Source organism: Calonectris borealis, chromosome 2, assembly GCF_964195595.1.
Source record: "Calonectris borealis chromosome 2, bCalBor7.hap1.2, whole genome shotgun sequence".
Taxonomy (NCBI): Eukaryota; Metazoa; Chordata; class Aves; order Procellariiformes; family Procellariidae; genus Calonectris; species Calonectris borealis.
The window spans coordinates 120,062,665-120,293,002 of NC_134313.1; the positions used below are offsets into that span (position 1 = coordinate 120,062,665).

General features: G+C 37.9%; 2 protein-coding genes across 28 annotated transcripts; one reads left to right on the forward strand and one right to left on the reverse strand.

Annotated features, from left to right (window-relative positions):
• Positions 1-11,297: 11,297 nt before the first annotated feature.
• On the reverse strand, positions 11,298-46,114 carry PDCD6IP (programmed cell death 6 interacting protein). 3 transcript variants are annotated; one of them, XM_075143118.1, is made up of 18 exons: positions 45,745-46,113; positions 38,862-38,916; positions 37,030-37,099; positions 33,539-33,666; positions 32,794-32,947; positions 29,497-29,597; positions 27,550-27,666; positions 24,943-25,165; positions 24,059-24,182; positions 23,163-23,340; positions 22,653-22,764; positions 21,676-21,845; positions 20,659-20,907; positions 19,147-19,281; positions 18,130-18,224; positions 15,284-15,416; positions 14,688-14,908; positions 11,298-13,901 (listed from the first exon to the last, which is right to left on the reverse strand). In XM_075143118.1, the coding sequence occupies exons 1-18, from the start codon at positions 45,948-45,950 to the stop codon at positions 13,733-13,735; spliced, it is 2,640 nt and encodes an 879-aa protein (XP_074999219.1). In that variant the 5' UTR covers positions 45,951-46,113; the 3' UTR covers positions 11,298-13,732. The 3 variants fall into 3 exon arrangements, with proteins under 3 accessions (XP_074999219.1, XP_074999218.1, XP_074999220.1); XM_075143117.1 differs by having other exon boundaries at positions 27,550-27,681; XM_075143119.1 differs by lacking the exon at positions 11,298-13,901 and having other exon boundaries at positions 14,820-14,908; positions 15,244-15,416; positions 27,550-27,681; positions 45,745-46,114.
• Positions 46,115-69,415: 23,301 nt separating this feature from the next.
• On the forward strand, positions 69,416-222,419 carry CLASP2 (cytoplasmic linker associated protein 2). Of its 25 annotated transcripts, none has more exons than XR_012672581.1 (41): positions 69,416-70,515; positions 83,120-83,198; positions 94,471-94,574; positions 98,052-98,143; positions 98,474-98,549; positions 100,068-100,165; positions 107,596-107,666; positions 127,487-127,633; positions 145,095-145,174; positions 150,554-150,646; positions 151,558-151,703; positions 153,232-153,367; positions 156,548-156,618; positions 159,955-160,014; positions 161,197-161,274; positions 161,854-162,021; positions 164,790-164,845; positions 166,001-166,171; positions 170,273-170,296; positions 173,180-173,197; positions 175,160-175,261; positions 180,480-180,650; positions 181,608-181,715; positions 185,881-185,943; positions 186,632-186,738; positions 190,053-190,297; positions 190,956-191,019; positions 196,143-196,306; positions 197,493-197,571; positions 197,728-197,778; positions 202,970-203,113; positions 207,119-207,262; positions 207,702-207,808; positions 208,627-208,780; positions 209,515-209,743; positions 214,810-215,003; positions 215,833-215,961; positions 217,680-217,886; positions 219,025-219,141; positions 220,209-221,173; positions 221,673-222,419. XR_012672581.1 is itself a non-coding variant. In XM_075143140.1 (41 exons), exons 4-41 carry the CDS (start codon positions 94,494-94,496, stop codon positions 220,293-220,295), a joined length of 4,332 nt encoding a protein of 1,443 aa, XP_074999241.1. In that variant the 5' UTR covers positions 70,436-70,515; positions 70,939-70,963; positions 83,120-83,198; positions 94,471-94,493; the 3' UTR covers positions 220,296-222,419. The 25 variants fall into 25 exon arrangements, 24 of the variants coding, with proteins under 24 accessions (XP_074999221.1, XP_074999222.1, XP_074999226.1 ...); XM_075143140.1 differs by adding an exon at positions 70,939-70,963 and having other exon boundaries at positions 70,436-70,515; positions 220,209-222,419; XM_075143139.1 differs by lacking the exon at positions 69,416-70,515 and adding exons at positions 71,127-71,548; positions 72,649-72,830 and having other exon boundaries at positions 220,209-222,419.
• Positions 222,420-230,338: the final 7,919 nt, after the last annotated feature.

A 230,338-nucleotide genomic window follows, 5' to 3' on the forward strand; every position in this document is an offset into this window, starting at 1 on the left:
AAACAGCAAAAGAAAGAAGCTCCACATCAAAATATTTGAAAAATCTGATGGGTAGAGGTAGAGAGCACAGGAGCTCGCAGTGCAGCCTTCTTGTCAGGAGTCTTCCAGAGGGAGGTGAATCTGGCAAATTAACGTTACTGGGATGGTAAAATTTATATCACGCTGGGAAGGAAAGGGAAATAGCCCAGTAGCAAAATCAGAGATGGGAAAAGATGTTAAGAGTCCTTCACTGCAGCACTTTTCCTTCTTGTAATGTTTTCCGCACATCCCTATGTACTGGTGTCTTTTGATCTGTGTGTCCTCCCTTATGTCAGGTCACGGTGGGCTGTAAGGAGACGGGCAGCGCAGAGCAAACCCTCTGGCTCACAGACAGGCAGGAAGGAGACGGGGATTCAGACTCCAAGGACACACACAGCAAGAGTAAAAGGTGCCTTGGCCTTTATCTATTGGCATCCTGATGCTGTCCATAGCACAAAAACTTTGAACCAAAAAGCATTTTTACCTGCAGTTCAGGAATGCCTGTGCTATTGTTCTGCCTGACTTAGAAAGTGCCAAGTAGACTGATCAGCCATTCATGCCAGCTACTGAAAGGCACGTTTGCCAAAACAATAAGGCAGAATCCAAGACAGGGGATGTTTCAGAGAAGGGAGAACAGCAACAACCTACTGACACTAAAAGGCCATCTGGAGAGAGGAAGAAGTGCCCTGAACTCACCAACACTCGGCCATCACAGGGTACTTACACAATGTTTACACTCGATGACGGCACCAGGCTCAGAAACGCCTTTTTCCCTTCTTTTTGTATTTTTTCTTTCTTTTTTCCTTTCTTTCTTCTTTCTTTTTTTCTCCTTTCCCCTCCTTTTTTTCTCTTCTCTTTTCCTCTTTTTTTTCCTCTCTATTTTTTTACCCCCCCTTTTTTTTTTCTTTTTTAAATCTGGGACAGTAACAAATATATGAAAGTAATTTCCAAGTATGCTGCACAGCCTAACTTCACCTGCCTAACCTTTGCCAACCTGTCAGCCCCACCAGGCAGTGCTAAGCAAACCATCATTCTCCATTCTTCACCAGCAACCTGTTTCCTGACTTGTGTGCAACAGGAGGGTCTCCTGGGACATGTTGCTTGTGAACTACAACCAACAAAGCACACGACCATCTCCGTCTTGAACCTGAACGCCTACCTGACACCCTGCTGGCTAAATATTTAGTACTAGTTAGCACAGATGGCAACCATTATCACATATTTGGGAAGGATGAGGAAAATCAGAAATTAAGATTCTTGTACAGAAGGGTCATTTCACCTCTGACCCTGGGTGGTAAACAGTCCCAGTTAGCAGAACTTAAAGACCTTAGAAAATATGCAGGTGACTGAAAAAAAATCCCATTATCTCCTTGTGCAAGCGAGCTGCTGTACTGGTGATCCGACCGGCAAGTCAGCAGCACGCCGAGCGCTGCCTGAACCTGCTCTGCCGAGGAGCAAGTTTCAGCTGCTTGTCTGCGTATTAACTTTGCCTTCAGCTTTCCACGAAACAGTGCCCTGAATTCTGGTAAAGCTGCTCTGGTAAAGTGAAGAAGAAACTTCAGATTTTTGCTCAACCCCTAATTCTCTAAACTGGCCACAGAAGAAAGGCTGCGGTTTCGCTCCCAGTGGAGCCAGGCCGGCTGCGGCGCTCCCCAGGCACCCCCTGCCGCCCAAGCCCTGCCGGCACCCCTGCAAGCCTCGTCCCTTTGTTCAGGTCTCTTACAACAGCGCTGTAGAGGAAAGAAAGACCTTGTCCAAAATGAACTTTTTTTTAGGAATAAGCTAACCGCTTCCATCGAGAAATACTGAACGTTTTTGATAGTCAATAACAAAGGCATTTGAAATCTCATTGCAGCTTCAAGTGTTTTAGCATCTTGAAGGTTAGCTCAGTGTATTCCTCCAAAGGTTTGCTGGTGCAGAATTAACCAGAATGTACATCATTTCTTTTCCAGGCAGCATCATTTCTGATATCTTCAGAGATAACCGCATGGATCAGGAGGATTATTGTGGCATTAACTGCTCTGATTACGTTCCCTACAGTTTAATAACAAGCGCACTGAGACTGTAGGTGTATCAACAGAGTTTTGGATTTGTGAGCAAAGAAAGTTGGGGGTTATTAACAGAATGTGAGAAAAGAAAAGGTCACACACTCAAATGTGCCTCTCAGGATATGGCTGACATATTCTGTGGGGCAAGAAAAGTGATTTCTCAATATAGCATCATGAGTTTTCCGATAGGAAGCAGTAGGGACTTTGTTAGGAAAGCTGTAGATCCATCTTGTCACATCCAGAGTGCTTTGGCTGTGAACTTAACCCATAAAAAATAAGGCAAGCGCATTTTGCAATATCTGCCTTTTAAAAATATTAGCTACGGTGTGTGCAAGGTTTATGTTCCTATTTATCTGCCGGTATCTACAATGATAACTGCACTAGCTCCTGGATTTTTTTAATCAATAAGAAGAAATTTACTTTCATTGAAAACAAAAAGCTAGAAAAAGGGGTCTCGGCAAAATGGTGGCTGTTAGCGGCACTGTTCCTTCTGCCTAATGTTTTCCCCAAGGAAGTATCCTGCCCTCTCCATGGAAAGTTTTTGGTTGGTACTTCATGGAGGAAAGCAGAGAGGTAGCTGAAGAACCTTACAGCTAAAATTACAAGCTACCAATGAGAGCAAACATTTTTTTCCCAGGCACATTTACTGAAGATAATACAGAAGAAGTTTACAATTCTATTGTTCCAGCTCCCTGTGCTTGTTAAAGTGCAGAAGACAATCTGTAGTTGCTTATTTTGTATCTAAGCAACTGTCAGACTCTGTATCTACTAATAAGAAAGGGTATAATTATATGCTGCTACTTTAATTAGCAGCAGATGCCTATGTTTATGAAATAAAATGTAAGATTTTCTGAAGTGCAAAGTCTTGCTTATATGCAAATTGCAAGAGCACTTTCGTAGGCTTCCAAGGGCTTTGTTTGGCTGTGGCAGCTTGCTCGGGGCAGGGCACGGGGCGCACACAGCCAGTTGCTGGTGCGCGTTAGACCACGGGCTCAGAGCCCAGCTGTCCTGAACCCCCGTTTGGGAGAGCTGCAGGGCAAGGGTAAGTCAGTGTCTAACGTGCCTTTTTGACACTCCCAGTGCTGGCGTGAAGCAGGTGCTTGCCCCTGATTCAAAGACCAAGAACCGCCAGCACACAGCCTGCTTCAGGCCACCTATTTCAGTGTCCCAGGGGCTGCTTTCTGCGGGACGTGGCCGCAGAGCAACCAGCATGGGGGGAAGAATCCTTAACATTAATTTCTGATCTCATCGAGGTGCTTCAGCAGCACATAGTGACGCAATGCAGCATTTTTCTTCAGAAGGAATAACAACAGGGGCTATTGCTGAGGGTCCTTCTTTGCGTATAAGAGGAAGAGAGTACCCACAAAACAGAATAAAATCCACAGTCTTTCAGAAACCCATGAAGACACACATAGACAGAGCATAAAGATGAGAATAACCTTGTCCAGGATAGAAAATACTTGTTAGATGACTCTCTAATTTCCATTATTCAGTATTTTTAGCCTTGTTTCCATGGAAACAGCACTTGTGCAATGATGCTGTCCTGCAAGGGAGTGAGTGGATGCACACATGTCTATGTACATCTGTGTATTCTTCTCCTGGCCTCCAGCTACTTTGAACAAACTTGCCAACAAAGCTGAGGTTCCAAGGATAACTAGATGCAAACAGTTTTGTGAAAGCATCCAGGTAAGGGAGAAGTGATCTTGTAAGTTCTCCAGCCAAAGAAATCTCATTAGACGGTAGGGAACCTGCATGAGAGGAGAACGAGGCCACCCCTGTACATGCTGCATCTCCAGAAGGTGCTTCAGTAGGAAAGCTCATTATTGCTTGGACATCAAACACTGTGACACACTGCCTGCCACGAGGCACGGATCCATGGGAAATCTGCTCCTGGGTTTGGAAGTTAAGGCTCCCGTTTAGAAACTGTCAAAATGCAAGACATCCTGCCTGAAGGTTTGGGATGCCAACAGAATAACTAGCATCTGTCTTGCCTGTTTGTCCATCCTTCGGGGTGCCTTGCCCTGCCACCTGCACTCTTTGGGAAAAGAAAATGAAGTAGTCAACCAAGTTTGGCCCATCTCTTCATTCCTTCAAAATGAGCTCTCACAGCCATGTATGCAAGAAAAGGACAAGCTAAATTAGGGAGAAATACTGAGCATGCATCACTACAAGTCCTCATTTCAGGAAGATATGAAATCCTTTAGCGTACCTTTATATTCATAGTTTTTATGCCCCTCTGCCACTGTTGCTAATCCAATTACAAGAACTAAGTTACACAAGACTGCACCCTAGTAGGCTGCAAGAGCATGCAAGCGTATAACCTGTACCTTTGTCTTCTTTTACTACACTTTCTAATCTCTAATCCGCTCTCTCCGAGAATTGGCAGCCATTTCTCTGCTCGCTGCGGTAGAGGCTGTCAGCAGAGACACGCACCAGATGCTTTCCCACAGAGCCTGATTTTGCTCTCGCCCTTACCCTGTCTCTCTCAATCAGAATTCAAGGTCATTCCGATTGCAAATTTCTGTTTGTATTTGGTCTTCCCCATGCACAGCGTTAATGCACAGTATGCAAAGCAATGCTTCCACGACAGGTATCGCTCAGAGCACGTATGGAGGCAGAAGGATCTGGTTGAACGAGACACCTGCTAGCTGGAGCATTTGCATTTATTCAAAAGCTTTAGGGGCTAGTTTATTGTGTAGGATATTTGTGACAAAGCCCCGTCAGCCTCATCTTGAATATCCTTTAAGAAATCATCCACGCTTAAGGTTAGCTGCATAAAACCACTGTGACCTGTATTAATCAATGCTTTAGAAGAGGAAAACCCTATTTACACTTATGGTCATTTTCAAAGTGACCTGTATGACTGTTGAGCAGTATTTCAGGATTATCCTCTTTGCAACAGGGGCTCTGTACCTCCTGCTACACACACAGACAGTTTTAATAACCTGTATGTAGGTAACGTTTAGTAACAGGTAAAAATCTACTGAGTGTGCTCCAAATGCCAGCATGTTTTCTGTGCCGTGTGATACGAATATTATTGCAGCTGTGCAAGGAATAGATCTCCTCACATCATCCCGAAAGACAGTGAGCGCAGCTCAAGGGAATAGTACACCAAGGGACAAGAAGTTTCCGTTTATATTACCCTGAGTTTCCAGTTCACCTCCTCACACTCCTTTCTATGGTGGATGAGAGGCCACAGGAAACGCAGCCACCATGAAGCCATAACAGGCAAAAAAATTAGCCCAGGTAAATTCAGTCTGGGCACACGGTCTTCCTCTGCCATAACCGGCCTGTTACAGCATGTGTAATATTCAAAGTCCTACTGTCAGCTCTACATCGTGGCAGCAATCAGTAAGTCTCCAATAGCACGGTCACCTTTGGGACACTTTGCTTTTGCTACCCACCAGCATAAGCAGTTATCCAAAGTGGCGGCCCTTGTCCAGAGGGGAGGAAGGGGAAGGCTCCCGTGTCTGCTATTACCTCCCTTCAGAGATTAGGAGAAATATTTTACACTAGCAAGATTATTAACTGTAGGTCATTGTCATTGGTATTTCACACAACCTATTGCCCTTCTGCCCCTTAATTAAAAATAATGGGCATGAGGTGTTATTTCATGGAAAATTGGGGTGGGGAGGGAGGGTTTCCATTGTTATGCCCCACTGACAACCCTGTGGTGAAATACCACATGCTTAACACAGCCAAAGGTGGGAAAAAGGTCTCTAACTCCAGAAAACTGCCTTCTAGAGACTTACAGGTAGCATTTCGATTTCTCTAGTGTCTTCACAACGATCTTTTTTTTGTAGCACAGCAAAACCTTTTCTTCCATCAGCTTGTATCATTTCATCTTGACCCTTAACAATGCTGTTCAAAATTTTCCACACAAAGCTGATGATGCCGTTGAGATGCAGGGATTTAACAGCAGTGCAGTACGTGTCGGATGAGTTGGGTTTATGTTATGTCTTTCCATATAATGCCACCTAGCGTGCATTATATGGAAACTGCCAGATAGCCTTGGATAGTTATTTCTTCCTTACATTTGAGGATTGGAAGTGCACTGCAAAGTTTTGTTTACTTCAAAGCACCAAGAAAAAGTGTTTCAACGCAGCCATATGACTGGAAAACAGCAACACACCAGGCAGGTTTTTTTCGCTGGATCTGCATCTGTTTCTGTGCTAGATCACATACTCCTTTCCTGCTTATGGAAATTAATACTTGCTGGAAAACACTGACTAATGAAAAATTTACTAATAGAGTATGAAATGCTCCTTCACTAATGAAATATAACTAGTGGCAGCAAGAGGCTGAATAGAGAAGAAAGTCAGCTTTCTTACTTAAATAAGAAACTCCATTTGCTTTGAGATACTCCTATCTACCACCAGTTCTTGGACTCTTGCACCTTGACCTGCTGTCTCTCCTTTCCTTTATAGGCTGCGGGGTTCTCATCGCCCCTCTTTGTCTCCAGCACTGGAGGCTGGCATGGAAGCACGTGCCTTGACTCCTCTACTCAGATTGGTCACTCCTTGGATGATCCTACTGATTTCTAAGACCTAACTCCCTGCTAGAGCCAGCCTGTGCCAACGTTGTCAAATCGACCTGATCTGCTGCGTCTTCCCCCTTCCCTTCTAAAGATCCTCTCTGCCCATCAGCAATCCCTAGCTTTCACCCAGCTGTCCAGATCTTCAATCTTCAGACCCGCTGGGAATCACTTTGATTCACTCCTTTCCTTCCCATTACTTCTCCCCTAACCCAAGGAGGAGGGAAAAAATTAGTTTCCTTCACCTTTAAATTCCTTTTCTGAAATCTCTCTCCCTGCCTGTCCGGCTAAAGCTCCTTTTTCCCTTCCCTTTACTACTATTGCTCTTTCTTCTGCTTCAGTTAATCCTTAAGCCCTTTCAACTTGAATTCTGTTTTCCTTGCACCACCCAGAACGTTACGATTTATGACTTCATGCCGTCAAAGTCCTAGGGCCTTTCTTCCATGCTTCCTCCTCTTCCTAAACTCATTTGATAAGCCCCCTGTTTCCTCAACCATCAGCTTTCCCTCAGCTTTCTTTCCACTTTCTCCTGGCTCTTTCTCCTCTCTGACCACTTTGACACCTTCCCTCTCTGTTTTTCACCCCCCCTGGTGCAACACCGGCTCTTATTGTTGTAGCTGCCCCACAGTGACGGAGCTGTTACTGCCGACGCGCTTTTCTCCTGCTGGCGACACGTGCTCCTTGTTTCTACTCCTGCTCTCAGAACGGGTCACGATAACACCCGCCATCCACTTTGCTCCCATGTCACTGCATCGCAGCAGGGGTTTAAGCCTAATTGGGTAACTATGCACTGCGCCGGGTAAGGAGCACACGCGCCACCTATTTACTTATCCCGTCAGGTGAGAGGGAGAATTTGTAAACCACACTGGGTAGATTCAGAAAGAGATTGTCTAGGTATGCAGACGGAAGGTAGAAAATACCCAAAAGCTACGTAACTCTTGCAGAGCAATAAAGCAGTTTAGGGTGACCGTGAAGTCTTACCTATCCCTTCACCTTCGCAGCACAGCGCTCAGAGTCCATTTTGCAGCTGGTCAGGATGGTGGACGTGGGCAGCTGATGCAGTTGTCCCTGCTCTTGGCTGGTTCTACAGTTCAGGCTCCAGGTCATCAACCAAGGAGTTTTCATGGTATCTACATGCACTTAAAACTGGCAACGCTTAATTAAAAGCGATTTGCCTGTCCTTCCACCAACAAGAACTCAAAATCTCTTTTTGCATATGTTACGCGACTGCAGCCCGCCCTCTGCTGCAGGCTCGGCACACAGCACCGCGTCGCTGCACGTCCCCTTCCCGCTGCTGTTCCGGGAACACCAACAGCATGGGCTGGCCCAACATACAATACAGAGAAGTTTCGTTTAAACCAGCAGAAATTAAGAGGTCCAACAAGGTGTGACAACGAGGAGGCTTAAAAATCCTTAGTAGGAAATACTGCTCCAGTTGTAAGGCGGCTGACATCCATGCAGCCGCCCCCCCGCCGTGCCGCGCACGCGCTGGCTGCCACGCGCTGCGAAGCGGGCAGGCTGGTGGCAGACCCCAGCCACATGCAACGGCCGGTGAGCGCCGTGCCAGCCACCATGCCAGGCAGCCTTCTGCTTCAGGCAACCGCTCCGTTCCAGCGGAAGGCAGCGCTAGTAAAACCTGGACAACCTAACTCGCGCCAGGCACGTGGCAGCCTTGGCCCCGCTGGGGGTTTATCTCCACAGCGGAACCCGCTGGCAGGGTTGCAGCCGGCAGGCGCTCCGGCTGCTGGCCGTGTGCCTGAGGCGGAGCGGGAGCAGCTCGGGCTCGGCCGCGGCACAGGGAGCCACTTGCCCCGTGTTCCTCGCGCAACCGCCCCGCGCTCTTTCCGCCCGGATCACGCCACGCTGCTCCCCCCCAACGAATTCGAAGGCAGGTTTCCACAGCGAGCCCAGTCCGGGCTGTGTCATGGGACAAAGGTTAAGTGAGATCAAAGGTCACGTGAGGATAGAGGTCAAAGGTTATTTGAGGTCCAATATTACTTGAGGTCACAAGACAGTGGTTACTTGAGGTCAAAGGATACTTCAAGTATCCTTCACTTGAGGTCAATGGACAGCAGTTACTTGAGGTCAGAGGTTACTTGAGGTTACTCAAGGTTAAAGGTTCCTTAAGGTCACAGGACCAAGGTTAATCTATGTCAAAGGTTACTCAAGGTCAGCAGACACAGGTTACTTGAGGTCAAAGGTTAATTGAGATCAAATGTTAATTGAGGTCACAGAACAGCAGTTCCTCAAGGTCAAAGGTTTCTCGAGGTCAGAGGACAGAAGTTACTCTAGGATAAAGGTTACTTCAGGTCACAGGACAGAGGCTACTGTAGGTGAAAGGTTACTCTAAGTCAAAGGTTACTTGAGGTCAAATCTGGTTTTGGTGTAAATCTCACCACCGCCCACCCTGGAAGCCAGAACCAAGTCTCTGATGAGTTTTTGACACCCAGACGCTATCAGCTGTCGACATGCACGACACATGCCCTCAAGCGCAGGCCAAGGCCAGCTGGCTTGGAGGGCCCCTACCCACGCGCTCCTTCACCACCTCAGCCTCCAAGCAGGGGGGCTGCACGCAAGCAGCCAGCTGGCAACAGCCCTTCGACCGCCCAGCCAGACACCGCGCTTGGCTGGCAAAGGCACTGCTTGGAAGGTAGCCACCTTCACACCAGGCTCCAGCTGCTTGCCGGGACAGAGAATGGCACCCCAGTGCCCAGGAGTGCTTTAACTTAAAAGCGTAAATGCAGCCAGACAGAATCTGAGTGGATTTAAGGCAAAAGAGCTGAAGGAACCGATAGCAGCAATTTGTGATGAAGACTTGGTGCTGATTTTTGTGAAGTCATCTCTTCTTTTTCATGCTTGATACTAGAAAGTTTTTCCTGACAACCTAGTTAATAAGATTGGTGGCCAGTTTCTCCCAAGGATTTAGAAACATCACTCCATTTTATTTAAAAAAAAAAAAAAAAAGAGAAATATAACAACTGAGATACAGTTGTTACCATCAGGGACTATTACATTCAATTAGGGGAATTAGATGCAAGACTAAAGTCATTATTCGGGATTAACAGTAACTGTATGCTTGCCAGTAAAAGTTACTATAGTTCCAAATTTAAGTCCAAACCAGAAAAATCTCAACCCGAGTATAAAGTTTTTGGCTATTTGTCAGAACATAAAAGCATCAGGGAAAGTACTTAGAACAGTTAAAAAACAAAATAGTCAAATTTTTTTTTTTTAATCTAGCAGTATTTAACTATCAAGACAAACAGGATGTCAACTTTTTTAAAGTAATAAACACTGACCATTTTAAATATAACTTTCAAAAGTCATAATAAATCTAAAAAGCTAGCAGGTGGCTAATGCTAGTCAAAAGTGACAACAAAAAAAAAAGCCCCAAATCCTCCCCATAAACAATACCAAAAAAAGCATTTTTGAGTGCTGCTCTGCTGTAATAGCTCATCTTTTCAAGAGCTAGAACTGTCAAAATAGTTTCTTTTAAACTAAACATAGTGAAGTCTTGAAAATTCAGGTAGCTTCATCCAATAGTATACAACCAAAACCTAAGACCACAATCACTCAGCTTAGTCTATTTTAATGTTGTCAGGATAAATAAGTGCCAGAAAACAGGTTCTGAGATGCAAGTCACTTCAGAACCGAACACATTTTAGTAACAAACAAGCACATCTCTCAGCTAACGCAAAGAAAAAGTTTGCTTTCCAAAGAATTTTCTTGCCGTTTTCAGCTACCTGGCAACAGGTGATGTTGTTTCACAACATCAAGGTCCAAATACTGCCTCAAGGTACTGTGAAATAGCAAAGGACTACATTCAGTGTAATTCAGACTAGACCCCACAGATCAGCCGTAAAAGCACTCAAAATAATCCTATATCCTATTCGGCACAATAGTAAAAGAACCATCATTAGCTGGCAATGTCAAATTAGCAGTCAGGAAAGATGACACTTCTTCATATGGACTGAAGCCACATAAAAAAGGAAAAAAAAAAAATTGATGAAAGACCTACCAGCCCTGCAATAGTTTGGTATTTCACTGATGATCGTAATTAGTTTGCTTCATAAGACTTACTTTTCTCATTAACTGCATTGAAAGCTTTTATGCACGGCAAAATAAATGCTTGACTTCGAGGTCTCCAAAAGGACATGATTGTAAACTTTTGTCTCCACATAGCAATTGCAATAAGCATGGTATTATATGGTCTTTTTCTTAAAAAAAAAAAATTAAAACAAACAAAAAAATCTACTTCTTGGAGTGCCCATGGGGGCCATTTATCTGCTGGGAAAAGTTAACTGCCCTTACAAGCCTTTAATCGCTTTGCCCGGCATACCCATGCTGCTGCGAGTCATATGAAACCCAGCCTAACGTGAGTTCATGAAAACAAACTTTGAATAGAAGTTTTGGAAGGCAGAAGGACCTTACCATTTCCTCCTCGTATAATCAAAAGGAAATACACTCCATCAGCTTTGGAAATAAACACAACTACCAGGATTTAAACAGGGCTATTATTACAGAGCAGCAGCTGTACCATAAAGCACCTGCATATACACAGGCTAACACTTCACATGGTAGCCGATATGCTGAGTGCCTTCACCACAGCACAAGCTTACGTGGGGGTCCATAACTTATTTCCATCCTTTGCAAGGTAACACTTGTCTGAAGCCAAAGGACTCAAGAGAAAAGCCATGAAATCAGGTTTTCTAACTGATTTTTTTTAATAAACTATAGAAGGAACAAGATAACATTTCAACCAAAGTCATGACACCTGCATGCTTAAAAGCAGATACATACACATCTCTGGATTTTTCTGTTCTCTTTAGGAAGGGGGGGGGGGAAAGGGGGAGAAAAAACAGTCATGTGAAAGCTGAACGTAATGCATAGATTTCTATACGTATTTAAATAATAGCAGACTAAAGCAAGCAGTAACACAACTGGAAAAAATGTTTAACAGTGATTCCAGATCTAAGAAATTTTAAAAAGGAAATTTCAGTTCTAGGAATCTTTATGCTGAACGAGTTACATTTTTATACAGCATTAAAATAAGGTTTATAGATTGAGGCACTAGAAACAGACTTACTTACACAATAGCTCAAATGCATCTAATGTGCAAACTGAAAAATCTACAGGCCATAGTGTACTAGAAATTTAGAACTTAAAAGGTTGCATTAGACTTGCACTTGCTCACATTGACACAGTGAAATTAGTGGAAAACTACTGTTTTTCCAGTTAGAGTAAAATCAGGTTCTGATTGTTGGTTCCAAACAGTTATCTTCCTCTCATTGTCTTCGCTTGCCTTTTACCTGTTATTATCAGGGGAAAAAATTGGAGAGGTTTCCCATTCAGCAATGTCTATAAAGAAATGCAAAGCACCTGTCCTTGTGCACGGTTGTATCTACAGTGCTGTATTCCCTTACTTCAACCTGTTCTCCCACATCACTGAGCTTCTACAGGGTTAATAAATTTGTTTAGACTTCAATACTCATGTTCTAGGATGGATGCTTATTTTTACTTTTTGATCCTCATTTTCTATGGGGGTCAGGGAGTATTAGGGACAAGTAGTCTTCACAATGTAATTGGCATGATCACGTAGCAAGAAGAACTTGAGACAGAAAGAAAGGAGCTCATATGGATATGTATGCTGCTTTCTTTATGAGGAAGAGTATTCAAGATCCAGTGAAGTTTCCACCCAGATGCTACAATAACTGGCACCCTCGAAACCCCTACATTAAAATATACCTCGATATTTTAATCAGGCACTTAAATAGAAAAACAAAGCAGTAACATTTAACATAGGTATTGTGATAGCTATTCTGTAAGGCCAGAACATCTTGTATGAAGCACTCAGGAAATTAACTGTCCCACAGAACCAACTAACTCATGTCAAGGGCTGGACTTGAGGAATGGAGAGCCCCACACTAGACAAGCATGTTTAAAAAAAAAAGGAAAAAAGACTGAAAGATGGTTAGCAAATATTTGGTAGAAGCCATTAACCACAAACTTATATTCTTCACTATCTAATGCAAAATGTAGTGCAAGGTTATTAATCCCTTGAGAAGATGGATTCAGAAGTAAACATTCAATGTGCTTTAATTTACAAGGTAGTATTTTTTTTTCCCCCACAAAAAAAAGTTTCTTGACTGATAACAAGCTCCCTGAGGGAATACATTAATTTTTTCAAGGGAAAAAAAGCAATCATTTAAAAACATAATCTGAAAAGCTCCAACAATCAATAGTTGCCCTATTTTGAGCCATAACACTTCTGATCAACACTTCTTTGGAAAACGTGGGTTAGACCAACCAGTCGCTGGTCCTGTAAGAGGGACCCTGATCTCCCTTCTTTTAAGTAGTATTCTGGAGATGAGAGTAACCATTCTTTTAAAATGACAGTGAACATATTTTAGTCCAATACACTTCAAAGTTATAGGAAAATTCTACCTGCAAGACTTAATCTACCAAGATTTAAACGGTTAATTACAGATTCTGTCACAAAAATACAGAATCAAGGAAAAGAGGTGGAAGTTCAGTTGTAAGGCTAAACACTTGAGAAGTTATCTTTATGTTATGCAAGTCAAGGGACAAATGAAAGAATCTACAGACACACAAAACACATTTTTACAGCAATGAGAATGCCAGGTGTTTAAACCATTCTTAAGTAATTTATTTTTTTTACTGATGATTTACAATACCTTGATTATTAGACAAAATAGCGTATTTTAACTAAACTCAATAAAATACAAACCAATAGAGTATAGAAGGAAATAGTTCCGTAGAATATATCACACCCAGTGCACGCACTGCTTCGTTTTTCTCATCTGAACCCATTTGTTACTTATAGGATTTTTGCAAAGAAATATTTTGGTCTAGCCAACAAGTAGTATACAGTTTCAGACCACTGAATTAGGTTCTAATTCTGGCATTAGTCTACAGTCTAAACCACTGCAGCAGACCTTTCAAAGTGTTTAGTGTAATCAAAAACTGATCTAGACATTTTTGAGCAGTTAACAATAAACAGGAGTTATAGACTGCATACAGTTCAGTATGGTACATTAACTGAAGCTAAAAGTTTTAGTATGCTTATTGCCAATTTCTCCCAAATTTTCACAAGCAGAACTTCTCTGCAGATGCATTATTGCTGAGGGTAATAAGGCTGTTGAGGAAAGGGGTATCCAGGTTGTTGAGGTGCTGGATATGGTGCTTGTCCAGGGTTTTGATACACAGGTGAGGGTGCATATGGCAGATTATACTGACCATACATGTATGGATTATAGCCCATTGGCATTGGCATCTGGCAATACCTGTGTGGAGGGGGGGGAAAAAAAGCATACTTTAGTTGTAAAACACTGATGATGTTAATTTGCAAATAACAACTCATTAATAGATACAAAAAGACATGCAATCACCACAAATGCTTTCCTTTCATTTTCCTTTTTGTGCTGCAGGAAGTGTGGTAACTTTCACGGATCAAACGTGAAAAAAATTACAATGCATAGAACAGAAATGCAGACAGAAGGTGGAGTAAAGGCAACTTGCTGGAACTAGAACTGATCTAAATTGATTCTCTTATGTTTAAAATCATTGTACATAGTTTAACATTTGCTGACCCTGCTACTGAAGGAGAGAGCAGCTGCCTTCAATTCCTCGTGATCACTCCAGAAAGATGGAAAAAAGCATCACGCTAGAAAAAAGAAATCACGCTGCACAACCGGAATTTTTTCTGTATTTTTCATCATCTTTAGCAAGATACCAAGATTTGAAAAATGAGATATGCCAAAACTTTTGAGAAACCAACGGGTTATGCAAGGGCTGGCAATAGTCCACAAACCACAGTTAAGGAACTGCAGTCCTATCTCCCTTCTCCTTTAAAAAAGCCTAACTACAAAAGCCTAAAATGAATCCCCCACAAATGGTACCAGCAAATGATTCCAACAAGAATTACATGATTAAAAAAAAAAAATCATCTTGCCTCAAACACTAAACACATCTTCAATTATAACAACCGATATAAAAATGTCACATGCAACAAACAAGTGCTTTTAGGTAATGGGATAACAAAGAACTGCTTAAGTATTCCCATAGCTTACCCTGGGTAACCTGGGTAAGTTGGGTAAGGAGGTCCCTGTGCCTGTGAAGGTGTAGTGCTTGCTGCAGGTGCACTGGCTGCTGGAGTTGGAGTAGGAGTAGGAGCAGGAGCAGGAGCAGCAGGAGCTGCAGCTGTTCCAGAGGGTGCTGACGCAGAAGAGGAACTGCTTGCTGCAGAAATCACTGGTGGTGGTGGCCGTGCTGGTGGCTGTGGTTTAGTCCCCTAACAAGAGAAAGTGAATTAAGCTGGAGTTTCTTTCTGGAAGTCTTGGAATCAAAAGCTGTGGTTAGATGATTGGTTGATTTTTATTTTTATCTTCATTTTAGACGGACATTCTATATTTACTCTATACAGATAATAATGTGAAGCATTTAAAAAGCAGTAAGATTTCCATTTCAAATCTATAAATTATGAACACCAATAGTACATAATATACCCCTCTGCAAAGTCTTTAGACTTTGCCCTCTCTTTCACTTCAACACATTTCCAAATACACCAATACATTAAGGAGTGATATACACAAATTACAGATCAGCTTGGAGTTCCAAAGTATGGACCTTCTATTTTCAACCCACTGATTCCATAGCATATATTTACCACCATGGTTCTGGGTGCTGGAGTAGGAGTTGACGATGCAGCAGGCTTAGTTCCTCCAGCTGATGTGGTCTGATATGTAGGCAGAGGAATAGAGGGAGCACTGGGTTCCCTAGCAATGCTTTGCTGCAAATCTCTATTAAAAACAAACAAGCAAACATACAGCTTAGTTTAAGAATCATTTGTTATACACTTCAGCAAGCTAAGCTCAAAAGATGCCACGGAGTAAATCTAGTATTTAAAGCATAACCATTGAGGTAGCTCAAACTAAATTTGGAGTCCAAATCACTTCCACAGAAACAATCCTCTAGCCAATCCTCCAATTAACTGTTACATTTATTTTCTAATAATTTCTTTATGTTCCAACTCAATAGTGGGTATAGATCACTGAATTAGCCAAAAGCTTTGGGATCAGAAATTATAGAATAGTCAGAACATTCAGCAACTTGGAAGCTTTCCTGAGAACCTAAGGAAACATCAAGGCTATGGAAAAGGACAAAAGAAAATTTCAGTAATTTTGACTGTAAAGAGATACTCAAATACAGAAGAAAAGCAATGTCATATTGCTTGTAGATTGCCCTAAATTAAATAATATTGCATGCAAATACCACACATCTAACAGAACTGTTAAAAAAAAAAAGAAGAGTCCGCTAGATAGGCTGCAATATCATTTATATCAGGGTAAGCGTAACTATCAAAAAAACCCTAGCAAAAATCTGAATGGCTCAGCACATGAACTTTAAAGTTCTCTATTCTGTTACCTCTACTGTTGGAATGACTCTTGGTAAGATATTTTGGTAAGATACAAGGAGGCTTTGGTGCCATGTTATACTACAAGCTGCCATTAAACAGCATAATTTTACAGTCAGCTTGTCATGAAAACTCCAAGAATGCAGTTCTAAGTTATATTCAGAGGAATGTAGTGCATTTCTCAATGCAAAGACTCAATATTTGAGATTGGGCAGATTCTTCAGAGAGACTTTAGGAAGCATTTAAAATTTCAGACAAGTTTGCGTAAAAACAATAGGTGAGCAACATGTAACAGCTAGAACTTGATAGCTGGCATTCTGAAACAGAAGACAGGGGAGACTGATAAAAGTATACAGTCTAGTTAGCAACAAACTACAGGCTCTTATTACATAGCATGCAAAGATGAGCTCCAAAGAAGGAGAACAAAACTGGCAACTTTTGTCGAAACGTGGTAGAAAAAACAAGACTGGGAACAAAAACTCCAAGAAAACTATAAAAAGGAATGATGGATAAAAAGCTGGAAATACTGTTTTGATGCCCTGTTACATATGCATATGTATATCTCAAACTGTTTGTTGCAGATAGTGGAGTAAGTATTCAACATTGTATTATACTGAAACTAACAAAACCAAAACTTAACATCTTAGAAGATGACATAAGGGATGGAAGTTACAATTTTCTTCTTAAAATTACGCTGCAAAGACCAATGGCTTACAGAACATTGGTACCATTCAGAGTGAAGTATATTTTGACCACAAAGTGACCAAACACATTAAATGTGAAGCTTAAAAACACTATTAAAACTGATCCTCCAATGGGCAATCATCACGTGGGGGGGGGGGGGAGGGGCGAAGTAGCTCTAGTTCTAAATGAGAAACCATCTAAATAAATTTATTTTCACTAAGTGAAAGATGCAGTCCCCAGTCTATTTTTATTGCAGGTAGGGGCGGGAGCAGGGGGGAGGGGCAAAACACACATTTTGTTCACCCAAATCTGATCATTGCCCGTAACATTGCCAGTGAACAGTTAACACATGAGGCAGTAGAAAGTTATCATGGCAAGATTCAGCTGAATGTTGTATCAACGCTAAACCTACAGCTTTAACACTGAACATTAACATATTAGAGATGTGAGGTGTTCAGACCTAAGCCTTGGTTAGTCAGCCTATAGCTTCCAAATTGCATGAACATAGCAAGTGGAAGAGAGGTAGAAGGGGTTGCATAGAGTTACTAAGAATTCATTTACAAGCACAATGCCCAACTGAAAAAGAACAGTTCTACAAAGGATGAAGTTAGGGAAGGTAAAATTTGAGGGCTGAGCATCCCATTCACAACATGGTACGTGCACAGAACAACTGCAGTTTCACCAGCTGAAACTTTAGTAACAACCAGCCCTTTTTATAAAAGGCTACGTGCTTTGCTAAAGAATATGTATTAGAAGGCAAGTCTTTTCAGTTATGCTTTCCTCTTAAAAATCACAGCTGAAGCATACTATACTAGCCTGATCACACGTGGGGGACAACGGCAACATCAGACACTTTCCTTTACATAAAGGACAAAATCTACTTCTCTCCCCAGCAGCGTAGGCAACCCACATATCTAAACAATGACAAAATATCAGACTAGATCAGACTATGGAGCAGAGGTGGAATACCAACATTTTTCCCCCCACCACATTGGGCACAAGGAAGGCCATCATATGCTAAAGCATTTATCTAATTTCTCAAACCGAAATGACAGCAGAACCAAGATGCAGAAATCAGAAGTTCAAAGAAAAGAATAAGATAAAATGATTAACAGACACATGCCAAAAAGAACTGAGAGTGAAATCATGATAAGATGAAACAGATTCATGCTGAACTATACAGAAGAGCAGCAGAGCAGACTTCAAAGTAGATTTTTGTATTTATTTCTCCTATGACTTTCCTGTTTTTTTCAGGGGAGGGTAGAGTGGAGTTTGCACTAATACAAAGAAGAGGTGATAGTCTTAACATACCTATTCTCCCTTTCTCAGTTCATCAAGTACCATAATAAACACGTCCCCAAAGATTAATTTCTGATAAATTTCTACAACGCTTAAACAAAATATTGAAATCTTACTTGAGCAGTTCATCTCTTTCAGTCTTGCGAGCAAAGACAATGTCACTGCATTTGTTTTGGAATTTCAGCAGGATTTCTGTCAGCTCATTGTAAAACTAGCAAAGAAAAAAAAATATGCTCAATCAATACTTTCAGACTCCACGCTAGCACATTTCTACATATTGATCCAGTTATAGGCATTATATTATTACAGTACCCAGAACCTGCCACTCCCTAAAGTTTGCTAGTGCATTTTATTCTGCTTTTCAAAAACAAGTATTAGCCAGCTGTTGTCCATCCCTGTAATATCATACAATTTTTTTTTTTTCATACATATACGTGTGTGTGTAAATATAAGAATAGTTTAAGACAACTAGGAAATGTATTAAAACCAGAAAAACACTAGATCACTTCTGGTGATTAACTATTTAAAGTTGTTTGGGGTTTTTAGGGGTTTGCTTTTTTTTTTTTTTTGCCTTCAGACAGTTCCATGCATTTCATTTATATAGACATTTCAGAGTTTTATTTTCTTTCTTCCTCTAGTGAGCTATCAATAAACCAGCAAAAAGTACTTAATACAGAAGCAGTAAGACTCCTTCCAGAAGCCCAGATCAAAAAACGCAAGCTAAATAAAGCCCTCCTCATCTCTCCTCATGTATGCAGTAGCAGTATATAAAACACAAATTTGATTAGGTGGTTAAACACCATGAAGAACAGATGAAAGAATTCTTCAGATAAAATGGCTCATCTGGGTACTTCAGCATCATTACTCAGCTGTAATTAACACCTTTCCCTATTTTAATATAAAGCAATGCTCAGAAAAGCTTACTTCTCAGATAGGAACAAAGCAGCATTTCACAGCGGTCTAAACAATCAAAATTCAAGCAATTTTCTGTCCTCACTTCAGTAGTAAAATCCTCAAAAATGTACCTCTCATCTAGCATGTCTGCAAAGTTTATTAGGATTTTTGATTCATGTCTCATTGTGCAAATAATAAAAGAAAAAAATGTTCTTCCAGTCCCTTAAGCGTTACCATACCTTTGTGCCTTCTTTTAAATTGGCTACAAGTTCCACGAAGTTGTCATTTGCTACAGCTAAGTTCTTCAAAACTTCTTCTCTTAAATTAGATTCATTGTTTGATTGTTTCATCTTTGAAAAATCCTGATGTGCATTCTTAAAAGAAGGGAAAGAAATAAGCAGTGAGAATAATGAAACCTAGTTCCATGTAACATACCGTATCTTTTGCGTTTTTTCCTCTTACTCATTGCTTCTACGGCCTTTTCCCAATACCTGCCTTTCCTCACCTTCCAGCCACACACTGTACTGCCCAATACTTGCTATCTGCCAAGTGCAGTGGCTGTTTCAGAACTATACATATATTAACTCACTGGCAGTAGGTATCAGCTAATTATCTGTTCTGTTGTGGGCTGCCTTCAGCTAATTCTCAAGTTCATACTGCAGACTCTCTTTCAGAGGCTATACTAATTAGGCTCTCTCCTGTACTGCCCTCCATTGGTATTCATAAAATCATACTGAAAGTTAGTATTTTTAAGAAGTGCTACCTCAAATTTGATTGACATTGGCAAGCTATTAAAAGGACAGGGAAGTGGAAAACTGACAGAAGGATCACCTAGATCTCATTTCTTTTGTGAAAATAAACAAACAAGACTACTTCAGCTGCCAGAAGCAGCCAAACTTGCACTCCAGGACATTCAAACATCAAAGTAATATCCACCAAGATTTTGAAAGTATCTGAAAATAAAATTAAAGTTAAAAAATATCTGAACATAAAATCCTTGATAAACATGGGCCATACGGTCATTTAGACACAACTTTTTCCCTTTTGGAGAAGTCTCCTATTCTCGCAGATGCAAGTTGCAGTCAGAAGTTGCAAGTAATCTTATGCACAAATAGGCCTCATCATTACTCAAGCCACTATTGTCACTTGTCCAAGCACTAAGGCTTCCTCTTTTGCCAGATGTTTCAGGTACCCGTCTCTAGTGTTACTAACAAGTTAAGGCTGAATTGATAAATCAAATTTGGGAAAGTCTCATTAATTTTTACTTTGATACATGCTGGAGGTGAAGCACATTGTAAATAGCAATTAGGAACAAACCAAAATGTACTTCAGAGACCCAAAATGTCTTCTAGTAGACAGTAAGGACACGTCTCCTGTTATCCCAGAAAGAAGTATTAAGATGGGATGAGGGGAAAAACCAAAACAAAACCAAAAACTTCTTAACACACCAGTTAAGCCTCTTTCAAGGGCAAAGCCATCTGCAGAATTGGGCCAAGAAAAGGTCCAAGAGAATTTATACTGGAGCTCTGGGAGAGTCTGCTAAAAGTTCACATTTCTTTCCAGTGAACACAAAAAACCCCCCACTCCTGTATTCTTCAGTGATCAAAGGACTAAAGGAGTATCAAGTGGCCTATGACTGAGTAACAAGCAAAACAGAGTAGAAAGCAAAGTGAGATTTCTAAAGCACTGGAGAGAGAGAGGAATCATTGCTCCTTAGTTTAAGAGGAAGGAAGACATATAAGGTGTTGTACCTGAATGTTTTTGAGAAGTTCTTCCTGCTTTTTTAGGGAGTCTTGCACTTTCTGTGTGTAACTTCCGTAAATTCTGTCCAACTCAGCCACAGAGATAGCCTCCTCATTTATAGCACCATCCTGCGCAAGTGCAGTCAGGAATTTGCTTGTCATGTCAAAATTTACAGATTTCAGGTCATTTTCCAGTTGTTCTCTCTCCTTCTTAACTTCATCCAGATTGGCCAGCAAAGTTCTTAAGACATTAACAACCTAGGCAATAAAAATTGTCAGAAGTTAGCATGTTTAGAGGAATTATTGCAGAAGTATACTCTATTACTTGTTTCCATCTTGCACTCCTCACTGACGTTGGCAGAACTACTGCATGAATATTTGTTTATTAATGTGTTTAAGACGACAAACCAGGACAGAATGCAATGAAACAAAGATCTTCAAGCATTTCTCAAGCTATACTCGCCTCTAAATATTTGCTTCCACTAATAACACTGAAATACTACAAAGATTTTTAAATCTTTTTTTTTTTTAACTGATCAGATACCTTCTAATAGGTTATTCTAAAAATGGCAGTCAAAAATACTGACTTCAAATCACTCCTACGAGAAAAATAATCATACTGCTGTAGATAAGCCATGACTTTCTTGGAAAGCAAGTTGGTGTAACTGCCTAATACTTTAAAATACTGGGCCACATCTTTTACATTGCCTAATTGCTCTAAGAACCTGAGCACCACAGCCCACCACCCTACATAACAAAAATATTGATCAAGGATTGCTCCTTTTATAATAGTCAACCAGTCTCACTGTCCATGGCAATTGAACTTGCTTACACCAAGTGTAACAAAATATACTCGAGCAGATTTTAAACAAAAAGACAACTTCTTTTCCAAACTTAGTTACCTCCTGTATCAATTGTGACAAACAAGAGCAGCTAAGGATCAGCTTCCACACCAATTCATGTAAGTTTACTTTGTTAGACGAATAGCACTTTTATTCAAAATAGAGACAAATTTCAACGCTTTACCTCACTTCCTTGTAATGTTTTTGCTGGGTTGGCAGAAGGAATGGCTGCGTTAAGTTCTGACTCTGGCTTACACAGGAGTGCAATCGTATCCCGGTGAGACTGATAGCGCTCTTTAACTTGGCCATCTGCTTGCACAGCTTTATTCAAAATATTATGGTAATTGGCTCCCTCTGGTGGTGGGAGGAAAAAAAAGGGTGTTTATATCATTTCAAAACTTGTTTTATCCAAGTCTTGCATCAGAGCAGTTTACATGCTTTTCAGCAAGTCTTCATACATTTTTATCAGCCTGCACATTATGAAGTTATTAAGACTTATAAATAAAACTTAGGCTCCTAAGTTATGTTTTAAATAATGCATAAACTAGGCATTTATATTAATTCTCCAGAGAAACATAAAAAGCATATGAATGAACACTGGTTTGAGCTACTCCCCAGATTTAAACCCCTGTAACTTTGTCAAACTAAGGCAATGGTATCAGTCCCTTGTTAGTTTCAAAACAATACATATTAAGCACACAGAAAACAGGCTATAGTGATGGCCCTAAGTAGTTTGACTAACTGCTGGGGAAAAAACAACAAAACAAAACACCAAATCAAAGAGGAAAGAACACCTTGATGGGAAATACAAAAAAAGATGCTAATATACAAACAAAAATACACTAAAGTACTTAAGAGGTAATTGCAACCAGATTTTTAGGAGGGCAGCCATTCTTCATTACATATGCTTTCCGAAACTTTAGCATGCATGTGCCCTCCAGGGGTGCAAAAGCAGCAGCAAATTCTCTGCTATCACATCATCTCTCAACTCCAAATAATGGTGCAGATTGCAATAAGGATATTTTGGCATAATCTCTCCTAAACTGAAATTTGTATCTTTAAAGATAATATCAGAGCATTAAAACCTACTTTAATTTACCCAATAAGAACGGACATTTTTAGAGCATTCCCAGAATCCAAAACACGAAACATGAACTTTACCTGCCCTTAAAGGCTTATAGAGTTCGTTGGATGGTGTTCTCTGCCAGCGTTCTTTGAATTTTGTTCGCAGGTCATTATCTGTAGTTTCTTCTTCCTCTAATAATCTTAGTGACTACAGAGTAAAATGTTACATGCATTATAAGCCATTCTAAACATGAAGTAGCTACAAAATACAGAGCTAGTGTAGAAAATACAAAGAATGCTTGCACATCTTTTATAAATATAATTTGGCAAATAAAAAACAGGCATGAAAGGCACAAATCACCCAAATTTCTTTAGAATGCTTTTTCCCCCCTCTAACAATCTTAAGATCAAAATACTTGTAAGGGAACATCCACACACGACAGAACAGTTTTTGTATGGACTAAACACTTAAATGGCATATTTTTAAAGTGCTATTAAAGTTACAAGCATTTTGGATAATCGTGCACTTTTCTATTGCCATTTAAAGAGAAAAAGTTCAGTGGTGGTGTTTAAGAATGTTTTAGGGTTAGTGGTTGCTGAGCTTACTTCATCTAAAATTTCTTTGTTCCTTTGTAGCAGTTCAGGCAGATCTTTGATCAGCTGATCAACAGTCTGAATTCCTCCCTGTTCAATCACAGACTTAGACTTGTTCAAAATAGACTGAGGAACAGTATCACCAGACACATCTTCGATAGCAGCAGGAAGATTGAGGGAAGCCAACACACTGAAAAAGTCAACATGTTAAATACCAACTTGTTTGTAGTATTAGATGGTTTTATCCTGTAAATAACACCGCTATCCAAAAAAACCAATCACACAGTCAGTTATAATGGAAACAGAGTATAACGCGCTCCTGAACAGAAATTTCAAACTGAAAACTCTAAACTTATTCCTAGTGTATATCTCACCAAAAATACGTTTCAAAGCTCTTAAAAAGCTAAACAAATCCTAGTCTTTTAGCACTTACAAAATATGGCAAACATTTTCAGTAGCAACTATCTGGTAGATAAAGAATCAATTGCCTTGAGTTACATTCCTATCTTTCAGCTTGATATATTCTTTTATCACTTATTTTAAAGAACAAAATTTTGGGGGAAAAAATATCATGTATTGAGTCACTGGTACAAGCAAGGTGACCGTTGGAATGTGAAAATCCTTCTAGATTAATGGTATTGGAACTTTTTCTGAGCAAGTGTCAGACTCCTAAAAAATGAGGAAAGATTGAAGAAAATTAAAGACTATTTGTTCTTAATATGCTTTCAGTCTTAACATCCGCAGAAAAGTAGTTCTCAATACCCCTGCTATGGCTTAAGTTTGCCAGCCTACCATACGGTAATAAAAAACCCTGCTGTAATCTGGATGTCTGCAGGCTGCAAGGCAACCAGTGTTTATAGGCTTTTCCGTAACTCCTCTTGAGAAATTTAACAAGAAGCCGTACTTACCCATTTGCCAGATTTGTGGCTTCTCTCATCTGGGCTATTAGCCTGTTTACTAGATCTGCCTTTCTCTGGTTATAAACACTCACAGACTGCTGAACTTGCAATGGAACCATCTTCTCAAACAGGTCTGCAATTAAAGTGGTATAAATTACTCAAATTGCACTGTGAAGGTAAAAGGACACAAACATCTTCACAACTCTTTCGTACAGGTTGTACTACAGAGACTGATCTAAACAGTTTAAGATACTCTCGCAAACTCCCCAAGTTGTCTTAAAAAAAAAAAATTCTATTTCTACAGGTCTTTAGATTAGATTTCAGTTTTTAAGACTGAAATTGAGTTAGAAATAATTTAAAGGCACTATATTTAAAACAATTGTAGGATTACAAATTAGATTTTCCTTAAGGCTTCATTTCTAATTTTGCTTCTTTAAAGGAAGAAAATGAGAAAGGGAAGAGAGGATCATTTTTCAGAACTCCCCTATACAGCCAACAATCCGAAACTTTTCAGCTTTATACAAAGTCAGCAACTATGTTAGTTAAGATTGTACAATTTGGTACCTTTCCCTTGTATTAGTGTTCCTTCTGAAATTAAAAAGGTTGGTTTAATATAGAATATACAGTTGCTGAGAAAAATCTGAGGAAATCTTGAAGAGAAGGGTACATTGCAGATAATAATTTTCAACCTGTGGTTTATTCTTCCAGTACTTTTTAACATCAAGTAGTAGAACAACAAACTGGAAAAGACAAATGGCACTTTCAAAAACACTGCTGTACACTTAATACAATTCAAAAGTAAACGCTTACTTTTTCACAGTACAAATGAACTTTGGTGTCCATGTGTTTCACAAGGTAACAATTACCATGTGCGCTCCACACACTTCACTTACCAGTGAATTTCTGACTGAGGGGAACAACAACTGGAGTAGACTTCACAAGACTGGCTTTTCCAATAGACTCCAAATCTTTCAGGTCAGGAACCCGGTCATGGTAAATGAAGTCATTGTCTTTTTTGGCAGCTGTAAGTGCACGGTTGATTTTGTCAACCAAATCTTTAACATTTATATATTCATCATAACGAGATGCCACTGTTTTCACCAAGTCTGCTGCATGCTAAAAAAAAAAAAAGAAAAGTTAAATTTAAAATAATAACTTCTCTTTCTGCCTTTCATATATATTTAGGAAAACAGATGAGTTTCCCAGTAACTACTGCCAACACATATGATCAATATTATTATTTCCTTAAGAAAATATTCTCCACTCTTATGTATCAAAAAGGAAAAAGGAGATTTTACACATTAAAATAGTTTGTTGGAAAAAAAAAAACAACCAAAAAACAACCAGTAACCAAGTTAATATCTCACAACAGTCTCACTATGATTCCCCAAAATCCAAAAGAAGTGATCATGAGTTAGAGGCAATAACACTTCAAACACTCATTCACTAAAAAAAAAAAAAAAGCCACCATGACATTTTCATGTTGTTTCAGGAAACCCATGGCTTGCTTTTGCAGGTACTGCAAATTGTTTCTAAAACCTTGCTCACATACATGAAGGAAGAGGTCAGAGTCCTGCTTTTCACATTTGCCACTTACACGCATCTAACCTTGAGCTCAGAAGCTACAGAAATTATGCTGGAATCCTACTACAAATTAAAATAAAATACAAGATCTGCTGTCTCTTCACTTCCATCTGCTCAGCCTGGATGCAACCCTGAGGTATCTGGCTTTCCTACATTCAATTTACTGCAGGAGAGATGGAAGACAAAACATTGTTCTTCGATTGTATCTGTTCAATCTTATCACATTCGTGTAGTGAATGTGTAAAACAAAATACTAAGAAGCAATGTCAGTTGAGGTTTACGTAAACTCACAACAGTTCAAAAAACTCAAACTTCTTGGGATTGTGAAGTGGAACCTGAGCTACACTAGAAGTGAAGCGTATTTGAAATTTGCTGAGATTTTTTGCCACTTTCCATTGTGCCATAAATCATACAACAGTACTTTGGTTTGATACAATACTACAGTCTAACTAGCATTTATGAGAAACAGAAAACAACAGGAGAAGAAACAGGGGTGTGCATATATACTTTAATTTGGAATAAATTTACATTAATCTCTTCCCCCCCCCAATTTAATCCATCTCTGTTCTAGCTTTTAAAAAGGGAGATAAAAAGAGAGTATTACTTTATAGCAACTGCATTTTTTAAAAACTCATCAAAAAGTATACTATATGTCTAATTTAGATTAATTATGGACGGAGTATTTTAGTAATTATGGAGAACAGGATTTAAGTTTCATCTTACTAAATGTATTAAATAAGAAGACACAGGATTTTAACTTCTGACTACATGCTGTTCATGAAGCAGTGCTAAAACAAGTAATAATGGAATATTTCCCCTCAGGCTTCACTTAAAAGAAGAAAAAAAAAAAATCTTTAACCACTCAGCATGAAGGGATGCTTCCTGTAACACAACATGAAGAAAAATCATGGACACAAGCTAATTTACTGTACAATTTAACAATGATAGTAAATTTGATACAGTCAGACCTGTCAAGGGGAGCACTAAAAAGAAGACATTAATACTCTATTACAGTGGAGTCCTAGAAAAAGGAGGTCTGCTAGGCAGATTTGAAACTCAAGAATAAACAACAGATACACCTTCATCCATCACCTAGTAATGTAGTCATAATATAACAACTTGGTATTAGAAGTTCATATAGGCACTTCACTGTCATGCAAGTATACAAAAAAAAAGTTTAAGCTTGATCCCACACCAAGTCAATAAATGCATTATGGTAACTTTCAAAATGTCAACATGATAATCTTATGTAAGTCTCTCAACAATCCTACTTATCAATAAATAGATATTGTACATGGATCCTACAAAGCCAGTTGAAGCGGCACTTCACCCCCCACCCCCCAAGGACCAGGGGATTTGAAGAAAATAGTTATTTTTAGCCATTTTCTCCCTACTGTACTCAAAACATGAGAAGACCTTACCCATTACAACATCTACATCTAAGTCCCTTTAGAAACCAGATATAGAGGCAAAAAACTACAAAGACTAAAAATACAACTGTTTGTACATTTTTCAAAAATGATTCAGATTTAAATCAGGATTGCAGGAAAGAAGTTAAGTATAGACCAGGCAAAATTTTAATGTTTTGGGGATTTTTTAATACCATTACTTAGGAAAATTTATTAACAAATCTGTTATATATACTGAGATAAGAAGCCTATGCAAATGTGAAGATACAGGCTTAACATGTCAAGCAGTACCAAACTGCCCAAAACTCATTAAAATACATCTTTATAAAAGCTACAGAGATACCTCTCATCTTTGCAGCTGCTAATAATTTGATTCATGTGATAAACATGCTCTGCAAGTTTTTAATACATTTCATTCTTAGTTATTTGAATTTTAGAACTCTGAGCTAGCTTTTCAGGATTTAAAGTTTTCCCGTATTTTTCAGAGAAGAAAAAAAAGTTACCCACCTGTAACCTCCCAATTTCTTCACCAAATTTCTTCTGCTGTTTTGCCAGGATAGATTGATGATATTCTGCATTGGCCTGCATAATGCAGTGCTTTGCAGCCAGAACAGGAAACACCTCCTGGAAATAAAAATACTGACCAGGGGAAAGTCCAACCACATTAACCACCACAGACAACATGGGATGCAGGAAGAAAAAGGAAGAAGAAAAGGAAATTAGAATCACCCAATTAATGGTTTAGATAGGTTAAAACATTAGAGGTAAATGTCAGAGACCATGTGACTTTGCATGGATTGAATCCAGTCTTTTTTTTTTTTAATCTGTTGTTGCAAAATTCTTAGTGTCCATTATTTTAGATGAACTACAATTTAAATTCAAGCCATGAAGTCACAACATTTACTTCAAAGATTAGAAATGCATGCATATATTAGAAAGGATAGTTGCAGGAACACACCCAAATGCCCCCAAGATAAAGCCAAGACAAAGTGTTCTTAAAAGAAAGGTGCAGGGGGGAGACAGGCCTTTTTTTTCTTTCTTTTTTTTTTTTTTAATTCAACAAAGCAATTACACTTAAAACAGCAGCAGGTCTATCAAGAAAGTAAGTCTAAAATTACGAAAGCAAAGAACAAATAGAGAGGACCAATAATTATTGACATGGAGAGCAATTTAAAAGTCATCTTTAGACTTTCATATAAATGCACTTATCTTTGCAGGAGTACCAACCAAGACATGAAGAAAACATTATGCTGCAGCCCACAGTACAGGCATGGTCTTTGATCAAGGATTTGGCCTTACAGTTTTATTTCTTAAATCAAGGAGCACTGGAAAACCAGAGTGATGTTTTAAAGACCTCAGTATATAAAGACCTGTTTCTTCACATTTGTGCAAACTTGCTGCCCCCCCAAGAGATAAAAAAAAAAAAAAAAAGGTAAATTTGGAAGAAAAAGCTGTCTGGGAGGCCTTGCAACTGGAGTCTGACACATCAAGTCAACCTCTATTTCACACTCCTAAACATGTAACTATTCTCAGAGCTAGGTTAACTCAAGTTATTTTAGTTTTGAAACTATTAATGAATGAAAAATAACTGCAAATTAGCAACAAGGGATGCTTCCCAGGGACATTCACAAAAAAAAAGCACTATGGAAGACAATCTCCTACTTCGCTAGACATAAATTTTAGAAGTCCAACAATATCAAAAGTAAGTAAATCTTATCCAACTTTTACATTTACAACATTGCACAAAAGGTTTTCTACTATTTTATGATTTGAACTTAATTGATATATTTAATACGTTGAAAAACTGCTCATTTTTAAAGTATTCGTTATACAGTATATATTAAAAGAGCATGAAAAAAAGATCCTTCTGCATCTTCCAAAACCAACAGCACTCAAATGAACAGTCAAGACTAAATTGAGATAATTTACAAGTATCAATATTGTTTTGGGGTGGAGGAAGAGAAGGCAGGCAGAAGGACAGAGGACACACACTGACTTCCAGTATGTTTTTCATTAACAGGTAAGTGAACAGTACCACTGTATTCATGCTGTCAATATGAGAGCAAATTTCACATGAAAACATTGAGACTAGAAGCCAATTAAGCCCCATTAGAAAGTGTTAAGTTAGAAAAGCAGATTTAGTAAGGCATTAAGGACTAAGAAGGCATCCCTAGATGCGATCATAAATATTTCAAGTTCACTTTAAATGAAATGTGTTGCAAGTAAACACACTTCATGTAATAAGATTTTACTTATTTAAAAAACCCACACGATATTTTGCCTCCTAGATTCTTCACTGTTTTTCAAATTACAGGTTCATTTCCCTTAAATGTAGCAATATGTCAGCTTTTCTTGAGGATACATTTTAAGTGTATTTCATCAAGTACATTGTAAACAATAGCAGTTATTCACAATAACAGCAGATCCCAGATTATTTCCATGAGAGTTACTAACCTTGGGCAAAGTATCTTTGTATTGACATTGTTTGTAAGCATCACCATAGTAATCTGCAGCTTGATTAGCTAGTTTAGCTATGATACCATCTTTCATTTTATCTGGGGGGAGGGGGAGAAAAAACAAAGAACAGTTATGATGACCATCAGTTTTTACAAGTGAATAGGTAAATTACTTCATCTTCAACCAGCAACAACTGCATTCTAAGGGTATAGCTTTACATTATAGCTCAAAGGTGGGATCCCATTCTTCTCTCAACGTCCAGCAGCAGTTTCCAGATTTTCTACTTCAATCATGACACTGAAGGTTCAGTCAGTTGTACAAGAGATCTTTTGGCAGCTGCTGGCATTTATGCAGGATTAAGGGTGATGCTTTACCTTGGACCAATGGCAAGCTGCCAATAAAAGCCGCAGTCCCACTCTAACTCTGGCAGCTTGCTCCCAGCCCTTCCCTTGTGCCAGCCCAAGCATTTGTGCAGCCATAGTCAAAGAATTTAGCTGAAATCTACTTAGCAAAAAATAGTTAATTTTCAGCAGGATCTGTTTGTTCTCTAATCCAACTCCATGTCAGGATTCTCAAGATTTTGCGGAAGTGCAACAGAAGAGAAGGGACTGGTCCTTTCCATGGCTGTCCACACCACTGTTAGCTTACAGCAAGTATAGAAACACCATTCCTAGACATAAATAACCACCGTTCCTCCAAGTGGTATTCACTACTTCATATCAGAGCCGCATGTGCCTAGCAGCAGCAGTATTCCCTGCCTCACGTCCTCACCCTGTTCCTGAAGCCAAAACTGTTAAAATAGGAACATGCTGCATCTATCTTTATCTCCTTTTATAATCACCTCTGACCTGGACTAGTAATTCAGCCTTCCAAGAGAAGGCAGGCAATCAATGCAAACATTGGCCATCCACTCTAAATAGCTGCCCTTACAAACAAGTATCCTCTGATTCAGGTTATTTTTATGTACTGCCAGATTGATAAGCATGAGTGGGGGGTGTGGGGAGATTAGGAAGTCTGCAGAGTATGCTTAATTGCCAAAATTAAAACAAAAGAATTCCCAAGTGGGCTGCTTATCCCAGCATATTCACACATCTATCTACAACACTTCAGGCATGAGCTATAATGTAAAATATTTACCTTCTATGAGGTAAATGCATTTAAGGTATGCCAGAAAGATCTTTTCACTGTAGAACAGCATTTAGATGACAAATGGAGAGAAAGGAGCTTATGAGATCTAGCAACTTATTTCTTTGCTAAAATGTTTCTGTCCAGTGCACTAAATATTTAATAAAACCAAAGAAAATAAAATCTGAATAGTCTGATCTTCTAGCCCCATCTAGTGTGTGGTAGTTGCATCTTCCTTCATAGAGTTTGAGCTCTAAGAAAAGAAAATTTAAAAAATATTGCCATATTAACTACATTTCCATTTACAAAGGAAATGTTAGAGGAGACTCATTTGTCCATGCAGACAGCTCGGAATAGATCTTTCACCATCAGAAGCTTCAGTTTTTGCTCACGTATCTTTAAAATATCGCAGTTACAATGCAAGCCTTGAGATGAAATCGCAAACACATGCAGACTTAAAGACACTTAAAGAAAATATTAAGAAAGACTCAGAGATTAAAGAACTGATCTGTAGTTATGTAGTAGAGTTAGATTTGACTGGCCAATTTGGTTTTTGCCAAACACTTCCACTTTCTTTCAACTTGTAATAAACTCTGTTCTATCAGAAATAACATTATCAGCTGGTAAACTGCTAAATAGCCTGTCTCACATGAGAGGAAAACTAGAAAATTGCAAGTAAGGTAAATAGTCAATGCAGCAAGCAGCTAAATTTGAGTTTTGAGATCAAACTTGGAAGCATTTTCACTTGAAAAATAGGTTTCTGAAGTTAATCATGTTGTCAAACGTGATTCTTCACAAAATGTCTTTCCTGCCATGGAAAGGAACCTCTCTACATCTGGCAAAATCTACAGCCTCCATAATCAGATGAATATTAACCTTACTGTCCTTCTAATTGGCAGACTTGTGGTCTTGGAAGTAGCCACAAAAATCTTCAGTTCACTGGGCACATGTGGGTTTTGGATTAGCTTTGCTTTATCTTTTCACATTTTGAATAAGAAGAAATCAAGAAGGTGACAGAAACATCTATTTCCCCAATAAAAATGAGGTAACTGCTCCCGCTCTGAAGAAAAGTTTCAGGCATTTGTTATACAAACTTATTTCAAAGCAATGTCCAAATAGCCAGAGACTAAAATACTACTCCCAGTATGATAAAGAACATAAACATAATTTATCAGTTGGCTGAAGGACAATAGTTTTTCACTGAGATTCTCCTAAAGGCACTAAAGCTACAAGAATTTTCAGGGATCTTCCCGGTGAAGAGAAGAAACATCCCAGTTAAAATAAACTCTGTCTTCCTCCATTGTACTCCAACCAACATGGGGAGAGAGGACTTTGTGGGCAATCACATGTGACCTCTATGACCGTAGTTCTACTTTTAGATATCTGTAATTTCTAGATGCACAACTTCTTCTAAATACAGAGAAAGAGCAGAATAGCAAAGAGTAAGAGATCTTGTATCAAAGATAGTACTGCTCCACAGGAAAATTCTTTGAAGTACATGTTCTTTAATAGTTGTATTAAAATATGCAGCCTCTGAATCAGTATGTCACAATCAGCCTTTAACAGTTAGGGACACAATTCTTTGTTCTACCTGCAGAATTTCACTTTCCGAGATAAACAGGGCATTCTCAAAGTTAGACTGGGTCAAAGGTTTACTCTCTTAAAAATAGGAGCGATCAAACAAAATTTGTTTCCCCTAAATTCTTAGGAAATTTCCTTTGTTTCCTAGCACAGTCATCTCTTTCTTTCTAAATTCTCATGCAATCATTCCCCAGTCAGAGGAGGAGGGGAGTAGTGATAAAACCCCTATGCACCATTTCTAGTACTCTCTTTTAGAGAACGTCTTTTGTTCTCAAGGGGAAAAGAAAAAAATATAAACCAGCAAAATCTGTTGTAAAGATGAAGACTAACGGTTTTGGTCATAAAGAGAAAGGAAAGGCAAATGGGACAACTGCATTGTCAGGTGAATCTTAGACAAATTCTTAAGTGGCATCTGTAGTTTGTGTTTAATGACCTTCCACGGTGGGGGGGCAGGAGAGGAAATCAGTAAAGGCAAAAATAAAAAATTCTGAAAGGCCCTTTACAAGCTCTTAATAACTTAAAACACTTTAATTTTTTGTGGAAGTTGTAATGAGCACATAAATATACAAGCCAAAAATTAAGATATACCTCTTGTAGCTTTCAAAAAAAAGACTTCTTGGGCTTGAGCCAACATAATAAGACTGAGAGTTCCAACTGTGTCTGGAGAGATGTCCACTGTAGGTTCTCGATTCAAGGCTGACAAAACCGTGTCTTTAATGTGTTGGAAAGCACCACTCGCAAACTAAGTAAAACAAAATAATGTATTAGCATTCATGTTTCCAAACAGATTTTTTCTCTTACAAATATAATACATACAAAAATTTCAAGAAAAACAGAGCTTTTTTGGTATATGGTCTCCCATTTATTGTTTAGCCACTAAAAACAATTCCTTGTGAGTTCATGTTTTTGAAGCCACATACACTGAGACATTTATCAAGACAGACTATAAGTAAAGGTATATTGGCTACGCCTAATGGCATAAGTACATGGAAATTTTAATGCATTCCACAAAGAAAGAAAGATATCATTACTGTATAACTTGTTAAAACTAAAATTTATACTAGCTAAAATTATTAAATCTTAAGCTGAAGGTTATTAGTTACCAACACTCTTGGGGTATGGGGAACTGTATGGAATTAAATCCTTCAAAGCTGGTAAATAAGTATGAGCCAAGACCAGGTACTTAGCCAATCCACTTTTGCAATTAAGAGGGGGAAAATATGTATATATATTTATGTATGTGTATATATAGCTTTAAAATTAAGAGGTACTTATTTGATGTTCTAAGATTAATAATTCTGAATTCCTAGGCATAAGCAGGGAGCCTCTGTACCTGATAGTGCTTAGCTGCAGCTTTCAGTCCTTCATCGTTATCTAGATTCTGTTCTGCTGCAATCTGGCTTGCCAACGCTCCACAGTTGAACAAAACACAGGTCTTCTCATACCCCAAACTTGCCAGAGCTGCAATCAAGACAGACAGTTACCCATACTGTTAAGAAAATAAACTTCAGTACTCTAGCATCCTACAGATGAGGCCAACACAACTAATATCTGTACTTAAAGATATCAACAGTTTCAAGCAAAAAAAAAAAAAAACACCAACACCCATACTAACTTTTAAAGTCGAAGTCATCTTCATTCTGAAGGCTTTACAAAGTCTAATTTAGTACTTCCACAAAATGTTTCAACGTGAGGAACTACAGAGTGGCATAAAGCATAAAAGCAGTAGTATGAAAATCTACACAATACACAAAATAATTTGAAAGTCTTTCTAACTGGAGTGCAGGTTTTTGGCTCCTGAAGATACAGAGTTACTGAAGGATAATCTGAAATACGAATTTCCATGCATTAATCACTTTGCAATAACTGCCCAATTACATGCTCTACTGTATCTTGAATGCAAGACTAACTTCCCTTTTCTCATTGAGGCCAAAAATTTTTACACGCTCTGTCTTAGTATCTATTGAAATGCAGTGACTTTTTCACCTCTCAAAGCTATTGTTTCAGACTGAAAATGCTGACAAATATCAGTTATACATGTAGTGAAACAGCTAAGGATTTACCTAATTAAAACTTGTGCTCACTAGACAGCAGTGTGGCCTGTCCAGACTCAACTCCTGTAGTACTTCATAGTCCCAGGGGATGGAGCCCACACTTCTAGAAACAGTAATATCTGAACAGGAACCATTTTGAATCTATTAATTGCTTTCAAAAGGTTATTGGCCATATGCAAGCGCTGGAAAATCTGAAGACTGCAGATATTAGTTTCCTACTACTGTTAAAAAGTGTCTAGACACTCCTCTTTGAAAATTCACTGTTTGAATTTTCTGTATTCTCAATTTCACAAACCCAGGTACAACTTCTAAGTTATCCTTAAAACATGAAGGTACTGAAGAGGCACATTAACATTTCATTTCATTAACATCCAGCCTCCTTATACAGCTACATATTTATCTAACATATCTCTGAAGTTTCTATGTTAGCGCTCCCTGACCTGCACTAAATTTTCAGACAAGCAGCCACAAATGTGACATGTTGTTTTTCCCATTTTGTTTCCCTGAGAGAAAAGTGAGTTACACAGTCACTGTATTTCATCAAGATAATAGTTATTTATCTAGATCATCTCTCTTCTATAGTTTATTTTCCAGAATTTTTCTAAAAATAAGATCTTGTACAACTTACACATCATTCAAAAGACTAAAACAAACACAAGAAAGGAAAGAAAATATGGCTTTAAAGTTTCTGAAGGGCAAAGTTACTTTATATGCAGAATTACTTTATACTCTGGATTGCATCTCAAGTGTGATTTACTACAGTGAGAACAGCTGTTTAGCAATATAGATTTTCCTCAGACTCATCCATTTATAGCTCTACCTATTAACTTAAGCCAACATATTTCAGATTACAAGGCATGCCATGAACTGGGTCACTTTTCAAGCAGCCACAGTATCTGTCAGCTACCCCTATGATATAGAGTTGGGATTTAGGGGGAGATGGGAAGAAAGCAGTTTGTCACCACAGCAAGAGCCAGAACTCTCAAGTCACACCCCTGCATCTTGGCCCCATGGAAGTCAAAGGAGTTTTACATTGAATTTCCATTTGGAGACAGGATCACCTCCTCTTAGAAGTCAACAGAAATTTTGCTCCCTCAGTAACTGAAAACTTTGCTTTACACTGAGAAACCCCACTGCTAATTCTGATCTGAAATAAAGATACACACATTAATCTAGAGGGCAGCATCTGGATAATCTACAATACAGCACTGTAAAAACATATACTAAAAGACTCCTTCTGTTAATTTCTTTCCACTAAGATCTGCTTTAAAGTTTCAAAATAAAATTTATTCCATTGCTTGTTAACTGAGCATTTCTCACATCTCAGTTAAGAATTTCTTTGATACTTCACATGGACTGTTGCATAAATCTCTGGCCATCTGCCTCACAGATTATTTAAACTAGTATATAATTAACCTGCAGACAAGCAAGCTTTCTCAAGCTGCTGTAACATCACATTTATTCAAATTCTCAGGGTAATCATTAATGTTATGATTGCTGATTCTTTTTCTCACAATTATTATAAATCTCTGGAGATTCACAGGCTATGTTTAAGTCATAATTAAATATTCTGAACTTTACTATGAAACAGGTTCAATCGTCATGAAATGCTAGCCCTAAAGACGACAGAACCAACCAAATTCTAAGAAAAAACACAGCATCTTCAGAAAGGTCTCCAATTATCCAGAAAGACTTCTTAGAACAGTTAGAAAATAAAGCAAGGAAAGGTGTGCACCACCTGCTTATCCATAGGAATGCGGTGTATTGTTACACATATAATTCACACAAGCACAACTTTAGCACATGTATTCAGAACCTGGAAAACTACAAAGACTTTCAGTAGTTGCTAACAAAGAACTATATAAAGGACACAAAAACTTCAAAAAAACCTAAAAAGAGAATAAGTACTTCAACATTTTTTCAGTCTTTGTCTGGAGCTTCAAAATTGCAATGGTCATCTTGCAATGCTAGTCATGATGAACACTTAGGTATAAATAGAAACACTAAAGAATGATGATACATAACTGAACAGCTCCTCACTTAACTCAAAGGGATTTAGTCTTAGTTTCTCTATTGGCAACTCTTCCAAATCCATTTAATAATCCTGAATTTGCAGTGCAGAATTTTCCCTATATGACTAAAACGAATCATAGACTCAAACTCCTTATGTTTGCAGGAAACAAATACTTTTTTTTTCTTTCCAAGTGTTCAAATCTGTATGAAAATATTTTAAAAAGAAGTGATAGAAGAATCATTTCAGGGCACGGGCAGATCTTTCTATTCTCTTGAACAAAATGTGACATCAGACTAGGGTTACTGAAGCCAGCTACCATCACTCCCCTTCTTCTGGAGGGGACACACTCACTCACAAGCACATCTCATGAGGATCTTATTTATTTAGAACAGTAAGAGCTGGATTACCAAAAACCTACTACTGAAAATTAACGTTAACTTGAATAATTTTGATTAATGTCAGTTGGGGTTGCTCCCAGAAAAAGTCTGTGGAGCAGACAGCACAACTATTATCAGACAGCACATCTATTTGTGCCTCTGGAAAACTAATATTAAATCTCAATTTTATACAAATTCTTTGCATGGTGCCTATTTATTCATTACCAATGTTGAAGTGTTTAATCTGTTACCAATATAGTTGAACTCAATGGAAAGCTATGTTGAGAATACTAGAAAGACTATTAACAATCCAGCTATATAAAAAAAATTTTCAAAATTTAGTATCATCAATACTTGCACTTTCAGTACATTCACATACCCAATTTGGCAGATCCTCCAAAAAGTGATCCTTTATCAAAAGCATCTTTCCATGTAAATGTTACACAGACCTGAAAGTTATGAAAAAGATAGATCTTTATCTCTGAAATGAAATACAAAATCTTCAGAAAATATCCCAAATTCACATATTTATTCTTTTATATTCTAATTGCGTAAAACATTTCATTCACTTGTAACATTACAAACATTCTGGAAGTTTCAGGAAATCATCACAAGCTATTTAAAAAAATTTGTTATACCTTTTTTCCTTCCTCTTAGTTTGCTCAAAACATTCCAAGCAGACCAGACAGAAATTCTCAAAATAATCTTTCAGCTCTGCTCATATTCTGAGTGATAGATAAATTTATTTCCAAACCAAGATATTCCTCTCCCAAGAAGTCTGACAGTCAGGTAGAGTCACAGTTAAAGGAAATCACCCAACCAGGCAGTTTCCACTGTTCCAAATTACTAGCATATTTGGAACTGTGTTGTAATACCAAAATTCACTCATTTTTATGAGTGAATTCAACAGCAGCATTATCAGGAAATGCACTCAGGAAAGAGAATGCAGGTAAAACCAGTGTGTTTTATATTACACTTCCAGCATGTATTTTGTAGACAATGCAAATACTTCACAGAATCTGCTTTGAAGTTCCACAATTTGATTCCTTATTCAGCTGATCAAACTAGTTGTAGACAACTGGTATCAGACCAGAATAGATAGCAAAATTCCTCATTTTAAAGCAGTTGTGGAGAATAACTTAAGAGAGAGAACAATACTGTTTGATAATGTATTTTCCTCTAGCAACAATGCTAGTTCAGGAAGTTCTGGTCCCCAGCTGTTCATTGCTGCTTCCACTGACGACTACTTCCCTTTGATGGAACAGTTTACAGATCTGCAAAACTTGCTCCTAAAGTTTTCCAGTTTTCCATGTCTCAGGGTTTAGAGATCACCCTATCAAAACATTTGCACATTAAAAACCAATGTGCAGTTCTTGGCTACAAGTGAATGCAGTTACATGCAAAACTCAAATCAGTTTGAACTGCATTAAAACTATTCCTTTACTTGTAATGTGTAAGTCTGAAATAAACATTTTCTTTTAATCATACCATTACCATTTAAATATGATTTAATCAGAAAAGAAATGGAAATTCTGTCCTACTTGTAAACACATCCAAAGAAAATCTACATCTTTTTCTACCAAAATACAGAAGCCTAAAGAACTATTCCATCTGAAGAAGACTTCAATAGGCAGCAGTTAAGTTAAATTTCTCCTTAGAGACAGGATTCTAAAGAAATATGGTAGGAAAAAAAAGCTTAATGAACGCCATGTCTATATAAAAGTTATGTAATTTGTAGATGCAGAGGTAGGAATAAAGTGGGAAGCTCTGAAGTGGGCTTATTCTGTTAGCTGTTGTGAATGAAACATCTGTTCTACTTCAAAAACCAAAGATCATATTCCATCCTTTACTAAAAGTTTTCCCATAGAAATTAGGTTTTTAAAAGCCTTATAACATAGCATGAAATAGACTTTTTGGAAAAAGGAGAGCTGAAGAGAAATCAGCACAGCACAACTCTTTCTGACCTAGACCGCAGTGACCACTAGCTAAATTCAAAACATTTCTGAATCTGTAAAATGAAGACAATTATGGCCACGAGAGGTGAAGTTTCAGTATAGACAATAGAAAATAAACAGAGATTAGAAAAACAAGGCTCAAAGAGATTAAATGCCTTGCCCGAGAGAAGTAGTGTTTAGTGGATTAGGTACAGGCTTGGAAGTCATATGTCACCAGTGCCATGATTCAGTTTAATGGTTTGATAAGTATTCTTACCTGATTTTCAGAGAATGGAAACTTTGGTTCAATTGAACACAGCTGATCATAGTATCTACAAAAAAAAAAGGAAGAAACAGCTATTAGATAAATCAAATTAAAAGTTTTGTTTCTTACACTGGCACATAAGGAAAAGGGTGCAAAAATCTCCCACAACAATAAGCCATGAAGCTCATTTTAACTACAGAGGATTTGCAGGACAGACAGAAATTCTGCCTAAAGGAATTTTTTCAGTAGAGGAACAAGTTTAATAGGAGGTAGTCTTCCACAGATAATGTGGAAACCCCATCTCAGTCAGAAGTAGAAGAGTATCACAGACGAAGCTGACCCACTCCACTGTCTGATAGAGAGTGGATTAGAAAAGAATGTCATGCAAAGGAGTCCCTGTATACATACAGGAAGAGAAAGAGTACATTAGATATTAAGTCATGCTGCAAAAGTAAATTAAGTACAGCATTAACATAATATTAACAAGCTACACTGCACTCTCTTGATCTTAACATTATATCCCAGTCCCCTACAATTTCTGACTCATCTGTTTAAACTTCAACGTCTTTGAAATAGATGCCATTTGCCTTGCACAGTATCAACTGGAAAGCCTAATCCTTGATAAAATTATTTAGTTGTAAGCTTAGTTTTCATTAGATTATATTGTAGCAGTCACAGTGAATTAAAACCAGAAGTTTCTCTGTGCCAATATTTTGTCTACTCACAGTGGAAGATGTTTAAGAAAGAATGCCAGAAAGATAATATAGCAAGTTTAGCATAGTCCCTCACACAATCCATCCAGGCACCAGTTAGCAATTCAAAGTTTTCCTGCGTTGTACTCCACACCTGCACCACTTGTTAAACATGATAGGCTGGATGCAGAACAGAAAACCTTTAAACTGCCAACTGCTGAGAACGTATAACATGTGATGCCTGTTTCCTATACTCCTCCTGTAGTACTTGCCATACGGGCGTACAACCAACATTATATTGGTCAAATTCTTTTTTTAACAATTTATATTCCCAATATAGAAAACACCTTGTAGTAATGAATTTCACAGTCTGTGAAACTGGGTTAACATTGTTCCTGTTTCCTTACATGACATTAAATATTAATCACTATTGATCTAGACATGAAGCAGATGCACAAGACCTATGTTCTGCAGGCAATAAATGTTTGTTTAAAAATTCAAGAAGCATTTTTAAAAGTCATATACAACAATAAAAATAGTTAGCGTATTTTTCAGTGAATTATATCTCCCAATGTATATAATACTACAGGTTTCTGGCTTCAAGTGAGCCACTGCAATTTAAGACACAATATACTAAGCCGTATCAGAAGCTACCCAGCAGGACTTCCACTAATAATTGAGTTGAAAGAAATTGCTCCTAAGGTTAAAAAAAAAAAAAAGTCTGCAGATGTCTACCGTGTCAGCAGCTTAATCAAGATTAATTCTTATTTTTAACAACTTACCAAGCATGTGAAACGTATAGTTAAAAAAAAAAAAACAAACCCACACAACAAACCCTAATGTGGATTTTAAAGCTAATGGCAATTTTTCTCACTGTCTACACAAATCTATGAATCTGTATTCTACCTTGCCACACTTCAGCATTAAGGTTGCTAGCACAAGAGCAGACATTATGAAGTCAAATTTCAAATATACCTCCCCTGAGAGACTTAACTTTATAAATCAAAGGTGTTTTTCAGAAAGAACTAAAATACTGGCAATAACAGAGTCTGATAATTTTAAACTACGTGATAGTACTGTAAGTAATATCTTCCAACATTATGAAGCTAGCACATGAAAGGTACTGGCTTTAAAAGAATGTGTATTTATTTTTGTAAAAGATTTTCATTTGTCTGTTTTCTTCATCTTTCATTTGATGGTCATACCTTGAAAGCACATACCACTTTAAATGAAACAATAGTTAAATATCATTTAGTTACAATTTTTTTTAAGTGACCTTACATCCAAGGCCTGGTCTATAAAAATTGTACAGAACAGCATCCCTTTTGTAGTTAAAGAAATTCAGCTTTGCATGTTGATGCTCTCTCATCAGTTTAAGTTTGGTCTGATTTATCACACCACCATACTTTTTTTTTTTCCATTTCCTAACCTAATTGGTTTCACTGCTACAGATTAACACAAGCAGTGCAAAAGTTAGTTCAATACTAGTGCTGAAGATCACTTCAACTGATATATTTAAATGTACTTCCTTCACTGTCAGTTGTTTTCATGTAGTATCACAAAGACTTTCCATGCTGTCTCCTCCTGCCTCAATTTAATTTGTTAACCAAAAGCCACCAATGAAGCCGAGTTGTCTTCCCACATTCCACGATTACCCTGTCCTCATCTGCCATGAGGGTAGTCAAGAAGCAGAGCTTGTTAAATGGCTTTGTGAAGTCTGGGGTGCCTGAAGTTGGCTATTTGGAAACAGACTATTCTTTGTATGTCAACAGAACCACAAAGAAAAAGAAAGTAAGCCAAGGAGGTGTATGTTCCTCCCAAATACGCACATTGCTGCATTTAACATCAATGAATACCAACAACAGAGAGCTTTTTGTTTCATTGGTTTGATACAAGTTCAGAACTTACATTACTATTTTCTTTACTATTTTAAGCATGTGGTGTCATTTCTTTTTATTAAAGAAGTTGAAATTCTACTGAAGATTTAAGAGCTCTTTAAAACTCTGCAGAGCAAAAAAAAACCACAAACCAAACCATGCAAAATAATTTAGTTTTGTTTAGCAGTAGCTAAACATATATAAATATAATGGTATATATAAACTAAACATCTATAAATAAAATGGTAAATGAAGATGTTAAACACAGAACAGCGTAGAAGTAGCAGTACAAAGACCGAAAATAAATATCAAAGGAATGGCCGCATCTGATGCACGACTCCGTTACACACTGAAGGATGAGGGTAAACATAAAAGTTATTAAAAAGTTATTTAAAACAAAATTTACAGTAATCTAACTATCAAGAGACAAAGAACAGAAGTTACCATGCAACACAGATGAGCATTGTGTGTTCGGCTGTGCCAGAGTGATGAACTACAGAAAACCATGCAAACATATCAACTGCCCCAGTTCCAACTACAGCAATAAAAGGCAGGGCAGACGTCAGAACACAGATCTAGTTCTCAAAGTACAGCAATCTTTCACCAAAACAGGCATTACATACTCCCAAATGCTAGTAAAAATGAGTTACAGCAGTCAAATGAGTTGGAAGTCAAGATTTAAATTAGAATTTAATTAAAATATATGTATTGCATTGAGAACCTCAAATCCTGTTCCTCCTTCAAAGAATCATAAAGAAAAATCTCCTTCAAAAGAACATAAAGATCTGCCTTCGCTCTTCTAGATAAGAACTGGAGTCCTCAACTCACAGCTGGAAACCAGAACTGCAACTTTCAGCCCCCAGAGAATTTGACCATTCAAAATAAAACCACCCCTACCCCCTCCCCCTTTTTTTTTTCCCCACAAAAGAACTGCAAGAGCTGTTAGCAAAATTAAACCAATTAAATTCGCACCACCACCCCATCCCTCCAGAAAACGGAAATGAAGTCAAGGATATCTTTAATATTGAGAGAGGAAGCAAGGAATCCCTTGAAGCTATAATTATACTCAGAAGAAAAAAAAAAACCAAACCACTAAATCAAATCTGCTGTGACAGAATTTAAGGGGAAACATCTGTACCAAGCTCACCTACGTCACCTTCGGAGCACTCAGATTCTCAGAAAACAAAGACAGCTTGGAGGCAGGCTGAGATCTTTCCCAGTTACACTGTGCCGCTTTTCACTGGGTACCTCAAATACTTCTCCAAGAGAAGCACTTGTGTTCATCAGCCGAAAAACAGCGCACCACGCACTTTCAAAGCTTTACTGGTCAGTGTTTGCCTAGGAAATAGGGCTGCAACTGAGTTAATTTCTTCCATAAAAGAAGAAACTCTGCAGTAACTACTTAGCAAAAGAAGGCTTCTAAAGATTACAAAACCATGGGCAAATCCTAGATTAATTAGCAGAAGATTAAGCCCTCATTTCTTAACAGTTAAATGGTCTACAGTGCTCTACTGGGTATTACGGTCTATAAAGGCCACAAAGAAGTAAATGTTTCCAAAGGGTATCCACATTATAATTAGCTCTTCCAACATTACCTCACTAGCAAACCAGTTTTAAACTCCAACTTTAATGAAAATCTTGCTAAAGTTGTTACTTAAACATAAGACTGAGTATAACTCTTAAATAGCCACAGGAAAATACTGGAAGTTGGAGAGGGAAGGGAATTTTCAGAGCAAATGCAAGGCACTCAGACGCTTGTGCTCTTTCAATCATAAGCTCAGCTGGATACTTCAAACTTCTGGGTGTGCAGACAGTCTGACTTTTTAAACTACGCCTTACAGAATATGAACAGAATATATGTCAGAATATTCTTACAGAATAAGAACAGGCTTATTTTCCAGCCTGTAATGAATATAAATGGTCAGACAGGGACAAACCACTCATAACTTGTTAGAGATAGGGAAAAACATACATCTGATTGTTTTATTTTCTCTAAATTTACAGTTAATTCAGACCTTCATCTTATCTCATTTCCACTGTGAAGGGAACAAATATTCTCAAACAATACAATTTAAAATGCACGTATTTTATGAGAGGAGCTTCTGTGCGGCAGGGATATCACTTCTTGTTCGCACATAGGATGGCACCGGTGCAGAGCCACATTCAGCACCTCCTGACTACTGCAGCAGCTGGGCCAGCTGAAGACATCTGCTGATCACTGACCAACAGCAGAGAGAACAAATCGGTGCATACGGAATTGGCTCAAAAGGAAAACTGGTAATTATGCAATTACAAGTGGTTTCCCTTCATTATTCAGAGAGAAAACCTGAGGTGAAGTTGCATACTATGGCTTGAATTAATTTAATGACCTATTGGACTAAAAGAGGGAGGTCCCGCTCAGCCCCTTGGCTTTCAAGCAACACTACTTTTATCCTCTTGCGCCAGTCCTGGTACTCATCCGACCTTCCACTGAACTCATTCAAGTTGCTCACCTGTCAGAAAGCCATGTACACCTTTTGCCTTCCAGAAATGGCATAAGAGAAGGACCAGAACTGAAGAGAGGGCTTTCTTCTTTTGGCAATGTAGAGCTGTTAAATAGGGTGAAGTCATACGATGTGGCTGGGCCAAACAGAGATTTCAGATAGAAACTAATCACAAACCTGATTGGCACCGTCAGAAAAGGAAGCTCACTTCCAGCGTTCAAGGGAAGATAATAATACGCTTTTCAATTTGGCTAGCAGAGTCCCTCTTTCAGTTCATTGATGCTCCTTATTTCCTTGACCTTCAAAATGCATACACAGTACTACCTTCAAAAGCATACGCAGTAATAAACAGGAATAGAACAGGAAAATATTAAGATACTGTAAAACATGATCAGTACAGTCATAGCTTTTATAGCCCAAACACCCAGTGAAGGGTTGATAAGCTCAAAAAACATCAGTAACTCATTTTACAAATCTTGCCTTCTTTTTAACAAGTCACTTGTTTCTTTTCCATTCCTCTTCATTTTTTTAAGTTTATAAATAAGAAATTCTAGTGAACATCAAATGTATTTCTACTTGTTCATATTACGGAAATGTGTCATGTCTACAGGTATAATTTCTCCCTATACTAGAAAAATCCCTCTATCTTTTTTCCTTCTTTAAAAAACAAACAAACAAATTTGCTGCCACTATGTAAAAACTCATACTCTGGTACTGCAAATCTTTGATCCCAGCTTTGCAAATAGAAGTGTGTACTTAGTATTAACCTAGTGAATGAATCACAGTGACCTCAGTGAGTAGATGAGCTACAAATAAATGGGCTCAAACTACTTCCAACATAGAGAAATAGACCAATAGGATTAGCACAGTAAGTCAATACCGCAATCCATAAATGTTCTAGAGAGATAGGAAAGAGCGAGTGCTTTTGTAGATGACGGAGCTTAGTTAGTCCTGCTTGTGCAGTTTACCGGGCAGAAGGCACAGATTAATCTTTTGCTCATCTAACCTATAATTCCAGCACAACAGAGGCACCATGTAAACTTTCTGATAGCAAACTAAGCACGTTAAGTAGAACTTAAGGATGTGACTTTGCAAAAACATCAAAAAGCTGCTAAACACAGACAACTGCAGGAAAACATGACAGTAAAAAAAACAAACACCACAACCAAAACTGAAGAGAAAGCTGTCAGCTGTAACAGCAAAATGCAACACTGAAACAAAAGACACACCTGCTCTCTTCTGAGAAGCAAAATAGTCTTTAATCTCTACCTAGATCCAGCCGTCACTGGCACGTTACAAACACTCGGAAGGGGAAGTTGATCGGGACGAGGCCTCCTCCCTACGCCTCCCCGCCAGCCTGCCGCGCCGCCGGCCCTGCGCTGTCATCACACGACACCCCACGACGCCCAAGACCCGAGCCATGCGGTGAGGGTGGGGGACCCCAAGATGCTGCAACACACCCGAGCGCTGCGACGCCCGCCCCAGACGCAGGCCCGCGGCGGGGAGGCGGGCACGCAACCCGCAGGCCGCCGGAGCCCGCCCGGCAGCCCCGGCGGACCGTCCGCTCCGCCCCGCCCCGCCCTGCGCGGGCCGCCCACACCTGGGCCCGCCCGCACCTGGTTCCGGCTCCGCCGCGCCCAGGGCCTGGGCCCGGAGCTGCCGCCGGGGCCCCTCAGGGCACCTGGGGAGACAGAGGTGCGCGCCCGCCCGCCCCGCCGGAAGCGGGAGGAGCGGGGAAGGATGGCGGAGGGGGAGGGATGGTGGAGGGGGAGGGTAAGCGCGGCGCGGCGGGCCGCTGAAAGGCCTGTGCCGTCCTGGCCCGGCCCGGCCCTCCCGCCCCTACCTGAGGAGGGTCTCGAGCGCGCTCTCGTGCTTGTCGAGCGGGCGGCCGAGCGCGCTCTTGCGGAGCTTGCTGAGCTCCTCGGCGGCGCGGCAGTGCTCGGCCTGGGCGTCGCCGCCCGGGTAGCTCTGCTGAATGAACTTGCACAGCGGCTTGGCCAGGTCCACCTCCGAGGCCTTCTTCAGCTGCACCGAGATGAAGTTCGTCATGGCCGCCGCGCGGGGGGCGGGGAGCCGCCGTCACCGCAGCCTCGCGCTCCCTTTCCCCTCGGAGCGGGCCCGGCCCGCCGCGCGCTGCCTGCCGCCTGCCCAGACCGCGGCCCTAGCCCCCGCGCTTCCGGGATCGTCGCGCGCTCCCAACGCAGCGCCCTCACGCACGCACGCACGCACGCGCGCGCGCGCCCACCCGCCCCGTGTCCCCGCCCCCCACTTCCCTCGCGCAGGCTCGGCGCAGCCGTTGCCACCTCAGGGCGGTGCCGGCGCGGCCTGATGGGAGCGCCCGCTTCGCCGCAGCGCTCGGGGCCGGCTGCCCGAAGGGAGCGCTGCTCAAATAAACCCCCGGGTGTCAGAGGGTCTGCACAGCCGGCGGGAGCCGCGCGTTTTCACCGAGGGGAGCGGGCCCGGCGGCAGCGGTGCGAGTGGGTGCTGGAGGAGGGCGGTACGGGGGCGGGGAGGAGGCGGTGTTTGGAGCCCGGGGCAGGCAGAGAGCTCGGGTGCTGCCTCTGGAGAAGCGCTGATTAGCGAAAGACGTGACAGCGGAGCGAAGCTGTGACAAGGGAAACTTCGCTAGCCAGTAACATAACCTGTGACACGCCGGTAAAAGTAGTGGCTACTGGAAAGTTAGTGAGATGTCAGGCTTGTAAGGTGTTAGGAAGGAAGCAAAGGGTCCCATGCTCAACCCACCCCAAGAATCGATATTTTAAATAAAGTAAAACGTTACTTCTCCACAGCAAACGTTTAAATGTCTCTATTGGCAGTAAAAGGTACAGATTCACGTGTTGCTGTAATTACGGATGTGTTATCCACACCACACTTGCTTTCTGCTGACTCAGCCCAGCATAGCTCAAATTGGCAAAAGGGGCAATCTGCAAGGCTGGCTTGTCTGAGGACCGAAAAGGAATTCAACCCATGTTCTCTTTTCCCCATTTTTTCTGCCACTTGTTCCAGACAGCTAAGGCTGTAAGCCTCCTATTTTCTTATTACATAAGCCCCGAGGTGATGATACCATAAAAAGGAGTGGTAAAAGTCCTTTTAAAATTATGTAAAAGGGTTTGTTCTCATGTTGTAGCAGACCACAAGTTTTGCTGTAAAGCTGTTGATCCCTTCCTACTGAAAGTGTACCATACTAAGTAGAGCTATCTTCTTTGTCACCTTATGAACGTCTAAAGTGGTGGCATAAGAGGAAAAGGGTAGAGCCCGGGAAATCAGTCTTAATGGCTCCTGTCACCGCTGGGAGGGACAGCTCCTCCAGTATTAACCGTCCCCGTATGCAATCCAGAGATGCTGTGGCAACAGCAGCTGGGCCCTCCCGGGCACTGGTGTAGGGAAGGAGGCGATGGAGTTGCCCTTGTTCTGCTGCTTCCAGTCACCTCTGGTGGGGCCCAAGTGGTTAGCCTTCAGAGCCTTGCCGTGTTGCTTCTGTTACAAAGCTTTGCTAAAGTCACAAAAAATGAATATATATGTTAACAGTTCCTTGGAGTGCTCCTGCCTCCCTGGTAAACACCCAGCTCCATTTCTCGTAGCTCAATCAAAACCAAGTAGTAGTTGACTTAATTTTACATTTTAAAAATGTAAGGATTTTTATCATACAATGAATACAGAAAGTAAGCTGTCCTGCCTTACTCATATCTGGGTATGAGAGCTCCTCGCTGCTTTTTTTTCCCCAGATTTTGTTGCCGCATACACTTGTAAACATTTTGTCTCTTAACCTGAGTCAGCCTTGCACTGACTGCACTTTCCTGTCCCAGGGAAAACCTCCACTCTCACAAGCTCAGATCCTGAACCGTCTTAAGACACAGTCGGCTGGGCAGCTGCCTCCCTTTGTTTCCAACATCAAGACCTTATGGGGTATAGTTAGCCTACACATCATTACAAGATACATGGCTGTCTATATATGGAAGGGAAGATGGAAGCCATCAATACCTTCCAGCGTAACAGTCATAAACACGGAAAGGGTGTGAACAGGGAAGGGCAAAAACTGCAGCTATGAGATCATGGTTCTACTTTGGAGCCATGGTGACCTTTAGATGGCTGTTGCTTAACGAATGCAACGACTGATACTTTGCATTCCTAAACCATCCACCAACACAGGACAGAAATTTCACTTTGTCTTAGAACAAGTTACCAGAACGTCAATCGTATAGGTGATTTGCTTCTTTCCCACAGATTTCTTAATAAATCAGTACTCCTCTGAAGCCTTTGTTCTGATTATTACAATTATAATATTGTAAGCAGTAATGACTTGTCTCCTTGTTACCTCTGACTGGTTAAGTACTATTTCCCAATTTAGAGATGAGGAAGCCACATAGTCAGTAGTTATCAGTGCAGGGGGCATAATCTACATCTTCTGACTCAGAGTCCTGTGCTTTAAACAACAGACCATACTTCCTTCTTCACCAAATTTATGATAGTATCTAAGGGAACCACTTTAAAACAGGTTTCCCCTAAAATGTTTGAAGTAATGCAGCATAAACAAGTTATAGCCACATTTGAGCTTTACCAAGGTCATTGATACATTTAATTTTAGTGTAGACAGATCATTAGATGTCCCCAGTTTTCCTCTTCTTCCTAAACAACCATTATGTATATGTAGAGCACCGCAGTTTTGCAAAAGCATTTCTAAAAGTCAGATTTGCTTTCAGTATGCAAATTGACTTTTCTGCATGCTTCATGATTTTTGTCTACGATTTTTAGACAGAAAACTTTCCACTGAGCTCTGATGTTCTATTTTATGCTCGCTTTCTGTTCAAAAATTCTTTGCACAGATATTTCATTGAAGCAAGATTTTATTCTGCATTTGCTGTATTTTATTCTGTAGATTTTGATCATGCTGCTTTATCCATAGCAGCATGAGTTAAGAGTTGCCCTGTAGCAATTGCACTAATTGGCAAACAGATGCTATACTAAACAAATCAAAAATCAGCAAAAGGCAGCTAGTTGTTCATTTAATTAAATCTGATGGTACTCTTGCCTAAAACTTCATTTAATCATTCAGATCCAACCCCATTTTGATACTCCTAACATAATCTTTTGGTGACATAGGGTAAGGACCAAGTCTTTTATCACCATTATCTTTTCACCATGAGTTTCAGGAGTGATTATCATCAGTTGCCAAAATGAGGGAATGCAGAAAACAAGTTCTATGTCAGAAGAAGCTCTGATTGGATCTAAATAACCCTTCTAGTCCTACTGCCCACTTAGAAGGAAATGTAGAATTCTTATGACCTATGAATGAAATTTCTCCCCAACAGCCCATAATCAAAAGCACAAGGAAGAATTGCTATCGTTTCCTTCAAATTTGACACTCTTTTACCTTTTGTTTCAAAATTTGGAGGAACTATTAATCCTATTTTCCTCAATTTTAATTTGTATTTATTAGAGTTTTATATTTCTCATAGATGAGGAGAGACCTGAACCAGAAGATAACATTGATAGCAAACTCAGTTGGGCAGGGGCCATGCTTATCTTTGTGCTTGTAGAGCCGCATTCACAAGAATGCTCGATATACCATCCTCCTGCTGTTCCAATGCTAAACAAGAAAAACACATCTTCAGTCTAAATTCCAGACGTGATACAGGTCAGGATGAAGAAATGAGAGGCTGGAGAAGGGGGAAAACAGGTCTAAATCAGTACTGTCGGTACACTTATTAAGAGTAGACACTTGTGTACAGTGGTAATTACAACAGAGTTGCCTTTCAACCGCAGCTAAATAAGGATAGTGACTATGTCTGATTTTTGCTTGAGGAGAGGGTGCTGGCAGAATGGTCTAAAACGAGAAGGGCATCACATGCCTAGCTAGTGGCACAGAAAAGAACCTTGTAGGTGAAATAAATGGCAAGCAGGAGCAGAAGTGGCGATCAGAGAAGGCTAAAGAGAAGATAGAGATGAAGTAATACAAACTTAGATGAGATATGAAAGAGAGAGAGATTATGCAAGGCCTGGGAATTGTTGATCGAGGTAAATAATTTTACCTGCTGCATTGTAGATGGACTAGAGCAGAGCAAACAGGGAATCCAACCAGCATTAGTGCAATATTTTCCATAAATGCTTACAAGAATATTAGCTATTAGGCAAATTAGAGTGCAGCCTAGAATTTTCCTCAAGTCTCAGCAGGCTTCAGAAATATGCCATATTACTGATCACGTGATGACAGTGCCCGTGCTTGTTACTCAAATACACCACATAAACAAGAAGAAACAGCTCTTCACTGTCCCACGTCATGGTTTGTAGTACCGAGTCTTCATAATATGCACAAAAGCATTGCTAAAGTATTTTCATATATCCTATTAAAAATCTGTGGTAAAACTATGTCCCACTCAAAAGGATGTATAAGATTTTTAAAATGTTACTATTTTTACTGCTTATACTATTCGTATCACTGTGGTTCTAGAAGATTTACAAAGCAGAACAGACTGCTCCTTGTAGAAGACAGCAGCAACTTTCAGTTCAGTAAGAAGTAGCTGAGAGGCTATTAAAACATGTTTCCCAAAAGCTGAAGGTCAGGATTAGTGCAAGATGTATAAATACAGACATATAAAATGCTTTTTTACAATGCATTGAATAAAACTGCTTGCTATTTAGCTATATTACCGTAGTCCTGTATACCGTATATTACGGTACAGTCATATTCTGCCTCCAGATACACACTCTCTACTTAAAAAGAGGCAATGTTTAATTAATAGATAATTATCCTGATACAAAGCAAAGCATAAATGTGCGGTGCTCTAGATATACTGATACAAGTCAGGTGACTAGTAGCCCCCAAAATGGGCCCTTCTAGTCTGAATGAGAGTGTTCGTGAGGATAGAAATTTACACCCCGTTTCCCGTCTGTTGGTTATGGGGCAACTATGCATAAGATGAGGTGGATGTAATAGAGAATATCATTGTCCTTTAATCCTGGGCAGATTGCACAGCTATTTACTGGCTCCAACCTCACGTATAAGTTTCTGAAAAATCCTAAGTCATGCATGAGTATTTGACTTAGATTTTGGCATGAAAACTCTGTAATGGACACATTTTGCTGCAATGTTTATAGTGTGCGGTTTGAAAAAAGTTCAGAGCCGCCTTCTGAAAGTTTGCTGAAAGAAGGAAAAGGTTTGTTCTACCTTTGTTCAGTGTTGAACCGTTGATGTTACTTAGTAAATCATTAATTCTACTTTACGTATATAAATTATGGAGCTTTAAATAATTTTTACCCTTAGGAACGGAAAACGAAGTACCTGTCATATTGCATTAAAAGCAGATGAAGAATCAAACACCTAGTTTTTCTTATAATGGACTAAATTTTGCCTTACGCTGCACTTATTCTTGCTATGAACATTTCCTTGAACTGTCATAGGATTTCAGAAGCCCCAACAGGAGATGGGTAGTGTTCTAATGTTATCACATCTTTAATTAAAAGTTAAAAGAAGAAAGGATTAATGACCTTGAAACACAAGTGTTTTGCAATATATCCTTCCCCTAACTAGGCTGTGTTTTTACTGCTTCAAATTTTAAAATAATAAACAACTGAAACTTAAGTATGTGATTCTTCATTCATTCCAGAAGAGAGAAGAGTTTTTTATTTTACAAATTGCTCTACAAGCTTGGCTAATTAAGCTACCCCTTAGGATTTTAAAAGTCAGAAAGTTTTCGCTTAAATTTGTATTACTAATTAATGCATATATATCAATAATGGAAAGTAACAAAATAGATGAAAGATAACTGGGTAACTTTGAATCTCTTAGTTATTGCAATATGGGGTATACCTAAAGCAACGGCTTTATTTTATTCACTTTAAAACATCGTTTTCTTTACTTAAAGCATTGTATTTCACATTTTATAAAGAATTTTGTTCAAATACATCATCAATTCAATCCAAATACTTTTTGCACCAAAGGACAGAATAGCCTTCAAAGAAGCAGAAATTAATATTTGTCCTTTATTGGTATTTTACGATATGTAATTAAATTTTATATTGGTTTTGCCTGTGTATTCAATGCAAGAAAAATACCTTTTCCTGTTTATTACATTACAGTTACAAGGCTTGACTAAAAAACTCCATGTATCATTTGAAGACTACTAGGTTTATTACATTGAAGATATGAAAGAAATTAAATCTGGTTAATTGAGCAAGATTTTTCTAAGTCATTGTTGACTTAGCATTTATTCCAATAGTATTTTCTATTTGGAGTGTTTCTTATCCTGAAATATCTTATAAAATATTCAAATAGAAAAAATTTTACATAGCTTGAAATAGGTCTGGATGGAAGTAGGGAATTAGGTATTCAGTCATTATACAGCATAATGCTTGCTAGTATAGAGACATCACTTCTTGCTGCATGGAACAAGCAGGACAGTAAACAAGATCCTGACAGAAATACCTTCACTTGGTAAATTTCACTAAAAAACACTGCCGAAATTCAGTTCCGTCATTCAACTGACTCTTTTTGTAGCAAGCGAGGGGGTTACACCACTAAGCAATCCTCTCTATTGACAGTGAAGTATTTCATTTTCAGCATTTCAGGTGAAGAGCCTGTAGTCAGTCGCAGTTCAAATACCTAGAACTCCTCTACTGCACGAAGCAGCCTTGTTTTCTGAGAAGACAGTAATAAACTTTGTCCCTCTTGTGGGCTGCGTACATGTGCCCCAACAGAGACAAGCTCGTTGCCCATGTGTGAGGCGGGAAGCGTCTGTCCCTTGGCTGAGGGCATGTGCCTCTACTCGTGCAGCAGCGGCTGCCCAAACGTGCAGTTCAGCTCTTTGCTCGTTGCTAGGTTATTTGCCACCTACTCACTAATTCAGATAAACAATGAGACGTGGTGCTCTGCCTACTCAGTAAAGTGACATTGAGGGGTTTTGAACCAAGGCGAATCGAAAGCCAGACGTACTTTTGAGCATGCTCGTATGGGCCAATCCTCCGTATCCCCGTCTGTGCGTATTGCCATTGTCACTGTGTAGATGGAATCTATTACGTAAAAGTGTCTTACAGTCAGGGGAACGAATTTGCCATTACATGCTGGACAGAATCACACTGCTGGAGCGGTATTAGGAGACGACAGCAGGGGCCAAGGCCTAATTTTAGGTCCAAGGGGAATGACAAGCATGTAAAGAAGAAAGCAAGGACCTGATTTAAAAAGCTGTAAATTCAAGGTTTCTCCTTCTAGTGTGGGAACTGAATGAATGGTTCCCCAGGAGCGCAGGCCAGGAAGAACAGCTGTGGTCCTTATTCTCTGGAAACCACCCACTCCGGTGCACAACAGTCTGAGACCTTACAAAAAATGGAAAGGTCAAACAAAAGATAGAAGACCCTGAGAGCAGGGTTGTTCCATGGTCCATGCAGGGAGGAGTTTATGACTTTTCCCAGTTCAAAACATCTCCTTAACACACGTACTGACGGGCTTACAAAGAGCCACCTCTAATAACAATATAGGGAATCCACTTCTGAGAGAAGTGACAGTCCTCATGTCCTCCTGTTAAGCTTGTCCATAATACGAGGTTTTTATCTTACACATTCCAAACATAATGAATCAGAACAAGGTTTCTCTGTTACATAATATGACAAACACCAGTACAGGCAGCTCTTTTACAAAGTTTGGTCTGACCACAAAAATTTGGGGATAAAGAAATGGCGACAGGATTTGCCGACAACAGTGCCAGAGGATTCCTCCTAAAAATGCTTGCTTTGCAATGTTCAAAGGAGGAATGATAGACAAACCTGCACTGGCGCAGTCTGCAAAAAGTGAGATGCAAAAAAATGTGGTTTAATCTTCTATTTCATCATTCTCCTGGCTGTATATGAACGTATGCAGTGCTAGCAGGCAACAAAATCCAGCATTAGCAGTGTGCTTTTGCACAAAAAAGGGAAGGAGAGGACGATTTGATCAAGGGGATTTTTACAATGCATGCCTTTTTCTAATTTTTTTTTCATCAAAGGAGATAACTGTAGCTCAAGTTGCTTCTAATTGTGGTAGGACATCCATAGGACATCACAGAGTCTGACTCAGACATTAAAGGGGACAGTTTGAGAGACACTGGATGAGCCGGTTTGTGTTATGAGACTGCACTTCAGTCGACACCTTTGCAAAAGTTATATAAATTAGGGCAGATTTTAGTGTGCTATTTGTCATATATGATTCATCCTGGCATGAAGTATCTGGACATGGCTTCACTAATGCCACTACATAAATGTTACTGTAAGAAATTTAGCATGCAAATTATATTCTGCAAGCTCAGGAGATTATCCCTAATACTTACTTTATGAATTCTCAGGTTGCTCTGCCTGACATTCCCTCTGAAGTTCCAGGAAGTTCTTACTGTCATATACACAGACTAAGATTTTTGTAATGAGTCACTTTTAGGGGGAAAAAAATCCATTTTCTTAACTGATATTTTCTTCTGTGGAATCAGACATTCAGCTGATTTGTATATGCAACATTTCTTCCATTCACACTGACTGGTATAAACTGTAATGTCGCATTCCTTTCAAACTAGTAAGCCGAGCAAGTTAACACTGTTTCCTCTCCTTTCAGGTACAGAGATGTTGACATACAAAAATAAGATATTTCAAGGAACATGCGATAGTATATTCCTGCTTCAAATATTACGTTTAAATGAATGCTTAATTACTATCCATTCTCCATGCAAGCATTGACAGGCTTATCAGCGGTCACTTTTGCAATCAGCTGGCACTACCTACAAACTACTTAGCTAGGAGTTTGACGATGACTAGGCATAACTGACATTAAATTGTCCTTGGAATCACTCTAGGACAGCAAGTGAATTTCACAAAGTAAAAAGCAAAGTAATAAGCCCTTCTTTACCGATAGAATCCTTCATGCTTCTCTAACTCTGATAACACCAGATGTGCATGTGCCGGTCCACTTTCAGGCTTGTGTTTTTGTGTATCCTTTCTGTACCCCTACGTTTGTTTCTAGCATCTGCTTCCTCCACTTTTCACAGGGTTCAAAGAATGTGCTTTGGATTGGTTAGCCAGATGTGAGTCATCACAGCAGGTCAATTCATTTTCCCATGGCATGTTTTGTTCCACCTCATGTCTGTCATTTTTTCCGTTTCGATCTTACCAGTATTACCTGCTTGGCATGGCAGTTTATCAGTGACTAATGAGGTGCCTATTTTCAGGGATGATCCAGCTAAAGAATTTTTTCTTTACTATGTAGATGATTCAATATGATTTTTCATTCAACATACCTAGTGTTTATATGCAAATTATTTAAATGTTCTGTTTTATTGGCCAGAAATGTATGCAGTGATTCAACGGTAACCACCTCCATTTGTGTAAAATTCATATAAGGTCTAAGTACATGCACATCAAAATACGTGCCCAAAAACAGCTCAGTGTGAGATGGGAAATTTTACTTGTGAAGTATTATTTGTTAAGAGCAAAGATAAAAATTAAAGATGAAAACTTAAGGCTCACCAGAACTTTTTTTCAGAAGCGCTATAGTTGTACCCAGTCATTTGCACTCTTGGGCTATGGCAGCATGCCGACACCGTATCTCATCCCTGACAAACAAAACGTTTGCTCCAACTCATTTCCCCTCCTGTTTTCTCATATACTTACACAGAATAATAAACCATGTTTGAGAATAGCATATTAGCCAGCTTATATGCAGGGAAACAGAGGAATTAAGAATGGCAACTCTTTAGGAAATGGAAAAGGGAATGCTGTAAGGAATGGAGGACTGCAGGTGAATATTGCAAGCTGAGGTGATGACTCAGAGTACTTGTGAAAAAGCATCAAGCTCAGAGTGTCCTGATTTAGTTGAGTGCAAAATTTTTAGGGCTTTTACATGTTCAATGAGGAACATAGGGAGTGTGGTTTTATTTGCCATCATACCTAGTAAATAACTATAGGTGCATGCAAGGGTCTTTGCAAAGATTTAGGAACACTTTGTAAATGTTAATTAGGTTAGACAATAATTGAAGCAGTTATATATTAGTAGACCTATGTTAAATACACCAGAGAAGTTATTTGCCAGAAGAACTCTCATGCCAGGCCCAGGAGAAGAACCAGGGATTTCTGTTTTAGTAGAATTCATTAACGTATTGTGGCCCTTAGCTGTCCCTGCCTCTCCCCTTTTACTTCTCTTCACATTCCCAAGAACACCTGTACCAGAAGAGGTCTTCCCAAAAAATGAAGATATTACTAGACTGATAGTATTTGCTAAAGATCTTTCCGTGTGTGAGCCAGCCTGAAAGCAGTCTGAGGTGTGGCCGAGATGTTCTTTAGTACTTGTCATGCATAGTGCTGAAAAGTCCTATGGGAAACATAGCAATTACGGTACAAGTTAGGGCAACGCTTAGGGTAGCTGGAATTTTTCCAGGGACCAAACTGGCCTGTGGCAACTTCAGGATGGAGATAAGTACATATTTCTTGCATTTGCGTTTTGCTCTGTACTACACCTGAAAGGAACTAAGCTGTTTGACATTGCCTCAATTTTCTAGTGTTGTCAATATTACCGTGCTGCAGAGGAAGAACACAACTGCATGAATTACTGTACAAGCAAATAAAAAAATGCCGTCTGAAACAACATAAAATTGTAAAGAGCCAACAGATGGAGACAGGTGGAAATGTACAAGGTTACAATGTAGAGATTCCTGATGTAGCCCCACCAGAATTTCTCAAAGCAGAAGCCTCTAGGAGCATTGCCCCAAGCCAGTGAGCTCTGTATTACAGCGCAGAGGTAGCCACCATGCCATACTGTACAACCCACAACGTTGGGACCATCAAGGAACAAAATGCACTTTTCCCCTTCTATCTTTAAAATTCGCTTACAGAAGGGAATGAAAAAACTTTTAAAAACAATTACCATGTAAATCATGTTTCCATCCTTACACTCAGCACTGCCTAAATAAATAGGGGATATTGATAGAAGTGATAGGGAGCTCATTTTTTCTAGCCACAAGATAAAGCTAAAAGTAGTAATATTTATGCTATGCTTTTGATTTATTTCCTGAGAGGAGTAGTGTATCATCTCTTGCATCTACTACCAACTGCAAATGCCATGCTGACAAAATTCATCTCTCAGTGTCAAAAGATTACACTGTACAAAGCTATTATGTATTAATTTAATATTGGATTTTCTCCTTGTTGCAGGATCAGCTCTCTACTTTATGACTACCGACACGTGAAATAAAGCACAGTGACCAGAACGCTTTTGAAATTAAGTCAGATTTTATTGTATAATGGACTTTTATCAGAGAGGAAAAAAAACAGGGCTCATAAAACCAACTGCTAGTTAGTGGTTATGGAAAGAAAGTCAATCTGCAATTAAACTATAATGGTGGTACATTAAATAGGAGTGAGTAATGGTAGCTAAACTTACTTAATTAAAGCAGGAAATATTTAAAATATCAGTAACAGTTTTGTACTGAAACCATATGATGAGTTTTGGCTTGGTTACTCTCAGAAGGCCCGCTGCTGTACAACCCTTCAGGCAAAACACCTGCTGAGATCTATATGCTTATAAAGAGAGATTACAGACACATTTTAAAGCTGATAAAGACTGTCTGGATTCAAGCAATGATTACATAGCCATTGCCCAGTTCTGTGAGATACAGTGTGCACTACCTTTTGATGGGGTGTGCCTCTGTGGAAAAATATTGTTTGGATTAAATATTCATTTACATGGACTACTGGACAAAATTATGGCTCAGGAAAAATTTTCGTGATAATTGTGTTTGCTTGGATTTTCATGTAATGATCATGTCTTGGCATGGAAGGTACAGAGTATACTTGAAATGGTGTTCTGTGATCTCAGCTGTATCGTCTTATTAGACTGTACACTGCACGAGGCCAGAAACCTTGGCTGTCCACTGTCAATTATTTATGCACACTCCGAGGCACTGAGAGAGTAACCTAGTTAAGCTAGCAGAGGATCCTCCTCACGTGTCCACCAGCACGTGCAATAAGGAGGTCTGGGCTGATCTGCTCTCGAGCCCTGCTGCTAGGACAACATACACCCTACAGGGCCACACCACAGCCTGCACCACCAGCGCTTACCTTCACCTGCCACGTGCTTCTTCAGATATTCTGCAGCACAGGTGGGATATGCAGCCGTCTTGTTTGCTAGGCTGACTACACCATCACACCAAGGCACAAGAGAGGACATTACGCCACGCTCCAGCTCCAGAAGGGCTAAGCACTTGGTGACTGTTGGAGCCAGAGCCTGCCTTGCACCTGCAATGACAAGCGAAAAAAAAACGTTGGTAGTAGACAAGCGCAGCCACAGCAGCTATACCTATGTTTTCACTCTGGCTTCCACCTGAAGCTGCAGACCTTCCCCCAGCAGTGCCAGCTGAACGCCAAACCCTGGGACGACAAGCACTGCCTAGCAAGACCCTCTGGACCCGACTGTGACAGACTCTGGCTAAAACTTATGCTAGTAAGAACAGCAAAAGTATTTCGTATTGAATAACACTCCTTGAATAAAATTCCCAGCCTGGCCAGGAATACAGTCACATAACCATACAAATACCATGCTTCCTGAAATGGTGCCTTGGAGGCAGCACAAACCCACATCTTTAAACACATAAGGTTGCACAAATATGCACTCAAAAACGCTTCCGAAGCCAAAAGGTCTGATTTCTTTTTCTGACGTAACTGTAGTGTACCCCTGTGTATGGACATCCCTGTAATAGTTTGGAAGCACCCTGCAGTGAACATGGATAGAGTAACCTCAAATGCAGCGTAGACATAGCCAGCGTATCTGCTTCATTCTCTAGGCTCAAGTTAGCATTTCCTGAAGCAGCATCAAGATATCGATTACATTGCATCGAACAAGGAAAATGTTGCCTGTCTAATCTGTCCCAGTTAAACCCAGAGAGCACCATCTTTGTGAAACTTCCAGGAACCCAGGGAAAAGAAAGCAGTGCTACAAAATGCCAGGAATGTTGCAACTTCTCTAAAAGTCTTCTCAGTTAGCAAAATCTGATTGATTGAAGTGTTTGCTTGAAGAAATAAAACGGATGATCGGGAAGCACTTTCCTTTCATCATACATACTTCAGAAAAATGAGATTGGGAGAAGAACACATTCTTACCCTCTGTTGAAGAATGTCTCAATTTTTTTCCAAAAACACATATAACTGGATGCTAGTTTTGAAAATGTCATCATGCCCCAGGATTGCTTTCGTAAAGGAATTTCATGTGAGGAATTGTAGCCATTGCCAAGATGTGCTTCATTCCTATTTTTGGGCATACTTCGGAAGTTCATGCTTAAGCAACACTCACTGCGCTCAAGGGAAGTTGTGCTTAGGTAAGGACTGACACTAAGCCTCACCATAACAGGATTTTCTGGATTTCTGAATCTCAACCCAAGTCTACTAGTCCTTAGACTTAAAATGGTCCACAGCAAAACCACAGAGATGAATGAAAGTGAACTGTGGGTGGAAAATCAAAAATTTTAGATGTTGTTATTCAGGTCCATCTCAAATTTAAATCTGTAGTTCAGATGACCGGTTCTACTGCTCTTACTCCTTCTTTACCATGTAGCTTTGTGACAGAAGTGGGATACAAGTTCTTCTACTTTCAGATGTTTAAAGCATTTAAGACAAAGGAACACTGCCATTCTCAAACACGTAAAGAAGCATGTATTTTTACACTTCAGAAAAAGAGAGCGTATATATGGAGGTAAGAAATTAGTTTCTTTTAATTACAACCAACAAATCAGAGACCACACATATACCATTAAATCCGCAGTGTGAGGACCCTGGGTGCGGTCCCCCAGCGGAGGTCTGGCTGCCTGTGCTGGAGGCCAGCACTGATGCGGTGCGGCTGTGTAACCTGGGATCAGACAGCTGTGAGAAGCTGGTGGGTGAAAGAGCTGCGAGAAGCCCCGCTGGAGGCCTCCCCCCTTCGCTTGAGAGCTGCATTTGAGCTCCAGCTCTCGCCCTGGGCCCCTGCCTGAGGTACACTGCGGCTGTGCCCGAGCCCAAGTCCTGTACCTCACTGAGTCAGACACCTGGCTTGACCTGGGACCCGCCTTGTGACTGCAGACCTGCCCGGCAGCCACCGGGCTGCTGGCTGACCCTCACGCTGCCCGGGGACCCCGCTGCTCGCCTTGCTCCCAGACGGGGCACAGTGAGGCTCCTGCCCCGCCTGGCCTTGCTGTCACCCGCGGCCGGTGGCTTGCCTCCCCTTACGGAGCAGTCCTCGCTGCAGTGGTCCCCATGCGGTTCACAGGATCCAGCGTGAACCCAGAAGAACATCTGCTTGATACCAGGATGCCTGAGTAAAAGTTACATTGCTGACACCTGAGAATGAGGAATGCTGTTTTATTAAACAAAACAAGCTACTGGTCACTAAATTGATGTTATTTTAGCTGAGGTTGTAGAGTCTTTTCCTTCCCAAAGGATCGACCTGTAGATTGGCACTTAAACTAGTTTAAAATCAGCCAACATATTTAACATAAGCAGGTATCTAAAGTGAATGAACTTAAACTCTGGTCATAGATGATGTTTGGCTAATCACTCTCACTTTTATACAGTCTCATTTCCTACCGGTGTCTGTGGTGACATCCATTAGAGTGAATGCAGGGGAAGGTTCAGACATCCACTGCAAAGACGGCCATGTACTGTGCTAGAGGTAGGGCTTTGCATCTGTTGGCACTTTGAGCACTCATACGCTTGCTCACTTATGCATGGGCATACGTTCTGGAAAATCCATAGCACAGGATACATTTGTTTGCAGAAATACCCGTAGCAGAAATTTTTATTTCAATAGGAATTTACTTCTAAATAGGCTGCTTATTGTCTTTAAATGCTGGCAATGCAGACAAGAATGTTTCTGCTATGAGTCATACAATATTAAAAAAAAAGGGAATTCATCATTGAGACATCACAGACACTATGGTTACTCAGTTAAAAGCAGATTAAAGAGAGTCCACTTCTGCTGCCCCAAATTTGCAGGATATTACTTGGGATTTTATAGAAAAAAGTTATATTGTTGCCTATATTATGACATATTTTTCTTGATTTGTCTGTAGTGAAATAGTCCCCCAGACCTGCAACATGGACAAGTGAGTTCTCTCAGTGGAAAGACAGAGGCTCCAAAAGGGGAACAAAACCCCTATTCATAATTTGACTCTAAGAAATTTTGTCTGTACAAAGTGCCTGTGTATCAAATCTGTACGTTCACTTCTCTAACCATTTCCATTCCTGAACGTAGAAATGGTGAAGTACCTAAAATTTTTATTAAAATACTCCTAAATTGGCACCTAAACGTTGTTTTATGAAAGTTCTAACTGCAACTTTATGGATTAGGGTAAATGAATATCAAATTCCTTATATATATGTGTCAAAAGGCATCTGCAAACATCAAATAAATTAGTGGCTATAGAATTTGTTGGGAAGTAAACTGAAGATCTACATGGGTTCAATAAATACCAAAGAAAAGTTAGAAGTTGTTGTGAATAATTCTTTGAAACAGGTTGGTTTTTTAATTAAATTTGTGCGTATATGTTTATATAACAATTTAATCATTTAAGTTCTGACAATTATATTACATTTTAATTATAAGAAACTTTTACTAATTTTTATTACTTCAATCAATTATTGTTTCCACATACTTTCTTTGAAAGATCCCATCAGTACACATCACATCAGTACCTCAACTCCTTCCTGCAAATAAAAAGCAGCAAAATAGCAAGCCCAATCCCTGATACTGGTCAAAGCCATGGGATCTGAATCCAACCTTAGTTTTCAAAAATTGCCTGAATTTGAGTTGCTTGGATTCACATGGTTTTGTTACTTGTTTCCCAGTTAGATAACTATATGTGACTTCTTGACAGAGTGAGCTATCTGTTGATCATTAAAACACTACGAATTCAACTACATTTAATTTAAACAGTCCACTTCAGAACCCGTATGATACACATACACAAAAACAACCTTACTGTCTTCCCCCATAATATACCTTACTTTTCCCAGTATTTTACCTGATTTACAGTGCTATTATTTTCGGAGCTGTATTTATGGCTATTATCTCATTTCCATTTTCATTCTAAAATGGTATATTTCACTCTCGGTTGGAAGATCTGGACAGGCCATCACATTAACCACAGGAAAACAGGGAGAATCGGTGCACCCTCTCTATTCTTAGAAGCAACCTTCACACTCCCTTGTATCGGCTGGTGCAGAGGTACCAAAAAGTGTGACTCAGCCTCTCTCACAGGAGACATAAAGAGCCAGTTGTGATGACTCCACCATGTTGTGCAAGAGGTTTGCAGGATTTGTGGCTGCTGCTTTAGTCCCTGACGCTGCAGATCCACAACTGTTCCCACGTGAGGCACAGGAGGTCAAGACTTGGGGGAGGAGGGAGAATGTCTGAACCTCTTTTTCCAAACCCTTGGTACTCCTCCTGCACAGAGTGGGCGACAGTTCTGAACTGCAAAGCAATTTAGTAAAAACACACCCTTGTAAAGCATGGACCCATAATAGTGGGTATTTGGTCAAAGCTGCTGATGGCTGTAGTAAGTACAGTCTGCTTTAAACTGCACGTTCAGCAGCACCAACCCTGATACAAGAGATTCTAAACTGTTCTAGACAAGGACAGTAATTCATTCTTTTCAGGGTAAAAAATAAAATCATCCATGACTTGTTTTTTTTTCCTAGAACACAGATGAATATTTACATTTTTTTCATATGCACACTCATTTACAGAAATTCCCCCAAAATACCAACTGATATTTGCATCCATACCTAACCAGTAGGTTTCTATGGGAGAAGGGTGGACAGCCAAGCAAAAAATATGATCTGCAACAACTGCTAGCTTGGCTTCTTTCTTCTGCTGCACAGCATTATCAGTAACAGATACGGTAGGTAAAGTTTCAACTACATGCCTTTGGACGGAATACTTGCGAAGATCTTCCAGGAAAGTTTACCACGAGAGGGAGCTCTCAAGCAGCCAGACAAGTTTTTTTCAAACTACAGAGGAAAAGCATGTCAAAATTAGGCAACAGTCAAAAAATTCAATCAGCTTAATCCCAAAATGGAAACGCATACAATTCTTTCTGAAAAAAAGCATTTTCACCTATATGTCTGTAACTTGATGTATGCATTAACCTATATGTATGTAAGGAAAACTTTCTCTCTTTCTGAGGAAGAACCCTGAAGCTGCTTCTTACCTGAGAAAACCTTTCTTGATCAATACTGGTAATGTAGAAGTTACTCAAGTAATAAATGACTGCTGAATCTGGTCCTATTTATAGCAGAGTTTGCATTACACAAAAAAAGCAAGCCAAACTAGAGACCAACAAATCAGATCATACATGTTTTTCCTTTTCCCTTCTAATTCCCATGCAGTGAGAAGTGGGTTGCTTTGTGTAAATGTGGGCAGAGTCTGCCACTGCACTAGTGTTACTAGGATGAATATCAACGTGCTGCCTGGTTTGGAAAGTTGTTTCCATGTCATGAGAAGGATACCATTCTGCATGGCTTTTCACATTCTTCAGCACATTCACTGTCTTGCAAGCTTCCTGCAGATAATGAAAATGCCATGACTTGTTTTGCAAGAACAGAGATTTTGCCAGTCCAAGGCCAAAATACACCCAGCAACACCTCCCTTGATACCGCTGTGCAGTACACTCTGTGCTCACTAGTTTTTACTTTTCAGGTCAGATGAATCAAGATTTTTGGATCCTTTTCTAGTTCTTTCATACTGCTGTTACAAACAGCAGCACGACAACACAAAGGTAGTTGCATCTATATTGAAATAGTTCTCATAGGTATTTTAAATAAAAGTTTAATCAATTTCTTAAGTTTAACAATTTAGAAAATTTTGTATTGATTATTATGTTGAGCTATTGTGTCCCAAACTTTTTCAGCATGACACAAAATCGTTATACAGCAACATTAAAACACAGGTTTTACACAGAACACTGGCATATCATATTCCACCGCAGAAATTTAAAGACAGAAAAGCATAATTAATCAAGGTCTAGCAAACTAACCTGCTGCACAAAACAGATGCAATCATTCGCTTGACAAACCACAGTTAAATGCTTCTACCACTAGAGACAAACGTCTCTGCCACTGTACAAAAATGACGTAAAGGATACCAAGTTATGTAGCAGTGCTTTGAGTAATTATAGAAGACATGATAGACTAACATGATAAAAGAGAAGTGGCCACTTACATGTTAATTCTGACACTATTTTCTTGATCTGTTATTACTATTTTTCATTACCCACAGTTTTTCATGTTCTTCCTTCCCTATATCACATGTATCAAGAAAATTAGCAAATGAATCATAAAAGATTTATCAAGATGAATTATTTAATTGCAGTATCTACATGTTAAAACATATTTGACAATAAGGAACAAATTAATGCCTTGGAGTAATCCGGTAATCAGACATCAGTCTGACCCCCCCTCGCGCCCCATTTCTGTAATCAAATTGACTCAGTATGTACAAGAAAAATACCGGAGTACTAGCTTCAACTTCTGACTGTTTTATAAATAAGCATATGAAAGTGATCTATATTAAATATGTAATTTCAAGAACATCCATGGCACAAGCCAAAACGTAGCAGAGTTCACCGAGTACATTTTTAATACAGTTACTAATTTCATCTTTAAGGCCTTGTGAGAAAAATGGGCAATACTTCAACTAGCTTGGTACATATATTGCAACATAATGAGAAAAACTTTCCTCGTGAATGAATTGATTTATATTCAGAAGATATTTATTACTTCATTATTCTGATATTCTTTATTTCAGAGGGAGGAATTAAAAACAGTGATAAATTCAGCTTGAAAAGATACACATCATCCTTTTACAATTAATGTAAGAAAAGATGCAAAATACATACCTATATGACATGACAACAAAAAAATGCCACATTTCTGCTTAAAATAGCACATTATAACACTATTACACCTCCTGACACTACTAAGAAAAAACTCGATGTACTCGTTTCCAACCTATAAACAAAGAAAACCCTACGGTTATTCCAGAATATGTTAGAAGGAGGTGGTATATGATTGAAGGACACCGCATCCAAGAGGCAATCTGAACATTTGCTTCAAGCCACCCAGGGTGGAACATGATGTAGAAGTGCCGTCCCGGCTGCTGAGGAATCCGACAGGAATGTAAGGACAATTTTCTCATAGATTTCTAAAGTGTCAACTTAGGCTACATCCAGTGTGGTTTATGGGAACTTTCTGAGTGACTCATGTTTAAATTCACTCTATTTTTATTATTATGGCCTGCGCTTGCTATTTGTCATAAGGAGACCTTTTAATCAGAGTGTTTTAAAGGGGTTTTTATGGTTCTTTCAGTGATGGGATTACATCTTCTGTATAGGAAGGATTTTTCAGAAGGAGAAGTCAGTCTGTGGAAGGAGCTTTCTGCTGGAATGACTGACAGGCCCGCTACAGAAGATCGGTAACTGGGTTGCACGAGGTCTCAGCTTGCTAAAGCTACGGCTAGGAAAGGAAAGAGGGTAGAAACAGAGCCTGAAACACGGTACGTGCTTTCTTATCAGCCAAAGGAATGAAGAGCACGGCATTCTCCCTCCCCAGCCTGTTTCTCTGTATGATTCTCGCCTTTTTCAGAAGAGGACATTACATGCGATAATTGTGCAGCACACTTGTATGGGATGGGGGCGTAGAAACAGGTTTGGTGTGCAATTCAGGTTGGAAATGCGCCTCACTGGATTAATGTCGTTTACCTCAGCTCCTGCTGTAATCGCTCTGATTGCTAGCTAGTCATGCTGAGAAGACTGAAGGACATTTTGATTCTGCATTCAATTACGGGGCTTAATTGCTCTACAAAATATTATGCATTGTACAAATACACAAGAGTAGTGGATTTACGCTCACATGCTTGCATATCAAAAAGAAGATTGCATTCCAAAGGAAGCAATCTCCTTAACTGAGAATAAGAGGCTTTAAAAGACCTTTGGCTTGAATGAAAATGCCTTCTTTTTGGGGCCTAGCCCACATCGCTCGGTATAAAGTCCACCAGGACTTTGTGAGAACATCTAACAACAAAACCGTGGCCTTTGTCCAAGCTGGAAGACTGCTCTAGATGCAACGTTAGAGTGCTACTCCTGCCTTGCTAAAAAAAGAAATGAGTATTCAGAAGCTCTATTTGCCAAATCAAAATGTTATTTGTTTGCAGAGGAAGAATGAACTGATCCCACAAGAAAGATAATTCTGTTCAGTGCTAGGATGTCAAGGGAAATTGCCTTGATCTTATCAGAACACCTCAGCCATAAAAAGGCTACCAATTTTCTAGTGTTGTATCAGTGTCCATACAGTATAAAGGCACTAGTGCTGGCAGGTAGTAACAAGATGAAATACAGTAGTCTAATCCTCTGATTTTACAGTGAGGCAATTATTTTCTCCAGTGTTTTCTAAGAAAACACTTATTACATGAAATGGAAAAAAAAAAAAGAAAAGCCACATATCCCAGCATGGCTTTTTGCCCTTAACATAGCTTTGTGATGTCGTCTGTGGGTTGACAAAATAGTTTCAACATTTCAAGTGTGTATCTTATTATACTTTACCCTTCACCTCAGCTTCAATGCTATTCACAGCAATTAGATTACCTAACCAGTATATTTGCTTTGAATCAAGAGAAATTCAGAAAAGCTAGTGCCACGAGCTTTACCCCCTCTTTTTGCTTAGGATTTTCTGTCTCAAGAGATCGACATTAACTTGGACTATAATGAAAGGTGAATTTTAAATTACTTGGGTTTTTTCCAGAAAGTTTGGTGGACTGAAACTGTTTACAGTTCTTGATACTCCAAGAGTTCAGTACCGTCTACTCAGTTCTTTCCTATTTAGTCAATATCTTATTAGATCAACAGTTACTTTTAAAACTTTCACAGCAAGAAATTTACTTTTTAAACTCACAACACCAGTGAATCAGATTCTAGTGCACTGAAAAAATATAACAATGCAGTTTTATTTTTCTGATACTTATTTTTCCATTTCCAGCACTTTCTTGAGTTCCATTTGCAAAAAAAGCAATGAGTAATTCCATACCAAGTTTTCATAATCTATCTTCGTAAATGGCATTGCACACACAGGGTAAGAACTATTCAGCTCCATCCAAAATTACAGTTCTTTATACGTGCACAGGGAAATTCATTGTGAAAACATGATGAGTAGTTCATGATCTTTTTGCAAAATTATAATAAACTCAAAGTGTAATACACACATTTCTATTTTAAAGGCATCTATAATCTTTTTAATCACCTTCATTATTGTAATGCCTAGGGACCAATCAAGCATGGGATCCCAAATTTGCCACATCACACAAAAATCAACAAAAGGCTGCTTGTGGTCTTGCCTTCTGCTATGCCTGTGGACATAGATCTCTTTTTTTGCCAGATCAACTCCCTGAACTAGCCTTCTGCAAGGTCACAGAGATGTCAGTGCCTGGGACAGAAAGGAAGTGCAGAATTCCTGAAAATGGAATTTGTGAGAAGCAGGCAAGCAGGACCACTGTAGCACTAATTTAGTTTGGTTTACACTGCTGTGAAACTGCAATTTGCAGGTGTGGTTCCTCAGTCAGTTTATACCTATCTAAATCCTGCAGCCAGATGAAGGGAGTACCTCACTTTCCTGCAGTCTCACCCTTCCCCAGCATTAGAACTAATGAGGCAAGCGAGACAGCCAGACTCTGCTGTCTTGAAACTAAGTTGAGCTTTCATGACACAACGCTGTCATCGGAAGAGGTCCCACCAGCCCCCATCTAGTTTCTGGCTGTTTCTACTTTCCCTGTGCCAATTCTGGCACTTGCTTAACCCCAGAATGAGGCAATTTAGGAATCTGAATCAGCAAAAAGCTAATTCTGTGAAAAAAAGGGAGAACAATAAAGAAAAAAAAAATCTCCCTGCATTTTTTACATGAAGTCAAATAAACACTAGCTCTGGTGTAAGAAAGGGAAGGATTGTATACGTGACAGCAGGGGAAGAAAAGGATCGCCTGTATCAACAGCAGCTTGCAGTTTAGTGTAACATGAATCCTTCCCAGCATCAGAGGGACAGCAGGCCAACATCGCTGTCCGCTGCCGTTGACAGGGGATGTTACGCTTCCCATTGAGTCCCGTGCTTCTGCCCTTGGGACCTGTGAGCCAGCCCAACTCACTGATACCAACTCTGTCACTTAGCCCATTAAATCAACCCAAAGTGGTCAATGAGCACAAGACCCAGCACAAGGGACAAGACGGGGCCCAAGCAGAGCAGCTTGAGCGTGAGGAGGGGGAAAGTGACCTCCTCTCCTTACCTTTCCTTTCCCTGCATGTGAAAACCGCAATCGTACTTTCAGAGGCCTGAGAGGCCACACGAACACGCTGCTAGGACAAGGTGGAGGGAGGGAGCGCGGCAGGACTGCCTTTGCCCTAACATCACGGGGATTTGGACCAGTTTAAAAACTGACCCTGAAACAATACCTCAAGTCACAGTCCCTGCACTAAAGGGTCTCTTTAAGTCAATTCCTGGTAGTCTGCATATGGGTTGGCTATGCTGCAGAGTTAACCCCACCCTGCGTACTGAGTTGGCTCCCCAGGGGTCTCTCCACCGTAAACCAGGGCAGAGGGTAGGGCGAAAGAGGCTGCAGGGCACCACTTGACAAAGTCGGGATAGCGCTGGGAAGACAGCAGCTTCATTTCCCCCTCCGCACACCTCTCTGCCTGCTGCGGTGGGGCTCTCTTGTCTGTTTTACCGTCCCACAGAGCTCTGCTTTCCGCACTCTTCATTCCCACACGCTCCCCTTCGCCGCGGTAAGGAGAGGCAGGCAGCAGCCCCGGCTACCCTGCGTGAGGAAGGGAAATGCACGGCGAGACGCAGCAGCCAGCCCGGGCTGCCTCACCGCAGCGGCCTCCTCGCCCACCTCCCCTCAGCGCCCCTCCGACCGCCTAACAGCTGGGTCCAGTCGCCCGCCCGCCAGGGGGCGGGCTTGTTCGGGCGCGTGCCTCGGGCTGGAAAAAGGGGAGACACCCCCCCCTCCCCCGCCCCCCACTTCTCCAGCGCAATGGCCGACCGGGAGCCCGCGTTCCCGTCCGGGGGGGGGGGGGGCACCCCAGCACCCTTCGCACCGCTTCCCCTGTTTCTCAACACTTCCTCTTCCTCCTCCTCGCCCAGCCGCCGCCTGCCCCCAGGGCGCCGGCTGGCACCGCCGGGACGGCCGGCGCACCGCCCTCCCCTCTGCGGGCAGCAGTGCGGCGGCGGCCGCCAGCCCGCCGCGCGGGGCGGAGAGCGCATGCGCCTCCGCCACAGGGCACAACCCGCAGGGGGACCGCGGAGCCTTGTCGGGAGCGCGCGCCGCTCGCTCGCCGCAGCGCGGGGCGGGAAGGGCCACAGGGGCGCGCGCGCGGCGCTGGTAGAGGCGGGAGGCTGGGGGACGGGGAGTCGCGGCGGGGGGCGGGGGGCGGGGCGGGGCCGTCGCGCGCCACGCCCAGTCTAGCTGGCGCCGGCCGGGGCGGCCCGCGGCGGGGGGACGCAACTTCCACGGGACGGGGGCGGTGCCGCAGGCCGGCGGAGGAAGGCGCGACGGAGCGTGAGCGGCTCCTTGGGGGCTCGCTCGGCCCGGCCCGGCTCGGCCCGCGGTGGGGCTGACGGGGAAGGGGAGCGAGCGGCGCTGACACCCGCCGGGGCGAAGTTTCGAAGCTGCCCCGCGGGCGAGCAGGAGGGGCCGGAGGCCGCGTCGTCGGGAGCATGAGAGGTCCGCCCCGGCCTCGCCGCTGCTGCGTCCGTGGGAGGACGGGCCGGTGCCCGCGGCGGTGAGAGGCGGCGCAGGGATCGCTCCTCGGCGCCTGCGGGCGGGAGGAGAGAGCGAGAGGCGGCGGCGGCGGCGGCGGCAGCTCCCGCGGGGACCCCCTCAGCCCACGGCTGCCCGCCCTCCGCGGAGGTGCCTGCGAGCCCCCTCTGCCCCACAGGGCGAGCGTCGACGTTTGTTCTCGCTCTCGGCGTCCCTTCCCCCGGCGAGGGAAGAGGAGGGGCGGCGGCAGGGAGCCCTCCCGGGATCCCCTGGGACGACGCGGAGGCGCCTGGAAAGCCCCGAGCCCGAGGAGGCGGCTCCCGCCGACCCCTCCGCCCGCCGGGCCGCCGCAGCCTCCCAAGCCTTGGCGTGCGCCCCCGTCTTCCCTCCCTACTTCAGACTTCACCTTGCGGGCGGGCTCGGGGAGGAGGCCGGAGGAAGCGGCGGAGCGCGTGTGTGCATGGAGGCGCCGAGCGCGGAGCCGGGGCGGAGAGGGCGAGGAGAGGCTTCATGAGCGCCGCGGCCCTGCCGGGGATCGCCGCCTCGCCGGGCGTTTCCCTCCCGCTGCCGCCCGCCCTGCCCTGGCCGCGCCTCCGACCCTGAAGCCGGTCGGCTCGTCTCCGAAGAAACTTTTCCGCAGAGGGCGAGGATGGAGCCTGCTGGTATGGATTATTTCTGCGACCAGGTACAGCAGAAGGACGTGGGCCGCAGGATGCAGGTCGGCCAGGAGCTGCTGGAGTACCTGAGCGACCCGGCCAGGTCCCCCGATGTGGAGCAGGACCAGCAGCGCCTTGACAAAGTGATCGACGAATTAACAGGATGGGTCAACTCTAGTAATTTTAAGGTAAGGCTGGTCGGCGGGCTTGGTACGGGAAGACCATGATTCATCATGGTAGGGAGGTACAGAGCTCCGGATTACTTTTTAATCAGATACGAGCAGAAATAAAACTACGTTTATACCAGTTTTTATCCCTCCCCCCACAAAGGGAAATTCAGAAATTTTGGGAGGGGTTGGTTGACATTTTCTTGTTTCCTAAAAGAAGCAGTGATGGGGTTTTTTTTGGTTTTGCTTTTAACGTTGGTTAAACGTTTTTGTACGTAATATTAAAAAAAAACCACATAACTGTTGTACATATCTCGGGTTGTGTTTCTTACTCTGAAACAAGATAGGTGGTGATTTTTTTTCTTTTTTTTTTACTACCACTCCCATTCCCTGGTCTCTGTACTTGGGTGTAATGTTTCGTGGGATTGCCATTATTTTCTGCAGGCCGTGAAGAGTGCTGTTTCACCGGGTTTGTATTACACCGTGTGTGTTTTATATGATTTAATGAATAATTTGCTTCTTGGGGTTCCCGTTGTAAGTTTAAAGTTGTTTATAACGTCTTTAGGTGAATTCCCTCTACGTGGGAAGTTATATAGTATCTTTATAGCAGCCCAATGATGACTCACGTTTCGCTTTTTTTTTTTCCTCTCGTGCATTTTGGGCTGAGCTACAGGAAAACAGTGGTTATGTCTCTTGTAACATTTATCAATTTTCCTGACGTTGGTCAGCCGATAACACGATTGACAACGTAGTTTTACGGCCGAGGAGGATCGTATTCGTATTAGCGATATTTTTTTTTCTTTTTTTTTTTGGTGCGTGTGGCCGGGCCGGCGCTGCGCTCCCGCCGGCGGGTGGCGGTGTTGGCCTGCCGTGCCGGGCCCGCGGCTGTCGGCCCAGCGAGATCCGCCCTTCCCGCTGCGCTGACTCCCTTACCTCCCTGCCTGGCCTTGTAAGATGAGGGACTTGCGCTTTGGGCCTTTGAACTTAGAGTGGTGAGGTTATTGTAATTTTTTCCTATTTGCTTAGGCTTGGGAGGCAAACGAAGGAGTAACTGGTAAGGGCAGTATGTTCATGAAATGGGTATTTTTTCCTCCGCTGACTTTAGAATGCTGTGTACTTGCTAGTGTTTGCACACAGCACTTCTAAGTTTGGGGTCTGAAACTAATAGGGCTTAACTCTATTTGCGTGTATGTTTTTTTTTTTTTTTTGGAAGTGTATTTGTCATTAAAGGTCAAGTTAGCTTGAGGAAATAACGTTATGTTGGACAAGTATAATTTATTTGCTTTTAAATTCCTAATCTGAGGGCAGTTGTTGGTGATAACTGATTACAGTGAAACCTAGACAGGTCTTTAAAAATATCCTTTTGTGTAAAGAGGACTAGATACTTACTTATTATCTCAACAGGGTAATCTAAAAGTTTTTGCCTGCCCTTTTAAATTGGCAAAATTGGGCATTAATACTTGAAATTTGCTTGTCGAGATGTATTTTTCATAATGCAAGACGAACTGTAGGACAAATGAGGAATATGCGGTACTCCACATCACAAGCCTCAGTCATACAAGATGAGGTTAAGAGTATTACAAATTCTAAGAGTTTTAAAAATAGCTTGCATACTCATTAAAGTCTTTTCTTTTACCTCTTGTCCAGTAAGTCCACTTACTGGTGGACGTAGTAAGTCAGTCCACTTACTGGTGGCTCTTTATACGTACAACGTTCCAGTTCAAAGCATATTCTATACATTATATTAACTCCAACAGCACAAGATCTTGGGTGTTTTGCTCATGATCAGTTCCAGTGTTCCTGGCTGTGGTGGTGACTGCCAGCATCTGCTGCTTCAAAAAGAAAATTAAAAATATTCTGGAAAACTGTGGTTTGCATCTTATTTGCATATCTTATCTTATGCATGCATAGATGTTACATGTTTAAATGCTAGATCTGAGTTTGTTACTAAACTCAGGGCCTGAATGATATCGTGAAGTAATGAGTACCACAGGCTTACATGTATTTTTCAAGAAAAATATTAAAATAATCTTTATTTTTGATTACTGTATTTTTAATAATTTGTTGGTTACCCTTTCCTCTGCTGAGGAATGGATATGTAGAGCACTTGGACAATTTTGCTTATCATCTCTTTCTTCTTATATCTTGCTGAAGGTCTTGGAGATCTTCAAAGTCCCAGAGTAATTAATCCCTCCCTGTTGACATGGCTGTTTAATTGAGCAGTGATACTGGCTGGCGACTGGCTTATTTATCAGAACTGCTGAGCTAGATGAATTGTAGTGACAAGTGGCGAATGCTGGAGGAAGTTTTGAAGGGGAGCGTTATTTTCACTGCAGGTGACTGGTATAGATAATGAGGGAATAAGTAGTGTAACTTGCCCTGGATGTGCCGTATCTTTCCTTTGCCGTGAAAACTCAGTTCTTGCATGCAGTGCACTCTGCTGATCATACTGAGAGAGAAGATGCGTGATCTAGGAGCTCTAGGCTCAACTCTATGCTGTGCCTGAGAAGAGAAAACTATCTATGAAATGCCACCCTGGAAAGTTCCTGCCTCCCATAACCAGAAGGGAAAGGATCTGGAGGGAATAGGACTAGGAGGGTTGATTTGGCAGACTTGATGACGAGTGGGGAAAAAGAGAATAGGTGTTCAGTGAACAAGTATGGACTTGTTATCAGCAAAGTTGAATGAACTTGTCTCAAAAAGATTTTGGCCATCTACATAGTGCTTTTGGTTTTCTGAAGTTTGCAGCTATTTATAGTGGTTTAATAAACAATCTGGCAGTTCCAAACTAGGAAAGCAGATAGGAAAATTTCTGAGTTTATCTAGCTCATTGAAGTGGAAAATGCAATTACCAGTTTGAGTTACTGATAAATCAAAAGGTGGGATTAAGAATGTGTTGACTCATCTGCAAATGGAATGGAGTTCTAGTGAAAGTTGGTTGCAGAACATGGGGACTGACCTAGAGAGATGAGTCATCTTTAAAGGCTGACCTTAATGGTGTATTACGGGGACTTCAGTTGCCATGTCGATGCAGTCAGTGATAAATTAGCTTCCAAAGATTGTTGAAAACTTTGCGACACCAGGGAGTAGACAGATGATGTGCATAAATTAAACTTTTATTTTGGATCTCATTAGAATGAAAGGTTAGCTCACTGAACTGAAAATTGTTTGCTTGGTATCCTCGTACCGTGATCTGGTTTATTTCATAGTATTTGGGACTGACAGAACTGACCTCTCTCTTCCTACAATATAGAGCTTTGGTTTTGGGGTGGTGGTTTGTTTTGGTTTTGTTTTTTTTTTTTAAATGACTTTTTTCCCAAGGCTGTGAGGAATAGTGGAGAAAAAAAATACGGGCAGTGAATTCTGAAATCCTTTTAAGGAGCAGGTAAGTTGGATGCAAGGTATTAAGAGCTGGGTGATGGTGATGCTATTTGTTCTTCTCAAACTCTGAAATATTTGGCAATCTCAGAAAACTGGAGCAGTGCTAATGTTTGAGTTCAGCCTCTCAGGTGAACTTCAAGCAGTAAATTAATTCCCCATTCTGAGAGTATCACTACTGATAGATATTTGCTGGCTTTACTGGGTTAATCTGGATGTTCATCTATGTATACATGACTTTTAACTAATACATAATCTCTTATGCCTCTCTTGTACTTGATAGTCACTTGAAATAATTACAAGATTATCTAACTTTGTACAGTCTGCTGGCTCAAACTGTTCTGTGTCTGACTGAAATAAGTAATCTGGAAATCTTCTTTGCACTTCTGCTGAAGAGATGTGGGATGGAGAAATACTACTTTTCAAGTAGAGCTTTGCAAGTCTACTCTTGGCTGTTAACGTGGTTTTTTTAAGCCCACCAAAATTGAATAGTTATCCCATAAAATTTATTTTTTGAGCAATAAAGCCACCTTTCAGTTCTTTATGTAAATCACACCTGATCAGAAGTAATAAAAACCTATGACTAAAATTCTGGTAGTTTCTCAGGGTAGTTTTGTGTGAGAAAAGTAATCAGTAATGTTTGAGTGTGAGTAATTTTTTGATTTTTTTACCTTTGTAGTTGATATTTTAGCTTGTTTTATTCCTCAACTGCAGTAGGAAAATAATTAATAATCGCTGGTTTTATGTCAGAGCAGCAGATTGTTTGCCATGCAAAGAAAAAATCCGATTTCGCACTATCTCTTTCTGATAGTGTGGATAATCTGTTTCTTTTAGTCAAATCCTTGGAGTTATCTTTTATTCTATGCTTCCTGTAGAGTGAGGTTTTTCTTAGCTTTGTTTGTCTCAACACCAAATACTGAAAGATACTAAAATACCAGTAATGTTATTGTTGCATTTTTTTATTTCCTTGGTTTGGCAAGTATTTATTTTGGTTTGTCTTTAGTTCAACAAAAGGCCAGCAGGAGGAGCTTTCAGTTTCCAGAAAGGAAGAGAAGATTTGAACTGTAATTTTGCAAATAATTAAGACAAGTGGTTAGGACGTTTGTCTGAAGTCCTTGCAAAGAGTTAGCAGCAGTTGTAACTTCGTTGACTGCATGTAAGTGTGTCTTAGATGAAGTGTGTAAGAGGTGAAGCTAGAATTTAAAATTATTTGAACAAAATGCAGATACTGAGATCTGAAAAAAAAAGGAAAGTTCAGAAAAAAAATGTGAAGTCCTACATTTCAGTAAGAATAATCGAATACACAAATGCAGGATGTGGGGCTTGTGATTGAGTAGCGGTCCTTAGGAAGAAAATGTGGGGGTTATTTGGGATCTCAAGTTGAACATAAGCCAACATATGCTACACAAAAGGTGAACGCTATAGTGAGTTGTAGGACTGTAACCTGCAGGACAGAAAAATGGAATAAAAGAGGACTCACCTCAACCTTTATTTTTCAGTTACTGTGTAGATCCTGGTATTTCCTTAGTCTTTGTTAGCAAATAGTGGTAACTTAAATGTCTTTGTTGGAGAAGAAATGTTTGACTTTGAGCTCTTTGCTGAATTTCGTTATTCCTTTCTTCAAGTTGTTTGTTTCATCTTGGCTATGTGGGAGCTAATTCCCTTCTTTCTATGTAATGAGAATGTGGTTCGACCTGTCCATGTATGAATGCAGTTTTAATTTTCAAGCTCAATGGTTTGATTCTTTTTCTTGATTAATAATTATTATTTTTTCATGTATTATTTATGTTCTGTTCATAGAATGTTAAATAAACTATTGAATGTTACCCAAATAATCAAGCAGATCTCCAGAAGACAAGGGAAACTTGCAAGAAGTTTTAATTATTTTAAGTTTAATTAAAACTAATTTTGTCCAGCCTTTAATTAGGAATGTGGAATATATAGTCTCAAACTCTCAGGCATCTCCTCCAGAGGTGGAATTGACAGTTCTCAATTGTTTTGCAGCTTCAGTTTGTGTAAGTAGTCCCTGTTGAAATAGCAGCTCTGCTTCTCCTGTGGCCAGGCATTCTCACTGTTGTTCTTGAGGCAATTAAGTTTTTGTTGATACTGAATTCATTTTCCAGTATTTCAACGCTAATTTGACTGATGCTACAGGAGATTTAAGTGCATCAGATCAAATATGCCTGCAAGTGAAGAGGGAGAACAGGGCTATCCCTTTTAGCCTGCAGTTTGATTGATTTGGGTGTGAATAGAGACCCTTTCCAAGCTCTGTGCAGTGCGCAAGAGGAGAGGTGCATCCTTCAGAATAGAATTCGCAACATTCAACACACGGGAGCCATACGTAGTTCAACATGCGTTTTTAGCGGCATTGCTGATTTAAGCAGTTTCTTTCCCTGGCTGCTGACTTGTAATGGTGCCTTCATTGCTCTGAGGTGAATGCCTGTGAGACTGCACAAGTAAACAGGCCTAGGGAAGAGATCTGGCTGGGAAGATGCTTTCTCTTGTTCATTTATTAGACTCATTTCCTAAAGCAGGTTACGATTCAGCTGCATGAATACTTGGCTCCTCACAGGAGAGGAGTTGGTGCAGGGGTAGGAGTAAGTAGCAGAGAATGGGAATCACTGAATGTTTAATACAATTTAAATAAAAGGAAATGGGAAGGAAAATAAGAGACCTTGGGCACAAAAAGAATGACATTCTTTTGGAAGAACTAAGTCCTAAAATAAAGGATTTCTTTGTTTTGCTCCATCAACAGGCTTAGAAAGGCTTTCAAGAGCAATTTTCTTTGGGGGGAAAAAGCTTTTTTTTTTTTAATTATTTATTGTAAAGAGAAATACCATACATCTCATTGTCTTCCCACTGAGCCTTGCTTTTAAAGAGGCTCTGTCTTCAGACTTTTTCCACTGCAGCACATAAAGTTTAAGCCAGACAATCTCAAAAAGAAAATGTCTTAAAATGTCAGGTGTTGCTGTATCATATACTTTTGTTTTCTGCTCACTGTCCTTGGAACAATGTCTATGAAAAATTTATGACAATGGTCAAGGGAAGAACGTTTAATGTACATATGAAGCAAAGTGTACATATTCCTGTAATGGATCAAGCTGGAGGCAGCATATGACGTATTTTAGAGTACTGATCACTGTATTGTCCACAGAATACAGAACAATTTGGAGATCACACTTTCAGTCTGAACTCGTCAGTTTGAAGAACATGAGAGATTTTGAAATAATGCAAGGTTGTAAACATTTTTCCAGTAACCATTTTGAGTGTAACACTAATGTGTTCTTCACGATTGGGTAAATGTTTCTTAATTAATACAGGGCAGGGGGGGAGGAGGAATGTTACAGTTCCCATCATGTGGAAAGGGCAGTAAAACAGATTTTTTTTTTTTTTTGGTAAGCTTTAAAATTTTTATGACAGCACTATACTTGCTTGTTTTGGCTGCTATACAGGAGAGGTCAAAATAACAAGGACCTCCCGGCTCTATGCCTGTCAAGAAGGACCTCTGAAGAAACCAAGACTTTTCAGTGCTGAGCTACACTCATCAGTCTCTGGATAGTTATGGGTGATTCATTCAGTAATCCTCTGGTAGTGTGGTTACTTGCACTGCGACACTGAAATGATTTGTGGTTGGCACAATCACAGAAGGATAATGAAAGGAAGATTATTATAAGAAGTTTGGTAGTCTATACCCCTTTTGAGGCAGTGCGGGTTGCAGCTGATGTGTAGCTTTAACAGTAGCAAAGATTTGATACTCTCAGGAGAATCTTAGCTTGTAGTCCAAGTTATAGTTGCAAAACATTGCTTTGAAGTCAGTAAACTTGCATTTTTAGATAGAGGAGGCTCTGCACTTACTAAATAACTTGCGACTCAAATTGTTGAGCTTGAAGACTTTATGTTAGATTACCAGCAACCCCTCTCTCTCCTTACAATGTGAAGTGATGTGATATACATTAAAAAAAAAAGAAAGAGTTGTATACATATTTGGAAGTGTGTCATTTGTACCCTTGAAGATGAAAGAAGCAAGAGAATGGAAATAATGCTTTCTTGTCAGCTAAAGTATTTAAAGTATAGATGATGTGTGTGGTAACTTCAGCAGCTGGGACTGCAATTTTGGCTGCTGTCAGCAGAGGCAGTTGTCCAACTGATGCTGAGTGGGAGGATTACAGCAATGCATTTTCTTGTACAAGGGAGAATGGAGTCTGAATATGACCTGGCTGGGACTGAAGAACCACCTGGGTTGAAGAAACAACCCAGGAAAATGGAAGCTTCCTTCTGCCCATGGAGTCAGGGGCAGTTTTTGATATTTGCAAGCTTTTGGGTTAAGGGAGGGAATGGAATATGGGTAGATCTCACTGAAATGGTCGATGTGGAGAGAATTGGAGTGGGAAACAGTAAAGGGAGCAAAAAGTGATTGAGTATCCTGTGAAATAGGAGAGAAGTGTATTTAAGGAGATGAGTAAAGAGAACTAGGAATAAGAAACTTCAAGAAGTGAAGCAGAAGAGACTGCACATATATACATGTTTTTGATTCATGTTTAGCTGCTTGGAAGGTGCTTGAGGTTATTTGAGAATTGAGAAAGTACACCTTTGGGCTTGGCTGACAATACTTAAAACAAAAAAAAAAAATCTCATGATGTTCTTGCATATGCCTTGTTCCAGCATTGCAGTGCTGGAACAATGCTTGTTCTTGCAGGGCGTAATTGTTTGGCATGCTGGTTTTTGTTTGTCAGTTGATTGTTAGTGATACCACAGCTGTCCCCATGGTGACAGGAAGTCCAGTGCCTTAACTTCATTCTTCCGGGGTTCCACATAGTGACCTCCATAATTCCCCCGTTAGATTCTCATGACTGGTTCGCAGATTGTGATCTGCAGAATCTGTATTTCCATACACAGTTCAGAGATCCTATGACGAAATCCAAGGACATTCATATTAAAGTCATTTGGCAACTTAGGTAACTAGAGATGGTTTTCTAGTAGTGTCCTGCCCCTAGATGTCCCCCACAGGGATGGAAAATTACAGAATCACAGTGAGAATAATAGTAAGTGTGCATGGCTAACCAGGTATGGTTTGAAAAACTATTTCTTTTCCTAGTAAAGACTTAAATTCCTGGAAGTTGCCCACAGAAGACCAGTGGCAGTGCTATACAGTCTATGTAGAAGGAGAGCTGGAAAAGGAACAAGCTGCAGAGCAAGAAATAGGCTCAATTCTTAATCAGTGGTTCAATTCATAATCACATTTTGGTTGGAACATCTTGATTTCACTAAGGAGTCTGGTCCTTTCCGGAACAGATAAAATATTTCAGTTGCGTTGGCAATTTTGTTGTGATCTGAGAAGTCAAGGACGGTCCTGGGCTTGTTAAAGAATAGCTCAACAACTAACCAACTCCAGTTCAAATAAGCCTAAATTTCTTTTTCATTGTGAACCTCAAAAGCAGTGTTTAAATGCATCAAACAATAGTGAGCTGATGAATCAGTCTCAACATACAAAGGCTTTTTCTAGGCAGCACACAAAAGGCTTAATGAATGCAGAACAAGAAACAGATCCAATGATTTTAATCCCAGAAGAAATACATCCCTCATAGAAGCCAGTGGGGAAAGAGCCATGATGCTGGTGAGAGGTTTTTCTGTTGATAGTGGAGAGCCTGTGTTGGTACATGGTCCCGCACAGTGTCTGAGAGCTTAGAACCTTTTTCTTGCAGATCAGATCTGCCTTGACTTGTGATTTTTTTTTTTAATTTTTTTTTTTAATGCTGCTCATGTGACCCTGTATCAATTGTTAAGGACTTCTTCCAAAAGGCTGCTTGAATTCTGCATGGATAATACCTACCATGAGATGCTGAAACTCAGAACATTGTGTATCAAAGCAGAGAAATGTTAAGACCGATTTACAAAAACACTGGGAGGTAGTTTATTTGGTATACTCTGTAGTGGTATGCTTCGGCTGACTTGTTCTGAAATGTGGAATGAGAGCCAATTTTGTAGCGAGAGCAGTTTCCCATTACTTTCAGCGTGAGGTCACATACTTACTCTGCAAATATCATGACATTTCATACCTGTTATCTTTTCGAAGTTGCAGACCATAGAGGACTTTGTATGATCTGAAGAATAACCATCATGTTGTAGATAGAGGATTACTCCTTTAAGACCATAGTAACCTGTTCCCTTACCTCTTATCTGTAAAGGTTCTTACTTAGTAGCTGTTAAAGAAATGAGAATTTCACAGCAGTGTTTGTTACTTTTGCATTTCTTAAAGCCAGGGTTACTCTCATATTGTACTCTGACTTAGAAAGGTAACTTTTGAAAGCTTTATTTCATCCTGTGCAGTCTGAACTATGTATTTTAATACAATAAGGACATCACAAGACAAAACTATTCATCAGGATATTTAAATTTATAGTATTTACTGAAGTGGATTTTGTACACTAGTTATTGAAGTAGAACCCCTTACTGCATTCATTAAGCAAATCTTTGATAGACAGTTACAAAGAGCCAACATCATATTGACAATTGCTTGAATGGTTAATCAAGATAAATGTGACTTGCATCGTAAGAGGTGATTAAACTTTACCCATTCACAGGGAGGGATACAAAAATACGGAATATGCAGGCATTATCTCAGTGGGTGCTCTTGATCAAAATAAAATACTCTTACACAAATGAAATGCAAGTGATCAGATTCTTTGTTGGCAATAAGAGTCATGGTAGGATGAATAGCCATTTCTCTAGTAGTTATCAAGCCTCTGACCCCTAGGTATATGGAGGTTCAAATATTCTGTATGGCCACTGTTTTTACCCAGGTGAGACTTCAAAAACAAAAAATCCCTGCCCCCCCATCAAAACCAACCAACCAAAAAAAAAAGGGAAAAAAAATCCCATAAAAACCTCTCCAAACCCTAAAGGCTAAGCACTGGATGAATTAATCAAGAAATACTCTCCATCTTACTGAGAACTCTTCTTTGGGATTAGTAAATAGTAGATCTGTAGTAAAAAACAGCCATGCGTGCTTTACTTTTTTAAATCTCTGAACTGCTGTTATTCAGAATGGTAGAAGTCTTCAAGAGAGATTTTAGAAAGATAATCAAATGGGCGGAGGAGAGAGAGACTCTCTGTAAATACCTTTACAAAAGGAAGGGCTGCAGTTTGTGCATTAATAGACCCCAAAATACTTGCACGGGAAAGGTATCTTAAAAGTTGTCACAGGAAGACAAGTCTAAGGTGGGGCTTGTAGTCAGGAAACAGAAGCATAGGAAAACAATGTATATCCAGAATGAATTTCTTATTTCTTTCAGGCATCACTTTTTAGATTGAGATTTTGTCTCAGGTCTCATATAGTTTGACAATCTGGAAAAGAACATTAAAGGAAAGAGCTTTTGGGAAGCCTTGACATTACCATAAAAGCTGACTTACATTTTTTTTGTCTAAGTAAGTTATCAATTACAGTATTCTGTTTTCTCATACTAAGCTGTAGATGCAGTCATTTGTTAGCAATATATTAATTTAAGCCAGTGATGCCATCCACTTATGTTTGCTATTCTCTGTTTTAGGATGTAATAAAATTCTGTAAATTTCCAAGTAAGTTGTCCCAACTTGGACCTAAGTTTTGTACCTCCTGTTTAAAAGGAGATCTATTATACCAATACTGAGTTTATTAAAATCTGCTTAATTATGCAGTTGCTTCAGATCCTAGATGTTATGGGGACCTTATTTGTCTAGTTTCCTGTGGAAACAAGGCTCGTGTGTGCGTGGGCCATGTGTGTTCACATTCACTTCCAGTCAAATTTTTTTTGGCCTGTTGTGTAGTGTGGACAATTGTGACAGATAAGGATCTTAAGGAAACAGAGTTGTCCAAGAAAATGTGGTACCAAATTTTATAACAATAAATAGCTAATAGAGGGGAGTAATTCTGCTCATATCTTCGTGGGGAAGAATTCGCGGTACGTGTCTTACTAGAAAATAAAGAGGAGGAGAAGCTGTTATGAATGTCCAAGCTTCAGGAGGTCTTTCCTTTGGCATTTGCACCTTCATGGGCAGCAAATTGAGTTAACTACAAGGTGTGAAAATGCAGGTGTTCATAACGAACTATTATAGGAAATGAAGAATGAAGTCCTGGAACAGTATGCAGGATAGTTGAGGGTGAAAAATAGTGTCCGGAGTTGTTAAAATAATTTAGTTTAACTGATCATTTCTGATCATGTTTTTGTTTCTATATTAGTGGATCTTGTCCTCTTATCTAGTTTCTGTTCATAGATGGGAACTTCCTCACAATCCCAGTAGTATTTTGAACTTCCTTTTATTTTCTGATTTTTTTTTTTTTTTTTAACGAGAGCAAATGAAGAGAAATAAAACTTCCCTAGAAGTTGCTTAACAAGCAGGTGGACAAATGGTGTGGTCTGAACTGGTAGGGAAGACAGTATTAGCTTCTCTCAATTATTTTCTTTTGGGAGTTTGGAAAATGATGTAATGACCTTAGTGGATGAGCTAAGTAGCCAGATTGAAGTAAGCTCTTAGCATCTGGGAAACTGTTTAAGTCATGTTTTTTTTCCAGTCTGTATTAGTACTTGTCTTTGGGGGCTTAGTTAGTTTTGCATTTTAAGTTGTTTGCTTTTTCTGATTATGGTAACTGCACCACCCACCCACCCTCACCCCCCCTTTTTTTTGTGTGTGTTTTTGTTGTTGTTATTAAGGCATTCTGTTTTGTTTCTTTCAGCAGCTTAGAAACCTGGTAGAGGAAGTAAGGCCTAAAGCCTTACTGGTACCTGTTTCAAAGGAATTTTGATTTTCAGTTAATACTGAGTTAGACCTCTAGAGCAATCTTTTAAAGAAAATAAGAGACAGAACTGTGGTCCTAATATATGATCCAGAGAGGGGAAAAAAAAAAAGACCTTCTTCCAAATCCTTAGTCCTCATAATTATTAATTTGAATTTTAATAATTTGTAGTTGAAAATACTAAAACATTGGATTTCTAATATTTATTTTCTTTCTATTTTACAACAAGTAGTGAAAAATCTGAACTTCTCTGGTATATGTAAATATACTTGATCCATTCCAAACATATTCTGATAATTTTGTCTTAATGAAAGCTTTCAAGCCATTGTCAGCTCTCTAATTGGAACTTTAATTTATCTTTAGGTTAAGATACAGACTTTCAGCATGCTTGCATATATGTATCTGATTTCCTTAAAATATATTCTAAAGAATTCTTTAGTGATCTGTTTTGTATATCTAATGCTTTTGTTTCAACAGGTAGCATTACTGGGATTAGATGTTTTAGGTGCCTTTGTCGACAGACTATCAGGACGCTTTAAATCTTATATAGGAACTGGTAAGTGAAATATAACTTTCTTTTTCTTAAAACCAAAAAGTAAAAGATGCTTTTTGCTTTCCCCCCCTCTCCTCCCCTAGCAGCTGAAGTAGAACATGTTGAAAGCTTTCTGGGCTAATTATAATATATTGGTAGGCATCTTATTGCTGTTGTTGGAATTTAAATAATTTTATATTAACTTCTAAATATTCATTTGTCATGCAATCACTGATTTCTAGGTGGTGGTTGGGATTTTTTAAAGGTTCCAGGAATATCTTTTCAGTGATTAGTTTTATGCTATGTACTTGCTTACCACTCCCTGCTATGTACTTGCTTATCACTCCCCAAGACAGTCATCTAAAAATTACATTGGAACATAAGTGTTACCTTTAACTTGTGTTAAAGGTTGAAGGTTTTATGTGCAGATCACGTTAATTAGAGCCTTATGTCTGCTGAAGCCTGTGGTCTCAGAGGACTATGTGGTCTACCTCCTGTTAGATAACTGGACTGTAGCTTTTAGTAGTCTAAACTTATGGGATGAAAAAAAAGTACTAACTGTATTCTTGTGTGAAATGTTTACTCAAATGAATTTCAAATTAATGGATCTACGTGCATCTGAGCATGAAACAGTTATTCTGGGAAGTACGAGCTAACTACGTTGCTCAACTCATTTTGCTGCTGTCCTTGAAAACAGATAGTGATACTAGGGCATTAACATTGGTGTTACATCACTGGCTATTTTTAACAGAAGTTTCTATCTTAATGTCCTTTTCCAAAATTTGTGTGAATTATCTTGCATCTTGTTCCCACATGCCCAGCTATCTCAAATTGTCTGTCAGAATATTAAGCTTCCTCTTCTTTACGTGTCTACTTTTGTATTTAAGAGTTAAGAAATCAGTAAAATTTGGAAGTTTAGGAATACAAAGTATAGTTTATGACAAGTTACTAACTAAAATCATTGAAAGCATATTTCAGGATGCTGTAGAACTACTGCAATAGTGCGCTACAGAACTTAAATCTATTTTGTTGCAGAGGGTTTTTCTTTGGAGCAGTGTAAGGGAACTGGAGGCGTGTTGTGCTGTGTGGAATATTGATTTCTCGATTTGTAGCTACAAACAGTCCTAAGCTTCAGAGTGTTGCTCAGTTTTGATTTATATTTTAGTGGTGTGTAGAACTTAAAATTAGAGCAACTTCCTTAAAGGTTGGAGAGGTTTTTTTCATTTCTTCTGTTTTTGTTCTTTTTAACTGTGAACTATTTGAGAATAGTTTGAAAACACTATTTTTTTGTCCCAGTATTTGAGTAGTTTGAGATTATGAGCAAATTAAAGATTTAAATTTCAGTACTCAGTAGCATTTATACTTTAAAAAAAAAAAAGGGTACTGGCACTGCGTGACCATCGAACATGTGTAACATCAATAGACATCTAAAGCTGTGTATTGCAGAAGTACTTTTTAGAAAAGCTGAGTAGTAGTGCCTTCAATTGAAATTGGTCTTCTGAGAGTCTCTAGAATCAAGACCTGTAGAGTGCATTATGCTAAATACGCAAGTCACTGTTGTGCATGATCAGCTTTTGTATAAGCTTAACAGACACTGAAATGTTAGTCTCAGTAAAGGCAGAAAACAATCTTTATTTCAGATTACTTTTTAAGAGTGGTTTATAGCGTGAATTCCCTTCAGTTAGTAGCTGTCTCTCCAAGTCTCATAATAAGATTTGGATAATTTTCAGTTTTTATCAGTGAAGCAGTAATACAAAAACTTTATTGTGAATTGGGAGTGTGGATAGTCCAGGGTTTACGAGAGTAATTAAAAACACACTGGTGAGCAAGAAAACTGCTTCCTTCAAAAAACTTAAAGAACCAGCAGTTTCCCAAATCATGTTCTGTTGACTCCGGAGATTTGGCTTCTAATGTAAACTGATAATGACTCCAGTAAGTCAGACCAAAGACTAGTGTCTGACAGTGATCCGTTTGCCTGAGAAGAAAGTAAGGCCAGGACAAACATGCAGTGATAACTCCTTCAGTATGACCCTCCCAGCTGTCAGCAGTCTTGCATTTTAGGGCCAGCTGAGGCAGATGGTATCTTCAGTGTCTCCCCTGTCACCCTGTTTTCCTACAGCTTTATCTGGTTGGTTTTTGAACCCACGTAGACCTTTGGCTTCTACAGTGTTCTGTAGTAATGCTTAATTATGCGAAACTCTTGTTTTGAACTGGCTGCCTGATAACTTGATGCTTGCTAGACCTTGCGTTAGAGAGGTGAGCCATCATTTCTTACCTTCTTGACTACCAGTCTTCATTTTATGTATCTCTTCTGTGCCTCTTCTCTGCTGTCCTTCATGCCCCCCGCCCTGGATGAGAGTCCCAGTCTAATTCTTTCTTGTATACACATGATTCCACAGTTTTTACTGTTTTTGTTTCCCCTTTCAGTGCCCTTCTGTTGTAGTGCTTTTGAGTTGAGGAAGCCGTAACAGCATAGATGCAGCATATGTTTATAGTGGCATAATTCTGTTTGGTTTTATTATGTCATCTATTACTTTCATAATTATTGATAATCTATTTCTTTGTTACATCGCTGCTTCCTGAAAATTGACCTAATATATTCATGAGGCTGTCTACTGTAACAACCTGTTTCCTGTGCAGTGATGGTGGATTTAGGGTCCAGTGTCCAGGGTGATGTCTCTTCCTCCACGCCTTTTATCATTATGGTATGTTCCTTCCTGTAAGACCCCTTCTTGAGAACTATGTGAAAATCCAAGTGCACTTTGTTAGCTGAGTTACCTTCTGCACAGCTGTTCTGCAGAGAGCTCTTAAAAGTTTGTGAGGTATCTCTTCTTTTTACAAAAGCTGTATTGTCTCTTCTATGCCATAGCTGACTCTATGTGTACTGACTCTTAACTATAGTGAGTTCTTCACAGGTGCCAGAAGAAAGTAGAATCATAGAATCATTCAGGTTGGAAAAGACCCTTAAGACCATCGAGTCCAACCGTAAACCTAACACTGCCAAGTGCACCACTAAACCATGTCCCTAAGCGCCACATTTACAGTTTTTTTAAATACCTCCAGGGATGGTGAGGCAACCACTTCCCTGGGCAGCCTGTTCCAATGCTTGACAATCCTTTCAGTGAAGAAATTTTTCCTAATATCCAATCTAAACCTTCTCTGGTGTAACTTGAGGCCATTTCCTCTTGTCCTATCACTTCTTACCAGGGAAAAGAGACTGACTTGCTCCAACCTTTTTTCAGGTAGTTGTAGAAAGCAATAAAGTCTCCCTTCAGCCGCCTCTTCTCCAGACTGAACAGTCCCAGTTCTTTCAGCTGCTCCTCATAGGACTTGTTCTCCAGACCCTTCACCAGCTTCGTTGCCCTTCTCTGGCAACCCTGAGATGTTTTTATTCATGATTCAGAACTCAGTAAATGATGGAAGTGTAATAGTGTATTACCCAACTATAACATGGCAAAACATATTTTGCCCCCCTGCCGTTTAATTTCCTGTTCAGTTATGACGGGGATAAATTCCTTTAAGTGCAGAGAAAAAGAACTCATGTGACTGAATATTGACCCCCAGCATTATAGGCTTTTTGCTAAGAAGTAAAAAATGTGAATGCTTTATTATTATTTCCATCTTTACAGCCTGCAGATATGCTGTAAATTGGATTTGGGCAAAATCAATACAATAGTTGTAGGACAGATGCTTTCCAATATTCTGAAGAGCATGTTAGTGATCTTTGTATCGAAGTACAATGCCTGATAAGAGACTTAATTCAGTTTCCTAGGCAACAATCTAATGTTGCAGTAACTTTCTTCTAAGGTGTTACCCTTTTACGATTAACCACATTGCACGCTCTCTGCAGCTGGCATCAGTGTTCTGGGAACTTGGACGCACAAATTTGGAATCTCATTTTTAGTATTTCCAGTGAAGATGCTTGAAAATACTTTGCAAGCAGTAAGTGTCAGGGTATGTGTTAGTTCATAAAACTATGTGGCTATATTCTGGAAAAGATAAAGCAGATTAAGGAGTGTTTGAGTGTTACATCTTTCAGTATTTAAAACTACTGCTTGTTCTGTGATTAAAAGAGATTACATAAGAGTACATAATTACCCTGTCACAATCTCTTTTCCCAGGTGATGGCATTAATTATTAAAATACTATATATTGGAAATAAAAGAATATTAGAATTATGGGCAAATGTGACTGGATGATGGAGTTTCTGGGAAAAGTCTCTACTCGTAGTTTCGTTTTCTAAAGGGGGTCAATGTTATTTTGCCCTCTTGTTATTGTCAAAGGAATGGGAAAGAAAAAGTATAATAAAGGTATATGGAATCTGTTTCAGTTTTAATGTAGTTTTATATCATAACATATTTTTCTGCATATATTGAACTGTCCACTAGTCTATGATATAATTATATTGTCATTCACTTTCACATACCACCTTACAAGATGTTGCAAAATCTATTTTAGTTATCTGCAAATTAAAGGAAAGATACTTGACACTTAAAAAAGACCAGACACAGATACACATGTAATATTTATATATGTACCTGTGTATCTGTATTCAGACATATATATATTTCGCACATGAAAAACCGATATGTAAATGCATATGTGTAATAGCAGTTTCAAATTCTTCTTACTGTAAAAAGAAACCAGTTGGCAAAAATAATTTTGTAAGATAGTTGTAGTGCTGTATACTAAGATGTGAAACCAATTTGAAGTGCTTAAATTCTTTCCCACGTGACTTCTAGAAGTGATGGAAGAACCTTTAAATTAGACTCTTCAGAATAATTTAAATGCTCTTTCAAATTTATTGTCATAATTAAGCATGCAAGTATGTTGCCTGATTTATTTTAAAGCAGTTGTAAGTACTTGCAATGTGCATTAATTTTTTGAGTGAATTTGGATTAAAAGCATTTGGTACAAGAACTTGGAAATATTTGTTTTGAGTAAGACTGCATTTAGATAAGTGACACCCAAGTTCTTAATTTTTGGTTTTTCACCTGCTTAATGATTGAAATTTTTGGATGGAAAAGACTTCAGTGTACAGTTTAATCAAGATGTGACTCTTCAATAAGTGGTTTTAATGGTGCATGGAGAAATGCTTTCCTCACCACCATGAAAACCAAAAACTGTTTTAGCATGAGCTATCATGGATAGATAGCATGTAGAAAAATATTGGATCTTCAGGTTTTAGGGACTGACTGATTTTTATTCTTATTTTTCATTTTTATTAATTTCATTTAAATGTTGAAACTAATGACACGATTTACTGTAGGATTCCAGATTACAAATGCTTACAGAACACCTAAACATAAAACGTGGAATAACTTAGGTTGGAAGGGACCTTCAAGAAGATCATCTGCTCTGTGTCTTTGCTTGAAGTGTGGCCCATCTCAGATGTTAGAGAAAACTTTGAAATTAAATCAAATAATTCAAGAAACTGTATTGCTCAGATAGTGTAAAGCAAGCTTTTCTGTTTATGTGAGAGAAGTCTTGTCTCAAAGATACCTTGTTGCATCTAAATGCAAGTCAGGTGTTTTGTCTGACATCACCTTTTCATTTTACTGCTTATTGACCTCAGGAAAAGCTGTGTTGGATATGTGTTGTAGGATTTTCTTAAACAATCAAGTGCTGAATATTTCAGACTTTTTTTAGAAAAGGCTTTTAGAGGAGACTCCAATATTGTATTTTTTCTCCAGAATAGATGTTTTGAATTGCTTTTATATTTTCAAATTTAACAAAAAGATGAACTTCCTGCAACATCTCAGAAAATTCTTAAATTTTCTTTGGTTCTCTCTATAGTTAATGGTCATAGCTAATTGTCATAGCTGATTTAAGCTGCGACTTTTTCTTGGTGACAGATTCCCTGAAGCTTTGGTAAAAAAATAAATAAAAATCTGTGCAGTCTTTTGAAGCTCTTTATGTCCTGGCTGGCTAGCACTGGAATTTATTAGTAGTGGGAATGAATTTTACCTGAAGTGATCCATGCTTGAGTGGTAGGCTGTGATTTAGAGTACCATCTGCTTGCTGTCTGTGGACACTTCACTGTATGACACCTAGAAATGCAGTGCCATTAAATAAGAGGAGAGAAATGCTAGCCTTCCTTGGTTTCTGATTGGTTCTAATTAATACTAGTTCTGTAAAAACTTAGCCTAGCACTAAAAAAATTTCAGAAGATGACATGAACATTTGTTTTTTACCTTCTAGTTTTCTTTCTGGTCTACTACACCTTTTGAAACTCTTTGGGCTTGAAGGCGCTCTTCTCATGTTCCTGAGACCAAAGCGGTGGTAGATTTGTTTTTTCCCTCCCCTACTGGTGATGAAGAGTATATCTCATTAATCCCATTAATACTTTTCTTAGTTGGCTCCTGGAGAGACCCAAAGAAGCACATTAATGTCTGAGATGGCTTTTGATTAAACTTACTGTGGACTAGACTTTATCTTGAGGAGGGGAGCAGTGAGGCCCTCTCTGAAAGCCTGCGAATGATTCTTTGCTTAGAAGTAGTCCTTGGCCACGTGGGTCTGTCGGACCAGCCCTGTTGCTGGCCCCGTAGGAGCCTCTGTGGGATTCCTTTCCCTCCTGTGCATCTTAGCTGGAAGAACAGAGGCTGCTCTAATTGCAGAGGCAGCTGTTTCCCTCCCTCCTTTCTAATGGCAGCTGTTTAACACTGTTGCTTGAGCTGGCAAGGTTTCTGAGAAAACTAGGAAGATATTGGTGCCTAGGTTTAGTCTGTTTCTGTCCTCAAAGCGTTTTCTTTTAATGTCAAAGACAAGAAGTTATTTTTTAGTAACAGAATTTTTGCCAACACTGATGATGTTTCCTTGTTAAAGATTCTTATTTGCTTAATGCTTTTTTGTAAGTCTTTGCAGTAGAGCAGACATGGACTATCTAAAGTTGGTTCATAGAAATGGGTAGGCGTGAGAGGGTATACATAAAATGGGCACTTATAAAGAGCAGGTATAAGCGGTCAAGAGAAGGAATAGAGAGGGAGCTGTGAGCGATAATACAAACTGAAAAGCTCCATATTTGTGTCATAACAGAAGGAACTCCTGTTAAAGTTTAACAAAAGGAAATTGTTTGTGCTACCTATGGCATTCTTTGCTGCAGGGGTCAAACAGTTAAGCTGCTCAGGATTTAAAAATACATTGGGTGCCATTCTAGGCACTAACTTCTGTGATTTACTCGTTTATCATCTTCAGCCCTGGTAGAGGAAATAAATATTTAATCTCTCAAGGTTGTACTCTGACTCTCCAGGCTGGTTTTGGCCTTATCTCTTACATCTATGTGTCCAACTAGTGATGATAGAATTATTATGTGAATTTGTATAAATGAAAATTTATTTAGGTTTACTGAGCCAAGAGAAAGAAGACAAACAATGGAAAAGAAACTGATGGGATAATAAGCTCTGTTAGGGATATAATAGAAAGGTAACTATTATGCAATTAGAAAGGAAAAAGGCATAAATAGCAGCTGAGATGTAAATAGGAAGTCAGTTTGAGATAGATCTGGTAGCATTAACGTGTGCTATAGAATATTTTTACTAACACTTCTAAGTTTTCTTCAGTAATCAAAAGCTGTAAAATATTTGCACTGCAGCGTAAAGAAGAACGCTAATTTGATAACGCTGATGAGAAAACTCATAAACATAAAACTCAAAGGAAAAATATCAGCCAAAACGGTTGTTCAGTTGCATTTGGAATGAAGTTGGGGGGAAAAAAAGCATTGTTCTTAGTGATGTATTTTCTGGTCATCCATTCTTTGGGATGTAGTAGCGCTCTAATCTTCTTAAGCAGAGACTTGATTTTTGGTGAAGGGTGCCCTTGTATACTGCAAGTATGACTTCAGCTGTTCCTGGTAGGGATGGAAACCTGCCTAAAGCTGGCCAAGGTAAAAATCTTTTTATAAAATCTTAGTGCACAAACACCCAGCACATACTTCCTAAGGTGCCAAAATCTCCACAGGCTGTTCCTGTTGGCTCAGTTCCAACATACCTCTTAGCTCGTGCTTTTGATTGACATGTGTGTATCATCTTGAATGTCTCAGTATGTCCTCAGTTCACCTTGTAAACAGACAAATACTGGTACAAGGAGTGGTATGGGCTGTGAGGGGGAAACAGTGGTTGGGGAAGTGAGTAGGCAAAGCTGCTGCTTTCTAGTGACAGCACTGGCCTATGCTGATGCAGAGCAAAAGCCTGTGTCGTACTGTCATCTCTGACGCTCAGCTGTAATTGCTACTTTGGGCTTAGGTGAGGTTTCTTAGAGAACTCAAAGTTTCTTGTGCTCTGTCATTTTGGCTGGGCAGGACTAGAGAGGAGTGAGGAGAGGCCAGGAAGCTTGGCGTAGGGAAAAGAGAAGGGTGATCAGCAAAGCAGGATGCTGGGGTGGACCTGGGTGTCTCAAATGTCAGAATTTTTAGGTAGGAAGATGTGTTTCCCACTCTTTCATAGAAAGGACAGCTAAAACAATTCAGCTATTTTTCACTATAGCTCTCCCTAGACGTGTCTAACATTTGGAGAAAAAGTGATGAAGGCATTAGGAATTCAAATTGAAATATGGTTGGTGGGGATACCCTTCTGGTTGAGCATTCTGAAACTTCATCAATAGGCAACCAACTTCAAATAATTTCCTATTGGAGCTTATTCTGACAGAAGAAATGAACTACCAAACTGAAAAACAGCTGGTGTGGTTGCCAGCATTCAACAGCCTAATTTCATTTGTTGTATGCAAACAGAATATATCATGCCTTATATGGGGTCTTACAGAAACTTGAGATTTAGGGGGGGAAAAAGTCAAGCTTGCAGACTTTTGGGCCCTTTAACAGCTCCCACAGCAGGCTGTCCCTCTGTCAGAGCTCCGCAAGTGACAAAGGCTGGCATGTTCAGTAGCTACGCGCACTGAAATCTGCAGGCTGTGTCATAGCTTAGTTTAACTCGATGACCTCACCTCTGTTCAGGCTTCTGGTAGCTGTTCTCTGTGCTTGCCTTAGTGATTTGAGCGGAGCCCTGGTATCTGCGGCTCCGTCAACTGACTCAGCGTGCTAATTAGTCACAAAGGAGCCGTGTTCCCGCGGGACTGACCCTCGCCGTGTTTCCCTCGGCTGGAACAGCTTCTGAGTGGCTGTGTTTGTGTCCCTCTCTGTAAAGCAAGAGTTGCCTTCAGCTGCCCAGCAGTCAGGTTAATGTAGCAGATCTCACCAGTAAGTATGGTATGAGTAAAAGGACAGTTTAGAAGTGCTGAAAATAGTAATGAAAAATACTGTTGGGAAGAATAATTAAACAGTAAGTATATGAGCGATTGGAAATTTAGGGGAGAGGTCAGCTGTCTACTCCCAAAATTTACTTCTCAAGTTCTGGATGTTTCTTCTGTGTTCACAAAATAGAAAAAAACCCCACCAAACAACAACAAAAAACAACCCAAAACAAAAAAACCACCCCACACCAACAAAACAGCAACAAAAAAACCAAACCAAAACAAAAAGACCCAAACCCTTCTCTTAAACTGTAAAATGAAGGTAGCTGTAATAATTTATTCAGAAGAGGGAGGGAAGAGAAGATAGATGAAAAATGCAAAAACTTGATAATGGTAGCTAAAGATGTTAGAGGAATATCCAGAGCCAGTAGAATTAAATATTCAGGTTAGGGCAATTAGAAAGTGTTCAGATACAGCAGGAGGGGAAATTCAAACGTCAGCAGTGTATTTGTCCAGTAATTATCATGGTACAGAAATGGCTGCTGTTTTTAATGTAGGAATAGAGGACTGAGGAGACCTCCCAAGTTACTGATTCTGATCCCTTTCTTTTGCTGACAATGCTGCTGTTTAGTTATTACTATAAAATCATTAAGTACTGTTAAAATTCTTTCAGATCTCCCTTTCAAAAAATAGGGCGATACAGTTATTTCTTCTGTGAGTAGAATAGGAAAATTAATTTTATAGCAGTCAGCAGCTGACAGAGATCAGGCAGCAACTGTAAAATACTCTCAAGTGTTCAGAGATGTAACACCAAGTGCAGCAAAAGGTGGTTTTAGCTGTTAACGTTATCTTTTTTTTGTTGGAATATGAGCAAGTCTGCAAAAGACTCAAGGTAAACATTATGCTAGTTTTAGAAGTTTGGAATAAATGGCATGGTAATTGCAAACTCGGCTCCAGCTTAGCCAGAGTGCAGGAACAGAAGGATGGACTGGGTGGGTTCTGTGGTCTGTGTTGAGCAAGTTCCACCTAGATTAGGTGACTGATACTTGCAGCTCTTAGACAGCTGTGGATCAGATCAGAAACAAAACCTAATGCAGAAAGTTGAGCTGTTGACAGGTAAATATTATTGTTAGCATGCGACACTGCTTTTTCTAGGTGGTGTTTCATGTTCTTATACTAACTTTAAAAGCACTGTCCCGTGGGAGATGGCATCTCCACCAGTTCCATGTCAGTTGTACTCCCTGAGGGAAGACTACTCCCTGAGGGAAGACAGCGCACTTGGTGTTGTCGCCCCTCGTTTTGAAAAACTGGTACCGAAAGCACTGGGGGGAAGAATCTCACAAACCGTGTGTGTAGGCCCCAGATGGAGGACGGGGAACCAGTATAGCAGGATGTCTTACACAATGCTGATCTAAGCATTCATTCAGATAACTTTCCTAAATATTGTAACATTAATTTGTTTACCAGATGTAGTTAGGAACTTCCCTCTGGATAAGCAAATGAAAAGAATTGGCGAGTCCTTTCATTTGGAGTGAGTTCTGATTTTTAGGATGTGAAATCATCAGCTATCATGCAACTTTAGTTAAATATTATTTGAGGACACTTGTTTTAAAATAGTAACTTTTACTGATATTTTTACTGAAGTAAGACGGAGTTTCCAGAAGATACACTGTAGGAATAGGAGGATTTAAAACCTTTAATTTTTTTGTAATTAAACAGCAAAATCCCACTTATTTGAAAATAGTCCTTTTTCCTATCCTAATTCTTTCTCATGCCTCAAGTCCTAGCATTATTTTTCAGAAAAGCCAGGCATTCAGAAGCTACTAGCATCCGTTTTGCAGATTAAATTGAAGTCATTCATGCAGTTTTTAAGACAGGAAGCTTTCTTTTTAGCCTGTTGGAAAATACTACTTTCTTCAATTTCAATCCAATGCATTTATTGTTAGTCTTGTAACATACTCAAATATGTTTGAGACTTTAAAATATTTTGATCAACTTAAAATCAGATTTTATTTTTGAATCTTAAATCTGTTTCAGGAAATATCCTCAAGTATTAAAAAATCTTCATTGTGTGTTTAATCTTTTTTCATTTTTTTTTTCCCCTCTCCTGTAGTTCTCCTGCCTTTGATAGATCGTATGGGAGATGCCAAAGACCAAGTTCGAGAACAAGCACAGAATCTTATATTGAAATTGATGGACGAAGCAGCACCGCCGATGGTATGATTACTTAATTAGATTCAGATGTAGGCCTCCAGTGAGCTTATGGCTTATGCATGAGCTAGACTTTGAATTTGTCACAATGTTACGGTGGCTGTTAATGGTGTAAACGTTAAAGATATTCTTAATGGATTGACACTGAGGCATTGTTCAGCTAAAGATAAAAATCTGGCACAGTGCAATTCTGCAGTTTTTGCATATCATAGCTAAATTCTGAGTAGATGTTTTCATGTGGCACGACTTTGTGAATTAAAGCATGTTTGAAGCAACCTCCTGGGTTTGAGTTTGCGTAATGAGAATAAATAAGTTTATTCAGCTCTGAATTTATTTTAAAATTAGCTTTGTACTTGAACACGTAGGAGTAGTCCCACATGGAGATGGTGCATTCTAACTTAGAAAATCTGGCTTTCTAGACGTATGACAAAAATGCTGTGTGAACCTTTGACAAACTGAGATGGGGGTAAGTTTCCCTCTGCCTTGTTGTCTTAGGTTGAAGTTTGAGTTAAGCAAACCTTTTTACAGTTCTTAGCACTATATGGCTTCCAAGTGCCAAATCTTGTATTTCTACTGTGTGAGTCTGAAAAATGTAGGATTGTGTAATAGGATTATATTCTTGGAGCAGTGATGTTATTTGGAACTCTGGAGACCCTGGTTGTTACTCGAGTTTTTAATTTCTGAAGAAAATCTGTTTCTGAGTTTTGAGTGAGAAGTTAATAGGGAACGTCTTATTTTTTGTGAATGAAAATGAGGTTCTTTCATGTGCTAATTCCTGGCTTTGTTTATTCATAGATACATATTTGAATGTTTGTGCGTAGGGAATAAGATTTTGCAGACTTCATCTGCAGTGAGAAAATTGTTCTCGGTTGCTTTGTTTGCCTGATAGGAAAAACAGGTAGCATGTTAGGCAAGTATAGAAACACTTATCTCCCTTCAAACTTGAGGTATTTTCCCATGTGATTTGGTCACAGATCTGAGTGGGATTTAGGCATCAAATTCTAGAAGTCATCTATAAAAACATGCCTTTACCTTTTCCCAAGATCTAGTTTTGTTCATTCTAGTATTCATTGCCAAGAGACATGGCAGCGTTTTTTCGTGCCTAAGTGCAAGTAGTTCATGAGTGACATGTTCCTGTGCCAAGATGTTCTGAAGTACCTGGCATGCAGACCTGAAAGTACACCTACTTCTACAGTAGTAGCGTTTGGATGAACGAACAGCAGAGCATCTTGGTGACACGTTCATTTGAACAATTGCTGATAAATAGTGTGGTGATAGTTGCTTCATGCTAGGCCCTCATCATGAAAGAGTTTTAGATTACGTGTCCATCTTTCAGTTTCTGAAGAGTTGTTAGGTTGTACACTGAGGTGATGGAAGGAAGCTTCCATACCCTTTGAAGGTTGCCTGCAGTGTAGGAAAGCATAGCAGGTTCATGAGGTCCAAGGAGCAGCGTGTGTAAATAAGAGACGATATGGCTCTTCTGGTAGGTCCCCTAGGGTGGGAGGAACCTGGCTTCAGGTGTCTGCTCCCAGGACAGCTTACGTATAATTAAAAATTTGGATGAAAAGCATCAATCACCCTCACAGCAGGGACCAGAACAGAGAAGTCTTTCCTGTGCCTCCAACACCGAAATACAGAGTTTTAGCCTCCCTTTGCTACAGAGAAACATTCCTTTGGAAGAGCTGGGTGGGATCCTTTTTTAGGGATAAGATCTGTAAGTTTTTTCCTGATGAACTCATCTTGTCTGTTCTAGTGTGTTGTTGAATAATATTTAATTTGTCCTGTTGTCAATTCCCTTTTCGTGTTTTAAATGTGTCTGGTTTTTTTTTTTCTTTGTTTTTTTATGAGAGAGAACTAGATGTAGCAGGTTATGGGCAGGAAAGCATAAAAATAAGAATATAGGTGGTATAAGTGCATGAATGGGACAAAGGGAGGTTGACACCAACTGTTGCTAGCAAGTCATGAGAGTTGAAATTTCTAAGCAGCCATTTGAATTTCTCTGTTTAGAAAAATTCAGTCCTTAAAGTAAGGTTTATTTGGTGAAAGACTGAATTTCTCTTCAGTCTGCTTTGTTTGTTTCAGTACTCTACAGTTATTTTTCTACCTGTATTTTTGTACACCTAGCAGGGAGATTTCCTTTTTTCCATGTTTGTCTGGGACAGTGGGTTAATTGGAAGGATGTTTTCTTCCATAAAATCCTGTTCTTTGTTGTTAAGCTGTGCAGTTTTGGCAAGCCATATCCTGCTTGTCTAAGGCTTGTTTTCTCTAAATGTAATGAAGTATAAAACAAACAAACAAACAAGAAACCACAGATGGGAAAAAATGATCAAGCAAGGCTCTAATTGGAAAATTTTACGTCTGCTAGGAAGCTTGCTACCTCATTAATAAAGAGGATGCAGTATTCCTTGCTCTCACGCTGTCTTTGTTGATCAATAGCTGTTTGAGTTTTTTGGGTTTTGTTTTTGTTTGGGTTTTTTTTTTGGAAAGCCGAATACAATTGCAATAATTTCTATCTAATACATTTTAGCGGATTTGCATGGAATCGTTAAACGTCGCAATTGCACCACTTGGGGGGTAGGAGCGAGGGTGGTGCCCCGGCTGCAAAATGTGCCGTTGCCAGTGTGCAGCCATCTCTAGGCAACGCTGCCCGCGGATGCTGGCTGGGGCTGTAATGGCAGCGCTGCAGCTGGGGGAGTTGCAGTCTGAGTCTGTGCATCTGCTCCGAAATCCCACTGAGAATCCCAAGTCTCGTAAGCTTCATGTTTACGCTTTTTACACCGTAAGATACAGCTAGAGAAACGACAAGGAGATGGAAAGGTAAAAAGAGAAACTGAGGAGGGAAAGACTAAAGGCAGGCAGTGAAAAACGAATGCGCAAGAAGGTAAATGAGGGTTTAGTGAGCCAGAGAATCGCGCTGCAGGAAGCAGCAGCAGCACAAAAGGAGAAATGAAAGCAGAACAAAAATGGAAGCAAAGGAATAAAAATGAATGGGCAAGAAATAATTGAAAAATGAAGAAATAAATTTAAAGCAAGAGTAGGGGAGAAGTGGACAGCAGGAGTATGGATAAGGACGAGCTAAAATGGATGAGAGGAAATTTTGGCAGGGAGACAGAATATGAAGCAAAAAGAATATAGCAACTTCTGCTTGAGTCAGTAGTTTGTAATGTTAATGTTTGTTTCGTGTGTGTTAACTGTAACAATTCTGCATGTTTTTTAAGAGCTGTTTCTCAAACAATAAAAATACTCAGCTAGATTTCTGAAGGATGTTTTTTAGAAATTGTTTTTGGCATAGGAATAATCTGTATTGTGGTCCCTACTGTGCATTTTATAACTTAATTTTATCTGAAAAAAGCCTTTACTTTTCCAGTGGACCTGTATTCTGGGTTTTTTTTGCAACTGTTATGAATATAATTATGAAATATGGATAGAATTACATTGTATTGTGCTCCTGGTAATCAAAGACAATTATTTCTGTTTTTATAGTACATTTGGGAACGCCTTGCTGTTGGTTTTAAACACAAGAATTACCGATCCCGAGAAGGAGTGTGTTTGTGTCTTATTGCTACCTTAAACATGTAAGCTTCTTGTTTCTATGGAGACGTAACTGTTCTATCCTTCTTCTGAATGTCATTTTTCTCTGAAACTAATACTTTTGGAAGTCTGACTCAATTAAATTAATAAATGGGGAAAATCAAACAACTTAACTTGTGAGCTTTCTGAAAGAAAGACTAAAGGTACAGTATTTTTGTCTTATTTAAAAGTAGACAAAGGACTAGTAAGAGAGAGATGGAGCTTGATTGATGTAAGTTTGTATTTTATCAATGCTAAGCTAAAAGTTTACCTCTGCATAAAGTAGTTTCTGTTTTTCTGTAAAAAAAAAACATTTAACTTTTTCTTTTTTAAAGTTATGGTGCACAACCATTAATCCTCAGCAAGTTGGTACCACATCTGTGTACAGCGTTTGGTGACTCGAATAGTCAGGTAAGGATTTCATTACTTACTGGTGCTTCAACAACTATGCTTTGACAGAGGAATGAAAGCAAAATAAATGTAGGCATTTAAGAAAAGCCAATAGGCTTGCTTGTATACAACAGATTGTTATTTTCTACCGTGAGAAACAATAAACCCATTTTCTTCTGAATCAGTCCATCCATTGGAAGATGAAAGCAGAGTTGCAAAGGCAGCACTATTGTGATATATTGGCTGTTTTAGTTTTGTCTTCAGAGCTTTAAACTAGTCATTACTGAAAATAGTTGTTTCTTATAGAGCATGTTGAAAGGAGAAAAAAAAAGAAACCAAACTATATTGACAGGAAGAATTGCCTCCAGCAGGAAGCCCCTACATGACACCTGTAATAGTCTGCCAAATTTGCTAAAGATAACATTATCATGTGCAGGACAGGTAATAATTTCCTAAATGAAACCCAAATGGCATTTGAGCACATGCAAGTACTGTAGTTAAAATCAGTTAATTAAGCAAAAACTGCAGTGAAAATCAAGATGTAGTTCATAATGGTGACATCTGAACTTTGGAAAACCTTCAAATGGAAATGGGTAAAATCTCTTTTGATTTATCTGAAGTTGTTTCTGAGAGAGAAGACTAAGAATACAGTAAGGAAGAAGGTAGCATTGGTAAGAGATGGGCAAATAAACAGGATAGGTCTTTATGCTTATTTTCTGGGTGCAGCAAAGTCCTTTTCTCCTCTGTATAGCGTAGCATTGTTCTATTCTAGAGAAAATCTGTTAAGAATTTGTCTTGTTTGTTGATCATTAGTAAAGATGTAGTTCATATCTTGATAGAGCAGTTGTGAGTTTAGTTCGAACTGTTACAAAGAACAATACTAAAGTCATTCCAGTAATTCTTTATAGAGAATAATGGCATTGACTAACATGCATTTTTGGCAGTGTTTATTGTGATGACTATGGTTTAAATTTTTTAGAGGCACTCTGTCTCCTTGCTTTAACTGTTCTTTCCCCTTCCCCTATCTTGTCTTACTCCCTTTCTTGTGCTTATGTGATGCCGCATAATTGCTGTGGAAGAAAGTAAAGAAAACGCTGATCACTTTGGCCCACTCTTGTGGGCAATCAGGTCCTTAGTTTTCCAGAAGGGCCTTACTGCATGTAGAAATGGATGAAAGCAAGATGAAGTGTCAAGACTGAGTGCAGGGACTAACTTTTGGAAGTATTGCCTACTGTGATAGTCCTAAATAAAGCACACTTTTTCCACAAATACTATTCTTATGTTAATCGCAGAAATTCCCTCTAGAGCTGTTATTTCTAGGATTTTTCATTTACCATCTGGAGATGCTCTAACTTGGAACAAATACCATCTTGAAATAACAGTTGTATTTCCTTTCCCTTCCATCCTCACTGTTTCAACTGTTTTGTGAAATGAGTTGGCATGCAGGTCGATAGAAACTGGAAGATTAGTGGGTTGTCAGCAAATACTGTTTTGGTTTCTGTAACCCTGAAATTAACAATTTATACTCTGTGTTCACAGGTGAGAGATGCTGCCATACTAGCCATTGTAGAGGTTTATAGACATGTGGGAGAGAAAGTACGAATAGATCTTACAAAGAGAGGAATTCCTCCTGGAAGGTGAGTTAGCTGTTTTGATTTTCTGATCCTGAGCTGTTCTGTGTTACTGTTCTTTATCAGAACTTTAAACTCACTAAAAACTTCGTTTTAAAATTATTACAATTTTTATTTTATCTTCAGTTTTGCTTCCATTGTGATGTTATTAGCGTACCTGACTTTCTTTTGCTGTTGTCTTTTCTGCTTGGAAGAGGCATACAGGTGTATGGAGCCTTATATTCACCAGTTAAAATCTCCTGACTTTAAGAGAAGCGGAGAGCTGGACAGTACTAAAAGAATGTTTCAATATTAAGAAAACATATACTGAGTGCAGTGGGGAAATAATTAGAAAATACTTGAATATATACATCTTGTTCTTTATTGTAGAGTTGCTGTTTAGCCTCAGTGTAGAAAAGTCTCAAATGAAGCACTTAAATCAATACTTTTCATGTATCGTACATGTGTGAGAGAGAACAAGTGTGTGCATATAGGTGTAACTGTGCAATGAAAGTATGGCAGAACAACGAGCTGCTACTTTCTTGAGGATAGTTATAATGGAAAAATTGTCCTCCCTTGCTTTTTGCTAATTAACATCAGACCAATCCTTTCCATGCTAGGTGTTTGCTTATGGCTACAGTTAGATGAGAGAGAGGTGCTTTTCAAAATAACTACTTCCCAATTCTGAATTTGCAATTCTGGGGTTCAGTGAGAAAGGACTATTCAAAAGGAGTGTTCACTGGTCTGTTATACATGCCATCGCAGGACACTGGATGTTTCTTGCAAAAGGTGCAAGGAAATTTTGAAAACGTGTCCTTCATCAGTCCCTCCTCTTTCTGAAAAGCAATTTCGATCTTGAAAGGCTGGTCTGTGTTGTGTGTAGATTAGTTTATATGAAATAAAAGCAGCCATTGGTTTGTTACTACCTTGGTAAGGATTTGTTTAATTAAGAAAGCTAGGCAGAGCTTGAAATTGTACTTAGTGGGAAAGACTGTTTACACAATAAAATCTTTCAAATTCCTTATTAAAACAATTTACACTTTTTAAAATGTGTTAACCCCTTATCAATTAACCTACCATTTTACTCTGAGTCTTCATCTCACTTCTTGATTTTGATAAAGCTGAATATATCTACTACATGGTGTCAGAGAGGATATCAGAACGGATACTGTGCCTCATCACACCCTTCTAAAAAACTATTAGCCCTAGTTTTTAATGATGATTTGTAGGGTATCAAAATATCATAGGAGAATGGTGTTGAATTTATTGTTTCACATTCCAGGCAGAGTTCAGCCTGTTCGGACAAAAGCTTACCCTGCCCATGGGAATGGGAAGCTGTACGCATTCTTTTCTGTTTAATGGCTGTCACAATTTTAGACTATTAAGAGATTATGGTTACCACAGAAGTTTAAGCCGTATTATTACTACAATTCCAAAAACTGAGTTTCATAGCAGATAATTAGAACACACCAGAGAAGATCCTTCTTGCATTAAGATAGGGTCTTGGACATCTTTTGGAACAGAGAATAAGAGCAAAAGAGTGCAGATAACAACAGCCTTTGTTTGTACCATGAATGTTGGGTCTGACCATAAGTTGAAGTTCAACACTCATCCTGTTCACATTTCCATGTGATACAAACGGAGTAAATCTTGGGATCCAAATAGGATTAAACACCATAGGAGCTTTGTATCCTCAGGGCAATCAACAGCTTCTAATTTAGTTGCAGTAGGTGCCAAATTGTTGTTTCTACTACCTGAACCAGTTGAATACAAAATTCCCCGTGATCTGAAAGCAAGCGTAGTTGTACCATTTGCATTTACATAAAAAAGCAAGGCTCTACTTGGTGCATGTTAAACAGGTTGTTGCCACTGAATCTCAGCAGTTTTGCACCTGACAGTCAAGACTAGTGTAAAATAACACGAGCTGAATCTCAGTGCTGTGTCCTCCGCAGTAGTTTTCAGGTTGGGATGAAGGGGGGAGTTATGATTTACTTGAGTTGAGCATGAGGCTGCTAGTCTCTGTTCCATCCATTGCTGACAGAAAGCAGAGTTCCTGTAGTCTCTTCTTACTCCTTCACACAAGTAACAAGGCGGTTGACAAAGCTCAGGAAAGACAGATTAGCTCTATGGTAGCTCAGACTGTTGTTCCTTCAGAGGCAGATCTAATTTAAGACGTTGCTTCCCCAGTGCCTGTCAGAAGTTTTCCCTTCACTTAGATGCATTAAAATTTTCATGTGGTTATGCAGGAGCTATGATCCATGGATACCTGTAGAGTATCATCTTACCATTGTTTTGAGGGGAATCTGTGTTCATGTTTGTGTGTCTGGGTAGGTTTTAAGGGTTTTAAGTATTATGGATAATCTGTGGTTCAGACACAGCTGCTTTCAGTTGTTAGGTTCAGCCTTAAAGAATTGCACTGCAGCTCCCTCACTGTATGATAGTGCATTAAAAATTGTGTGTAAACATAAATATTAGCAGGAAACCCCATTACTTCAGTATTTGGTGCACATGTGATTTAATAGAATGTAGGCTTCTTTACTTTACATAACAAATTACACATTAGAGACCTGTGTGTTGCCGCTTGAATGCACTCTGCCCTAAAGCACTGAAAATAAGAGCTTATATCTGCTGAAAAGGAGGCAGGAAAGTTAATCAAGCATTGTTTTGAGAAATTGTTCAACTTCTTTAAATATACAAATGGTATATACATGTTGTGTCTGTATAAAGCCAAATGTAGTTAGTAATTTTATAATAGTAGGCTTAAAAGGTTTTGTAAGGTTTGCCTCTATGGAAAATACTGGATTTTCTAGAGAAGGTTATTGGACCTGTTGGAGTCCAGGTAGTCAATAAAAGAAGATGGGATCTTACTTTTGTAATTCAACTCTACTACTACTGTATTTTTCTATTCTTTACGGAGATTAATTTGTGAGTTTGTAAATAAAATCAGTGAGTTCGTCTTTCTATTTATTATTTTTCAACTTAAAAATCTCAGAATAATATTGTGCTTTTTGCCTGAAGCACACTCCTTTTTTAGAAAAATCAGTATCAAGTCAGTGGTTGGAATTTTGCATGTTGTTTTCCCTTTTGTTAAAGTTGCTGCCAAAGAGGTCTGACAATCTTTGGTGTTGGGTCTGTAGGTATTAGTGTTAATTTGTGAATACTGAAAGTGGATGTTATATTTCTTGTTCCGTGAGCCAAGAATAGTGAACATGTTTTGTTCTATTTGGGCCAAATTGAATTTGTTACAGCATAGAATCCATGGCTGATCTTCCCTGAATGGAAATAGTTTATGTGGCTCTGGATAGCAGTTGCTTAGTCTGAGTGTTAAAAGCTTTTTAAAGATCTTTCAGGAAGTCATCTGACAACTTTTCGCGCTGTTACTTGAGAAACATAAATGTGTAAAACCAGTTATTTGTTTAGTTCTTATGTTTAGGGCCTCAACTTCATATACTGAAATGTTAAAGCATTTTGCAGTATGCATTTCTGAATACCGCATTTTATGTGGTATGCACATTCTACTTATCTGTCTAGCTCATGTTGTAGATGAGGTCCATCTGTGTGTCCAGATGTGGACGCATGTCTGCAAGATCCGTTTTTTTTTTTTTTGGAAGGGGAAAGTAAGTGGAAATAAGTGCAAGGTTTCATATGGGCCATTTCCTGCTTTAGACTAACTTTGAACATGAAGAACAGACTATTTACCACCCTTTCTTCTTCTGTATCCTCCTGCTGTTGACAGGGGAGTGGTGCTTTTTTGCGTCTTCATCACAAGGTCCAAACTTTTAGGTATCCTCCTCTCCCTGTCATGCAAACAGTTGAACTCCATCAAGCATGGTCATAAATAATGGCTTTTCAGTCTAGAGGTGTAGTGCGTGTTCTTTGCTAGCGTCTGCGTTTCCATGTGCGTGCATGTCAGTTCATGCTGTGTCTTAGAAGGGTACATATTCCTCTCATTGAACGTAATCACCATAATATGTTAATCCTTTGATAGAGACGTGTCACCTGCTGTAGGAGAGGGTTTAGCAGGTTGCCAGGAGCCCCCATTTAAAGTGCTATAACCTCATACATTCGTTCCTTCACTGAGAGCAACGATCATCCAGCCCGTGCAGAAGTGGCCTGCTGTCCTGAACATGTGGTTTTTGTCAATGGGGATTTTTCCTTCCATACGTGAAGTTGCAGAAGACCTGTCTGTGCCTTTTCGGAGAAAAAAGATAGTATTTCTATTCACCGGTGACATAATATTTCTATTGACTGATGACTTCACTGATTGATTATGCATGTCATATCCAGACTTGGGCTTGCAGGTTTGAGATAAAGGAGTAATAATGCTGCTCTTCTCAAAGAATGTTCCTCATTGCTGATGATGGTGAAACCAGTCTTCAGCCAGCCTTGTAAATTTCTTGGATTCCTCTTGGCCAGGCTCTCTTTTGGCAGGAGCTGAACTCCTGTCAAGATTCTTAAATTGATCGTGGTTGCAATAATTTTGGAGACCTTAGCCCATGCTGCCTTGCTGCCTGTGGCTGTGTGAAGAAATATGAGAAGATGGTAGCATGAAGAGCTGGGTGGGAGGAGAGGGAGGAAAAAACTTGAGAGTCATTGCAAAGTAGTAGTTACAGTTCCTGTAGCTGTGCTAAAGAGAGGGTTGGATCTACAGTAGTGCTTGACCATTTTGTCAGCTGTGTTTTACTGTTGTGGGTTTTTTTTGTAATTATGATAAAATACTATAGAGTGTGCTTCTGGTCATAAAGATATTCTTTGAAAGCTTTAGGGGTGGCAGTACTGTGTTGTTCTCCAGCCTGCACCACTGACTACATAGCATCTAGTGCTGACAAACACATTTTTTAGTGTTCATAGTAAGTACTTTACCAGATATTTTGCCCAGACTGACAGGCAACGTGTGTAGTATTATTATTATTATTATTATGTATTTATAAGGAAGTATTTCATTTTTCTTTTCTGTTTAAAACACTCAGGAAAGCATTTTTGAAAACTAAGTTCAGAAGAGCAGGAAATATATTTTTTTTTTTCTTTTGAATTCTCTAAAATATGTGTGCCAAATGCATAACATCAGCCTAACAGGATATGAAAATTAGAGAGAAATTTTAAAGGATATCTGTTCATCTCTCTAGTCTTCATGTTCAATTTCTCTCAGGATAACAGTTTCAGCCTTTCAGATGCAGTGTTAAGTCCTCCTCATTAACTAGGTAGTTTGTTAATGCATTGTTTAGCATGGAATCCAGCAGTGTTGAGGGGAACTTGCAGTCACTGGTAAACAGTAAAAATACTTCCTACAGTACATACAAAGCAAATGCATTAACTTCCTTTTATGAAAGCAAGATGGCATAGTGTATTACTATGTGTATTGATTCTTGTGTGAACTTTTCACTTTGAATGTTTGAAAACACATAGCATGTTAATGGGATTCCATGCGTCATTAGTAAATGCTAGTACCAAAAAGCATTTAATATAATAACTGTAGGTTTACTTTTTCAAGTCTAAATTAAAAAAAAAAAAACATTTCGGTATAAATTGCCTTTGTTTTACAAATTGACTTTTTCATTAGAAGACTGAGGTTTAATATTAAAGCACTGTAGCCTGACATTTATGAATTGGTGCCATTTCAGACTTTTTGCTGTGGCTGCAAAGGTTGTAAATGCAATGGTGGTGCAAAAAGGAGAGGGTAATAGGTTCCAGAGAGAAGACTGTACATTAGGGGAAGATGATGCAAACTGCTACGGAGCTACATATAGTTTTGAGATAAGTTGAGATGGTAGAATAACTGCTGGTTTGTGTTATGGGTTATTAACTTACACGATTAAGGGTTTTTTGGGGGTTTTTTTTAGATGCTTGCCTTTTTGTGGAATTCTCAGCTAAATCTGGGTAGTTCTTGTTGTGGTTCTGTTAAGTACAGGACAAATCTGCTCTCTAGCAGATTGCTTTGAAGTATTTGGAAAGTAAAAATAATGCATTGTGAGAGTCCTAAAACATTGGAAAGTGTGGGGAAAGGCTCAGGCTTTTTATACTATTGTCAGGCTGCGTTTCATGATTTTATCACATTCTTCATTATTAGATAAATGAGGTACCAGTGAATAAAAGGAGCATGCAGTGTGTCAGAGAAGGTAGACTCTGCACAGCGAGAGTGCACAGCCTCTCTACACGGATCATTGAGTAAAAGTGGTGTGCGCATGAGGAAATGTTGAAGTTAAATCTTTGTGTGTCCTTGACTTTGCTCCCTTAGGTATTGTGAGAATTTTCATACCCAAGCACTGTTCTTAACCATTTTTCTTGGTTTGTCTTAAAATAGTTTGGATTGTGAGTTGTAAACAGAACTTTTCAGTATTTGCTCTTTTAGCAAATTTTGAATTGGGTAATATAATCTCTAGTACTGGTAATGCAGCTGAACTGTACTGTTTGGAGAGTTGCAGAGTATCATGAGATTTGTAGTTCATAACTCTCTGCATTTAAGGTCAGGATTCAGTCCTGCTAGTCTTGTAGCTAAAACTTCACGTGCATGTTAGGTATTACCGTATTCTGAGTAGTCTAAAATGCAGAAAAGTCTTTGGAGAAATGTAAGAAAATGTTCTCAATTGTTTGCAGTTGAACAGTGTATTTTGTCAGTACAAACCCATTGCTAGCCTGTGGGTCACATTTTTTCTGTGAGATGCTTCCACTGCTTTTATTGAGTTTTCTGCAGAAGTGATGAGAAATGGCTGTTTAAGTGTTTTGACGGCTTTCTTGCTTGAATAGCATTTTCTGCCATGTGGGACTAGATTGCAAATCCAGAGTTTTTTGGGGTGGTGGTTTGTTTGTTTGTTTGTTTGTTTTGCTATTTACATGTAGCTAAGCACTTGCAGTGTGTTTTCTATTGTGAGGGTTTAAATTAGTGGTGTGTGTGCGTTGAACATCACTAAAGTGTTCAGTGTACCTTAAGTTTAGAAAAAAGTATTTCCTTTTTTTTTTTGCCGTGGAAGTGCTAACTACTACAAAGGTATTTTCATAACAAAACTGAGGAAATTTTGAGGAACAAAAATTTTGAGGAAAATTTGGTAATTGTCTCAGAACAAATGAAATAGTAATCCCTGTTTTTTTTCCCCAATTAACATTCCATAGTTCAAATTGCTGCCTTTTAGTGTTGTGTATAAATAGATAATATCACAGTCATCTGAACCCAATATATACTATTACTGAACCTGAACTTTAGAATTTTACTTATTTTTAATCATGTTAATAACGATGCTCAGTTTTGTTCTTTGCTAAGTTGACTTAGTTTTCTGTGCATTTGTGTGAAGATGCTCAACCAACTTAAGAGGAGTCCTTTGGGAATTGTTTCTAGATACTCTTAATCCCTTGTATGTTCTGTATTATTCATGTTATATGTGATAATAAACTGATTTATGTTTTTACCAGTAACCTAGGGGATTTCAGAGATGTAAAAATATTTTTGTTGTTGTTCTTTACAGGTTGCAAACAATCTTTGCAAAATTTGATGAAATAAGAAACTCTGGAAATATGATTTTAAGTAGCATCAGTGGTGAGTATGAAAGATCATGTGTTTATAATCAGCTTTAGATTAATACAAGATAAATATTTAAATGCTAGCATTATCAATGTGAGATGCATGACTAGAAACGTATGTAAGTACTAAGAAAATGAGACGTAGTGAAACAACCTTACAACTGTGTTACTGAAACTATTTTCAGACTGCGATTGGAAGAGGTGTTGAAACCGCATGGAAACAAGCAGTGAAATCTTTAACAAGTTACATGTGTGCTCAGTAGAGGATACAAGAATCCTGCAAAGTATTCGGGGGGGGGGGGGGGGGGGGATCAAATGAAGCTTTATCCTATCTTACAGTATATTTCTAAAAGAAAATGTTAATTGAGTGATGAATGTGTTTGATTTCTTCTCCGTTAAAAAGATGAATAATGATTATAATACTTGGAGTTTTAAATTACAGAAATAGGTGATGGCAGCATTCAAAGACACTTAAATGTTCACGTTAAGACTTTCTCTTTACTGTACTGACTTTGAGCTCTTTATTTTTGGTGTATTTCATGAAAAGAAAACGTGTTGTGCAGAGAATCCTTGTTGCTTCCTACTGCATTCTTGATATAGTATTTTATAGTATAAAAGAGTATAACTATAATTCTTTCTTACTTAAAACTATAATTTAAGAAAAGACTGTTGCATAACAGCACGAGAAGGGACGTGTTGTGGCAGAGGCTTTAATATAGTTGTTTTTGAAAGCTTCATTGTCTGTCTTCTGCAAGGAATCAATAGATCTTGTTTTTTAGAGGAGGGTTCTCTGATGTTCACTTTTCTTTCAAAGCAACTATGCTGACTGAAAAGGAGGCTCTGCTAGATCTAAAAAGTGTAACTATGCAAGAGTAGAAATATTTTGAGGAATGCATATATTTGTTAATGTGCTCAAATATACCTTTTCATTTTAAATATTCTCACCCTTCTCTTGTTAGTGTGAAAACCGAAGAGACCGTAGGTTCAAAGGAATGTGTTTTTACAACCTTTTCTTTGAGGTAGTAAGAGTTTCTATGCTGCATTCTGCTTTGAAATAAAACGTTGCTATCCTTGAACACTTAAAGAACACAAAAATAGATTTGTAAGGATTAGTATACAAAAAAAAACTGAAAGAAGACCATACTAATTTGGGGGAAAAATGTTTTAATAAATGTTACGTTAGATTGTAAATTTACTCATTGTGGAAGGGTAAACCATTACCTTTTGTATTTAAAGTTAATACTGCTGCATAGGTTTGAGAGGTTCAAAGATGCATTTTACATGTATTTTTTTCTGTTGGTAGTTCTCAGAATGGAGAAAGTTACATGAGGGAATATAAAGGCATTGAAATAGTTTAAATATATATGAAAATATATATACAACATTCTGGACTAGTTTACATAGCACTTCTGAGCTTTTTGTCTCTATTTTAAGAGAGTTTATTAGGTTTATTTTGCTTTAAGTTGTTTTCATCTCATCTGTAAAATGTAGATATTAATGCTGATCTACAGCAATATAAACCATTTATTTTGTCTTGTAGGTGGCAATTTCCATGCAAAAGTTACTATGGATCTGTTTTGGTACCATAGAGGCAGAATCCCTCTAATAAGTTGGTGTCAGTATTTTTGCTTGAACCTAGTTTATCTGTCGCATCCATCTTGACAATTTTTAAATGTTACTGAAAAGGTACTCTTCCACTGTTAGTGCTTTATTTTGGCTTTGTCCTTCATTATTCTCTGAAGGACAATTTGTATTTACTGCTTGCATGTGTAGATTGAAAGTTACTGTTAAATTCCTGTAGCCTTGTTACCAGCTTTTCTTTTAGGAGCTTTATCAAACATCTCTGGATAAAGGCCAAATTTTGACGTCTAAATACATTTCTTACAATGTTGAGGATTTTTTTAGTGCTTTGGATGTTTTGGGGTAGGGTTTGGGAAGGTGGGGAGGAATAGGGTTATGTTTCCAAAGTGGGGGGGAGGGGGCAAAAAACTATTCCACAGGCTTTAATATAATTAGATTGGCGCAGCTCTGAAGTGGACCTTTTTACTAGCAAAAGGAATGGCTTTTTGCCAGATTGAGTTACTTTCCCAAATAAGTTAACTGTACTGATGAGAGTTCTCTTCAGTGTGTGACGGATAGGGAAGGGCTTGCTAATACAACTGTGGAAGATGTCGGCTTCTTCACAGTCCTGAGTGACGCTGCTGTGGTAGTAAATCTTTGTTGTGTTGACCTAGTTTCAGAGAATCCAGAGATGTGACTTAGGATTCTTTTATCAAATAATACTAATCTCAGTTGTTCAGTCTCTTTATTCTGCATGTACTTGGGGGGGGGGGGAACAACCCCAAAAAAACAACTCAAAACTCGCAGCTTTAAACAATCTGAATACAAGAATGTTTTCCTTAGTATTTTAATAATCAAAACAAATACATATTTTAAAAAAATGTTTGTGCTAACATGATTAAAAACATGACAGGTTTTACAAACATTGTATTGGCTTGCTTAAGTATGTGAGAGATACATGGAGGAGAGGAAAAGATACTGTACCTGCAGTCTTATGCACACTAGTAGATTTAATACCTTGTTATCCCTGTGACTGTGTTAGAGTGGACCTAGCGTGAACAGTCCCTTTATTCTTGTGTTACCATCTTCCTTTATTGAATTTGATCCCTGATGAAACTGTAAAGAGGAGGAGGGCAACGAGTTACCGTTAGAGACTGGCAGATCCTCTTGGAGGGTGGACGAGGTGAAAAGCACATTGAAACAAGTATGGATGGAATAATTGGGGCAGGGTATGTAACAAGGAGTTTCAAAAGCCAGCAGATGAGAAGGCACAGTGTCTAACAAGGGGACTGGGCAAGAGTCTTAGTGCTTTTGCTTGATGAGGGCAACTTATAATAATATCACACTGCTAACTTGCCTCTCCAGCTGACCTTTGATTTTTTTTTTTTATTATTTTTCCCCCCTCTTTCCCCATCTTCCATAGCCCTCAGCAGGGGGTAGTAAAGACATCATTTCTTTAATGTGAATTATGTGAATGAATTAGCTGCTATGAAAACCTTGGGGTTTGTTTACATTCATAATGATGTCGCATATTAAGAGAACCATGTCAGGATATTTGCCTGTTAAGCAAAATCTTACGTGTGCCGTTAGTTTTGCCCTTTCACTCCACCAGAAATATATGTATCCCTGCAAACTGGAGAAGGTTCTTTAAAGCACCTCCCCATTTTTCAGCAAATGAATGTTCATTTCTATGGAAACAGAACTGGCAGCCAATCTCAAAGCTGCAAAAGCACTTGTTTCTGCTGCCTGAGATTTGTAAATACTGTTTTCTTTAAGAGAATTTTAAACAGACTCCTGTATCAGGTATTAGCGTAAATTTTGAGACAGGAAATTAAAAGAAAAGAAAGGAAAATGATAATATTGAGCTCTCTACTTTGCCTCATTCAGCAGACAGAATGATTTGAGCTGAATATAAATTGTATATCTCTATTCAGCTTGTGCAATTTTCCCATTTTAATGGTATGTCTCGTAGTGTTAGCTTTCTAAACATAAAATGTGACAGGTAGGATACAGTGGTGTTAGTATCACGATTGTGGGGGAGTGCGTTAAGGATGATAAAGATACAGTCGAGTGTTCTCCTAAAAAAAGAAAAAGGGAAAAATCCATAGCACAAATGTGTTTCTGTTTTTCCACATTACACTCTTGTTTTTAATTTTCCTTTGCTGTTTTCTTTTTGGAAATATAGTTACTATGGAGACAATGATGACATACTCTGACAGAGCTCACCAGTGTGGCACAGTATGAATGTATATAGTTTGGGAAATATGGAAGCTGGTGATAGGTGCCATGATTATGAGCTATGTGTACTACTGCTTGTTCGATGTGAATGGTCAGAAGGTAGCCACGTTATTTTACATTTCAGCTGTTATTCTTGCTGGTTTATAATTTTAAATAGGAAAATTTACTGACCAGTCAAGCGTAACGGTCAGCTTAAGCCCGTTTGGAAGTCAAGGGCTTCAGCAGGCTGATGCTTCCACTGGTTTTTAAGGAACTTGCATGAGTTTTGAAGTAGTACTACAGGGAACTGTGCCGCAGCTCCTGCACACGCGTGGCTTGCAAGCGCTGCGCAGCTCAGCCTGTGTTGCAGTTGTGTGTCCGCCTGCATCTTCAACTCTTCCTTAGGCAAGAGGAAGTAAATTGGAAGTACTGTTTTTTTTCTTTTCTTTTATCACTTCATGGGATTGCACTCTTTCTACCTTCAGTATGTCACTTAAACCGTTGATTTGGGAATAAACTGTAAACAGAAGTTGCAGGTTTGGGTAGGTTTTCATTACAATTTCCGTACCACTGCAGAATGCTCTCCAGCATCTGTTGCATGCACGCTTTAAAAGGCTGTTTTTCTTAAAGTTTTGAGGGGATTTCCAAAAGGTCTTGTCAAAGACTTTCTTCAACGAGATGTCTTCTGCTTCCTGTGTTTTGGTTTTTTTTTTTAATTTTATTTTATTTTTTTGGTTGATTTCTTTTTGTGGAATGCCTGTCCTAATAAAGGCAGCTGCGCAGAAAGCAGTAGGGCTCTTGCATTGTTTTCCGCGGGGGAAAACTTCACCTCACGGGTGAAATCTCACCTCGCGGGCGTTACGGGCGGGCCTGCGCTTCCCCGGCGGCGGGGGCCTGGGCGGCGGGGCGGCCGCTGCCCGGCGGCGGGGGCGGGCAGGAGGCGGGGGAGTGGGGGGGCCGCGGGGCACGTGACCTCCTCGGGGGGCGGGCGGGGGGAGGAGCGCAGTAAAAGTCCCCGGTGGGACGGGGCCGCGCGGAGGCGGCGGGGGGGGGGGGGGGGTGGCGAGGAGGGGGTTCCCGCGCGAGGCGGGACTGCTATTTTGAAGCGGGGCGGCGGCGGCTGTTGCGGCAGGGAGCCGGCACCCGCCGCGCCTGCCCTCCCGCGGCACCGCCGCGGCATGATGGCTGTGGGGGACGGTGAGTGCGCGCCTCTGGGGACCGGGGCGGGGTACGTGTGTGGGGGACTGTTCGCAGCCCTGTGGGGGCGGGGGGAGCGGTTCGCAGCCCTGTGGGGGCGGGGGGAGCGGTGCCGTGTCGCCGGCGGGGCGCGCAGGTCGGTCAGGGCGCTCGGTGGCGGGGGGGGGCCGTCGGGGCCGGGCGATGCCCTCCGGTGAGGGGGAAGGCGGGCCGCCGGCGCTGCCGGGCTCCGCTCCTTTTCTTCCGCCTCCCAAAGCAAGATTTGACTGTACTAAGTGTGTCAGGTCTTCCGCATGTCAGGTTGGCATCTCCTGCTGCAGCTGGCTGCCGCCGGAGTCCGTGGCTCCAGGGGGGTACCCGGGGCACTGAGCGTGGCAGCTCCAGTCTTTTTTTAGACTTTAACCATGCATGGATTTCTGGGGTGGTCCGTGATCTTAATTATTTACAACGCTGGCAGTTTCCACTCTGCGTTTTTATGTTGGCATTCTGTTTACCCCTCTTGTCTTAGCATTACTGGTGTTAGCCAGCTCTGTAAGATAAGACTGAATTTACTGTACCGCTTTGTAAACAAGCATATGTTAATATGGGCTGTTCCGTGAAGAAATTTATAGTGATTCAGTGTAGCCATAAAAGAAGTGCCTTGCTTCTAGGGGTAGGAATATATAAAGACATGGGATGTTACTACCTTTCCTTCACTGCACAGTGTATTGTTACACAAACCAATGTAAAGTAGGTCAATAAAGCAATACAGACTATATTGCTATGTTTTGATTAAAAACTGGACATAGGTTTTATCTTTATCACATCTCTTGGTTTTGCGTGACAGCCAGGTTCTTTGAGCTTAATAACTTGATGACTTTCTGTATATGCATTATTATTTTAAGAGAAACTTGAGAAGTGTTCATTTGACTTGCAGCAAGTTTAGAAATGTAGTAGGAGGGCTGTGCTTTTACAAATGGTTATATATATAGTTTTAAATAACATTAAGGAAGATGGTCTTATAAAGATCACGTACTTAGATTAAGGTGAATCTTTTATCTGAATTTGCCAAAACATCAGTAGTAAGAGTCCTGAGAAAGACCTTTTCTTAAGGCATCCTGAAATGTATGTTTTTCACTTAGTTCTTTGATACGTTAGAGGCTGAAAGAGATAATCAGTGTGACCAGAGCAGTGAAATTAAGGCTGGACTGTATAGTTTAAAAAAAAATTCGGGCAGTTCTCTGATGTTTGTATTTTTGTTTGTCATCGTCAAGATGCAACGGAAGTCATGATCTTTGTAGAATCGAACATGTAGTAAGCTCTTTCTTGAGATTTTTTTCTAGGAATGTTTGTCTTTGTCTTTGTTTCCTTCCTGTGAAGCAACACAGTTCTCCATGGTGTAAACATGCATTGTGGTAACTTGCTGATGAAGGATGCAAGCTGTAGCATGTTAAGAAATAACTCTATTCCCTAGGCAAAGCCATAGGATTTTTGTGGTTCTGTAATGGTCGAGGTTTATAAAGTGAGGGTGGTTGTGGAGCTCTCTTCTGTATAATTTAATTCGTCATTAACAAAGGCACTAAGAACAAAGTACTGTTCAGGCAGTCAGCTGACATTCTGTGTAGGAGCTTTGAGCAATAATGCCAGATACAATTAACAGTGTGTAGGATGATTATGTAGCTGTTGGTCTCTCTTACAACTACAGCTTACCACATTTACAAGGAATTCAGTCTTCTGACGTTGTGTTATGAAACTGCTAGGGAAAACAAAACCTTAGTTACTATTAAAACTTTTTGATCTTTTTTCTGAATTTAATGTAGGTTTTGCCATGGTCTTTTGTTTTGCAAATATCCTGTACATCCTCCTAATATAAGCAACATAGAAGAAACAATCTGTTTTAAGGTTAGTGGTTCTATAGACTTTGAGAAATGTCATTTCTTGACAAAATGTCACTTTGTTGTGGCCAGTATGTATGTTTAACTCATTATTTGTGAGACTATGCTGATTTTCTAGAAGGTGTTGTGCAGATACTTCAGAGAACAGATTTTTTTTTTTTAGTTTATTTTATTTGGTTTTCTCACTTAATCAGCCTAGTTATGTTACGAAATTGCACAGAGTATGTTTGGAAATGCTATATAGAGGTGGTAATTTCAACATTTTATCTTGAACGCAAGACACTGGCTTAGTGTAACCTTTTGGAATTTTTTTCAGTTTTCTTGAGCACAAACAGAAATGTAAATAAGATGTGGTGCTTAGCAGTTGAATCTTAATCTGATTTCTCAAGTAAAGATTAAAGGGAAGAGCCAGATTTTCTGTTTGCCCCCATGTTAACTGTCTCAAGCTCTCTGATCCTTTGTTGGAAGAATGTAGAGGGAAAGAAATAGTACTGTGTTTGTGGCCCAGCAAACAATTGGACTGTTACTTCTACTGTACTGAATGTGTGCCAGTGGGAAAGCATGCACTAGCTCGGTCTTAAAGGCATTTCATATACTTGTGTGAATCTCCATAGGTCTGTGTTTGTCCTGCAAGTTGTGTTCTGAGGCTGCTGAAGAAAACCAGTCAGGAACCGTTCCTCGCTCTGGATTTCTTGTTCCTTGGAGAGGATAATGCATTTCTGCCCTTATCTGTTGATAACCAGATTAGGGTGTCCAGGAGGTCGCTAAGAGAATTGCAATGCGGTACATCACGTTGTGCGTTCTCTGCAGGGTTTCTAATTCAGCGGCTTCCATCAGTGCTTTCTCGCCTTGTTGTCAGGCTGTGCTATGCTACTTTGTTATTTCATAGGTAAGGGACTATCTTGCTCCCAGTTGAACAAGGTAATTAGAATAAGGACAAAATTATCTGCCTAAAACTATGAAGGGCCATGAAGGGAAGATTAGACATAGGTTTTCTTAAGATGTACTAAACATATTGCAGTACCAGACATAAGGTATTTGAGGGCTATCTAAAAGCATATAATCAGCTTTGTAAGAAGACATATTTGGCGCACACATTTGTTGCACTAGTATATACTAAGTATGCGATTTTGAATCATATAATGAATGAGATACATCTACTTCTTTATTTATTAGTTGATTTTTATTTAAATGGCATACAGTGTAATGATGTTTCATGACTTCAAGCACTTGTCAGATTTCAGATGATAAAGCATATGTAACTGGTTTATGAGTAGGAATTATCCTCATCTTACTACATACGCATATCAATTTATGGGTTTTGTCTTCTTTCAAAATACTTCATTAATGTATGCATGGTCCTAGAGCACAAGAACAATTATCTTCTATTCCCTGATGTTCTTCTGAGTGGAAGGCTGTCTTCCTAAATCTTTAATCTGATTAGTAGTTTCTGTAAAATGTGGGTGCTGTACAGCTTTAATATTTTACTTTTGACTGAAAAAAAGATTGAACATATTAGAGGTACAGAGGCTGTAGTGATGTTTGAAACATTAGCTTGATTTAAGAAAATACATATATAATTGTAGTGCATATGCGTTTCTGATGTGTATTTCCGATTTTCCTTCCTCTGGTTGGGAGGGAGGAGGCTTTTTTAAACTAACAGAATCCTGTGAATGATGGTAATAAAGCAATTACTACAGTGGCCTAGAAATTGGGCAGGATGTAACTGTAGTGCTTTGTACCGTTCAGAGCTGTTTCCTGGAAAAAAAAAAGTTATAAATAGTAGCAGAAGTTTCTTCTGGGGAATAGAAATGCATCACTTCTTCCCTTTTCTGTTCTTCTTTGGGCCTATTTTTTTTAACACACTGACTGCGCCTGCACTGGCTCCTTTTCCTGTAATTGCTCCGCACCTCTCCTCTTCCGTTGTCAGCAGTCAGTGGGCACATTGGTTTGGGAAATGGCTTTACTCACTGTGCCTGAGAGAGGTAGGACAGATACCGTGAGTTGGAATTTGATTGCTGTTCTGAACCAAACCAGTGCAAAGCTTCTTTTCACGGTAAGGTCATATGCTACTCCCAGTGATTAACATAGATTCTGAGTAGTGTTTTGTTTATGAAGTGCATGTACCATTGCTACTAGCAGTAAAAGAACAGTGGGACAGTGAAACAACTGAGTGGGAGAGGGAGGGAATGTGTAAACAAGCCAAGGGCTATATGAAAAGACACAGTTTCTACTCAGAACGGATGAATAGAGCAAGGTTCAACACTGATGTGAATAAAAGAAATAATTCAAGGAAGTAGTATGCAAGTTGGAGCATTTCTTACTTAAAAAACAAAGCTGCAAACATACGACAAACACACAGTTACTTTCTCAAAACCAGCATGGATTCTAGAGTGATAACTGCACTTGATATTTTTTTTTTTGTATTCTAGAATAATAACTACAAGTAAGTTTTGTCTTCCTGTTTCTAAATGACATTTTTAAAGTGTCAAGGAATTTTTGGTGTTCAGCTCTGGGGAACTTGTGGGTGGTTGTTGTTGTTTTCATTAAATGTGAAATATCAGTCCACTGAAAAGATTTCCAGATATATTTAATCTGGCATTCAAAAGTGCTGGTTGCTTTTGAAGTCTGTTTCCATTTGTTTTTAACAAGAAGTTACATAAGAAAAAAAAATCCTTTGGTGTTTCAGTTGATATCCTTCTTCGTTTTGAAATATCTTTGATTATTCCAGACTATTGCTAATATTATGGGGTTTTTCTTTTTTTTTTTAAAAAAAGGTACATTTTGAAATAAGTGTTAGAATTGCCAACAGCCCAACTAGAAATTTGAAGTCTAGTAAGGATTTTCTTTGACAGATGTTGCAAGACTCTTTCGCATGACTAATTGGATATTTGCCTTGCAGGGTTAATTTTCATCTTTGTTATCTGTTAAATATGAGGAGTTTTTCCTTACTGTTATATGTTATTTTTAATAAAGTCTTGCTGTAGTAAATACTGATGAGCAAGTAAGCTATAATTGGATCATTTCAGGTGTCTGAAATGCCTTCAGAACTGAAGGTTCTGCTGAGGTATTTACCTGAATCAGAAATTCCACTCTGTATATTTTATTTATAAAAGTATCTTAGTTTTAAAGAATTTTGTTTTGGATTTCGTGCATTGTTTCTTTTCCCAACTCCTTCATCAAAATACTCTTTTGTAGCGACAGTAGGAAAGAGCAGTGCTTGTCTTGAAAGAGCCTTTTGAAAACCAGCTATGCCTGTAGATTCTTAGTAGAAGTAACTACAATTTAAAACTCAAAGGAGTTGCACAGCTATATGGAGTATAGGCAACAAGATTTTCATGGTTACTGGTATAACTTCGCATGTATTTAATTGATGTGAAAATTCTTCTCTTCAACTGAGAATCACTTAAAAGCCCTCAAAATTATGGATGGTTAGAGCCTAAGGGAAGGTGAGGAGAAGGGATGAAGATGTAGAGCAAAGCTCTTAACAGCCTGCAGAAGAAACTTACTTTCTTCAAATTAGATATTTTTGCTTTCATCAAATGTCAGGAGCTCCATGATGTTCCTTAGTCATCTAAACAATTAACATAGGTAGATTTGTATTTACCGAAATATCCTTTTATTGTTACGGATTGTTTTGTGTGTTGACCTGATAAAAGTCCTTTGCTCAATCAACTTATGCAATACGAGGTTTGCTATTGAACTTAAAGGTCAAGAGCATTTCTGTGTAGGTTGTTTTTGTCTAAAATCTCTTTGCAGTGTTGAGTTGATTTTTGCAAACTATTTAGAAACACTGAGGGAAGCAGGCAATGTGTATTATTTTGGGATTGGATGATGTTCTCACAAAAGAGGAGGAGAAATGGCAGCTGCTAACACTGCCTAGCTGTATACCAGACATATTGGCCATAATTCCTTAACCTCTCTGAGTATGTGAGGTAGGGAACAGGTTGGTCAGTGAGCTCAAAGACGGTTAACAGCCCCTTTTATTCTGTGCTGTGGTGTGCACGTTTTTGTGTTCAGAGATGAATATTATTTTCTAATTCCTAAAGTAAAAGTTTAAAGTAAACTTAGAAAAATAAATCTCTCTACATCTCACCTGCTGTGAGTTCGTATTAGAGTTACACTTTCTGCTTCTAGGACTTATGTTGTATTTGTGAATCTGCCTTGCTGTTTTACATTTTCAGCATACAAATTAAGTTTAACACACAGAAACTGGCCACGCTAAAAAGTAATGCGAGCGTTTGCTACTGAAATAATTTCTCTCATGATAGAAGTAAATCTGTCACTGTCAGTGTCTAATAGTAAATCACAATTTAAGCTCACTCTTTGTAAACCTTCTTATTGATATTATATGATATATATCACATGGCCCTTCGCTATTACATGTACAGGTGATATATGTTAAAGGTGAATGAATATGGTCCTTAAGTCTGCCTCTCTTACCTTTGCTGTGATGTAACTGATAGTTTGAAAAATCAAATCATTAAACTCTTCTAAGTGTTCCTGTGTGAATGAATTAAGTATTGGAAATGCCACAAATGGTTTCTTCCTCAATGGATGTCAGTTGTTTGATTGACTTAGCTACACGTACTAAAATGATGGTCCTTTTTTCTCGCGTTTCTGAACGCAAATACATCGATAATGCTAGTCATGTTATTGTAATTTATGGATAGTGGATTCTAAATATAATGTGTTTTCATATTAAATATATTGGTTTTAAAATAGGTCATTAGATTCACTGAAGAAAATACTGCTGCTATCGAGAGTAGATACTTGATGCACAAGCAAAGGAAATTTGTGAAGAAAGGAATAAAATGACTTCTGGGACCTAGGTAATGAAGACAGTTAGTAATGAAACCACGCTGAGCAAAGACTAGCTGTTGAGTTACAGAGTATTTTAAAGGTAAATAGCGGCGTTTATACTTCAAGAATATATTGGAAGTGGTGGCTTTTTTAGAGGGCAACTTAAGCAACATAGTGAAGTGTTAGGCCAAAAATGAGGTGTGAATTCAGACAGGCTACAACACAATAAAACATAACCTCTGATACAAAGGATGAGTCTCTTTTGTGGCTTACAGATTTATTAGGTATCAAGTAAAAATTCTCTTCAAGCCTTTCATTTCTTTTTTGGTTTTAAGAACTACCTAATTTCATTTTAATCACTGTCTGGATAGGGAGACTTTCTACGGGTGTACTCAGTAATTTACCAGAGGTCTTGATTGCTTCAGAAGTTACTGCCCTTCTCTACTTCTAACATTTCATAGGAGAGTAAAACACCTGTGCTGAGATAGACATATTTTACTTCATGCTAAAAAGGAGGAGTATTCCCATCAGTTTCTGTGTTACAGCTACTGAGTCAACCTATAATGCGTTAAAATTGTTAGAAATTATCAGTCTTTAATTTCCTCTGCAAATCACGTCTGTGTCCTTTCTACACTTTTTTCCTTCCCCCTGCCCAAAAGACAACATGACTTGTTAACATTTCAGCACTGGGCATAGTGCAGTGTGGCCTAAAGCAATAACATAGTACAAATGTTGAAGACCAATAACAGTAAGTACGTACTTTTTAAAAATCTTGCTATTTGATCATGAATCCTATTTTAGATATTACCTTGTCATGAATTCCAGAGACCCTGGCTATCTTTCTCTTCCCCCTTTACTGATAAAATTGTGCTTTGGTTACTAAAAGGTTATAGACTATTAGGTGTTGATTCACGAGGTTGTGGAACATGCCTGAGGAAAGCTGTAAATAAAGTGAAATTGATGATTTCTAAAGTACAGTAATATTGAGTGCATCTCCAGTTTTCAGTAAGTTGCTCTGAGTAGCATTTGGGAAATGTATAACAGGAAAGCCCAATTTTAAGAATTTCAACCTGACTAAAGGCTATATTTTTTTTTTAAAACAAATGTAATTGGAAATAATTTTATAGAGGCTACAATGGTAAAAAATATAGCAAGATTTGTGGAAACTGTTTTCAACTCTAGTAGGAAAAAATGAGAAAATAACTTTTACTTAGGTTTAAAGGAGATATTCCAGAACTAGAAATTGAGATGAAGCTTTGCTTGGGAGGGAGATTAGCTCAGTTAACTTATTCTGTCTTGTTGCGGCTTTGTTTGAAACCTGTATTTAAATTGTGTCTTTGAGCCAGGTGAACTGTAAGACTTCTCGGGTCAGGAAAATACTACTGGCATATGTTGTATTTTTTTCTGAATTAAATCTTTTCTGAACATACTCCTTCATGAAAGTATTGAGGGAAATGGATAAATTATTATCATTAGAATAGGCCTGTAAGAAATGTGAATAATTATTGTGGGAAGTGCCATTGCCACTCCTAAATATTTCTTTTCTAAATGTCTCTATCAGGTCTAGTCTACTTTTTCTGTTTTTTCCTTCTTCTCTTTTGCCCAATTCATTTAGATTTCTGTTTAAAAAAACCCAATAAACCAAACAAAAAAAAACACATCTGGCTTGAGCCTCTTTCAGTGTGCTGTAGCTGTTTGATGGAATGTAGGAGAGCTGCACTCGGCTCGTGTTGAAAAGTTAGGGAAACATTGTCAGAATTTGAGATTGGATCAACAGCATAAATTTAACTGATAAATATTTGCCTCATTCCTGTTACTAACTGGTGCTCCCCATGCTTGCTGCCTTTCTTATATTTTTTAAGACACTCCAGGTCCACTTAAACTACCTGAAAAACTAACATGTGAAGGCATAAGTTTGGCTTCACAGTTGGCTTTAGTACATTAGGGTTTTTTTTTGAACTAAGTTGTATTATTTAGCTACTTTTGTCATTTTTATCCTTCCCCCCCCCCCCCCCCGTTAGTGTGATTACAGTGGAAAAAGGAGTCTCTCTTGGTAAGGGTTTGAGATTTTGCTGATGAACATCAGAATATGTTGCATAGAACATGAGAACTGTTCACCAGCACTGAATCATTGGTACAGTTGCCTCCTTCAGGAATGCAAAGAGAAACGGAGGTACCATGGAGTAAAGTTAAATCTGTCAGTAAGTGACATCATGTTATTTCTGTCACTACACTCTCTCGTATTCTGAAGAACCATGCTCCAGCATTGTGGGAAGCAGATTTTTGTTTTTGAATGAGAATTTGTGTCCTAATGGTTCAAGATCCCTTTACTTGCTGTGGCAAAGGGAGAATGCCCAGGAAGTATGCCTTTGTGGTACATCTAAAGCATCTTAGGTGCAATTCAGCTGCCCAGACATAGGCATCACGTGCCATTTGAGGTGCCTCGCGGTATCTGCACTAGCCACATGGAGCAAACAAGCCTGACAGGAGACCCGCAAAAGATCTGTGCCCTTCAGGAATGTCAGCTGGCAGCCAGACAGGATACCCAGGACTGTCTAAACTGGTTTTAAATGACTGTGCTTAGGCAAAGGAATCCTGTCCTTTGTGTCAAGACAAACAGACTCCGGATGTATGGAATGCCTGATGTGTAAGGGATAAAGTGCTCACTAAATTATGTGGGGCATTGGCTTGAAGTATGGATTAGAAGGATCAACTAACCTGATGCATCTGTAGTGCTCACGGCTTCATTTTCATGCTTGACAGAAATTGTTGTAGGCTGCATCAGTTCATCTGGAATTGAGCTAACAATCCAGTCCCAGATGTTCGAAGTAATTGATGCAGTCTATGTTTGTAAATCACTGAAGAGAGACTGGCAGTCGGTGTCTTGGTAGGCGCAGGATGTGGGAGTGACTTGGGAAATGTGAGGAGTTCATCTACTCATCATTGTTTTGCTTGGGCACGATTTTGCAATCATGTCATTATAAACAGTTTGTGGTGTGGAAGAGGAACTGTTAGCAGTAGTTCAAAAACATTTAGTATCTGTTAGCATTACTTGAAAGGAAAATGGATATAGGAAGGGCACGTTTTTAACAAAAGTCAAAGTTTAAAAGTAGTTTTATTAAAGATACTGTGTTCTCTGGTTTGACTATTGTCTATCTACTGTAAAATAGCGCAAGTTGATATTTACAACCCTAGTAGTATTAGATATGTAAGATGTCGATACTGATGCAGTATCGAGATTTGCCTTTAAGGCCAGCATTAGTTCAGCATATCTGCAGGGGATCCAGGTTTTTTTCCCCCTGTGGTGTTACTTGGGGATCTGCTTTAAGATCAGTTAACTTCTGATTGGCTCCTTCTGAGTAGCATGAGTAGAATATAGATCTTCTCTTTCTACAACTGTGTAGATGATACTGTATTTCTTTCTTCTGTTACTGACTGTGACTTACAAAAGGTCAGATATTAAATGTCACATTAATTTTATGAATCTTAAGACCAGCTAAGGTAAAGGCTTGAGTTGCAGTAACAATAAATATATTTTAATTTAACTTTCTTTAAAAATGAAGTATTTTTCTTGCTGGATATGAAAAGTTTTAGATTCTCCTTTGCCTCTGGTTACATCTGTAATTACCTTTATTGCCCTATAGCCAAATCACAGTAAATAGGTTGTTTAGAAGTTTTTAGCATTGGGAGTACTAGAATGTTCTTTGAATATCAAGCCTGATTGTAAATGTTTATCCTTTGATATCTCTGAATACTTTAAAAAACAGATACTACATTAATCTGGGCCCCAAGAGTAATGCTACGTATCTTTTAGTTATTTTTAGTTCAAATCGCATAGTTTGTTTCTTAAGAATTTTAGTATTTAAACCTTTACAATGGTTCAGAGTTTTGGTCTGTGTTTCTAATTGAACAGGTGTGTCTGGATTTAATCTTAGAATAACTTCGGTAAACCCCAAGTTTCAAAAGTGTGGTAATCTCTAGGGTCTGTTGTGTCATGCAGGTTGGTTTGGTGGGTTTTTTACTAGAAATATTCCTTTGAGTCCTCTGAAATGTTTTGTAGAAATGCACAGCAGTTCATTGATACCAGTTCACTTGCTGCATAGTACCTGCAGAACACTCCTCTGCAGTACAGATCTCTTTCCTCTATTGGAAGAGAAAACTTCTAAGGCTTGGAAGTTGAATCTTGTGTTTCTAGCTTTCTAAATATAAGAACAACCTTTTCTTGAATTTTCTTTTTTTCTTCTGCTTTGAAGTAGTTCATCTGGAAGAGAACTTGTACCAGAGTGAGAACATTTGCTGCTCATCAAGTTTCTTCAGGAGCTTTTGGCAGTACTAGATTCCACTCTTCTCTGTGGGGTGTGCTTACCTCCAAAACTCCTCTTACCCATTGTGATTTAAAATTAAGATATTGGGTACAAGAACAGTTTTGAGAGATTTAACTGAATTTCAGTATCTTTCATTAACTGTGTTTTTCATTTAAGATGTTCTGTACATTGCTAGCAATTCATACAGCCTTTTATTCCTGTTTTTTAGTAACTTAGAGCTTTGTTGTAAAATGCTGTTTGGATAGTGCTTTCCCAGCTGTCAGGTGTATTTGCATACGTAAAATTTGATATGCTGAAAGTGTTTGGCCTTTAAAATTACCTAGAATGAAAATTACCTAGCCATTCTAGAATGGAAAAGTGTTTGCATCCTTCAGATAGATTTGTTTTGAAATATGAATTATATTTAGGCTTTTATGACTTCTGTTGTAGAAATTGATTTTGTTTGCAGGCTGCATGAAACTAACATTAAAGTCAGTTTGATACTGACAGTACAACTGTCACCACGCTCTGCACGTTGGCAGTCAGGAGCTCCAGCCCTGGTCCATTGGCTAACCAAAGGCACGTAGTAAACAAGTTTGGCTCAGCTGGATTGAGCAGAACTGCACCTTGATTATACCCTGCGGAGTAACGGTTATACCTCGAGCTGGGATTCTGTATGCTGGAGTATATGGAAATGCTTTTATAAGAGATATAAACAAGCGTATTGTTCTGCATGAGTGAGAGCACATGGAAAGCAGATTATACTGGAAGCAAATACAATGGTTTTGTTTCATTAACTGCTATAAATGCAGACTTCAGGTTTCAGATCTTCACAAATACTGCTAAGCATCTTTCTGAAAATGGAATGTCCCTAAAGATCAATTGGGGTTATGTTGTTAATAGAGCCTAGGGAAATAAAAGTGTAAAGGCCCAAAAGGGTGGAGAAAACCTCTGGTTTCCGTAAAAGACGGTACAAAGTTTTCCTGCTCATGTTTATTTAAAAAAAAAAAAAAAAAAAAAAAAACACAAAAAACAAAAAACAACCAAAAAAACCCACAACAAAAGAAACGCAGCTGCATTATCACTTTAGCCTTAAAAGAATTAAAAAAGATCCTTTTCACCTGTTAATTTTACACAATTATGGTACTGTGCTATAATTTTGCAACACTTTTAGTGACTGTACTTTAGTTTTTAACTTATTTTAGCATAAATAATGAAAAGTCCAGTTAAGAACGCCCATGTATCAGTGGTTAAGATCAGTTCTATATTTCTCAGAAATACTTATGCATTTTAAAATAAAAAGAATTTATTTTAAAAGCTAGGTTTTATGTGGACTAAGAAACTGTATGAAAATATTTAATAGTGTAGGTTTTTAATCCACTGTTAACAATGTTTTAAATGCATGAAAAAAAAGTATTCTTTAACTAGGCAAAGTAATTTGGCAGTATTACCAAGACCGTTGTTTAATATTTTGTCCTATAATTTGCACAACGTACCAGTAGCTGGGAATGTTTGCCTTTGTATTTTTCTGAAATTCTATTTTGGGGTTGAGCAGTAACTTCTACAATTCTCCATCTTCAATACTCCATAATGAATAGCTTGGTAAGAATAAAATTAATTTATCTGAGCCTTTGGTTCCCGAAGTAAACTGTTGTTTGGGGTTGTTTAGGTTTTTCTTGATTAGGAGTTTTTGCATAAATGAGCAAAATGCTCACTTACTATTTTTAAAAGTATACTGCAAATAACTTTATTTTTTCAAAGGCTTCTTGTGCAATATTTGCATATCAGTGCTGCATTGTAGTGCTTTGGATAGTAACATGAAAGTCTAGCCTGTTTCGTTATCAAACTAAAAAAAATGCAGCAACAAAAACATTTTTGTTTGAAAAGCGTGTTTTCACTTTTAATCAATTTTTCGTGTGTCAATGCTGTTCTCTTCATGCTGTTTAAAAATCTACAAGATATTTCTTAATGCTATATTAAAATTACCTGTAATTACCTGCAGGTATCCTAGATATTAGCCATTACTATTTACATTTCTATTATAGTCTTTAGTTCATTACACTTAATCTGGCATTTGGATTAGAGGTTTTCCCTGTTCAAAAATCTTGATGTCTGTCTCTATTTAAGATACTAAGAGTATAAGCATCAGAAATCAAAATGTATTCTGCCTCAGCCCGTATGCTGAGCGGGAGTGCTGTTTCCATGGCAACACACAGGATAGTGGGGGGGGAGGCTGATGCCTTTTCCCCGATTCTGAGAGTTTACATATCCAAACATGATTATTCTTAGCAAAATTCTCTTAAAAATCAGTGTTTGCAGGAGAGAAGGAAATAATGTTAGTGAAAATTGCAGTGTACATCCAGATGTTTCTTGTGGTGGTTTGTTTCTTCTTTAATTGTAAAGATTTGTTAGTGCAACACACAGCTTTTCGCTAATGCTAGAAAAATGTACTAACCATAGCAGCAGTGATCTCGGACATGTTAAATGTGGGGTGTTCTGATGTTTGATGGTGCTGCAAATACTGTTGGACAAAACCTTGCTTTACCCTTTTAATGAAAGCTGCCTTCCTTTGGGAGGCTATATTATTAAGTATAGTTGACATTTCACTGGAAGCAAGTTCTGAATAAGCAAAGGGTAAATAGTCACCTTTCCAGAGATGGTAAAGCTTTGCAGTTAATTTTATTTTTTGTAGAAATGGCAGGTTTTAGAGCAGGTAATATGCTAAATTGGTCTGTCATTACTGTAGTGCAGCTGTGTCTCAGCCTCGCCCATTTTATTTATTATAGGAGCCATAGGCTGATACGTTTTCCATGCTCAAGCTTATAGATAAATCCTTCTTCCCTAAGTGGATTGAGAAACCGTTATGTTATACTGTTGGAATATGTTGGGGGTTATTTTGAAGGCTAAATATTTTGTATTGACACTATTCTATTTAGTCACTAGAGATTAATTTCTTTCTTGATTAAAAATACACAAACCTGAAATTATAGGCAAGAGGAGTGCAAACCCCAGAGTATTGTCTGCCTGTCTAATTTTTTTAATGAAGGATTGGAATAGTGGCAAATACGTGTGTGGGAATGAATTTATTTGCATGGAGAATTTTCACCTTTTCCTCTGGCGGTGGCTCCCAGAAGATGATGTCACCTTGCAGCTCATTGGTTGTGCGGCACCTAGTGCGGGGAAGGGAGAGAAAGATGCCGGCACAAATCTCAGTGGTGGATCTAGGGTGTTTGCGAGCAGTTTTTGATAGAATCTTTGATTAGTATTGAGAATTTACTGCGTGTGGCCATGTGAGGTGCTGGGTCTGTCCTAGGGTGAGGGGATTGAAGAGCTATCAGAGGAATGAGGCGGCTGATCTGCAAGAGGATCTGTGATTGTAAGTTGAAAAATCTGGGTGGAAGGAAAGAGACAGGGAGTGCTGGTTAGACACATTGTGGGAGGATGTGTAGCAGAAAATGCATGCATGAGTAAAAGAAGAAAAGGGAGAAGCGTTTGTCTTTGGTAGACTGGAATGATAAAAATTACATTAAGGGCTTTCCTGTGGGGAAAATACTCAGAAATGGGCAAAAATATTCAATCTCTGCAAAGATATTTTCCCTTTGTGGGAATGAATGGGTAGGATTCATTATTATGTTCAGTTTTACAGTGGTTAATTATGAAGGCAAAATAATATTTTGTAAGAACTTAACATGTAGAAAATGCTGTATATTTCTCATTGTTGTTTTATTCCTAGGTCAGAGACAGAGGACAAAGTGGTAAATATTTGGGTTTATTTATATATTTTGTGAATTTCTACGAAATGTGAAGCAGAATAGTTGATTAGGAAATAAATATACATCCATTCTAATAGTTGTATTTTTATTTAATGTATCCTTTTCTAGACAAAAGCTTTGATGATGAAGAGTCAGTGGATGGAAATAGGCCATCATCAGCTGCTTCAGCCTTCAAGGTTCCAGCACCTAAAAAGCCAGGAAATCCTTCAAACAGTGCAAGAAAGCCAGGATCAGCTGGTGGGCCTAAGGTTGGAGGTAATGTAAAGCTATTCAGATTCTAATCAGTGTTCCCAGAAACCTTGCCAGAGCAGGCACAAAACAGAGAACTTTGCAAGGTGATGTTTAATTCATGACTGCAGTATTTTTGCAGAGCTGAAAACAGTAAGGGACCCTGTTTTACGTAATTATTCATATGTAAAGGTGTGTGCATGTCTGTTTTTGTGAATGTACATTTAGCTTATAAAGGCCTCTCATGTTATAAATAAAATTAACATCTGGAGATAGCAATTGTGTTGGTAAAATTAATATATGGGTGCTTCTGATGGAATCCACACATCACTTACTGTATATATAAATATACTGTGAAATTCTGTAGTTAGGTCTGTATAGATGAAATTTTTACCGTAGGTCTGTACTGTAGTTTCACATGGCTAGAAAAGGACTAGCCACCAACCATATACCTCAACAGAGGTGTATATTACACCTGAATGACTTTTATTGTTATTCCTTGAACTGTCAGAGTATTGTGAAATTGATTGTGAAAGATGAAAAACGAGGGCCAAAACCCTTGCCAGGATTTTTTTGCGTGGTAGACTTCAAAGCAGTATAATGACGATGCTTACTGATTATAATCTTTGAACATGGAAATCCGCATTTTTTTAGGGCGGGGGTAATCTAACAAAAGCAACTGTTTACTGCTAAAGAAGTGTCAGCTTTTTTGATGGTTCATGTACACATTCAGAAAAATACATAATTAAGTGGAAATATACCATGCTTCAGGTATGGCTTTTTTATGAATAATTGATTCTTTCAGTAGGGGATTTTTGTAAGAGTAAGTAATTTTTTCACATTCCTATTCATGTAACATTCCCTTAAGTGAACTGCAAAGCAAAGATAAAATTTGAAAGAAGATACACATACCAAACAAGCTGCCTTAAGTATTTTCATGTTAATAAGATACAGCTAACGTTTTGACAATTTACTGTTTTTCTAATGTGATCTTCAGAATTCCTAATAAATTGAAAAGATTCCCATAGGGCGGGTTCAACACTGCCATAATATGACTCAAAATTGGTAGCAGTATGAATCAGAAAGTACCACCTAAAAGACTTCCTGAAGGAAGTTATCTCTTGAAATTGACTCTTAGTATTTATTATTATTACACAAATAAGTAATAATACTATTGTTGTCTTTAACCTGAAGCATGGTGGTTTTTGCAAACAAGACTAACATATATAGTACCAGAACTGAATGCTCAGGATTCCTGTTTCTTTCAGTATGTGCTTCTTTTAATAATATTTTATTAAATATAGATGTTTTTTAATGTAAAATTGTTTTTACATGTCGACTTTCACTTTACATGCTCTGCAGTAAAAACATGGAGATAGGAGAGCAGGGGAAGGGAAATAAGAACAGAATAAGCACTCGAGTGATTTTTTTTCAGTTTATCTAAAAATTCAGGAGTAAAGGAGATTAAAAAACCCAAAAATTATTACATTGTTTTTCCTCTTTTTCCTGTATTGCCAAACTTCAAAAAATTACAGTGAAAAAATACATGGAATAAGGATAAAATGTAAGCGTGCCAAAACCATAGAACTTTGGTCATTCCTTGCTTTAAACCGTCTCCTTTTAACTCTGGAAAATACTGAGGAGTGTTCACATGTGCATCTGTCTCCCCTCTTTTTTTTTTATTCTGTCAGTATGTCGGTAGTCAGAATTTTGAAAAATTTAGGCTTAGATGTTTGGCTGGCCTTTATAATCTTGATTAAATTGTTCTTTGAATGCTTGTCTGTATATGCATCTATGGCGTGGTTGTGCAGACTGCTCAGGTGCTTGACCATGAAGAGTTTTTGCCTTAATATTTTGTAGGAAAGATGTTACGCCTTGTATTCTTCACCAAATGGCTAGAAGACTGGAAATTTTTCTTCCAGTCTTCAGTTGTTGTCGACTACCTCTACTTCTTTCTCTTGCTGTCTACCAGGGAGGAACTCTTACAGATCTACTAATCAGCTTGTGCACAGATTTCTTTCATTACATATAACCATGTGCTTCCTAGTTTAATTCTTCTTTGGTGCTTTTATCCCTTCAAGTTTTCCTTGAGTTGACCCTCAATCTTTTCTTTTTAACATTTTCCATATGTCACCGTTGATCAGCAAGGCTGTTACCGCTGTTTTCATTTTTAGCAGCTAGTATTTGTCTTCATTTTAGTCCTGCTGCTCATTATTTGTGTCTTTCAATGTTTTTCTCCATACTTTTTTTGAGGTTACCGGTGTTTAAACTAGTTCTTTCTAGTAACAAGCTTGCTAGCGGATAGAAATGTTAAATGTCTGTGCTACCTAAGAGAGCCTTACCCTTCTACATAGTATTTGCAAATCCTGCATCTCCTAGCCTAATAAAGAACATTAGTGTAGATGCCAAATGTATTTCTTAAACAAGTCAATCAAGTCATAGTCTCTTCCAGAAGTGAGGAGTTTCCCATAACATTATTCATATGAACAAGGGTACTAGGTCAGACAAGAGGTCTGTATAGTCCACTGTCTCATCTCACAGTAGTCAGAAATGGCTACTAGAGAAATGTACGTGAACAGGGCAAGTGTCTAGAAGCACTCAGTCATTACAGGACAAAATGATGACTTTAGAGAGCTTTATTCCGCAGAGAACCACGGTCTTTGAAGTGTCCAGTTAGGGCATCCTAGTCTGCTGATCTTGAGACTTCATGGATCTTTATGGTTACAAACAAACCTGATGCTTTTTCACATCCACTTTTGTCTGCTTTACAGGTGCCTAAAGGACACCTGAGACTTTTCTCCAGCCTCAAAATTGCCATCTTTATGGAGCAAATCTATTGTTCTGGAATTTGTCTGCTCTTGCTGATTTATTAAGGCTCTGCTATATCCAGCAGTCCCAAATCCTTCTGCTCACCACTTCATTCCAAGCCTGTAATCAGTGGGAATGTAATTTCTCACCTTGCCCTCATAAGCACTGGTACAAGTATTTCAGGCTCGTAACTGCTCCCCTCACGGTTCTGCCACCTGTTGGTCCTGCTTGCCAAAGTTTTCTCTGACTCTTTCATATATACATGTATACATACTAAGAAGTTGCAGTTCAGCGTTGAAGGAAGTAGCAGCAGCAGCTCCATTAACTGTGTTGTTTTTTTCTTTCCTTTTCACAAAAATCTCCAAAGTCATGTCAGTGACCCACAGCTGAAGCGGTCCTTCGCTGCAGTTTCTTCTCCTCATGCTTCTTAGACCAAGCAGAACTGCTAGTGTAGGTAAAAATTGTGTTGAATGTAGGCTGAGATTACTGCAAGTTCCGTTCATTTAAACTGCCTTTTACATTCCAGAGATCCTTTTCCTAGGATATTGCTTTAGAAAGATGTCTTTTCCTATCAGCTGTAGATGACAGTAAAGTACAGCTTTTTCCTGGTTCCAAAAGGGAGTGGAGGCTATCCTGTCTTGAGGCTAAGAAAATTAAACCTCTTAGCCAAGCTGCTCGCTTTCTTTTATGCTGATATCTGCTGACTTATACCTCAGATGCGTGTGTGCTTGGCTTTTCATTATATACTCCATGGAGATGTTTCTTATTGAAGAAATGGCTAATTCCACCACTGAGCGGATACTCTGTTCAAGTGAAAGGACCCATCCAATATGCAAAAAGAGATTTTTTTTCACTGTGTTGCGCACTTTCCATTTAATGAAGGAAATGCACTTTGGTGGCACTGGAATGCAAAATCATTGTCCAGGAAGGCAGGTGAAACAGCTGTGTACGTTAGCAATAGCAGTGTTCTACTTAAGCTGGAATTCTCTCTCCTTGTGCTGGCAATGACTGTGCAAGATCTTTTCCTGATGGATGTAGGGATGGGAGAGCTTGTAGAACTTGCACATTTGCTGACAGGTGTGATTAAGTCTGTAGAAGACAGCTTGCCAGAAAAGTATCAGAGCAGGTATCCTCAGGGGCGTACTACCCTGAGAGTAAGAAATCCAGCAGTCTTTCTCATCTGACTTTACTGCTGGGAGGTGTTCAGACACTGACCTTCTTGCTTGTGGTGAATGAGAAGTGATGGGTCTTCGACTTAATGGGGCAGTGCTGTGTTTGGCATATTTCTTATTCCATGGTCAATACGCTTTCCCAAGTTAGTCCTTTGCCAGGAAATGCACAGCTGAACTACCTACTTCTCACACACTTGCTTCCAGCTCTTCATTTAAGTGGCAGAGCCTCTGGAAATACCCCTTTGCTCTAAGGCCTTGTTACTGAGAATGTGTACAGTGTGTGTTCTGCCCTTCCAGAAATGGATACTCACGGGCTTTTTATTAGCAGTACGGCAAGCAGCTTTTCAATTGTAAGGGACACCATAATTTATAGTAGAAAAAGACTTAAGTTGACTATGTTAGCCAAATAAGCGATATTCTTGTCCCTGTGCTGTTCAAGATCTTTTACAGGGCTTTGGCAGGTTCTCTTGCAAATGTGAGTTCCCTGTTCCAAGTCTTACAGGGAATTGTTCGCTTGTATACTATTCAGAAGCTTTATGTAGTCTAGATGTTGGTAGGAAACTTCAGTCTGTACCTCAACAAGACAACTGGCCTCCTTTCTTTTCCCAAAATGTCAGTTTAAGTCAGTAGTGTTTAAAATGGATTAAATGTAGGAATGTGATACTTTAATAGAGCCATGTGACATTTGGAAGAAAAGCTTGCTGATGAAACCCAATCAAGACCATAGTTGGTATTAACTTTCTGTTGTATGTTTTATTAGAAGCTCTGTAGGGCTGGAACATCATTCTTGATGTTGTAATTTGAAACAAGGTGGACTTTCTACTTTTTGCAGTTGTCTTCAGTGGGAAGATACTGCATCATGTATTTTTACCTATGGTTCGTTGGCTTTTTTAAATCTATAGTGTATTGGCCTTTTAACACTAATAAGGATGTTACACTTTTTGAAACAACCTATGTTGCTTTATGATGAATCATCCAGTGACAAAACAGCAAAGGGGATGGTAATTCAAATGTCAGAATTATTGTAACTGCTGTTTAAAAAGATATTTTGGAGTAAGAATGTTGTTGATGCCAAGTGTGAAGAATATGAAATGAAACCCCAAGGACATAGAGGGTTTTTTTTTTTCTGTTAAAAAAAAAAGTGTACATGCAAGAAGCATTTTTTTCTCAAACATAAAAATTGTGATGTTGCCTTCTTCTCTTAAAGTGTTCGAAGGATCTGGTCCTCAATGAAGACTGCAACTGTGCCAGTTTGAGGTTTGATGCTGGCATTATTTGAAATAACCCTCAGTTTTAGGATGGTCTTAATTCTTAAAGTTAAAAGAAGGCATGCTAAAGTTTGATGATTGCTCAAAAAAACATTAAAACTATCTCCTTTTAGGTAGAAATCAAGTAACTGGAAAACTTGGATGAACCAAGTAAACAGTTTTGGCAAAAGAAGGCTGTGAGAACTATAATAACACCATACATGTTTTTCTTAACTACAGGAACATGTGCTTAACTGTAGGAAGCTATTCTCAACTTCAGGAAATTTAAGTTTAGTTTGTGTATCTGTCTATAGTGTGTTCTATCAGCATAATGCTTTTTTTTTTTCCTTCTCAGTAGTAGCAATACAACTCTTTGCTAAGAAGTATTAAAATGGCACTGATTTGCTTCTTTTGCCTGTTTCCTAGCAGAAGACGTTTCAAAGTGTTTAGAGGCTTTAGTAGGAAACAAAGTAGGAAAGGCTCCTCTGCCTAAAACAAATGTGGTACTGAAAAATGGATATTTGCCTTCTGAAATCTTAGCCAGGTGAAGTTAACCTCATTAAAACTACATACTGTAGTTAAACATTTTTGTTGAAAGGGCTTCAATAATTGTGGAACTGTAAATACAAATTGTTAGTGAATGGACTTGAAACAGGGTGAACTTGTGCTTGCTGTATCGATTGTCTTCAGACTCATGAAGACAGTTCTGTGTTTACTTGCACCAAAAAAGCTTCATAGTAATAAATGCCCAAGCTTGTTGGTTTTGTGGTTTGGTTTTTGGTTTTTGTTTTTTTTTTTTTTTTTTTTTTTTAAACTTTTGAGTTCTGCCAAAAATAAGTTTAGGAGTCTTTCCTCTATTATTTGTTTAGTCCTCATTAAGTGATTTCCAAAGTGCTGTATCTGTCATGTAAAATAAACTAGGATTTTTTTTTTTCCATTATTCTATATTGGCCCTTTGTATGACATAAAACTACTTTGAGATAATCTTGGTCAGCAGAGCATCCCTGACATTCTGTGGCACTTTCTTCCTTTTTTGGTTTCCAGGTTGTTGTGAAATTCAAGCATTTTTCTGCAAGATCTCAGCTGAAATCAGCCTTTTTGTCTTTCTGAGCAGCCTTTGAGATCAGCCTTGGGTATCAGAGTCTGAATCAAAAGATTTCTTACAGCATACCTGTTTGCTTCCTTGTCCCCACAGTGAATGTGAATTATTTTCATTCCTGAGAGATCCTTGCCTATGGAATTGCTGGGTTGCAATCCTGCAATTGTGAACTGCTGCTATTTTAACCTAACCCAGAATTCAGGGAAGTGGAACTTTCCAGGTTCTCTGAGAGTTGTTGGATTTTGTTGATGTTCTTGTTTACTCCCCTGAATGGCACTTCAGGAGAGGGTTTCCTTGCACATGGTCAGTGGTCTGTTTCCCTGGCCATTATAAATGCTTGTCCAGTCACTGGGGTTTCCATTCCTCTAACAGATACTTTCCTTTGCAGCTAGCCTCAGCAGGTGGATTGGAAAATCAACCTTAATGAGGAATCTGAATGAAAATAAATAAACATGATAAATTATAAATATATATATGTACACATACCTATACATATGCCTTTGGAGAAAAAATGTATATATATATGTATTCCTAATCACTGTTCATTAGTCTCTCTGTTTTCTGTGCGTCACCTAAGGACAGTTGACAGATAGTTCATACTACTTTTGTTTGTTTTGCACTAATTTCTAGAAGCTTCAATTAGATTGTAGGATTTATTATGTTGATATAAGCATGATACTGTATCTGATAGTCTTCTCTCAAAAGGCTCGTAGCCTAAAAGACAGCTTACAAATGGATAAAATAGGAAGAGAGTGGAGCAGAAATTAAGAGGTCTGGAGATAAGAGCTCACCACATTCTGTAACCTTCTTTTGACATCTCCACCCTGTGTTGTAGTCCCAAATGTCCTACTAGTGATAACGGTAGTACCAGGCAGTGATGAGAATAAGGAAGACAACCCACCGTTTGTTTAGTTTGCTAACATTGAATACTGATTGTTTTTCAAGCAGTAAGAAGGGGAAGCAATGTGTTTATATTTTCATATGGGTGAATTCAGAAGGAAAAAGAGGAAGGAGGGAGGAGGAAGCTGGGCTGAAATCAGCTGACCCTACCACTTTGAGTCCTTATGGACTGTGGCTGTGTTACAGAGTAAGCAAAGACAACCATTCCAAAACATTCCTGTATTGCTGCTTTGCAAAGTAGCAGGTGTGATTCCTCTTTGTAGGGCTGGGGGGGAGGAGAAGTGTCTTAAAAAAAAACTGTTTCAGTTCTTTGAACAATTATATATGCTCTCAAATAGAGAAGCAGGGAAAGTAGAAGCGTAAGATGCAAATTATTTTTATAATTTGAGTAGAGAATTCTCATCAAAGGTGCAAATATTACTTGCAACAAATAAATGAAGTGTTCTTAAAAATATAAGAGAAACACAATACATTAAAATCAAATCACTTTGACCTTCTGTCTTGCACTAGTGAACTTTTAGAAGTAAAAGATAAAAATGTGTTGTCTAAAACATGTAAACACTGTGATTGTGTAGCTTGTAATGACAGGCAATGGTAGTTCTAATTGTTCTTAATACAGTATCTGTTTAAATTGTTTCAGAAAAGAACACATAGTTGTAGAGAACTGATAACAGTAATGAAAATGGTATTTTTCTGAAACTACTACACCACAACAATTCCAAAAAATCACAGTATCCCAAACCAGTCTGTTTTGCGACACAAATTATAGGTGATACAAATGAACTGTTTGTGTTCCTGGTTGTTCTCAGTAATTTCTGTAATGTAAAATAATTAGTGCAATTTTCCCTATCCAGGTGTAAAACTAGGAACAAATTAAAGTAAAATGCAAATATTAGGTTATTAGAAAGTGATATTAAAAACTGAAAATAAGACTAATGCTGTCATGCTCATAAAATTAGCATAATTTTAAAGCTTACCTGTGGAAAATGGACGAATGATCTAGAGTCTTAAATGTGTGTTGTTTTAAGTGTTTGTGAAAAATCAGTGCCAATAGAGAAAAGAAATACATGAGTGCTTTGAAAGGTTACTGTGTGAACATGAACATTGTGCATGAGTCAAAAGATGACTGTATGAGCTTCCAGTTGAGTAGAAACAGAAATTAATCAATGGTGAGATAAGCCTGAAAGAAATCAGGTATCTGTATTCTTGCTGCTTATGGAACTGCTTGTTTTTCTCCACACCCAGGGTTTGGTCTTATCTAATGTATGGTGTCCAAACCTTGTACTAAGTAAAACACTATCAATTTCTTTGTTGTATAGTTGTCATATTTTCTGTGTGCTTCACAAATGCTTGTGAATTGAATTGATCTCCATAGCATGTCTGTGAAAATAAGAGGCGGTATTTTCAGAGGTATAAGATATATTATTAATCTTTTATACCTGTGAAACTGTGCTGCATAGGAATTGAAGCTAAAGGTGTTGAAACTGTGCATTCAGGATTAGGAATCAGCTTCAAATACTACTGACTAAATTTCTCAGAGAATGTAATTTTCAATACACAATTCCAAAGGAATTTTCATGCTCAAGAGCAGCTCCAGATTTTAAGGTATGCATGCTGATGCAGTGATCTTCAGTCTCTTCGGTCCACGTAAGAATTATTTTGTGCTTCATCTTAGTACACGCATCCTGTATTTGCTCCTGACTAATGTGGCACACCTCAAGGATTGAGATGTACTATCCTAATAGTTAAACACCTTCCACCATCTTTTTCCTTGTAAGCATAGCTTACTCCTAATTTCTTCTTGTCCCTCCTGCTCCTCTTCTTTCCTGGGGTGAGTAATTGTATGGAGAGATCTGCTTAGCATCTCAGTCCTCAGAGACAGCACACTCACTTGCTGGGTGGAAACTTCTGTCCATGTGCAATGTCTCTGGCATGCTGGAGGAATGTTTTAATGAACCAGGTGCGATATGGGTGGGATCTCCGGGGAAGTTCTCTAACTGTGTCCACCAAGTTTCTAATGTAGGCAGATAAAGTAAGGAATAGAAGGTATTATGAAGGTATTTGAAGGTATTTTGCGATTTTGTTCAATTTGTGCAGCTGTTTCAGCTTGAATGACTTTCTGGGTGCCTCAGGGACAATGACTTTTGGCATTGGAGGAGCTGAGGTGGACAAGTCAGTTCAGAATGAATGTCAGTCACTGGGGCTGAACATGACAGAATTCATCTGTCAGTTTCCTTAAAGTGGGCTTCCTAGCAAAGGCTTTTCTGCTCTAAGTCACTTGGTTATAACTTGAATTGTCTTCTAAGCTGGTTTAAAACAACATGAAGGCTTTGTCAGTTAAGGTTTTGCCAAAAAAAAAAAAAGGGGCTTTTTTGGGTTTAGTGTTGTATCTGATGATTTAAAACTATTTTTTATTTCTGAAAATTATTTCAGAAAACTCCGGTGACTTGTGTTGGAACAACTGAATAGGTTTATGGATCCTAATTGTCTGCCCAGTGACTTTGTCAAAGGCAGTTCAGCTTAAGTCAAAGGCATTTTAGCTTAAGTTAATAAATCATGAACTGCAGTGACTTAAGAGACTAGTACATGTTCCTTCTGCTGTTCCTCTCTGCCCTCCTCTCTCCTCTCTCTGCAGGTAATAACTACCATCAGACAGATGTTTTGAGCTACCCAGTAATATAATCTCCCAATGGTTTCCTATGTTTTATTTGTGAGGTTTCTCTGGTAGGCAAAGCGTGTGCTTGCAAAAGCACTAGGAATATAGACAAGTTTACAATAAGAGAGAGGTTTTTGAGGGTGAGGAGTTGTTTGTTTCCAGATGCAATTGGGTTTTTTCCTCTGAAAACAGAGACAAGGCACCTGGATTTCTGCTGATTAAAATTTTTGTCTAAACTAAGATCACTACAGCTTTTCATGGTTTGGTCTTCCCTTAAGTTTTATTAGCAGAGCTGTGTCAATTAGCAGTGTGATCTGTTTCTTAACTTGTATAGCGAAGCCAGTAAGTGATGCTAACAGTTACACCAGGAGAATTATGCATTGGCTGATCCAATTTATGCTGTGAGTAGAAATTGGTACAAGCTATTACACTAATGTAATTTTATTTAAATTAGTCTAATTATATCCATCCAAGAGGATTTACCAGTGTAACTATGTACAAGTAAATCTGCCTTGTTTACAAAAAAATCCACCTTGTCTAATGTTGATCAAAGTGGTTTCTATTAAAGCAAGTGCTACTTCTTTGTTGTTCTCAAATGTTTTCCTAACTTAAGCAGGCAAGCTGAAGGCATCTATACTCAGTGACTCTTAGTCACCTGATGAAAGAACACCTTCGTGCTTTATCCAGATATTTGAGACTGAAGAATAGTTCTTTTGTCTGTCTTATGGGAGTTTTTAATTCAAGTTTTTCAATTAAAATCCAAAGATCAGTCTTTGAAACATGGAAATAAGAACATTTAGAACATTGACAGAATTGAGGTAAGACTACCAGTTTCCTGTATTCTGTAAGTATGTCAAGGTGCGTGTATACAGTATATCAAATTGCTTTAGATGACCCAATAATTTAAAACATGAAGGGAATTTTCAGAGATGCTCAATCTTCAGCTCCTTTTTCCAAACATTTGGTTCATGCTTTCCAGAAGCAGAATTGTAAACAGTGCATAAGAAAATGTTATTCTGGGCTGTTGTATTAACTGCAGAAGTAATCTTACGATACCTGGAAAGATAGAGAGGTGCCTGACTGAGCCACTGAAATTCAGTCTGTACACAGGGCTTTATCAGAATCATCATCTTAAAATTCACCTTTGCTATTTCAGAGGTGGTAATTCAGATCATGAAGCACTGGTAACTTCCTCTCTCCCCCTGCCCCCCAACAGGTATGATTTTAAAAGTAAGCTGTCAGTTTTATCAAATAGTAATAAGAGCTAATCGAAGGATAAATAAGTAGATTTTGCAAAGACTATCTGAGAGCTACAGAAGATTCAGGAAAAATCCTAGTTTCAGAGAGTAATAAACAGCAGAATGTATATTCAAAGAAAGAATTAAATATGACCTTTGCAAGATCTGTCCACTAGGACTGTGAACAGAACTTGGTTATTGAGCACTGTCTCTGTCCATTGCAAGTACCATGCTAAAGAACTCTGTTCACAAACAATTAGATTTTGTGTCTTTGTCGTTAATAGGGATTCCAAAAATTGGTTGCTGTAATCTATTGATTTATTTGTAGCTTGTGTGGGTGTATTTGCCTTTTTTTTTTTGTATCAACACTTAGATTCCCCCCCCCCCCCCGCCTTGTGTTTAGTGAGATAGGCTGTCTGTTCCACTAAGTTGCCTTTGCACTTGTCCTTGCTTGAGTTCATTTTGTTTGAGTATTGCTCTACTCCCTTCAGCTATACTTAGGCTTTCAGCAGCTGTACTGATTTAAGCTGTCTGGAGTCATTTCCTTCCCTATCTCCACTGACTCATTTGTATCCCAGGTCATCCATTGGATTGTGCTAGCTCAGTGTTTATATGGCCCCATAGTGAAGCAGGCCAGGGGATTTGCCTCATTGAAACCATTCTTCTTGGCCAGTTTATTTTATTCTCAGTTTAGCCCCTCCCTGTTGTGATTTACTATTCAGCTGCACTAGTGCTAGAATGAGGGAGGTCAGTAGGAGTGAGTGGGAGTTGCTGGTCAACCTATTACACAAAAAGCTGAGTAAGTACTTGAGCTTATTCTGTCCGCTTATCCTATGCTGAGCTGAAGCTGCTGTCAGTTCCTAATTTACAGCTGATTGTTTATTATCCTACAAAACCAAAGGGGTAACAGTACTTCTTTTTTTTTTTTTTTTTTAAGATCTGGAATGATCTGCATCTTTTACTTCTGCTTCAGTGTCTGGTAGATAAGAAGTGAAGCTTTTGAATTAGTTGAGATGTGGGTATAACTTTAGGGTTTGGTTTTTTTGTTTCTTTCAGAAAAAAATTGTTATCCACATCATCTTACTATAGATGTGTTGCTCAGTAAGATGCTGTTACTGTGTACAATTAGAGAATTCTGAGGGATAAAAGACATTTGTATAACAGTACCCTTTTCAAAGTTTACTAACACTTAATTTGTGACGCGTGTTGTATCAGAAAATAGTTTTTTTTTTTATAGGGAACTGTGTTGAGAAAAGCATTTAAGAACAGAAAGTGAAACAAAGGTTTAGAGTTTGTGTTACTCCTAAGTTTCTGTACAGGTTTTGAAATTCCCTTCTCTCACAGGGAATTTTTTTTTTCTGAAATTTTAGTCAAAAGACCCACAGAAGCAGAAAAAGCTGAATCAGACTAGTATAGAGTGGCTCCCATATACAAGTTGAGCATTTTTTAATTTTTAGATCAGTATTTGTATGCTTTATTAAACAGTTAAACATGCTTTGATTAAACATTTTTTTTTGTTTCAAAACAAAAATACCAGTCCGGTATCACTCTCATGATATCCTTCTTCTCCCATATAGTGTTGTCCCGTTGTTTTGTCATCCCATCATGCACAGCTTTGTAGATACTAGCGGGGAGAGCATCAAGGTGGTAGAGCAAGTGAGCAGTCCAAAGTTGTTGTGATATGATGGAAAGATTTCAAATGTTTCAGTCAGAAGAAGGGAAGAACTCAACTGCAGGAATTAATTCTTGGGTGAGAAAACTGATTCTGTAAAAGACTGGGTAATTTCTTCGCTTCCATACAGTAGTCTTTCTGGTGTTGAGCTATTCACATTGCTGAACTCACAGCCTTGTGACTGCAAAAAACTTTCTTCAAAAAAAAAAAAAAGACTCCTAGGGTCTCACAAAATGTTAGAAATCCTTAAATTTAACTTATGAAGATGTCATCTCTTAGAAGTCTGCAGGAAGTAAGGGGTTTGTTTCCTTTGCCTCCATCCCCAGACTCATTGAGCTTAAGTTTAAAAAACTTCTATATCAAGTCTGTTTGTTGTGTTCGGTAGATTCTTGCCAGCTTCCTGAAGTGTAACTTAGGCTTGCAGGTATCTCTCTGAGTCTGTCTAACCAGGGTGTTTGAAGGACAAGAATAAGTGAAGGTTATGAATGAAAACTTAACAAATAATGTAGATAAATGTCTTATGTGGATTGTTCTCCCTCTCCTTCAGATGCATTTCTCTTCTGGGTCTCAGCTGAGGGAGGCCCAGCTGGATTTAATGGGCTGAGTCCAAAGGTAGGGTAATGTAAATTGCACTCACTTAAGAAGAAGCCAGTTGATGAGGCTCTGGATTTTACTTATCTGCTGAGCACTTAAAGATGCAGTGGGGTTACAGTCCCTTAGAATTGTTTATAGTGTCCTTGCCATTATGAATGCAGTAGTTGAACTTGTCTGTACTTGGTCAAAGGATTACGTATTCTATGGCTAAGGTTAAGGACATGCATTATTCAGTGGAAGGCATTAACACTTGAGAGAGATACTTCTAAGAAATTTATAATTGCAGCTTGGTCTGAGAAGGTAAGCAGCAACAACAACAAAACAGCTTGTCAAAATATTTGTGCGCTGTCAGATATGTCAATTTTGAGTCTGTAGGCAGTACTGAAATGAGAATTTTGTAAAGCTCTGCTGTGGCTTCTTCTGAAGGAGAGTCAAGCCTTACAAGCATGAGAAGTTCTTTGAAGGCATCTACATGTCTGTGACTATTATGTACCTTGTTAGCATAGTAAAAGACTTTCCCCTGAACTGGGAAACCACGGGTTGAGTTCTGTCATTTTTTAGTTAGTCTCTTCAGAAACACTGACTGAGTGAATTGGTAAACATACCTACCAAGAGATCAGGAAGGGAAGGGAAGGGAAAGGTTGAACAATATTTTTCCTCCTCATGCAGAATAGACTCTTGACTTGTATACAATATTAAGAGAAGACAGCTACTTCACACTTTATTTTGGTACGCATATGTGATCATGCAGTAGAGGAGGAGAAAGATTAGTGAAATAGAAGTGAATGTGCTTTTAGAGATAACTTTAAATAAGTGTCACCTGCCAAAAAAAACCACATAACCTTTTTTTTATCACCAGGCAAAGAGGTAACAATTTTCTGGGAGTATTAATTTCAAAGAAAAGTGCTCTGTAGAAGTGAACTAGTTGTTGAGACTAGGGAAGGTGGGAAATGCCGTGTGCCTGGACTATGCCAAATGGATTTTAAATAGTACTCTGTCCTTCTTCCTTCTCTATTTAAAGTAAAAAATTGTTATTCCTTAGATAAAGAATGTTCTCTTATTCCTCAAGATGCATTACTGGATGATGTTAAGGTGCTAGAAAATCTATTATGTATCTATTTTGTTATGTATCTATTTTCTGATTTTAAAAGCGATACTTTAAGGCAGACTAAAGATGACAACATCTACATACTTAGCAACGGCAACTTCATCCCCTTTTAATGTCTACTTTGTAGTGTACAGGAGTGCACTATGAATACTTGAAATCCAAACATTTTCTATGGTTTTTATGTTCATGGCTGCATGTGTCAATTTTTAATGTTTGATTTCTGTAAGTTTATTCTCTTGGCAGAAAATTGGTAAGTAATCAATGGGAATGCAAAATACCTTCTCCCCCTCCCCCCCTCCCCCCCCAATTTAACAGTAGTGTTTGGGTATTTGTGTAGCTGAATAATAATACAGGACTTGTATAAACTGTTAAGTGCAGGGGTTTTTTGCCTCTAATGTCACAGGATCACTATAGTCTTTATATTTTATCAGGTTGTAAAGAAACAGGTAGTACGAACTTCATAGGGGTTTACTGTTTTGTGACTAATGCAGTGAGTTAGCTTTGACTAAAACAATTTTGATGATAAGGACAAACTTTTTATGAACTGTTTATAATTTTGAACATTTTAAAAAAGGGTGAGTTCTTTAACCATGTGAAAACCATATTTTAACCTTTAAAAATCAGGTAACCTGGCTACTCAAGCTTTCTTTTCCATTTACTTTTCCTGACTACTGCATATTGATTGTGATTATTTCAGTACTATGAGACTTTCTTAAATGTCAGAGTATTTTGGGAGGGACAGATGAGGTTATGAATTCAGTGTCCAGGCGGCTGTTTGTACCACCTAGTTTAGCATGGTGCCCCTGTGCCAAATTCTTTCTTCTCAAAGTGTCTTTCTACAAAATTCTGCTCTGACCAGGGCATCCTTCCTTTTAGGAGCTGTACAAGTTTGTGTGGCAGAAGGGTGTGTTCTGAGTGTAAATGGGATCTTTCCCTCTTCCTTTTCTTAGGCAGTCAGGTACTCATTCTCTTTGTGGAAGGACGTGCTCCCTCTACTGTCGGGGGGAGAAGAAATAGGCAGTTATAATTTCTTCTTTCCCTTCTGGCTGCCATTGGCAATTATGATGGTATTGGAGATACACATGCAGAAGTGTGTCATGTATAGCACCTCTTTACAACATCCTTGAGCTTAGGCTGTCAAAATTTCTTAGATGTTCCTGTATCATACTGCAGGCACCATGTCCAAATTTTGCTAGATATCACTTAATGCTTTTACATTAAGCAGCCACAAAGGCATGTGAGAGATCTTGTTCTGCATATAAGCCTTGAGAACTAAGAAGTTTGCCATCAAATTTGTAGTGGTAGTGGACCCTCATGTTTCCAAACTGCACAAGTATACAAACACAGCAGATGTAATTCCCTGCACTATAAGTAGGAGATCAGGGACTGTAAACAGTGAAACATTTTTGAAGAGTGCAGCCACCAAGAGTTTCATTTGTCAAGAAGTCCTAGCTTTTTTTTTAGTTGACCACTCAGCTTTAACTGCTTTTTCCTTATGTTTTTTATTTGTTCTGTAGTTACTAAAATATGTCATCTTTCTCTGCCTGATACCTCCATTTCAGCTGTGCTCTGCAAGTTAGGGAGGACATTCTGCCATCTATCCTGTTGGCCTCACTCTGAAAGAGTTGAGACAAGACCCTTGTTCCTGAGTTCTCATTTGCTGTTTTGTGGGGGTTTTTTTTTCACCTCTCAAGGAGGAAATGTTCTCCTGGACTGATAATCTCCATGCAGTTTACCTGTCTTGTCATATTATCTTCCTGATTCGATTATTGAAGGTACTTAAGGATTCTGCCATGCCTTAACTTGTACTTGGAGTTTTAGGCTTGTAGCACAGCCTAGATCTGATGACCTTGTTCTTTGATTTGATAACAAACTTGAGTTCATTCCTTTAAAAAAGGGCTTTCTTGGTAACCCTAGTATTTGCAAGAAAGTGAAATCTGGACACTGTTTTCAAATTATTTTCTTTTTTAGAGTTGACTTGGTTTCTACCCAAGATTTTAATGAAATTTGGCAACCATTTGCCAGTGTGAAACCAGCAGGTTACCTGTTAGTATTCTTCCCTGATCCTTTTGCTTGGTATTTGGGGCATCTTTGCCTGTTATGTGAGAATAGTTCCATCATTTACCTTGCACAGAAGTAACTGCTCTACTACTTGCATAGCTGTCATGGAAGCTTTTGGAGAGGAAACATTTTTGGTATGATAGTTTTTTAGTAATGTGTCTGGAAGGTTCTTGGGAGCTTCCTCCAGGTGATACAATCCCGGAGCCCCACTGTGGAACACCCATGGGGATGAGCGCTCTGAGAAGGAGGCCGCCAATCAGTGGAGTTCACATTTTGCTCCAACACAACATTACCTTCACTGTGTCCTTGCTTTCTTTGTTGAAGTTCTTGGAGATTTGAGACAGAGACATGCACCTCACACTTCTTAGCTCCTCATGAGAATACTGAGAAGCACAAAGTAAATTAATTGTGTAGGGCTACTATGCAAGATTAAAAAAAAAAAAAGACCCCCAAACTTCCAGGGTTGATGGCTTGTGGCACATGTGTTAAGGTGAAAATTCATCCTGAGGAATTCCATTTAATGATATAACTCTTGCTTTGGTAAATAATTTGAAATTCTATGCTTTTTTTGGGAACATTTCTATTATCAGGATGCAGGTCTCAGAATTCTATGCAAAAAGCTACTAGACGATTGTTGTGCTAAACATGTTTCCAATTAAAGACAAAAATAAAAATAATAAAATGAAACCATTAACTTTGTCAAATTGGAAACTGCTCAGAATTGTTCATTTTTGAAAAAAAAAAGTTCAACTTTTTTCTTATTCATGGCGAAATCAGAGCTCAAGGTCTTGCAATTTTACATATGATGAATGTTCAGGATTTTTGTAAGTTATATTAAATATTTGAAAATAGGTATTGTGAAAGATGCTTATGTCAGTTTGAAAACCTTAACGTATATTATTGACTGTTTAACATTATTTTACATTTATGTAGGTTCCTCTAAAGAAGGAGGAGCTGGAGCTGTGGATGAGGATGATTTTATTAAGGCATTTACAGATGTTCCTACTGTACAGGTAAGATGCTGTGTATGCTCATGTTTCTTTTCAGAAATACATTATTTGCAATACTATGTGTTAGCCTACTTTTAAAACTTCTTTAATTTTATGGTCTTCTAAGCAAGTGTCCTTACTTTTCCTTGTTTCTGAATTTACAGTGTCCATGGAAAGCTCTTTACTTTTTCCAGTTAGTTACCAAAAAAACCACCTTTTCTTTACTGTCCTACTAATTATTATCACATGGTGTTTCAGCTAAAATCCATTATTGCTTTTCTTAATCTTTTCCAGGGAGCTACTGAAAATAATTTTATGTTTTAATTTTAATAAGAAAAAGATTTCCATAATGTTTGGAAAATTTCAGACTGCAATTTCATGGGATAGTCAAGTACTAATAATACAGGCAAATAATTTTAAAAACAAGAATTGTGTTTTCAAATGTGTCCAATTTGTAATGATGCGTGTCTGGCATACATGTCCTCATCTCTAGCAATACTTTAAAAAAAAAAATCTAGCGCCTTATTTGAATACTAATGAACGTGTTGGATTCTGAGTTCTTAGTTGAAAGATCAGATTTTAATTTCTATTCTTTAAGTGTGGGAATTGCACATACTTGGTACTTTCACACAGTTGAGTCATTTAACATGCTTGTGTCTTCCTAGACCTATTTTGAATAAGTTTTCCTTGAGCAGCTGGAGGTGTGGAAGGCAACCAAAAACTCAGTCAGCCATAGTTCCCAAACACCAGAAGGATTTTGTATGACTCCTTTTGCTTAATACGTACTTTTGTTCTATTTTTATTTCCCAAGATGATAGCGTAGTTATTTGTTAGATCCTCTGTAGGCAGAAGTACAGTCTGCTTTTATGAAGGAACACTCTATCTCCATGATCCCCGTCACATCAAGGAAATCTTTGTCTTACACTGTAAGAGCTTTATGTTTCTTTGCCTCTACAAACTGCGTTAAGAATTCTTTGGAGGGCACAAACATGGAGCTCTTAGTATTATGTATATCCCCATTACGTTGAACAGAGCCATATTCCACAGCACAGAAAACATGCTGCCTGTAGTTCAATGCTTTGGTATTTGCAGTCCCAAGCAGAGTTCTCTAATCACTTAAGTTGGTTAATAATGTTGCAAGAACAAAAGTGGGGTAACTGTATGTCGTTGACCAGGACATGTGATTTTTCTGTCTGACTGCTGGATGGTCTAGGAAGGTAGGTCATTCCTAAACTGCAAGAGGTGGAAGAGAAAAACATGCTTGTCTTTACTAATCTCACCCAAGTTGAGGTGAGGGGGCAGGGGAGAAACAAACTTTTTGTTTCATGGATAAGAATGTAAGAAAGACCTGCTGACAAGGCAAAAAAGAAAAAAGTTTTCTTTTTTTTAGTATCCTTAGGAATAATGACTTCCTGCTGTCCAACTTCATGCTTCTGGTTGTGGACAATCTCTGATCTTTCCAAAAAAAGGCAGATCCCACGTTCTGAGACCATGTTAATTACTAAGGAAGAGAGAAGTTTCTGTAGTAGACCCTGTGAAGAAAGAATGTTTATGACCTGTAATTTGCCAGGTTATTCTAAAAGCAAAGGAAACTTGTTAGAATGGGGAGAGGGAGTTGTTTATACATGATTGGGCCCATTCCTGTGTCCTTCTGTTTTCATTACATTTGTGGGTTTCAGTAGTGGCTTCATTGAAAGCAAGGAAGGGAAAAACAGATCCAATTCTGAATCAAGATTAAGTCTGGATTAATCAAGTAAATTGAGGTTACTTATGGTGTGCATATGTTTAACTCATTCTTAAAAGCCTCCAATGATAGATCTGCCTTTCCAGTAACCTGTTCCAATGACTGCACATTATTAATTTTTTAGGAATATCGTATTGTTTACTCATATCTAGTTTGTAATTGTCATATTGGAAATACTTTCCATCTGTATAGTTATTACTCTTATTTGTGTTTGAGCTTTTAATTTTCCGTCTTTGATGTTGCGCTTACCTTTAATCGTGTGTGTGCGTGTGTGTGTGTGTGTTGCCCTCTAATGGTTAACAGCAGTTTATGAAGAAGACTTTGAGATTTTGAGATATAGTCTGATGGATCTGTGTGCAAAAAAGAAGAGTACTGTGGTGAGAGGATTGTGCCTTCATATTTAAGATTACAACCATAATGTTTTTGCAACTCTGTTTATTTGCCTTTGCTTAAATTGAAGAAAATTCTGTGTTCAGGTTATTAGGAATAACTCCCATTAATAGCTAGAATTTATTTCAAAATAAATTTAATTGTTTTTATAAAAGTCTGATGTGGGAACTTATGAACAAAAAAATGTATTATGTCATTAACTGAACACAGAATTTCATCTTGGCCTTCTAAAAGCATAATTAATCAAGGGCAGGAAGAAAAGAAATTATTGAAATATTACCTTTTATTCCTCTGAAACTAGTGGACAACCTCAACAATTTGGGATTTTTCAGTGGGATTACAGTTTTAATTTCATGACAAGATAAAATTATGCCATTTATTAAATTCCTCGTTACAATGCCAATTTGAATAGCAGAAATTGCATAGATTCAATTCTGTTTGTGCCAGGTAATTAAAGAAAAAAATTAGATTCTTTGCCTAGGCATGCAAGTAGGGCAGACATAAACCCATTGTACACTGTACATGTTGCTTCTGTGTTTGTGGACTGCCTAGCGTGTTTTAATCCCGTGGCAGTAACTACAGCACATAACTCTGATAACACATAGGCTGACAATAAAAAATGTCCTGTTTTTCAGGATCTACTCTATGAGAGAGCTTACAAAAGGTATTTGTACCTTGACCATAACCTCAGACTAAGTTTCGAGTGTGCACTAAACAGATCTGTTAGCTGCCACCAAAAGGCATGATCCTGCTTCCCTTGTTGTTGCGCTTCACTTCTTTATGATAAGTTGACATAGGCTGCTGAGTTGGCAAAGAAATTTTTGCCCTTCCTCTTGTGGGGTTAGCTTTTTGTACGTTAAATCCCTGAATTGGGAAGGAGACAGGGCAAGGTGAGTGATGACAAAGGGGGAGCCTGAGGAGATTGAATCGTGTCACGAATTCTGATGGCATTAGGGTCACCGTAATATGAAATTGCACCTTTAGTTAACCAGTGACTACTCCCTTCCACTTTTAAAAGGAAAATAAGAATTTTCTTTGATAACGGAAATTTAATTTGATAAAAATGCTTACTGAGACACACATAATATTTATTCTTAATAGCATGGTTCCTATAGAATTACTGTTAGAGTAAATTAGTATTGTGTAACAAGTATTATACGCTACTAGTATACACAACTATATTAAATGGTGATACAAAAGTCATGTTCGATTTTTGTGGGCAGTGGAGTAGAAAGTCTGTTACGCTTGGACCCCCTGTTTTTACTAAATCATTTACTCCTTTTAAATAAGTTATCCATCAGATGTTTATTGACTTCTAATGAAGAAGAAAACAGTAATCATGAGGAATAGCTTTTTGGTTTTTATGGATGCAGTCGTGTCCCCTGTATAGAACTGCAAAGCTGCCTCCACAGTGTACGCTGGAAAAGCTTACGCAGCTGTGTGGTAATAAAAATTTCAATTTTATTGGTAAAGCATATTCAGAAATTGTTTTCCGCATGATAATGAAGCTGGCCTGGGTGTACTAATTCGTCTTTCACTGACGTGATTCCTACCCTGTTTATCCTACAAACCAGATATGCAGGTTTTTTAGAGCAATGGATGTCTTCCACCTCCTCAATATTCCAGCATGAAATATAGAGGCCTCCATAACCATGTTCTGTTAAAGCACTGGAACAAAAGTAGATGTCAATAGAGTCAAGGTCCCATATCTACTGTAAGTTAAATTCATTTGATGTGCTCAGGAAATTGGAAAACTAGACTGTATTTGGAATAACTCTTGTAGTAATTTCAAGTTGCCCAGGAAAATAAGATACTTTGTAGAAAATATGCATTCAGCTTAACAGTAGAACAGAAGAAAGATGTTCCTAAATCTTTTTACAATAAAATAAAAGATGCATATATACATGCAGAACAGTGTGTTCAAGAGACCAGTGTCAAAGCTCTTCAGCAATTCAGGCAAAACAAGGCGCCTTAACCATTGGTCCTTGTTTCCTCTACATGCTCTGCGCTCTTGCACGTACAAAAATTTTGTCTTGGACTTAAATAATGAGGGAGCATCAGGCACTACTATTTAGGTGCTAACGTAAGCTATCATGCTGGCCTCCGGCTTTCACTCTGGAAGGGTATGAGTTTCCTTGAAGTCCAGCCCCATGCATACGTCTTGGATGTGTCTCACGTGGCACCAGATGCCTGTGTATGGGGAAGTCAGTTTAGCCCAATGTGTTTATGTAGACAACTTTTGATCAAAAAAAAAAAAAGAAAATCTTTAGCTGAAAATACATTTTTGAAAAAATTCTGGCCATATCAAGTTTCTGATTAGTAATTTGCTTCATATCCTCTTCAACTTGTTCTCAATCTGGGGAAAAAAAAACAACTTTAAATTTTGCATATTCAGTGGAAGCAGAAAAGAGCATCCTGTGGCTTATGTCTGGGAGAACAGAAGGGAAGTCAGTTTATTTCTGATGTTAATAATATGTTTTCATGACTACTTTTTTTTATTTTCTTCTTTAGAAATCCACTGTTGTATGTGTACAGTTATCAATAAATCCATTAATTCATGTATTACCAAATAGTGACTGATGTATGATTAGATTGGTCAGGCATCAATTCTGCTGGAATTACTGTGTAAAGAATAGAGAACTCTGACTGTAGGTTGCTCCTTACATTTATGTACTGACTGCATAAGTTAATAAAAGATAGGCTTGGAGTAGTAATAAATATAGAAGCTATTGAAACTTAATTTATTTTTTCAGACAAATTTTTAATTTTAGTGTTGACTAGCAGCCCAGTTAGGCCCTCATAGAGCCATGCACTCTTGTAATGCGGAAGAGAGTCCCTGCCCCAAAAGAGTTGCGTCAGGTTAAAATCTGTTGGTTGAGTAACATTGTAATAGTGAGTATGAAAATGAAATTGAATTGCAATGGTATTGCAACAGATTATCTAAAGCCTCTGCTCATATTAGATTATATTCTTTTTAAATGGAATTAATGAAATTCTAGATATGGTTAGATGATCACAAAGGTGAAAGGTGAAATCTTGAGGAAAATGTTGATTCTTCAGCTTTTCTTTTAATGAATATTCACTACTTGGTGATATCCTCAAAGATTTGCCTTAAAGTACCCATTTATGCCTCTTATACAGTTCTCTGGAACTTTTGGGGCAAGATTTTCAGAATTATAATTGTATTTTCCATCTTCTCAAGCTATTTTCCTTCATCGGGTTACCTGGGATATTAACAATATGGATTTTCTGGTGTTTTAATATTTCAGATCTATTCTAGTCGAGAACTTGAAGAAACGTTGAACAAAATCAGGGAAATTCTCTCAGATGACAAACATGATTGGGATCAACGAACTAACGCGGTAAACTTTTTATCTGGTTTCAGGTTTGCGTGGGTGTATTTAATGAAGCACAGGCAGTTAGATATTTTTAAATGGTTTTTATTAAAGTAATTACACTCCAGATAATCAAAGAAAATTTCATTTTAATTTTTAAACATTGAATTTCCATATACCAAATAAGTTTGAGCAAGTGTTTTAAGAAGGCTGAAATACATTTTTGCTGATATTTAAGTGGAAGCTTTTCTAAAAGCCATCATGTATGTAGGACGAGAGGAAATGGCCTCAAGTTGCGCCAAGGGAGGTTTAGATTGAACATTAGGAAAAATTTCTTTACTGAAAGAGTGGTCAGGCCTTGGAACAGGCTGCCCAGGGAAGTGGTGGAGTCACCATCCCTGGAGGTATTTAAAAGATGTGTAGATGAGGCCCTTAGGGACATGGTGTAGTGGGCATGGTGTGTTGGGTTGACGGTTGGACACGATGATCTTAGAGGTCTTTTCCAACCTGTATGATTCTATGATTCTATGTATGTTTCAGTTGGCATTTATGCAAAATTACATATTCTTCAGGTAAACTGTTAGCATTGGTACCTCTTATGTGTGGCTATGATAAGTTTCACTTGCAGGTTTAAAATGTTTGTGTGTATGTAGCATTTACATTTTTTATCAGGTTGGTGGCATCTTAGCGTTTGGAAGCAGGTATATGAACAGAATTATGTATTTGTATATTTGTAGACTGGGATCTGAGACTTTTTAGCTCTAGAATTTAAGTAATAAAATTTTTTTACAGGTTTTTTTAAAATTCTTGCCATATATTTCAAAATTATGCTTTGATTTAAAGACATGCCTACATACATTTTTGCAATGAAGTTGCTACTTTTTTATTTTGAAATGTGTATTGGTAGTGTCCTAAACTAAATGCCTTAATTTTTTTAGCTGAAGAAAGTTCGGTCGTTGCTTGTTGCTGGAGCTGCACAGTATGATGGATTTTTCCAGCATTTACGGTTGTTGGATGGTGCTTTCAAGCTGTCAGCCAAGGATCTCAGATCCCAGGTGGTTAGAGAAGCATGCATTACTGTAGCGTAAGTATAGTTTATGTGCGTTTGTGTACTTTGCTAGATTTTAGTATGAATTTGACTTAAAAGATGCTTTATCAATGTTGCAGGAAAGATTATCTTGTTGGACTGCTGTACACTATGACTGATAAAAGAGTCAAGTCAGCATCTGAGCTGTTTCGTAAAAGAAACTTTAAAGGAATTTGTTCTTTTAGGCGATATATGTAGTTGATAATCCTGTAACAGATTGTATGTGAAGAGCAAGTTACCATCGTTACACTGAGTACGTAGTGCAAGTTAATACAAGCTACTGTAAGTACTATTATTGTAATATTGAGGAGTAGTCTTAGAAGCACTTATGCTTGAGTGATTGGCACAGGACTTTACTGTGACTATTTGTAATAACAAAGTAAGCTACCCTATAGTGTTTTGAGCCCTTCCGCTTGGCTGTTGAATTGTCTGAGATGCAATTTAAAAAGATAAAACTCAGGTGAAAGCTTTACTAAAACATTGTACATTTTGGTGAGGTAGTATCCTTCATGTCCATGATAATTTTAGAAGCTGTGGCTAAACAGAAATAAGATCTTCACTCTCCTCATCTTGGGGACTCTCATTAAATTCAAGAGGGGAATGGGGAAAGCCTTATTTTTACACCAGAGCAGTCTTTTCCACTTCCATGTTTTCCATGGCTTTTTTCCCTCTGGAAAGGCATTAATGTAACTACTGATTTTCAGTGACCATGTGGAACAGATAAGCCCCAGAGTTTGCCCTTGCTATTCGGGTCTCCTGATTGAACAGACCATGGGACCTGTTGGAGCATACAACTGTCCTTGCCAGGGAAATTCAGGCTTTGAGAAAATAATGCTAACCTTTCCTAACATGAAGTCAGGCATAGCGTAAAAGTACTGTGTAAATGTCCTCATCCGGGCCTAAAAGCCTGGAATTTTTCTTGATGCCTGAAACTTAGATATATTTGATGTCCCATTTGCTGCTGACTGCAAATTCTTTTTATATAGTCTCTTTATGGAAGAAGCATTTATTGTCACCACTGTACAGTTAAACTACTGTGTGTTGTATGTGTTTGTGTATTTGTTAAAATTGAAACCATAACCTTTAATAAACAAGGGAGTCAATTTTTGGTGGTTGATAAATTATGATAAATTCAGTAGTTTTACCTGCATTCAAAAGGAAAAAAATCTCAAAGAATAATTTTCATAAGATTTTAGATTTATATACTCTCAAAGTGTGTTTAAAAAAAAAAAAAGAAATACTATGACATTTTATGTGGATATGAGAATTTTAGCTTTTCAAATTGTGGTATTTGTTTTTTGTGACAAAATAAAGTTATTAATGTTCAACCTCTTAATGTGTCTGCTAAGTAACAAAAATGTACCACAAATCCTGCATTTCTAATGAGGCAAGGACTTGGAAGTAATGAAATCAAGAAATTCTGTTGTTTGGAAAGATAAATCTTTAAAATGTACAATGAACTTTGTTATTTTAAGACTAAGAAATTAATTTTTATTAACAAATTTTATTTCTTTTTCTTAAATAGCCATCTTTCAACTGTTTTGGGAAACAAGTTTGATCATGGCGCTGAAGCTATCGTGCCTACTCTTTTTAATCTGGTTCCCAACAGCGCCAAAGTGATGGCAACTTCTGGGTGCGCAGCCATTAGATTCATTATTCGGGTAGGTGTTCCTCTCTCACTTTGCTTGCTAGGAATATTCAGGTAGTGGCTCTTAGCAGAGATAATAACAATTCTGAAATACAGGATTATAAATAATTCTTTAATGGAGAAGTAATTTTTCTCAAGGTGGACAAATATTATTTATCATTGAAACCAATCAGCAGCATTGCCATAGTAAAGATGGAGGAATAGGTATGAAAAGCAAGTCTGTTTCCATGATTTTTTTGTAATGTGTTAATTGTAAAAAGGCAAGTGTATTTCAAAGGTTAACTGTGTTTAACTGCCTTTTTGGAAAAGACGAAGTTAAGAAGCTGGTAAGATTTTTTTTTTTTTTTTTAAAAAAAACCAACAAAACAAAGCTATTTCTTTAAAAAAATTTTTTTTTCAAAATAAAAAAAAATTGGAACTGTGGAGTAATGATAAAATGTTGAAGAGGCCAGATATAAGTGGATCAGTTCAGAAAGCACAAGTTCATCGAAGAAAAACCCAATAGAGATTTTAATCCTTGGGTTTAAGAACTTTCTAAGCTGAGTCCTTAAAGCTATAGCATATAGAAGAGGGGAGTGCTGTAGTCTGTTTTTTATTGTCTGTTCCTTAAGCATCTGCTGCTGACTGATGTCTGAGGCAAGATATTTAGCTAGATTTTTGGAACTTGCACTGATACTTTTGTGTTTCAAATAGAAGTGGGAGGTTGCCTGTAGTTTCTACATTAAAAGCTGTGGTGTTCTTAATGCTAGGCACTTATGCTATTCACTGTGATGTCATCCGTGGTTTTAATTTTTAAGTTGTTGGAAACCTAAGTGGTTTAATCACGCATACGTTTTATTGCTATTCTCAGTATGTTTTGGAATCTATACTTACTTTGTCTAACCATGCCTCTGAGAATGTGCTCTGAGACTTCTGCGTTACCTTTGCACTAGCGCTTGGGCTAAGGACCATTGGCATTTTTTCCCCAGACTCTTACAAGGTACGGTGAGATGGCTAATAGCACAGAGTTCAGAGTGGAAGGAATACACCTTACACAGGATGATTAAAGTTGTAAGAGAAGAATACCATTTGCATTAGTATTAGACAAGCTCAGGCATGTAAGAAGCCAACCATGTCTGTACAGGAGCCAAATCAAACACCAGAAAAGCAGCATGAAATAAAAATTCACCGATTATATTAAATTGGCTTTATTGGTTCAGTTCAGTTGAGACAAGCCTACACATTGGCTATAGCTGCCCTGATTTTGCTTAAACTTCTGTTACTCTTAGCTGTAGTGTAACATATTAGATTGGAGGCATAGAAGCATTCAAATAGTGTTCAAATATAACCAATAAATGACTTATGCAAGGTGTTCTGACAGAAAATTCAGGTTTCAGTGGAAAAAGAAAACAGAGTCAAACGAAATGCACCCCCACTCTCCTTTGGACTTCTATCCTTTGGATTAAATGAGAGTTGGTGAGGGAGTGTGTGATCAGTTGAATATTTAGAGCCCAAGCCATTACAGCTTTTGGAATCAGCGTTTTGCTCAAAAACTCCTACCAGAATCCACTGACAGCCAATTCAGACCCTGATGCTTTAGTATCTAATTGCTGTGAGAGTGAGTCTATGTAAAAAAAGGGAAGCTGTATTATACCAGTGATCTTGAAGAGCTTCATCTCATCTTTGTCCCTTTATTGGATTTCATATTTCTTCTCCAGATTGTTCTTACACTGTAGTCTGATTTCTCTTCCTTGACTCTTAGTAAATCAGGAAAACAATTAAAAAAAAAAAAAGGGGGGGGGGGGCGGGTCATGATGAGATGACAGAAAACCTTTTCCAGAGGGAGGTGGGATTCAGATTGGGCAATTGAGCTGCAAGGTGTGTTGGGAGGAAGCATGTATCACTACAGCTTCAAAGGGGTAACAGATGAAATGTGCAGTCTTAAAGCTGAATGAAAGCAAGCCTGAGGCTTTGATTCCTTTGCAAAACGCTCTCTCGAAATTACAATGTCAATAGCTCCAAAGACTTGGAACATACAGTTTTCTCCATCTGTAAAAATGTTTTATTCTTTCCCCTGATATTGCTTATTGTCCTCTTTTTGGCATTTGTGTAACACTTTTCAATTTGAGAACTACGCAAAGCACAAACAAACCCCCTAAAACCTGTTTAAAAGTGTATCAGTATGAACAAATGCAACTGTTAGGCTCTTCCAGATTTTCTGATTAATCGCCTTCTAATTCTGAAGTTGGCAGTACTCTGAGAGCTGATAATTATCTCTGGTTTTTTTGCGATTTGTGTGTTTATATCCTGCAACAATGACCTAAGGAGAAGTATGATACATAAGATACTAAGAATTGTTCAGTACTGTACTTTTTAAGCATTTTTTTACAGGCTACAGCTTCACACTGCATTGAGGACTGTTTTAGAAGTTATCTGATGTATTTATAATCAAGAAAGGAATAAAGAAATGAACTGAAAATGGATTTGTTGGACCATGTTATTCTTACTTGGAATTAAAATTACTTTGTGTCTACAATTAGTTAAGATAAGCTGAAGTAAGGCTGCTTTAATTCTGAATTAAAGTAGTGCATTTGGATTTAATGCAAGTTTATCTTACCCACTTTAAATTGTAGTTCAAGGGTTTTCTTTTCCCATGAGGATGTTAGGTGTTTCCATGTAGATTATATACATAAACTTGCTTATATTACATGTCATGCTTTTGTTATTTTATTGACATATTTTATATTAAAAGAAATTTGGTCTTTGTAGCACTAATCGTATTGATTGATCCCTAAAAGAATGCCCATAGTTTCAGCTTGATTGATTCGCTTTTTGCTCTATAGCTCTGATTTTTGAGACTGCTATGTCTATTGCTTTTTTTTCTGTGGCAAAACTAAAATAACATTAGCTTACAGGTCCTTTGAGGAGACAATTACATTTGAGCCTTCATATATGACTTCTAACAGCTAAATATTGCATATCATGATGTGATTGTTGATGGCAAGGGAAGTGCTTTTTGCTTGACCTTTTGGAAAAAAATAGGAAATCAATTCACGTGCTAGCAGAGGTCTCTTATTTAATAATATACGTTTAGTTTCAGTAAGTATTTTAAATTATTGCAATTTTTATTATGTTGCTAATTCTGTTTGACCTAATTAATACAGTACAAATTCAGGAATACTTTTGTCATTAACTGCTTTATCCTTTTTTTTAGCATACCCATGTGCCACGACTCATACCTTTAATAACAAGCAACTGTACCTCAAAATCAGTTGCAGTTAGAAGGTGAGTACATTATAAATAGAAAATTATTACAGCTGTTGCTTTTTTTAAATATAATGATCACATGTTGAAAATAAACAGATTTGAAGATTTATGGCCATTAACTCTGAATACCCAAAACTGTGTTATCCAGTAAACTACAAAAATGAATTTCAGCAAAGCTACATTGAATGATGTTGAGGAATGATACTTTCTGCCATACTGAGGGACATGCACTGTATCCTTCTGCAGAATTTATTCTAATTTAAAATGTTCCTAACACTTACTGAAAAAATACCTTTTGATTTAAAACGAGAAGGAAAAAAAAAAGCTGTAGTTGAATCTGTGTTGCTCAGTCTAATGAGAATAAACAACACAGGTATTGAGAGGCATTGGGAGAGCATGAAACATATATACATGTCTTTGCGAAGAGCCAGCCTGAGCCTATTAGTTACTGGTAGGGCCAGATCTGACAGGCCTAGTGAGGTTAGCTCTTGTTGAAGCTCTACAGGGTACTGCATGCAGTGTGTGCCAGCACCTTGCTCTCCTGATGCCAGGAAGACTTCGTAACTTTTGTGCAATGCAGTTTGAATGCGTGGAGCTACGCTGTTTGATACTGTGCCCAAAATAATAAACCTCCCATGCTGGGGACTGTGGGATTGAGACAGTGGCTGCTACCGTAGATAGGATGTGGTGGGTCAATGTGTTGTCCTGTTTAACAACTGAGGTGCATCTTCAGCATGTTGCTTTTTCCAGGAACATGATACCTGAACACTTGGATTGGCTCTTGACAAAATTAACTGGTTTCTGACAGAATGTCACTTTCTGCACAGAATTTCACAAAAGCAGTTAACGCTGTTTCTGGACCCACGCTACCCCTGAAAGCGATATAGCTATGTGTATGCAAGAAATAGCTTGAGCATCTAAACTATTTGCTCTGAATCTAAGCTGTCTTTGTATCCAAAGCAAGTATTATCTCAACCCAGATTATACTGACCTGTCATAATTTCTGGTTTCACTGCAAAACAATTCACAGGGCTTCAGTGCCTCCGCTTACCACGGCTTTACTGAGGAACATTAGACTGTAGGTGGCTTTGGTACTGCAGTCCACAATCCAGTAAGCATCAGTGAAGGTGGCCAAAATTGCATTGTTTTCATACTGACTTCGTTCCTTTGGAAAGACAAAGGAAAACTAGATTGGTTATAATAGTGGAAAGCCTCTCAGGATTTCTTGCCATGTCTTGTAGGTGTCCAAAGGATTTGGGCAGAATAAAAATGAAATCTGCCCCTCCAGAACAGGCCAAAGATGCAACATAACCAGAAAAAGTACTAGTTCCAGACAGTAGAGTCCACTGCCTTTTTGAAGACTCGTTATCTACACCTTCCTAATCCGTGTCGCTTTGATTTGTTCACCAGGATCTAGCTTCAGACGTATTTTAAAGTATGCCTTTTGCTAATGGCTGTCTGCTAAATCGTCAAGAATTCTGAATTAATAATGAATAAGGTTACATAACTTAGTTTGTACAGTGCCAGCAAATCTTAAGGAGTGTGTAGTGGTTTAACCCTGGCTTAGCTGGCAGCTAAGGACCACACAGCCACTTGCTCACTCCCCCCTGGTGGGATGGGGGAGAGAATCAGAAGAGTAAAAGTGAGAAAACTCGTGGGTTCAGATAAAAACAGTTTAATAGGTAAAGCAAAAGCTGTGCACACAAGTAAAGCAAAACAAGGAATTCATTCACTACTTCCCATCGGCAGGCAGGTGTTCACTCATCTCCAAGAAAGCAGGGCTTCATCACATGTACTGATTACTTGGGAAGACAAAATGCCATCACTCTGAACATCCTTCCCCTTCCTTCTTCTTTCCTCAGCTTTTTATGCTGAGCATGATGTCATGTGGTGTGGAATATCATAGAATCCTAGAATCATTTAGGTTGGAAAAGACCTTTCAGATCATCAAGTCCAACCGTTAACCTAGCACTATCAAGTCCACCACTAAACCATGTCTGTAAGCACCACACCTACACGTCTTTTAAATACTTCCAGGGATGGGGACTCAACCGCTTCCCTGGGCAGCCTGTTCCAATGCTTGACCACTCTTTCAGCAAAGAATTTTTTCCCAATATCCAATCTAAACCTCCCTTGGCGCAACTTGAGGCCATTTCCTCTCAGCCTATCACTAGTTACTTGGGAGAAGAGACCAACACCCACCTCGCTACAACCTCCTTCCAGGTAGTTGTAGAGCGCGATGAGGTCTCCCCTCAGCCTCCTCTTCTCCACACTAAACAGTCCCAGATCCCTCAGCCGCTCCTCATAAGACTGGTTCTCCAGACCCTTCCCCAGCTTCCTGGCCCTTCTCTGGACACGCTCCAGCACCTCAACGTCCTTCTTGTAGTGAGGGGCCCAAAACTGAACACAGTATTTGAGGTGCGGCCCCACCAGTGCCGACTGCAGGGGCACGATCACTTCCCTACTCCTGCTGGCCACACTATTTCTGATACAAGCCAGGATGCTATTGGCCTTCTTGGCCACCTGGGCATGCTTTGGTCAGTTGGGGTCAGCTGTCCCAGCTGTGTCCCCTCCCAAATTCTTGTGCACCCCCAGCCTATTCACTGGTGGGGTGGGGTGACAAGCAGAAAAGGCCTTGACTCTGTGTGAGCACTGCTGAGCAATAATGAAAACATCCTTGTCTTATCAACACTTCAGCACAAATCTAAAACGTAGCCCCATATGAGTTAGAATCATAGAATCATAGAATCATACAGGTTGGAAAAGACCTCTAAGATCATCGTGTCCAGTTACTATAAAGAAAAGTAACTGTATCCCAGCCAAAACCAGCACAGAGTGCTTTCTATATGCAGGGCACTGTACTAATGGTGTCATGTTTTCCTTTATGCTACATACACAGTAATGACAGATGAAAGGATTGGAATAGTGTTTGAGATAGAAGTACACTGCCATAGAAACATTACGTTGTGACTTAATAGCTGAATTTTTAAAGCATTGTTTGGGGTTTTTTAATATTAAGATTTTATAGTTTGTACAATTTTTAAACTTTATTGATTTTTGTCTGTTATTTTGGGGCTAATGAAACTAACATAGCATATGTGTAATAACATGACAAACGGTTAATTGAACCACATCTATTTTTTTGAAGTTTAGGATTAGTTAGCCCGCATGTTTGCTTTCTATACAGAATATTTTAACGTTGCAATAAGGCGACCAATGTCCTTATTTGACAGATAAATGTACTTTTATTTTATGTATTTTTTGCCCTCGGGGGAAAGAATAAAGTTATTGTTTATTCCACAAGCACATTAGAGAAATGAGTATTAATTACAACTTTTTGTTCTGTCTTTTTAGGCGCTCCTTTGAATTTTTAGACCTGTTGTTACAAGAGTGGCAAACACATTCATTGGAAAGGTATGGGCCAATATACTTTTTCCCCAAGAATAAATTGCTAATGAATTTTAAGACAGAAATCTTTTCATTGAATCCTTTAATTGGATTATGTTGTTCAGTGTTGGCGAACCTTTCTAGCATAGACAACCTTTCTAGCACAGCAGGTCATGTGGCTCATTCAAGTGCTAGGGAGAAGGAGAGCTGTATGCCCAGCCTTGACTTCGTGTTGCCTCCTCTGCTTACCCTCTGCCTCTTCTTCTACGCCGCATGTGAGCAATGTGTACCATGCTTTCTCAGAGTTTCACTTATATCATGTATCCTGTGCAGCAAAGATGCACAGATAAGCATCTGTCTTTTCTCCTGAAAGGAGGAAATTTGTGTGTTCGCCATAAAAGAGGGCAAGTGAGATTAGGCTGGAGGACTTTTTCTGGTAATGATTAAGAGCACACTGTAGCTTCTCCAGGTAGGTAGGAAAATAGTATATGCGTTAGCCCTGCAGAATGTATACTGTAAGCACAGAGTAAGAGCAAAGGGACTACAGAGCCTCCAGAGAAAGCTCTGAACAGCTCATCCAGCTCCAGAGTCACCTTTCAACCCCTCAAGGTGCTCCTGAGAAAGGGAGCAATGGGGAGATCACTTGATTTATGTCAGAGTGTGTATGTATGTATTTTCAAAACAAAATAAAACAGCACCCTGCCCCCCCCCCAAAAAAAAAAAAAAAAACAAAACAACCCACAACCTCAATTGAATGAAAATCTGTTTATCATCACAATTTTTGGTTGTTCTGATGGGCGCTTTGCTGTTCTTTGAGGTTTAGAACTCATACGCCAAAAGCTTTCAGAGGTGAATTTCCAGGAAAGCAAGCTTACTAATCTTAACTTTTTCCTTTTTCTTACTATTAATATAGTAGGGGAAATAGTTTTTCATTTCAGGAAATAGGTGTCTTTAAAACAGTATTTTTAAATAACTTTTTAAGTGTGTCTGAAAAGTAGATTATAATTCTTTAGATTGAAGGAGAAAGCTTACCTAAACCTTTACAGAAGGTGCAATTATGTTATCAGTGTGCTTAAGCATTTGTTTACTTCATATCTTGGAACTACTATCTCAGCTGGTTTTTACTTAGAGTAATGTTAATTAAAGTGTAAAACTTTACTGCTTAGAATTTGGAGTAGCAAAACAGCATGAAGAATTTCTGTCTTCTAGGCACGCAGCTGTCTTGGTTGAAACAATCAAGAAGGGCATTCATGATGCTGATGCAGAAGCAAGAGTGGAGGCAAGAAAGTGAGTTTTGACTACATTTTGCTCTGAAAAATTTTGTTTTACATAAGCAATACAAGGCTCTAATTGGAGGTGGGCGGCTAACTATGGCTGAAGAAGAGGACACAAGTTAGATGGAAAATTGATGTTTCTGTTCTCCGAGTCCTGAATTAATATCTGGTTTCTTTTGCAAAAGACATTCTGGAAGTTGAGGCAGTTAATACTGTCGTGCAGCATTTGAGGATTCTACTGAAACAGGAGTCATAAAGGTTGATATTGCTGCATAACCATTCTTTTCTTTCCCCTCAATAAGTCATTAAACAACTGCAGCACTTTGACTAGTGGGTAGGCCAGAGAAGAATTTCTCTTGGTAAGTGAATGTGAGAATTTCAGAGGATAGACTAAGTTATTTTGAAAAGATTAATTCAGTCTATGTAGCTGGTTTCTTTTATGATTTGATGAGCAGTATTGTATGCATTACATATTTTCAGTCTGAGTTCCTCTCCCTCCCATCCCTGGTTCATTCTGTAATCTTTACTTCCTGACTCTACACTTTGAAGAAAATATAGAGCAATTACATGTGGTTATTCTCTTACTTTGCAGGGCTTATCTGGGTCTTAGAAATCACTTTCCTAATGAAGCTGAGACTCTGTACAATTCTCTTGAGCCGCCCTATCAAAGAAGCCTCCAGACCTACTTGAAGAATTCTGGCAGTATAGCATCTCTCCCTCAGTCAGACAGGTCATCCTCCAGCTCACAGGAGAGCCTCAAGTAAGGGTCACTTAACTGTTTCTGAGCCTATAAACAAATAAAAACTATTTCTCAAAAGCAAATGAGCCAGACTTCTGTGGTGTACAAGAAAGCTGCAATTGTATTTTGTCACTTTTAATTTTGGAACTTTTAATTTTTTTAATAAAAAAAAAATCTTTTATTATGTTTTGCTATATTACCCCCAGCAAGGTGAAAAATAAGGGCAGTCATTAACTGGATTTTAGCAGGCTGTTCTTATGAATATATTTATTCCTTAGCAGTCTCTTTTACACCAAAATATCTTCAAGGTTCACATCTTGATGTCCAGCATTCTGGTGCAATGAGCAAGTCTAGGAAACAAATAATGATGTTACTCCTTTTTTATCCCTTTGCACTGGGAAGTATGAGAAAGACATTGACAGTGAGATTCATTCACATCAGAGATCTTTTTTTTTTTGCTGTCTTCACAGTATTGAATACGTATTAGCAGTGTTTTGCAGCTATGCTAATTACTAGAGGGTGGGTCTGTGCTGCAGTCAATGGTTTATTAAAATGTATAGACAATCTTGAGTTGAATAGATTAAAGTTTGCTTAGGTACCAATGGCAAAAGAAATCTATTGGCTTTTTAGTGGAAATGTAAAATAGTAGTAGTAGTAATGTGTAGTGATTTTTTCATTTAAATTCTGGAAAGCTTCCTCAAAGTATTCAAACCTGTTAAGGTTTCAATTCAGATGCTTCATTTCCAAAGCCAGAGAACTTGTCTGTTCACTTTTGACTTGAAAGCAAAGACTGCTTCCAGCATATTTAAGGACCTTTAAAGGTCCCTTCCAACCCAAACTATTCTATGATTCAGTGATAATGGAAGTTAATTTTTATTTTTGTCTTTTTTTGGCTGCTACCTTAAATACCAGAGGTTTTCCCTCTTCTATGTCAAATCTTATCTTTCCTATGATACTTGTAATTATAAAAAACATTTTAAAAATAATTGCCTGTAATGTAGGCTATTGCTAACACTTCATTTTCCACAAACAAGTGTTTATTCAAAGATTAATTACTCTTGTTTAAATTAATCTGTATTCCCTGTCTGAAAATCAAAGTGCTGTTAATGAGTTACTAGTAATAAAATGTTAAAAACTAAATTACAGAGAAATTAGAATCTTAAACTACTCTTAAATCCTCAAGTAAATGTTACTTACTTCCTGTATTGCAAGATATGCAAGTACTACAGTACAGAAAGAGAGGAGTAAAATAAGAGATGAACAGAAGAGGTCATTGTATTGGAAATTAATTAATTTTTAATGGCTTTTTCACTAATTTTGCATTTAAATGCATTTTGTTTTCCCTGTGCTACCCAAAATTACATTTCTGGCTTCTAATATAGATGCTGAGTTCTCCCTGTATAGACTAACTTAGGAAATACGGGTATGGTTTTCCTAAAAGACTGATCCTCCATGATTTTTGACCCTCTGAACTTATAGCTCTTACAGATCATTGGTCAAAAATGATTTTAAAGGGAGTGGTGGAATAAGAGAAATGTGGTGACTTGTGCCTACTGTATGAAACTGCTTAAATGAAATGTGCAAGTGCTGAAATTGTAAGGGTTGTCTAGGTGTTCTGTTTGGAGCAACTTGTAAGGTCAGGATGCACCCAGGAGCTCTGCCTGGGCCTCCTCAACTTACTTGCAGCAAAATACCTCCAAAACACTAGTAATGTCAGAAAAGCAAGTATTGTTCATAATAAGCTGCAAATACATGCTCTTCTGTGAGGGGTTAGGTAACAGTGCTGACCTCTATATTATCACTGAGACCTGAGCTAATAACTCAGATAAATATACAATATTATGCATTTCTTTTCTCTCTGCTTTTTGGTTTAAAATTGGAGAGGGATTATTTTTACTGATGTTGACGTTGAGACACTAGACTCAGGTTGTAATTTGCCTATTGATGAAATAGTCAGCTATTTCAGCAAATACAAACCTTCCCAGTCAGATAAATATTTAGATGGCTAGATATGAATCAATGAATAAAGTATCATGCTTTGTTCTACTAGTCTTTTCCCTGGTCTCTCTGACTGCATTTAACCCTTCTGAACCAGGCAGAAGGAAGGGCTCATAGTTAAACTTGAGTAGACAGAAAGATTTTGCTTCAGCAGCTACTCATTTTTTCACTAAGAGTAAACAGAGAGAAAACATAGAGGAAAAGACATGGGATTTTTCTCCTTTTATAAATTGTGGGAGCCTTTAACATTCAAACAGGGGAAATTCAGTCTAGCTGCTTGGCAGTTCTAACATTTTCCTTTCTAATTTGTAATTCGATTCTTGGGAGATACAGGATTGGAAGACGCTTACGAATTGCACACCTGTTTTCCTTGTTGCTGCAGATACCACTTCACATAGTTTCTTTCATAAATCAAGCTTTTTGTGTAGCTCCTGCTATTTTTGTTTGACAGCTGATTTAGAAGATCAGCCCTGTGGTTAAAACCTTGTACAGAGCACCTTAAATGTTTGTGACCAAGTCTGCAATGCCTGAACTTTGTGTTAGCAAAGTGTGCCTATTGGTAATCTAAGGATTAATGCTTAGTGATTAAGATGTAATTTTATAAAATACAAAAGGTAAGATGATTGTGTTTTCCTTATAATTCTGTATTCAATGTGTTTATCTAAAATATGCTGAAAAAGTTGAAAGGGAGAAAAGAGCAAAAGATTTTTTTCCTCTCTGTTATTGTTGCCTTTTGGACTTGATAATGAGACTTACTAATTGGGTATACTGACTTTTTAAATTTTTTTCAGTCGGCCTCTATCTTCTAAATGGTCTGCAGCCAGCCCAGCAAGCCTTGCAGGCAGAGGTGAGGTGCTTGCTACATAGTGCAGTGCACAATAAATTGTTCTTTATGTTCTTTGAACTAAAAGTTTTAAATGCAGCTTAAAACCCTACTGTCTTAAGCATTTACCCTGTTTCCAAGTTGAATAATGCTGTGTGTCACTACAAACTGCACCTGGAGCTAAGATTGCCTCATACTTGCTTCACATTTTATGTATTTTCAGTTGTTGCAAGTATAAGGCATAATTTGCTATGTATTGGTACTATTAAATGATCATCTGTCTTGGAGTTTTGTCATGGAACAGTCACATTCAAAGAAGCAAAACATTATTCTATGGTCTATTCATGATTATTAGGCTTATGGCATTTAGAAGTGAAGGACTTGTACCTTTCATCTATTCACGTGTTACTGCTGTTCTTTATAAAAAAAAAAACAAACCACACAGATTTGTAATTCAAAGAGTTTAATTTTGTCTGGAGTTTTTCAGAATTTAATATCTTCGTTCTCTTTTCACATAATGCGTTTGTAACTCTTGCGGAGTAAATCATTGAACTCCTTTTTACAAATGGCCGGTAATTGAGAGTGCTTGTTTTCTGAATACTGAAACTGTTAAAGGGGAGTCAAGTTTTGAAGACATAAACCAATGGTTAGAATTAACTGAAGTGAATAGTTAATATTCAGTAAATAATAGGACATGAATATAAAAATACTTTACAGAAGATTAGACCCTAAAGCAAATGAAGGTATGCATTCACTTTGCGTGTGGCTTTATCTTAGCTGAAGTGTGGGAATATTATCTTTCCTCAGTATCACAAGGGATGCTGTGAATTTGCTTACATTTGTGAAGTATTCAATAATGTAATAAATTACATAAATGTTTAGGATTAGGTAATTTGTACTAGGGTGGGAGCATGTGGTTTGTATTAAATAATGGTAAAATTTCATGCTGAATGAATATAAATACTGCTGTAAAATAAACTGTTCTTTATCTGAATTTCAAGGCAGCACAAGGTCTAGTTTGCTTCTTAACGTCAGGAATATTTTGTTTAATATTAACTTGACTTATACTATTTTACATAGTTTTCTGTACTTTTTGCAGTAGTAGAAAATGTTAACCTTTCAAATATAATTAATTTTATTCATTACCAACTAATTTCCTAATTTTTTTTTTTGTGCTAGTTTCAGGCAGCAGCAAGAGTGTTCCAAGCCCAGGAACTCTGCAAAGGTCTCGCAGCGACATTGATGTTAATGCTGCCGCAGGTGCAAAGGCCCGCCATGCTGCTGGACAGACAGCTGGAGCTGGGCGCTTGTCAGCAGCTGGTCTACCTCCAGGATCTTACGCTTCACTAGGTAAGGGAAACATCTTTACGATACTGTGAAATATTTTTTTGAGGTTTTTGATCAAAAAGTTATGGGAAAATACTTCTACATTTGAAAAATTGTCATCATTTTTAGTAGTATTGGAATATTTCAAAAGAGCAGGTGTTCTGAAGTTACCAACTTTGCTAGATGTTTTATTTTTCTTGTGCTGGAAGAATGCCAATGCAAAGAATGTGTCCATACTATGCTCTTTAAATATGTTAATCTGGAATTAATATTAAGTATTGGAAGGAGCAGTACCTTCACTTACCAGCAGATGGTAATCATGGCTTTTTTGTTTCTGGAAGTAATATGGAAATGAGTGTTAGGACTCTTGATTTTCCATTTTTGTCAGCACTTTAGCTGAGTGTTTTACAACAATGCTAAAGAGACATCCTGGCAGTGGTGGCTTCTTCACGAAATACAGAAAAGTTTTACCCAATAATATACAACATTGATTTCATAGCTTTTTTCCTAAGCATGTTGATGGAGCTATGTGTATGTTTTTATCTAGGTGACAGTCTTCATTGATAGGAATACTTGCGGTTAGACATAAAGTGCTACAGATGATAAGAGTGCAGAAAAGTATTTGATGGTGGTGGTGGTGATAGATGCTAGAACCTCCACTAAGTGGGGAGGGTAAAGGAATATGGGCATGTTTTTGTTCTTTTTAGGTTATCCATACTGCAGGGGTAGCAATGGGGGAAGCGAGGTTCAGTGTTCACAAAACTGTTAGTTTTTTCTTCTCGGCTTATGTGTCAGCTAGATCACCAAGAAGGCACATCCTAATGTCAGTATTGCCGAAGGTGATCACAAGAGAGCAGAGAAACTATATAGTTCTTCTGATTTGTGTTTGGGGAGATGTTAGGATACACTTAGGCTATGGTTTTCAAAGGTTTTGGTTGTGCTTTTTTAAATTAAAATGTGAGTTAAAATATTTTAAATGAATTGATTCTTTTGTCATGAGGGCCTGCTTGAAATGGTTTGAACACCATTGATTTTAGGATTAAGTTTATGAGAGTGAGCAATGCTGACTAAAAGGAGTACTTGCTACTTGAAATGGTAATTTCGCGTGTGGGCTCCCTCTAGTGCCCATGCGGGGGAATCAGAGAACCTGCTGGGTAGTAGGTGGGCACCAAAGTTAAGCTGCTCAGTTTGCTTGATGGAAGAGATATGCTTGTGGTTATCACTTGAGGAATTCTCAGTTCCTCCTAACTTAATGCCTAAGAGCCTGAAATAGGTCAGAGTATTGCCTGGTCTGTTTTGGTGTGCAACAGGGCATATTCTGAATCTCCGACAAAGCTGGCGTTCAGCTATTGTGAGAAGAAAAAGTGACACAGAGCATGGTAGTAGAAGGAGAAAATTGTCAAATGGAAAACGAAGGGAGAAATCTTTCTGTTAATCTATCTTCTTCATGCTGCTGAAATGAAGGGACTACTTTGGTCTTCAGGAGTTTCACAGAAGATTAGCTCTTGATTGGAGTATTGGTTTGCTTTCAGAACGTTTTAAGCAATATGTGATTCATGCCCAGAATTTTGTAAGCAAGAGTTGAGAAGGGCACAGAGGTTTTCAGGCAAGTAAATAGTGGTGGTTTTGTGCAGGAAAATAAGAGAAATAAAGAAATAGCTTATTCTCTTTGTAGTTTATAGATTAGGTGAGTGGGGAAGAGGAATAATAGGCAGTAAGTCCAGGTCATGTTCTTTTGAAGGATTTGAGTAGCTGGAAAGCTTTGCCTTGCTAGCAGATGCAATCAGTTGCAGAGAATAATACAATGGTGGTTTGAAATGGCAAAATAATGTGATACTAGCAATGTATAGTAAAATCAAATCCTATTACAGATAGTATAAGGGTAGTGATAGTCAAGGAGACCAAGGTTTATTTACAGTCATACAAAAGCAGTACCCCTTGGTTGATCTTGGCTCATTCTCCTAACAGTTTTTTAACAGAGGTAAGGTAATTTAAATCATAGAATCATAGAATCATTAAGGTTGGAGAAGACCTCCAAGATCATCGAGTCCAACCATCAACCCAACACCACCATGCCCACTAAACCGTGTCCCTAAGCGCCACACCTACACGTCTTTTAAATACTTCCAGGGATGGGGACTCAACCGCTTCCCTGGGCAGCCTGTTCCAATGCTTGACCACTCTTTCAGCAAAGAATTTTTTCCCAATATCCAATCTAAACCTCCCTTGGCGCAACTTGAGGCCATTTCCTCTCGGCCTATCGCTAGTTACTTGGGAGAAGAGACCAAAACCCACCTCGCTACAACCTCCTTCCAGGTAGTTGTAGAGCGCGATGAGGTCTCCCCTCAGCCTCCTCTTCTCCACACTAAACAGTCCCAGATCCCTCAGCCGCTCCTCATAAGACTGGTTCTCCAGACCCTTCCCCAGCTTCCTGGCCCTTCTCTGGACACGCTCCAGCACCTCAACGTCCTTCTTGTAGTGAGGGGCCCAGAACTGAACACAGTATTTGAGGTGCGGCCCCACCAGTGCCGACTGCAGGGGCACGATCACTTCCCTACTCCTGCTGGCCACCCTATTTCTGATACAAGCAGGATGCCATTGGCCTTCTTGGCCACAGGGGCACACTGCTGGCTCATGTTCAGCTGGCTGTCAGCCAGCACCCCCAGGTCCTTTTCTAGCCGGCAGCTTTCCAGCCACTCTTCCCCAAGCCTGTAGCGTTGCATGGGGTTGTTGGGACTCAAGTGCAGGACCTGACACTTGGCCTTGTTGAACCTCATACAATTGACCTCGGCCCATCGATCCAGCCTGTCCAGGTCCCTCTGCAGAGCCTTCCTACCCTCGAGCAGATCAATGCTCCCGCCCAACTTGGTGTCGTCTGCAACATGACACATACTTGTCCCCTCTTACCTATGTAAAGAGTGTGACTGTTGTGTGTTTGGCTATGGATTAACCATGGAATCCACCCAAAAATATTGTTTGCTCTTAGTTTTTGAAAGGTAACCTTAGAATGGATGGAGTGTGAATCCAAGCAAGTGCCATGTTTCAGAAAATGAGCTGATTTGTAAACTTCTCCCCTGTGTTCATTTTAAGGGGGTTTATACTAAATCCAAGTTTGGCAACTTAAATGACAGAATTGTCAAGATAATGCTGACCATGGTACTAAAATGCCTAGAAAATGTTACCGTATTTCCGTAATGCTTTCCACGTCTTCTCAGGTGTTGCAGTCAATACCAAAATAAATAACATTGTCTCCTCTGGAGCTTGAATTTATTTTCATTTTCACCCTTACTTAGAGAAACACCCACCTTTTGCTTAAACAGCTGCCAAATTTAGAGCCTCAGAGGACCACAAGTTCATGAGCATAGTAATCTATAATTGTCTCCACCCATCTCTTCCCATTTTATTATTAATAGAAGAATTCTTGCTTATTTATGTTTGGTTTTTTTTTTTAAAGACTGTTCTAGAAGCATGAGGATGTTCTCTGCTTTATTTATTGTTAATGTTGACTGTCTTTGACATCCTTAAGTATTAATGTCTTTTTTGAGGAGACTTGAGCTGTAATTATATATGTCTTACGATAAATATTTTAATTTTGATTGTTACTGTCAGAATATGTGTGCACTACCTTCCAGCTGAACTGGTAAATCTTTAATGCTTTTAAACCAGAGTGGAACTTTCTCCCATTTGTCCTTTTTGTTGTGATGTCTTTTTCCCCTCCTGTCCCTTACCCCAGGTGGGGCTTCATGCTCAATAGCAAATTTGGTAAGAAATAGAAATATTGTGGTTCAGTAATGATATAAATATGTACTGATGCTTCAGTAACTATTGACACCGAGCATGAAACAGTTTATTTTATTGTAAGGGTTTGCTCAAATCTGGGTAATACGGAGAGATTCAACATCCCTGTGCAGGGTACTTGTACCCTGTTCTGCAATTTTTGTGCTTTGGACTGAGAGAAACCAACTTTACTTAAGGTAGCTTATACATGCATGAATTAGATAAACATGTCTGCTGTGTTTAATATTAATGTATTTTCCTTAATTAATGTTTTATGACTCTGCTGTGAACACCTTTATTCTAACACACTAAGTTTTCCATGTTTCTTTGCCTGCTTGTTCAACAAAGAGGATACTTCTGACAAGATGGATGGTAAGAAATTGTTTAGTCTGTCCTCTAATTCTATTAAATGTTTAGTAATGTGTCTTTTACATAAAATTATTGATGTTTAATATTTTTGTCTGTTCATTAACAAAATACTATGCTGTTTTCATTAACCCCTATGTAATCTTGATATCTTAATGTGTGTTGTGTTATTGCTGTATTTGTCAATGTTTTTGATGATTGGTCTGTATCAGCAACAGAAACTTTATCAGAAATTGGATGTTACTCCTGTTTTTTTAAAAGCTCTATTAATTACAGAGCAATTCTGTAATCAATACATGCTTTTTTAAACTAGCTCTAATTCCATCATGTTTCATAGTTTTTCCTATAAAGTAAAATTTTTTGACTTCTTGGCAGAACAGCAATGGGAGAGCAGAAGATGCTTGACCACATTATGGAGGATTTAAAAAACAAACAAACAAACAAAAAAACCACCCCACTAAAATCTTCTCTTTCAAAAGTACTCTATCAAAATCTAGTCTGGCTACATAACTTTAAGTGCCTGTAAATCCTGTAATACAATGTAATTCTATTAAAGAATAGTTTGTTAAGAAGACCTACCTGGTAAAATAGCTTACCAAGTATTCCAGCTAAGTTTCAGCGCTTGCTTTTTCTTAATTCACTGTATTAAACACATGGAGGGAGTTGTCCATATGTTTTTATCCTAACTGCAAAGCAGTTGAGAATCAGGCTTCTCACAGCAATTGTCTGTTTCAGGTGTGTGTAAGTAATGCTTCCCATATCATAAAATGACAGTGTCACAGCTTGATGCCTGATAATTCTAGTTCTAATTTATTGCTGGGGAACGCTTAACAAGTCAGTTATGTTTGCTACTTACTTAATAATTCTTGTCACATGTGTTTATTAACAGTACATGTTTCAAAGAATGAGTAGTTTCCTGGAAGCAAAATAGGTGATATTTTTCATAGAAATGAAAACAGTAAGAAGGTAGATCTCTCAAACCCAGAATCCTGAATCATTTTAAAGCACAGATAGTTAGTTTTATGAGAGTTACTCTGGGAAGAATTTGAGCCATTTTTGACTATTGCAGATGGCAAGCCTACTTTAATAAAATGAGGGGGGTTTGTACAGGACAGTAGTATCTGTCTCGCTTATTTCCATATCAGATTTCCTTATGTTGCATATAATAGGATTTATTTATACCTATCTGTGCTAAACAGTTAATCTTGAGCTTTTGCACTTTGTCACCAGCAGTAAAAGTTCTTAGGGCCATGTGTACAGGCTTTTTATTTTGTTCAGACCAGTAGTCACAACTAATTGTCCCCCACACATCTGTTTAAAAAAGGTAGGGGAAGTGCTACACAATTCATCAGAAGAATAGGGTTTTTTTCCTAGAGGATATCTGTAGGGATGAATGTGCAAGACAGAATGAACACAGCTTAGCTCTCCAGCTGTAGTTGTATGATGTAGCTGCTCTGATCTAACCACCACCAGGAGGAACTAATCGTTTTTCCTTTTCCCACTAATCTTGGCCACGTGTTTTTACCACTTCTTTCACTAGTGCCTTGTAGTACTCCATTATCAGTCACTGTAGGTGAACAAACTCCAGAAAAATGATTTCATAACACAAAAGTGAATAGCATTCTGTTATTTAGCTTTTGGAGCTGACAGTGAGCCTTTAGCCATCCAAAACAGGTGGTAGCACAAGGGTGGAGAAGAAGGAGGAGCAGAATCACCCCATTTAAGGAGCAGCTAGCTGTTAGCCTGGCTTAGGTGTTGCATAGAACCTGCCTTTCAAGATCCAGCTCTGGAAGAATGTTGGATTTGGGGGGGTAGTTTAGGGTTTGGGTTTTTTAATACAGACTGGCAAATTTGATCTGGAAAACTTTGAGGCACTGCTATATACATATTACTGTAACTGATTTTTGTGAAGAAGCATTGAAATTTACACTGAATTAATTTTTTAGAGGGAGTTTTTAAAAATAGTGCCTTGAAGATAGTATAATATGAGAAAGCCATAGCCAGATTTGCTGAGAAAGTTAAGTTCAGGCTAGCCAAAGACATTAACGGATGTTTTAATCATTGTAGTTCTCTTACAAGGCAGAAATGGCAGAGAGTGAAAACAGAAATGGAAATACCCTTTCATTTTTTTTGAGGCATTTAACATTTCTATCACATATACTATATATTCTATTCCATAATCAGATTTGTTTCAAAGGAACTTAGAGAGAGGAAGGATTGCTGTTTAGATAGCTTCCTATCAATTCCTAGGTACTGATGTCAGTAAAAAGATTTGTCCAACTCTCATTTTGTCGTAGTCCAGCCTTTTTAAGCTTGGCGTACTTGTTCAAGTGTGATCTGGTTTCAGCAAGCTCATATGACTTCTACTTCTCTGAGCAAAACTCGATCTTATGCATGTAGATACTCAGAGTAATCATGAATTAAATTCAGAGAAATCCTCCTTGCTGGCAGTTCCTATCGAATTATCACTGTCCAGTATGGGAAACTCTGTCCTTGTGTTTTTCTCTGAGATAATTTATAATAGTACATTTTATATTTTCAGAAGAGCTTGCACTAAAATATTTTTAATGTCTGTTTTGATCTGTACATGTCATTTTGTTGACTTATCTCATAGATTTACTTTTTTTCTATTGGATTTTTTTTTGGTGGTTTTGTAACAAATTTGGAAGGCACTGCTATATGTCGTGTTCTTGTAAATCACTAAGTATAGTATGGATGTTTCTTGATAATTTTGCTTCAGTTCAATAATGGAGTTGCAACACAAAAGCTTTAGACCTCTTGACTTGATAAAATTTATCAAGATTCATTCATAAGATTAATCTCAAAAAGGAATTGGAGAGACACAGTATTGTTTGGAATATCATGTATTTTATTATTTTTTCTGTTTAGGAACAGCTTCTGAAGATGGTAAGAAAATATTTTGTTAGAATAGCTAATATTTTCAGCTTCATATTTTCATTGATACAAATTAAGCTTTAAAAGTGGACTGTGGTCTTTCTGGGGCTTTGTGGAGGTTCATAACTCCAGGTAGCTTATGCATCTAATACTTGGTTGTCATGTAGTATTTTTTAAATTCTTTTGCTTTTATTTTAATTCTCAAGTATTCATCTGCAGTAGAAGTGTCATTGCTTAACATTTTTAGTGTGAAAATATAGGAGCTTTATAATTTTGCATTTGTTTTTTAAAGCGAATCTTGTCACAGTATTTCATCAAATGTGTTCATGCTCTGGGAAGCAGGTGCTACTATTACTCATCTCTGTGCAACTTGGGAATTCATTTTCAATATGCTATTAGCATTTAAACTTGTCATTAGGGAATGGATGTAGAGTCTCCAAGTGAGTTAACAGTTCATTTGCCTCACAAATACAAACTGGTTTTTTACTCTGATGAAATTGAACCAGGTTCCAAGTGATAATTTAACATAGTATCAAAATAGTGGCACTCTGTATTCCTAAGTTTTTGGGCCAAATTCTGAAAGCAGTTACATGCCTTGCAGTCTCACAGCACTCAGTGGGAAAACATTGCCATTGCACGGGGATAACTAGTAGAGTTTGGACTAGTTAATCTAACCGTTCTTGCTAGCGTATTGTTTTCTAATAGTTTAGTGAATAACCTCCTTTGTCCTGATTCTCTTCTTATAGACTCTCATCTATGGCTATTCTCTCTACTTGGATGAATAATATTAACTTGGTTGGTCTCCAAACTCTGCTGTGGAAAGCCTAAAGAGGCTAGAACTAAATAACAGTCTGTGTACCTAATTCTTCTGGGTCAAATATTGACTCTACATGTCTAGAAAATATTTTAATTATGCTGTTTTTAAAAGTGGATTACTTGTTGAGCTAGATCTACCCTATACAAGCTTTTGGGGTTTTGTTCCTGCAACTTATAAGAATTATGGTTAGCATGGTTTTGGTTTTTTTTTTTTTTCATTTTTCTGTTGTTTGAGAGGTTGGCTTAGGAAATGTAGTACACAACTACTATTTTCTTTTATGAATAATCTTTCAGTTACCTATAATTCATCCAACTGGGGTCTTCCTTTCTTTTGTAATTTCATCGTATACTCTGGATGTTATGAGGAACATGGCTAATAATGCAGAAGGGTTTAACCCAAAACCAAGATGGTTTGGCATTCTAGAGAGAAGTGAATCTATTGTTTTAGTGGTAGATATGTGGTTTAATCTGTCTTTTCCTCAGTTCTTCTATGTGTTGAGGAGAGTAGTATTTCCTTATATCATGTTGTCACTGAGAAGTACTTAAGTGTACTTAGTCTTTGCAAAATGCTGTAAAAGGCTTGGGAAATCCTGTAGAAGTCTATATGACTGTGGCCAGGAAAACGGTAGAATCTTCAGTAACAGAAAATCTAGTATTTAGATTTCTAAAAAGAGGAATGAAGTTGGGAAGAAACCTCAGAACCCTATTCAAAAAATAGTCAACATAATTTTTGTAGTTTTACTACAGCAAAAGTAGAATTACAACTACAAGTAATCATGGAAAGACTGTACCTGATACAGCAACATTAGCTTATGCATTACCTATTATATTTAATAAACTTCCCTTTTTTTAATATAATCAACCTATTTATGTAGGAAGCAAGAACTAGCTAGCTAGTTCAGGGTGTTTAAATGATAATGTATAAATTGTTTACTGAAACATGTAGCATCAGAGGAGAAGTATTTTGATTCCTTAACTATTAAGTCCTTCAAGGTGTTCAAATTTCTACTAATTATCCCAAGCGAATTTTCACCAATTGAGTTACGTTATGCTTCTTTTTTATCTACAGAAACTTAAGCAAATATTAGTATATGCTACTGATGCTCTGCTTTCTACATTACTGTGAAAAACTGATTTAATGCTGTTTTTCTTTTATAGGTCGTGTACGAACAAAGCTTTCAACGCCTTCTGTTGGTATTGGAAATTCTAAAACAGATTCCAGAGGACGGAGTAGAACCAAAGTGGTGTCACAGTCTCAGCGTATGTATTTTCTGTTTGTCAGTTATACCTGATAAAGAGGCCAAATGCTTAAGCATATATTCATTGACCAATGGCTACAGTCAAAGTTAATTTTTAAAAACAAGCTACATACTGAGTTGTTGTTCTGTGCCTTAGGTTCATCATCGCCAGACAAAAATGAAGGTATTTTTTTCAGTGTTTTGGGTCAGTGGTATTTGCATGCTTTTCTAATTCATGTTGTTTTTCTCTGGATAAAATAGTAGGTTAGGTCTTAGTTTGCCAATTAAATTATATAATATAAGAGGATATGAAATCTACCCTTAAATTCTGTCTTCAATTATAACTTCTCAACATTCTTTTCCCCCCCCATTTTCTGACCTCCTCAACATGAAACACCAGCAAACTTCTGTCAGTTACATATGACGCATGGATGAGCAATACAGAAGAATGGGTAGGCTGAATGGTGTCCTCAGTGTTACCTGCAAAACCTGATTTTTCATTTTTCAAAAAGTCTTATTTTTCACCCAGAAATATCTATTTTCATTTTAAATTAGGCACTAGTCTAGCTCTTGCATATATACTCCTTTTTTTTGATATTACAGCTGTTACCTTTACTTAACTCTTCTTTGGAGTAAAAATACTAAACCCTAACATTATAATCAGTTACTTAGTTTATATTGAATCAAACAGTTAAAACAAGCAATTTACTGTATGTCAGCTAATCCACAGTAATTTTCTATGTGTGTTTAGAAACTAAAGCAAATGCAAAATTTCTGTTCTAGCTGAGCACTCTGTCATTAATTACAAAGACCTGATTACCTCACGTTCTTTGGCACTGGCTGACGTACAGCAATTTGTTGACACATCTGATGTCTCCAACAGACATTTTCTGACTAAGCTCTGTAGTGTTTTCAGATTCTCATATTTGTCTAATTAAGTGAAATGCAATGAAAATAATGAAAGGAAAACAAATTAACAATAAAATTAAAATAAACTAACCAGCCCTATAGTTTGTCAGGTCTAATGTTATAAACCCAGTAAATTATAATACAGGTTTTGAATTTTCCAGTACAATTATTTTGCTATCAGTAACCATAGCCACTTTGTTTTAATAAAAACCCCAAATTCTGTGTTTAATGGCAGAAACATTTATCTTCATAGCAATGACTGCCTTTATCATAAATAGAATGACTTTAAAGGTTTAAAAAGAGGTAAAAGAGTTTTGTTTTGTTTTGTTTTTTTCCTATTAGAGTACTTCCCATTCAGTTTTGCATTAGTTAATTTTCCAACAAATACAGTTGGATCACACCTGATCCAATGCTTGCAGGTTTTGTGAAATAAAACTTTCAAAAAATCTGAACAGATAAATATAAAATAATAAATAAAATCCAATAACAGAAATTCTTTTAATTCATTTTTTGCTTTGACAGTGCTCTAATCCCACAAGTGTTTGAGGGATGAGAGCTTGAAAATAAAGTCTAGTTACTGGCTGTAACAAAGGTTGTGCAAAACTTGTTTTACGTTTTCAGTGTTAAGATGACTACACTATATCATAAGCAAAGAATATTCGAATTAATGATTTAAGTGGGTAGGGAGGTAACAGTCCCGTCAAATCACTTTTTCCCTTTATGAAAAGCTGTAAGCAGTATCTGTAACACTCTTTTCATTAGAATTAGGAAAGTTCTGAAGTAAGCTTTTTGAAAATACCTTTGTACTTTGAATAGATTTGGTAAATTCTTAAAAAGTTAAGGTGTTTGATAAGCTGTTTGGGGGAGGGGTTAAATTTAGGTAGCAATATAAGACTTTTGTGATTATCATTGTCATATCAATTAAACTGGCTGTATGTTCAGGGAAACAAACTGAAGCTTGTTCAGTTTCTTTTTACTAATAATGACAGTTTTTTTCCAAGAGAATTCATTTTTGCACAGTATTAATGTCTAAAGAGCTAAGTTGAATTGATACTGAAATAACTAGATTTGTCTACATGTGATGATGTGTGAAAATTAAATGCATGAATGCATCTTTACAGCCTTTTATTACTACTTCTGTTCAGAACAGATGGCTTCAGATAGCTCATTATAACCTGTCAGTGGGGGAGAACAAGAATTCTGAGATGTTTTAAGGAAGATAAACGGGGCAAATACAAATGAACAGGCAAAGGAGAATTGTCAGGCACTGTATGCCAGCTATTTGGGTGACGCTTCTTTACGTGACTGAAAATTTTCACAGCATTGTGGGGAGCGAGATGCTTGATGTTTCCGTACAGGGAATTGTTTTAGTTCCCTAGCTTATACTGGGAAAATTGCTTCATGTTAGATTTAAGCTTTTGTTTTTTAAAAACCATTGTAACACAGATGCTTTTGTAAATTTAGGGTTACAACTATTTAGCACTTTTGTTCAAAGATCATTTTATGAAAGACTTGCAAATCTGAATGCTTTTACAAAAGGTACTTTTTTAGGGTTTTAGAAGCCCTTTACTCTTCCTCTTCTATTTTTAATTTGTAACATAAAATAAATGCATATACAATCTATAGCTCATTATTTTATTCTTATCTATGGAAAAAAATTGTTCCATTTTTTTCCTCTTCCTTCCTGTTTGGTTGTTAGGTAATTCAGCAAAGTGTGCTAAAATTACATTACAATCTTCATTCAGAGAAAAAAAAAATTCTGAATGGAAACAAATTCTTACTTTTATACTTCAGATTAATTTTAAACACGAAAACCTGAAATTCTATGCAAGTCTTTTCAGTTGTGCCATTGTGAGTTTTTTTTTTCATCCACCGCACCTGCAGCTCAGTTCCTTTACTGTCTGTCTCAAAAAAAAAAAGTTTTGGCCTTGTGTGTAATTTTTGTTCAGCTGTTGAACTTGAATCTTTTTGGCAATGTAATATTCTTTTAAAGTAATATGAAGGCTACAGTTTCATGTTTAATTGAAATTTAATTCTTCAGTATTATCTGGTTGTTGATTAGAAAGCTGAAGAATTGCAGTTTGCTTGTGCAGCTTTTGCTTCATCTGCTTTGTACATATAGCATCTGAGTTTAGTTCTTCAACTGTGGAAGCTACTTAAAAGCACTGCTTTAGCATAACCCCCTTGTGGCTTTTTTTCCTGTGTGAAATGACTAAAGCTTTCTTATTTCCATTTGCCATCCATTTTTTAATCTGCTCTGCTCCCTCCCTCTTCATGGATTATAAACCCCTACCCTAATCCTGCCTTTACACTTGTTCAGGATCACAGTCTGCTAACCCCATTGGTGGTAAGAGTCTACAGAATTTGTGTATACATCATTGTTTGATCACCTGTTTGACATATCTCATTTAAGGACCCTATTCAGCAGAAATTCTGGTTTGCTTTTTTCCATAAGCTGCACTTACCTAATTGGATGTAATCCTTATTTAGGAGGCAGTAGAGATGGGTGGTTTTTGTCATTTTGGAATACTGTTTTAGTAGTCCTTCTTTCATCATTCAGTTCGCTTAGATCTACTACTGGTGGTAGTACTGATAACAGTATGCCAATACTGTTATTAGCATAATGTTTTCAGGATATTAAGCTTAATTTGGTTTATTTACGCTATAGTAGTACATTTTGCAGGTCAGACAATAGAAAGATAAATAAAGTATTAGAATGAGAGGTTGCATTTCTTCTGTATATTCTGAGAAGAGTAAGTTTTTCAGGTTTCTGACCTATTTAAGAAAAATCTTCTAAAAGTCTCCAGCACAGTGAAAACTTCTACAATGCTTTCATTGTTTTAAAGAAATATAAAATATTGGAGGCTAGGAAGAAGGCATAGTAATATCAGGTCTGAGTTGAAATGCCCTGATACGAAGAAACTGTCAAACCTTTAATTTTTGCAGACCATAGCGATTTTATAGATTTGCCTATTCTTCTTTCGCTATAGAAGTTATGCTTGTTTTTCCCAGGCTGTGTAATATTTTATTTATCATTTCTGCTGAATAGTTCCATAGTTTGGAAAAGGGATTTTGCTAAAAAATCATTTCAAGTTTGAATTCAAACAATGAATCTGAAAGTATATGCATGGTACATTGTTTTAGTTTTCTCCCTTCCACCCAGCATATGTTTTATTTTGTTTGGGTTTTTGTTTCTTTTCCCATGTGGTCAAGCTTTAATCAACTGTATCTTTTTTTAAATGTGCCTCATAAGAAGTAACCCATGAAACTCACTTGAGATGTTGCATGTTAAGTCCATAGATCTGATAGCATAGCTGTGGTCATACAGTTACCTGATTATTTTTAAAAGATTAGTGAAAGGTTTGTATCTGTATGTAATTAACCTTTGGTTAAAATTACGTTTTGCGTTTTATTTGTTCAGACTTCTTGAATTTTGCAGCTGGAAACAATATATTTATATCTAGTGGTGGTATAAATTGGTTATAACTAGAGAAGAATGGATTCTACGTTAGGGCTTAGAACTTAAATTTTCTGTAACTGAAATATCAAAATTAGGGATCAGTGACCAGTTTCTGGTAGTGGGTACAGTGTGTTGAAATGAACAGTTGTAGCACTTTGTAATGTACAGTTTTGATTAATAAAAATAAAGGATGCTTAAATAAGTCTTGATCAATTTTTTAGCTTGCTTAAAACTAATTGAAGATTTTATTCAAATTTGTGGGGTAACCTCCACAGAAATGAACATGAATATTTTAATTGTCTTCAGTGACATTTTATTTAACTTCTCAGAGAGTAGTGCTTCAAGACCCCATGCTTTTAAAAGCAAGGGAGAAGAATTTAAATGTTAGGAAAATCATGTTATTTTATTATAACATTGGTTGCATTGGAAGAGCTGGGAGAATTATGAAATCACTAGTTTAAAGTTGCTCCCTTTAGCTTTCTGGCGTTCTTTTCTTTTTTTTCTTCTTTAATAGAAAATGTGATTAGTGAGACCATGTAGCTTAAAAAATGAACACAGAAAAAAATGTTCATGTTAGGGACGTTGGAACTGTTGATGAAGACTAGAAATATTACTTACGGTTTCTTGAGCGTATCTAGTGCTAAATACCATGCCAAGTGCTTCCTTGCATTGATAATTTTATCTACCTTGTATGTAGTGCTATAGGAACTTGGACCAGGGTTTTCTATTTCACGTTTTTACCTTCTAAGTTTTTCCAGACCATTTCAGTCTACCACCACAGTCCTACTAACTTGAAGCATTTTTTTTTTTTTTTAACCTATGGTTGCTTATCTTCTATGCTGTTGCTTATATTTGTTCATCTTGCCTTCAGCTGGCAGTAGATCTGGGTCTCCTGGAAGAGTTTTGACAACAACCACACTTTCCACTATGAACACAGGAGTTCAGAGAGTGTTAGTGAATCCTGCAACTGCACAAAAACGAAGCAAAATCCCACGAAGTCAGGGATGCAGTAGAGAAGCTAGTCCTTCTAGATTGTCAGTAGGTAAGAATCACTGAATAACTTTTAGTTTCTTTATAGCCCTTCTTACTTTAAGTGCTGGATATCTACAGCTTGCATTTAGTTACAGGTGGATGATAAAATTAGAATACATACCGATAAAAATCTAAAATGTGCCTGTTTTCTGAAGCTAGTCTTTGATAAACGAGACGGTTTTAAATTTAAGCTGAAACGTCAATTTTTTTTCTGTCAGAATGCAGTGGTTGTTCTTTTCCTCACCTCCCTTTCTTCCTTCTCTTTCACTTTTCTTCACTACTTATCCCCATCCCCAAAATACCCACATCCGTTGAATGAAAGCGTGATACCATTTTGAAAAGATTATTTTCTTCATTATTTTTCTGTCTTCTGCGTATGTGTGCATGTGTATACTTCTATGATACAAAAATAAATGTCATACTACTTAAACCTCACAGTATAACCTGATTACACTTTATTGCAAACAATATTATTGAAAAACAGTTGATTTTAATGGCATTGCTGCCGTTCTTTGTTTTGTACTTCGATTTTTACCTTAGCTGTATTAACTTTGTATTTTCCTTCTTCAGAAAGCTGTGGGTTTTTTCATTTGCGTTACTGTTGATTAACTTGATCTTGAGCACAAATTCTGAATCAATACTCTGTTCATATTTTTTGCTGCTTGTTTCCTCTCCGTCCTTTTCAAGAGGTTTTTCAACCATTCTGTAAAGAGTTGGTAAATCCCCATTTTTGGATTAGCTGTGCAAAGAAATAATTTCATTGAGCTGGCTACACTTAGTATAATCCAGCACAACCAAGAAAGTGTGTGGAAACAGTTATGACTTAGAATACAACATAATAGTCAGTGTCTTTTCTTAGAAATACGTTTTTGATCTTACTGCAAAACAGAATTGCATTAAAACTGCAACTTTTCTTATGTCTTCTCCCTTCTGTGCTGCTGTTTGTCTGTACCCTGAATCATACTAGCACGAGGCAGCCGCATTCCTCGGCCTAGTGTGAGTCAGGGGTGCAGTCGGGAGGCCAGCCGTGAAAGTAGCAGGGACACAAGCCCTGTCCGCTCTTTTCCACCCCTTGGTAAGTACTCAGAGCCCCTTGTTGTGCATGGCTGTCTTTGCCCTTCGTTATTTGCACCTAACGAATCCGTGCCTCCTTCATTTAGCTTGTAGCCGGCCACCATTGTTTTCCCTTCCTTTGGCTCACTCACCACTTACTTCAATGGAGAATTGACCAATGTGTGAATGGGTTGCACACTTGAAAAATAAATGCTTTACCTAGTGTCAGTATTATCTTAAATACCAAGTCTGGAAAGGTGTGTGATACGCAGTGCCTAGAGACATTTTTTGAAAGAGCAATTCTGCTTTTTGAAAGTTGTTTGAAATCACGTGTTTCTTTTTTTATTACAGCACTTATTGCTTGGGTGCAGTTAGATAATCCATTTCCCACTGACCAGCTAGAGCAAAGAACACAGTGTGGCTGTCACCCTCTGCCTTTCCCTGCATCAACAGCTAGGGTCTGCTAGTATTCAAAATTGCTTCCTAGTCAATGAATCATTTTGGTGTATAAGAAGAAAACATGCTTCATTTTATGTCTCCTTAGCTATACTGTCATTGCTGTATTATGTGAAAAAATAATAAAAATTTTAACTTTTTCCTCTTAAAGCAACTAAATATGATGGTGCAGATAAGGGACCAATCTACTGAAGCAGAACTGTATTCTGAGGCTGCTTTCTGTTTTCTAAAAATGAACAGGGCAAGTACCTAAGTCTTTATCCAAGTAGATGAACCAAAGTACAGTTCTTTGTAAAAAGGAAGTTAAAAGTTTACTTTTAATCTGTGTAGAACAAGTGATAAGTAGTTAAAGTAGCATCTGTTGTTACGTAGGGAAGAAGAGAGGAGTTGAAAACATTCACATGTGCATAGCCATGTTCAATCCTCGTTCCTAGAGCTGCTATAAGTAGAAGTTTTGTTTTCACTTAGTATTTAATCTTATTGGCCTGACACTTAAAAGATTTTGCAAGATTGTCAAGCTGTTGTCCATTTCTGAAACGTCAATAAGCCATAGGAACATTAACCTATAATTATTTTAACATGTTGTTGGTTAAGGACTAGGGAAGCTTCTCATCTCCGTGTATCCTCATCAAGGTTATTACGAAGTTGGTAGTAAATTTTTATAAAGTCTTTTTACATGTTGGGGTTTTTTTTTTTTATTGTTTGGTAATGCAAAACTGTCTCTGTAAGATTGTATCTGAAACAGATCTTTTTTGGTGTTATCTTTGTCTGAGTTAGTCTTCAGTATGTATCCCTGACTGTACTCCTAATTAGCATTGAAAGTCTATTATGGTCTGTTTAGACAATATGCTCCCTGTCTGCCATGGTTTTATGGGAAAAGTACAGATTAATTGAATGAAAGCTGTTTCGGTAACTAATGGTAATTTGCCCAGATGCTATTTAATTGGGAAATTAGATTAAAAGTAGACATTATACAGGATCTATTAGTAAACTAATACCTTTTACCAAAATACAGCTGGCAGACTGTGTTTAGTACACGTGTCATCTTTTCTTTTAAAAATGAGGGTATTTTACAGATATTTTTGCACTTCTTTTGTTACCTTACAGCTTGACTTCAATTGCATGCATGCGAGATCTGATTTACATTTTATGTTTGATCAAATGCTTGTTATCTTAAGAAATCTGTATTAAACTAATACCATAAGATGGGTCATTGGGATGGATGCTACTTGAGGTTTTATTTTTATTGATGGAGTTTAATTTTTTACAGTCAGATATCAAAACAAGTATCTGTACAGATACGATAGGTTGAATTGTCTGATAGCACAGAGAATGCAAAGTAGCATGTATATAGGAATCTAGTGTGAATTGTCTGATGGCACAGAGAATGCAAAGCAGCATGTATAGGAATCCAGTGTTGTTAAAAAAAAAAAAAAGGCAGCTATACCTGGAATAAATGAGGATTGCTAGGATTCCTTCTAGTATGACTTCTTAATTGAATGATTTCGAATGTCATTCAGTGTTTTGTTGGACCAGTTTTGTCTCATGGGGTGCTATTAACTTCTATCATAAATATTAAATTTAATGTTTTTCAAGGGGTACAAGTGGAAGATGAAATAAGGCAAATTCAACTCTGTGTTTGTAACTAGAGACAGTTTTACATGGAATTGGAGGGGGGAATGTAATTTGTACTGCGTCTGATTCTCAGCACAGGAATTTTTGCTTACAAATGCTAAGCCCTGTGGGGCATAAAATGACCCAAATGCTACGTAATTGCTTCTCTGTATACATTGGTATGAAGTGTTTCTGTAATCTCTCAACTCAGTATAAGATTATAAACTGGGAGATAAGAGCCACTCTGAGAAGCAAGTGATTTGTAATTTATATGGAAGTGCCTATTTTTCTGTTACATATAATTAATATTAAATATCAGACTAGTATAATTTCCATATTGTAGCTAAGAAATTATGTTATATTGAGTCCATTTAAGTCTTACTTTGATTCATTTTTTAAAAAATGAAACAACAAAAGTAAATACTTGCACAATTTCTGCAATTTGAGGGGTGCGAAGAATATTCTTGAAAATATACTTTGGAGTGAGGTATGTTTGATCCAATATAGTGCTTCCTTTCACTGTCTTAAAAACTTGTCCAGCATATTTCAAATGTTGGGGCAGGATCGTCTTGAATTATATGCCTAAAGTTTGAATTTTTAATTGTACGTTTAATTTTCAGGGCTTGTTGATGGAAAGCAATAGAAAGGTTTATCCTGTTATTGATTATATTTAAAGCTCTTGAAGCCTATATTTTGACATCCTCTGTCCTGTCTCCTTTTCCATGCTGAGACATTCTTTCTAAAGAACCAAGTATTCCACAAAGCATTATTTGCAAAATAAAATTCCCTAGCTAAACAGCTTCATGCAGGTTTAATTTGAAATAAAATACATTGCTGTGCCTTATGTAAGGAGTAGAGAACTTTACATGGAAAAAACACAATGTTATTTCTGGGACCTTTACAGGACTTAGGATCATTTTGGAGTTCACTTAGGTTAAAAGAGGTGTGCTTCCCCAAATGTGATTTGGTCCATGTCAGAGTATTTGATTCAAATCAGACTCTTAAATTGTCTATGTTAATCAGAGTAAAGGATGATTCATTTGATTCCTGGTTTCTATTTATACTACTTTATGTATCCAAAAGGTGTAAAATATTTGCATTTACAGTTATTTATTAAATCATTAAAGATTATATCTGGGGTTTATGTCACTGTGGGTGGACATCTGAATTCAAGTTAAAATTGTCAGAAGCAGTTTTATTTACGTGGCTGTAAAATTCTAACTTAAGAAAGAAGATGAATTGTTTAAAAACACACTGAATTTAAAATTACTTGGTTTAAGAAAGAGAAAATATTAGCAATGGTGAGTTATCTTCTTTAGAATCTCTAAAAGACTAGTTTTATACAAGTGCCAGGAGGAGGGTACTCAGTTTTATTCAAAAGTCCTTTAGGATCTTTGGTTTCCACTTTCCATAATTTTAAGGAATCTTAATGACCTGTAGTAACTAACATAAATGTTTCAATTTCACATTTTATTTATTTAAAGAAAACAATACAATTGTGAACTATTAATTGCATTAAATTATTTTAAACTTCTAATTAAAATTGAATAATTTTAACTTTCATCTAAGTAGTGGTGAGTTTTAACTGAGGTTGACTTACCCGCACATAGGCAAGAACTCACATTTATATGAATTGTCAGCTGCTAACACAGAAAGTTTGTGCAGGAGTCACTTTTTGCAGATAATGTTTGGTACGTGAGCTCTGGCTCTGACTTCAGTGCGTAGAACTGAGTTAACTCTACAATGGAAGACCAGTATCAGTGGAACTTTTTAGATATTTCTGAGGATTCTATGTGTGTGTGTGTGCATGCATGTGTGTCTATGCATTTTTTCTTCTTGGAACTTAAACATACTTGCTTTTAATCTGCTCTTAATCTTTTAAATTAAAAAAAAATTATGCATGAGATGTCCAGTGTACATAAACCTATATAATTCTATGTAATCATATTCTATATAATCAATGAACTTCTCTGAAGCTTTTTCCTTCTCTGTAATACTCAGTTTCTTGTGCTAAAGCTGAATCTTTTTGATAAGTATTCTCTTGTTCATCTGAGCAACTATTGCAGCACTTTGATTCCGTGGTAATAGATAGGGTTTATATGATCCTATTATTGCAGCTTCCAGACATCACTCCAGATCCACTGGTGCCCTCTACGCTCCTGATGTTTATGGGGCTACAGGTGAAGGATGAGTACACTTTGCTGTCATCTGTGCAGTCATCCTGGATTTTTTTTTTTCCCCACCCACTTGGTTATTCTCATAGTTCAGTTTTAAAAAGCATTATTTATATTAATTTGAATTTTGTGGTTTTAATAGTCCAGATAGATGTGCTTACGTTGCTAGATTTTGTCTTCACCCCCACCCTCCAATGTTAATCCTTTTCTTCCTTAACAACAATCATTTTATTTTTACTTGCAAAAGAACTTTTTTTAGTTTTCCATTTTTCAGTATTTGTAGAACATTCTTTATGCATGTAGTTTTCTAATCAGCACTCTCAATAGTCTCCCTATTGTATTTGCTTTCTTTTTAAATGAAAACAAAAACCCAAAATGAAGAAGACATTCATTTAAAAAAAAAAAGGAAAGGTTCTTCAGTTAAAACCATTGTTTGGTGGGGGCTTTTTTCCCTGTGGTATTGGAATAGAATGTTTATATATGACTCCGTTTTTTTACTTCAGTTCTTACTTTTTGCTGTACCACTAAAGACTTCAGAATGAAAATAGTATTTTAGCCACTACATAATTTATTAGAAATGTTAAGCAAATGCTTTTCTTCTGCTTGGGTTTTTCTTAAGTAAGTGTGGTATTAATGTCCCACGTTCCTATTCTGACTGAATTCTTTATATTCATTTTTGTTGTTGTTATAACAGGTACCGGCTTTGGAATTAGTCAGTCGAGTAGATTGTCGTCATCAGTTAGCGCTATGCGAGTTCTGAACACAGGTTCTGACGTGGAAGAGGCAGTAGCAGATGCTTTGGTAAGAATCTCTCACTTATCTTGTGTAGGACACAGACTCTTAAAACGTTTAGTACCTATACATTAAAGTATGCAAAAGAACTTGTCATTCATTATTTTACTGGCTTCTAGGTGGAGAAAAAAGAGAAACTGAATTGCTAGAGCTGCAAAGTATTGGAATTTTTGTTCCCTACAGAAGTCTTAGCTTTTGAGAAATGTACTTTTTTCCATGACAGACAGGAAATAGTCTTGGACTGTTGGAGTGGCCCAAGAAGCCACTTGAGCAGGTATCACTAACTAGCAGTTTCCCACAACAGCCAGGCAAACTTCCGGATAGGTTGAAGGCTTGTCAGAGCTGAGAATGACAACAGCTAAAGCACTCTCCTTATCATAAGCCTGGATTCCATTTAAAGTTGTTCTCTCTGACAACATGTGAGATTGATGCTGAAGAGATGAACTGATGGCTTGGCAGGGCAGCATTTCATAAATTTAGTTTTTGTTTTCTTTTGTTTTCAAAATGTTACTCTTAATTTAAAACTGGTTATGCCATTCTCTTTTTTAACCTTTATTGTTCTTTAAAAGGGTGGGTTTGGCTCCTCTATCTCCCTGCCCTAGTTAGCCAAACTGAACTCATTGTATATTTTGCTATCCTGACATTTAAATCAGCAAGCTGAAATCTTCGGTTAATTTAAAATACTGATGCTATGAGTCAGATACATTTTTATCAGGTATTGTATACTATTTGCATATCATTAAATATTTGTAAGTACCTGTTATCTAGTTATCAGAATGCTTTAAGGAATTTGTTATTGCTTTGTTTTAACAAAAAGATTATTTGGAACATTAATAAAAAACTACGAATTAGACTCTAAAAAATTTAGTTATAGCTAGATATGACTGGATAGAGAGAAAAACAAAATTTCAAAGGAAGAATTCTGAAGAACTCTGTCATGGTCTTAGTCTGGCAATTTATTGATTTCTTGGTTAATACTGTCTTCTTCGCACATTAGTTTAAAATTCGTGTGCCTTCACTGGCATAGAGATCAGGATATCTGTGAAATCTTGCCTAAGAGGTCATGGTGAGATTGAGTGGTTTTTCCCCTTTCTGATGTTGTAAACCTGAAAAAAGTTTTCAGTGTTGATGGGGAACGCTAGTTAGTAAACTGGAACGTTAGTAAACTGGAAGTCAATCTGGATTTTCGAATAGGGAACAACAGAAAAACAGTCTGTGAAACATGAAAAGTTTCTGGCTATAATTTGAAAGCCTGTGCTATAGATTTATCCAAACTGGTGTTACTTGAAGAGTATCTTTAGTACTTTTAGCAGCTTCATAGCTTATTCAAATTTACCTGGGCAAAGTATGTAGTAAGAATATAGATTGAGGAGAAACTCATGCTTCCAGTGACTGCTCTTGAGGCTTGAATGTGTCATGCTTTGTTGAAGTAATAAAGTTTGTTCATAGAAACTGGTTTGTATTACCTGAATCCAAAATAGCACAATGCTTCTAGAAATGTTAGAGGAAAATTAGTTTGTATATTTTAGCTAGAATCTGTCATTGCAAAGAAGGATCAAGAACAGCAATATTTTATTTTCATAGTATTTGCATGCCTGGTTGCTTGCCATGCTCTAAATGTACAGGTTGTCCAGTACAAATAGCTCCATTTAAATGGAAATCTGATTATGAACACCCTTCTTGTTTTATCACAGACTGAAGCCCGCTCTTCAGAACAGTGTTTTTAAAAGGTAGAATGTAGAGTCCTGACACATGTCTCCTGACAATATAAAAATCGAAAATATTGTGGATTGTATTACTATTTTTATGGTATGAAAAATACTTGGCCAGTTATAATACTGCTAAAGCCAAAGGGGTATCAGTCTTCTGGCTAAGATCTGGTTTGAATATAAGATGCATGAAAAGCAGCAATATGGTGATCTTTACATATTTTTATACCTTTTACTTTAGCATTGGCATTTCAGATTCTATTTCTTTAAAAAAATTTTTTTTTACTTATGGTGACCGTTTTCAAAAAATCTTTCTGATTTTTTCCCTCCCTTTATTCTCTTACACATGTATGTATGCTTGTTCTATTGACAGTAAGCTTGCTTGTTACATGATGTATTGACTAGTTTGTATTGCAATATCCTTTAAGTTATTCCGCAGTTAAAAATGAGAACCCTGTGCAAATGGCAATGGTAATTAAGGGAAAAACAATCACTTATACTACTGCTTCTTTGAGTATTTAATGAAACCGAATTTTTAGCTACTAGCTTCAACTCCAAAATTTGAATGGCAGAGTTATTTTGCGGAGGTGTATGTTTTTCCTTGTAGGTTTTTTTTCCTCTGGCCTTTGGCATGTTGTGTTTTGTTGGCTTGTTTTTGTTTTTAGGGGATTTGGGATTTTGCATTATGTCATGAATTTTTTTGTAGGACATTGACTGCTGTAGGAATTGTTGCAATGACAAAATTGAGATATTGAAATGAAGTTAAACAAAGAGTTTTGGGAGTTGTTGGGAAGTTGATGGGAAATGAAGGTTTCATACCTAGATAGCATTTGACTGCATGTGTTAAGTCTTCATGCTCAAATATCACTGCATAAGACACAAAGATTTTGACAGAGAAGTCTTTGTGATCAACCAGCAGATGATACGTAATACTTCCCTGGAAATGGAAGCTTAGGAAACTACTTCTTGGCAATGCATGATAAGCTAATCAGATACAGAGAGGTGAGAACAAAATTTACAGTGAGACTATATGTTTTCCAGTGGCAGGTAGTTTAATAGTCACAATGCTGCTATGCCTTACCTTCCTGTTCTCAATTTCTGTTTCTTTTCAATAATTTACTGCTAACAGCTCTTAGGAGACATACGGACTAAGGTATAGAAACTATTTTCCTTCTTCAATAGTTTAATATTTTGCTATTAACATGCTTGATACAAAGTAAGTTAAAATGACAGAATACGTGGGTTTAGACCTGATTCTTACATTCCATAACATATATAAAGTTAAGTGAAATAACTAACTTTCAATACAGTCTTTATGTCACCCTATAATGCAATTTTATGGATTTTTACAAGTAAACTTTAAGTTGAGCATTTCATCAAACGTATGTCTTCTCTGCATTTGCTGTGCTTTTATATTTGGAATACTACGCAAGCCATACTTCAAATTATTTTTATTAACTCGGTTTGACCTGTTGAACAGTTGGAGCCATTTGTCACTGCAGGGAGTAGGGGTCACACCGATTTCTTGAACTGTTGGTCTTTCTACTGATTATGGAGATATATATATTATCTCTTCGATAATCAGTACTAATGTGGGGTGTTTCTGTACAATAGAAGAAGCCTGTGCGAAGAAGATACGAGTCCTATGGGATGTACTCAGATGATGATGCCAACAGTGATGCATCAAGTGCCTGTTCAGAAAGGTCCTATAGCTCTAGGAATGGAAGCATACCAACGTATATGAGACAGACAGAAGATGTGGCTGAAGTCCTAAATCGCTGTGCCAGCTCCAACTGGTCAGAGAGAAAAGAAGGCCTTCTAGGTCTGCAAAACTTACTAAAGAACCAGAGAACTTTAAGGTAAGAAGACATGTTAACAGAAAAACATTTTATTTCAGAGTTGAAGTGAGGCAAGGGAAGTAGGAAAGGAGGCTAATGTTCTAAAGAATATGGAAAGTTGGGGAGAGGGAAAGCAGGGTGTGTGTCTGTGAGAGTAAGATGGGGGAAGGAATGAGGAAGCCGTTGTCACTTCTGGCCACTAGCGTATAGGATCTGTTTAAAAAGCTCAGTTTAAGAAATTGAATTTAAGATCAAGGTAATTCTGCCAATAGAAAAGATTCCTAAAGTGCTTACATCTAGTATTGAAGGAAGGCCTTTATTTTTATTTATGTATGTTGTAATTTATTTTTTTTATTATTTTTATTTATTGGGTATTTATTCAGAAGAAACTGTTTGCTACTGGTTATTAAGAATACCTTTTTCATTATCTGCTCTGTTAAAATAGTTGGGAATGGTTTAATATATGAATTACTTTAAAGAGACATTTCTAGGTTGAAAGTCTCATTTTAGACAAAATCCATTACATTTTTATCCATGTCTTAAACAAAATGCTTTTTTCTACTTCGTTTACTAGATTATTTGATTTAATATTTACAGTTGATTTCACTGATTGCTCTGCATTAGTGTTCCGGTAGTACTAGCATGGGAGTTGACTAATGTATTGTTGTCACTTTGACAGTCGTGTTGAGTTGAAAAGGTTGTGTGAAATCTTCACAAGAATGTTTGCTGATCCTCACAGTAAGGTATGTTTAGGTTTTTCTTACTTGCAGTAAATGTTTGAAAACATATATTAATAGAAAGCCAGTTGTGGTAAAATACGTCAGCGGTATTTGCACATGTAAAAATTTCACAAACTGTATTTTATAAGCAGTTAATGGTGTCAGATTTCAATCCATTTAATTTGCACTTTTGAACAAGATAATTTTCCACCTTTTTTGCAGGATAATTGAAATAAAGAAAAGGTTAGTTTAATCTAAAATGTATTGACATAGTTCAACAGTTTGTGCTCAAAATTTGTAAGTATTTTTAAGAAGTCATGTTGTTTACAGAGGTCACTTCAACATGAGTAAAGGTTTTCTCTTAATTAGAAACAAAAGGCTCTGGTGCAGTAATTTAAATCGTAAAGAAAGTCGTCTGACTAAATCATACATGATGAGTCTGATGAACTATACCAAATGTGTACATACTTATTTTCCAGGGTATTTTGTATTATCGTACGATGTCTTCCTTGAATTTCATAGATAGGGCTGGCAGTTGAGACTGTTGAGTAATTTGCACATCATTGTTAGTATTCAATAGTAAGGTGGAGACTATACTTCGGTATAAAAGAAAACGTGATGTTTATTTGCTTTTACCTAGGTAAAGACGCAGTATGGATGTTGTAACAAGAATAATCCTTCTAAGACCATTAAAATCTTAACTGAGTTACTTCGCTTGATAGTATTTTTACAATTTTTGTGGGAGGTGGGTTACTAGCACAGCTTCATATATGCAGTAATTTCGCATAGCAAAAGGACTGCAGGTAAATAAAGAGCTGAATAAAGTTATAGTGGTATCATGTAAAAAACATGAAACTTCATATTTTGTTTGAATTATAGGCTTATTTGGAAGAAACCTTATCTTTTATGTTGAGTATAACATGTCCCACTTTGTGTCCATATTTCAGAATTGATAAAATGATAACCCAGAAAAATTCAGAGCAAATCAGTTGTTTCAGAAGTATTGGCTTTTCCCAGGAGAATTCTGAAAAACTACTTTGATTATGCAATACAGTGAACATATTTTTAAGTCTTCCTTGTTGCTGCAATGGAAAATTAAATTCAGAGTGATGAGAAGTCTTGACAGGTTACCTTAGTGTTCATCTGTCCTCCTTGTTTTTCCTGCTGGAAAAATTGGCTTAGCTGCTATCTGTGACACCATGTATTTTGGAAGAAACTTGCATTGCACACAGCCACATGATATTAAAGTTGCTCACATACTGCAGAAATCCAGAAGAAAAGACTAAAGCCAAGCTGTTAAAGAGAAACTGAAGAAAATATTCCATAAAAAGAACAGTTAAGTCAGAGGAGAGGAAAGAAAATTGAATGTTGAAATATTACTGGTTTTTAAATGAAGTAATGACAAAATTGTGAATAGCAGCTTGGTTTAATCTTGCTTGTTCTTGTGTTAATTAATATTGCAGCTATGCATATATCAGAACTACCCTGGAGATTTTTTTTGTAGTGGGGGAGCCAGGGAAGGATAATAAAAATGTTCCAAAATTTAGTTGTATGTATCAGAAGAGCGTTTTATCTTTTCATTAAGCCTTTAGGAATGTCACTTTGAGTTATTCTAGTTCATTGTTTTGTTTTGTTTACTGGGCATTCTGACATAAAAGAATGTTGTTTTGATTTCGAAAATTTGGCCTGTGTTATAGCACGTGGTACACCTGTTCCAGTTGCTGAAACCTTGCCTGCTTTTTGGTGTTGTAAAACTATTAATAGTTATCAATATATTATCAGGAGGATCCTTTTAAGTTTTAAGAGTTCATGAGCTGTGCATTTTTTATCACATACGTATGGCTACACAAATCTCACCTTAGACTCTTTTCAAGTGTCTGTAGGAATTATTCTGTCATCACTTTTTTTTTTAAAGGTTTACTTTAACATGATAGCTGGATGTAGGGAATTGCTTAGAAAAAGAGAGTAATAATATCATTTGGAGGAGAAAATGGGAGAATGATTTGAAGGACATGCCAAGTGCTTACTTTTAAAATACATTGGGTATCCCAATAAAATTTCTAAATTTATCATAAAAGTTTTGAAATACCTTTTTTGTTTTATTTTGTTTTATATTCCATACAGGAATTTTGTATTGATGGCCACTAATTTGTGTGTTTTTATCTTTTTCCCTTTTTTGTTGTTTGTTTTGTTTTGTTTTTGTTTTTGTTTCGTTTTGCATGCTGTCCCCTGTGTTGGAACTCTCTTTAGAGAGTAAGTTGGTTCAATATTTGTTGGAAGCCTAACCTTACTTGCATGAATGTGCAATTAACCCTTTTTCTCTATTTTTCTTCCCCAAAAAGTTCATGCAGCGTCAAGCCTTTTGCAATCATAAAATGCTATATACAGTTATGTGAACTGTGTGGTAAAGTTTCGAGATGTGCTTTATCTACTAATTAACTGACATTGTTTGGTTATGCATTCCTGCTTTATATTGTGGTGGTTGGCACATCTGAAATAATTTACTTTAAAGGTAGATCACTTATAGTTATTTTCATATCTGTTTATTTTTTCCACTCTCAAATTATTAAAAACTTCAACTTAGATGCTTGATTTCAGAATTTTAATTTACATCATAAAAATGGAAACTGTAAAAATTGCAGTACTCACATACATTGTGCAACATATAGGTGGTTGAGTTCCATTTTCCATTCCAAATTCATCCTTTACCTTAAATGCTCTTACAACCTTCTTAAATTCTTCATGCTTTGGCCTAAGACAAAATGATATGATTCGTATTTTTTTAAAATACAACAAAATGACTCAACTTATTTGAGTTTTCTCCAGACATTCACTGTGGTAAACCTAAAATCAAACAAAGCTTGAAAACAAAATTGAGTCCTCAGTTATGTGTATTTTTAATGGCTAAGACATTGGCACTGGATCTTTAGAGTACTTTTGCCATAGTGATTCATAATTCACTTCATAATGACTTCAGTTTAAACCACTTTACATGTTTAAAGTGTCATAAGAAGTCCACATTACTCTATCAAGTAAGAGGTTGTAATCAGTTTGTTCAGCTTGCACGTTTTAATGAAAAAGACGTTTGTGTCAGTGTCTGCAAATTTGAAGAAACAGGTACAGTTTTTAAATTCTGCTGAACTTTACAGTTTAATTTGAAGGGTTTTAAATACAATTTTAAGACCCCAGTGTAATCTTTGTAGCACCAGAATTTTTGTTGTTGTTTGCCTAAGTTCAATATATTTTCCCCTTATTTTAGGACTGTGAAATCCAAAGACACTCATATTACAATACAGAAAGTACTTTTTGATTTGTTTTTGCCTAGATCTTATAATTGTGCCCACTACTTATGCATCCACAAGGTGGTATATTGTTTCAGCTCAGCCTAATACAGAAGACCTTACTTCCATTAAAAATTTCTTCCCACTACTCGGAGGGAAATTTTTAAACCTCAGACTTGAATACAAATCTAGACAGATAGCAGAGGAGTTAGCAATCTTTTTTTTTTTTTTAACAATTTGCAATGTAGTTTGCCCCAAAAGGGAAGTTAATTAAAATAGCTCATCCTGATGGGCTTTATGTTGAGTAGGATTTGTATTGCTTTGTTTCTAACACAGCTTTTCAGTATTTAAAATGTCTGTTAAAAGATTCTCCCTGGTCTTTATTAGATCCTGAAAGAATCTGAATTTATTTTTTATTTCTAATGTAAATTTTGAGGCACTTCTTCTAAAGATACCTGTATGGATTTTTTCACTTTATGGTGTGAATTTGCTTAGCCTGGCTTGATTATCAACATGAAAAGAGATCTAATTTCCTCAGTGATGAAGGCATGCAGCAGCATGCACCAACTCCTCCATACTCAGTCAGCCCTGTAGAAGAAAGGCTGGCTTCTGCAGCTATGTGAGGTATGATCACAGTTTCAGATCATCCGCTCTCACAGACAGCAGCAGAATTTGGCCTTATGACAAGCCAGGTCAGCCGCAGGAGGATGTGTGGTTCCAGCCCTTCCTCTGCAGCAGCTATTTCCAACCTTGTACCCATGTCATAAATACTCAGGAGGCAATATCTCTCCAACCCTCTTTGCATCATACCAATACTTCTGCTTCTGTACCCAGCTATGTGCTGGAGCTGGAGCGCGTATCAGTTGTGAAGGTAGCATTTTCAGCCCAAACACCCATTTTTCTTATCAGAGAAATGGGAAACCCATGGGCCGCACTGGTATAGAGGGTATACATCCCGATTTCACCGTAAGTCTTGAAAAAACATAAATTTAGTGAGATACTAAAAAGGCTGTTTAAACAAAGTTATCTATTTGTCATGCCTGGCTTTACCCCTTCCCTCCAAAGAGCCCTTCTTCCTGGTCTAAGTGCTGAGGTTACTATAAATACGATATATACGTCTGGTTTTTATACTGAATGCAGTCTTTTCAACATTATTTGTATTTATTGTATTCAACATTATTTGTTGAGAAGAACACAATGGATAACATGTTTTTGAAAAGATGAACATACTTCTGTGTTTTAAACACCTGCCAATCTGAAATGTATTGTGGCTTTTTTCCTCACTCTGGTGAATAATTTTGTGTTTGGATACCTGCAGTAGCAGGAGAATTTTGTTCTGTTCCACAAACATTTTATGTAAAGGAATTGGCCAGCTTTCATGATTTTGCAGTATTTAGTAATGCAGATACTTACAATGAATATTTTGCTAAAGAATTGTAGCAGCTTTTTTGGTTTTAGAGAGAAAGTGTTTTTGTAGTCTTCGAGGAATATGTCAAATCAACTTAATGATAAAGCTTGAAAAGGTAAAAAAAATTAAATTTTACTGAAAAAATTGAGGTTGCGCCAGCCATCACAGTAAGCATTTCTTTTCTTGACGAAACTGCATGGAATACCTAATTGTCAAACTTCTGCAGAAGTCGGCTAACATTTCCAATGTACTCTTGTATCAAAATCCAACGAAAAAGCAAGACAGATTTCTTTTTTTCTGTTTTTTTTTTCTTCGCCCCTGCTTGGCTGCAAAACACTGCCTTTCTCTGCCTCTGATTCCCTTACTGCTTTCTTCTTTGTTTGTAAGTTCAACATATGTCAGTGTCATTTCCTCTTTTGCCCCATCCTACCCTCTTTCCATCTTCTTCTGCCTTTTAGGTGTTCAGTATGTTTTTGGAGACACTGGTGGACTTCATCCAGGTCCATAAAGAAGATCTGCAGGACTGGCTGTTTGTACTGCTGACACAGCTGTTGAAAAAAATGGGTGCTGATTTGCTTGGGTCTGTACAAGCAAAAGTTCAGAAGGCACTTGATGTCACAAGGTAATCAGTTCTTTAAAAAAAAAAAAAAATTAAAAAACACTTTTAAAAAAAAAAAAATCCAAACCCTCATGCTACTTCCAAGTTACTGGGTTTTTTTAGTGTGCTATGAGATTCTTGGAAAAATGCAGAGCTAATAACAGATTGTGAAACTTCAGTAAACCTCACTGCTTAGGCATTTTGGTTTCCTAAATAACTCTTGGTTGAAAGGGTTTGAGTCCTTAATACTGAACAATTAATATGATACTACTTATCTGATTCCAAAATGTGAATCTGAGCCATATATGTTTGTTGTCTTGCCTTGCGTTCAGTGATGCAGTGCTTGTGTTTGAACTTCTTTATTTTGGTACAAAAATATTGTTGTGATATTAATCTCTTAGTGTCAGCAGGCTTTTAAGGTGTTATGGCAATGATGGATTTGCTTTCTGTCTTCCCTCCACTCTCCCCAAACTTCACTAACAGCCTGATTCCAAAATGACCTTATGTGATTTTGGGGGCCATCAGAGCTGCCCATCCCTGGCCAGTTTTATTTCCAAATGAAAGCAAGAATTTTAAGTAGAGTTGGAGGGACTCTGGGACCTACTTTTCATCCTCCATTCTCTGAAGTATGGGACAGTCTAAGCGGTCTAGGCCTCTGCTGAACCTATTCATGTGGCAGATCTGCTGTGAAATCTGGGGAAGGGTATGGTGTGTGTTGCAGGGACAGAAAGAATATGATCTGCTACACCTCTTTTTTGCTGCTGCAGTAGAGCCCTTGAGGGCCATACCTGGCGTGTGGCATGTGGGAGAGTGGAGGCAGCCAGAGTGGAACAGGATGGTGCAGAGAAGCATGCAGGGGGTGTGTGGTGTATACCTTTAGCAGTACTACTGCATAATAATTTGGGGATTGCATAGATTTAGAATCAGAATACTACCGTATCATTATTATATCATTCCTTATTACTTGCATTATCTATTCTAGCTATAATTGCTTCAAAGCAGGAATTTCTTAAATTTTGTCCTTTACGTGCTAGGTGAATGTTTCTGAAAGTCAGATACAATATCAACAAAACTGGTAGAAATTTTTTTCTTCTAGAAGTACTAAAGCTTCTCTTTACTGAAAAGAGTGAGGACTTATTTAGTGCCTCTCAACAGGTATTAAAAGAAAATATCACATAACTTAACACAATTTGATTTGTTTGTTTTACAGGGAATCTTTTCCAAATGACCTCCAGTTCAGTATTTTAATGAGATTCACTGTTGATCAGACCCAAACACCTAGCCTGAAGGTAAGAATTTTCAGGCTTGCATTGCAAACAAAAATCTTCATTGATAAACATTTGCTTGTCTTAATATTTGAATTTGGATTGTTATTTTTGTTTTGTTTTTTTTTTAAAAAAAAAAAAGGTTTTCAATTAGTGGATTTTGTTTTTGTAAACTTTCAGACAGTCAAGCCAGCACTACAGGACCAGCTTCGCTCTTTTTGGAGCTCAAAGGTTTTTGTCTGAATTATTGTCTTTATTCTTAACCCTATGTCAAACTCTTACAGTGTTTCCAATAATTTTTATTTGAATGCATTCGTATGCTGCTACTAACCTTTGCGAGAAACTTTAAGCATGCAGATGTTCAATTTTAAACATTACACTAGTATGAAAATGTTTGCTGCAAGAGAGATTAATAAAACCACAGTACAGCAAAAATGAGCAACAAAAATATGGCCGCCTAACATCAAGCTGGTTGTGCAAACTCACTCTATCCAGTCTTTTCTAATTTTATGTTTGTGATTTCCCAGTCATGTTTTCCTAGTTCATATATATTTTTTCCTGTAATCAGCCTGATAGGTCTTGAATTAATTTAAATTATTTTAATATTAATATGAACTTGAGTTACTATATTAAAAATCAGCTCCCTTTGTGGTACACTTACTTTTCTGAAAGCAGTGTGTAGCTTTATAATTACACACATTTTTACATAAGAATCTGTAGTCCGTAGACCTGCCAGTATAAGTGAAAAGTAAAAATGTATTCTGTAGTACACTTACAGTTGCAAAGAGAGTTGATTTTAGGATAAATGCATCAAATCCTAAGAAGATTTAGAAGTGATGTAAATGGGGAAATAACAAGCATATGATAACTGGTATTTTCTGCTCTATCCTGCACGAAATATTTGTACATAGTTTGATACTGCACAAAAATATGACTTTTCCTAAGTTATGTTGAACCTAAAGTCACATGAATATGCCTTTTTTGTCTACAATACAGTAAAACTTACATTTTTAAGCTTTTGAGGACAGTTGATACGTTGACCACTGTTGCTTCGTAGAGCTGTGTTAAAAAGGGACTGCTGTCATTTATTGAAGACAGCAAATGAGGTAGTAAAAATCAGTTTGTTGTTTAAATAAATCCTTCGAACAAATTGGGCTTGGTTTTGTTTTACTTGGTTTTCCTCCCCAGGAAGGTGAATTTGATGGTTGAGATGTTCTTTTTTTCCATACAGTAGTATAGCTGGTAAACGAATATCGATCATGTTTCAAAGTTGAGAGTGTATATTTGGAATGAGAAGTGGACTACTAGGCTCAGTTGGGACTAAGTTCAAGAATATTCACTATGCGACCTAGAAGGAATTAAGAAGTCTGAAACACTTAACAGGCAGGAAGACATTCTGACAATAATTTCCAGTATTTGAGAGAGACTTCTGAAATCAAGATGTCAGTAAAAACTACCTCCATAGAAGAACATCTGTTAGTTTGACATAAAATCAAGAGTATTTAAAATGAATTTTTGAGACAGTAAAGTATGTAACTGTTTAAGGGAAGGTAAGCTTTTTTTCAGAAGAAAGTGTTATCAACCCCCTATTTCCATCTTTATGAGGTAACTACAACTTCAGGATCCAGACAGTAAAGTTACTGAACGTAAATTGCAGAAGTATCTATTTAATATCCACATTCTTGAATATTTTGTCTAAATCCCATCCTCGGTGCACCCAGATGTCTAACAGATGTTATAAGTGTTAAGATGTTAGAAGTGATAATCCTAGGGCATTACTCCATTTCTTGAAGTCTTCAGCTTTTGTTCTTACGCTGATAAATGATTATTTTGTTGCAGATGTGCCTTTGGGCTATATATACTGAGAAACAGCATTCACTGTGACAGGAAAAATCAGAGAAAGGATTTTCAACATCCTTAAATATGGTCAGATATAAGAAGGGATGACAGATCAGAAATTTGCTGTGTGGAAGGATTCCCTTTGCAAATGACTTTTCCTTCTGGTTTTTATGTGGTAGTGGCAAATAATCTTGATCCTTTACAGTAAACTGTAATTGTCGTTCTTACATTTACCAACACAGCTAAGTCTAGGACAATAAAAGTCAAGCTTTTAGAGTAGCCACAGAGATGGATTTGGATAGCTAGCCAGTAAGAGGACCAAGCAGAGATGTAATTTTACTGACCTAATCCATGGAGGATGCAGCACAGAGGATTATGCTGTATCTATCTTACTTTCTTTTGCTATAATTTTACATGTAGGTGTGGTGAACTGCTGAAACACAGTTTAGAGGTGCCAGATGCACGTATCTATTTTGGTCAAATATATGGATGGGCATAGGAGTCAAATTTTCTAGACAGAATATAATCTATATAATCTATTTTTGCAGGTGCAGAGCATATGCTTTCCAGGGGATAGGTGTTGTTCTGAAATACACTTCAAATCATCACTTGCATTTTTCTCAGGTTGAATATCAAATGGCTCACTCTCACTGAGGAATTGATTTAAGCTTTGTGACCAAAGTTCATTACAAGTTTCTGAACCCTTCTTTCCTTTGAAAATACTGATTTGTGGACAAAGGTTTTTGCTGCAGTTGATCAGAAGATTTATTTTTTCTAAGTCCGTATTAAAATTTCTGGATTAAAAAAAAAAACCCAACCAACCAATGACACAGATTCACAGAGATGAGAGAGCCCTTCAAAATTGATCTTTAGTGTATGTTTTAGTCATTTGATTAATGGCAGAGGCAGTTGCTCCTAAGTGTCCAGGAACTTAGGGACAGACATCTGGGATCTGGCAGTCTGAAAGTCATTTTGAGTTATTGCTTGTATTCAGCCTGAGTAAGGCAGAGTAGTCTCTCTCGCGTCCCAGGAAAGCACTGTAAGAGATGGACTTTTTTCTGGTTTAAGTAAAGCAGCTTCTCTACATTCCTCTCTCCTTTTTTTTTCCTGTTATGTGAAATGTTTCTTTTGTCTTACCCTGATGCAGCAAATGAAACTCTGTAAATCTCAAATGTTTCACAGGACAGGAAAACAATTTGCCTTCTGGCACTGACTGTGTAGCATCCTTACAGTATTTCATGAATTTCTGGAGGTAGTTGCACGTATTTTTGTGCCAGAATTTGTCATTTCATTCTGTGAAAGATGGTTATGAAGCACTTCAGTTCCATTTATGTCTAATTCTTTTTTTTGTGAGTAATAGTGCTAGTTGTGGCTTGATCTGTATTTCAGCTCACTTACTACAGCAGTGCTATTCTTTAAAAAAAAAAAAAAGTCTGTTTGCGGTATATGCTCTGCAGGAAAAAAGTCTCGGTGTTTATAGTCCAGCAAAAGTACAATAAATTCAACCTAGAATAGTACAAAGAAAGTCAAGACAGTATTAAACAACTTCATAGACAGTGGTTGCAGATTAACAGCAAATATTCATTGTAAGAATTCCTGGAGCTGCTTTCATTGCAGTCAAAAATTGTTTATCTCCTCTCTCGGAGAGATTAAATGGATTGTTGAAGAGAACTATGTTAGACCTTTTATTTCTAAATCTCAACTCTGTACATACTTACTGGAAATAGTGACAAAAATACATCATAAGTAGATTTGCTGCTCTTATGGAATTCACTTCAGGGTGCTTTTTTTATCCATAATAATACTGTCTTGTTACATTTGAGCATAGAAGAGTACCCCTTCCAGAATTTCTTCAAAATTCAAGCAAATTTGTGAAAAACACTGTCAAACCTAGCTTTGGGTATCTGTCTCACTGTGAAGAGCTTTATTAATGCGAACTCTCTCTATTCGTCTTCTGTTCAGTGCTCTTCTGTCTCCTGAGAGCCTCTATCTTTCCAGAAGTCTGGGCGATTTATTTTGTGGGAGTAGTTTAAACACTAAATAATACTGCTCTCTCAGATACAGTACTCCAGAATTTTCTCATTGGGAGAAATGCCTCTGGATGTTTTAAGTGTTACAGTTCTTACCAGTAATTTTTTTAAGGTGTGATATTATATATATTTAAATCATGAACAGTGAAACATAGTGCTGTCGTAATGGTTTCACTTGATAATCTAGAAATTTTAACTTTATTACTTTGTATTTGGAAAACCATGTAGCCTAAGGCTTTTTACTGCGGAGGTCATTTGTGGGATTTTTTTTTCTTCAAAAGAATCTAACGAATAGTGTGGTTTTTACTGCATTGATCTGCATGAGATGAAAGCCTCCAGCTGTTGCTTGTTGTATAACTTTGGAGAAGTCAAGCTTTAGCAACTGGTGTGAAAATAAAGTATTCATTATTAATCTACATGTATCAGCTATCACTAATGTGTGTGTCACTTAGTGTATCTTGAGTTTTTAATAGCTTGCAAGTTTTGATGACCAAGGGAAATTTCTAAATAGCTTTGCTCAGAACAGTTGTACTATAAGACATGAACAATTAAAAATACACCCAGAACTTTCTTCTTTCTGGTTATGATGGACATAGGTGTCTTGCTCCTGGTAGGTATTTCTGGTTCACTATAATCATTAATGGAAATGAAAGCAGCTAAGTCAAATAGGTGGCCTAAATAAATGTTCACCACTTTTGTTGATGGGTTGCATGACAAATCTCTCAGGCAGCAGGAGTTGAGGATATAAATATTTAAGGAAGATACAGGCATAATAGCTCTTTGCCCAAAGCTGTGCAGTGGTGCAATTTTGGAGAAGCTAAAGAGAGGCTGCAGTCTGAGATGTATAAAACAGTAATTCTGCGTAAGGAGTAGAGGTAGTTAGTGGAGTAAGGGAACGATGCTTAGATAAATGAGGGAGTAAAGCAGTTTTTCTATCCTCCTGGTAAATCCATGTCTCTATCTTCTAAAGGAAAAATGTGCATGTGACCCTTTCTAAGTCTTTTGTAGAAATTCTATTCCATACCTTTTTAGTATTTAATGGGAAGATTCATGTGGCTTATCCCCAAAGATAGTGACTGCTGAATTCTGGTGTTTTATAAAAGAATGCTGAGTGTTAACTATATGGTAGGACCTAACGGGAACTGATTATTGGTTCATCAGATGATGTTAGCTTTTAATTTTGGTACCTGTAATAATTCTGAATAATTCTTTAAAATCCTGAGTATTCTTAAATATTCTGAGTACTTGGTTCTCTTTTTGTTAAATACAAGCTTCTGCATATGCAATGATTTGTGTATCTTTCAGTTGCTACTAGTAAAATCTAAGATTTCTATTAATATTTGAATTTCTGTGGAATAACTCCCTTCTTGAAATGTTATATCCATTTGTAAATTGATTTATTGTATAGAGTTTTATATCAATGCTGAAAAGATGTTTATTTTAATTGGAAAAAAAATCATCTTTATTTTAGGGAATGAACACTACTCTGTGAGCACACTTGTTCTTGCAGCACACCATTTTTATTGTCCACTTGACTCTATTTCTCTTTGCAGGTCAAAGTTGCAATCCTTAAATACATAGAGACTCTTGCGCAACAGATGGATCCAGGAGATTTTGTAAATTCAAGTGAAACTAGGTTAGCAGTGTCTCGAATCATCACCTGGACCACAGAACCTAAAAGCTCAGATGTTAGGAAGGTATGTTTGTTAATGTATGCTTAGAATTGTCATATATTCCAAGTATCTTGGCAAATTAGAGAAGCTAATATTTCTTGCCTTAAAAAAAAAAAATTTTCTTTAAAAACAAACTTATTCTTTCATAGAGAAAAGATACTTTTATATCCTTCTCAGCAAACACACCTAATTTTTCTGTATAAAGTATCAGGACTGACAAAGTAAAACTTTGCCAAAAATTGTATGTTTGAGAATATTTAAGTAAAAATTTAAAATGAACACATCTTGAAACTCTCCGTTAGGTGTGTATTTTTATGTATGTTAATATGTTGAGATTATCTTTCATAATACAAGAAATAACTTCGTTTCAAGCACTATCTGCTATTGAAATCTCTTCAGTGGGCAGTTTTAATATTACTTCAGAGACCACCCTCTGTGATACTAATAGCACATTTTTAACAGGAATGGTAAGTTTGGTAGCAAGCTTGGTTCAATCTCTGTTGGATTTTCTCGAATCCTTTCTGTTTAACAAAAGATAGATAAATAACTGTTGACCCTTTGACAAAAGAAAGTTTGTGCTTTAATAAGGTAGTATCAAAGGTTTGTTCTTGTAATGCTGCAGTTCCAGTGCAGAACTATCTTTTCCACATAACTGTTGTGAAGTGAAAATTAGTATTTGTGAGCTGTGTAGATATAGCAGGGATACAGAATAACCGTGAGAAATGTACTAATGCAGTCTTTGGAAAGGGTTTCTAAATAGTCTTTCCAATTATAGGAAGCAAAAATATTTTAATTTTGTTTGCAGTTTGACGGAATAGAGCTTTGTTGGTTTTCTTCTGATTGTCACCAGCCATTCGGTGTTAGCTGCTGTTATGAGCATGCTAATGCTTTTTGAATGCTAAATAAACATATTTACTTTGTCTTACAAATGCAAGCATCTTTGACACAGAGAACTAACTCTTCTGTTCCTTTTTCTCTGTTTATTTCTTCAGTTTGAAGAGTTGGAACAATTTATGTGTTTAAATTTCCTTTGCTATTTTCAATTACATTTGACTTTTGGCAACTTCATAATTTCTGGAACAGTACCAAAACTTCCTTTCTTTAGGAGGGATGTTTTGTGGGAGAGAATTGAGAGAAAATAGTGGGAGCTGTTTCACTAAGTGTGTAATGTGAAGAGAACAAAAATAAAAATAACATTCAGAACTTCTTGATATCTGCAATGTTTATAATATGTAATAAAAAAACATAGGAGAGTTTATACTGGAGATAATGTCTGTCTTTCACTTCTTATATAACTTCACGAGTATGAGAAAGCATTAATAGATTATATCCTATGGACTTCTCTTGCCTAGTACCGTGTCCTAGTGACATGTAGAAGACTATAAAACAGGAGGAGAATTGAAGCAGCACTATCTTCTAAATCAGTAAAGTTTTAGTACCAAGACACGTGGCAAGCTGTCTTATCTGATGGTTCATATCTCTAATAAGCATTTTTATGTCAATAAGTAACTGAATCATGGAAAGAATTGCCAGTGAGTTTAGTCATCTGGAACATCTTAATGATATGAAGTTTTCTTATTTTATTTTTTCTTTCCATAACACAGCTGTTAGAGGCAGCTAACTGCCAATAGCCTTTAATAACTCTTGAAAATAAAATTTCACCAATAAGTAGTTCAAAAGAGTTATTCTGATGGTATAAAATGTTTCGTTCTCTTAACAGGTTTCACAGCCTGCTATCACAGGCTTTTTCATTTTATTTATTTTAATAAGCTTATAGCATTTAGAATGATTTCTTTAAATCAAAAGTTTTTGCCAAGTGTATTTCTGTGTAATTGATGGGTTTGGTTTTTTTTTTAATAAAAACATTTCCAGTACTAAGTATTATGAAAAATCCTTTTTTCTTTTATTAGTCTGAAGTTGGGCACACTTAGTGCGGTTCAGTGACATGGGACTTTTCTGGAAGATAAAATTCTATGTTTCAGAACTTAGATTTCTTCTAAGATTAGAATTCCTCTGAAAAGAATTAGAATCTTCTTAGGATTCTTCTAAGAAGAAAACCAAACCAAAAAAATATTTCTCATCCTTATTGCAGACTTTTAAAGATGTTATCTGTGTGACTGGACTTAAATCTCAAGAGAGAGAGCTTACGCTGAGGAGAAGAAAAGCCTCCAAATACTCTAAAATGTTGTGGGTTTTTTTTTTTCAAGGAAGAGGGAGAGAAAAGAGATAATTGCATAGTTGAAAACCTTCTGTGAGTCAATATCAATTTTGATGCTTTAGGTTGAGCTTCGTTCTGGGCAGACTTGATGGTATCTGTTCCTTTGCTGATACGACTGTGGACTGTCTATTGTGTTATTTTATTGGCAGCTTAAACAGACACAGTGTTGCGAGTGGAGACATGGATAACAGGACAGAAAAAAGAAGGTGGTAATTCCCAAGCCTTTGCTCAGTTGCAGGATTTGTTTTGGTTTTGCTTTGTATCAATTTCTGATACTGATACCAATTTCTTTCTTCAAGACTGACCATAAGAAATAACAAGGGAAACATTAAAGACAGATTGTAGAGGGCATTCAGGGTATTCACTTGAAGGGAAGGCTGTCAGAGGGAGAAGGGAATAAAAGTTAAAGAAAACAGCCAGTCACGAGTGCGCAAAGATAATTTGTGGTAATCTAACATGTTAGTATTTTTGTCATTAAACTTAATACTAAGATGTGTGCTGGTATGTGTGCTCATACCTTGGCTTTCCACTTTTAATTAAAAAATGCTACAGTTCATTGCTCTGGAAGCAAAAGGAGGGAAATAAATGTCTAAAAGAATTTTCTAAACTACTTGCTTGAAGTATATTGCTGCTTAAGCAAGCTGCCTATCATTCTCTCTAGCATGAGGCACTGGTTCTCTCCAGTGCATGGCAGACCTTGATGGTGAGCTGTATAAACTAGACATAGTTGGTTAATCTTAGAATCAGAGTTTTGTACTACAAAGAAACTATTAAACAATTCTGGAGAACTTAATCTCTAGCCCTTCATTGCGTGTGTTAGTTCAGTTGCTACGTTGACAGGTTTGTTAGCCTATTCAGTGAATATTCATCAAACTGTACAAACATTACTAAGTCATGCAGTCAACATTCCTTTACTAGAGGGAACCCAACCATTGTGTAACTTACTGTGTTGCTTTGTCAGTAAAGAGTTCTCATTTTTGATTCAAATAAAAAAAACATCTATAGTAAAACATGCTGTAGGATGAGGATAACATTAAAGATGAACTATTAAAATTGAGGGTGTGGGAGGTGGCAACCAGTAGACTACAAACTCCAATACTTAACAGTTTTCATCTTTAAAATACGTAGTCAGCTAAATTATTCCTCATGATGTTTGTGTATCTTTTAAAAAGATAAAGGAAGCAGGGCGGGAAGGGGGGGAAGGTTAACTAACTAGTTTGGGTGTAGGATAAGTTATAAAGAATATCAAGTGCTGTGATCACAACTCAAGATCAAGACCGTCTCATTCCAAATTAGGGTATCCGTTTGTGTGGGTTTTTTTTTTAATTTCTAAAGCCATAACTGTTCCTTTTCAAGCTAGTGTGTTGATTATCCATCACCTGTAATTACCACTTGCAGAACTCAGGAGAAGGCATTGCAGGCTTGTTCCTGCCTGGCGTGTTCCATTCCTGTCTTTAGATTTGTTCAACTTGCCAAACCCTTTAAAAGCCATTTTGCGAATTCCAGTACTTCTTTAGTAAGTAGGGATTGGGGGGGGGTGGGGGTGGGAGAAGATGAGGAGCACGTTTCTGAAAGACTGCTTCTTAGAATGATTGTGTAAGCTCATCGTTGTGTGTCTGGATTTATCAATATCTGAACTTTCAGCTTACCAGCAAATAGGAACTGCTTTTGTTCACATCTGTTAACATCTTTATTCAAGCTTGATCAAGACTTAAGTCATGTTTTGTGATTACCACTCATTATAGCATCTCTTGCTGATAAAATTACTTTAGAAACTCTAATTAATGTCATCAATCTGTATCATCTTCTAGGCTGCACAGTCAGTGCTGATTTCCCTTTTTGAACTCAACACTCCAGAGTTTACAATGCTATTGGGTGCTTTACCAAAAACATTTCAGGATGGAGCCACAAAGCTTCTCCATAATCATCTCCGGAATACAGGCAACAGTGGTCAGGTATCTACACCTCTCATTATTCTTTCTGAACTTACTGGTGTTTTGAACATAAGTCCATTTCAGTAGAGTTATTTCTAAGAGCAAGAAAGTTGGTAGAGGAGGGGAGGCAACCCAAATCCTATGTAGAAGTCTGTCTTAGTACCAGATATCACTCTTTATGGAATGCCTTTTCTTTTTCCTCGAGAGAATGATACTTTCTATGTTGCTTCCAAGTGACTTAATAACTTTGAATGTGCTTTTTAAGAGTAGTTTATCTTTACTTTACTCATTTCAAAGTTATATCTGATTGAAGTTACTAGTAATTCGTTAGCCAATCCAAGAAACTAAATAGAAGCTCTTTAAATGTTTCTGGGCACTAGAAAATAAATAAATACAACAATAAGTTAAAAGGGAAGCTGAAGTCCTACTGGAGTATCTTTTCTCACCTCTCCTCCTCCAGGGATCAATGGGAAGTCCTTTAACGAGACCTACTCCACGCTCCCCAGCAAGTTGGTCAAGTCCTCTCACTTCCCCAACCAATACATCGCAGAACACTTTGTCACCAAGGTAATGTAGGCTGGTGTTGCTACAGTTCTGCATCTAAGGCTTCATTACATGTTACCCAAAATTGTAACCCCAACAGTGAAAGCGTGGAGCGAATTTTGCACAAAGTGACAGATGCTGAAAAATTATCCTCCTCCCTCCGCAGAATGACAGTGCAGTGAACTTCTTAGCCTCCCTGAAGGGTCTGACAAGTGCCAGGGCTGGCCTGAGGTGGGAAGGGCTGTGCACCTTGGAGTGCAAATGGATTAGCAAGAGAAGGAATGGAAGTGTTCATCTCTAGCAAATGTTAGAATAGGTCAGCTAGGTCATCAACCCAGACTTAATATTGGGGAGACTAAAAAAGTAGTAGTTCATAAATGTTCAGGTCTCTAATTTTGTGGTACCGATGTTGCCAGCGGAGTGGATTTTGTAATTTTGCCTTTTAGCAATCAACTTACTGTGAAAATTGTTGAGTTTTATCAGTCCTCCTTAGTTTGGAACTTTTTTCAGAGAGAATGGTGTAAAAATCCCAGTTGTTTCACTCATAAAACAGAGCAAAAGAAGTTTCTTTCTTCAGGCAGATGCTGCTACATAATGTAGCCCTTCCCTTAGCTAACTACTCGCAGGGCTTTTTCTGTCAGTGGCAGTAGACTTTCTAAGATGTACCATAGTACAATTTTCTTATGTGGAGAGCCAGCTTTCTTCCTTGATGTGTTTTAAGAAAAATAATAATTTTATTACTATTTCTTGAGTCTGTGTAGTTCCATGCTAATGTTATTTAAAAATCTGGGGTCACAAAGTAAATCCATCTTAATTTCTATGTCCTTCTCTGTGGCCCACAGTGCATTCGACTATGACACTGAAAATATGAATTCTGAAGATATTTACAGCTCTCTTCGTGGAGTCACTGAAGCCATTCAGAATTTCAGTTTTCGTAGTCAGGAAGATATGAATGAGCCTGTAAAACGAGATTCCAAAAAAGATGATGGCGATTCGGTGAGTATTTAAACTCAGTGCATCTTGGTATCAGCAATCCAAGCCAATTAGTGATTTATTACAGATGATAAAGCATCTTTTTCAGTAGGTTTATATGTTATGACTTCTGAAATGAGATGTTTCTCCTAAATTACTTCAGAGCTTTAGAAAAATATGTTCCTAGTCTTGAATCACATTTTGGAAATGTAAATGCTAATTCTAAGTAGCGCTAGCTGTTTGGTTATTTAAAATGTTAGCAATTTAAAAATAGATTATCTTGCAAAACAGCTGGAGTTCGTTTTTGAGAGGTCTGCACCTTAATATATGTTTTTCCAAAGGTTTTGGTTTTATTCTGTACAAAACCTGTGGGTTTTTCAGTGCTACATGCAGTGTTTTAAACTTCTCTGTTTCTATGGAACTTTGGTTTTCAGATTTATTGAGCTTACCAATTATGTATATGCTTAAACATGTTTTTAATTTCTTAGCATCAGACATCTGAGATAAAATACTGACAGCTGTTTCTGCTTCATGAATTTTTTTGGACTATGTATGCTTTCTTTTTTGTTTTTGAAGGAAAGCAAAGTTTAGGGAACTGCTTCTAAGACTTCTTATTTGAAGGCTAGTTTGAAATTTTTGAAATTTGTAAACTTTTTGAAATTTGTAAGTTTTTGCTACATAGATGAATTAGTAATGTAGTTAAGTGAAAAGCGTAAGTGTGTATTTCATATGCTCCTATGATATTTCTTTTCCTGCAGATTTGCAGTGCTTCTGGAATAGTAGACCTACGAGCAGGAAGTGGTGTGAGCGATACAGGCCGAACAGCTCTTGATAACAAAACATCATTACTCAACACAATGCCTCCCCACTCTTCGCCACGTTCACGAGATTATAACCCATACAATTATTCTGATGGTATCAGTTCATTTAATAAATCTGCTTTGAAAGAAGCCATGTTTGATGATGATGCAGAGCAATTTCCTGATGGTAAGCTTCAGATTGCATTCTGTGCTAGAAGAAAAATGGTGAGATTTTCCATCTTTTAGTTCAGTTTCTGAATTTATTATTAGCAATATATGTATCAGCAGTGCTGCTTCTTTGAGAGGTTTTTATAAATACTGTGTTTTGAATTATTCTTTGTTTGTAATCCTTTTGAGGGACATTGCTGGATTACTTGGTATTTGTAGAGATTAAGGGTAAAAATGAGAAATACTGAACTATATTGTATACTTCTGGTAGCACATCCTGTTATTGTCAATATAAATTTAGTTACCAGATTGCTTTATGATTGAAATTTAAAGCGGGGGGGGGTGGGATATTTGCAGCAAGGAAGTAAAACTGGATCAAACCAGTTTGGGAATCAGGTGAAAGATTAACTGTTTTGTTAGTAATATATTTGTATTTGAAACATGACATTGGTGTTTTCTATTGACTAAACATTCTTTTAAAAAAACAAACAAAACAACAACAAAAAAAAACCACCAAAAACCACACAAACAAAACCCACCAGCTTTTCCCAGGAAGGTGGTTCATTTAGCCCATGTAAATCTAGGAACTTAGGCTGTTCTTTTGTAGGCTTCTAGACCTTCTTTTTAATATTTCTCAGTATATCCTTGGGTAATTTTTTATATCTAAATGTTGGGAAGGTTCCAAAGTATCACTACTATTATTATTTTAAAAAGTAGTAGGTGGTTTTTATAATCTGGTATTCATTATTGTTGATATTTCATACTCAGTTATAGGTTAAAATCAGTTGTTAAGTAAACAAATTTCTTAATAGAGAGGGACAAACAAATTTTCCCCCCTTCTGACTGTTTTTCTTTTGTCATCTAGCAAAGATGTGTTATAGAAACTGTTGAAAAACAAAGCTATTTTCTGACTTGGTGTTTTATTCAGTTATTCTATCAGTTGGCTTTAAGTTTACATTAAAATAAACCCAAATCCAAGTAAGGTGCATTTCTTTGTTTTCTCTTCTTTTTAGTGAAGAGGCATATGGCCAATTATTATCTTCTGGAAAAGGTTGAGGGGAAAGCAAATTTTTACAAATCATGTCACGTAAATATAAATAATTAAATACCTTTGTCATCCACATATAGAGCCAATTTATGTTTGAGATTCTGTATTACAGGGATCCTGTCGTTACATGGGATAAGCCTCTTTATACCTTCTGACAATGTATTTCTGGATATTGCATTAAACCAAATGCAATCTGTGCTGTGCCAGCATGTTCTGGTTTTGTAAAAACTCATGACTGGCTGGAGTGAAGCATCCCCATCCAGTATTAGTTTGTACTGGCTGGAGGATTAGTGCAATGCATTATTTAGGTCTACTCTTCAATGGATCTTAACAAAGTACTTGCATTCATTCCTGTGTTCGCCCTTAGTTTTTGGTTATACCCTGTGCATTCTGTCATTTGTGTGTTACTTTTAGAATTTTATCTGAGATAACTTTGAAAAAGTCTGCATGAAAAAAGATACACTCAGCAAAATACTTTGTGCCTGCAATTCCTCAGTTAGGAGTTGCATGCTTTTCCCATAAACCTGAAGCACTCGTTGGACGTTAGATTTTAATTTTCAGAAACTTCACAGAATTGCTGCCTGTTAATGACACAAAGTCCTGTTTTTACTGGACTCCTAGCTATCCTCTCATAGGGGAGAGTTACTGGGAGAAAGATGCGGAAATACAGGGCTAGATGGGAAAACCATAGCTGCCTATATAGTCCATCAACAGCACTGAGGCATGAACGTATATTCTGCAGATGGTTTGTCTAACAGTTGAAAATTTCCAGTGGAGGAGATGCCACAGTGTACTCCACATGGCCATTTGAGTGTTTTGCCTCTCTTACAGTAAAAAGGTTTTCAGAGTAACTGCCTAAATCTTCCAACCACTAGCACTTCCCCCCCACCCCAAGGGAGATGCTCTTTATCTGAAGCATAGGGAAACCTGGCTTTCTAAGTCACTTCCAAACTCCTTAAAAGCAGTCTATAGTTTCTGGTTGAAAAACAGTGTTCCTCTTCAAAGAAGCTTATTTATTTCAGCTTAATTCCATGGACTGTGTTTTCCAAACATCTTCCTTTTCACCTGCCACTTGTATACGGGCTTAAGACTTCTGCTTCTGTGTCTTGCCTTACACTTACCATCTTTTTTCTTTCAGACCATTCCTCTGATTTATCATGATCACTTTCAATTTTTCTCCTGTTCTGCAGAATGTTTGTAACTGCTCTTAAGTTGATGTCATCTGCAGATTTTATAAGTGGTTTCCATATTTCTTCGATAGCATGAACAAAAGCATCAAACAGAACCAGGCTCTGCACAGACCCAAGCAGGGACATCACTCGTATCCTCCTAGATTAATAGAAAGCCATTTATAGTCCCATCACCCTGCAAGTGATTCATCAGCTTTTGCACCCACTTCGTTGGCTTTTTTGGCCAAGTTTGCATAACTTCTGTATTAAGATGCTGTGGGTGCCAGTGGGAAAATCTTTACTAAATTCAGGACATACTTACATTTTCCCTTTTAACCCCTATACTGTTTATCCTGTCAAAAGGCTATTATTTGATTGGTTTGAGAAGAGCTGTTCTTCATCAAATATTTCTCTCTCTAATGCATATTTTAATTCATTCAGATGAAGGAATTGCATCTGATCCTTGTTTCTGTTTTGTTTCCTTTCTGAAAAAGAAATTTTGAGAGTAGACTTTGAATATGACGACTTTTACGCTTCTCCATTCTTATCTGGAGAATGTTTGGAAATGAAACACTGGGTGCTAAGTCATACAGAGGAATGGAAAATACAGGCTGTGAAGGCACATCCCTCTTGGTTGTCTTCACGTTTTTCAGGAATTCCAGCTATTTCCTCCCCTAATAGAGCTTCTTTCCTCCCCTTATTTCTGCACAGACATGGCTGCTACCTTCTCCTCTCTTTACTTCTTCCCTCCATACATTCAAGTTGCCACTTATTTCATTCTCATACTTCCACAGTGAAAATAACTTTATTCAAACAAATATGGATAGTTTTCCTAATTATGTGTCAATATGTATTCCCCAAAACAGGATTTACTATAGTTGTAATCCTCTGTCCTGGTTTTGGCTGGGATAGAGTTAATTTTCTTCCTAGTAGCTGGTATAGTGCTGTGTTTGGATTTAGGATGAGAATAATGTTGATAACACGCTGATGTTTGAGTTGTTGCTAAGTAGTGCTTACATGAGTTAAGGACTTTTCAGCTTCCCGAGCTCTGCCAGATGCACAAGAAGCTGGGAGGGGACAGCTGACCCAAACTGGCCAAAAGGATATTCCCTACCGTATGATGTCATGCTCAGTATATAAACTGGGGGGAGGGGTGTGATCGCTGTTTGGGGACTGGCTGGGCGGTGGGCGGTGAGCGGTTGCATCACTTTCTTTTTTCCCCCCCCCGGGTTGTCTCGCTCTCGCTCTCTCTGTCTCACTCTCTCTTTCTCTTACTGGTTTCCTCTTAATTACTATTATTATTACTATTATTATGATGAGGATTTCAAGTATTAAACTGTTCTTATCTCAACCCATGAGTTTTCTTACTTCTGCCCTTCGGATTCTCACTCCCATCCCACCGGGTGGGGAGCAAGTGGCTGTGTGGTGCTTAGTTGCTGACTGGGGTTAAACCACGACATCCTCGCAGTTTGGTAGAACAAGTGTAATAGTTCTGGTAATAAAAGTAATGATCTTGCTTCTGTAAAAGTGATTGTCCATTCTGCGCATCTGTACTAATTAATAACCTGCCTAATGCAATTTCAGTCTGTCCTTCAGGCAAACATTAATGATCCATTTAGAGAGTCTGCAAAGCATGCATTAATATAGAGGCAGTAGAAGTGCTTGCAGAAAAAAATTTCTGCTTTCAGGTGCTCATGCTCCTGATTATTCATGCAAAACAGAATGCAAATAGGAATGTTGGGTACAAAACCCGTGATTTTTAAGGTAACTGATGTGTGATTTTAAGATACTTCATAGGTGGTATTCAGCTTTTACTTGTTTCTTTGTATAGGTGCTTTGTACAGCATTTATAAGTTACAGTAGTGGATACAGTAATATAAGATGTTCAAGGGCTGCGGTTTCTCAGTATATGACCTAATAAATTTGTTATGGAGAATGTATTTCATGTGTTAATAAATGGAATCATTTCAGGCAAGATGCAATGCAGGAATATTTGCATTTTATGCCAATACTTTCAATCTTTTTCCAAAAAAAAATGTGTGTTTTTGTTAATTTATCCAGAAGTCACAATGCCAAGATGGAAGCTATATGCTTTTCTTTCTTAAAGGCTAAATGGGTCTTGATGATGGAATAAAGGCAACAACTTGATATTTAATTTTCATTAAGGCTGTTTTTAAGTTTCTTGACTGTTTGCAGATCTCTCTGTTTGCAGTCCAGTGTTTACAAATACGGGTTGTGTTACTAATGTGTTTTTCCATCATCATGGAATCATCTCTAATCAAAACTAAAATCCAGAGCCATCTTGTAACAATTGCTATTGGGAATCTCTGTGGGACTAACGGCCTTGGTTTGCTTCTATTTCAGCTATTTTGTACCAAGCACCATTCTTGTGCATTTTTTTTTCCCTGTTTGTGTTAACAGCCTAGCTATTGCTGTGGAACCATGGCTTACAAAAGCCTAAGCAATTCTGTCATACTAATGGAGAAAAGACAAAGGCATAATCTTGGATGGAAGGGTCATATGGAAAAGGTAGCACTTTGTGTATAGATCAGATTTGAAAGGATGCAGAGTACATATCACTCTGGGTATTGAAAACATAAAAACTCTTGCAGTAAATTAGCTTACAGGGGATTTTTTGCAATATCATTGTAGGGTTTTTTTGGTGATTGTAAGCTTGTTCAGCAACGTTGGCTGCACTGAAAATGTAGTAGTGAAATTGCAATTTTTGCAGACAAATTCAGGGAAAAAAATAAAAGCATGCTAGAAAGCCAGCTAGCCATCCTAGAAAATATCCTTCAGTTGTACAGCAGGCACTAATATTTATTTGCAGTGATCTAAGAACTGTGTTTGTGTATTCCTTTTTGACAGAGCCTCCCATGGACCATTCTGATCTGGTTGCAGAGTTACTGAAAGAGTTATCAAACCATAATGAGAGAGTTGAGGAAAGAAAGGCTGCCCTGTACGAGCTCATGAAGTTAACTCAGGAAGAGTCTTTTGGTGTTTGGGATGAGCACTTCAAAACAATACTACTTTTGCTGCTTGAAACACTTGGAGATAAAGAGGTAAATTCAGATTAATCCAGTTAAGAATGTTAACAAAGCACATGGTTTTCTTTCAGTATCTTTGAAATTTGTATGGGTTGTAGGAAGGGCACAAATTCCAGTTAGCCTTGAAAAACAAAAAACTGTGGAAATACAAAAATGTCATGAAGTCTGAATGCCCTGATTGTGAAGAGGGTATCAGTAATACTTACCTTCTCAAGTATTCTTATTTGTCAATTCCCATGCGATAGATTAAATGAAACATTTTTCACTGGGATCCAAAGCTTACCTGTTAATAGCCCCTGATGGAATCTAGAATATAAAAATATCATGTGTGGCAAAGCATTTAAAAATATATTTCTAAAATACAGCCATGCCTATTGTGAAGAGTCTGAGTTCTATGTAATTGGTTCTCTACAAGGGCTATGTTTTTGAAATTACTGAGGATCAAAAAGACTAGTACTTGGTTTTGATTTAAAAAATAATAATAATTTGTAGAAAAAATTTTCAAAAATGTATTTGCATGATGTGGTGCTAAAGGTTTTATCAGCACTTGTGAAGAGTTAAATTGTTTGCAACTTAACTTGTGGGTAGCAGAGATAACTCAGGTTAATAACATGTTTATGATATGCCACCTGAATTATCTGCAAAAAGAGAGATCGAGAAGAGTGAGAAGCTGAAGATTTTTTTCTAGCTTTATTTGTTAACACTAGGTTCATACTTTATATATGTGTAGAGCATAAGCTGATATTTTTCCATTATCGAAAACTCTTCCAGCTGCTGAACAAATGTTAAAACGTATGTCTGTTTAAAGATACATAACTCATTTATTTTAATATTAAATCTTTAGCATGCAATTAGAGCTTTGGCATTGAAAGTTCTAAGAGAAATTCTAAGAAACCAGCCAGCAAGGTTTAAGAACTATGCAGAGCTCACAATCATGAAGACATTAGAAGCACATAAGGATCCTCATAAGGAGGTTAGTAATCACTTATTCTATTTACTTGAGATTATGACAAAATGAAACAGCTGTCCAAAAAATGTTTGAGAAGTTAGTTAGATCTTACTGAGGAAGTAATTTGTTTAATAATCAAGCATTCAGCTGTTGTTAGTTAACATGGGTATGCAAGAAAAAAGAACTGCAGTTTTGTAAGCTCTCAAATGCTTAATATCAGCCCTAATAACAATTGCCTTAGGTGCTGTCCAAGAGGACATAGTAACCACCGATGTGTCATTATAGCTCTTCAAGGAGTGAACGAAGGGAGTTTTTTCCTTCCATGATGTCTTAAGCCAGATATGGGTGTCCTGGAGCTCTACAACAAGCTTTTGGATTTCATTAAGGTTCATGGGACTGAACATGGCAAGGAGCTGTCAACCCTTTCCAATTCTAGCCAGCTCTGCACCATTCGAGAGCTTGGCTTTGAATGTTGTTAGGGGAGAACGCACAGGAACATACCAAAGGGAGGAGTTGGTTGTGGCCGAGAATAGTGAGCTGATTCAGAAGTAGAAGGATAACTGTAATCTTGCTCAGAAGTATTTGCGATGCACGCATACACAATAAAGGATAATGTGTGTAGATGTAAGAAACACAAAAAAATACAGTAACGGCCCCCATATTAAACATTTCACATCAGTGTCACTGTTGCTATGGAAAGAATCCAGGTTTATTATTAAATGAGTACATCTTCTCCCTGCCCTCCCCATGCAAGGGCGCTTACTCTGTATGGAACTTACTGTGGAGTTCCAGGTTGTGAAGTTTGACTGCAGTTCCTCCCATACCAATGACTTTTGTCACTCATCTGATACTCATTTCTCTTTTCGCTGCACCTTCTTCATTTGTTTCATAGACTGTAATTATTACAGTGTCTTGTCCCCATCTTTCCTTCTCTGTTACTGTGCTTTTTCTCTCTCTTGGTTTCACATATACAAGTGAGAGAGTAAAGGGGACAAGGATGGAGAGAAACAGTTATGGAGGTTTTTGTACATCATTGAGGTACAAACCGCTGATTTTGTACGGCGGTTTGTCTTGTTAGATGGCAGACGCCACAGCTGCACTAATATGTGAATTTTCTCAGTTGTGCCCATGTTGTATCCTGAGCTTCTGTACCTATTGACTTCCTACTTAATTACTCTTGTTCTGCTTGTTCTTCATATCCTTCAGGCTTAAAGTACTCTCTTGTCATAGTTTCTTTCAAACTTAGAGGGGAGGAGAAACAGCTAGATTGACTTCTAAAAGTAGCAATCTAGGCATGTCATTAAACATGTTTTTGAGATGAATGTGAAAACATGTCTTGTCAGTGGTCGCTGACCTAACAAGCAATAACAAATGACAACACAAGAAATTACAGATTTACAAAGGTGGTGATATCTCAATATGTAGTTGGGAGGGTATCGCAGAATAGAGGAATTTCAGATCCGATTCAACAGCCAGGTTTGAGAAACTGATACGCATATTGGCACAGATACAGATCAGCAACAGAATATTGGGAAGAGTCTTGTTTTTAGGAAAGTACGTCCAACAGTTGGAATCTTGTAAACAGATTTTCAAAAGGCTCTTCATTCACATATTTCTACAATATTGTAGAGCTCTCTTGGTAGGAAATTTTTATGCTCAAGACCATTCCTGCCAGATAACAGGCCATAGTAACAGTCTCTTGTAAATAATTTTTCCATGTCTTTTACTTATTCTTTCAATAGGTGGTGAGATCTGCTGAAGAAGCTGCTTCCATGCTGGCCACTTCCATTAGCCCAGATCAGTGCATCAAAGTTCTTTGTCCAATTATCCAAACGGCAGATTACCCCATTAATCTGGCTGCAATCAAAATGCAGACAAAAGTCATAGAAAGAGTATCTAAAGAAACCCTTACTCAGCTTTTACCAGAGATTGTGCCAGGTCTAATACAGGTAAGGAGAGAAGGAGGAAAGAAAGAGAAGAAAAAAAAAAAGAAAGAAAGAAACAAACAAAACTGTATATATAAGAATTGGAAAGACTTTTAAAAAATAATATCACCTGGCATTCATGAAGGATTTTATTTGTCTGATAGCTGATGGCTGCTTTGACCCAAAATAACTCAGATAGTGAGAACAAACTCTTTGATTGGCAGGTAGCTAAATTATAACTGTGGTTAGGACTCAGAGGAAATCTCAGTAGGTTATGAAGTACTGGTTATAGTTAAGCTTGGTAGATACTTTCAGTTATGAGAGAGTTTTATTGTTGTTTCTATCTTTTTCCAAGTTGTAATCATTTGGACTGAAATTGTCCATGTTGTATTTGTGTATAATTGTAGGGTTTTATCACTCGGGGTTTGGGGGAGGAAAGAAGCAGTTGATTGGGGAAAGTTTAATAAAATGAGAAGCATATCAGAGGTTTCTCTTCCTTTGTCTTTAACAATAAATTCTTTCCCACCTTATCAAGATATGTTAATTTGCACGTGATGGATAAAGACTTTTCAGAGTTCGACAGCTGCATTCTGCAGATTTCTGTCTTTAATGGGTGTGAGCCAATCATACATCTGCAGGAAGGTAGAAGCAGAGAAGGGGCCCTCTGACAAGGGGGTGTGAGTGAGACAGCCAGGCATGGGGTACTAGCAAAGTGGCAAAAGGAACAAAATCATTAAGGAACGAGATGGGAGTTAACAAAAGAGTTTTTAGTTGTTAAGAGATTACTTCTTTCAGAGTAAGGAAGCTCTAAATGGAGTGGTCTTCTGCTTTAAGTAAATATCTGTATAATCTAGAACAATTTCTCTTACGTACTCTTCTATTGCATGACAGCAGTTTTCAGTGTAACTTATGAACAGGATTATGTGCATTTTAATTTCAGTCTGGAAAATTATTATCAATGGTGATTAATAAGCAGCCTGCTTTTTAAGTGTATGCTCTATATTTGCGTGTTTGGGTTTTTGTTGGAATGCTTCATTGGGCTACACTAGCATTCATTTACTGTAGGCTTCAATGTGTTTATTATAGTAAATAAGTAAATAGCTTTCTGAGGCTTTTAATCATTAACTGATAAGGTATTAATGTTAATTTTATTGCTTTCTAGGGTTATGATAATTCAGAGAGCAGTGTTCGAAAGGCATGTGTTTTCTGCCTTGTAGCCATTCATGCAGTAATTGGTGATGAACTAAAACCACATCTCAGTCAACTCACTGGCAGTAAAGTAAGTAAAAGATACCATTTAAAGAAATCTTGGTTCATAATTGCATGTATGCATTTGCATTTTGGTTGCAATTGCCAGAAAGTTTCATAAAAGTATATACTTGAATGAGAATATCAGGGCTACTGAAACCCTCCGAGGATTAATATAACTTTGTCATAAAATGTTCAAAACTGAAAATCCATAGATCTTTATTTATGCAAGGTAAGAACTTTAGCATTAAGGAAAATACTACATTGTTTCTTACTGCTGTTTAATGGATTTAGTTACTGGTTGTATCCCTGGTAGTAGTGATGGCTATACTCAGCATGGCTTCTCCTATCAGTATTTCTTGTCTTGTTTTTCATGCAAGTTCTGACTGGAAAGCAATAAATGTAGTATGTAGACGTTACAGCAGTTTTATTTATTCTCCCTCCTTGCTATTTTGTTTTCATCGGTCCTTCCAGTACTCTAATTTGAAATAATAATAATAATAGTAATCAGTCTGTGGTCCTTTTTGGTTCAGGATATCTATGATTTTATCGACATCTCTTACATACAGTTTTTTGCGTGCAAACAGCTGTATGTTAATTGTGAATCTCTTTGTTGTTGGGAATAAAACAGGACAATTAATTCTGTATATCTTTGAATAAGACAGTTATTTCTTAAAAATACTCTCTGGCAGTGTTGAATGTGATTCTAGACAGTATTGGAAGCTTTAGTAAGTACCAGCATCAACAACTCTAACTAGAGGCTTAAAACCTCAACATTAACTTAAAAGAAAAAAAACCCAAACCCTACCTTATTTAGAACAGCATTGCAATTTGAGGAAAATAGTGCATCTATCTTAATCTAGCTACCATAGATCATTCTCTTCTTTACATGCTTAAAGAAGCTTGCGCGGTTTCCTTGTGACAAATTTTGCTGTGTTTGATGATTTCATTGGCAATTCACCTTTCAATCAACTGTGTAAAATATAATTTTGCTTTTGGGGAAAAGAAAATGATCTAATGTCTCCTTTTTGTACCATTCCTGTAATCTGTACAGTTTGCAAATACTAAACAAAGTGAATTTCTGGCTTAAATTTGCAGATGAAATTATTGAACCTTTACATCAAACGTGCACAAACAGGCTCTGGACCAGGGGATACAACAGCAGATATGTCTGGACAAAGCTAATGAAGCTGACAAGAGTTAACCAGGTCTCCTAAAGCAAGGGCAAGGCCCTCTTCAGTGAAAGGAAAATTCTTACATACAACTTTTGGAACTTCTTTCTTGGTTTTTTCACGTTCTTTTTTTTTCTTTTTTTTTTCTTTAACCAACGGCTGTCCTCAGCCTGCATGTGACTGTTGCAATAGAATTATTCCAAATCCAAGGAAAAACAGTATTAATATCAGTTGATCAAAGCAGAATAAAATTGAAAAGTAATCTAATCCATCAGTTATCCTGTTCGCAATCCTCCGTGTCTTCCCATTAACTTTTGCCAGTGTTATTGTATTAAAAAAAAAGATTTTTTTAATGCTAATTAAAAAGGTATGCTTTAAGCTTCAGAAGTTAAAATATAAATTCTGTTGCTTTTATTCAGCTGCAGATAACATTACTTTTTTATTGCTATTTTGTTTGAGTATCATGTCCTTCGCTAGAAATAAGAAGTGATGTGAACCAAGGCTGAACTAGTCTGAACTGCAGTGAGACTTGTTCACTGTGTTGGTGGTTCATCGTATTTACAGCTTGTTTGGGATATTCTGGAGATTGAGAAATATGCCTATAAAAAAAAGCTGGATTGATCCAGTTCTGTAAAAGTGATATTGTTCATTGGTTGTATGTTTGTTGCATAAATAAGAATTTAGTGTGCGCAGTAGAGGACTGGTACAACCAGTACCTCTTAATGTGGAAGACAGCCCTTTCAGGGTAGCATTGCCGACCTGGTGATAGTGTGGCAGTCTGCTTTTTAGCAGCAGAGTTAATGGTCACTTGATGGACGTGAACCATCCTTGTCACCTTTCGTTCTTCAAGCAGGATGCTTCAGAATGGAGTGCTCTGCCCAAGCATGCTCAGTATGTATTTATCTTTATCACTAGAATGTTTCCTCTCAACCTAATTGCTGGAACAAGTAGTCTTGTATTGTAACTCACATGGGATTTTATGACAACAGTGCAGAAAACTATTTATTCGTTACCTTTCTAAAAGCACCAAGATTTTCTGCATTGAATTTAAATGGGGGGAGGGGAAATAGTCACAAATGCTATGGATCTTGCCACCTTTTAATTTAAAAAAAAAATTATATATTTTGGATGAGTTGGGAAAGCTGCACCAAATTATTTGCATGGTTTTCTTGAATAGCATCCTCAAGACCCATCTGGATTAAGGTGTGGAAATGTTTCCAGGGTTTGTTTTTCCATTTTTGAAAAAGAGTTAGTTTATTGTGAATAATGGTTCTTTGTATTTATAAACTTGATAATGGAAAGAGAACAAAGATCAAGTAAATGTGTCCCTAACTGTTGTCTTTTTCTTTTTTTTTTTTTTTTCTTTTTTTCTGGTCTTGGATATAAGCAGCAAGCTAATTAACTGAGAACTGGGATGAAACAGTGCCCTTCCCAGGAGTGGTGGAACTTTTTTTCCCCTGACTTTTTTTCCCTTTGACTGTGATGTTGTCTAGTTGTAGGAAGTGTATCCTGATAAGAGAGAAAATAGCAGTGCCAAGGGTGATGATCTATGCTAGGCAAAAATTCTCTCTACCTCTTCAGGGTGACTAATTTTTGACTGAGCTGCTGCATATAGCACCCGGTGGAAGAACTGTCTACAGAAAATCTTCTTCTTTTTTTTTTTTCTTCAAATTATCACTTAATGTGTATTCAAAACTCTATTCTTCAACATTGCAGCCAAATATCATAAGAAATTACTTACACACTTTACTCGCTAGAAACCCTGAAAAGCAAAACTGAATAAAAAGTAAGTCAGATGTTGTAGTTACATGAAAGGTTGTTTTCACTTTAGTTTGAAGTGAATCCAATAGAAAGAGCTAAGATGTGGTTGTTAAAGAAGCAATGCCGTTGCAGAGATTTATTTGGAGGAAAAGTTGTAGAAATATATGTAAAGACTTAAAACCAAGACTGTCATAACTCATCGCTAGCCCTTTTTAGCAGCTACATCAAGAAAATAGTATCTCCTCTTTCTTTCCTTTGTTACGTGTAACATCCTTGTTGTTTTCTACTGTTTAATTACATTGTGTATTTATAGTTCTATGCTTACCATTGTGCATATACTGGCAATAAAATGTACATAACATTACTTAAAAAAATAGCAATGTATACATTCTGGTTTTCTGTTTTATTTGACCACATGCTATAAGAAAAATTTTAAATGTGATTGATACAACATTGGTTAAAAAAAAAATTTATCTTAATCTTCACGTTTTGTGTGTCCAAATGATGTTTCTTTATATACTCTTGTTACTAAATCTGACTTGGCATTTGAGAATATGCTGTGACTATAGGTATGCTAGACAAAAACGTTTTTTTGGAAATGGAATAGAATCTTTATGAACACCCAGTTTCCTTCATCTAAGCGGATTTCTTGTTTACTATTTCATTTATTTGTACATTACACATTGTTTGCATTTTATTTTTTTAATATTTCAAAAATATTTTTCAGTCTACAATCTTGTAGTTTACATTTTGATTATACAAAAGATCACTTAAAAAAATTGCAAAATTCTAAGTTTAATAGTCCCATATGTTATTCCTGCTTTTTCTACAGGTAGTATTTATTTTCAGAGGATCATTTCAAGATGACTGCTGTTTGTCATCTTTTTGAAGATGCTATTTCATACTGAAAAAATAAGTTATTGAAAGATACAGGATATGTTCTGGATGAACCTAATTTTTTTGTGTGTTTTTAAAAAAAAAAAGTTGGTAAGAAAGAAATGTTTTTATCCCCTATATGACTGAAAAATTTTGCTCCAGGTAGGGGTGGAGGAAGATATTTAAACAAAATTTGTCCCTCAGTTTTGCTTCAAAGCCATCTTTAAATGTTTTAAGTGTGGATATCCCATGTATTAAAAATCTAAATGCAATATATTTAAATTAATATTTTACTTACGATATGACTAGTTCTGTTTCCAACAAAGATGGGGCTACTATAGTATTACATATTACATGGAGCCATCAGCATGTAATAATTTGCAACAAAATTATTTCCTCTGCAGTCAGTTATGAGATTCACTGCATTGCTTTTTGCCTTCATTTCCTATATTATAAATAGACATTAGGTCAGTTAAATTCGAAGAGTGATTAGTCATGCCTTATGTTCCTACTGGAGGTGGTTTCTCTAATGGATTAGCATAAAGATTTGGGAAAAATTAGGACAATTATAAGTTGCTGTTATTTCAGAAAGGGTTTCTTTATGTTATTTCTAATATTCTGTAAAGATAGGTCATTGCAATCATTTGAATACTGAAATGTCATTCTTAAAGGTTGGTTTGGGCTTAAAAAAAGAGTAAGAAGGAAAGAAAGCTACATGCAGAATCAGATTAGGAAAGGCATGTCTTGGATGTCTTGGACTTGGATGTCATTTGCTTTAAAGAATTTTGAGTAAACACATTATGTTCAGATGAAGTCTTCATTAGCAAGGAAGTTGGGATAGGAAATGTAAATTGAAAGGAGAGCTGGTCATGTAAATTTTCCTCAGCTGGGTTGCTTGTTTGTTTTTGAAGATGAAGGTTGGAACAGATTGAGTTGTGTTTATTATTTGTGGTCTGAGTCCCAGAGCAAAAAGAACAAACATTTGTATCCTGAAATGCATATTCTTAGTAGTTTCTATAAATGTTTAAATGTTTGAGTAAATTCACAAACATACCCATGTAAAAAGCCTGTTGAGAATGCAGGCCCAAACTGCTCACAGTTTAATTTTCAGCAAAAGAATTCAAATTCTGAATATGACATTGTCCCTTTGAAAACAATCATAAAAGAGAAAATAATCTTGAAGAATAAGTCTGTTGAATTACACTACAGTTACTCCCTATGGTAGACTAGTGAGAATGGTTCAGCTGGTTGTGGTAACTTTCACTGTGTCAGGTTGGGACTTAGCAAACACAAACATATAACACAATGAACATAAATATGATTGGGATAAATGGGCAGTTTGGGAACTGGAGGATAATCTGGAGAAAGAAAACTGGTGTTTTCTCCCAATTAAAACAGTAAACTGATCAGTTTTGCAGTTGCAGTCTACTTCCAGGTAAGATGAAAGTCAATATTCATATTAAATTCTCTAAAGAAAACTTATATTTTCCCCCCTGCATTTTGTAATTAAGTCTTCCAACTCTTCAAAAGCACACACTTTCAAGATTTGCTTTGTATATTATAAATGTTCTCTTAAACAAATTAAAATTTTTCTTTCTTTTTTGTTACAACATGGAAGATTTTCAGTAATACGGGAAGTTTGAGAAACTAATTGTGCTAGTCTGGCAAGTGAAAATAATCAAACTTCATTTACTGTTTTTCTGTATTGGGTATATGTTTGTATATTTAAGTATATTCTAAGACCTCAGGGTTCCGAAGCTGTGCAGCTTGGATTGTCCCAGTTAAAGAAGTTTCTTCATTTGCCGATAGGATTTTAGGATAATAAGCGCGTTTACTGAGAAGTTCCCTGCTGAGGAAAGTTTGCTAATACGTAATTTCTGCTGGGACAGAATCGCAACTATGTTTGTAAATTACTGTTTAACTCTTGGGAACTTTGAAATGGTATTTTGCAAGCAGTTTTGAATACTGTATGATTTCTATCAAATATAAAAATTCTGTAACTCTGGATGTATTTTAGGTAGATATAAGTGATCCCAATTAAGCATATTTTGAGGGAGTAAGATTGGAAAAAATGATGAATAGTGAAACATGGAAAATTTCTTTCTTCATTGGAAAAAGCAACATACCTACTATAACTTTGATATCCAGACTTGTTACCACTGGCAATAGGTAGAAAGGTAACTAAACTTTCTCTTGGGCATCGAAGTTTTACATGCTTTCCATTTTAGTGTGCTTCCTTTCCTAGATTGTGGTGGTGTCCACCAGTGCAAATCTTTGGACCTATATAAATTCATACTAAAATCAGTACTGGAGTCAGTTCTGTTAACTGTATGTCAGGCTAGATTCAAATGTAGTGCCTGTCTGTCCAAGGAAGATTTATACCAGTAAAAACAAACATGTAGATTTAAGTTAGGCAGTAGACAAACATTCTTAAAAGTCAGCTAGACTGGTCAGTTATTCCCTCACCATCTATTCATCCCTGCCCATGGCAGAGTACCTTGTGGGAGCTCCCGTAATCTATTCCAGGCAAATCACTCTGAGGAACAATCTTAGACTGGTCCTCTAGCAGCATCCTGGGATCAAAAACTTCTGCCAGAGATGCTGGCAAAAGTGAACATCTGTCCTGGGCTTTGAGGATCTGCCTGTATGGGGGGGAGGAGGGGGGAAATACAAAAAAACATTTCTTAGCACAGTTTGTTTAGCCTGAGCATATGTAGTTCATGTTAAAATACCAGGGAAGACAAGGAAACTGTGATTTCAACTTGGTTTAAACAGCTGAAGTGCAAGCCTGTGGGGGGAACTGGATGTGTGTTTCAATTAGAATTGCAGATCAGCGTGTTTTAAAATGCTTAATCTATCTGCTAATCTGAAATAATACACTTGAATGTAACTGTAATGGTATACAAGTGCAAAAAGCCTCTAATCTGCTCAAATAGTAATTTCTGACCTGTTATTTTTTGTCCTTTCAGCACAACTTAAACTGATGTGGATAAAACATTTTTACACCATACTAAATGTCATTATAGCTGGTTGTATTTTATGTAGAGAAATTCTGAGGTGTTTGATGGTTTTTTTGATCTTTCAGATGACAGCTGTGGCCATATTGGCCAACTAATCAATTGAACTATTTTACCCAGATGAAATTATCTGTTTTCCCTAAGGAGTTTTCATACATCACTATTTATATAGCCTGTATTTGCTTAAGAAGAGAAATCTTAATTGGATGTTACCTGATTGTTCAGAAATTGTCAGGTGAAACTTTTAAAAACCTTAGTCAGAAGTAACTGCTGGTATCATCAGAGGCTGCCCTTTCTCAGAAGTCTGTTAATGAGCCATTGCTTCGTGAATCATGTAAGAAAGGAGATTTTTGCCCTGTTAGGAAGTGGAAAACAACAGGGCTGTTGCAGAATATGAGGAGAGAGACATGGTATATTATACTTAATTTAACCCCCTGCAAGTTGTAGCTCTTGTTCCTAAAAACCTTAAAAATCCCATGTGGTTTGTAATGTTTTTAGGAAGGGGATTTTCTGGGAATACAGAATGTCTCGCTTTTTGCATTGGGAATTGAGAGGAAGACACTGATACTGGAGGATTTTATCCACAAAACCAAGACAGCAGGATGCTAGAAAATGTTAGACCTGGCAGAGTGCCAAAGCTGCCTCAGAGCCACAGGTAAAAGGGACTTTGTCCATCAGGAATGAGAAGGAACTGATCTGTCTTTTCTGTGTCAGAACATGAAGGAAGCCTACATTGCAGCAGTTTGTGAGTCCAAATACTGATTTTTTTAGGCTACCAAGTAGCCACCCAGCAAGCATAGAATAGCGGAATAACAAACACTTGAACTTGTCCACCTTTACCGATTTCTGAATCTTCTCCAAAAAAAAATGACTCCATCCTTTGCCACAGCCATAAAAACCTGCTAACTTAAGTTTTGATTCGGGTATGATGTGAAGGGTTAAATCAAAATTTTCTCTGGGCAATGTTGCTATCTAAATCTCTTTATGCCTACAAATGATCTCCATATGGTAGGTTCCTTTGCAGGCCTTGAAAGTCTTCCTAAGAGGCAGTAGAAGAAACAGAAGAAAGTAAAGTTAATACCTACCATGCCTTCATCTCATAAGATGTGAAGTCAGTAAGACATTTACTCCTCAGTTCCTATCTCAGCACCTTAATCACATCCTCTTAGGTTCAGAAGTAGGTTACGTGAGGAATATGACTATGGAGGAATAAATACAGAGCAGTAACACCCTGTAATGGAGACTTTCAGACTTTTTTTTAAAGGGGATATATCCCATGAGGAAAGGAGCATACCGTGCATTCTTCAGAAAAAGCCAAACCTATGTCTTTTGTAAACTGACATTCGAGGCATTGGAAGCAATCCTTATTTCTCCTTTATATATGAAGTTAGTTCTCCGAGTGCCTCATATCAAGGAGACAGGGAAGCAGGTCCAAGCACAGGGTCTGCTACGTATCTAATGTATCTCATCAAAGTGACCAGAAGGAGCTGTTGAAGTATTTAGTGTGTTCAGCGCTGTTATGCATGCCATTCCAGTCAGATACCCCGTGATGTGTTGCCTTGTCTCTGTGCTCTTGGTGTCCCAAGATTTCTACTGGAATTTAGGCCTACCAAAAACGTTCTTTATGGTTTTTCCCATTTCCTCTTTCTTTTTGTTGGCAGCCCCACTTCTCAAGAGTTCTTCTGTATCACAGAGGAAGGACTGGTAAATGCAGCAGTCCTTAGAGTGCTTCAACGTTAAGCAGGCCCAGATTAGGATGTGTAAAACCATCCAACAATCCAGAATAAAGGTGGCAGGTGGACACGGAGAATATGCGGGCATTGCTGCTTGTCCTTTACTGCACTAAACAGGCTCAGTGCTGTGCTATTTGCGCTGTTAGCAGCGATTGCATACTTATTGCCACCTTCAGATGACCAGGCATGGCAATAGGACTGGGCTGGGTCAACTCTTAATGCGTCAGGAGATGTGTGGTGAGAACTGCAAGTCAGTGCAGCGATGGATCACATACAGAAGTTTTTCTTGCTTCTGATTGTTACCTGTCGGTGTTTAAGTTCATCAAAGTAGTGGCAATGAATACAGTCCCGCTACCAATGGATATAGGAAACAGAGGTTGTCTATTCAAAAGTGCATACAAGGAAGGGCTAGAAATACATTTCAGCACCTTTCACCTTTCCTTGTATGTATGATGGATTCACAGCCCATCCAAGCAGAGAGTATCATCTAGACGTGAACACCTCACTGTTACATAGTGATTTAGGTGAACAGGGTCACCGACATCTGGTTTGACTGGTGGTTTCATTCCAAAGTCACCATGCATTTGGCAGCAACTGTTACATAACCAAAGAGAGTCCAAAGACGAAACAGGATGCATCAAAATAGCACTACTTTCTTCTCTATACTCTGTTCTGGGGCTGAAATATGTAGGGATTGCTCCTGCATACATATAAACCTGTCTTCTGATTTTAAACTGACCTAGCATTTTAAGCACAACTAAAAATCATCACTGGACAGCAAAAACTTCCTTTAAATAACTTTTTCAGAATATATACTGAATTTACAATGTCTTACATGACACCTTATTGAGTTTTTCCATGTATTGTTGTCTGTAGAATAATTTTTACTTGCTAAAAACGAAGAACAAAGATGACATTCTGTGTATATAACCAGTTATAATACTAATATTTTATGTCATTTGCTGTAGTTCTCAGAAGGGCAATTAGAAAATGAAGTGAGGAGTCTGATCACTATAAAAAAGATTAGCAAATTGAGTGATACCGTAGGAGACCTCATAATTTTGGATGCTGCTCATGGAAAAATCCAACAATTAAAGTTTTCAGGCACCATATGCTAAAGAACTTAAGTTCAGTGCAGATCCACCCGTTAGCAAAACATTAGCCTCCCCACCTTAAATTTCAAGTTGGACTTTGCATGCTATACACAAGCCTTAAAGCAAGAGATGTTTAAATAAATAATGTCTTGTTGTTTGTGTATACAATGCTCCTTTGCGGAGATCTGTTTTAGTACTTACTGGGCAGATTATAAAGCAAGAAACAAAAATAGCCCCTTAACAATAAACAGTACAAGGTAAAAAACTCACCTTATTTGTCCCCAAACTTGCAAGACTGTGTAACCACATACCTTTATGTCTAGAGGTTAGTCAAGGGCAGCAGGTGTGGGTGTGGGGAATATACAGTGCTTCACAAGGCAAAATACCAGAATTAAATATAACCTGGGAAGTTTACCCTGATTTAAAAAACTAAGCTATACTGTACTTGAAGTTTTACCCATATACAGTTTGCAACAAAGATCAGTCAAAACACAAGACTGTAAAGAGAAGAAAGAAAAGAAATACTAACTAATTTTTTTTTTTGGTATTGTTTAATTTCAGTTTGAATAATAACATCTTTCCTACATGTTCTGTCTAGTACTTCCCATACAAGGAACTCAAAGCTTCTATGAGTGATAAGTCAAGCATCTTGTCAACCCTTGGAGGGAAAAAAGAGAGGCAAATTTTCCTCTTCCACAGTGCCTTTGCATGGAAGTCCAAAAGATTTGGTTCTGCTTTGCTTTTCTACACCATCAGGAACAGTAGTCACAGCGGGATATGGTGGTTTGTAGCGGCAGCTTTTGTGGCCACACTCTTTGAAGTTTGAAATAGTTTGTGTACCATGAGGGGTAGCCGTAACACAGGCCTTGAACTTCTGCCTTTTATAAGAAGCAGGTACTTAGAAACTGAAATCAGAATAGCCTTCATCATTTCACCCTCCTCTACTAACACACATCCCATCTCCTCGAGGCAGTAGCTTTTTGGATATATACAATGACTCAGTTATTTTTAGTCTGCCTAAGCATAATACTTGAAAAATCAAATGAAGGTAAGAGCCTGAATGGGCACATTTGCCGTGATGCGCCTCTGTTTTATTATGGCCTACTCGTGGTCGGTAGAGTCAAAGCTTTGTTAACAGCTGGGCAAGCTAGTGACAGAGAGGACTGAAATCAGAGAACTGAAGTACCTAGGCCTAACAGCTCTCACTCGCTATCCACACTCAAAACCTACGGGGTAAACCCAGGCCAGTAGCCTAATCTGCAACCGCTTGCCTGGGCTGCCCTGAGATGGTTATTTTAAACGACAGCAAGTTGTCTGTCTTGACAGAACAAATCTAGGACTTCTGATATATTGTGTTTGTGTTATTTAAAAATATCAAAATTAATTCTAAAAGGGCTAGTAACAAAGTCTACTGTGCTAAAGATGAAAAATAGGAGTGCAGTTTTTTAGTATACATATGTAGATGTACGTGTGTGTGTGTATATATATAAAAATAAATAGGCTACTGATTAGTCTGGGAATCTCAGTTGCTTTTGCTCACAAGTTCTCTCCTGGATTTCACAAAAAAAGGCTGAT

Bases quoted from the DNA above. Each gene is read 5' to 3' on its own strand.
- PDCD6IP (XM_075143117.1), bottom strand. From the start codon at position 45,950: ATGACGAACTTCATCTCGGTGCAGCTGAAGAAGGCCTCGGAGGTGGAC. The intron at 27,682-29,496 runs GTTAGTAACTCT...TCCCCTGGTCAG, and splicing joins ACAAAGATACTTTGCCCAAG to TATTTTTATTTCCAGGAGGT. The intron at 22,765-23,162 runs GTAAGCTCAGCA...TTTACTCTGTAG, and splicing joins ACAAAGAAATTTTAGATGAA to TCACTAAGATTATTAGAGGA.
- CLASP2 (XM_075143120.1), top strand. From the start codon at position 70,321: ATGGAGCCTGCTGGTATGGATTATTTCTGCGACCAGGTACAGCAGAAG. The intron at 107,667-127,486 runs GTGAGTATGAAA...ATCCTTTTCTAG, and splicing joins GATTTTAAGTAGCATCAGTG to ACAAAAGCTTTGATGATGAA. The intron at 197,572-197,727 runs GTAAGAATTTTC...GTAAACTTTCAG, and splicing joins CCCAAACACCTAGCCTGAAG to ACAGTCAAGCCAGCACTACA.